Here is a 203,783-nt window from a genome sequence, read left to right as displayed (position 1 = left end):
CAGCAAGAGAGTGTGGAATAACAACAAGCTGTACACTCACACCAAAATGCAAGTCTACAGAGCCTGCATCCTCAGCACCCTCCTTTATGGCAGCGAGACTTGGACGCTGTATGCCCACCAGGAAAAGAGCCTGAACGTCTTCCATTTGTGCTGCCTCAGGCGCATCCTTGGAATATCATGGAAGGACAGAGTGACCAACACTGCCATCCTCGAGCAGGCTGGAATCCCAACCATGCACACCCTGCTCAGGCAGCGTCGACTCCGCTGGCTTGGCCACGTCCACAGGATGAATGACGGAAAGATTCCAAAAGACATCCTGTATGGTGAGCTAGCCTCTGGCAAAAGACCTCCCGGACGCCCCCATTTGCGCTACAAAGGTGTCTGCAAGAGAGACCTCAGAGAGGCAGACATCAAGCTGGACAACTGGGAAGAACTAGCAGACGACCGCAGCATATGGAGGCAGGGGTTACACAAGGGCCTTCAGAAGGGCGAGTTGAAGATCAGACAGCTAGCAGAGGAGAAGCGAGCGCACAGAAAGCACAATAAGGACCTGCCAGACACCCAGCACATCTGCAAGAGATGCAGCAAGGACTGTCACTCTCGTGTGGGTCTTCATAGTCACAATAGATGCTGTAAATGAAGTCCTCAATTGAAACTTTAAAGGGAGTGATCCATAGTCTATACAGACTGAAGGATGCCTACTAAACTATTTTGCTAGTCTCTAAAGTGCTACTTGACTGCTTTTTTGTTTTGATAGTGTATAGACTAGCACGGCTTCCTCTCTGTTACTAAGTACAAATAGTTTTTCTTGGCCCCTTGCAGGTGCCTGGTGCAGCCCCCACTGGCCAGCTGCCTGAGCCCCGTGCCAGCCACCAGAGCTGACCATGACAGCCACCTACCAGCCTGAGACCTGTGCTGCCAGAGCCGCCTGCCCAAGCCCCCCACCATCAGGGACAGCCACCCATCCTCCTGCCAGTCACGCGCCGGCTGCCTAAGCCCCACGCTGCTGGGACCAGCTGCCCACCCACCAACCCCCTGCCCCAGCTTCAGGCCAGCTGCCCGAGCTGCCCACCCTATCCAACACTGCCAGAGCCAGCCACCCACCTGCCATCTCGAGAGGCCCAAGCCCCATGCTGCTGGGGCCAGCCACCTGAGCACCACATTGCTGGAGCCAGCCACCTGCCTGCCAGCCCAACCTGCCCAAGCCGGGCACTGCTAGGGCCAGCTGCCCACCCGCCAGCCTGAGCCTCCCGAGCCCCACGCTGCCAGGGCCAGCCACCTGAGTCCCATGCTGCCAGGGCCAGCTGCCAGCCCAAGCCACCTGAACCCTGCAATGCTGGGCCCAGCTGCCCAAACACTGCGATTCCCACAAGCCAGCTGGCTGCCTGAGCCCCACAAGCCCTGTGAGCCACCTGCCCAAGCCTCTCCCATCCCACAAAGCAAGGCACCACCATGCCCCAGCTCTTACCCTGTGCCCATCCCCCTCAACTGAGACAGGCAATCCTAGCCTCCCATCTAATCCCCCCTCTTCTCCCACCCTCAACCCACACTCACACATCTTTGCAGGAGGCAGCTAATTCCATGTGGATCTTTGCTGACTGTCTGCTTTTTAGAGCAGCTGTGCCAGGTCACCCACATAAAATGGCAGGGGCTGAGAGTTGGAAACAAAGGCTGGATCTTTCTTCAGTGGGGGGAATGTTGCGGGGGGTGGGGCTGAGTCACTTTACACCATCCCTGGAATTTCTTCACACGCCCCAGTTTGGGAAACCATGTGCTAGACAGGAATTCCCCTTTCCACCCTTGCTTGGAATTGTAGACTTCCCTCGAGCTGCCCTGTTGACATGGAGCTCACCCTGGGGCCCAGAGGAAGAGGTTTCTCAGCTCCACTGCAAAACTCAGGAATTTTTATTGGTATCTAAATGTTTCCACAGATTTTATAGAAAGCTCCAATTTTAACTCTTTTTTTATGCCTGTCTATGAATTCAGTGGGAGTTGGAACCCTGCACCTCTGTCAAATGAAGCATCAGTTCATTTTCCTATTACAGCCTGGCCTCTGTCTCTCCATATGTCCTCTTTTTCATTGCTGAATCTTCTGGTCATGGTCACTTCGGAAAGCAGAACGTTGGACCAGAATTTGACCCGTGCTGGGGATATCTGGATTTGGGGTTATCTTGGGCCCATTTCAGATGACAATAAAACAGTAGTGGGTACAACTGTTGCTTTTTATTTTAAAACAAACAAAAAAGCAGCAGAAATGTGGCACTTAAAGACTAACAAAAATGATTTATTCAGTGATGAGCTTTTGTGGGACAGACCCACTTCATCAGATTAATCTCCTTTGCAATACAGACCCTGTGCAGCTGTTTTGTTTTGTTCGAGTACAGACTAACACAGCTACCTTTCTGTTACTATTCTTGATTTTTATGTCAGGTTTCCACCATATTGCAATAAATAGAGGAGTTGTGTTTGCTTATTTTTCTGTGACTCAGTTTCTCTCTCCCCCCCAAAATTCCATACCATCGCCGTCCCACATTAGCTTGTCAGACCTTAGCTTGTCAAAACAAACACAAAACAACTGTAACCCCAGAGGCACTGAGACCACTAGTGAGGGAGACTGAAGCCTCTGCTCTATGGCTAGCTTTTAGCTCAGGGCCACAGGCTCCTGCCCTCCTGCTGACGTCCTGGGTCCATTGACCTTACACCAGGAAGAGGGAAAGGGCTGATAAAATAAACCACAAGTTACCCACAGGCTGACTTTAAAAAGAAATATTGGGCACAATGAAAGGACTAGCAAGGCAAGTCTAAAAGCAAAGGAGGTGCAAGAAGCGGTAAGGCTGGCAATTATAATAATCCTAGAGACAAAGGGAAGGGAGTAGGACAATTACTGTGCTGCCCCATGCCTGCTTCCTCTGCTTGGACCTGATGTTGCTATCAGATCTGTCCATGAGCAGAAAACAAAGTCTTCCTGGACTTCAGGATCCCCATGGCAGGATCAGGGCCTAGTGCTTCATCTAGTTAGGCTGTAAACCTGAGACACTTTTGACTCTACTACTACTACTAATACTAATGTACTGACACCACCACTATTGATAACCCAACATGGGCCCCAATCCTGCAAGATAACTGGTGCATTTAGACCCTTATGCAGCTTAGGGGTACACCTGTGTAGATCAGAGCCCTGGTCTAGAATATTAAGGCCCAGTGCTGCTCTTACTGAATAGAAAGTATTCAAAATTGGGGCCTTAGTTTTGCTAGGCTGCCAAACATGTAAAAATAAAGAGGGCTGCTTGTCTTTCTCAGGCACACTCCCCTGTGCAAATAAATCCCATAATCTTTCAAGGTGAAGTACTCTCCTTTTGCCCTCCCTTTAAGGCTGTCTGCCAGCTGTACTTGCTGTGTAAGTGGAACAGGGATTGGAAGTCAAGTCATGGCAAATACTCAGCAGATCTCTCCTTTTTTCTTGCTCCACCACCCTGAGCTGGCTTTGTACATGGGAGTCTCCTTCCAAGCAGCAACATCAGTTAACAAGACTAGCACAGAGATGTCAGGAGGGACAAATACACCTGAAAACCCTCCAGATGGGGAGGAGCTGCTTTCTCTGAACATGGGTCGTGTGGTAAGGAAGGCGTGCACTCTGGAGCTCTCTAGCACGGAAGCTAATTTATTGCTTCGCTTCAGGGAAGTGACACTAGCAGTGGGGACGTGTCCTGAGAGTGCTTGAGAGGACTCAAGAGAGCAAACACAGCACCATTTCATGGGGGAAAAGTTTGCCAAGAGTCACCATGTATTGCTCAGCGAAGGAGAGGAGAATGAAATGGTAAGTCTCTGTATTTTCTCTGATCTCTCACTCACAGCCTGAAACAATAGTCTTACTGTTGTGGTGGTGGGTTTTTTTTGTTTTTTTTTTTGAGGCCAGGGAGAACAGGATAGATTTTTGTTGCCGCAAGATTCTACAGCCTGTAGTTTAGCTTTCAGTAACAAACAACCCCTGCCATGAAAATGTGCAGCCTGTCAAGGGATTCATTGATATTTAAACAAATGGGAATACAATTATGTTGAATTAGTTTTAAACAGTTGGCAGCTGAAGGATGCCTGCACAGCCCTCAGAGGTTTGATTTCGGCTCAGCTATGCATACCCAACCCTAGCCTTTGCAGAACCAACACAGGTCAAAATAGTGCCGCAATGTGGACTCCCACACAGGTTGTTAATCGTAATAATTCCCCCGGACCCCAGCAGGCTTGTTTTCGAAAACTGAGGCATACAGCAGCTTAATAAAATATTACAAAATAATTCCCACTTTGTTACGTAAGTACAAGTGAGAATTTAAGATACTTTGCATGACCAGTGGAGGCACTTGTAGAGCCACTCTGCACAGGACCCAATGGCTAAAAATTAGATTTTTAACCAAAGAAATGATCTTTTGTTCTCTCTCTGTCTCTCTCTCACACATACACACACAGATTTTTTTTCAAAAAATACCTTGGCGCCCTCACCAGATAAAACTCAACAGATAAAGCATCCACATAGCTGTGTTGCTGTTATTTCAATCTTCCCTTTCTATGTCAGGTTTGCAAGCTTCCATTGTCAAATTTTGTCCTGTTTAGGCCCAGATCTTTCAATGAATCCATCCCTTTTGAGGACTGAAGCTGTGACGGGTTTGATGAAGAGATACCCTGAAATTGTCATTGTCACTTGATGTGATGAAATATCACTGAGCCTGCCCACCTGCCCTGTGAGATGCCCCACCATGCTGTCCTGCTAAGTCAGAGCCTCCAGGCTCCTCCAGCGATGGCACAGAGCTGGGAGGTCACAGCCCACAGCCGAGCAACACAGATGCTGAGATCACATCAGCTCTGGGAAGGCTCGGTCACAGGGACTTGGCACAGCACCCAGATGCGCAACCCCAGATAAATCTGTCTTACTCTGTTTACAGTTTGCACAGAGTAAGCTCATAAAAAGTTCACCCCCTTTATCAGTCAAAGAGAGATTCACAGCTATTGTCCACTCCCCTCCCTCCCCCCCCCCCCCCCCCCCCCCCCCCCCGCCACCTACCAGGAGGTAACAATTAGTTACACTGGGTTCATTAATATTAATAAACAAAAGTGAGTTTACTAAGTATAAAACATGGGATTTAAGTGATTGCAAACAACAGCTATCTGTGAATACAATGGCAACCCCAGCCACTGGGACATTGCAAGCTGGCAACCCAGACTATGGACTGCCACACCTCTCTGGAGGAAGTCAAGCAGCATTTTTCCAGTCTGGGAACAAGAAACTGGGCGTGAGACATCGGAATTAGGTATTGGTGGTTAGAGGAGTCAGAGGGCCGAGAGTCTGACAGGGCAGGGTAGGTCAACTGAGTCAGAGAAGATTGGGCTCACAGGGTTAACTAGAAGACACTCTGCTGTTTGGCAATGCTGGCTGAGCATCACTACAGGTACTGATGTAAGTTCACTGCACCCTAAAAGCCTGTCTAAAAAACCACAGAGCATTTACACGCCATGCACGAGAAGTCAAGCAAAGAGGGCATTTCCCTTGAAATAACTCCAGCTCTGGAAGGACTTGCATTGACACCCCCCAATCCCCATACCCAGGTTGGAAATGAATGCGTGTGAACAAATCACAGCTATGATTAGCTCCTTTGCAATGTGGTGGCTGTGATCTGTGGCCATAAATGAGAATGCTCCACTTCCGATACCGTGGCTGTGTGAATCTGATTTTCCAACATTATTTATTTCAATCTTGGGATATCAAAAAAATTGACAAAACCTGAAGTGTGGACACAGCCCAAGATTGTCCCAGTGTCTTCTGGGGGTCTCTCGGTGGGACTCAGAGTAGGAATGCAGAAGGTCCCAGAGTGCCAGTCTAAGCAGGCTTTGGAGCTACGTGGCTGCTCTGGAGGAAGGGTAAGACCCGTAGGGGATCTGGCACACAGAAAACTGTTCTAAATCTGGGCCCATAGCACTAATCTTGTGGATCAGTGACAAACATTCTAATTTTTTTAACATTAATTTGAACCTTCCCCTAAGGCAAATTATTCACAGGTAATTTTTGACTCTTTGGTAAAGACCATATCAACCATATCACTTGATGTAATAACTTTCTTATTGAATAGTAACAGAGAGGTAGCCGTGTTAGTCTGTACTCCAACAAAACAAAGCAGCAGAAATGCAGCATTTTAAAGACTAACAAAGTGATTTATTTGGTGATGAGCTTTTGTGGGACAGACCCACTTCTTCAGATCAACTCCATTTCCAATACAGACTGATATGTATAAGTACAGAGGACCAAAGAAAAAAAATTGCAATAAAAACTGACAAATCAAATAGGATAGAAGAAAGGGGGTGGGAGGGTGTTAATTGTCCTGTCTGAGATAATTATGAGCATCAAAGGAAGGGAAGCAGTCCTTGGAATGCATGAGGTAGTTGATGTCTCTGTTCATACCACGTGTTAATGTGTCAAATTTGAATATGTACTCTAACTCACAACTCTCTCGCTCTAATCTGTTTTTAAATTCTCTGTGTTCCAGGACACAAATTCTCATGTCTTTAACAAAATGGCCCACTCCATTGATGTGTTCACTGACCAGCTTATGTGTATGGAATTTCTTGATGTCTGCTGTGTGTCCATTTGTTCTTTGGCAAAGGTTTTGCCCAGTCTGTCCAATGTGCATAGTGTCAGGGCATTGTTGGCACATAATAGCATATATAGTGTTGCTGGAAGTGCACAAGAATGTGCCTTTGATGTAGAAACTAAAGTGGTTAGGTCCAGTGATGGTATCCCCAGAATAAATATATGGACAAAGTTGGCAGCAGGGTTTGCTGCAAGGAAAAGTTCCAGGATTCGTATTACTGTGGTGTAGCCTGTGATTACTGGTGAGAATCTTTCCCAGGTCAGGAGGTTTTCTATAGGAAGGGACAGGCCTGTCACCTAGAACCTTCCTTATTTGGCTTTCAGGGCATCAGACAGGTGCCCCATCTCTTTTCACAATGATAGTGGTGGTGAAAGAGCCTTTACAGAACAGAATTTTCTCGGTAGAGGGCTGGAGAGTGGATTAGGGAAGGGGATGGTTTGTTTTAAGGATTGTCCCCACCCCTCCCCCCCCAAAAAAAGGCTGATTTAAGGTGGTTTTATTAGATAGCTCAGAACTTTGCTGGGGGCAGGGGGAGGAAACGAAAAAGAAAGCTGTATGCTCCTTTTGCATCCCTCTTACTTCCAGTCTTGTTATGGATTCATTCAGCTCCTGGCATAATTTAGGGCAGACAGATTATAAAGAGCTTCCTAGATCCATCACATCAGCCTGGGACTGACAGACAACAAATCCACTATTTCTACTTCTACCCTTCCAAGTCCCCTAGCATACATACATCTAAGATTACTCGAAGACCTTACTCCATGCAGCTTAACAAAGAAAAGGGTAAGTGGTGACCTGGAAAAGAGGTGATTTGGTCACTTTCTACAAGTAACTATGCAGAACAAATAAGAACAAATATTTACTCAGGAGCTTTCCCATCTAGCAGAGAAGGGTATAACACGAGGCTGAATGCCCAGAGGCTGAAGCTAGACAAATGCAGACAGGAAATGATGTGTAAGATTTTAACAGGGAGGCTCACCGACTATAGAACAATTCACCATGTTGCAGATTCTCACTAGCCCCCACCTTCAAAAGGGGTATGCTAATGAGCCACTTCGGCAGGTGCTAATGAGACTCCGTGAATATGCAGCGCCTCTTTAGCATAATGGCTGCCGTGCTGCACGTGTAGACAGGGGCCTCTCAAAAGGACCCTGGACTTCGAAAGCCCCTTCTTCCCAAAAGCAAATGGGCTTTGAAAGTCCAGAGGTCCTTCCGAAAGGCCCTGTCTACACAAGCAGCGTGCCTGTCGCAAGCAGTACTTTCCAGACACTCACGGGCGCCATTATGCTAAAGAGGCACTGCATATTCATGGCAGTCCCTTGTTAGCATCTGCCAAAGTGGCTCATAAGCAAACCCCTTTTGACAGGTGGGGGGTAGTGTAGCCATGGCCTTGGAGCTCTTTGAAGGGGTCAACAAGCATGTGGACTAGGGGATCCAGTAGCATAGTGTACATATATTTCCAGGAAGCCTTTGACAAGATTCTCACCAAAGGCTCTTATGTAAATTAAGGTGTCATGGGATAAGAAAAGACAGGAAACAGAGGGTAGGAATAAGTGGTAAATTTTCAGAATGGAGAGGGGTAACTAGTGGTGTTCCCTATGGGACGGTCCTAGGACCAATCCTATTCAACTTATTCATAAATGATCTGGGCAAAGGGGAAAACTGTGAGGTGGCAAAGTCTGCAGATGCTACTAAACTGCTCAGGATAGTTAAGACCAAAGCAGGCTGTGAAGAGCTTCAAAAGGATCTAACAAAACTGAGTGATGGGGCAACAAAATGGCAAATGAAATTTAATGTGGATAAGTGTAAAGTAATGCACATTGGAAAAAATAACCCCAAATATACATCCAATATGATGGGGGCTAATTTAGCTACCACTTGTCAGGAAAGAGATCTGGGGGTTATCGTGGATAGTTCTCTGAAGACATCCACGCAGTGCGCAGCGGCAGCCAGAAAAGCAAACAGGATGTTAGGAATCATTAAAAAGCATGAAGAGGAAGGCAGAGAACATCTTGTTGCCCTTATATAAAACCATGGTGGGCCCCACAGCTTGAATGCTGCCTACAGAGGTGGCCACCTCATCTCACAAAAAGATACAGTCATTAGAATAGGTTCAGAAAAGGGCAACTAAAATGATTAAGGGTTTGGAATGGGTCCCATATGAAGAGAGATTAAAGAGACCAGTAGGACTTTTCAGCTTAGAAAAGAGGAGACTAAGGGGGCGGGGTAAAATAGAGGTATATGAAATTATGAGCGATGTGGAGAAAGTGAACAAGTAAAAATTATTTGTTTGTTCCCATAATATCAGAACTAGAGGACACCAAAAGAAATTAATGGGCAGCAGGTTTAAAACAAATAAAAGGAAATTCTTCTTCACACAGCGCACAGTCAACTCGTGAAACTCCTCGCCAGAGGAGGCTGTGAAGGCCAGGACTAGAACAGGCTTTTAAAAAGAGCTAGATAAATTCATTTCTGTGCTTTGGTTTGTTGGAGTACAGACTAACACGGGTACCTCTCTGTTACTATTCATGGAGGTTAGGTCCATCAATGGCTATTAGCCAGGATGGGTAAGGAATGGTGTCCCTAGCCTCTGCTCATCAGAAGCTGGAGATGGATGGCACTCCCTCTGGGGCAGGCATCGGCCACTGTCAGCAGACAGGACACTGGACTAGATGGACCTTTGGTCTGTCCCAGTATGGCTGTTCTAATGTTCCATATCTGTCCCTGTAGCTTTTTATGCTTTGACATAGAAATATCTGATTTCTAACAGAAGATGGCCATTGAAAGGCTCAATCCTGTTTCCACTGGAGCAGTTGCTCAACCTATGAGTCGGGACCCAAACATGGGTCGCGATTACATTTCAAAAGGGTCCCTGGCTAGGCTGGGCAGCTCCACAGAGGGCTATTAAGAAGCCATTCACACTCCTGAAGTGGTTCTCAATTTCTTAATCAGATTAACAGCCATCAGGCAAAACAAAGCAGGAGAAATGTAGCACTTAAAAGACTAACAAAATGATTTATTCAGTGATGAGCTTTCGTGGGACAGACCCACTTCATCAGGCAGTTAAACCAATCGATTACATTGAGAACGGTTTCATCTGTAGGGCAGAGAACTGCATACCTGAGGAGCAGGGCCCACCTCAGATATGGTGGGGGCCTGAGCCTGAGGTTAGGACGGAGAGAGGGCAGAGCTGATCAGCTCCCTGGCTTCCAGCCTCTGCAGTAGATGGGGTCCCTGCAAACCTCAGCAGGGTTCCTGCAGCTGGTACTGCCAGCCAAGGCTCTGTGCCCCAGATGGCTTCTGGCTGTGGGGGTCCCTGTGCCTCCCCAAGTTCCCTCCAGCCTGTGAGTCCCCTGAATGAGACACCATGAGCCCCCTTCAGCCCGAGTGACTCCTAGCCCCTGAATGTAACTCCCCTCACCCCCTCCAGCTCCTGCATGTGACCCTCCTAACCCCCTCTAGCCTCTGAATGAGACACCAGGAGCCCCCTTCTGCCCGAGTGACTCCAATCCCTTGAATGTAACTCCTCTAGACCCCTCCAGCTCCTGTGTATGACCCTCCTAGCCCCCTGCAGAGCTGAGTGACTCCTAGCCCCCAAGTGAGACTCCCTAAGCCCCTGATTGTGGGGTTTAAGCCGGGGGGGCAGTTTGGGAATGAGTGTCTTTCCACCACCACCACCCTGACTACCTGTAGTAACTGTAGTGTTATTTTATTAATATATTTCCCCTTTTCTATGGAATTACCACTGCAAATATAGAAACACGAGGGGGCACAATTTTATATTCTTGCCTCAGGCACAAAATTAGCTAGTCACAGCTCTGCTCTTCCCCTCCCCCCACCCTGGGTTTTTGAATTGCCAGAATGGGACCCTGTCCGGAAAAGGTTGGGAACCGCAGCACTGGAGTGACTGGGAGTTTTAGGGGGAATCGTAGCCTTAGGGCTGGATGTCATCAAGTCCAGCCCACTGCCCAAAGCTGGAGCTGACTGCCTTTCGTGGGAAGTGCTGCAGTCTCTATTGAAGGAGTTTGTCCGCTGTTAGCATATGGAGTCCCCTAACATGTGCCTTTGAGGCCTTCAGCTGGTCTTTCAAGTCTAATCCTATTACCTGTTGTTATAGCAACAAACAGCACTTTTAAACTGTTGCTCACCAGCTACCTTCCTGCTGTCTGAGCAGAAAATAATTCGTGCTGGGAGTGACAGGACGGCAGTACTCAGCTCCTCAGTTTGCTAAGGCCAGTGCCTGCTGGGAAGAGAAGGATGATGCTAGCCATTTGCATTTACAGGTGACTTGGAAATACAAAAGTTTCTTCTAGTCATAAATGACCGTAGTTTAGGCCACACTCCTGTAAGTAATCCTTGGGAGGCAGGAGTGCTGATGGTAAATAATTAGCAGCAAATTCCTTCCCTTTACTGTGTTTGTGTCATATTTGGGAATGGGGTTGGATTTCACTCCAGCCCATCTCAAACTTTCTTTCCCCCCACCCCACAAAAAACAAAACAAAACAAAAAAAAGACAATTGTCACCATCTTTGCTACCAGGTAAAATACTATCAAACAAGGTGGTTTCCCTTTCCCACACCCACCTTTTAGAAACTCTCTCTGGCTAAGGGGAAAGGGAACAATGGTAATGAAATGTCAATATTTACATTTCAGATGCCTTCATTGTTTTTCCTTCTTTTCTGTACCTTTAATAAAAGTAATGGCATTTGCTATGATGCCAGGCTGGTTGAGGTTTTTCCCAGACCAAACACAGAACCTTACTGAAAACTATCTAAAGTTGGACTCTGAAATGGTTATGTTGTCTCCTTGATTCTTTGGGTCCACATACTCCATGTGGATTAATAGAACAGGCTTTAGATCTGGTTTACAATCCAGGTTCTGTTATGTTTGTACCCACATGGTCACATAACAAGTTTTGACAATTCCATTAGAATCTCAGGAGGATGTTAAAACAACAGCTACAGAAGTCAGACATTTTAAAATCGGCATATCCCCATAACTTCCATCCAAAAGTTCAAAGAACCAAGCAACAAGCTCTCTGGAACATGAATGCTGCTTTTCAGTCACAGAACTTACAAGAGACTGGCAGAAAGCTGATGTTTTACAGGTGTTTTTTTAATGGTAAACAGGATGATTTAAGGAATTATTGGCCTGTCAGTTTGACATCAACCCCTGGCCAAGGTAATGGAGCAGCTGTTATGAGACTCTGTTAATAAAAGAATTAAAAGCAGGTCATGTCCAGCACAGATTTATAGACAATAGAACTTATCAAACCACCAGTCTCTTTTTTTGTGGAGAGTAAAATTTTTGGCTGGTGCTGTTGTGCTTCCTGGTGCAGGAGCTGATCACACCACTGCCAAGCGCAGCCTCCTGACACCACAACTCCACACCTGGTGACCAGCCCCAGGCTACTGCACCCAAGTTTAAGAGGGGCTGGGCATGGCCCCTCTGTTTGCAACCACAGGCCCACCTGCTACACTGCACTCCGGTGCGAGTCGCTTGTGTGGAACAGCCAGAACCAGCCCTCCTCAGCACAAGGCTACTGCCTACCCTTATAGTCTTCTCCAGCCTTTCCCTTGGTGGGTTGGTTTGCCTGGCAGCATCTCATCAGCCTCTCTCTGCAATCTCTACCTGCCCTGCCCTACCCTCCCGGTTGCAGCCCTTTTATCCTCTTAAGATAGCCCCTGGGGCTGCCAATCAGCCCTGGCTGAGCAGGCAGGCAGCTGCTATGTTAACCCTTCGGCTCTGAACCAGCATGGGGTATAAAGAGCCCATGACAACCACTTACAGGAGCAGTACACAATCCTGGGAAGCAGGGACGCTGAAAACAACTGGGGGATGTTGCACTAATCAGGGTCTTACCCACAAAAGCTCATTACCTAAGAAATAAAGTTGTTAGGCTTTAAGGTGCTACAGGACTGCCTACTGTGTGCCACTGCAGCCAAAACAACTAATGAAGCCCCAGGATACATAAACGGGTTGGGTGGGTAGGAGGAAAGTGGTTATTTTACCTCTATATTTGGCACTAGTAGACTGCTCTGCAATCCTGTGTCCAGTTTTGGTGCCCACAATTCAAGGAAGACATTGATAATAGAAAGTGCCATGAGCATGATCAGAGGATCAAACCCCATGTCTGACAGTGCTAACTAGAGCCCGGCATGGATGCAGAATTCGTTCCCGCGTCCATAGCCACAGAAATGAACTGCAGCTAGCTGGATAGGAAGTGGACCTGCAGAGCTGCAGGGCTCTAGCCATTGGCTCAAAGAGCTCAATCTGCTCAGTTTAACAAAGAGGAGGTGAAGGGAAGTGGTTTTCCATCCATGGGCAGAATGCGTTTTGTCTGTGCACCAAGGCATGTGCAGACGTGCACCAGCAATAGAAGCGCATGTTCCCGGCTGTGGGCGCTCTGCTGAACAGTTGGGTGACACCTGAATTTCTCCTGGGTGGCTGCCCAAGTGCTCAGTTTACAGGGAAGGCCGCTCTGGCAGCACCTGCAGGAGGACCAAAGATTTAACTCTGGGGTCTTCAGTCTGGCAGAAGGAGGTTTACTACCATCCATCAAACTAGACAAATTCAGCCTGGAAATAATGGGTCAGTTTTTAACAGTGAGACCACTAAATAATAACGCACTGAGGGGCACTGAGGGTGGACTCTCCATCACTGACAATTTTTAAATCCAGATGGGTGTGTTGCTAGAACATCTGCTCTAGGGATTGGTTTGAGGAGGTTCAGCACCAGGCAGCAGGTCAGACCAGACGATCACAATGGTTCCTGCTGCTCTTGAATTCCGTGAATCTGAGTTTCAGACAATCTAGAACCGTTGCAATAAGGCGACAAAGACAGCTACCACCATGGGGCAGGTCAGCCATCCACACCCCTCACTCACCCTTCTCGGTGGGCAGGCTCTGGGACGACCTGCACAGGCAGAGTAGTCCCATCCCTAGGATGGTTCGGGGCACCCGCCCCAGGCCCTGCACTTTGGGGGGCTCTGTTGTGGCCATCTCAACCTATGGTGGGCCCCATGCTATTTCCTGAGGAGCTTTGTGGAAGGCAGCAGCTGGGGTCCTCCCTGACTTACCACAGCGATGGGAGCCAGAGCAGCCAGCAGCCCGTTCCACTCCACTCTGTTACCCTCTCCCAGTCCTCTGTGCTGCCCTGTGGCAGCAGCAAGCAGAGCCCCGGCCCCCGTGCTCCGACACGCCAGTTCCTGCCACTGCCGTGAAGTGGAGTGCAGCAGCCTGGGAGAGGGTGGTGGGGCGGGGCGGGGCGGAGCAGAGTGGAGTGGAGCCGGCTGCTAGGTCACTCTGGTCCCCTGCCCTGCGACAGCTGTAAGAATCACTGCCGAAACTAACTCGGCCAGGCCCAATGCTGGTGCTCCTCTCCACCAGGTGAAAAGGCACCGGCAGGACAGTCAATCTTACAGCAGCTTGCGGACATCCCACAAACATCCAGATGTGTCATAGGGATAATGATGGTTATCCATGTTTGCAAAGTGCTGGAAGATTTATGGTGTCATGGACATTGTTTGTGGGCAGGTGCCTGGGACAACTGCGGCCTGAAAGTGTGCCCTAGACTCAGGTGCGGCCAGATCCTGCTACCGGAGGCGTAGCCGTGTCATGGCATTTGAGAGAGTGGCTTCCTGAGCAGAGGAGCTGCAGCCTTTGCCCCAGCCTCCTGGTTCTCGGGCTACCTGTCCTCTGCTGCCCATCCCTTTAGGCCAAGTCTGATGGGGTGTCTACTTTACAGAGCAGTCCCAAAGCGACAGTGCCACAGGATGCATCCCAAATGGAAACAGGTGTCCCAGACCCCATCACACTGGGTGGAGTGACCTGTGCTGGCTTCCCGTGTGTTACTCTTTTAGGCAACATGTGTGGAGTGCCTCAGACGATTTGTCACAGGAGCTCAAACCAGGCAGAACTGCTGGGGCATCTTCCCTTTCTTTCCATAGTTCTTTTGATCATAGACCTCCTGGCTGCTCACGTGGATGTACAGAGCTGACTCAGGTGCTGGGAACATGCATGTGGCATCAGACTCATGATTTCCCAGCCCAGGATTTAAACCCGGTGTTTCCTGGAAAGGATCATTCCAGTTTTTCCATGTTCAGACAGTAACTGGGAGAGGCTGGAAGGGAGGCCCAGTTAGCGATTCTGTCCTCAGGCGTTTGCATCTCCCTGGGAATTCTTCTGGGAGCTTGACAAAATGAAAAATGTCGGGGAGGTGCTGTGAGGAGGGGTGCTTGGGGCAGCCTCAGTGGAAGTGCCAAGGTCAGGGCAGGTTGCAAACAGGGAGAGCAGATACTCCCAGCATCGCCAACAGCTGCTGTGGGCCGTGGGGCAAGTGGGAGGGGATCCCAGCACCACACCCCAGAAGGGGCGGGGTGATGGGTGGCTGGCCTTCAGTACCACCCCTCTCCCTGCCCCTACTCCCTCAGCCATGCAAAGCCTGAGTAGTGCTGCCGGGGCATTCAAGGGGGCCCAGAGCTGTAGCCAAGGCTGTTGCCAAAATAGCAGCAGCTGGAGCTCCAGGCCCTTTTGAGAAGCTGGGCCTGGGCATCTGCCCCCCTCACCTCCCTTCACCCCACCCCAGCAGGCCTGGCTTTTCCCAGGACTGGTTGGAAATCCTGAAGTTAATTTTCCCAACCAGTCACAACCTGGGCTTCTGATCCTCTGCTCTGGTTATCCAGAGGCAAAGAAGAAATCCCTCAGCTCCCTTTATTGCATTCCTGTTCTCTGGCTCCCCATCAGCACTGAGGTCCACCGCAGCGACTCTGCTCCCATGTACCAAATGTGCTTTTGACCACCAGGAGCCAATCACGTTACTGGGTCTCCGTAAGATTTGGATCTTCCCCAAAATGCCATGCCGCCAGCCAACCCTTTCCTGCCCAGAATTAACGGGTTATTAAAAGGAAAAAGGGAGCTTGGTCAGATAGTCATGTCCAAATAGCTTCAAAGTCCATGAGGTTCCTAGCAGTACTGGGGAGTTTGCTGGCGAGCAAGTCCCTCTGGAACACACCCATTGCTCGTCTGGGTCGCTCGGTCCTTTGTTGGGAGTGCCGCTTGTAGAAAGGTTACTCCGGAGGTGGGAAGCAGGAGTGTGGAGGGCGCAGCTGCCTTTCCTACGAGGTGTTGAGTACAAGAGTCAGGGGAAGGAAATGCCTTCCCAAACTGCCAGCCCAGCCCTGCCCACTCTCCGCCCCTCACCCTGCCTCTCCAGAGCATCTCCCGCAGTCTCCCAGGCCTGCCTGGCCTTCAGCCCCACCAAGACTGGGGCGGTGCTGCCAGCTCTCTCAGGGCAGGAGATACGGGGGCCAGGTGCCACCCACATCCAGAACCAGGGGCTGCACACCACCTGCCACTGACCTCATGCTGATGCTGGGGCTGGGGAAGGCTGGGGCCCCTTGCCACCCACCCTTCCACTTCCCCAGGGGAAGGCTGGGGCCATGTCTATTGGGCGGGGGTGGCTTGCCCTATAGTGGGGGGGGGGAACTTGACTCCCATGGGGTCCTGGGCAGCAGGAGAGGGGACTTGGGTGGCAGGGGCAGCTGGGGACATGCTTCTCCCAGCCCTAGGTTCACCCATTCTCCATGCTCTTACATTCCTTTTGTCCTGTATCTTCTACTTCGTTTATCCCAAACACAAGCTGCTCAGCACATGGCCTTGGAAACTTCAGAGCTCTGTCCAGAAGCATGTCCCTGCATTCCTGCTGAGTCATTAGGTGTATTCCCTTCCTTCTCTCAATGGGCTGATTGAATAGCTGATGGGCCAGCAAGCTGGCTAGGCAGTGTGTTACCAAACGGCTGGTGGGCATCACCCAGAGGCACAGCACAAGTTTGTAAGACAGACAGATCCAGAACCCAGAATACAAAAGGGGACAATAAAAATGATGAAAGCTTTCAAAAACATGACCTGTGAGAGAAGATTAAAAGAAGTGTGTTTGTTTAGTTTGGAAAAGAGAAGACAGAGGAAACATGATCACTGAATCAATTGAAGCAAGGGAGGTTTAGGTTGGACATTAGGAAAAATTTCCGAACTGTCAGGGTGGTTAAACACTGGAATACGTTGCCCAGGGTTGTGTAGAATCTCCATCCTTGGAGATGTTTAAGAGCAGGTTAGAAAAACATCTGTCAGGGATGATCTAGATTGGGGTGAGCAACCTCTTCGGCTGTGGCCACACTAGCCCCTCCTTTCAGAGGGGCTGTGGTAATGTGGCACTTCAGAATATGCTAAAGAGGTACTTCATGAATATGCAGAACCACATTAGCATAATGACAGCCACGCATGCGGCAAAACTCCTGGTTTCAAAACGCATGCCGCATGTGTAGTCAGGGGCCTTTCGAAACGACCCCCCTGATTTCAAAAGTCCCTTCTTCCCAAAACCAAATGGGAAGAAGGGGCTTTCAAAATCTGGGGGCCATTTTGAAAGGCCTCCGGTTACACGGGTGATGTGTGTTTTGAAACTGGCAGTTTTGAAGCGTCTGTGGCTGCCATTATGCTAATGTGGTGCTGCATATTCATGACAGTGCCTCATTACCAGAGCCCCTCTGAAGGGAGGGGCTCGTGTGGCCACACTCTTTATGTTGGATCCTGCTTTTCATCTCTGCAGTTAGCAGGGACCTGCCAACCTGTCGAATGTAATCCAGAATGTGATGGAAATTTCAGGTGTGTTCATAGGGAAAAACCCTTTTGGCACGCGTAAGTAAGTAAGTAGAAGTCTGTAGAATGTAAAAACTTCATTAATCAGCATGTAAACGTGAAGCCACAGACATAAAAATGGTAACTTGTTTCCACGTTATTAATGAGACGGATGAACCTGAGACCCAGCAGCCCCGTATGCTGTGTCCCCTTATGACATTTCATGCTCCCTCAAGGGGGTGTGCCCCCACTTTGTTCACCCTGATCTAGATGGTGCCTGGCCCTGCCGTGAGGGCAGGGGACTGGACTTGATGACCTCCCTCCTGGCAACCAGATTACTGTGCCCCCTTGGAAGTTCAGGGCTTGTCTAGACATGGCTGGTGAGTTTCAGTGGCTGGGAGTTTTCAGCCCCCGGGGCAGTCACAGAGTTCTGGAGGAGGGGATCATGTGCTCTCAACGTGTCTTTAAATCAATGCTCCTTCTTATTACGTCTCTTTCCCTTTGCTCAACAGGAGCTATCTGGCTACAAAACACAGGGCTGCCGGAGAGCCATGTGCATTGCTGGGTACATCTTGTCCTGTGGGGCTCTCTGGCTTGTCTTTTACTGGAAACCAGAGTGGGATGTGTGGGCAAACTGCATCCCCTGCAGCTTGGAAGAAGCAGATGTCATGCTCCTTAGAACCACAGTAGGTGCCCACTTTCCTTTGTAAATCATTTGTTGGTGTAATCCACACGCCTGTGTGTGGTTCACTGTCCCATGCAGTGGTACTGGGATCACTTCACAGAGAAAGAATAAGAGTCTGCTACAGTCTACTGAGAGCCTGTGGGCCTTTAGCTCAAGCTATAGAAGCACCTGGACTGAGGTCCTAGGTTCAAGTTTGCCTGTGGGCAGCTGTATTATTTGGTCCCTTCTAGCATCAGAATTCTGATTAGCACATAACAAACCAGCGGTCATGTAGCACTTTGAAAGACTAACAAAATAATGTATTAGGTGATGAGCTTTCCTGGGACAGACCCACTTCTTCAGATCTGGAAATATGGGAAGTGGAGGGAATCCTTGTAACCTGGCTCTCTCATGCTGCTGAGTCTTAGTAAATAACAACAATGCACTCTTGGCCACTTTCATCCGCAGGACCCCACAGTACTAGGGGACCCACCCTTGGTCTATCCCATGCCACAGAACCATGCTCCAGAATTGAAGCTGTCTTTTAACTGAGTCTTCCCTTTTGGTGGTGTCCAGAATGTCTACGCCTCACCACTTCAGCTTCAGTGCAGGTCTGCCCTGACCCTTGCCCACTGATGGCGTTGGGGTGGCATTGGCGCTCCTCTGGTTTTCTCTGATCTCCAGAGAGCTGAGCTGACAGAACTGGAGACTGAAACCCTCTGGCTACCCACAGCACAGGTGCAGCTGTAGCTCCAGATTGTTGCCTGCCAATGTGCCTCAACTCTAACACAAAGGGCTTGTCTCTAGGGGTTGAAAGAAAGCTTAGGCTCCATGTCTAGTCACCCCTTGCTCCCTCTGCTGAGATGGCCACCCAGAGGTTTTATTAGTGCGGATTCTCACCCCCTGGGAAATGCCCTGACCCCACTACCCCCAACTTTGGGTCACCTGTGCTAACCCATAGCCAATGCAAAACAACCCCAAGCGCCTCTCAGAATTAAAAATGCGACTGAATAGTCTTCTGAGGGTTGAAAACTCGGATTTACTCCAACCTGTGGTCCATGCGGCCATGTGATGTGTGACTGGCCACTTGCTGATGTAACCACTTGATTTGCCATGTAGCCATGGTGTTTATACCCGTGGAGGCGTACAGGAAAGCACCACAAGGGCAAGCAGTTGCATTTACACGTTTGAAAATCCGGGGGTCTGTTTATTGACTGACTCTCCAGCTAACACACTTTGCTCCTGAAAAGCACCTGAAACTGTTCTAATCAAAATAGCATTGTAGGTCTAATCTTGCCTTTCAACCCTCAGCTCAGCTTGCGTTTGTAATTACCTGTTCTTGTGTGTCATTTTAAACCGATTGGCCATGCCAAGCACTTTCCAAATAAATGAGATTCTAAACGAGTATTTATGTAATTAAACCAGGATTGCACAATAACAAACATTCTTGTTACCAGGGCCTCCACCAAGCAGGCTTTGGGAAGCAGAGAATGCAAAGCTCCTTCCTGGGTTTTTTGCATCAAAATAGCAATTTGTATTTTAGCGTTTATCTGATTATGTTACTGTCATTAGCTGGGAAGGGAGATTTTTCTTCTTCAGCTGATCAAATCAGCATTCAGAACTTATCATTAACTTCCCCATGACAGGTTCACAGCTCATTCTCATAGAGGCTGGTTAGCTGACACATCAGCTATTAAAGTCAGGCCTGAGTCCTTCTCATATTTTCAGTCTCCTATCTCAAATGGAAGGCCAGCTACTTAGCTTCATCAAAAGAGATGAAAAGGGCCATCACCTTTCTCCTCCATTTTGTTGCTTTTTGTTTTTTTTCTAATTTGAATGAAATAAAACCCGTATTCTATCAGCATTGTTGATGTGGTTTGGCATCTTCACTGTCGCAGGGAGGACACATTTCTATGCAAATAACACAATTTGTATTCATGCATTATTTGAATCTCTGAGTTATTCATACTGTGTAATGCTGCATATGCTTTGGACCTTGGTATTTGCTCACCTTCCATGACTTTAGATTCCTAATATTTGCTAGATCATTTATTATCTCTGTTTGGTGGTTGCTGGAGGATGTCCTGGTTACTCACAGGGGTGAGCCTCAGGCTTCTCCAGTCTAGGATTCCTTGAGCTGGAAGAGCACAGGTACTATGGTGTGACTCTGGTTTCTAGTGGATGTTCCCTGGGAATGGCCAGTACATCTGTGGTGGTGAAAGATCACAATGGCATTATCCACCAACTCTGAAATGCCAGTAAAATATGAACATCACAAAATGTTCTGCTCCCTAAACTCAAACGCTCAAGGACACCTGTGGAAAAACAAAATGCAAGTCCTGCTCAGGCTAAAACCCCCTGTAATCTTTGTTCTTGTTAATAGAGCCTTAGACAATTAAAAGTGAAATCCCACTTGTCACACTGATTGTTTGATTTCTGGGCCAGACTATCACTGAAGGCAACTGAGTGCTGTGCGTTTAAACCAGCCGAGGAACAGGCCCATTGCTGTTCCCAGCCTTATCCGTCTCTGAGGGACTGAAATAAACCTGGTTTCTGGTCCTTGCCGACAGGCAGGAGTTCTTTCTCTGAATTCATGGTGGTGCCTGGCATCTGTTTCTCTAGGATGAATTTCAGATTTATTCCCAGAAGAAGGTGACGTGGCTCTCTGTGTCTGCATTGCACAAGTGTAGACCAGATTATTCAATCGCTGCTGATGAAAACTCCCTCATAAACAAAGCCATCCTGAAACCAGAGTTAAAAGTGAGTGATCTTAAAACACGGAGCATGACTGTGCTTGTGGAGACTTGGGTGTGGGTCACCTGCTCAGCTGTGCCCTAGCATCCTTTGCACTAAGCAGAGACTGCTGTGGGGACAGGCTAAATAAATATGGAGCTGTATGCGGGCTTGGGGGAGGAGGCAGGGGACAGGTTAAAGCTTGTTTGTGAGATGTGCCTAAATTTATCATGGGATTAAGAAACCTGCAGCTACATGCATGGTCAGCAGGTAGAGCTAGTCCATTAGTCTTCCCTGGGGAAAGACCTGCCAGCTAGTCCTAGCTCCCCCTAGGGAGGAGAAGGAGGGCTCTGGATCAGGATTCCAGGGCAGAAGGGGAAGAAATGGGGTGCAGGACCCGCCAAGGTGCTGTAGGCACTCCAGAAGTGGAAACCAGCCCTGGCACAGGAATTAACAGGCTGGTTCAGGGGATGCTCTGGGTTTCAGTGGAGAAACTAGCTGGCTGGTATTTTGCCTTTAGCTGCACCAAATTGCATTTGACAACCATTATTCTAAGGTAGGGTCCTGTGACCCCAGCTGCCGGGCTATGATCTGATCCATTCCTCGGCAAACAACATGGTCCAAACATAGTTTGGAGAGCCAAGCCAGGGCTGTGGACATGGTAGGTGAGCAACTGATTTGAGGAGCTCTCAAAACCCTGTAGACAGGCACCATTAGCTCCATTTTACAGACAGGGCAAGTACTACATGGAGAGAATAAATGACATACCCTAAGTCACACAGTAAATCAGTGTAATCTCTGACTAGAATTTCAGCTGTCTTGAGGTGTATCTACAGTACACAGCTTTTAGCGACAAGGCTGTGTTGACACAGCCCCATTGCTACAAGTAAATGCATGTGAATGCTGTAGGTTGGCACTTGCACCCACAAAATACTTCCACCCCCAGTTAGCAGGTTTTCCAATGTCGGCAGCAGAGTGCTACTGCTGACAAAGCAGCATTCACATGTGCACTTGCCATGGCAAAGCCTTGTTATTCATTGTGGAGAAGCACCTGTGAGCAAAAGTTTTGTCAACGAACTGTAAGTGTGGACACAACTTGGTTGCTAGACTTTTGCCATAGCCACAGGGCTGCAAACCCGCGCGGGTGTTACATGCGTCTTCAATAACCATCTGCCCAGCTTGTTAGGATGCATTTTGATTTCTCCAATAAGATTTTTAGCAGAAACTACTAATACAGCTTTAAACCCTTAACTGAGCCTGAACAAAGCTTTCTAACACCTGGGAGTATATAGACATCCCTATGTGAATAAATGTAAGGCCAGTTACTTCAATCCACAGGCACAGTGTGAAAACAGAGAGTTCTTCATAGCATTCTTCAGGGGATGGCATTAATCACATATTAAACCTGCCATAGCCCTGAAATAACAGAGCCTTTGAGCAAAACTTTCCTATCAGGCAAAACACTGAAGTAGATGTAAGCCGGTTTTCAAAGCAGCCAAAATCAAATAATAAAACCCTCGAATCCCAGGTCACAGGTCCCTTCTTAAAAGCTAGTCTAAAATCCCCTGCTCTTCTAAACCATCAGAAAGTCACAGGATGTCCTGCAAAGAGTTGAGTCCTCTCCTCTCCCATCCAAGTGCACCACATCTCCTGGGACCAGGCCCTGAGGGGGAAAATTAGAGAACACATGAGCAGAACTTCCCCTCCCCACTTTTCACTAACGCCCACGGCCGTAAGTGAGACACGGTACTCTATGGCAAGCCAGTTCAAAGACTGGGGCATAGACTTGATGTTCCTGGGACTGGGGAGACAGCACGATGCATTTGGTGCCAGCTGGCGTTTCCGGAGGGCTGATGGCTCCGTAGATTGTCAGTGGGTGTATTCAGCCAAAGGAGACTGCCCCACGATGCCCACCTCTCCAGGTGCTTTCCTGACCCACCAGTCTAATGGGCCTGACCTGGGTTCAGTCCCGCTTAGCATCCCAGTATGTCTAGAACCCTGGGTAGCACAGAACCTGGTTTTCTGCCAGATCTTGTAAATTCTGCTGCTGTCCTTTGGCTTTCCAGGTGCGATGCCTCCAAGTGCAGAAAACCCGGTACATTTGGAACAATTCTGAAAAACAGTTCCAGCGAGCTGGGTGAGTGAAGCTGCTGGTGCAAATGTTCTCTCAGGGAGTCGAGCAGTTTTTGGGGTGAGATCATCAGGAAAATGTCTCCTCCCTCTTCTAGGACCCTAGAGGACAGTCACACTTGTTCAGACATACACACCAAATTTGGTTCCGGTTTGACACAGGAAGAACAGGATATCAGGTAATGCCACCACAGGTTGGAGTAGTTAGTAGTTAGTAGGGTTAAGTAGCTTTTTAGGACCAGGTGCTTGCTGTTAACTTCTTCTATGAACACTGGTCCTTAAAGGGGCAATTGTTTGAAAGTGGCTGGTCATTGGCACCGTGCAATTGTGTTTACACTGCTACTGGTGAGTATAATTTTGCTTGTAGTATTGTGCACACAAATGTAAGTGCATGCAGGGCTGTACATGAAAACAATTTTATATGAAAAAGCACACACAAGCCGTGTCTACACGTGCACGCTACTTCGAAGTAGCGGCACTAATTTCGAAATAGCGCCCGTCATGGCTACACGCGTCGGGCGCTATTTCGAAGTTAACTTCGACGTTAGGCGGCGAGACGTCGAAGTCGCTATCCTCATCAGGAGATGGGGATAGCGCCCTACTTCGATGTTCAACGTCGAAGTAGGGACCATGTAGTCATTGCGCGTCCCGCAACTTCGAAATAGTGGGGTCCGCCATGGCGGCCATCAGCTGAGGGGTTGAGAGATGCTCTCTCTCCAGCCCCTGCGGGGCTCTATGGTCACCGTGGGCAGCAGCCCTTAGCCCAGGGCTTCTGGCTGCTGCTGCGACAGCTGGGGATCCATGCTGCATGCACAGGGTCTGCAACCAGTTGTCGGCTCTGTGTATCTTGTGTTGTTTAGTGCAACTGTGTCTGGGAGGGGCCCTTTAAGGGAGCGGCTTGCTGTTGAGTCTGCCCTGTGACCCTGTCCGCAGCTGTGCCTGGCACCTTTATTTCGATGTGTGCTACTTTGGCGTGTAGACGTTCCCTCGCAGCGCCTATTTCGATGTGGTGCTGCGCAACGTCGATGTTGAACATCGACGTTGCCAGCCCTGGAGGACGTGTAGACGTTACTCATCGAAATAGATGTTGCTACATCGAAATAAGCTATTTTGATGTAGGCTTCACGTGTAGACGTAGCCACAGACAACCACAGGTGGGCTCAGTTCCCAGCGGTAGCCTGTGAAAATGTGTTTCTGACTGTTCTGTCGCTGTTACATGTGTCCATTCAGAAGGTAACTTTCAGGTATAGTTAAAAACAAAAAGCCTTTCAGTTGGAATCACTTTTGACAAATAGCAAACTAAGAACAAAAATGAAGTCTGCATAAAGCAGCACCAGCTAGCTTCCAGTGGAGCCCCCTCAGCAGTGCTCAGTGTGAAAGTTGTTGGAAATTAATGAGTTCTAACTCTTCAATTAATTCCTGTCAATGAATGCATTTCTGGAAAAGGGTGTCTTGACCCTGACTGGAGCCTTTAGGTGTTTCTACAGTACAAAGGCAAAATAAATAAATAAAGTTTGGCTTTCATTTGTTTGTATACTGCAAATAATCTGACTCCTAAATGGCATTCACACTTAGCCTGACATTCAGAGTGCTCTAAATTATATGCCGAGATCGGTATGCAGTGTTGTTACAGCTGTGTCAGGCCCAGCATATTACAGAAATAGCCTGCGGGAGGTAACAGCTTTTATTGGAGCAGTTTCTTTTGTTGAGAGAAACCTCATCCACCTAGTGGCTGCAGTACAGCAAGATCAGTATTTAAAACATTTAGTGTTAGGTGTGGAGGTTTTTTGTGGGTATGGAAGTTTTTGTGTTTCTGTCTCACTGCTGAAAAGCACATGCGGTTTCTTCAGCTGGGTGTGCACTCACAGTTCTGTGTACACCAGAGTGCATGGACAGTTCTGATATCCTGGCTCTGTGCTTCTGTCCGCATCAGACCTGATGCCGCTGTGCAGCTAGCATATGGAAAACATCACGTCATATCTCTGTCTCCTTTGAGCCCAGGGCTTTGCAGCCTTGTGCGCTTGTGCTTTCAAACCGGACGAGTACAAATGAACTCCTGGTGGAGTTGGGAGCTGGAGCTGCTTGGTTGCATGGTCAGGGTGCACAGTTAAATGAGAGAGAGAGAGAGAGAGAGAGAGAGAGAGATTTTTCTTCTAATAGTGCCACATCCTTCCCCACACAGGAGGCTGATTTGTGGGCCAAACACCATTGATGTTCAGGTGGTTCCTATTTGGAAGCTACTCCTCAAAGAGGTAAACGGCATTTCCGTTATTTTGGGGCTATGTGAACATCAAATGCAGAGGTGTAGCACAGGGTTAATATAATATGTGGATCTCCTTCCCACACCTCCTCCACCAAGCACACGCCCTCCTCCAACCTTCAACTGAAAACCACGCCCCTTCCTCTCTCTGAAGGCTTTTGTTACCTGGGACAGTAATTCCAGCAGTGCCAGCAGGTGAGGCTGGTTCCTCCCTCCAGCACAACGTGGTCTGTGTCATGCCACCCTCGTCCCACAACCCAAACCCACTCTTCATTTCTCTCAGAGAAACGGGCCTGCGATGAGACCTTTGTAGCTAAACTTCTGTGCCCCCGACTGAGTGCTTGGCTCCAGCGCTCCAGCTGTGACCCAACCAAAGACGACCGGCCCAAGCTGTGGAGTTTGGAGCCAGTGCTATCAAAGTTAGCCCTGGGGACAGTGGGAGGGAAATCCAAGCCCTAGAGCCAGTCTCTAACTGGGCTGAGCTGGCTGAATACCTCTGAGCAGCAGAAACATGGCTCTCTAAGCCCCTTGCTACTGCTCTGTCTCCACAGGTGGTAAACCCATTTTACGTCTTCCAGCTCTTCAGCGTGTGCCTGTGGTTTGCTGAAGATTATAAGGAGTATGCCATTGCTATCATAATCATGTCCCTGCTTTCGATGGCCTTGACCGTGTACGACCTGAGAAGGGTGAGGCGCCCGGCCTTGCAGAGAAGGGACAGGATTACAGCGGCTGCCAGACAGCTCAGAGGGCTTGGCAGGTTACGCACAGCCTGGTGCAGAATACGCAGCCACTCCTTCCCTGGGGAGGCAGCCAGCATTGTTACGGCTTTGGTCACTGTTCAGTAACAAAACTTGCCAGGGTCATGTCCCTGGTGATTGAAAGCTGCTAGCGCCACAGCCCTGAGAGTCAATAAAGAATGAGGCCCATACCCGGGAGCTTACTGAGCACATCTGCAATGCAGGTGTCTGCACCTACCCCAGCCAAGGCCCTGGACATGCAGCAGGCTCATTGCAAAACCTGGAAGAGGTTCTCTGGGCGGGGATCTTCAGCTGTTCCCAAACCCGACTCAGGGATTGGACTCTGCAGGAAGAAGGTGCAGTAGGGAGAAGAAGTTTCCTTTCTGTGAGGTACAATAAGTCACTGGCACCTGACGTTGATTTTCCTCTTGCTCAATTGAGTACTGTAGTAAAGTAGAAGTGAATTCTCCTCCTCCCCTGTGGCTGAGGAGTGGATGAATTCCTCAGGCATCAAGATAAGGATAGAGATAATGTGACAGGTAGACATTACCAAGGGGCTTCAGATTCCTTTAATCTGGGAAGCGTCAGGCTCTGTGCTCTCTGACGTGAGCAAAGCAGCCCAAGGAAAGGCTGGAGAATATAAGGCATTTCCAGGCTGAAGTGAGATCCCCAGCAAGGCTGTCTCTCAGGGAGCTGCCTATGGATATAAGTAGGCTAGGCTGGTTAAGGCTTCTTTGGAGATCCCATAACATTTCAGTATCAAGGAACAATCAATTAATACCCCTGGCAAGACTAATCATTGCTCTGTCACAATCTACCCTCATCCTCCCTTCTGCGTCCCAGCGTGCACTTTGTTACACCATTTTTACACCTTGTCTGAAATGAGATGTTCCTATGTGCACATTGCAGACTCTAAGCTCCTATACAGTGGAACCCCTGCTCACACAGGCCACCCTGACAGGCAGGACAAACAACCAGTGACGCTAGGAGTTACTTACTGAATGAGCTCTTGCCTTTCTTTGTTTGGCTGCTAACACCGATCGCTGTGTTGTGTCTCCCTCAACCTCCTTGGATTTGCAGCAATCTATGAAACTGCACAGTCTGGTGGAGTCTCATCAGAGTGTTCGGGTCACTGTGTACAGGCAAGGGGAAGGTGCGTCTCATTATGGTTTTCTCTTTTGTTTTATTTTCCATTCTGATCATGCCTGTCAGCGTGGAGAGTAAGTAGAACCACAGCTGATCTCTGAATATCCCTGCTGGGACAGTTTCCCTTTTACTCTCATGCCAGTGGACTGGCTCACACTGCTAAGAACTATGAAGCAAGTTCTCATGCATTAATCTCATATGCTCAGTACCATTCACGTGGCTGAAATGGCTGCGCCTTGCCCTGGTAGAACTAATCCACTGCACTGCAGAGGTGATTTGTTTTTGCCAGAGCTACTGTGGTACCTGTCTCCTTCGGTACCTGTCTCTTTCATCACCTGTCTGATCTCAGCAGCTGAACAGTCCCATTGGCAGCCTGGGCTCCAGAGAGCAGCAAGAACCAGGCTCTTGCTAGGAAGATTGGATTCTGATTGCCACATGGCAGTGTTTGGGGCCAAAGTTCTTGTTTCGACCCACCGAGGAGAAAAGTCTCAGATCTAAATTTTCCCCAGATGCGGGAGGGTTTGGCTGCAGGTCCTAGCTCAGCCCCGTTGGTGACAGACCTGGAGATTTAATGGAATAATTAGGCATATGGAATGGTGAACTGTTTGCTGGGATGTTTGTGAATTTGATAGTTTAGGCCAGGGGCTCTCAACCCTTTTTAAATCACATTCCCGCTTAGTTTTTTTTAAATGGCAAAACCCCCTTATGTTAGTGAGAAGAATATTCATCCTGCTTTACGAAAGCCCCTCCTACAGGTTCACATCTCCTGGGAGGTCCAAAAATGAATTCTCATCAGTGAACAGTGCTGCCACCTTGCATGCCAGTTACAATGCGCTCGCTCAGGGCTTGCCTATACTTACCTGAGGATCGATTTAGCAGGTCTAGCAGGTCTAGTGACGATGCATTAAACTGACTGCTGATTGTGCTCCCATCAACACCGGTACCCCACGGGTCACAAGGAGTAAGGGAAGTTGATGGGGGAGTTTATCCCATTGACCTCCCACTGCAGGGTCACCACAGAAATTTGGCTTAAGGTACGTTGACTTAAGTCGACTTTCTTCCTCAGTGTAGTCCTGGCCTTGTGCGTCTACACTTGCACTTGATGAACAAAACTTTTGTCATTAACCCCCTCACCTCCAGGAACAGCAATGTTTTGCCATGGCAAGTGAAAGTGTGAACACTGCTTTGTTGGCAGGGGAGCTCTGCAGTCAACAAAGCAAAATGCCCTCTTTCGGGATGGAAGAATTTTGTCAACAAAAGTGCCGACAAGCAGTGTTCACACAAGTTGACTTTTAGCAACAGGGCTAGAAGCTGCACAGTGCAGACATACCCTCAGATTTAGTCCAGCTTGTCATGTTCCCCCCGTGCCCAACAGAAAGCGTGATGCACCCCATACCGCAGCTGAGAACCTCAGGTTTGAATTAACTGAGTCTGTCCTGAAGAACAAGCAGGAGAGCAGAGAACAGCTCCAGATAAGCCACTTCTCCACAGACATCTGAGGTTGTCAAGAGATGATGCCAGGACAGGAACAGCCTGAAGCGCACATGGCTGGGTTCAACAGGCACCCTCCCAAGACAGGAAGCATTTGTCTGAGGCAGCCAGACTGGGGCACTGGTACCCACTGGGTGTCTGAAGAGACGAGGCCTGCCCTGCTTGCCACGGGCATGGTAAATCTTAGGCAGGACAGACATTCATGGACCCTGTTGAAACAAAATAGTATATAGACTAGCACGGCTTCCTCTCTGTTACTATGGACCCTGTTGGTTACCTTACAGCTACTTTTCTCTAAATGCTTTGTTGCACCCACAACGTGTTGGTTTCAGCAGCCTGGCCGCTCTGTACCACTGTGCACACGTTCCCAAAGGGAAGAAGCACAGGGGACAAGCTCAGGCAGAACTGGGGGATGAGCACAACCACAACACAAGGCGGGGAGAACATTGGAATGCCACCCTGGGCTGGGTAAAACCTCGAGGCCGAACACCTGAGAGGTGCACTCAGAGAGACCAGGAAGGGACTCAGAGGCACAATGATGACAAAAGATGAAAAACACAAGGAGAAATTGGCCTGCTGGGGGGCGGGTCTTACCATTGCTTTCTGCTCATGCAAGACATCAGCACTAAGGGGTTGCCTCCCCCATTGTCTGCAGGTTTCCAAGAGCTAGACTCATGCCATCTCGTGCCAGGAGACATGCTGGCCTTAACTGGGGGCAAAGTCCTTATGCCATGTGATGCCATCTTGATCAGTGGCAGGTGCATCGTCAATGAAGGCCTGCTGACAGGTATGGGTCATGAGTTGCCCGTCTTAAGGTAACCAACATCCCAAAGCTCTGGCTTCAAATTGGTTGCATAAGACACACTTTACTGGAGATAGCAAGTCTTTAAAGAGAAACCGTCAGGGCACAATGTTGTGCATCATGGTGATGGTTCAGAAGATAAGCCACAGGACAGGGCAAGGAACTCACAGGTCTGACCTAATGCTGGGGAAACAGCTGGAGCTGCCTGACTCCCGCACAGACTGAGCCTGCTGCCTTTCCACTGAAACACTAGGTCAGGCTCAGATGCCAAGCAGTGGGTGTGTTTGGCAGCCCAAATGTGTTCTGCTTACGCGTAGCTCAAACAGGCACGTGGCTGACAGCTGCCCCTTCGGAGCTGAGCATCTACACACACCCTACTTCGAAGTTCAGCTTTAAAGTAGGGCATTACTCCGTTCCCAGGAATGGAGAAAGGACTTCACAGTTGGGCTCCTTTGAAGTTAACTTCAAAGTAAGGGAAAATGTGTGTCGATTCTCTGCTGGCTACTTCAAAGTAGTGCCGAACTTTGAAATTAATTCTTAGTGTAGACACACCCAAAATGTTTACATGGCCCCAGAGAATAGCTCGGTGATCTGTCTGTCAGGCGAGGAACAGCCAGGCTTCTGGGAGCCAGCCACAGGATGCTGGCTGGTATGATCAACTCAGCTCTTCATTTATGGTGAACAGGAACTAAACCTAGTTCTGAAACCCTGACTCACCTGAGGAGCATCATTGACCTAAGTGAGCAAGGAAACATCAGGTCTTGGATTTCTCAGGGTGAGTCAGGATTCAGGCACTGTCCCACTGCCCAAGCAAGGACTAGTCACATACAGAATCAGGACCTTTGTTCACTTCCCTGGGCAGCCTCATGCCCACCTGAGAGCAACACATCAATGCAGGCACAGGTGTGGCAGTGGTCAGGGCACTTGTAAGGGACTTGGGAGCAGATGTGACTTGGGGCAGCACTTGGGAGGAGCACCACCCCCAGGACCCCAGCCAAAATTTTAATTACTAAATGGGGTGTCCCCATGTGCCCCTCCCCACCTCCCTGCACTCCCTCTCCTACATGCATCAGTAGCTACTGCTTGGGAGAGCTGGGTTCCCTTCCCTGCTGTGCCATGGACTCACTTCTGTGGCCTTGGGCAAGTCACCTGGTCTCACTGTGCCACCGTGCCCATGCGGACAAGGCGCTAAGAGCCCCGCCCTGTCGCACAGCGTACAAGAGGACGAACACATTGAAGACTGTGAGATGCGCAGACATGGGTGATGAAGATCAGAGACAATCAGAATTTTCCAAACTTGTTTGTCCACCACTTGAGTTACCTGTTGCTTACCAGAGCACACACTGTGAGTGCTCGCTTTGCACACACCAAAGGGAGGCAGATGGATCTCAGAGCACACTGCAGTTTCCCTAATGCAGTTCCTTCCCTTTAGGAGAAAGCGTTCCAGTAACAAAGACCTACTTGCCGCAGGCCAATGACTCCCAGCCCTGGAGAACATACTGTGGTGAGGATTACAAACAGCATGTCCTTTTCTGCGGGACAGAGATCATCCAGACCAAGGCAGATGGTGCTGGGCCAGTGCAAGCTGTGGTGCTGAGGACAGGTCAGCCAACTCACTTTTTGTGGAGCTTTTCTCTAATGCAATAGCTGGGCCAGGCTAAGGCCAGGCCAAGGGAGCTCAGCAGCAAGGCTCGGAGCTTAGCTCACCTCGCCAAGCTCAGGCTGTGAGGCTACCATGAAGCGTGTGGATGTCGGTGCTCAGGCTGGAGCCTGGGCTCTGACATCCAGCGAGGCAGGTAGGTCTCAGCTCACAAACTCCAGCCCGTGGCATAACAGCTACATCAGACGTAACCAACTTTTTATGTTGGGCCCCAATTTTTGTCCCCACAGTTAGCAGGGTCCTTCCGCATAACCTGTGTAATGTAATCCCAACTGATGGAAATTTCAGTTGTGTTCCTTTGAAAAACCAAACCCTTTCAGCACAGGTAAGAAATAAGTCTGTGGAATGGAAATGCATTGTGAATCTGCCTGTAAATGTGAACACACACATTTAAAACAAAAAGCGGTCAAGTAGCACTTTAAAGACTAGCAAAATAGTTTATTAGAGCCGTGTCTACACATGCACGCTACTTCGAAGTAGCGGCACTAACTTCGAAATAGCGCCCGTCATGGCTACACGTGTTGGGCGCTCTTTCGATGTTAACATCAACGTTAGGCGGCGAGACGTCGAAGCCGCTAACCCCATGAGGGGATGGGAATAGCGCCCTACTTCGAAGTTGAACGTCGAAGTAGGGCACGTGTAGACGATCCGCGTCCCGCAACATCGAAATAGTGGGGTCCGCCAGGGTGGCCATTGACCCTTTGTCTAAGGGAGTTAGAAGTCTATATGCAATCATGTGCCAACAATGCCCAGATGCTTTGTATATTGGACAGACTTCTAACTCCCTTAGACAAAGCGTCAATGGGCACAAAACAGACATCAAAACACTCCAGATCCACAAACCAGTTAGTCAACATTTTAATGGAATGGGGCATTCTGTCATTGACCTCAAGGTATGTGTGTTACTGAAGAGAAATTATCGCTCCGTTTTGGAAAGAGAAACATCTGAACTGGCTTTTATATTCAAATTCGGCACATTAACACATGGTTTAAATCATGATGGGAACTTTCTGAGTCACTATAGGGGCTCATCTGCATACTTGGCTCAATCTAATTCTTGACCTTCCCCCCACCCCTCCACTCTCTGATTTGCTCACCTTGATTATCTTTTTCTGATTTGTCCTCCTTGCTTACTGTTTTTGGTTCTCTGTGCCTTAAATATTGAGTCTGTTCTGGTCTGGCTATGGTCTGAAGAAGTGGGTCTGTCCCACGAAAGCTCACCTAATAAACTATTTTGCTAGTCTTTAAAGTGCTACTTGACTGCTTTTTGTTTTGATAGTGTATAGACTAGCACGGCTTCCTCTTTGTTACTATTCAACATTTAAAACAGTCACAGATTTCAACATATTGAATGAGACGGATGAGCCTGAGACCCCGCAGCTGATCATGCTGTGTCCACTTATGAAATTTCATGCTCCCTGGAGGGGACCCAAACCCCCCACTTGATGCACCCTGATCTACATGGCTGTTGTTAGGAGTGAGGTCTGCAAGCCCAGGCCCGCAGGCCAGGGTAGCTGTGCCCTAGGCTTGCACCAAACTGCTACTTCCTGCTTGTATTGCTTGGCAAAACCCTCACTAAAAAAGCCCTTTCAGCATCCTACAGTATTGGCCTAAATCCTACAGCTCCCAGACGTCAGGCTCTGTGGGACCGTTACTGCAGTCACACAGTCCTAAATGCTAGAACATGGTGCCCAGCTCCTCTGCTCCTCTCCAGGACCTGGCTGGCTGAGAGTCAGGCAGCCTGCTGGTCTGACGGCAGCTTTGCTCCAGCGTCCCTGGCTCCAGCAAAACAGGCTTAATTGGAGGGGGCATTTCGCAAGGGGGTTCCAACTCAGGATATTGTTCCTCAGCCTAGTCCAGCCCAGGCTGGCTGAGCACAGCACCCTGGAAGCCTGTGGGGCACCCTTGTTCTGAGCCCGTGGGTGGGTGAAGCTGGCTGAGTGAGGATGGCTATCACATCACTGGCAATTTATTTTGAGCAGCAGAGCATTCTCTTGGGTGCAGCATCACATTGCAGAGGTGGGTCCACATGTTTGCACAAGCACTGAGCTTTTCCAATGACTGTGTATCTGCCAGGCTGCAAGAGTTGGCCTGGCACACAGAGTCTGAGTTCAGCACAAAGGAGACTGACCAGAATATAAAAGAAAAAATGCAGGCTGCTAAGCCATGGCTTCCCTGGCAGAGGTAGGCAAGAGATTGCACAGTTCTGACCCTGCCATAGCCTTCAGTGAACTGGGTGCAAATTGCACAATTCACAAACAGCTGGGAGATTCAAACCAGTCTCACAATGCTCTTAATCGCCTCTCTCCTGTGAAACCAGCACTGAAATCCAGCACCTGCCACAGGAGCTGCGTCTACACGTGCATGCTACTTCGAAGTAGCGGCAGTAACTTCGAAATAGCGCCCGTCACGTCTACACGTGTTGGGCGCTATTTCGAAGTTGAAATCGACGTTAGGCGGCGAGACGTCGAAGTCGCTAACCCCATGAGGGGATGGGAATAGCGCCCTACTTCGACGTTCAACATCGAAGTAGGGACGTGTAGACGATCCGCGTCCCGCAACATCGAAATAGCGGGGTCCTCCATGGCGGCCATCAGCTGGGGGGTTGAGAGATACTCTCTCTCCAGCCCTTGCGGGGCTCTGTGGTCACCGTGGACAGCAGCCCTTAGCCCAGGGCTTCTGGCTGCTGCTGCTGCAGCTGGGGGTCCGTGCTGCATATACAGGGTCTGCAACTAGTTGTTGGCTCTGTGTATCTTGCACTGTTTAATGAAAGTGTGTCTGGGAGGGGCCCTTTAAGGGAGCGACTTGCTGTTGAGTCCGCCCCGTGACCCTGTCTGCAGCTGTGCCTGGCATCCCTATTTCGATGTGTGCTACTTTGGCGTGTAGACGTTCCCTCGCTGCGCCTATTTCGATGTTGGGCTGAGCAACGTCGAAGTTGAACATCGACGTTGCCAGCCCTGGAGGACGTGTAGACGTTATTCATCGAAATAGCCTATTTCGATGTCGCAACATCGAAATAAGCTATTTCGAAGTTGGGTGCACGTGTAGACGTAGCCAGGGAGTCCTTTAGCTCAAGCAATCACTTTGAAGGATCCCCAAGGTTCAGAGCACAAAATTACCTGAGCTTTATTTGAAAGCAACTTGCCAAGAAATAAACTTTTCTTGATCACTGGGTGCCCAGTCACAGTTACTTAACTTTGTGTTTAGTCCTGCTGAAGTTACCTTCAGGCCTCCTCAGAGGAGTAAATATGACACACAGTAATGAGTGCTTGCAGGGTCATACATGCTGATGGTTGCTTAAGAAAAATATCACCATCTCTGGAAAGAATACTTCCATATAGCAGCTTTTATGGGTTATAGTGTGAGATCTGGGTCTCTTATTTTAAGTTACAGTAGCTGTGAATCTTTTCATTCCACCATTTTTCTTAGTGAACTTTCAGAACTACTTTCGCTATTTTCTGATGTCTACGTTTGGTTTGCCCCTCCAGGTTTCAACACAGCCAAAGGGGGCCTGGTGAGGTGCATTCTCTACCCTAAGCCCATAAATTTCAAGCTGCACAGAGACACCTTACGGTTTCTGATGTGCCTTGTCGTGCTTGCAGTCACGGGAATGATCTACGCCGTGTGTATGTTTGCATTAAACGGGGTGAGTGGAGGAAGTCACCACAACAACATTCATCCAAAAGGCACAAACATGGCGGGTGTCTTCGGATTTTGTTGTCCTTACGAAACTTGGTCTTGTTCATGCTACGTTTGCACTAAAATGTGAGATCGGTTTAAAATGGCAGCACTTTTACAGAAACAAACGCGCGCAAAGCAGCGTTTCACATTTTCACACCAAGGTACCAACCCCCACCACACATGTTTTAAATGAACATTTCCTCTGAGGTCTCCCCAGTGTGTCTTTCAGCTTGCTCTTTGAGATCCAGATCTCTTTCTAGCTTGTCTCGCAGAGCACTGATCACCCTGCCAATGCTTACATGTTCAATGAAAACTAGCCATGCTGTTTCATGAATGCAACAGGGCTGAGCAGGGAAGCAGATCATGTGAAATGCAGAACACATTGCAAATGATTTCATGGGTACTTGTTGCACCATGAGCTTTTCTCATCTTTGTGTTTGCAAAAATTCACAAACAGGCCACAGGGGTGGGTGACACAGAACAGGACCAGACTGGAAAAGGAAGCTTTCTGAAAGCTGTTGGGATCTGTATCAGATTTTGAGAAGCCAATGTAAAGACAAAATCCTGGAAGGAAAAAAACCCCAAAAAACTCAAAAATCTTTCTTCTACAGTTTGTTCCAGAGGGGAAAATGTGTCCCACAGTCAATTTTCAAATGTTTGGTTCTGCAAATCAATTTATCTCAAGCTGCTTTGCAGGAAAGTCTGTTTCAAATGCAACCCAGCCCTGCTCTGCAACCTGTCCTTCTATACTGAACTTTCTCACTTGGGTTACATAAATACGAGGTCAGAAAGTCAAAGCTGGAGCGCCCTGGGAAGCCCTAAGTCAGACTTTTTTGAAATTCAATCCTGTGAGATGCTAAATGGATCAGCTCCCTTGAGTGCTGAGATATCAACAAAATAGACACCTCAGAAGTACAGGTGAACTTCTCTAGTTTGACTCCCTTGGGACCTGACTGGTGCCAAACCATGGAATTTGCTGGACCGCAGGAGGTCAGTATTGTCGAGCACATCACCAACACTTCCACTGCTTACTGGGCTCTTAGAAGACATTTGGGGGCAAATTACAGCTAAATAACAGCACAGAACACTGAGATCCAGGACTGGTGGCTGGAGACAAACTTTTTGTGACTGTGGGAAACTGGGCCACTGCCATGATAAGCGGTCATTCGGCTAACTGAAATCATGCCGGATTATGCATGTTGCTGGACCAGAGAGTACCAGGGTAGAGAGGTTCAGCTTGTACCTGTGCAAATAGAAGAGTCTGGGGAGATTTGTGCACCCTGAGGTCTGATGTAAGAACAATGGGAGCACATGCTGGACACTTGCAAACTTCAGCTATTGCACATTCTAATAGACTGAGCTAGGCACTCCTGAATGCCCGTTTTGCAGGGTCTTGCTCTGTGATCTTAGGAGAGTCATTGAGACCCCTGCTTTTAAGAGTAGCTTTATTTTCAGTGCCCCACTTCAGTAGACCCCTTTGGGCATTGTATTCAGAGGTGCTGAGCATCTGTGAACCCAGCTGAAACACTCACACCATAGGTGTTTCCCATTGTCCCTCCTAAATTGAGGGGTCCCAGTGAGAGGCCACTTTGTAAGCGTGACAGCAGTCTGCATCGCCTGTCCCAGCACACATGAGTGGCTTGCACTCTCTAATGTGATCAGCACAGTTGCCAGTGGGCCTGGTGCTCACCCTAGCAAGTGGGATGGGGGCAGTGCAGCCACTCTGGAGGAGCTGAGCACTGATTCCTGAGCTGGGCGCTGGCTCCTGTCAGCAGCAACCTGACATGCTGCTGCTTTCTCCTTCATGGCTCCCAGTGGAGCCCAGCAGCTCACCGAGATCTGCTTTATATCTGCAGATAGCCACGCAGGATGCTATAAGACAGACACATGAGAGTGGGAAAAGATAGGAAAGATTAAGGGGATGGGAGCAGTTTCTGTATGAGGAGAGAAACTGGGACTGTCCTGCTCAGAAAAAGGACGAGTATGGGATGATATGACAAGGTCTATGAGAAAATCGTGACTGGCGTGGAGAAAGTGAATAAGGAAGTAGTGTTACTTACTCCTTCCCATAACACAAGAACCAGGGACCTGCCCCCCAATGAAATTAACAGGCAGCAGGTTTAAAACAAACCCAAGCACTGCTCAGCCATCCTGTGGAGCTTTTTGCCAGGGGATACTATGAAGGGCAAAAGTATAGCAGGGTTCAAAAAAGAATCAGATAAGTTCATGGAGGACTGGTCCATCAATAGCACTTAGGCAAGATGATCAGCGTCCCTAACCCTCCAGCTGCCAGAAGCTGGAACCTGACAGCAGGGGACAGATCACTCAGAACTGCAGTTCTGTTTGTTCCCTCTGGGGCATGTGACATTAGCAGAGGGGATCCTGGGCTAGCTGGACTTTGGTCTGACCCAATGTGGCCACTCGTATCAATTGGAGAGTCAGGCTCAGTTTAACTCATCTTTAGAACAATACATAAAACCCAGGACCTACGTGCCTAGGACCATGAGAGAGGCCATAGCAATGTCTGCAGTAATGGTGGCTGTTGCCCTAGTACCCTGGCCTTCTGGTGAGCGCCTTCTGCCTGCCAGGGTCACCTAGTAGCTAGACAGGGCAAACGACAGGGCGTGCCGTGAAATGGTGATTTAAAGAGGTTCCTTGAACCGCCCATCCTGGTGCTGTTCTGTCCAATGGCTTTGTCCTGTGCTGTGTTACAGCGGACTGAGGTCTAGAATGCACCAGCCTGTCATGGCTGCAGGGTGCCAGAAACGTGGCTCAGGACTGGCATAGCAAAGGCGCATCCCAGTGAGACTCTGTTTCTGTGTCTGTGCTTTCCTGGCTGGGCCAGCAGGAGTCGAGGTGCAGCATGTCAGCACCTACATCCGTGCTGTACCTTTGCACAGCCAGCTCCCACCAGGATCACCTTCACAACAGGCAGATTTTGCTGCCAACAGTCTGGTGCAAGTTGTCCACTCAGGATCTCAGGTCAAGTATTTTCCACTTCCTGCCCTCTGAATTGCTTTGCAGTTTTTCTGGGATCTTTTAAACAGCTACCATGTTCCGCCCCAGAAGTGGCTGCATTTCAGCAACAGAGAAATGCTTTTTGCACAAGTGTCAAGCTTTTGGGCACAACACAAGTATTAATCACTTGCTGATGAAATCTCAGCCCTGTGTCCCTCCACAACACAAGCTGCGACCAGCTGCTAACTGCTTTTGTTTTGTCAGGAAGAAGCAGGCGAAGTGGTGAAAAAGGCACTGGACGTCATCACTATTGCAGTCCCCCCAGCTCTCCCCGCTGCACTGACGACGGGGATCATCTACACGCAAGGGAGGCTGAAGAAAAAGGGCATCTTCTGCCTCAGTCCCCAGAGGATCAATGTGTGTGGCCAGCTGAACCTCATCTGTTTTGACAAAGTGAGTGTGAGGCACTTGTTAGGTTTTTCTGCTGACAGCCGAGTTCTGCTGCCAGCACTTGGAGTCAGACCAGAGGATGATGTGAGGACGCAGAAAAAAGGAGGAGAAATTGTTGCCCCTGTGACCGACAGCCAGGGGGAGAAATTTCCCATTTCACCTCTCCACACTCCCCGCCCCACCATTAGCTGTTTCAAATAAGATTCTGTTTATCTAGAGATGGGGACACCTGCCAGGGACAGACTCAAACCGGGGTGGGGGGTGCGGGGGAATTGGACTGCTACAGTTACTGCCAGAGCACCCTCCCCCACAGGCCAACCAGAGCTAAATCAGAAACAGCCGAGGCTTGAAGTTGTACCTGACATTTCAATGCAGTCATCCAGTGCGTGGCCTCACTGGCAACAATTGATGGCTATGAGGAAGCAACAATTCGTTATCACTGACTCAGTTCCTGGAAGTTCCACCAGGAGCCTCTCAGTCACTGGAGCCACAACCAAAAGCCCACACTCCCGAGAGACGCAGCTAAGCTCACAGTGCAGACAGTGCTAGGGTGGCAGAAGAATTTTTGCATCAGCCTATCTACTACCTCTCAGAGAGGTGGGTTACTGCAGGGAGGGATCCTATCTTGTACTGCACTTTCTTTGGACGAGTGTTTTGTATGTACATGTGGCAGGACAGCAAACCCAGACAGTACAGCGCCCCGGGCATTATAATGCAGTATTCCTGGTGCAGTGCAAGGTGTGTCTTTCTAAAGGCAGGCTGAGTCTGTCTATCGCTGACCTAGAGGCTGGTCAGACACCCCAGAAGTGCACCGCCTCCCCGGGACGCTGATTGTCTACTGGTGTGAGGTTGGTCCATGATGCAGCTGAAGCCCATGACGCTCCATGGGTCAGAGTACTCTTCAAACTCTCTGGCTGTGTCTGCACTGCAAAGGTGTGTGTTGCAGCATCGGCACACACACCGGCCCTAGATTCAGGCTAAAAATAGCTGTGATGGTGCAGGTGCGGGGCTGCACAAGTCTGCCTGGAGACCCTTGGTACATCCGCCCATGGCACCCCCATGCTGAGGGCCAGGTTCTGAGGCCTTTGGTGCTATTTTAAGCTGTGCTAGCTGGCTGAAAGCCAAGCCAGCAAGGCAATGCTTACCCATCCTGCAAAGCAGCGCCACTCAACTGCAGAGTAGAGATACCCTTAGTGCAAGACATCACATCCAGGCACTATAATGACAATTAGCATTACAGTCATTTAGACATGTACATGGCATGGCACAGAACTGGAGACTGACCTACACTCTTACCCCTGTGTAGCCCATAATAACACCAGCCGTCCCAGTGACAGAGCGCCACTGGCCACACACAGGTGTGTTAACACCACATGCTGCATCAAGGGCCGTTACACCTCCCTGTGGAACAGCCGGCTGTGGGCCAGAGCCCCCATTGCTCAGAACTGGTCTGGCATTTCCTGCACTCCTCCCATGCACTGAACCAGAGCCTGGTTTCACTCTTCTTAGCACTTGTGTGTCTTTGCAAAGTGAAGTGAACTCAACTGTCTGTTTTAACCTAGACTGGCACCTTAACAGAAGATGGGCTGGACCTGTGGGGGGTGATCACCGCTGAAGGAAACAGGTAATGGCCTTGGACAGTAGACGGAGCTGCCTTTTGTTGTGCTGTGCCTGGATGCGTTCTCAGTAGCTCTCGTTTAGTTCACAGCACCAGGGGGTTGCTAATGGGGTGGAAAAACAGCCTGGATTCAGCCAGGTGACGTGCTACTTTCAGTGGCTCTTCAGTGGCCTTGTGAAAAGCATTGGTGTCCTCATACAGTTCCTGCTCAATCGGGGTCGCTGTCACAGGATGCCATCAGAGCTCTGCTGACAGCCCCAGCAGGCTGTACCAGCCTTCGCACACCCAGCCTCATGGCTGAGGCGTACTGGCAAGGCAGAATAGAGCAGTCTGTCTGCGTCTGTCGAGTGGATACATAGAGGATGCCAGTTCTAGTGCCATCCATTGAGCAAATTGCCATCTCTGGAGCCAATTTCATTACAAACTAAATGTTTTTTATTTGAGACACAATAAATGAAGGCAGGCGCTGAACCAGCAGCCAGGTCTGATTTGCTGTGATGCTGGAATCCACTGGGACAGCCCTGCCCCTATGACTTGCCCAGAAGAGCGAGTGAAGGGATAGCGCATGCAATCCGACCAGCGCCACCCAGAGCAGAATTCACGTGGCTTGCTGGCAGACTAGGGGCTCCATTTGCCCTGGGTTTGAGGGATGGTTTTGTTGGTTTCAGGATTAGAGGAGCTGCAGCTGAGCCATGTAACACAGCTACTTTTACACTTTCTTATAAACCAGCTTCCAGGAAGTTCACAGCTTCACCTCTGGTCACAGCCTGCCCTGGGGACCAGTGTGCGGTGCCATGGTGAGCTGTCACTCACTCATTGTTCTGGATGGGAAGATACAGGGAGACCCACTGGACCTGAAAATGTTTGAGGCAACCAAATGGGTAAAGCTCTGTTTTATTGTTACTCTCAGGTTGGGGAAACTCTTGGTACTGGCACACAGTGGGGCCTGTTCCCCACTCACGGAGGCAGGGAACCTGCTCCCAAACAGAAACCAAAGGGAAGGGTCCTACCCTGCCTGAGAGTGGCACTGTGGGACCTGTGGAACTCCTCGCCAGAGGAGACTGTGGGGGCTGGGACTATAACAGAATTTAAGAAAGAGCTAGATAAATTCGTGGAGGTTAGGGCCATAAAAGGCTATTAGCCAGGGGTAGGAATGGTGTCGCTGGCCTCTGGTTGTCAGAGGCTTGAGATGGATGGCAGGAGACAAATCACTTGATCATTGTCTTCGGTCCACCGCCTCTGGGGCACCTGGCACTGTCCACTGTTGGCAAACAGGTTACTGGGCTGGACGGACCTTTGGTCTGACCCAGTATGGCCATTCTTATGTTCTTATGAGTGCACACTGGCAAGGAAAGGTCCTGCCAGGAGGGCAGGAGCATCTCTCCCGGAGAAGAGTCCAGAATTCTCACCACTCCATCAGCTGCTTCTTTCTCTGCTTGCTGTTGTGCTGATTGCTTGGTGATGGGTTTGGGAGCCCCACCTCCACCCCCCATCATTGTTCACTAGGCTGGCTGCATGCTTACAATACAGGCCAATGTAACTTAGGCAGGGGTGTGAAAAATCCAGCTTCTGCCTGCTGTGGCTCCCCTTGCCAATCTCTCCATGCAGCCACAGCAGGGACAACAGGCGAATGCTTTTGGCACACGAGCTCCCATTGCTCAGGGAGAGGGTGTTCCTGCTGCAGAGGTTCTGGGCTGGTGCAGCCACAACTCGGCATTATGCCAGTATAGCTAAGATCCCATAGCTATACCCCAGTAGCCCCTGTAACAGAGACATGGCCCGAATCCATTCATGTCTGGGTCCAAATTCCTGCAATCCTGACCGTAAAAACTGGGGACTGGGCATAGATCCCTAGCTGGGATAGGCACAGCTCAGCTGTCCCAGAGATCCCCAGGTGGCTGTGAAACCCCAGTGATTTCAGTGCTTAGCTTATACTGTAGCTTAACAGGAGGGGTGTTATGCAATAACACAACCTCTTTTTGTCTGTATGCAGATGTACCCTGTGGGGGAGGGATAGTTCAGCGGGTAGAACACCGGCCTTATAAACTGAGCAGAGTACTTAGTCCTTGAGGGGGCCATTTAGGGATCGGGGCAAATACATTAAAAATAGATAGATCTGTCAGGCGTGGTGATACGTCCTGCTACCAGTGCAGGGGCTGAACTGGATGACTTCTGAAGGTCCGTTCCAGCTCTATGAGCTAAGTATATATATCTCCAGTACTGCAAACCAAAAGGTGATGCTCCTGGAACTCTGCAAGTCAGAGCAAGATAGAACCATTTCAGTCACTTAATTAACTTCATTTCAGCCACTTAATTTAACTGTTCCCCCTCATCAGTCAGTAATGCACAGAGCCCTGCACGGATACAAAACCTGTATCTGCATCTGCATTTGTATCTGCAATCGTGAGCCGTGGATACACACGTTGACACCCCTGGATGTGGCTACCCGCAGAGGTGCAGGGCTCTGAGAATGAAAGCAGCACTACCGACTCGCGTTTCATTTCTGAGACGCCTTGCAGCAGTGGCTTGCTGGTTTAGAGCATTCATGGAAGAGACGAGAAACTTGAATCTTGGAGGCATTAAACGTGGGCGTTCCCAGAGACCCTTTCCCATAAGTCAAAAGCAATGGGATCGTCAAAGAAATCCAGGACCACTGATGGGAGGACGAAGGGGGCAGTTGCTCTGGGATCCAGTGATTTGAGAGGGCTCAGGGCTCTGGGCTGCCATCAGCCAGGGCTCCAGGCCCTTTGAACTGCTGCAGGTGTCCAGTGCAGTGCAGTCTGGGTGGTGCCGAGGGCTGAGTGAGGGAGGCAAGGCGTGGTCCAAATGGGACGGAGAGCCTGCTGTTGTAGCCATGCCCCCTTTCACTTGAGACTCCACCCCTTTGGGGGAGGGGGGGTGGAGCCGAGCCCCCCATTGCCCAGGGCCCAGCAAAGCCGGAGGGCTGCCATGGTGAAATTAAAGGCAACATTCTGAAACTGCATTTTCACACAGCCTGTAATCAACCCATGGAGTTCGCTGCTGCACGACTTCACTGACATCACGACGTGGCAGGATTCCTGGACGGGATTAGAGAGTTCTGTGCACAAAGAACATGTGAACATGAAATCGTAGAGTTCACAATTCTAAGGACTGGTAGGAGGGAAAACAGCAAAACAGAGATGATGGATTTCAGGAAGGCAAATTTTGGTAAACTCCTAGAGCTGGTAGGTAAGATCCCATGGGAGGAAAAACTGAGGGGAAAAACAACTGAGGAGAGTTGGCAGTTTTTCAAAGAGACATTATTAAGGGCCCAAAAACAAGCTATTCCCCTATGTAGGAAAGATAGTAAATATGGGCAAAGACCGCCTTGGCTTAACAAGGAGATCCTGCATGATCTCAAACTAAAAAAGGAATCCTATAAAAAATGGAAACTAGGACAAATTACAAAGAATGAACATAGGCAAATAACACAGGAATGCAGGAGCAAAATTAGAAAGGCTAAGGCACAAAATGAGCTCCAACTAGCTACAGGCATAAAGGGTAACAAGAAGGCCTTTTACAAATATATTAGAAACAAGAGGAAGACCAAGGACAGGGTAGGGCCATTGCTCAGTGAGGAGGGAGAAACAGTAACGGGGAACTTGGAAATGGCAGAAATGCTTAATGACTTCTTTGTTTCGGTCTTCACAGAGAAGTCTGAAGGAATGCCTGACCTAGTGAATGCTGGTGGAAAAGGGGTAGAGTTAGTTTTTTAAATAAAAAAAGAACAAGTTAAAAACCATTTGGAAAAATTAGATGTCTGCAAGTCACCAGGGCCTGATGAAATGCATCCTAGAATCCTCAAGGAGCTGATAGAAGAGGTAGCTGAGCCGTTAGCTCTCATTTTTGGAAAGTCATGGGAGACAGGAGAGATTCCAGAAGACTGGAAGAGGGCAAATATAGTGCCCATCTACAAAAAGGGGAATGAGAACAACCCAGGAAATTACAGGCCAGTCAGCTTAACTTCTGTGCCAGGAAAGGTAATGGAGCAGGTAGTTAAGGAAGTCATCTGCAAGCACTTGGAAGGTAGTGAAGTGATAGGGAACAGCCAGCATGGTTTTGTAAAAAACAAATCATGTCAAACCAACCTGACAGCTTTTTTTGACACGATAATGAGACTCGTAGATAAGGGAGAAGCAGTGGATGTGGTATACCTAGACTTTAGTAAAGCATTTGATATGGTCTTGCGTAATATTCTTATTGACAAACTAGGCAAGTCCAACTTAAATGGGGCTGCAATAAGGTGGGTGCATAACTGGCTGGCTAATCGTACCCAGAGAGTAGTTGTTAACGGTGCTCAATCCTGCTGGAAAAGCATAACAAGTGGGGTTCCGCAGGGGTCTGTTTTGGAACCAGTTCTGTTCAATATCTTCATTAATGATTTGGATATTGGCATAGAAAGTACGCTTATTAAGTTTGCAGATGATACCAAGCTGGGAGGGGTTGCAACTACATTGGAGGATAGGGTCATAATTCAGAATGATCTAGATAAATTGGAGAAATGGTCTGAAGTAAGCAGGATGAAGTTTAATAAAGATAAATGTAAGGTGCTGCACTTAGGAAGGAATAATCTGTTTCACGCATACAAAATGGGAAAAGACTGTCTAGGAAGGAGTACAGCAGAAAGGGATCTAGGGGTTCTAGTAGATCACAAGTTAAATATGAGTCAACAGCGTGATGCTGTTGCAAAAAAAGCAAACATGGTTCTGGGATGCATTAGCAGGTGTGTTGTGAACAAGACACGAAAAATCATTCTTCCGCTCTACTCTGCGCTGGTTAGGCCTCAGCTGGAATATTGTGTCCAGTTCTGGGCACCCCAATTCAAGAAAGATGTAGAGAAATTAGAGAAGGTCCAGAGAAGAGCAACTAGAATGATAAAAGGTCTGGAGAACATGACTTATGAAGAAAGGCTGAAAGAATTGGGCTTGTTTAGCTTGGAAAAGAGAAAATTGAGGGGGGACATGATAGCGGTTTTCAGATATCTTAAAGGGTGTCATAAGGAGGAGGGAGAAAACTTGTTCTTCTTGGCCTCTGAGGAGAGAACAAGAGGCAATGGACTTAAGCTGCAGCAAGGGAAGTTTAGGTTGGACATTAGGAAAAAGTTCCTAACTGTCAGGGTGGTCAAGTACTGGAATAAGTTGCCAAGGGAGGTTGTGGAATCTCCCTTGCTGGAGATATTTAAGAACAGATTAGATAGATGTCTATCAGGGATGATGTAGATAGTGGTCGGTCCTGCCGTCGGGGCAGGGGACTGGACTCGATGGCCTCTCGAGGCCCTTTCTGGTCCCAGTGTTATGATTCTATGATTCTATGTGCCCATAGAAAGCGGGAAAGAAATGATTTTATGGCTAAAAGGGATTTAAACTTTCACATTTCAGAGCCCAGATCAGTCACTAATGGTGGGAAATAGGAAGAAAACTTCCCCTAACACAAGTGATTAGTGCTTCCTGGTCTGGCTCCCTACACCTGCTCCTAGAGCAGCTGGTCGTGGTAGCTGTCAGGGGCGGGATTCTGACCCGCTATGTTACTGCTCTGATTCTGTACAGCAATTGCTGTGCACCTCCTGGTTAGCCTACCCTGGAATTTTACATGTGGCTTACTTGGCCCACCAGCTAATGGATGGGCACATGGCCTCCCTACCCATGCTGCTGCCCGGCCCCCAGCCTGCAGCCCCACGCACTCCACGTCCCCTTCCCATCCCAAGTTACAGGACTGCAGATTCAGACCTTGCACTGCGCTGACACTCCCTGGTGCATTCAGCTGCAATTCCTGGCTCTGGTCCTGCCCCCTCCCCTCCCAGCTCAGGCTAGTCGGGGCACTTGAGCCCAGGGGGTCCTTGACCCTTTGTTCTCCTCTCCCACCAGTCGCCAGATGGGGTATATTTAACTTGCATTTAGTAGCTGCTTGCAGTGACTGCAGCTCTAGAGTTCGGCAACAGTGCTTGAACCAACTGGCAGATGAAATACAATGTGGATGAATGCAAAGAAGTGGGCTCCAGAAAATATAATCCCAGCTTTACATGCAAAACAATGGGGTTGAAATTCGTTGTTACCACTCAAGAGAGACCTTGGTGACACTGTGGATAGTTCTCTGCAAACATCCACTCAATTTGCTGCAGCAGCAGTCAAAAAAGCAGCCAGAAGGTTAGGAACTATTAGGAAGGGGATAGAGAAGAAGAGAGAAAGTGCCGTAATGTCACTCTCCAAGTCCATGAGATGCCCACACCTGGAACACTGTGTGCAGTTCTGGTCATCCCATCTCAGAAAAGATGCATTACAGTTGGAAAAGGCACAGGGAAGTGGAATGAGGATGTTTAAGGGCATGGAACAGCTTCCATATGAGCAGAGATGAAAAAGGCTAGGAGTGTTCATCTTAGAAAAGAGACAGCTGTGGGGGCGAGGCATATGGTAGAGGGATCTGAAATCATAGCCAGTGTGGAGACAGGAAATGGAAGTGTTATTTACTCCTTGTAACACAGGAATCAGGCGTCAGCCAAGGAGATTAGTAGGCAGCAAATTTAAAACAAACAGAACAAAGTGCTTCCTCATACAACGCACGGTCAGCTTGTGGAACTCCTTGCCAGAGGATATTGTGATGGCTGAGACTACCAGAGGGTTCAAAAAAGAACTAGCTAAATTCACAGAGGACAGGTGCAGCAATGGCTATTGGCCAGGATGGTCGAGACTGGTGTCCCCAGCCTCTCTTTGTTGCGACTGGGAATGGGGGACATCGGAGAGATCACTTGATGATTCCCTGTTCTGTTCATTCCCTCTGAGGCACCTAACACTAGCCACTGTTGGAAGACAAGAGACAGGCCTAGATGGACCTTTGGGCTGACCCACTGTGGCTGTTCTTCTCCTTTTATTTTATGGGTTGTGTGCTCCTTAAAGGGCAGCTTCAACTAAGACGAAACACAATGCACCCAACAGAACAGAACAGAACCTGACCTGTAAGCAGTTATCTCTGCCCTGGTACACAGCATAGGAATGGGGTCCTGTATGGCAAATGGAGCAGGGTCCCAGGAGCTGTGACTGCTGGGTTCTGTTCCCAGTTCTATCGTTAATTCTTGCGCGACCTTGGGCAACTTACCGTGTGCCTCAGTTTGTCCAGCTGCAGACTGCATATAATGACAACCCAAAGAAATCTAACCAAAGAATAGTGACAGAGGTAGCTGTGTAAGTCTGTAGTCTATCAAAACAATCAAGGAGTCACGTAGCACTTTGAAGACTAACGAAATGGTTTATTTGGTGATGAGCTTTCGTGGGACAGACCCACTTCTGAAGACTCCTTTTTTGTGCTAACCAAAGAATGTTAATGTTACCCTTCCCCCCTGCTCCCATCTGCCACTGCTTCCTCCCCAGTCTAGCTATGGCCCCAGTCTCTCGCCACCCTCAGGTTCCTGCAAGACATGCTCCTGATTCCTCTCCCGCTCCAGTTCCTCACCCCTCTGCACTCAGAGCGAGGCAGCTTACTCCTCCTCTTTGCTGGCCTAGCACCAGCTGGAGGGAGCATAGAGAGCAAGCACACACAATCTCCTTGTTCTCTTGGTTCCGGTGCCTGGAGCCACGGTGGCCCAGAGCAGCCACTGCAAGGGAAGTCCAGCTCAGCCCCCGCAGCCTCCGGATGGAGCGTGCTCAGCCATTCTCTGGCGATGGCACAGACACTCTCCAGGAGATGAGAGGGGCTGCAAGATGTTCAAGGTGGGTGGACTCTTTGGAGAATTTAGCAGCCACTCAAACACATCTCTAGGGAGCCTGTGCAAACTGCAGCTTTCTGAAGCCTTAAAACTTGACCAGGTTTTCCTGAGAGCAGCACCAAGGGCTCCCCTGACCTCTGGGCTCCCCCACTCTCCTGACAATTGTCGAGTCCCTGCTCCAAGGCATAGGGGCTCTAGTTCTGCTAAAAAACCGACAAGTAATTTGTTAACATGAGCAATCAGCTGAATCCCATCAAACCCCAGCCTGGGGCAGACCTGTGGCGGGGCAGCGGGCAGGGAGCGTTCCAATCCAATGGTTAAGGTTTGGCGCAAACTGGATGGCAGCCATTTGTCCTGAGAGACAGTAAAGTGAGCACTGACCTTGCTCAGTTGCTGTGCCTCCTGCTGCAGTGTGGCCAGTGGCCAAAAGTCCCACTCTTGAGCAGCTGACCCATACCACACATAGCACAGGAGAAGGGCGTAGGACCAGGGAACGAAACCGGCACCCGTCTAGCACTTTCCTTTCCACTCTCTGGGCTGTCTTCTCTCTCCACTACCCCTCTGGAAGCAGGGTCGGTGAATGGGAACTGCCAGGCTCCATACCCCGCATCTCTGTCTACCTTAGTTCAGATTACATACTACAATGGTACGTAATGCAAAAAAATGGGCTCCAGAAAATATAATCCCAGCTTTACATGCAAAACAACAGGCTCAAAATTAGCTGTTACCACTCAAGAGAGACCTTAGTGACACTGTGGTTGTGAGGGTTAATTGAGTTTTCTGGAACAGACTCTGAAAGTATTGGATGAAACCTGCCACATAAGGGCAAAGATTTATCAGTTCTCTCCCCACTTCTGTTCATACTGTGTCACAGAAAGGGTTTGTTCCTTGTTCTCTGGCTATGAGTAAATGATCTGTGTGTATCAGCCAGGCTGGGTGTGTTGTGAACTTGATTGTTAATTCACCATTGACCATCACTAAGAACAGACTGTGAAACTTGTCCTAAAGCCTCTGACAGAAAAGCTCCTCTTCCCCTTTAAATAACAGGAGATCGACGATTCCAGTGGCGGGCATGTTAAGAATGGCAAATTCACACACGCTGTTGTTATTAAACCAGGCCCCAAAGCCAGCAACGTAAGTGTCTATCACGTACACAATTCTATAATTAAGTTAATTTAGAGGCAACAAGAATTAGCTGCTCTGTTATACAGTCCTCAGTCACCCCATCCCGTAACAGCCTTCAGTCTCTCGGCGTGTCTCAGGTCGACGACAAAGAGAATTCATGCTAATCAATAGGAACAAGGCACGCTGTGAATTCAGCACTTGCTGGAGTGGGCACTGCTGGCAAAGCAGGGCCTTGAGCAAGGAAGAGTTATCCCAGCAGCTTTGCCAGCTCTGTCGCTCACTGCACCACTGAGCAAAGACTGTCACCGAGCCTGGGGAGTGGGCTTGGGGGTAACGTACCGCTGGGGCTGGGCAGAAAGGCAGTTCCTAGGTTTCTCTAGGGCCAGAGTGTGCCTGGGCTTTAGGCAGGAGCACTGAGAACGAAGAGCCCCCGGGGCTGGGGGAGACTCTTCCCCTACTTGTATGGCCTGTGGAAAGGTCATTCAGAGCTGAGGTCCCTGTGCTTCGGGGAATGCAGAGGCTGCCATCTCCCCACTCCATTGTGGGTGTTTGATACCCCAAAGGGGCAGGACTAAGGAGCCCCCTTGGCCCATGCACCACTATCACAGAGCTGGGCTGGGAAAATGCATTACAGGCAAATGTCCCATAACTGCATCAGTCTCCACTCTCAGCCTGGTTTGAAAATAATCCATCGCTTTCCTAAGGGCCGGGGTTTGGCAGCCTTCCCCTCTGGGACATGATGGCTTTGCTAGGGGCTGCTTACCAGGGGGACAGGGGCTCCAGACCAGCCTGTTAGCTCTGCTATATGTTAATTCATACGTGGCTGTAACACAGATCCTGCTACTTGTGTGTTCAGTGAAGCATTAAAACAGGAGCTCAGCATCCAGGAAGGTTTTCCTGAAACTCAGCGTACAGGTTCCTGCTTCAATTTCAACCCAATGCTCCTGGCCCCTCACCTTCCCTCACTGAATCACTCCCCTCTGCTCTCTGGAGTTAGCGCCCCTCCAACCAAGAAAAGGACAGATTTTATTCCATGGACGGTCAGGCCTGGCCATGGCTAGAGATGGGACAGTGGCCGGACAGGCCCAGGGCTCCGAGGTGATCCTGAGTGCTCTCTCTCTGCCGGTGTGGTTGGCTGGTTGGCGCTCACATGCACAGGGCCTAACTCATCGCCACAGGTGAGGTCAGGTAGGAATTTTCCCCCAGGCCAGAGTGGCAGTGACCTTGGGGTCCTTCTCCTTCCTCTGCAGCATGTGGGTGTGGATCCCTTGCCAGATTACATGGGCGTTTCTCATGTTGTCTTTTCCCTGCCGTGGCAGTGGCTGGGGCCCTGGTGAACCCCAGTCCCTCCTGTTCGCTGCCTGTGGCAAGTGACAGCCCAGTCTCCTGTGGGCTGTGGTACTAATTCTGGCTGTTGAGTTTAGCTAGCTGGCACAGGGGTGTGCTGGTGACCTGGGATACACGGCCTGTCAGGTCCTTCTGGCCTTAAATTCTGACTCTAACCAGAGATTGCACTGAAGCCCTGAAGTCATAGTCTGTGTTCGCACTGGTCTGAGTGCCAGCACCTTGCGATGGCCCAGCACACAGCACAAAGCCCTTCAGCCTGCGGCTGTGGCCTTGTGTAGCACGTAGGGCCTGTGCTTCTCTCCTAGGTCCCAGTGGAAGGAATTGCCATCTTACGCCAGTTTCCGTTCTCCTCAGCCCTGCAGAGAATGTCCATCATAGCTCAGGAAATCGGAGGGGACCAGCAGGTCTTCATGAAGGGAGCACCAGAGATGGTAGGCAAGTTTTGTAGGCCAGAAACTGGTAAGTAACATCCATATCAGTGCTCAAATGTGTGTGCAATGCAGCTTTTAAACCATACAGAGTCCGCACTGTGACAGGAGAGCTCCCAGCTTGCCAGATGCGTGGTCCCAGACTCACAGGAGCTAGAGCCTTGCCCTCACCCAACAGAGACTCACTCGGGCAGGTCTGAGTGGGTCTCATCTGGCCCTTTGCAGCCAAAGGATGCCATTAGGAGACAAGCAGACAGTGCAGCCTGGGGGGCATCCTCCCAAACGGGCCTTTAGCAGACAACCCTCTCAATTTTGTGGCCTACAGTAGCTAAGCGGTAGAACTGTGCGTGCTTTGCTCTTGGCTAAAGTTACCAAGATTGCTCACAGGACAAGCTAAGGGTTACAGCTGGGGACTAGAAGACAAGACTCCTGGGTTCCAATCCAGCCACAGCCACTTGCTCGCCATGTGTCCTTAGTCAAGTTTATAGTGTTCCAGAGCCTTGTTTACCCATCTGTAAAATGGCTAAAATAACACAGCTACCTCGCAAGGCATCAGGAGGATTTCTGAATGTTGACAAAATAATTTGATAGTTTGGCTGGAGAATGATAGAAAAGGGCAGTTTTGTTACTGGTACAGTGCTAAGATGGGGGCATCTGGCTTGTCATGAATTACCTGGTGTCTCAGGAATTGGGCAGCAGTGTGGGGGTGCCCCCCCAACTCCCAGTCCTCTCTTGTGTTTACAGGCACCACCCCCCCCCCAGTTCCAGAGCACGTCAGCTCCCAAAGGCAGCAGATTAGCCTTGACAGTACCTTGTTCTTGTCATGTTTCAGGGCACTTGTGCTCGGCTTTCCTTCATGGTTCCTGCTCCACAGCTCCTACCCCTCTTGGGTGGAGACCTGCATCTCTCTCCCTCCTGACCAGGATATGACCAGCAGCACAGTTTTCTGCCTTCCTTGCAAAGATTGCCTGGCTGCCTAACCAGCTCTGCTTGCTTTCAGCTCAGAGACGGGTCACAGAGGGACTGGGACAGCCATACACTCCCACACTGCTGTTTTGAAGCAAACCAGTTTGTGCTCTTAAGGAAAAACACACCACAGAGAAAACACATTACAAACAGCGAGAGCAGCAGCACGTGTTAATACGGTTTCCCAGCATCACCCTGCTCAGTGCTTGCTTGTGATTAAAATGTCTGCGCTTTGCCTCAGAACAAGTGCTTGTCTTACCAGGCTGCAGCAAACCCGTCCTCGCCATGGCCCAGGGCTCCTGCCACTTTGCTGAGTCAGGAACGAGGCCCTGAGTCAGCCCACAGCCCCAGCTTTTATCCAAAGTCTTTTTTTGTTGATTACCAGAGCACCCACTCGGAACTAGATGCTGCGCCTGCCCCGGGGTGGCTTCCCTGGCTCAGAGAGGACATCTCTTAACACCATCTCCCAACTAGAGCAGGAACCTGCTGGGACATCAGGCTCATGACAGAGGGGCTGAGCTTCGTTCCATGTGCTGTGTTCTGGATACAGCCAGGCTCTCACTGTTCTTTCATCCGCAGTGCCGCCCAGCTTTGCCAGTGAGCTCCAGCTCTACGCAGCGCGGGGCTTCCGGGTCATCGGACTGGCCTACAAAATTCTGCAGGCTGGGAGGCAGGCAGCTGGCTTAACTAGGTAGAAACAGCCAAGCTGCCCCCGACTTCCCGCATTCGGTAGCAGTCCAACAGTGCCTGAGGGCCATTGGTGCACATGCTATTCTGCAGCACATGGCTGCCAGGGTGATGGGCACCAGGCACTGAGCGCTTGGGTTAAGAGCATCTCCAAAACAATGCCCTACGCATCTTCCCATCTCCTCGCCACGCGTGCACCTACCTGCCTGTGTGTTCCAGGGACGGGTCCCGCTGCTGTGGGTGACAACTAGCTACAGGAGCCGTTCTTCCCCCGGCAATCACGGGAGAGCCCCTCTGTCCCCTTTGGGAGGCTGGAGGGGGATGAGGTGGTGGGAAGCACTTTGGAGGACTGTCCACACTCATGTGACCTTGCCTGCATCCTCAGGGCAAAGTGCCCTGGCTCCAGCCCAAGCTAACACACAGCTCAGGCCCACAGCCAGATGCACAAGGCCAAAGTGCAATACGTACATGCTTCAGGCTTGTGTGTGTGGAGGGGGTGGCTTGTGCAATACCGCTCATAGGAACCCACAGGCTAAAACTACAGTGCAGACGTACCACAATGCAGCCTGAGCTGAGAGAAAGAGCAGGCAAGGAGAGTGCTCAGGAGGCAGGTCACAGAGAGGCTCAATTCAAAACTAGGCTGGGCTCTGTCTAGGGACTCCGGAAACGTTTCTGCTGGTGCTGACAGGACTTTACCTGAGCTCTCCAGGGTGCTGCCCAGACCTCCAGGTGTGCCGTGCTTTGCCCTGCCGCTACTGCTGTGGCCAATGCTGCTAGTGTTACAGGTGACACTGGCTACTGCTGGCAGCAGTTCTGAAGTGGTGGGTCAAGCTGCAAGGCCGAGTCTGCTTTCAAAATACTGCCGGTGCCATCTAGTGTCACTGAAGTGCAAAAAGGTTCCAGGTGCAGGGAACTTTGCTGCTACAGAGGCCAGGCCTGTAATACGGGAGAAAGTCAACCTAAGGCCAGGTCTACACAAAAAGGGGAGGGTGAATTAAGATACATGACTCCAGCTACATTAGTGATGTAGATGGAGTCAACATGCCTTAGTGCAAGTTTCTGCGCCGTCTCCATGGTGGGAGGTCAACAGAAGCAAACCCTCCCATTAACTTCTCTTACCCCTCATGAGGAGAAGTACCAGTGCTGATGTGGGAGCCCCCTGAGCTCAATTTAGCATGTCCCTTCCAGGCATGATAAATCAAATTCTGGAAGATCGACTGTGACAAGGGCAACCTTCCCCGTAGTGAAGACATGCCCTTAGATGTGCAACTCCAGCTGTGAGAATGGTATAGCTGGAATTGATCTAACTTAGGTTGAATTTCTGTGGCGTCCCCACTGCAGGAGGTTAGTGGGAGAAACTCTCTAGCTGACTCCCCTTACTTCTTGCAACCTAGTGGAGTAGTGGGGTTGACGGGGTGGCATCAGCAGTCAATTTAGCATGTCCTCACAAGACCCATGCAATCAAACCCAGGGTGATGGATCTCTGGAGCGTCAATCTCTGTCTGACTGAAGACAAGCTCTTACAGACATACTTCAGGAGGGGGTCAGAAGGGCTAATTAGTTAATTAAAAAATCTATTTGGAGGCAAAATAGACATTCACCCAGCATCCTCCCTAACAGGATGATTCAGCATCAAAATAGGCCTCAAATTCCAGGAAAATTAACAAGAGATATCTCTTCTGCATCCTCAGGGAGGAGGTGGAGTCTGACCTGACCTTCCTGGGCCTTCTGATCCTGGAGAATCGGCTCAAGGCCGAGACCAAGGCTGTGCTGGAAGAGCTCAGGGCTGCCCGGATCAGGAGCGTCATGGTAACAGGTATCTCCCGTGGGGTTTCCTTTAGGGGCTTGCTTGGCCCCTGATGGTGAGTAGAAGAAATAGTGCTTTCAGTCAGTTGTGCCCCAGGAAGCAGCTGTATCACAGTTGCGGCTCCTGCCAGAAGCAGGTGCAAGTCTCTGGAAATTATTTCAGTCCCTCCAAGCCCTTGAACTCCTAGTACAGCCCTGCCTACCTCCTCCGTCAGCCCCTTTCTCCCCCAGGCCAGCCACTGGTCTGGCTTACCCTCAGAATCTCTTTCCCTGCCCCTGCTGTCCTCCCTGGCTCCATGTAGTGTGCCAGTGACTTTGTCCCACTCCCCTGAGATCCCCTTGCCCTGCAATGAATGGGGGAGAGTGGGGTGCTGTGGGGGGACAGCCAGAACAGGACTGGGCGAGCTCTCTCATTGTACAGTTACATTGCTCTTGCCTTCTAGGTTTTTGTCCCTGTCAGTTACCCAGCCTCCCCCAGGGCCACGCCAGGACAATCGAGGCCTTTTCCCTCACTGTTACAGCAGCAACTCAACCGTTCATTCCTGTTTTATCCTTTTACCTTCCACCCGGCTGAAGTGAAACAAATGTCCCCTTCTGACAGGCCGTCCATTAGCACTTCCTCAGCTGGAGGCAATCCAGACCGAAGGAAATATTAATTCAAGGCCTGAGCTGGAGAAATTCTCCACACCCGAAATGACTGTGGACCATGTCTCTGTGCTGTTAAGTAGCTGCCATTGTCCACCCAGAAGTGGCTGCATTTCACCAGGTGGTGAACTGAACTCTGTGTATCAAAAGGACTGTAGAGCTCCATGGTACCATTAGGATGATAGCTATGCAGTGGTGTTATAAAAACACATAGATGAAAGCACTGAACATAAGAACAGCCACACTGGGTTAGATCAAAGGTCTGTTCAGCCCAGTATCCTGGCTGCTGACAGTGGCCAGTGCCAGGTGCCCCAGAGGGAGTGAACAGAACAGACAGTGACCCCCTCCTGTTGCCCATTTGCAGCTTCTGGCAAGCAGAGGCTAGGGACACCATCCCTGCACGTGCTGGCTCATAGCCATTGACAGATCGAACCTCCATGGATGTATCTAGCTCTTTTTTGAAACATGTTACAGTCGTGATCTTCACAACCCCCTCTGGCCAGCAGTGCCACAAATTGACTGTGGGTTGTGTGAAGAAGTATGTCCTTTTGCTTGTTTTTAACCCTCCCCCCACCTATTAATTTCATTTGGTGACCTCTAGTTCTTGTGTTAGGGGAAGGAGTGAATAACTCTTTATTCACTTTCTCCACACCAGTCATGATTTGACAGCCCTCTCTCATATCTCCCCTCCCCCTCAATCAGCTCTTTTCCAAGCTGAATTCTCTCTGTTTCCCAGAGTTGTGTGACCGCATGAAAGTCAGGGAAAGGGTTATATTTCTTTCAGTCTCAAGGTTTAAAATCTCATGAGGCAAGGTTGCATGCAGCATCCCTTCTCCCCACCCGTTTTCTTCTAGGTGACAATCTTCAGACCGCAGTAACTGTTGCCAAAAATGCTGGCATGATTTCTCCAACCAGTCAAGTGATTCTTGTGGAAGCTAATGAACAATCAGGTTCCTCTGCAGCATCCATCAGCTGGAAGCTAACTGAAGACAGCAAACCACGTGGCTATGGAAACCTGGTGAGTGCTAAGTGAGCAGGTTTCATGGGATGGGAGACTTAACTGACCACTGGCAGGGAGCAGCTGGTGTAACTCACTGGGGTTACTCTGGAATCTCTGACATCAGAGACTGTCTGTCACCCCCATCAGTTCCGCAGAACGTGCTGTGTTAGGAGGGTTTAAAAGTGGTGGCTAGATTGCTCAACTCTTCTCTCACTGCATTGCCATTTTAATGCCCTGGGATGGGACTCTCTTAACTCTGGCTTTGCAAACTCTTCTAGGCTAGCGTTGAGACTGGCGTGCCGGAGCCATATTAAGCTTTGTCTCAGTCCCACAATAACCCCTTGTGACAGCTGAAACCTGTTTCAAGATTGTTTCTTCTTGTGGCGTGTTGTGTGGTGCAGCTGGGCCTTAGACTGTGAGTCAGCCCTGCAGGGAGCAGCCCTGCCCTGGCTGGCAGAAATGGAAGAGGGGTGAGAAAAGAGGAAAATCCCGGAATGTGCAAGTAAACATCGATTAACTCGTTTTTAAAAAATGACACTACTGTGCAACGTGAGGCTATTTGGGGTAAGAAAGCACCTACATCACACCACCAGCCGGGGCCTGCAACTATGTCTTTCCCCTGCCCAAGGCTGCTATTGCAACGAGTCACTGATGATGGGAGCTGCAGGTCCCCCTTAGCAGGAGCCAGGTGGCTACTGGGGAGAGATGGGGGGAGATGACTACCGGTGCCCTGAAAGAGGGACTCACTTTCATGTAATCCAGTTTCAGCAGCTCCAACAACATCCTCGGTCCCTCACCGGGTGTTATTAATTCTCTCGTTTGCTACCAGAGATGTGGCCTGAGAAAAGGTAGTTTCTAGCTATGTTACTTATCTGGCCTTCATTCCCACAGCATTCAAGCACCTCCCCATCTCTTGAGGGGTTATCCTCCCACCACCCCAGTGAGGTAGGCACCGTTGTCCCCCCATTGTACAGATGGGGAACTGAGAGGCTAATTCACTTGCCTACGGTTGCTCAGGAGCAGGGCTCTGAATCAAGGTCTACATCACAGTCTAGCATTCCAAGCACTGGACACCCTTTCTGTCTACACAATAGGACACCATATTGGAGTGCCTCTGGGTAATCTCTGATGTCCATGGTATGGAGCTAACTCTGGCCTGATTTACAGGAGACTTACATTCCCACTGGGGAAAGACTGAGACCGAGAGGCGGACACAGCGATTACCATTTTACAATGAGTGGACAGTCTTACCAGGTCATTACCCAGCATTTCAGCTCTTTACTTCCAAGGGTAAGTTGAGGACTATCTCAGCGGTGTCCCTGCTCCAAATAAATATGGGTGAGATCATTAGGAGAGGGGCTCCAGGCCTGTTTGGCCACAACACTCTAGTTAAGTCAAAGCATCGCTTATTTAGGATGAAACCAGCGGCTCAAATGCCCTGCTAGTCCTGTGTTCCCTGATCAGATTTTTACGCCGTATTAGCCGAAGAAGAGTGTAGGTGCCTTCATTGCCCATTGCTCTTTCAGGCCCTGCAGAAATCCCATGTGAAAGGGGTTTCAGGAGTTAGGCAGCTCCCTATTTGCACGTTCACTCATCACTGTTGGATTTCTTAACCCGATGAAGTTGCAAAATCTCACAGTGAAGAATTTTCTGCCATGTTCTCCTTTCAGCTCCTGCTCCATGGGACAGTTTTTGCCAGAATGTCTCCAGCTCAGAAATCGAGTCTGGTGGAGGAGTTTCAGAAGCTGGAGTGAGTTCTTTAGGAACGTCCCAGGATGACGAGTGCTGGATTCAGTCACAGGCTGGAGGGGAGTCCCATAAAAAGCAGCTCCTGTCCGGCAGCTTGGAAACAGAACTGGGACCTGTTTGCCTAGGGAGGGCAGGGGGAGGAGGAGGCAACAGAGTTGCCAAGCCCCTGGGCAAGGCTGGGAGGCCCGACTCTGTAGGGCAGGGCTGGGACTAGCCTGCCCCAGGCAGCCCTCAGTGCCACCCAGACTGTGCCCCCAGCACCTCCTGGAGTTCATCACCCAGGGCTCTGCAGTGATCTAAAGGGCCCAGAGCTCCAGCAGCCACTGTTGCTGCTGTAGCCATAACAGCTGAGTGCCCCAGGCCCTTTTCAGTCATTAGGCCATGGGGCAAATGCCCTCTGTGCCCCTCCCCCATCAGCAGGCGTGGGCAGGGGAATCCTAAATCTGAGTCGCCTACAGAAATGGAGCTTGGCAAATATTTCTCCTAAGCCTGTTACAGACAAGCCACTGTGGGGGCCTGTGACAGCCAGACAGTCCAAGCTAGCAGGCAGCCAGTCGTAATACACCTGTCACTCAGGCTTTCCTGCAGTCTCACCAGCCTCCGGCTGCACTGGCTGGGAGAAGAGGAGCTTGTCTCTGTGGAAGATGTAGGAGATCTCCCAGTGTGGCAGCTCTGCTGACACTGGTGGCATTGTGGAGAACACATGGCCCAGGCAGCGAGGCTCAGTCCGCAGCAGCGTGGAGGGACTGGGAGAATCTCAGCAAGTCTTTGGGAGAGGGGCCTAAGGAGAGACCAGCTCAGGAGTACACACAGCCCTGAGTTCTGGACGTGCTGTGTTCCAGCGAGCCAGCCGGCCAGCTGGGACTTGACTGATACAAAGAATGGCTTGCCCTGCTGCAGGCCCTGTCAGCAGCCCAGTCCTGCGAGGGCAGGTCCAGGCTAGGGCCTGCATTAGAGGTGATGTGGCCTGAGGCCAGTTGAGGCCCTGTCACTGGGTGGCCGTCCGTGGCATGCTGTAGGCGCAGATCAGCATGAGGGTCGAGGCGCAGCACAGGGTTAGCCCAGGGAGGCTGCCACGGTGGGATGAGGGGCAGTTAATTAGGAGGAAGGTGTCCAGAGTGGGAGAGGGGTGCCAGGACAGGACCTACGCAGGCTACCAGGAGTGAGCAGCAGGCTGGGTTTGCAGCAGCAAGCCAGGACTCCGCCTCCGTGCTCAGGCAGCTCCCTGGTGTTACGCTGTGTGCCTGGGCCAGTCGGGGAATGCTGTCAGGTGGTGGGGTAGACTCGGCAGCCCAAGCGAAGCCTCCAGACCTGCACCCCAGGCCTGCAAATCGCTGTCGTCCTCTCCATCTAAAGCATCCGAGAGTTGGCAGAGTAACCTGCCGCTGGACCCAGGGCTCCCCTCGCGCGGTGCTGACGTGCTGTTTGGGTTGCTTTGCAGGTACTTCGTGGGCATGTGTGGAGATGGAGCCAATGACTGTGGGGTGAGTGGAAGCCCAGTTGAAACAGCGTCTGGGAATTATCCCAGATTTAGTAAATCTGGATAGGCAAGTTTGCCCCAAAGCAGCTGCATCAAGGAAGGGCGTCTTAAACCACAACCCTGCAGCAAGCTGTACCCCGGGACCAGAGCCATGCAAGGGCAGAGTTCCTTGCATAATTACAGCTTTCAGGACTGATCCATCTCCACTAAATCTGCTGGAAAGACTCCCATGGCCATCAGCAGAGGAGCAGTTTTTAAGTGGTTGAGCACAGAAGGTTGGGGGTGGGGAGAACTGTCCTATGGGGGCAGATCAGTCTTTTTAATACCCCTGTAGAGGCACAGTGCAAAGGAGGCAGTGGTTTGCTGTAGGTGGGTGACAAGCAGCGCCTGCATTCTGCCTGACTTTTCCGTGCACCCATTCATACAGAGCCCTGTGCCAGTCAGGCCAGCTGCTCCCAAGAGCAATTTACCTGTCAGCGGAGGGTGGCAGGGATCACACTGTCCCATTGCCCTGGGGTCAGCCAGGGGAGGCAGCTGGCAGGTACAGCTGAGGCGCTATCGGGGACTCAGAAGAGCCAGTAGAGCATCTCCCAGAGGGACTGTCCAGGCCCCATCGCAAGCCCCCTGGGCACTTGTGGAGTGGTGCCAGCTGGCTCCTGATGCATGTGTGGAGTCCACTGATTCCTAGGCTGGCTGGCCAGGCAGTGTGTAGTGCTGGCAGGTGGGTACTGACCAGGGCTGTGCATTTCAGGCATTGAAAATGGCCCATGCTGGGATATCGCTCTCAGACCAGGAGGCATCAGTGGCTTCGCCGTTCACATCCCGAACCCCCACCATAGAGTGTGTGCCTGAGCTGATCAGGTGAGCCCAGACCCCGCACACTGCTCCAGCAGGGAAGCGGGCTCCTGTCCCACCTAGAGCTGGACTTGCCCATCACAGCAGGACATACCTGTGGCTCTGGATGTGCTTTGCCCTGATCCAGTCTAAAAGCACAGCTTCCAAGGCAAGCGACCAGTCAGTTCCTCACAGCTGCGGCAGGGAGGCCCTGCCACAGCTGTGGAGTGTGTGGCTGGGAATGGTCGCAGTGTCGGGGAGACAGGAAGAAGCAGCAGTAGCTATGGAACAAGATGTGTCTGTTGTGCTAAATCTGGGCCCTGTTCTAGCATCCTCCATCCCAGGGCCCTGCAAACAATACCATGTGGATAGCAAAGCTCTTACTGAACCCCTGCAGTGTCCCACGAGCTGGGAAGTAACATTCTGCCCATTTTACTGATGGGCAAACCAGGCTATTGATGTTCTGGGCTGTTGAAGCAAAAGACAGCAGACTGGGTCCTAAATTACTTGCCAAAAGCCATGAATGTCATGTGACAATGGTCAAGAATCACAGAACAAGTCACTTTCTTCCCACACTGAACAAGGGTCTTTCTCAGAATGAGGGAGAGGGTAACACTTCTCTCTCTCTCCTTCTTTCTCCTCTGGTTTGTTACAGAGCTTCTGCCTAGAGCTTTTCCTAACAACTCGCCTACCACAACTTAAAGAGACCTGACTTGTATCTTCGCAACACAGGCAGCCAGTAGCAAAGCTGGGAGGAGAACCCAAGAGTCCTCCCTGCTAACATACTGCTCTAACCAATAGACTTAGAATCATAGAATCTGACAGCTGGAAGAGACCTCAGGTGGTCGTTGAGTTCAGCCCCTGGCCCAAAGCAGGACCAACCCCAACTAAGTCATCCCAGCCAGGGCTTTGTCAAGCCAGGACTTAAAAACCTCTGGACTTGCTGCCTCCCCGAACTCTGCTCTGAAAGCAAGTCCGCCTATTTCGAATCAAGTTATTCTGCTTGCACTGCTGGGGTTCCTTGTAGACAGGCTGGGAACCAGATTTCCCCGAGCTGAGACAGCTGTGTTCTGCCCTTGGCTGGAAGGCTGGGGAACAGTGCCCCTGTATATTGCTCCATGCTGAGATGTCTAGCAGCCTGCAGGGCGCTCTGCATGCTCAATGCACTTCACAAGCATTGGCTAGCCAGGATCCCGGCGAATGGGCAGGAGTGAGTCAGGGCTTAGCAGGGTCAGCTCCTGTGGCGGTATTCTAGTAGGGAGATTCTTTCCCACAAAAGTCGGTCTCAGTGTGAAGCCTGGTGATAATTCTTCAGGGATCCGACATCCCATAACTCGCACACCACTTCTCAGCCAGACTGCCCAAGGCCAGGGGACCATGCCCCCCGCTGCTCTCTGACCATTCTCTTTTCCCTGCCCAGGCAAGGTCGTGCTGCTCTTGTCACCTCGTTCTGCATGTTTAAGTACATGGCACTGTACAGCATCATCCAGTACCTTGGCGTTCTCCTGCTTTACTCGGTATGACTCTGGGACCAGGGGCTTGTCAGCCGCGGCTCTGTAGCCAGGGAGGAGGGTCTGAGGGCCACGGCACAGCCAGGAGAGCTTGCTTCTTCTCCAGCTGAGCCTCAGACTCCCTGTGTGACCAAGAGCAAGGTGCTGGCCTGTTCTGTGCCCCAGTCTGCAGAATGGAGCAACTTTGGCCATTGACTTCAGGGGAGAAGGGGGTGGCCCATGCAGGGCCAGACAAATGCCCACACAAGACATGCTGCAACATGCTAGCTCAGGCAAACGGAGGGGCTGGAACTGGGGGCGTGGGGGTGGGGCTGCACCCCTCCTCCTCGGTTTGAAGGGATTTCCATTAGACACAGGATTTCCAGTTTGGTTCAGCAGTTCTCGGCACCCCCCTTATAAAATTGTGTCCAGCACCCTTGCAGGGAAAGTCATGTGCAGAAGCCAGGCCACTGATAGAGGAGGGCAAAGGGGGCAGCTGCCCTGTACCCTGGTGTATCAAAAGGGCCCAGACCTCCTGGCTGCTGCTATGGTGGTAGCAGTCACAGGCAGCATCCTGCACCCCTCAGACCTCTGCTGGAGCCCTGCCTGGGGCACTCCAGGCAGCACTCAGTGCTGGGAGTGGGGAGGAGAGGGCATGCCATGGTCTGGGTGGTGCTGAGGGCTGGTTTTTCTGACCCCGGCCCTTCTGCCTGAGGCCCAACTCCTTCCAGGGGTGCAGAGCAGCCCCATCCCCCACCAGGCCCACTGGTCCCACGCGGTTGTTGACCCCACTGGCACCAATGAGGGAGGCTGAGAACTTGCTTGCTGAGGGGCCTGCGGGAAAGGAGAGAGGCTTTTAGCAGCTGAGCACAGGGCACATAGGCTAAAAATGCCCAAGTGCCATGAATTGCCTTTGGATGGAGGGTTCCTCATTAGTGAGGAGGGGACTGTGTTCAAGGTCATTAGGCAGCATGACATAACGGCTACGTCTACACGTGCATGCTACATCGAAATAGCTTATTTCGATGTAGCGACATCGATGAATAACGTCTACACGTCCTCCAGGGCTGGCAACGTCGACGTTCAACATCGACGTTGGGCAGCACCACATCGAAATAGGCGCTGCGAGGGAACGTCTACACGCCAAAGTAGCACACATCGAAATAAAGGTGCCAGGAACAGCTCCAGACAGGGTCACAGGGCAGACTCAACAGCAAACTGCTCCCTTAAAGGGCCCCTCCCAGACACAGTTGCACTAAACAACACAAGATCCACAGAGCCAAAAACTGGTTGCAGACCCTGTGCCTGCAGCATGGATTCCCAGCTGCCGCAGCAGCAGCCAGAAGCCCTGGGCTAAGGGCTGCTGAACACGGTGACCACAGAGCCCCACAGGGGCTGGAGAGAGAGCGTCTCTCAACCCCTCAGCTGATGGCCGCCATGGCGGACCCCGCTATTTTGATGTTGCGGGACGCGGATCGTCTACACGTGCCCTACTTCGACGTTCAACTTTGAAGTAGGGCGCTATTCCCATCTCCTCATGGGGTTAGCGACTTCAACGTCTCGCCGCCTAACATCGATTTCAACTTCGAAATAGCGCCCAACACATGTAGCCATGATGGGTGCTATTTCGAAGTTAGTGCCGCTACTTTGAAGTAGCGTGCATGTGTAGACGCGGCCAATGTGTCACAGCAGACTGCTTTCTTCGCCTTTTTGAATGAGTTGGAAGGCGCGTTAGCTTGCTCGGTGGCCATACACAAACAGATTGTATGAGCACAAGCTCTGCCTCAGTGCCTCGATGGGAGGACTGTGATTCATGTGGCACACAGCCCAGCCTTTCAAACTTGACGGCAGAGCACGCGCCCCCTGGAAAGACTGTGGGTGTGTGAAGATGAACCAGCCAGCAGTAAACACCTGATTTGTGTTTTCTTTTTGGTTCTCCTTTCAGCAACTCAACTCCTTTGGGAACTACCAGTTTTTATTCCAGGATCTGGCTATTACCACTCTAATTGGTGTAACAAGTAAGCACCGTAGTCATCTCTTGTGCAGGTGGTGGCAGAGAGCTGAGCTAATTCCCACCTCCCTGGAAGTACACATTGAAAAAGCAAAAGAAAGATGCCCTGCAGTGAGTGCAGGCTGTTGCAGTCAGCAGAGTGCGCTTACCGAGCAATGAGAGAAAAGGGCTGGAGAGGGGAGAGGGAGCCTGGTGCCGGAACTGCTGGACAGCCAGAACTGGAGCGACTTTCTGTAACTGGAGAATTTCTTATGTGAGGGAGGCCACAGCAGCTTGTGCAAGCTAACTTGCAGGAAAGAAGCTCACGTCCGTCGCACTGATGAGGCAAGGCTGGCCGGTCCCAGAATGAGTGTAGGGGCACACAGGGGAGAGTCCTGTAGTCACTTACAGCCAGTGGGATAATATTGAGAGTCCCCAGTCCTCAGTTCAATGGCAATCAGAGACGGGTGTTTGCTCCTCAATACAGTTTAAAACTAGTGAGCCCAAAGAGTGAATCTTGGTGCAGGTAGCCAGTGTGCCCCCATGTCACACCCAGGGTGGGCTGGCCCTACCGATTTGGTTAGAACTCCTTTGGGGATTCTCAGCTTGTTCTGAGATCTGCCTCTTGTCCCAGTTGTTCCAGCAAGGCCGGCAACAGCTGGAACCCACCAGCACCGTAGGAAAGCCTGGGTGGGTGACAGGGGTCAGCAGTCAATGGCCACTCAGAATAATGCAGCACATCATAACCTGGCCATCTGCACAGCACACTGAAGTTGTGCATTGAGGAGGTGAATGTAATGGCATAAGGGAAAGTGAAGAAGGAACAGCTTCACGGGTGCACTGCCCTCCACTCTGTCTTACTGCTGTACCCCAACAGGGCAGTTTTACTGGGCATTTACTCCTCCGCACTCTCCCCATTGAAGACCAAGACTCAAAGTTACCCCATAACATCTAGCAGTCTGGGTGCAGCTCTGGAAAGGAGGCCAAGCAGCAAAGAGGTTTTCTTCTGACCTTGGCAATGCTTTGGAGAGCAAAGGAAGAGATGTGCAATAAGGCTGTGTCAGGTGTCACAAGCAGCTGAGGAGAAAGTGGGGCACTGCTGGTGGAAAGCGGGGCTGGATAGCAGGGAAGGGGGCCAGGAAAGACCAGAGGAAATCCCAAGGGAGATCAAAGAGCAGGAGAGTAAGGCTGCACCTGCAGCTCTTTCTATGTGCATGGAGGCAGACAGCAGTGCCCGGCCCATGGTAGGATCGGTGAGCTGGGGAAAGCCTTTGGTTATGTCTGAAAGGCGAGCTCTCGCTTGGTCTGACCCCCTGCATGCCAGCACTGCCTCAGCCCATTCCAAGAGCTTTTCCTCTCCTCAGGGCTCGTGTAAATCTGGAGCAACCCTATTGAAGCCAAGCGAGTCCCTGGCATGTAGATGGGGGAAGAGCAGGGCCTCAGTGTTCCCCAAAGAGCTTTGCCAATGTCACACGCTGTTAGCTAACACTAACTAGCCAATAACATAGTGTCTAGCTGCGGACATCGTGGGTGTGCTAGTAGAGAAATCCCACCCTTTCTTTCTCAGTGAGTTTGAACGGTGCCTGCCCAAAGCTGGTCCCATACAGGCCACTGGGTCAGCTGATCTCCCCTCCACTGCTGCTGTCCATGGTCCTGAACATCCTCTTCAGTCTGTGCATGCAGGTCTTTGGCTTCCTGACTGTCCAGAGGCAGCCCTGGTATGCACCACACAACATCTATAGGTAAGCCTCCCGCTTGGGACTCCAGACCTGTTGGGACCAGCCTATAGGTGGTGATGGAGAAGCTAGGAGTGGGGCTAGGCCCAGAGGCACGATTACATGTCATATAGCTTCAGCTGAACTTGGGGGTGGAGGGCCATCTACCTGCACTGATGGAAGGGGAAGCCAAAAAAGTTTGCATGAAGTTTAGCAAACCCAAGAGATAGGGACTCCTGTGGGGGGTGATATTTCCTTCCCAACTCCCCAGGAGTCCCACCCCTGCAGGCTGGCTGAGTGGGAGAGGATAAAGAATGTGCTTCCAGAGCACGGAGGCCAAGTGGGGGTCGGGGAGGGCGAGCCCCAGTGATGAGCATCCCTGTGCTCACACTCAGTCTGCGTGGGTATGCTGGGGCAGCCACAGTGCAGAGGCTGGACAGACAGATGGGAGTTTGTCTCGATCCTGTCATTGGCCCAAGTACATTACACCCAGTCCAGGGTCTTCAGTCCCCCAGGTCCATATTCTAGTAGCAAAAGGGAGAGGTCCTGGGGGAGTAGCTCCTTGCTATGAGGGTTCCTATTGGTACCATCACAGCTTGTGTCAAAGGTCTGGGAAGGGGCAATGTGCTCTGGTGGGCAGTTCTCCACCTATTTTACCATTGTGGGACACAGCCAGTGTCACCTGTGTGGCCCTGAGGGTATCACATGGGCTGCATGTTGCATGCTGACTGGCCCATGGTGTGCAGGTTGAGACCCACTGTTCTAGTGGCTAGTGCACAGGAGGGCCTAGCACAACCTCTGCCACTGCTTCCAGTCAGTTCCCCTCTCTGCACCTCAGTTTACCTGTCTGTACAGTGGGGATAACAAAACATACCTCCCTCAGAGTGCCGCTGGAGGGTGAATTGGTTAGTGCTGGAGAGCAGCCAGGGAGTCCCATCTGGAGGCTGTCGTTACTGACCACAGGGCCTCCTCTTTCTCAGTGCCTGCCCCCCTGGGAATAAAAGCCAGGGGGAGAATTCTTCCTTTGCTGCCACCTTTGGCTCCAATGGGACGGACACAGCAGCTGCTAGGGAGAGGGTGGACAATGGCTACAAGAGCTATGAAAACACCACTGTGTGGCTCCTCAGCACCATCAACTGCCTCCTGGTAGCCCTGGTGTTCTCCAAGGGGAAGCCTTTCCGGCAGCCCATGTACACTAACTGTGAGTACAGCGCAAGGGGGCCGGGGACTGGCAGAGCACGGCTGGGCTCAGCTCCCCAGAAAGCCAGCTCTCTGGAAATCACCAGGGCCAATACTTTCCTGGCCAACATCTTCTAAAACAGGAGACAATGCGTTTCCAAAAGCATCTTTGAGATGTGCAGCTCCCGTAGTTCCCGGAGCTGAGCGCCTCTCTGAATTTGGTGCATGCTCTGTGGATCTGTGGTGCTGAGGGACTGAGCTGGAGACTGGGGCACATTGCCATACAAGGGGACTCTAGCAAATGACAGCTTGTTTATCAGCTCCCCTGACCTGCTCTCAACCAAACTCTGAACACCTGGTGCTCAGTGGCCATCACCTGGCAGGGAGGGTGGCTCTCCAAGGCTACCATGTATCAGACACATGTCGCAAAGAGAAGCCCCCTAATTATGCCCACCAGCCTGCCTTGGGTTTCACTACACAGGCCTGTGCCCCCGCAACATGCCAGCATCTGAGAGGATTAGGGGTCAGGGCTTTTTTGTGAACCCCACTCAAAGGAAAGCTAAACTGAAACCAGAATGTTTTCCAAGGCCCTGTCACCAGACTTGGGCCAGAGGAGCAATGAGAATCCAGAGCTGACTGCCTAGTAACTTGGTGCCACACCCCAAAACACACCCTGCAAAGACAAACCAAAAAGGAGAGGGTCTGGCTCTGTCTGGCAGTGTGTGCCCTCCGAGTGAGAACACCCCCCAGCCCAGGTGAACAAAAGCTACGATGCCATCTAGTCCTCTGCCTTGCAGTGCAGGTCTTACTTCCTCTGGCTCAGCGGCCTGGCAGGAACAACCCCGACACCTGCGATGGGGGGCGTTTGATGGGCTGACAGCCAGTTCTGAGGGACAAATCCTAACTCTCCCCATCAGGCAAAACTCCCTGGGGATTAACCCAGACTGAGGACATCCCCGTACAGCCCTGCGTCAGGGACACTGGTGGGGAAGGCGTGAGCATGGCATTTCTCCAGGAGGTTATTAATGGCTCAGTACACACATGGAGAGATTGGCGGGGGGCTTCTCAGTCCAGCGTACAAAGGCAGAACGAGAGCCGGTGGCTGAAAGCTGAAGCTAGACCTGTTCAGACTGGAAATAAGGGGCAGTTTTATCAGGGAGGGTAATGAAGCCCAGGAGTACTGTACCTGGGGAGGTGATAGATCTTCTGCCAATTGCGGTCTTTAACTGAGAATAGAAGTGACATCCTCAGACGTGACTGGCAGTGCTCCCACAGCCTTCAGCAGGGCGGGATTGCACCCTTGATCTCTTTCAGAAGTACGGGATCGCACGTTATCGGTGGCAGCGGGCTCTGTGAGGGAGGAGGTCTGATCAGATCACCGTGGGCCCTCCTGGCCTATGAAAGTACCGCGTGTCCCAGCCTCACATATGCCTGTGACTGACCAGCTCTGGGATTTAGAATTGGGTTTATTTTCCTTCTGCTCCAAACCCTTCGCCGCAGCGTGGCAGCTTTGTGCAGTGCAGCATGGGAGGTGGGGGGGAGACACTCAGGACGTGCGAGTTGCTGAGGACACTCAGAACCACTCTGACTGCTCTTGTCCCTTAGATATATTTGTACTTGTGCTAGCGGTGCAGCTGGGCGCCTGCCTCTTCCTGGTGTTTGCCGACATTGAGGGGCTCTACTCGAGGATGGATGTAAGTGCTGGGCTCTAACCCTGTTCCAAGCAAGGGAGAGGGAGGGCGAGGTAACACCTTTTACTGGACCAGCCTCCTGGGGAGAGAGAGGCACTCGGTCCCAAGTCTGCCAGGGCACAGCCCCCAGGGCACTAATGTAGCAGCTGCACCCACCTAATAGTGTCAGGTCTGCCGTACCCAGATCAGTAAATAGGAACGTGCAGGGCCATCCTGCCCAGTGCTGAGCCCTGCACAGCCCAGCACAGGCACCTGTCCTGGGGGGCGGCGACGACAGCTTCGCCCCAGGGGACGGGGAGCTGCGGGGGCAGAAGCTGTTTGGGACAGGCTGTCACCAACTCCCCCGACCGGACGGACCGGACACCATTTGGTGCGGTGGCAGCTGGTTTGTCCAGGCTGGGGGAGTTAGTGACTGGGAGCAGAGCATGGAGGAGGCTCACCTGCAGCCTCAGGGGAGGAGGTGGGAGGCCGGGGTGGTGGTGAGCAGGAGGAGCAGGGGGCGGCTGCGCTGCCAGCTGGAGAGAAGCAGTAACTGCTGTTTTCCTGGCCGCCCGCTGGCTGTGCGGCAGCCCCTGCCCCACCCGAGTCCTCCAGCCCAAGCTTGCACCGCACGCTGCTGCCTGTGTGGGAGCTCAGCGCAGCCCACCTGGCCTGGAGGGTGGGGCTGGGGCTGCTGGAGCTGGTGCTGAGCCCATGGGGGGGGGGCAGCAGACAGGGGCTGGGGCTGCTGGAGATGGCACCGCCTGTGGCTCCTTAACATCCCATCCCTAGGCACGCGCAGCATAGGGGAGCACCGTCATCTAGGGTGCCCTGCGCAGCTGTGAGCACAGCACCTGGCTAAGGCCGGCCCTGGGTACATGCAGGAAACAGACCTGAGACTTCACTGCTCCTTCCCAACCAGCCACGCTGCAAACACCTCTCCTGCCAGAGCAAAGCCGGCAAGCCGAGCAAGTGGTACCCGGACAGCTGCAGCTAACAGCACCAGGTGGCACTTCCCTGGCAGCACAGTCCCTGGAGCTCCATGCCCATAGCAGTACGTTCTCAGGAAGGCTCGTAGAACAGACTAAGCCCGGCTGTGGGAGGAACACGCCTGGCAATGTCCCATGCAACTGCTGGGCAGAGAGGGCCCCAATTCAGCTTACCTCATAGATAAAGCTGCACTCCGTGGGGCAGAAAACTAGAAAAAGGGGGAGCCAAACTCTGTCCCTGAACACGCCCCAGTCCCTGCTCACTTGCCGGAACTAGCAGTGAATGCTGTCACAACAGCTGAGAGGAAGGGCTCAGCTGCACAGTGGAGCTGGAGGTCTGAATGTCCCTGAGCCTGGTGAAAGCCACAAGCCATACTTTGGATCTGGGCTCCAGCCCTTCAGTGAGTTGAACCGAACCAGAGATTCCAAGAGGCCCAACCTTTGGGAAGCTTGGACGTGGATTTAGAGTTGAAATGATCTGTGTGTGTCTGTCTGTGTCTGTCCGTCTGTCCCTCCTGCTAAAAGAGAAAGAGAGAGATGAGATTGCCTGTTCCCAAGCTGCAGCTCTGTTTTCTCTGCAGCGCGGAGCCAGGAGATGAAAGGCTCTCTAGGTGTTTATCAGGATTTCATGGTGATCGATAGCAAGCTCTCCCCAGTCAGCTCCATAGGTCATGGTGAATGCCCCGATCCACGGAGGATGCTGTGCTCGGGCGAGGGCAGCTCGCACGAGTGCTCACAGGTGCGTGCACACGAGTGAGTGTCTTCCCTCTCCCTTTCTCACAGCTGGTGTGCACCCCCACCGAGTGGAGAATATCCATGGTGATAATGCTGCTGGTCACACTCGCTGTGTCCTTCGTTGCAGAGGTGAGAGCGTGTTTCCTTTGACCTTTACAATTGTCCAAAGAGCGGAATGGCTCCGGCAGCTGAGTGCTGAGCACGGGGGGCGGCTGCCCAGGAGAGATTCAGGTACCGTCCAGCTGGTCAGCAGAGCGCCCGCAGCCACCCCCAGCCGGCAGCAGGTGCTTGGTGCACATCTGCGCATGCCTCAGTGCATGTAAGAGGCTGTATTCTGCCCAAGGATATGCCCCTGGTCTGGACACACCCCACTCCCTGCTCACGCACCAGAATGAAGGGTGAGCACTGCTGCCGCAGCAGAAAGGACAGGCTCAGGTGCATGATGGAGCTGGAGGTGGCATTCACTGCTGTACGGGCATGTAGAGCCAAACGCTGTGTCTGCAGCTGGGCCCATTCATAAGCAGGTCTCGCTCAGGTCGGGCTCTTGAGAAAAGCCTACCTTTGGGGTTCTCTTCGCCACACCAGGGGTCAAGCAGCTCTGTGCACAGCTTCCACCTTGCCTGCCACCCTGACCTATAGCTGGCAGCCGGCACTGGACACGTCAGGCAGCAGACTGGGGCTAAGGTCCGAGCTGGTGGGGAATGACTGTGCTATGAGTTTCATTCTTCCCCTCCCTGCAGTAGGTTGCGTGCAGGGCTCTTTCTGCAGGGGAAGCCTGGCCGGCTCCCAAAACTTCACAGTGCATGTGGAGGGAGGTGGCTCTCCCAGGCCTCTGGCTCTACATATTAACCCCCTTTGGGTTAGGTGTCCTCTCGGCCCTGGGCTTGCCCAAGCGTGGGAACCCCTAGAAAAGCAGCGCTCCCTGGATCTAAAAGTCGAGACCTGCCCGTGGGCTGCTGTGTCCCTCCCTGAGCTCCTCTCCTCCCGCAGTGCACTGTGGGCACAGGGACCACTGCCCCTGCTGGCGGGCTGGCCTGTCTCTCAGGCCAGAGAAGGGCTTGGATTTTCTTCCCTGTCTTTGGAGTTTTCCACTCAAATGCTGCAGATTAGCAGAAGGAAGGAGGCAGCTGTTACACAAGTTCTCCCTGAGGAGTCAAACCAGAACAGTCAGGTCTCAGACCCAGAGGCTGTTTGCTCCAGAAGGCAGCTTCTGCCTGGAGGTAGGCGTGGGGCAATGCACTTACACAACTACTGTACAAGTTACGGGAGAGTAACTTCCACTCACCCACCGCGGGTGCAACCAGCAGCAGTTGCATGGGCTGCAGCGAAGTAGCACAACAGTGTAGGGCAGGAGGCAAAGGGCACCATGTCCTGCTGAACATGCAAGGCCACCTAGGTGGGGCCGAATGTGGTCAGCCAGAGTGAGCTTTGACCAGTAGCCCCTAAACTACTGAGTGATGTTCCAGGCAGCTGTTCCTGTGAATGATTTGCAGGCTGGGCATCTCTTCTGGCTTACAGCAGCAGACCTTAGTGATGTGTGTGCAGAAAGCAGGAGGTTCCTCCTCAGTAGAGACCATTTGGCTCTGGCTTACTTCCATGCTGGACCATTTTCCCTCCGCTCCCCCACACTGGCAGCACAGCGGTGAAGCTGGAGGAGAAAGGAGGCGAGTTGCTGCTTGAATTTAGATGACCAGCTTGGCAGTGGAGTGTTCCCATCTCCCTGGAGCCACACAGGTTGCTAAATGACAAGGCCCTGCCTGCAGGCAGAGGGGATGGGTCAGGGGCTCGGTCGCTGGCACCTTTACAGCTTAGGGCCCTGCTCCAGTTCCATCCAGTGGTGGTCCCTCCAGACCCTAGAGGACGGAGGGCCCCGCTCAGCATCCAGTGCTGGCAGCTGCTCCAAGGGACCAGGACTGAAAGAAGGTGGAGAGTTGATCTCCTCTCTCCGTCTCTCTGCTCCTCTGCCAGACACCCTCCACCCCTTGGGCTGATGGTCAGAGCCACTCAGGCCCCATTGCTTGACGTGGGGTTGTCCTGGTGTAACAAGGGGCAGGTGTGTCAGTGCCAATGGGTCCCACTGGGCAGCCCAGGGTGCGGGAGCTGAGCTGTATCAGCCAGACAGGGCAGGAGAGCTGTACTGAGCCTGTCGAGTAGATGACGGGGGAAAGCTGGGCTCACAGCTTGTAATCAGCTCACGCAGGGCCCTTACTTCCACAGGAGGCTGTCATTGAAAACAGAGCCCTCTGGCTGCTGCTGAAAAAGTCCTGCCGGTACCAGTCCAAGAGCCTACACAAGAGGCTGAAAAGAGCAGTGGAGCAGGACGCAGCCTGGCCACCTCTGAACGAAAGCATCTTCTCAGAGTCCTGGGGGATACCGGTGGAGGCCTCCAAGGCAGCTTACCAGAATCCGGTCTTTGAGAGCAATGAGGATGTGCTCGGAAGGCAGTAGCAGGCAAACGGCCAGGGCCTGGCTGCAGTTGGCCACGACAGGATGAGGTGTGGAAGTCATATGCCCTGGATCCCACCCTGGCTGGCCTTCTGAGCCCACATCCCCCCGGCCAGGGCCGCCTTGTGACACACCAGGAGCATAACATGGACACAAACCCAGCTCTGGTGGCACAGAGCCAGCACGACGGTTTCCCTGCAGGCAGCCCAGGCCGTGCAGCTCTAGCAGGAGTCTGGTCTAGCTTGGGAGGGGGCAGCAAAGGCTGAAGGACATCACCTCCACAGCCCTCAGCCGAGCTGCACCACCTGCTCCTCAGGTACAGCCCAGGCCAGGGCCTTCCCTTGGCAAGAAGCAGAGCCAGTGCCCCTGCCTGCAGGGCCCCTCGGCAGGTAGCACGCAGAACTCAGCTCCGGATACTCGCAGTCCCTCTGGCTCCCAGACTCTGATGCCTCATGACACCCCACTCCCCAAGTCCTGGCTTGGCCTGAGCTGAGGGGTGGGGAATCTGGACCCCACCGTGAGCATGTCCATCATTCAGGGCATTTGGATTCAGCCTATCACCATGATAGGCAGGGTGGAGACCTCAGATCCCAAACCAGCACCTCGATGCCCCACCTGTGGGCAGGAACAGACTCGGAGAGACCCAGGCAGTTCCTCTGGGCCTGGCTCACTCCTGCAGCAGGTTAGAGCAGTCTCACAGCTGCTCCGATTTTTGCTTGAGCTCTACATGGCCCAATAGGGGGCTGGACAGCCAACAGAGCCCGAACCCCCTCTCAGAACTCCCTAGGCAGGGCTGCAGCAGAGAGGGCAGAGCCCAGCGGGGCTGGAATAATTGTTATAGTGAGGGTGCTGGGAGCCACTGAACCAAATTAAATTTCGTATGCATCCCTTCAAGTCAGGAGGTGGGGAACCACCCCCCCGCCATCCCCCAAAGTTCCAGCACCAGCTCTCTGCTGCCAGGGAGCCCACGAATGCAGAGAATCTCTCATGTCTTTAAATTAAGATTTGAGGCTTTCAGCAACACAGCCAGGCTTTATGGGCCTGCTACAGGAATGGGTCTGAGGTTCTGTGGCCTGCAGTGTGCAGGACAGCACCCGAAATAACCTCGTGGGCTGGATGGCTATGGACCCAGCTGCACTACAGTTAGAGACCCAGGTGGCACAGAAGGTTGGGGGGCAGGGGGCATTCCCCCGCAACAGAGGTGTGAAGGAGGGGCGTCACATGGGGGTCAAGTGTAACTTTCCCCGCTTTCTACAGCAAACTCTTTCCAAACTGGCAGCTCCAGGACTGGGGGTTGCCGGATATTCAGATATTCTGGATGATAGAGAGGTTTACCCAGCAATGCACAACAATGCCACAGCAAAACAAGATACAAGATTAGGTATGAAGAAACAAACAAAACTGTATGCAGAGTCCTTTGTTCACCAGCCCTGGTGGTATTGCACACGGGAAGCTTATGCTTCATTTGATGCATCGATTTCTATTGAAATTCACTGTACTGTACTTATGGAAAAAGTAACTACAACTTACACATGGTTAAAGTGCAGGTTATGGGAGAGATCCGGGTGCTAGAATGCCGGATAGGAGAGAGTTTACTGGATAAGCGCCAGGCTGCCCGGCAGGGCCTGTCCTGCTCAGCCTGCCTGGGGTGAGGGGGTGGGGGAAAGAGGTGGGCTCTGTCTTTCCCATGCTGTGTGTCCCCCCCCCACAATTCAGCTTGTGGGGAGCAGAGGGGAAGGACAATTGCTGCCCCATGTTTCCTGTGCAGTGGTGAGTTCTCACAGGCAGGGACAGGCACAGGACAAGGAGTGGGGCGAGGGGAGTAGGATGGGGGAGGGTGCAGGGGAAGTGGGAGAGAAGGGAACGCGGGACCAGGTATGGGTGAGAAGCAAGAGCCTGGCATGCGGCATCCCCTTGGCGGCAGCAGCAGCCCCAGCAGGGAGGCAGCCACGGCAGCAGCGGCAGTCCAGGGGCTCTCCCATTAAGCTACCCGTCTCCCCCATCACTCCTGACGGCCCTGGTACTGCTCCATGAAGGGGAGAGAAGCAATGAGCCAAGGGCACTGGCCTCAGCGTGCACACGTGAGTGTGCAGGCACATGCGCGTGCTTTGTCCCACCAGGAGTCACACTCCACCTGGGAAGACCTTCAGCAGCAGGCCAGACCCCTTGGGCTCAGGGGCCTGAGCTAAAGGGCTGGGTTACTGTGGTGCAGATTTTCTTGCTGAGCCTGGAGCCAGGCACTAGGACCTGGCGAGGCAGGAGAGTCCCAGAACCCCACACCCCAGCCTCTACCCTGCAATTAAATTGCCTCTTAGTGTGAGTCAGCCACAACCGCGGGGGCTGCGTGCGGGGCAGAGAGGCCCTGCGAGCCATCAGAATGTGCAAGAGGAGACGTGAGGCCTTCGGCACCTCTTTACTTCCCCAGAGTAGCGGAAAGGGGCCCTGGGGCTACCCAGCGGCAGGCCCCATCTCCATGGCTGGGGGATGGCTCCAGGCCCGGCCTGTCCCTTCTGACCCTCGCAAAGGGATTCTCACTCTTGCTGGTATTCTACACGACGGAGCTGGAAAACGAGCGCACACTTTATCCCCAATAAAATCTCTTTTCCTGGCATAAATGCCTCGGCTCTCGGTAGTCCCTCCTGGCTGAGCGAGTGTTTGGAGGTGGCTGTTTGCTAAGAAGCCACTAACATTGCTGAGCTTTGCACATTAAGTGCCCTGTTCTCTGGGCAAGCGCAGGCTCCCCACAACCCGGCGTGGGTCTGCCTGGCTCGCCTTGGCCAGCGCTCCCAAGATGGGCGCAGCTGTAGCTGGAGCAGGTTTGTCTGGCTGGTTTTGTTGAGGTTACGCCCTGCCCAGGGTCATTCTCTGTGAGGCGTCATGCGCCTGGGAATTATTCATGCTGATGGGTGAGCCACCCTGAAAAGCCACCTTCACAAAAAGAGCCCCTTGAGCACGTGCATATGTGTGTGTGCATGCATGTGCATGTGTGTGTGCGTGAGTGTGTTTGCATGAATGTGCGTGTGTGCATGGGCATAAGTGTGTGTACGAGTGGGCATGAGTGTGTGTGTGTGTGTGTGCGTGCACGCTTCAGCCGAGCCTTCTTTGGTTGGCCTTCTCCCTGCCCCAGCACACCCTGAAAGCCCTCTCACCAGAGCCTGTCGGGAGAAGTCTTTCTCACCTGCCGTCGGGACCGGTGCGCTGCCCTCCTCCACCTCGGCACATGAGCGCACTTGGACTTGGGCACTGCTGCTGATGCTCTTCTCGAGACGTCGTCCTGCTGGGAGTTCCAGGACCCTGACCCGTGTTCTCACCGCTGGCACAGTCTGCCTCCTCCAGTGGGACTCCCCTGCAGACATCCCTCTGCCCGCCCTCCTGACTGCTGTATAATCACAGCCGCGCACAGCTTTGACTGCCTCGGTGCACAGCGCTTCCCCTCTACTCCACAGCTGCCTCCCAGCCACACTAGGATCTCAGCTTCCCTCCAGCACCTCCTCACCTATGTCTGAGCTCCAGCTCGGCAGGGTCAATCTGCCCCTCCCTGCTGCCTCCTTTCTCCACCATGGTGGACACAACCACCTCCTGCCCATCCCTCAGGCCCAGCATCTGCTCTTTGACTCAGCCCTCTTGCTGGCTCCTCGCATCCTGCCTATAGCCACCATGAGACGATACTCGGGGCAGGGTCCCCCTAACCCTTTCCATCCGTGGGCAGAACACATTTCGTTCTGTGCACTGGGGCCGGAGTGGAAGTACCCCGCCTGTGCACACACCTGCAGCTGACAGCGGGCATTCTGCTAACCAGCTGGGAGGCATTTGAATCTCTCCTGGGTGTCTGCCCAAGCACTCGGCTTACAGGGAACACTGCTCCGGGGTGTGGAAAAACAGCCCAGTTGGCACAGTTCTGTTGTCCACCCGCTCGGTGTAGATGCTCTAGCTCCCTTCCAGCAGCTGGGCTTCTTCCACTGATGGAAAAACCCTTCCTGGCAGCAGCTGCACCAGGGTTGTGCCAGCAGAGCTGTGCTGGTTCCGTCTGCCTTGCATAGACACAGCCAAAGGCTCCCTTAGTCTTTCTGCCTCAGATTGCTAGGAGACAGCCTTGCCTATCTGCTCACACAGCCACGGACGTGAAATGCTCCAGCAGCATTGCTGGAGACGCAGATGCAGACTCGTTAATCCACAGAGGCAGTAGCTGGATTGACCGAAGAATATTTCCACTGCTCTCGTGCTGCCTGCTCCAGGGTTAGTTCCGCTTAGCTCTATCAGTCAACGTGGGTGTGAGCGGCGGGGGGGGGTTTCCACACCCCAAGTGACATATCTAGGTTGATTTAACTTTGGACTGCAGCCCTGACCTCTGACTCTCCTCAGCTCACATCTTAGTGGCTACAGCACCCTACTCTGCGGCCTCAGCAAATGCAGCCTGGCCCTGCTAGATCCTTTCAGAATTCTGCTATGAAGGCCATTTTCCTAGTCAGCCACTTACCCCACGTCACCCTCTGTGCATCCCTCCACTGGCTCCCCATTCTCTGTTCTATCAAACACCAGTGACGGATCTGTATTTCCCAGGCCCTGCGGCCTTCTCTCAGGCACACCCCAGCACTTCCTTCCCTGGCTGAAACCTTGCACGCCTATTAGCAATAATAATGGCGGATTTTTGCAGACAACACCGGGGTAGCTGGTATGCAAGATCTCCAGTACCTCACAATCCTCCTGAGGCTTAATCGTGTTTGAAAGGCCAGTCCGGGCAGAAAGGGGAATAGCTCTCCTCTACGGTGCCCCCAGCGCCAAGCCCTGCGCTCACTACACTGTGCTGCCTCTGGTGCACACGCCTGTATGGGTGTGAATGCCTCCCCTCGGTTCCCATCCAGGGGCTTTGCCAACCCTGAATGCTGCAGCCCCAAACAGAGCGAAATTCGTTCAGAGCCACTCAGCTTCACTGGGGTTTGACACAAACCCAACTTGTTCATGAATCTGCCCACAAAGCTGGGGTGAGCTTCTAGTCAGTGACAAGCCCGACACTAGCTGAGGGGCGCGCCGTTTCAGATTTTGCTGTGAGCGTTCCCTGCAGTTCTGGGTTTCACGAGGGTGGCCTCCTAGTGTAGCTTTTCCCTCCATCTGGTTCCCAGAAACCAGGGGATAATGTCACTGGAGGCCAGATCCACTGCATGATCTGAGAATACCTAAGCAGAAACATACCCCCCTTGAAGTGAGCAGGCAGTTGCAGGAGTGCTACAGGCCAGACAACACTCCCTGGATCCAGGTCACAACTGGCATTCAAATGGCAACCGTCAGTCCGAAGAAACTGAAGGGGTTCTCCAGCTCAGGCAGCTGAAGGAAGAGGTCCCTTTGCCTGTGTCCAGCATCATCAGTGATCTGCAACCCATCCCGGACATGATCCGTCACTTTCACAGACCTTGGGAGGCAGGCATGTCCTCGCCTACAGACAGCCTGCCAACCTTAAACAAATCCTCACCAGCAACTAGATAACAACACAGGAACTCTAAACCTGGAACCAATCCCTGCAACAAATCGCGCTGCCAACACTGCTCACATATCTACACAGTGATATCATCACAGGACCTAACATCAACCACACCATCAGGGGCTCCTTTACCTGCACATCTACTAATAAAATATATGCCATCACATGCCAGCAATGCCCCACAACAATTTACATTGTCCAAACTGGACAGTCTCTATGTAAAAGAATGGGCATAAATCAGACATCAGGAACAGTAATGTACAGAAACCTGTGGGAGAGAACTTCAATCTCCCTATAACAGCAACGACGGGTCCTGTGGCACCTTATAGACTAACAGAAAAGTTTTGAGCATGAGCTTTCGTGAGCACAGACTCACTTCATCAGATGCTGGTCTTGGAAATCTGCAGGGCCAGGTAAAATTTCCAAGACCAGCATCTGATGAAGTGAGTCTGTGCTCACGAAAGCCCATGCTCAAAACTTTTCTGTTAGTCTATAAGGTGCCACAGGACCCTTCGTTGCTGTTACAGATCCAGACTAACACGGCTACCCCTCCGATACTCAATCTCCCTTGACACTCAGTAGCAGATTTAAAAGTAGCAGTCCTAAAACAAAGAAATTTCAAAAATCAAATGGAGAGAGAAATCTCTGAACTGCAATTTATTTGCAAATTTGACTCCATCAACCAAGGATTAAACAGACTGGGAGTGGCTCACCCCTTACAAAAGCAGCTTCTCAGCCCTGGGTGTTAATATCTCCCCACTACACTCTGACAATGGGTCTATCTGATCTGACTTGTTTTTAACTCTTTTGATAAATACTACTGATAAAGGGCCATTTCCACCTTGCTGAATAGACCTTGTCAGCTCTGGCCCTCCCTTTTACTGGGACCCCACTCCTTAAACACCCCTCTGGAACCCTCCCCCCACTCATGCATCTGATGAAGCGGGTCTTTGCCCACGAAACCTTATGCTCCAAAATATCTGTTAGTCTATAAGGTGCCACAGGACTTCTTGTTGTTGTTCTCAAAGACACAGACTAACCCAGCTATCTCTCTGATACTAGTGAGCATGTGGCAGCAGCATATGCTGCCAGTCCACGTCAGTGGTCACAAGGCGGACCTGGGTAGTGAGCACTGACCCCAACTGGCTCTCACCCAGTAACGTCAATGGGAAAGGGAGTTTCCCATTGCTTCTTTGTTTTTGTGCAATCACCTGCAGGCTTTGTTGGTTTTGGTCTGCAAGGCACACAAGTGTGGAAAAGCAGGAAGAAGGATTCTGACAACAATGCCTGGGCACCGCCACCGATGGCAAATCTTACTTGTACAGAGCAGAGACAGAGACTTCACTCACCCTAGTATGAGGTCTCAGTGCCTCTGGGTACTACACTTGCAAAGCGCTGGGAATGATATTGGCCACCTGTGACTCTTCTGAGGCCAAATCACTGAGCTTTGTACCCACATAACACCTTCCATCCAGGGATCTTGCAGGATGGAAATCTCTGAGTCAGGCTGTGGTATTCTGCCAAAGACCCCCTATTCCAATCCTATAGTCTGGTATAGGCCTGTACTCCTATGGTTCAGAAAGGCAGTTAGTATGAGCAGACGGTTACTCCCACTTGGCCCTTCCAACTCACTTACACAACCCAGAGAAGGTCGTCCCAACTCAGACAGGGCCTTGGAGTTGGAGGGAGGGATAGTTGCCCCAGCAACCACATTCCGAGAAGAGGCCTTGTACATGAGAATAGAGATATGTCATTCTCTCATCCGCCACCCCAGGCTGGTACTCAAAAGAAATGCGTCATTGCTCTGTGCTGTTACTGTCTTTTGCTTTAGTCTTCTAGGTGACGCAGCCCTAGATATGCCCATGTGAAGGAGCCATCATTACTCTTGTAGATGCACCGTCCAGCCAATAGACATATAGATGTTATTGCATGTCTGCTTTGTTTGAGTAACTAGTTAAGGAAAGCCACTTCTACTAGAGATAAGGTGTTCTGTAAGCTCTGGGCAGGGACACTATGAAACCTTTTTAGATTGTTGGCTTATTGAGCTCATTGCATGTTGCTGCTAGAACCTATCCAGGCTTGGATAACACCCATGCCGTAGTTCCCCCACCCCTCACCCTGTCCATCAGCAACCTATATGATCAGTTGTAACCTACTGTCTGGCAGTGCTCCACTGAGTCCTGATGGGCCAAGGGACACTCCACCAGCACCGTGTGTAATAAAGCCTCCTGCTTGCTTCATGCACGGTGACCAGCCTTTGCTCCAAGAGATCTCCACCATTTCACAACCCTGCCTGGACAGCTGGGCTGGGAAGGGAGGATTATTTGCCCTGTATTTAGCAGGTGGTCCACAGAGAGCACAGCCCTTATCCAAGGTCAGCCAGGAAGGCAGTATGGTAGAGAGGGAATTAGACCCTGGATCCCTGGACTCAGGAGAGGAAACAAGGAGCCCTGCTCACACACAGGGGCTTTGAAATGCTGTCTGATGTCTGGCTGCTGTGCTTGAGCACCATTGAAGTTCCTCATCTATTGCAATATGTTACTGATCTACAGTAACAAGACAAGGAGCAATGGGCTTAAACTGCAGCAAGGGAGGTGTAGATTGGACATTAGGAAAATGTCTGGGTGGTTAAACACTGAAATAAATTGCCTGGGGAGGTGGTGGGATAGCCATTGCTGGAGATATTTAAGAGCAGGTTACATAGATGTCTATCAGGGATGCTCTAGATGGTGCTTGGTCCTCATGCAAGTGCAGGAGACTGGAGTTGATGACCTCTCCAGGCCCCTTCCCATTCTATTGTTCTATAATACAGAGCTCTGACATCTTATTTACGTTCTCGCACTGGAGAACAGGGCTAACATCACAGACAAGCAGCTGGTGCCACCGGGCCAGGCAATTTCAAAGAAAGCTTTATGTTCTCCTCCAAAGTCATGCCTTCCGCTCCTCCCTTGGGCCAAAGAAAACAAAAGCCAGCTTTGTCCTCCCCACCCGACACCACCCCACCCATTATCCCTGCAAGGTCTACCTGCACCATGCTCTGCACGCTCCCAGCCCCAAGGCAAGCACATGTCCCTGACCCCCTGTCCCGCAGAACAGCCAGAGCTCTCCCAGTGCTGCTATTCCATGCACACCCCAGTGCGAGTGTCCTAGCCCACTGGCAGTCGCTGTGCTGAGCCAAAGTCTCTCCTGGTGCAAAGTAGAAATTCGCCATTGATGTCAACAGAGCTGCACCAACACACAGCAGCAGCAGCAGCTGCAGCAGCAGAGAATTTGGTCTTGCTCTCTCTCAGCCTAACATCCAGCCCTGTGCTCTTGCTTCCTTGCTGCATTGCCTATGGAGGACACCTTTCCCCCAGGCTGGTTTGGGTGGGAGCCTTGGAGCTCTCTTACAGAGTATCCTAATGCTTTGCTCCATGGCGTAGCTCGACCCAGGCCGTGCTCTAGAACACACGTCACAGTGGGAGAGCGTGTCCTCGCTCTAGGTGGGGAAATCATCTGATTAAGAACATTCAGCTAGTTAAATCTAGGCAGGGCCTGGGGCTTCTCTCCCTGACACCAGGTTTGCACAGGCACGATTCCCCTGGCCCTTTCCAGCCCCATGGGTCTCATGGACACCCAGGTGTTCAAAGTGGGTGCAAAGTTCTGGTAAGTCAGAAATCTGCATGCCCCGGGGGCAGCCATGCTGCCCACCCACTTCAGCTCAGAGTGAGGGCCCAGGCCTGCAAGGCCCTGAGTGCGCTCAGCTTCCACTGACTCCAGCAGCTATGGCAGACACAACCCTGACTGACTACCCAAGGGGAAGGCTGAGGAGAACCAGGCCCATGGAACTGCACGGTCAGAATCAGGGCTGGCTCACTCTACTTTTCCCTACCCCTGAGCAGATGACTTCTCTTGTGGGCGCTAGCTGGAGATGGTGTGTGACACAGAGGCTGCGTCTACACGTGCACGCTACTTCGAAGTAGCGGCAGTAACTTCGAAATAGCGCCCGTCACGTCTACACGTGTTGGGCGCTATTTCGAAGTTGAAATCGACGTTAGGCGGCGAGACGTTGAAGTCGCTAACCCCATGAGCGGATGGGAATAGCGCCCTACTTCGACGTTCAACATCGAAGTAGGGACGTGTAGACGATCCGCGTCCCGCAACATCGAAATAGCGGGGTCCTCCATGGCGGCCATCAGCTGGGGGGTTGAGAGATACTCTCTCTCCAGCCCTTGCGGGGCTCTGTGGTCACCGTGGGCAGCAGCCCTTAGCCCAGGGCTTCTGGCTGCTGCTGCTGCAGCTGGGGGTCCGTGCTGCATATACAGGGTCTGCAACTAGTTGTTGGCTCTGTGTATCTTGCACTGTTTAATGAAAGTGTGTCTGGGAGGGGCCCTTTAAGGGAGCGACTTGCTGTCGAGTCCGCCCCGTGACCCTGTCTGCAGCTGTGCCTGGATCCCTTATTTCGATGTGTGCTACTTTGGCGTGTAGACGTTCCCTCGCTGTGCCTATTTCGATGTTGGGCTGAGCAACGTCGAAGTTGAACATCGACGTTGCCAGCCCTGGAGGACGTGTAGACGTTATTCATCGAAATAGCCTATTTCGATGTCGCAACATCGAAATAAGCTATTTCGAAGTTGGGTGCACGTGTAGACGTAGCCAGAGATGGCATGTGACATGGAGGGGATGTGCAACACTGAGGGGGTGGGTGACAAAGAGGTGATGGGTGACTCATCACATTCCCATTAACACACATAATACGAGTCATGTGGAGGGGTGGGGCCGAGGGGGTCTGAGTGTGGGAGGGAGCACAGGGCAGGGCCAGAGGGTTGGGGTGCTGGAGTGTGAGGGCTCTAGAGAAGGGCAGAGATTGAGAGGCTTAGGGCTGGGCTAGAGGGTTGGGGTTCAAGGCTCTGGCAGTGGGTGCAGGCTCTGGGGGCAGATAAGGGGTTGGGGGTGCAGAAAAGGATACAGGCCCTGGGCTGGGCGTGGATGTGCAGAAGGGGATGAAGGCTTGGGGGAGGGAAGTGCAGGAGGGGGCACAGGCTCTGGGCTGGGAATGTGGCCTTTGGGGTGTGTAGTAAGTACAGGCCCAGTATGAGGCCTTAGGCCTGAACCAAAGTAATGGTCAAGGCTTTGCTAACAGAAAGCAAAGTGCAGCTGTGAGCTAAAGGAATGCATTGCTCACAGAAGTTGGCAAGAAGAGGGTTGATGGTGCATAAACATATATACCTACCATATTGAAATAGGTACATGGTACCAGAACACCCTACCCTGGAACATTCTACAGATAAGAAAGAATAGGCCAACCCATCCCAATGACAGGGGCAAAAGGGTAATATGATGGATAGAGTTGTTTTGTTCGAACCAACATGTACAAGGTGAGAGGCGGCACCTGACTACGTAGAAGGGTTGTACCTCAATACGTCAGGAGTGATGTGTAAATTGTTTGTATTTGTGTATAAGAATGTACTTCTGGGATGTGGTCTGGGTCTGGCCGAGGGGGCAGTGGAAAGTCCTGCCACGACTGAGCCGAGTCCATTGACCATGGGTGCATATTTGTAGTATGCCCTGACTTAGACTGAGAAGTCTACAGGGAGCTACTATTGTATCCAATACGGCAATAAACCTGGCCGACGTGTCTTCGCACCTTACTAGGCTCTGTGGTCATTGGGGGTTCTCTTCGAGGCTGCTGTGTCAGCTATCTGCAGAGCTGGGGCAGCACACAGAGGGAACACACGCACGCAGCCGAGTGATACCAGCATTGGAGAGAGCAGAGCACCACGCTGGTGGTATCTGACAACAGGGTGCAGCGAAGGAGGGTGCTCAGGGCTGGGGAGGCTCAAGATGTGTAGAGGGTGGGGGCTTCAGCATACCTGGGTAGCTCCCTGATGTGGCTGGTGGAAATGGGCTCCCTTCCACTGGCCCTGGCATCTTCAGGGTTTGGGAAGCACTCTCTCCTTGCTGCAGCCCTGAGGTCTAGCACAGGGCTTAATGAGAAGCCGTACGGCCACGCAGCCTAGGGGGAGCTTGGGTCAGAAACCCCATTGTGTCCACCTACTTCAGATGCACAGCTCTGAGTGGGAAGTCTCCGCCCATGGAGAACCATCAACTGTTTGGGTCCAAACCTCTTGGGAGAGGACTGGCCTGGTGGCCACAGACTCTGCGTGTACACAGAGCACAGGGACAGTTTATCTGCGTAACTGAGCGTGGCTGGAACCTCGATAGGCTGCAGGGGAGTCCTTCTTCCTTCCTCTCAAAGAGGCTGCCAAAGATTTTCTTGCCATTTCAGAGTGCCAAGCAACAAAGAGCCTGATGAAAAGGTTGGGGACTGGTGGGGGGCAGATCTCTGCCCACAAGCCCTTGCCAGTATAAATGACACATACACAGCTCTGTTAAAGGAGCATTATTTTGCAAAGTCAAACAGGTGCATTTAGGGAAATGCCAGACTAGAGACATCATCAGCTCCGCCTCACCCCCATACGCATGCAAAACAGTGCAGTTTCCCTGCATGTTCATGGCTGTTTTTCCCACAGGACAGCATTCGCTTAACGAGCAGCTCTTCAGTCTTTGCTTTGCCCTCATTGATCATTGTGACAGGCTTCAAGGAGAGACATGTTAGTCTGCTTCAGCAGACAGGAGGAGTCTGGTGGCAGTTTAAAGACTTGCAAATGTATTAGGGTACCAGCTTTCATGAGGTACACTCCAACCTCCCTGGACACCCAGTTCCTGACTTGCAAGTTGCCATTCTTAGGCAAAAAACGAAAACAAAAAACCTTCAAAACCAGACTGCATTGTGAAACTGCTGAGCTGCAATTCATATGCAAATTTGACTCCATCAGCATAGGTCTGACTAGAGGCATGGAATGGCTCTCTCATTACAATAGGTAATTTCCCCATTAGGTACACTCACCTTCTCAACACTGTTGGAGGTAAGCCATATTCACCCTCATTAATTAGCACTGATACTACACTCCTCCAGCTCCCTCTCTGAAATGCCCATCTTGCTACCCTCTCTTTCTTTCACTTTAAGCATCTCAGGAAGTGTGTTGTAGCTCACAAAAGGGGGGAAGCAAACTTTGTACATCAGGACATAATTTTCATCCCTGCAGTGAGCAGCCTCCCTGCCCCAATCTAACGCACCCCCAACTGATGGAAAGTTCACATGAAAGGACAAAACAAAAAACAAAACAAAACCCCTTTTGGCACCCGTAAGAAAACAAGGATGTAGAAGGTAACATTTTATTAACCAGTCTATAAATGTGAATACAGACATAAACACAGTAACAGATTTCAACATTTTTAATGGTATGGATGAGCCTGAGACCCAGCAACCGATCATGCTTAGCCCCCCTTACAAAATTTCACGGGGGGCTCACCCCCTACTTTGTGAACTCCTGACCTAACACATTTGTTAGTCTTTAAGGCACCTCCAGACTCCTTGCTTTATTGGTCATTGTGTGGCTCTAGACCTGATTCACTGCACGCCATTCACTCCCTGCTCTGAAGACAGAAAGGTTGATTTCCTCCTGGTATAGTGATTGAGAGCTGCACCCACATTTATCTACTTCTTTTCCTACACACCTGTGTGAGGTAAGATCTCTCTGTGTCAGTTCTCCCCCTGTAAAATGGGGAAAATAGCAACAACCTTACTGCCCAGGGGTACTGAGAGGAGAAATACATTAAAGAACATGAGACCCATTATACAGCATGTTACTTGTTAAAACCCTGGCTCCACTGATTTCAGTTGCAGCAGCTGTGGCTCAAACTACAGCAACCCATTGCAGGCCCTACAAAAGCACAGCCACAGTCAGAACTGCCTGGCAAAAGTATGAGTTAATGGACTTGCCCAGCATCACAAAGGAAGTCTATGGCAGAGACAGAGGTGGAATCCATTTCCCCTGCATGGTATTCAACTGACTTAACTATGAGACCATCCCTTCTCCGTCTGCAGCCCCCCCACCCCATTCACTATGCACCTTCCACCTGCTGCAGCAAGTGTTGCTGGGTTCTACAGAAGAGCTGCATCCTTCACTACCCAGCCCTGAGCACATCCATCTTGGTCATCAGTAACAAGAAATGTGGCCCACTAGTGCCTTTCTGCATCAGAAGGAAAACATAGGGCAGCAATTGGTGGAAAACTCAGATGAAATGTTAATACACAGAGCTTGTTTTGCTCATGACACTCCTGTTAATGCACAGGGACAAGGGCCCCTCTTTCCCTCACCAGTCTTTGGGGCTAATAGCCTCTCCCTTCATCAGGGGGTTAGCTGAGTAGCTATTTTCTAGAGCAGAGCCCTCCCCAACTGCTAGCGCTGATCTCTTTGGTCAGTCTGTCTCTTGCTGACTGGGGCAGCTTTTAAAAGGTATCCCACAGGCCTTCAACAAGCCTCTGAGTGGCACCAGCTGGACCTCATCTGCCTCTTCCCTGCTAGCTGCTCCTGATTGCCCCGCAGCAATCCACCTCCCCTTCGAAAGGGAGTTGGCCCTTCTCCTGCAACAGTGTCACACCATTGACTCGTATTTAACTTGTGGTCTGCTGTGAACCCCCTAGAGCCCTTTCTCCAGTCTCCTCTGGAAACAGGTGTGTAATGTTCAGCAAAGGAGCAGAATAACTTGTGCACCTCAGGCAGCCTAAGGTCTCACGGGAACTGCACATGTAATTCCCATAGGTGGGACTGAATATGGAACCTCTGGAGCTCAGTACATGAGCTGAATGCCGGCAGGCTGGCAGCTAAAGGCTGTCCAGTGGACCAGGGACTCTCTCTGTAGGAGGCCTCCATGCCACTAGCTGGTACAGTACAGCACACCCAGAAGGTGTGTAGGTTACACACACAGGCAAGCAAGGAGCAGTCAGTCAAAGCAGAAATTGCTGGTGACGCCTACCAGTGAATATGTGGAACTGAACATGATTACGTTGGAATGATCCACCCACACCTGCCTGTGATCACAGAGAAAGCTGAGGTGCTAGCTACGGTACAAAGGAGCCAATCCAGACAGGAGCCAGGAAAGGTCCTAGGCAGAGGCAACTATTGCCTTCCACAGAGCCCACACTGCCTGGAGAAGTGGGGGAGAGCAGCCAGAGGAAACCCCCTTTGTTAGAGCAGGTCATAATTTTTAGCTGAAAAATTTTCCCACAAAAATGGAGTTTTAATTAATTTTTTCCTGGGAAGTTTCACAAAAAACAAAATCATCTGTTCACTGCTGCACTGAGTTCTGGGTTCATGTCCCTCTGCAGCCCTCAAAACACTTTTGGTTTTGATTCTTAGATGCTTAGAGAGGATGCGGGGGGAAGTGCTCTCTTTCCTTATCAGCAGATGGGAAATTCCTCCTCCCCCCACTCACCTCTAAATATGTACAGCCCACCTGTTCTGGTGGCAAGGTGGGGGAAAGTAGAACATGAGAGAAAAGGGGGCACCCCACATGAGAAATTCACTTCAACAGCAACACTTTCACTTACTTTGAAATTTCCCATTGAAAATGATCCTGGGGAAATGTGTCAGTGCTTTTTAAACCAGAAATCAGTCTGTTTGTCAAGCAGCCCTAGTGCTCAGCCTGGGGTGCTACGGCACAGCACTCCAGCAGATACTGCTCCCTGGCACAGCCTCCTGGGCGGACAGTAGCTGGAGCCCACAGAACCTGCATGGGGGTGACTCTTCCAGAACTCTGGTGCAGAGAGATTCGGCTGTGACCTCTGGGCCTGCTGGAGCTAATCTGGCCCCACGGTGGTGAGTTATAAAATGAAGAAAGACGCAGCTGGCTGTGTGTTTGACATCTGTAATAGGTCAGTCACTGACATTGCATCCAGAGCCAAAGCATCATTTTTTCAGGCCCAGTGTAAACTTGTGGTAGGGCCCCTCACACACACGCCACAACTTGCAGCCTGGGCCATGCCCTGGTAAGGTGTACTGTTCTGCCCTCCCATGCTGGGGTGCAGATTGCATCTACCTTGTGACAGAGTTTATTCTGGGACAGGATTATCAATCAAAAGAGTAAGAAAAGCCATTTTTTCCTATTCATTAAAAAAACTCAATGCAAGTGAATATGAGATGATCCTTATGAAATAACAGCAAACCAAACTTTTTGTAACCACCTATTGGAGAACAGTGCATGCACAATGATTTGTAATGTGATGCATATTTCCTGTTGGATATTCACAAACTTGTTATGTATTCTATCTTCTCACACTTTATCTGTGTGTTTGTACCACTGACTTCCTGACTCCTGAAACTTCTCTCTGTCTGGAGGACAATGTTAGGGGAAGTTACACAATGTTTTGAGATCACATACCCTTTGCTAGTTATATATAAGTTGTTCATTCTGGGGCTTTTAGACATTCCCTGTTTATCAAAAATAATCAGGAGATTGATTGATTGATTTTACTTTGCAGTTATAGCATTGAGAGCCACAAAGAAGTCCTTAAAGAGCTGCAGGTTGCAGACCCCTGCTCTCGGATGAATCCCCAGGGAAGCACAGAGGCTTCTGAATGTGAACCATGACAGCGTCCAAGCCCGGTTCTCCCTGGCCTGGTACCTTGTGTTGTCATGGACACCTATGGACATCTCCAGCAGGTCAGAACTCTCTGCTTCCCTCTGCGGCAACAAATGACGCTCAGCTGGCATAAGTATGCAGGCTTTCCCAGAATGCCACTCAAGGAGGGATTGGGCCCCCCATTCCCATATCTGCAAAGCTGCACTTTGTAGCAATGAAACAAGACAAAGGCTGGCACATTTTTAAACCCTGAGCACTCCAATTCCTGGCATGATAACAGAACATTTTTAACTGTGTGACAGGCCTTGTGCCAGAAAGAAAGTAGGCAGTGAACACAAAGTGATGTATTTGTATTCTTGCCTCAAGCTAATACCTAATAACCAGTTCTACAAAACCTGGAGCTGGCATATAGGACAGGACTAGTCGGACCTGACTCCAGAGTCGTTTTGCTGTCCCTCTCTTGCCAGCAGACCTTATGGAGAGTAACCCCCCCCCCCCCGATCCCTGCTTCACACTTCCCACCCTTTGCCGCTTGCCGGTTAGAGGGGAGCCAGCTTGTTGTCTGCATGTAACACATCCAGCTGCCTCAGTTCTGCAGTGCCCTGAACTGTGGGAAAGCTTGGACCAGACCTACATCACAGATGCCTTGCCTGGCCACACCAAATCCGGATTCAAACCTCGGGGAAGTCTTCCTTTGATCATAAAGGAGCACGTCCTGCCAGTAAACTGAGCCCAACACCAGTATCCCAATACCAACTGACTTAGATATCCCAATCTTGGCATCCATCTGGAATCTAGTCCCCTCCAGCCTTTCTTCAATGCTGATGTGGTCTGATTCCCCTCTCCCTTATCACTTCTGTTTGGCCCTGAGGTGCTCACAACCGTATGCAGACCTGGCAGGAGGTATGTCTCCTTCCTGCCTTCTCCATTTTGCCTTTGGTGGTGTCTCTTTAAATAGTAACTTTCTTCTGAGTCAACAAAATCATACTGGGTGGGAGAGGCGTGCAGGAGTTGCATAAGTAAATTCCTGAGAACTTTTCCAGGCGAGAAGATTTTCTTTCCCTGTGTCACCAGTCTAACAAGGAAGGTGCACACTCCAGGAATTTACAGGCAGTGGATAGGACCATGGTGAGAGCTGAGGGCCAGAGTACAAGTCAGTAGCAGCTGCTGGGAGCTCTCTTCTCCGACAAGCGATAACACCCAGGAGCAAAACTGACTCAGACTGATGGAAGAGAAGTCCTGGAAAGATCACCATGTGTTGCTCAACCCCAAAGAGGAAAATGAGCTGGTAAAGGAAAGGGGTGGGCGTGTGGGTGGGGGTGGGTGACTTGTGGTTGTCTTTCCCATGTTGTTGGGCTCTCTCTGCAGGTCTCATTCCAAGGGATTTTACAGCTAAATTCAGCATTCAAAGAGGGTTTGGTGCTGTCAGCACAGGTTCTGACAGATGGCCAACTCTGAGGGCCAGACCCCCAGGTCATTTATTCACTGACCTGAGCTCGGGTATCGCCTGAGTAAGGACATCACGATTCAGCCCATAGAAATTAGAAAGGAAAAAAAACTTACCACCCCTGCCAGTACTTTTTCTCAAGCTTTCCCAGTCTAATTAGCTCATCCCTAGCAGAGGGACTTCCACCTTCGGGGGGGACCCACCTCGCAAGAGAGCAGCTCACAGGAAAGATGCTGATAAATCAGCCGCCTTTTTCTTTTTGCTTGCTCAAAGGACTCCCTGAATAACTCTCCTACGTTTCGAGTGGGTCACAGCCTTCTGCAACCACACATTAGGGTTTTGGGGTCCCGCTGTCCATGCCGTAGTCAGGGGGTGACTGAGCTTTGCTGTTGTAGCCCTCAGGGCGGAAGCCCATTGGTGCTTGCCAATCTAGCCCCTGTCTCCAGGGTGCTTTGATTACTGTTTATGGAGTCAGTGCTCTCTCTTTGCAGTGGCCAGCGCTCTTGTGTGGCTAGGCAGCACCCCAGGGGGGTGGGAAAGGGAGAGCTGTGGGAGATCTTGGGAAGCACAGCTAGTTCTTCATTTTGGCTCCTTGTGCAGTGCGTGCAGAGGAGTGGTGTGGGAAGAGCCAGAGAAAGGGGCTTTCTCCTCTCCGAGGGGCAGCTGGAATCTGGGGTCTGGTGCTCTCTGTGAGTGGGGGAGGAGTGCTGTATGCAGGAGCAACACCAGGGGCTCTGGAGGGGCCAGAAAGGAGCATCACCATGAGCCTGCCCTTCTGCACCCACCGCGCGCAGGGGCTTAGGGGGCAAGTCCTGCAGCCATTGATGACAGACCTGCTTTTACTTCCTCCCACAAGGGGCTTTAAGTGTCTGTCCTCTGCAGGCAGAGCACCTCAGGAGCTGCCCTGCCAGTTTTCTCCCGATGCCCTGAAGCTTTTTAACCACCCCCGGCTTCCTTGGAAATGTGAATCTGATAATGGAGCTTTGCAAGCTACAGTATGTCAGCAGCTCTGGCAGCACGAGGCAGCATCGCTAAAGAGAGCAGAGGCTCTTGGTTTAGTCCCTGGCACTGGCAGGGGCTCCTATGTCACACCCAAGGCACGGTGGCAGCGGGGACGATCTTTTAATGTTTTGGGGCACATCGTCCAGCGGTACTGGAGGCTGGTTCTTGGCGAGATCAAGGCTGGGTGCAGACGTTGCTAGCAACACATGCCGCAGCTGAAGAGCATCTGCTCCCCAGCTAACAAAAGGCCGCTCTCAAAGTTTGAATCCCGGTCCATTCAGAAAACCAGAAATGCTGGGACCACCTGCAACAGCGCCCACTGGAGAGCCCCAGGGATGTTACAATGCTACAGCTGCTTCCTGGGCCGGTCCACAGACAAAAGGGCTCCCGGCACCTTTCCCCTCTCTTGTACAGGGGGCAGCTGGAGGGCTCACACCTGCCAGAGGCAGCAGAAGGAATCAGCTTGTTCATTATCCACTTGGGGGGTTGTCATCAAAAATCCTTCCCAGCCATGCTGTGTGTGTGTGCGCGTGCCCGTGTGTGTGTGAGTGTGAGTTAAAGGAGATCTTTCTCCCTCTCACACGCACACACCCTCCACCTGGCAAAATGCCTCCCTTTGTTTGCATTCATCTGTGGGAGGCTAAGGGTACATGCTCAGGGCTGCAGCCTCTGGCTCAGCACAGGCTGGGTCAGTTGCTCAGGCTAGGGAGAAAGCAGTGGGGCTGAGTCGCCATGGGGATGTGTCACACAGCTCCCTTTGTTACAGCCATGGCAGCCTGATTCCCAGTGTTAGCGTGTCTTTGTGTGGTGCCACCCTGCGACATATTTACTGCCGTAGACAGATCCCTTGGCTCAGCAGAAATACTCACCAATGCTCTGTCTTTCTCCCTTGCTCTTCTCTTCTCTGCCTTTTGTGGCACACCATGAAGTACTCAGCCTCCAGGGCGCATAAGCACAGTCCCCTGGCTCCTTTGTGCCAATCGGCTTTGGACCAGCCTGTCAATGGGACTCAGGAATAGGGCCAATAATGCCGGGTAGAGCCAGACTGGGCTCAGTCTATTGAGCAAGTGATTACCTGCTATGGCAACAGTGAGTCAGGAGACTCTGGAGCTGCTCTATCTTATCCGGCTCAGCAGGCTGTAACAATTCCCGGGCAGCAGGAAGAACTGCCCAGTTTTCTTCAGGTATCAAGTTCATGCTGTCTTTCAAAGCCTGCGCTCAGGGCTCAAGTTACTGAGAGCTCAGCAGCTTCGTTCCTCATGCCCCGGGGACTCATGAGCACTTAACTCAGCACATAGAGAGAGATTCGCCAGTGGGGTATCTTGTGGTGCACTTTCCCCACTGTGTGTGCAGCACAGGGCCACACACCCTCACTCTCCTGCTCAGTTCAGATGTGAAACCTGGGACTGGAGCTCTTCAGCTCTGCCGGAAGTCCTGGTTGGGAGGCTGGTGGGGATAACCCCGGAAGTGACATCAGCTAGTCCACAATAAAGGGGTCAGCAGCATGGGTGAGCTCTAGCTTCTCATCTGCTTCCAGGGGTGTGGAATTTATTCCTCCCTTCGGAGTGCCCACCTCTTTATGCACCATCATATGGTCAGCTGAGGCCCTGGCGTTGTTCACAGTCCAGTTGGTCTGAAAAGTGCATTTTAAGCAGAGGAGGCGGGCAGATCTTGCTCCGACAGCCTGCCAGCCTCGTTCAGAGGAGGCTTGGTCCACAGCTTCTCTTCCGACCTACACAAGGGAGTGGCATTCGTCCGGCAGGGTGGGGCTTCCACAGGGAAATGGCTGCTTCTGCTGACTGACTGCCGTGGGCTGTCCTGTGTGGGGTTCAGCCTTTGGTGGGGGTAGGGACTATGCAAGGCGTGGGGCAGAGATGGACCCAGCAGATGCGGGGCTGGAGGGATGTTGTGTGGGGGATGGAACAGCCAAACCTTGGTATGGGCAGGGTGTGAGGAAGGGGAGGGAGGGTTGGACAGTGGGCATATGCACAGGCCCTGGGCCTGGGGAGAGAAGTGTGTTTGGGGTGCAGAGGCAGAGCTGGTCTGCCAGGGGAGGAGGGAGACAGGACGTGCAGGTGCAAGCCAGGAATGATGGGTGGATTGGGTGGGAAACCAGGCCCTATGCTAGCAGGAGTAGGGAGACCAGAATCTGGGGGAACTGTGAGGCCCTGGTCCTTGTGGAAGTGTGTGGAAGACGGATGTAGCAGACAGACCTGGGCCATTGGGAGGAAGCGAACATGGGATGGTGAGAGCAGAGATGGATGCAGGATGGGGAGTGATCTGCGGGGTGGGGCAGTGAACTAACATCCTTTGTGCTTTGTGGGGTAGGGAAGAGGCCAATGAGGGTGAGAGAATCAGGAGGTGGGAAAAGAACCAAGGACAGGTACAAGAGAGTGCGGAGGACTATTAGGAGAGTGAAGGGGCAGAAGCAGAGAGGACAGCGAAGGTGAAGCTAGATGAGGCGGGCAGCTTGCTCATGCGAGGGGAAAATGGCAGCCAAGGAGTGATGAAGATTGAGGATGCTGTGGATGCCCTCACTGGGCTGCTTTGCCTGCTGTACAGAGCTCTGCCAAGGACAGCCACACTGAACTCTTCGTGCTGAGCAGACACAACTGGCTGTCCAGAGCCGGGAACTGGGAAGTGCTGGCAGTGGGAGTGGAAGTGGGTGCTTTGTGGGCCAGCAGATCTGCCTGGAAGTGCTGCTGGAATGGTGTAATTGTGGGGGCGTTGGGAGGGAGGAGCAGACTCAGGGGTGGACATCCTGGCCCCAGTAAAGTCAGCAGCGGAACCAGGTGGACTTCAGTGCGGCCAGGATTTTACTCCAGGCTTGTTCCCATTAGACAGAATTGTAGGTGTTGAGTGGTGAAGGCATTACACAGACACCTATCCAGGTCCTGAGTGCAGGGAAGGAAGATCATCAAAGCACTGCTGGTTACAGCACAGATAATAGGTTGCTATCAGCAGTGCGGACCAAACATAAAGCAGGCTGATCTACGTGAGAATTCAAGAGGCAATCGGAAGAGAAATGTGTGGATTAGTGAATGCGGTCTCTGTTGAATGACTTTTTTAACAATAGAATGCCACTGGGATGACAACAGCATACTGGTTATCAAGGCAGAAGGACAAGCAGGGAAGGATCTCAGAAAGATGCTCAGGGATGATTTGGAGCTGCTTTATGGGACATCAGGCAGGATAAAGATTGCTTCCATATTTATGTATCTGGTGCCCAGACATTACACTGATGGCCCACTATAAATGCATAGATACATTGCTGGGAGCATGAAAAGTCTTCCTACCTTCAAGTCTTCCTACCTCCAAGGTTTCCTGTGCTGCAGGGTGAATTCCCATGAACAGCACTGAGTTTCTGTAGAAATATACTCCATTGCTGCAGGACGGGGCAGGGAGTTAAGGCTCTGGGACAGTAGATAAATTAGCTCAGTAGAAGTGTTACTGTGGCACACCAGTTGGATTGAGGCAGTGAAAACTATCGGCTCAAGCTAATTCTTCAAGGGTACCGGTAGGAAGGGTTGAGAACGGGTACCAGGACGGCCTTTCCTTCCATACTAAGTGTGTGATACTGCCTTGCGTTGATAGTTTCGGTGTATGTTTTGCCTTAATTGGCATGATATGTCTGGCTGATATAGCTTTATGTCCCAGCCTGAAGAGAGGATTGCTTAGAAGGGGTGGATGAGCTGGAGATTCTCCTCAGTGAATATTGGTAGCTCTGCTCATTAAAACAAGTCTCAAGGTCAAACCGTTTCAAAATGCTGTCTTGTCCTTGTCCCTCAGGAGATATTCGGCTACAAAACCCAAGGCTGCCGAAGAGCCATGTGCATTGCAGGATGTATCTTCTCCTGTGGGGCTCTTCTTCTGCTGTTCTACTGGAAGCCGGCATGGCGTGTGTGGGCAAACTGCACCCCATGTAACTTGCAAGATGCAGATGTCATATTGCTTAGAACGACAGTAGGTGCACACTGTTGCCTGTAATTCCCCATCCCCCACCTCCACCCCAACCAGCTTGTCCGATTCTTTCAATGTGAGCCAGCAATTTCCTGCTATTTCCCAGTGAGGATACTCAAGCTCAGATGTGGGCTGACAGGGACAAGTCAGGCATTTGAGAAGCCCCATTATATGTCTCATGTACACTGCACGGTCCCATGGATTAGCCACCAGTGTTAGAGCAGGTCTCATTCCAGCAGGATTGCTGCATAACACAGCAGAGTGCAGACTTCTACATGTGCTTATGCTCTGGCACACAGGGTACAGGAGATAGGACACAACAGAGGGATCAAACCTAACAAGTATGATTGAGCCCATTTTGTGTGTAATGCATGCAGCTAATATCATGAGAGAAGCCCTGTGGGACTGAATTTTACAGAGCTCCATTGCAAACCTTAGCTACGTGGGACTTCCACTAGCGTAACTAACATAGATTTGATTATACAGTGCAAACCCCTAATATGCATTTGATCCAATACATGCACTGTATGCCTAATACAGATGCACTTAAAACAATTAGTAATTTACTAATCTTTTTAATAGTGATTAATATGTTGAATAAAACACAATTTAAACTGGTTTAAGTGCACCTTATTAGGCATTGCATTGATGTAATTAGATCAAATTTAGTTACACTCGTTCTCATTTCCTACTGTCATGAAGCTTTAGCAATACTGCAGCCCTCATTCTGGGAAACGGATGTGCTCCAAGGTCGGGAGGCGTGATTAGAATGTGCAATGTTTTGGACCTAGACTGTGGTCATTAGGTGAGGCTCTCTGTTCTTTTCTCCTAAGCAAGATTTCTATAATTATGCACTGCCAGTGCAGAGGCCATCTGATCTAGAAGCCATGTCTTGTTTCTTATTTCTGAACATACACAAGAGCTTGAATTTTTCCTCGCCTATTTGGGAGTGGCAGGGAGGATGAGCTAAGTGGAATGTGTTATGAACAGTTTGGATTTGGGGCTCTTATTCCTTAGTACCTGTTCCTCCTTGCTGATAACAGTTTTCTCTCTGAAAATGATTGATGTTTCTCTAACTAACTGCTTCTGCTCTGGACTTGTTTGTGGAAGGGCATAAAATACTAGAGTTAGCTGCATCAAGTAGCCTTGCTGGACCTGGTTTTACTGGTGTCCAGTTCGGCACATCTGTTGCCTTATTGAATTCAATAAAGCTGAATGTTAGCTGCCTAACCACAGAGAAGTCTTTTGCTTCAACACCAGTCTCTACCATGATTTTCCACAGAGACCTACACTAAGAACCATTCCTTCCAAACGCCCTGCTCTTTGCTTTCTTTGTTCAGGGTGAATTTCGAAAATACACCAGAAAGAAGGTGACCTGGATTGACTTGTCCACATTGAATCTATTGGTCAGAGATACATCAGATAATCTCTTCATTGCTGACAAAGACTCTGTCATAAACAGAGCCATAATGAAGCCAGAATTGAAAGTAAGTCACGGGTGGATGGATGGATGCAGTACATTGTGTTGGATGAATGGTATAGCGGGGGTGGCTGGGAGCTCTGATCTCAATGTCTGCCTGCAGTTCCCATTAACTTTGACTGAAATTAAACCCATACATCAAGGAAAAGAATGGGCCCTGTAGTAGTGTGAATCTGGGTGCTTTAAAAGGTATTTGTGCTGTTTGGATTCACAGGTCAGAAGCATCCAGGTGCAGAAAATCCGGTATGTTTGGAATCTCTCTATGAAGCAGTTCCAGAAAGTCGGGTGAGTGTAATCACAGGTTACAAAGCTCTTTGCAGAACAAAAGCCCCTTTCTGAACATCATGACCTGACCCCTCTCTCTATTCTCTCAGATCACTAGATGACAGTAACTCCTGTTATGACATACATCACAAGTTTGGAGGTGGTCTGACGAGTGAAGAACAGACTATCAGGTACAATCCACGGCATCTCCAGTTTATTCAGTATTACAGGTTTAAATATATATATGGCCCAGTTCTTTTCTTCCTTGCTCACCTTGCAGTTTATTGCCATTTACTTCTGCAGTAATGTAACATAAAGTGCACAACAGTGATGTCATTGAGCGGGTGGAGAAAAGGAGCGTAACTTGCACTCTGAGGAGATCAGTTGGGAACATCACTCAGTTACAGTGGTGTAAATCTGGAGTGGCACCATTGACTGAACAAGGTTAGAGTTGGCCCTGTGGATGGGAGATGAAGGAAGGGAAGTGCTTCCATGTTTCACCAGTCTGCCAGGCCAGGCTCACAGCAAGAGTCAGATTGTAGAATCCTCTTGGCCTTTTGCAAAACTTGCACGAATGCAACAATTGAACATTGATCCCAGTATAATTCCCCCCGCCCACTCTCCCCAGATTTAATCACTTTTTGGTAGATTTGTGTCTCAGTCAATCACCTGTGACACTAACAAGTCTTAGAGAGGAAATCATGTTAGTTTGTATTTGCATAAACAAGGACCTTAAAGACTAACAAATGTATTTTGGCACAATCTTTAGCGGGTAAAAAAACCACTTCTTCAGATGCGTCTGACAGGTCTCCTGCTCCATCAATGATGATAACCATTCAGCTGTATTTTTGCCCCCCCTGTGTTATCTTGCTGGTTTCCACAAGTAGCTAACACAGCAGATTCCAAGAGAACTCCCCCTGCAAAGACCAGAAAATCTGATAAGGATTGAAGGCACCAGTCCAGGTTATTGTAAACAAAGCACAGTAAAAGCTTCCCTGGATTAGATGTGTACAGGTAAGTTACGAATGTGTGCCCATGACAATGGACTCAACTCAGTCAGTGACACGGGATCCATCACTGCTCCCTAGGCTGGACAAACACAACTTCCTTGGGGTACACTTTTATACATAGGTACGAACAAGTTGCACATAACACCTGACGTATCAGGTTGCCTCCCTCTAATGTTACCTAGACAACATCCGTTATCTTGAACATGGGGATTCAATCACTATTCATCATACTGTGAGTTTAGACCCTGTAGGGTGCGAGAAGACATTGTAATGGTCGAGAGTGCAGTCCGACCCCTCTGTGAATCCTCAGGAGAATCTAAACAGACCAGTCTGTGCAAGGTGAAAAGCTGCAAAATAACTAACCCTGCCATGGGAACTACTGCAGAACAAGGTGCGCTTGCCAAGACTTCAAGGCTACACTGCCAGTAGGCCACAAGAGATAGTGATAGGAATGCATAGGCAATTTTAGGCAATCTTATGTTAATGAGTTGAGCTTTATCAGCTAGTGTTAGGAGGCCTGTTAGAGAGCATCTCCCCGAGCGAAGCTCCGACGTGTCGGGTTTTCCCCCACTGGTGACTGCAGCGTCTCCGGGGCTCCCGTCGCAGGTGTCACGCGCTTTCAATAAACCAAATATAGCACTCGTCTTCTGGGTGCAGCCTCGTCTCTGGGGAACCCGAGCCTGGTTGGTTACAGATCCTTTCCTGAACTTGGGTCTGTATGTCTGTTATTTGTGGGGAGTGTGTTGGTACCAAGCTGTTTCTTCGTGAGGAGTTCTGTTATGACCCCTCTGGAATGTACATCCAGCCTGTGTCTAGTACCAGTTAGGTGTAAGTGTTTCTGTAATATCAGCCCTGTTTGTGCCAAGTGCTCTGAGAACGGCCTACCTCTTGGTCACAACTTCATTGTTGTCTAGACCTCAGCCTCGCACCAGGCCTGTGATATATGGGCCCTCGTTGCACTACCGGTCATTGCCCACAAAAACTTACGTCCCAATAACTCTGTTAATCTTTAAGGTTCCATAGGACATCTTGATGTTTATTCAACCATCTGTGTTCTTGATATTACTTTTAAGATATGGTTTTTGCCATTTTTCTGTAATGACATGTTTTGTGTATACAAATTCTTAACTATGTTAGAGATCTGGATGGAAAGAGCGAGGGACCTTCTGTAAGGGTGTAAGCCAGAGAACTTTGTTTCTCTGATATTAACCAATTCATGTTCTCCTACAGAAGACTAGTGTGTGGGCCCAATGCCATTGAAATTGAAATTCGTCCTCTTTGGAAGTTGCTTTTAAAAGAGGTAAGCTCCATCTCTATTTTTAAGTCTTGCCATTTGAAAAGAGAACTCAGAAATGATATGAGAGTAAAATTTCTTTTTTCTACCCAAGAATTCAGCAATAGAAGGCCTATATCCTTGCAAAAACATCATAGTGTAGAAAAAACTCAATGATGCATGGTATAATCTTCCCCTCAGATATGCCAATTCCATTCCCTTAACTACAGTGGAATTTTACTGGTACAAGAGAGAAGAAAAAATGACCCTTTATGTAGTCGCTGGCTTGATGGTCGGGCCCAACCGGTAGTGGTCAATGGCTCAATATCTGGATGGCGGTCTGTTTCAAACAGAGTGCCGCAAGGCTCAGTTCTGGGGCTGGTGTTATTCAACATCTTTATTAATGACCTGGATGAGAGACTGGATTGCACCCTCACCAAGTTTGTGGGTGACACAAAACTAGGGGGAGAGAGAGATTCGTTGGAGGGTAGAGAGAGAATCCAGAGGGACTTGGATAAATTGGAGGATTGGGCCAAAAGAAATCTGATGCGGTTCAATAAGGAGAAGTGTAGAGTCCTGCACCTGGGGCAGAAGAATCCCAAGCATTGTTACAGGCTGCGGACCGACTGGCTCAGCAGCAGTAAGATGGAAAGGGACCTAGAGGTTATGGTGGATGAAAGGCTGGATATGAGTAAACAGTACGCCCTTGTAGCCAAGAAAGCTAACGGCATACTAGGGTGCATTAGGAGGAGCATTTTGAGCAGATCTAGAGAAGCAGTTATTCTTCTTTATTTGGCACTGGTGAGGTCACATCTGGAATATTGTGTCCAGTTTGGGTCCCCCCAGTATAAAAAGGATTTGGATTTGCTGGAGCAGGTTCAGTGAAGGGCAACAAAAATGATTAAGGGTCTGGAGCACAAGACCTATGAGGATAGGCTGAGGGATTTGGGTTTGTTTAGTTTACAGAAGAGAAGACTTAGAGGTGATTTAATAGCAGCCTTCAACTTCCTGAAGGGGAGCTCTAAAAAGGAGGGTGAGAAACTGTTCTCAGTGGTGTCAGATGGCAGAACAAAGAGTAATGGTCTGAAGCTGAAGAGGGAGAGGTGTAGGTTAGATATTAGGAAAAACTGCTTCACCAGGCGGGTGGTGAAGCATTGGAATGTGTTGCCTAGAGAGGTGGTGGATTCTCCATCCCTTGATGTTTTTAAGTCCTGGCTGGACAAGGTCCTGGCTGGGATGACTTAGTGGGGGTTGATCTTGCTTGAAGCAGGGGGCTGGACTGGATGACCTCCTGAGGTCCTTTCCAGCCCTGTGATTCTGTAGTTTTTTACAGCAGTCAGATATGATATGGCGCGTTAAAAATGCAATTGCTGGGTCTTGTTCTGATCTCGTTGGCACTGAGGTATAACGCAGTACTGAGTTATATTGGAATAAAGCTTCTGTAAGAAATATTAGGATGATCCTTCATATAAGTACCTCCATACGAGGTATAGTGACACCACTTCATGTTATGAACTCATTCTGTCTCATAGGAATAATGAGCCAGATGTGAGCCATACCTTAGGAAGACACCAACCACCCATAAAAACAGGTCTCACAGAAAGTGCTATTGGTGGCTGAATACTTCTCACTGTTCCCTGGGGGTCAGTGCTAGATTGATTCCCATCACAGTGTAAGGAGTCACCATCTTTTAGATGAAATGTACAATTTCAGGTTTGATTATTAATAATCCAGTGGCACTTTTTGCAGGGAGAGAGGTTAGCCTAGTGCCCCAGGCAGTTACATTCTGTCTCTTTAAACTCCCCTTGTCAGTTGAAATACATAAAATACTTTTCAGTTTCTATGTCACACTGTTCTCTCTTCCTGCTGTGCCCTGCTAAGCAGTTGTGGTTTCTCTGTAGAGATGAGCATGCTCAGTACTGAGCACCAGGATTGTAGTGCTCAAGAGGACTCCAGAGCAATGCTTCACAACGGGCCATTTAATCTGAACTTGGTGCTTCCATCCAAGTGGGCAGCCTCATGTGTGATTTTGTAGCGTTGTGCTTCTAGGCAGGGCTCTGAAAACTGGGACTTTGCTTTAAATGCATCGGGTGCTTGATGACACTGTTGTATTGATGGAGCACACATATTCATTTTGTTCCTGTTCAGTCAGTCCTTAGATCTGACTGAATATCTCCAAAACATGTTGCCATCATTTTCATTCTCCTGACTGTGATATATTTGTGTTTGCAGATTTTAAATCCCTTTTATGTGTTCCAAGCCTTTACTCTGACATTGTGGTTGACCCAAGGTTACATCGAGTATTCTGTGGCTATCATAATCTTGTCAGTCATTTCTATTGGCTTAACCATGTATGACCTCAGACAGGTAAGACTGCTGTTCGTGTCCTCAGTTCCCAATTCAGCCCACAGTAACAATCTCATTTGTCACAGACACCCAGAATAAGAAGCAATTTTTTTGCACTCAGTCCATTTGGTTAGCTAGTATTCTTGAAGAAGCCACAAATTTACTGAAGTTTAGAGTTGGGCCACCCATAAATTTTGGATCCAGCTTGGAATTTCCCCAAGGTACTTGGAGTTTCAGAGCCAGCTCTGTTTCTAAGAGCCATAAAATAACATGCCTTAACGGTGCAAAATGAGTCCAAGATCTCTTTCCTGAGTGATAACTGCTGCTTGAAACCCCATCACTTTTGTATGTGTAGCTGGGATTCTGGTTTGCCGTGTGTATTACTTTGCATTCATCATCACTGAGTTCCATCTCCCCCTGTGGTCACCCAGTCATCCAGTTTTGTGAGATCCGTCTGTAACTCTCTGCAGGAGGCTTTGGACTTAACTATTGAGTAATTTTCTATCATCTGTAAATTTTGCCACCTTGCTGTTTACCTCTTTTCGTCTGATCATTTATTACTCACTTGAACTGCACTGGTCCCAGTACGGACCCCTGGTGCACCCCACTGTTTAATCTCTCTCTGTTCTCACCATTGAGTCTTATCTTTTGTTTCCTATAAATTAAGTGCAATACCTGGCAATAATTTCATGATCATCTAACAATCCTTTAATTAATTTAAAGACAAGCCTTTTGTTATCTTAATCACCCTGCCTCCATTTATAAACCAACTTCCTGCCCCAAAGGCAAAGGTGGGAGCAGCACAAGCTCTGTTGCCGTTAATGGCTGCAGCTCGGACAAGGGCATGTGCTTTAAGCAGACCTCTAGTAAGAAAGTCGGGGGTTGGAACCTCAGGGGGGCTGCAGCTGCCAGCCCCTAGCTAAATGGCTTACCTGGACAGTGGGCCCGTACAGCTCGCCTCCTGTCTTGGGGACGTAAGCAGTGGCTGAAGTTGCAGGAAGGATGTATGGGGGTTGGCTAAAGGGCATAAATGATGAACTAATTTAATTGTCACCATTTTGGCCTTCCATGCTTTACAAACTGACTAGCATAAATGCACCACTGAGGTGGCAGTGGAAGTAGGAGGTAGCAGGAAGATATAGTATGACTTCCCACTTACTGCTATCTTGGGGCAAGGGACACAGCTTTATCTCTTAAACATGGTCTATGCTATAGGTTAAGCCACCAAAGAAAATGGCCTTAAGTCTTTTACATCCAACTACTATTGAATTATTAATTAATTAATGTACTCACAAGAACTGGAATATGATCTTAAGAGCAGGTGGTAAGGGGCATTGCCCTGTGAGCCCCCAGGAGACTGGTAGTATATTGTCCTGGCTGGAGTAGATTATGTCACTGAGCTACTTCTGTTTTGTTACTGTAATTCAGATGCACAGAAAAAACCTTACACAGGCCTAAGCATTTCAATTGGTGTGCACATCCAGAACCCACAAACAAACAATGGGATAGGCAGTGTTCTTGAGCAAAGGCAAAGTCCAAGCATTAGCATGGTGAGTGGCAGTATTTTGAGCCACAAAGTCCTCTTCCAAATGATCAGACCTCTTCCTAGGAAGAACACCGATTCAGAAACCCTATGACTAGAGCTTAAATGAAGGTGACATATCCCTGCTACTATACTGTATGCAGCCCAAACCAGTGATATTTTACCTCTCAACTCCAGATATGCAAATTCCTAAATTGTACTACAACCAGGCCGCCATCTGCCATGTAGAGACATCCAGCTAAAATGACCAAAATGGTAGATTCGGTTTGTTTTCAAGAGTAAGCTCTATAATAACTGGATATTTGCACTCCATTGTTCCGTTAGGCTCCTGTCTTTCAGGGAAAAATTGGAACCATTGTGTGGAAACTCACTACCTAGGGATAGGAAATGTTATTGACAAGTGAGCCTGAACCATTTCTTAGTGTTGCAAAGCAGGTGTCAGTACTGACGTGAAATTGGCGTGAGTGGAAAAGCAGGTCATATTACAGTTTTTTCTGCTGCCTGGCTTGGGGAAAACACTCCCAACACATTTCCTGATTGGTAAGCAAATCTTAGGGAGCCTGAATCTCACCACAGTTTCGCTGTTACAAAACTTACACCAATCATGGAAGTATTGTATAATGTATTGCTTGGCACAAGTACTGGTATTATGAAACTTAATTTGCTGCCTAATCAACAGCAATCTATCAAGCTGTATGAGCTTGTTGAAGAACACAACAAAGTCCAGGTTACAGCCTACACAAAGGACAGAGGTGAGTGATATGCAGTTGGCCTTCTTGGCCCCACCCCTTCTAAGACAACAGGGGGTCAAACTCTGCATTGGGTAGCACACAGACATACTCACACTGTTAGGCTTGTCTGCTTGTAGATGTATTTCAGTACCAAGAACAAACTGGGAAAAGTAATTCCATAACACAGAGACTACCATGCAGGTCATATACATGGAAGACCAGGGCTCATTTCCCTGCTCTACTACATGCTTCCTCACATCAGTTTGTTTCTTTGCACCTTGGTTCTCTATCTGTGTGATAGGTTTAGGAACTGCCTCCCAGAGATGCTGAGAGGCTGAGTCCATCAGTGATTGTGAGATGCTCGGATACCATAGGACAGTATTTCCCAATTTTATTTGGCCACAGACCCTTTTAAACTTGAAAGAAATTTGTGGAGCCCCACTCCCAGGGTCTAACTCCTTTGGCCCCCAACCCCCCCCCCCCACCTCCAGGCTTTACCTGCCTCAGCCCTCAGACCCAAATTTGCTCCAGCAGAAGGAGAGCTGGAGTGGAGGTGTTCTGCTGGTCGGGGTGATCCGACCCATGTCCACTGCAGGGTTGTGGCTGCATGGGTAGTGGGGTGAGTGAGAGGCTGTCTGTGGCCCCTGCCCTGATGCTGCTGAAATAATGGAACTCAGTTCAGTTGGTGTAACAGCTGGATCCCTCCCACTGCCCTGCTGGCCATTAATCCCATTACATTTAGTTCTACAGTTTCAGTGGCAGCAGGGGAGAGAGTCACAATGAAGTCAGCTCTTGTAATAGAATTTTTTTCCCTGAACCCTTATTTTCACTTTGCAGAACCCTGGGGTTCCATGGAATGCCATTTGGGAAAGAGTGCCATACTAACTGGGGCCATGGGCCCCTTAGATAGGTTCTCCTAGCCAACGCAATTTACAGGCATTAACTGATTAGCCCTTAGAACATCACTTTGACATAGGCAGGTCGATACTGTTCCACTGTAGAGCCACAAGTTGAGTTCCTCCAAAAATAACAGTGTAAGAAAGCAGTTTAATTATATAGTACAAGCCTTACACTGTTCCTGTGGCTCACAAACCAGGTCTTAAGTGAACACTCACTTCCTATTGTATTTTATGATAGGATGCCAAAAGTTGGAGTCCCGTTATTTGGTCCCAGGAGACATCCTTGTTTTAGAAGGAAAGAAGCATTCTTTGCCATGTGATGCTATCCTGATTGACGGAAGCTGTGTTGTAGATGAAGGCATGCTCACAGGTACACACCCGGATTTTGATTTGTCTTTTAGTTCTTTGCTTGCTCTCTCTTGGAATACATTTTTATCAGTTCTGACTACAAATTATTTGTCATAGAGCAGAATGAATTGATGCAAAGTAATGAAAGAATGCACGTTGAATAATCTGCAGTCTCTTTGGGAAGGGTTTCGTGTCAATTCTAAACTGCTCAGCATAACTCCATTTCTTATGGAAAATGGAGTCAGATCTACTTGGTGTACTGTCAGGAACAGAAAAAGCAACAGACATAGAAACACAAATGCTTTGATGTTGTAATGATCTCTGCATGGTCATACATTATTACACTCATTTCAGGAGCAGAACACAGTGTTACACATGTACACTTAGACATGGTTTTATAGTTGCTACCCGAGGTTAAAGTCTGGCTCAAGTCTTTAGATCGAAAACTACCAGGGACTTGACTAAAGTGCCCTGAATTAAAAATCACAGCCATCAGTCTGTCTGTCTATTTATTTATTTATTACATAGTCTTGATAGGAGATGTGATATACAGTAGTGGTGTCAGCCCGGGGTACCTGTATCCCTCGGGGTACTCAGAGGTCTTCCATGGGGTACATCAACTAATCTAGCTATTTGCCTAGTTTTACAACAAGCTACATCAAAAGCATTATCAAAGTCATTACAAACAAATTTTAGACAATGGCTTATTTATACAAACCTAATTCATTTATTTTATCACATTCTGGTAAGCATTTGACGGTAAGCAATTTGTCAGTAAGTGTGTTGTAACACTTTTATACGTTAAGGTCTGATTTTCTAGTAATTTTTAAAAGTGAGGTGAAACTTTGGTGTTGCATGCTCCCATCAGACTCCTGAAAGGCTCCACGTACCTGGAAAGGTTGAAAACCACTTTTCTGTAATATTCAGGCAATTATTGAGAAAATGCTTTCAGATGTTCTGGAACACTAATCATACTAGTAACACTACACTGCAGTACAACTTGCTCTGATAACAATAGAACAAATGTGTTGCAATGGTAGAAAAAAATTGTGTCTGAAAATTGGAGGTATGGAGGTTTTTATAATTATTTTTTTTGAAAAAGGGGTTACTTTATTAAAAAAAAGGTTGAGAAACACAGATATAGATCTATAGTGTTTTGGGGGGGTTTTGTTTGTTTTGTTTGTTTGTTTTTTTAAATAAAAGGTGCTGGTACCCAGCTAGCTTTCTGCCCACTCACCCCAGCCAATCCCACGACTTGGGCTGCCAAGGTGCCAGTACTCAGTACTGGCGAGTTCCAGCACAAAAAAAGATATATATATAAAATACTCCAGAGACTGATGGAATTTAAATACACCCTAATTGGAATTATGCAACATGATCTTTAGGTGAAAGTATTCCAGTAACTAAAACCCCTTTGCCCCATATGGAGAACACCAAGCCCTGGAAAACACACAGTGCAGAGGACTACCGAAGACACATCCTCTTCTGTGGAACAGAGGTCATCCAGACGAAGCCCACAGGCAAAGGGCCAGTGAGAGCTGTTGTGCTGCAAACAGGTATTTATTTTTGCTTTTACTTGTAAGGGTGGAGGGGACTAGATGACCCAGAGGACATATGGTAAAGCTGTTCTCTCCACGTCCCTGTTTCAAAGTCTTCCCATGTGCGTTTGGGGCAGGAGTGTGCGTGTGTCTCAGTCCATTTCCCAGTGGACAGGGCTCACATTCCAAACCACGAGTGTTACTGGGCTCTCTTGATGCCAGTCTCTGTTGATAGTCCTGGCTTTGTCTACCTCACAAATCACCTGTGCATGGGGGGTGGCGGGGGAGGAAGCCTTGTCTACACCCAACAGCTTTAACCAGAGCAGTACAACCCTGAGTTATCACAGTACAAAGTTGCTTTATAGCAATTCAGCCATAGGAAAGGAAATGTAAATGAGAGGGGTTTGCCTTTTACCGGCGTCATGGCATTCACACTAGGGGTAACTATAGGATTAAACCACAATAGTTAAAGCAGCATAATAACTGTGTAGACCAGGCCCATGTGCCCTGCCAGGACAGCACAGGAAGCATGAACTGCCACTGCTTGTTGCTGGATCTGCTCTCCTCTCACTGACCAGAGGACTTACGTGTCCCTGGCTGCCAACCCAGCACCTTCTACCCACACTAGAAAGAATTCTCGCTCCTCCTATTTAACATGCATGGGCTGATCAGTTTTGGTAATAACAACATCCAGTGCAACCACAGTGCTTTATTAATCACTGATCCCATTCACTGCCTGCCCCCAACTGCACTCACAAAGGCTAAGCAAACAGCCTCACTGCACAGCTCTCAGGGTGTGCACCTGCTGCAGCTGGCAGACAGCTTCCCACCCTGTGCCGGCAGGCCTGTATGAGCAGGACCCACACTAGTACACTGAGCCCAGCCGGGCAGACGGTGATTTATTTTGCACCTGAGGCGGGAGCTTACACTTTCAGCCCTGCTCCATGCCTCTAGGCTTAGGGCCCAGGCTCCGGCCTGAGCCATAATGTGAAAGCTATGTCTGCACAGCAGGCGTTAGCATGCATGGTGCCAGCACAAGTCAGTGAGCCCAGTATGGGAGCTGGCTTCCAGATGCGATGTGGACAAACCCAATGGGCTTCAGCTCAAATCCACAAGCAAGATCCCGTGTGGGTGTCATTTCAGCCCTGCATCAGAATAGTGCTTCTTGCTGACCCCCATGTTGCCAGCAGAGGGGTTCCTACAAGTGGAGACACAGTGAGCCTTCTCCACCCCTCTCCCATCCATGCCAATACATTCAAAGCAGAGGTGGAACCTGCCTCCTGGGCCGCAGAATGCACTGAGGGATCTTCTGCCACCAGACAAGTGAAGGTTTAAAACTGGGGTTTGTTACATGGAGGGTCTTTGCCTGTTGGTGAGTTTTACCATACAAGAGATGGCCCAATATTGGTGTACAGGTTGAACTTCTCTCGTCTGGCACCCTTGGGACCTGACTGGTGCCGTATGAGAGAATTTCTTGGACCACAGGAGATCAGTATTGTCTAGCAGCGTTACCAAGCCTTCCACTGCTTACTGGGCTCTTTGAAGACATTTAGGGATAAATTACAGCTAAATAACAGCGCAGAACACTGAGAGTCAGGACTGGTGACTGGAAACAAACTTTATGGGACCGTGGGAAACTTGGCCACACCCATGTAAGTGGCCATCCAACTACCTAAAATCACGCTGGATTACAGATGTAGCCAGATGAAAAAGCTCCAGATTAGAGAGGCTCAACCTGTACTGCTTTCAGGAAGGCTTTACAACACCAGCAGTCTCCTAATCCAATTGTGTTCAACCTACCACACCATTATATCACACATACAATTAGCTGTGATTTGTTTTAATATAGGGTTCAGTACAGCCAAAGGTGATCTGGTGAGGTCTATCCTGTACCCCAAACCTGTGAATTTCAGACTCTACAGGGATGCCTTCAGATTCATCATAGCCCTTACATTAATTGGTATGCTTGGACTGATCTATGCAGTGTGTGTGTACGTACAGCACAAGGTAAGTATTAGCAGTGTTGTAACAGAATTCCTTCCTGCTGAGTCCTGAGTCAATCAGGTGTTTGGAACATCACACAGGTCATGCAGCTTCTGCTCAGTCCAAGCTTTCTTACCTTCCGAGTGTAAGAGAGGGTAGAAGATCATCACCAGTGTAGACTGTGATTTTCTTATACCCATGTTTCTATACCCTTTTCCGTGCTCCTGACTCCCCCTGGACTTAAAATCTCTCCCACCTTCAACTAAGACTTGAACAAAATTGCAACCCTCCTATTTTAAATATCGCTAGATAAGCGATGAACAGCTCTCAAGGCTGCCACTATGGGCTGGTGAGCCTGATCCCTGCTGTCCATGGCTGACGCATGTAATTCAGCTTTGCTGGACTCTCTCTGGGGGGCCCCTTGGCAGTTGGCCCTGCTCGCTACCCCTAGTGATGCACTTGCAACCCTACTAACCTTGTTGCACCCCACCCAAGATGCAAAACACTGCTCTAGAGGAAGACAATAGTGCAGCATATGCTAGCGACTTCACAGCTCGGTAGGATGGGTGCATGTGACATCCTGGGTTTGTGCTGTGATAACATCTTTCTCAGCAGAGGCTGACTCCAGTGACTGCTTACCTGCTACTTAATGAGCAGCTAGAATTGCTTCTTTACAGTAACTCACATGGTAAGGGCTGATGATGTTGATGCTGAAGGGCCTGGGTTCTGTACCTACTGACTGTGGTGGTGTCCTTATGTAATCACTTCTGGTTAGCTATAGTTGGCCATTTCCTTAAAAGGTTGGCACCACTGTACTTCTGTGGACACATCTATGGCAGTGACCCTAGGTAGGGACAGGAGTTTTTACTGCCATGCTGTATAACCCACAAATTAAAAATACCTGTGCCTCCCGTCAAGGAGCACTCTGACCGTTGCTACTGCTGGTGGGGCAGCACCAGAAGTTACAAAGAAGTCCAGAAGTGTAGACTAAAAATCATGAACTCTTCCAGGCAGTAGTCCCAGTGATTGTCACACAGCTGAACGGCACAAACAGTCACTCTCAGTCCTAATTGCCAGCTGTGTCTATTTCGATGGCTCAGATGTGATAGCGATTGAGACTAAGTACCTAGACGGCTTCTCCTCCTTTCAGAAGCAGCAGACGGTGCAATGTCTTCAGCCAGCTATAGATACAGCCATTCCACGGCACCGTTTGTTGCGTTCATTTCTTTTCCAGAAATCGGTCACTGAAACCGTGGTGATGGCGCTTCTCCTCTTCAGTGGTTCGGTCCCGCCTGCTATACCAGCTGCTTTGACAACAGGCATCGTCTATGCCCAGAAGAGACTGAAAAATAAGAGAATTTTCTGCATCAGCCCACAGAGGATAAACATATGTGGGCAAATAAACCTGGTTTGCTTTGACAAAGTAAGAAACTCACTGTGGCCACTGTGGCTTTTAAAGCAAGGTTAAAACCTATGGCAGCAGTTCTGTTTGTGGGGTTGATATTCTTTTCCTATCAATGCCATAAATGTGTTGGGCACTTCTGTTCTTGCTCATTCACAGCCAAGAAGTCAAATTCAGGCTGCTTCCCAGGTATCTTGGACCAGGACCCATACAAAGCCTTCCAGGCAGAAAGCCACTTCTTCAGGGAGCTGAAGGCATAGGGGTAGTAGCCGCGCAGGCAGGAACATGTCCCCACACAGTCTGCTTGCCAGCAAGGTGTGCTCTGAGGCAGCTTTGTGGCATTCTGCCAGGGGAGGCTGGGATCTGGGCTTTCCTGGGAATCACCACATACAAAAAAGGCCCTGGAGTGACTGCTGCTCCATGCTCATCCCCAGCCCCCATACAGATTAGCTACAAAAGCCCCCTTTCTTAAGTCACCTGTGGCCTTTGAGAGTCCCTCCCTGTGCCAGTTCACAGGAAGAGGCTGGGTTCAAGGGCTGTGACCTCCTCTGGAGTCCTCCCACTTCACAGGGTTCACACACTCCACCTGAGGCCGGCACAGCAAAAGCCGGGGCTCTGTGTAGGGCTGGAATGGATAAAAGTGGGGTCTCTTACCCCTGTACACTGCCTGTAGACAGGAGCCCAACCCTGGTTCCCCCCCGAACACTGCCTCCAGGCTTCTCTCTGGTCTTTCCATGGGTTTCACATTCATTCTACTGCATTTCAGCATGTGGTGAATAATCAGTGCTTTTTTCATGCCGGTACTTGCTGGAACTGAGTACCAGCACCTCGGCAGCCCCAGTCATGGGGGAGCGAGCGGGAACTGGCTGATCACCTGCTCCTCCTTGTCTTCCAAAAAAGCATGTGAACAATATACTTCAGGCACTGAAACTCTCCGGAAAGCATTGGGCCAGATTTACAGCAAGTACCACTGCAAGCCCCTGCACTGGGAGCAATCACGCCAGCTTCGGCAAGCTGGGAATTTGGTCCATCATTTCCTTTGGTCCCTAACGCTCATGCTCAAACACCCTGTTTCTAAATGTCTGGTTCTTTCTCTGTCAGGAACATAACATTTAATATTCATGCTACCAGCTGTCCAGGGTCACCTCCTTGGCTGGGACAGATTGATTCAGCTCCAGTCATTTCAGTAGAGCTGGAATGATTTTCACAACTGTGTACAGGGCCTGCTATTGTTTGTTGTCAATGTATTGTCTGTATTCCTGGTGTGACTGACCTCAGTGCAGTTTGATGTGCACTAGCCTTCGAGAATCAAGGCTTGAACCACTGATAATATAATCAGATGTGTGTTTGAACCTAGACCGGCACCCTAACAGAAGACGGCCTGGACCTCTGGAGCCTGATCCCTTCAGAAGAAAGCTGGTAAGGATCTTTGTGGTTTTGTATTTTGGGATTGTGTTTAGTGCTGAACGGATCTCAGATGTATTGTCCAAACAGCCAAGAGTTCATCTGAACCTTACCCTTCAGCAAGCTTCTTCATATAGAATCATACAATCATAGGACTAGAAGGGACCTTGAGAGGCCATCGAGTCCAGCCCCCTGCCCTCATGGCAGGACCAAATACCATCCAGACCATCCCTGATAGACATTTATCTAACCTGTTCTTAAATATCTCCAGAGATGGAGATTCCACAACCTCCCTTGGCAACTTATTCCAGTGCTTGACGACCCTGTCAGTTAGGAACTTTTTCCTAGTGTCCAACTTAAACCTCCCTTGCTTCAGGTTAAGCCTGTTGCTTTTTGTTCTATCGTCAGAGGACAAGAAGCACAAGTTTTCTCCCTCCTCCTTATGACTCCCTTTTAGATATCTGAAAACCGCTATCATGTCCCCCCGTCAATCTTCTTTTTTTTACAAACTAAACAAGCCCAGTTCTTCAATTCTTTCTTCATAGGTCATGTTCTCTAGACCTTTGATCATTCTTGTTGCTCTTTTCTGGACCCTTTCCAATTTCTCCACACCTTTCTTGAAATGCGGCACCCAGAACTGGACAAAATACTCCAATTGAGGCCTAACCAGTGCACAGCAGAGTGGAAGAATGACTTCTCGTGTCTTGCTCACAACACACCTGTTAATGCATCCCAGAATCATGTTTGGTTTTTTTGCAACAGCATCACACTGTTGACTCCTATTTAACATGCACAGCTATAGCAAAGCAAGGGGCCGTGTGGCTGAGTGGCTAGGACATTAATGTGGGATCTGAAGGAACTGAGTCAGTCACTGACCTGACGGCAAGTTGCTTTGCTGCTTTCACTTCCCTTCTTGTTCTGTCTCGTCCAGACCCCCAACAGGAAGGCAAAGATTCAAAGGGCCCTCAGGCTCCCAGCTACTGCTGCTGCTACTGGCCAGTGGTGACAGCTGGAGCTCTGGGCTCTTTAAATCACAGCTAGAGCCCCAAACTGCCAGAGCTGGGGGACTGGCATGGCACACTTCATATGGCGCAAAGGACTGACTGACCCCACCCTCCTTCTTCTGCCCAAGGCCCCTCCCTTGCCAGGAGTGTGGAGCTGCTTCCCGCTGCATGTGGTCCAGGAGCCCGCAGAGGCTGTCGGCGCCCCAGTCTTGTCTAGCCAGCTCTCCACCCTCCCAAAAGCTCTAAAAATAAACAAACGCGCTGCTGAGGCCTCTGTAACCACCCAGCCCACCCTCAGCTGATGCACCTACCCAGCCAGGCTCACTGGAGTTAATTGTTCAGACCCCCTCCCCCTGTAACGCACGACTTGGCATTTCCCATTCCAAAAAGCTCTGAGAGCCTGAGCTAGCAAGTGGTGTGTAAGTGCAAAACTCGTGGATTGTAGCAAAAAAATCCCCAGCAGTTATATTACTCGTGCTGAGGGGGCTGTGTGGGAGTGGGCGGGCTGGGCTGCTATCCCCGCTGCCCCCGGACCGTTTGCAGCTTGGCTTGTGTTGCTCGTGCTCACACAGACTGTGCATGCTCAAAACAAAAAGCAGTCAAGTAGCACTTAAAAGACTAGCAAAATCATTTATTAGGTGAGCTTTCATGGGACAGACCCACTTCTTCAGACCACAGCCAGACCAGAACAGACTCAATATTTAAGACACAGAGAACCAAAACCAGTAAGCAAGGAGGACAAATCTGGTCTGAAGAAGTGGGTCTGTCCCACGAAAGCTCACTTAATAAACTATTTTGCTAGTCTTTAAAGTGCTACTTGACTGCTTTTTGTTTTGATAGTGTGTAGACGAGCACGGCTTCCTCTCTGCTACTGTGCATGCTCAGTAATACCGCTGAAGCCGGCTGCCCTCACTCTCCCCGCCACCCCCATATTGGCAGGCCTGAGCCGCCGCAGGCCGTGTAGTTTCCATTTAGCTCAAGCGCATTGGTGGGGGGGTGAGTTGCCCATTAGCTTTGGCACTGGGCCAACACATGCATTATAGCAACATCCCAGTGGTTGCCAAGGTACCGGGAACTTCTGCACAGATGAGATGGTTGTGTCATGGTGAGTGACAGAGTGACTTCATGGTGGGAGAGGAAGAATGACATTCCTAATAGCCACCCACAGTACAGAGAGGCAAGTACTACCTGAGGCACATGAGGCAAGATTGATTAACGAGTTCCGCCCACTAAAGGATTATTTGGTAAGGCCAAATACAGGATGTAACAGAGGAAGTAGTAATACAGTCGCTACCTGACTCTTGTGCATTAACCAATAGAGGTTGCACGTACAATTCTTACCAGACAGACTAGTAAAATAGCCCTGAATAATGCCATGGTTATTTCACTGCAGTTAACTGTGCACTTCACTGCCTGTTTAGGTGACTATGGGAACAAAATTAGCTACATGTGAAAATAAATTTGTATTCAGTGTAGCTATAGCTGAGTTGGTCCCAGGATATTTGTGAGATAAGAAGGGACAGGTAATGTCTTTCTAGGACCAGCCTCTGTTGGCGAGAGAGACTAGTTTTCAAGCTTACACAGCGTTCTTCAATTCCTGGTCACCAGCTGTGTCTTTCACTACATGAGACCGATCCAGTAAATGCTATTGCCTGCAAATAAAAATTGGCATTATGTATAAGGAAACCTATAAGGTGCAATGGTGGGCAACTTTCAGTGGACACCCAGGGGCAGAAGCCCTATATGTGTGGGTCTGGCACCTGAAAACCCCAGGTAGGCCTGGCATGAGAGGGGGCAGCCAGGCCATTCAAATGGCATGGCAACAATCCTATGCTACAGGTTACAATGACATGTATTTTGAGGGCAGCTAGGCCTGGGTCCCTCCTTAGCAAAATTCTGGTTTCACCTTGACTCAGATATTGGTGAGGCTGGGCCTGGGCCTCTCAGACCTGCAGAACCAGCAGCTGCGTGCATAGGAAATTGTGCGACGTCCCCACGCTGCCCTGCCTAAGCAGCACGCCTCGTGCCAAATTGCAAAGATGTCTACTCCAGGCACGTTCAGACTTCGCTCAGCAAGAAATCATGCTATTGGATTGCCAACATAACAGGGTGGGCTCCTGCCATCTGCAATGATCTCACTGGTAAATTTGTATCATTACAACACTCTTCCTTCAACAACCTGCTCTGAGGAGACTTGCTGAGTGCTCATCTCTGTCTTACTTAGCAGTTTCAATAAGGAAAGTCACTCAGCGCATGCAGTGTCTTTTTTACTTTTTATAGAATCCCAGGGCTGGAAGGGACCTCAGGAGAACATCACATCCAGCCCCCTGCCCAAAGCAGGGCCAATCCCAACTAAATCATCCCAGCCAGGGCTTTGTCAAGCCAGGACTTAAAACCCACTTAGGAGAATCCAGCACCTAGAGCTTCACCACTCAAGTGAAATAGTTTTTCCTAATATCCAACCTAGATCTCCCTCCATTGCAATTTCAGACCATTGTTCCTCAGTCTGTCATCTGTCACCCTCAAGAACAGCCTCTCTCCATCCTTTTTGGAAACCACCTTTGGGGACTTGAAGGCTGCTATCAAATCTGCCTTCAGTCTTCTCTTCTGTAAACTAAATAACCCAAATCCCTCTGCTTCTCCTCATAAACCATGTGCTCCAGCCCTTCCCACCGGCTTTGCTGGAGTGTCTCTGGTACTTTCACATATTTTCTGTAATGTGAGGTCCAGAACTGGACACGGTATTCCACATGCAGCCTCACCAGTCCTAAATAAATGGGAATGATCACTTCCTTAGCTCTGCCAGCAGTACTAATGCACCCCAGTATGCCGTTAACCTTTTTGGCTACAAGGACACACTCTTGTCTTATATCCAGCCTCTCATCCACTGTAATCCCCAGGTCCTTTTCTGCAGAACTGCTGCTTAGTCAGTCGGTTCCCAGCCTGTAACAATGCTTGGGATTCTCCCAGCCTAAGTGCAGTACTCTGCCCTTGTCTTTGTTGAAACTCATCAGGTTTCATTTGACACAATCCTCCAATTTGTCTAGGTCTCCCTGGACCCTATATCTGATTTCCAGCATTTCAACCTCTCCCCCAATTTAGCATCATCTACAAAGTTGCTGATTGCTACCCATTAGGCCTGACCATCTAGCCAGCTTTCTGTCCACCTTACAGTCCATTTATCCAATCCACACTTCTTTAACTTGCTGGCAAGAATACTGTGGGAAACCATATCAAAGGCTTTGCTAAAGTCCAGGTATATCATGTGCACCACCTTTCCCATGTCCACAGAGCCTCCTCATAGAAGGCAATCAGGTTGGCGAGGCATGACTTGTCGTTGGTGAATCCATGTTGACTATTCCTGATCACATTCCTCTTTCCAAGTGCTTCAGAATGGATTCCTTAAGGATCCCCTCTATGATTTTACCAGGGATTGAGGTGAAGCTTACTGGTTTGTAGTTCTCCAGATTCTCCTTCTTCCCTTTCTTAAAGCTGGGCACTAAATTTGCCATTTTCCAATCGTCCAGGACCTCCCCCAGTCACCAGGAATTTTCAAAGATAATGACCAATGGCTCTGCAATCACATCAGCCAACTGCCTTAGTACCCTCAGATGCATTTGATCCAGCCCCATGGATTTGCGTATGTCCAGCTTTTCTAAATAGTCCTTAACCTGTTCTTTCCCCACTGAGGGCTGCTCAGCTCCTCCCCATACTGTGCTGCCCAGTCTTAACTGAGCTAAAACAACAAGAATGCTTATACAGCAATTCACAGCTTTTAAATGTTTCATAAGCATTAGCTAATTAATTAGCCAAATTACAAAACAGGCTCCAGGAGCTAGAGCTAAGTTGCCTGAAACAGAACAGATTTTAGTGCCCTGAGACTACAGGCTCCACAATGCAGTGCTACTCTTTGATCTAATATTGCCATAGACTTCGTTGTTGAATTCCATCCAGGTTGCATTTCATCATTTCTGATTTGGCAGTAAAAGACAATAAGTAATTTTTTAGCTTAATAACAATTAATGGCTATGTCTACACTAGTGAGCTTTTTAGAAAAAGCCAGGAACCTTTCGATAAATCCCGCAAGCATCTCCACACAAAATGTATTCTTTCACTATTAAATTGAAAAGAACACAGCACTTTTTCGGGTAACTCTCTTCCTCTCCCAGATGAGAAAGTGCCTTTTTCTGAAAGATTCTTTTGTTTAAAAAAAAAAATGTGTGTAGATGCCCCAGGGGCCCTTTTCCCAAAACAGCAGTCCTCATGATGCTGGAGATTTCAGTCCCTGGCCCCTTCTTTCAAAATAGTGGGGGGCTGTGTGGATGTTCTCTATTGAAAGAGTGGATCAATTTTTTTGATCCACTCTTTTGTGTGGGGACGCGCCCCTTCAAAGGGAATTTTTTCAGAAGAGATCTTCTGGAAGAACTTCTTTAGAAGGATCGCTGTAGTGTAGATATAGCCAGTGGGTCTTCTGTGAGTTCAATATGTATGTAGCAGACACATTGTAAGAAACTAGCCAATGGTAGGCTGTGTGTAGGTGTGTCCCCTACCATCATACGAAATAATCCAAAGACTTCACTCAGCTCAGACTAGTTTATGTTCTATTTCTGCATCATGCAGGAGAAAGCATAGTCAGGGACTGTTGCATTACATGGCAACGTTCAGGGCCTCAGTCTCTTCTGACTTACTCCAGTGTAAATCAGTGGAGTAACATGGTTTAAAACAGGTGTAAGGGGGAGATGAATCAGGAGCACACATGTTGAAGCTACTAGTTAAATGAAGGGGTTGGACATAAATCTCTGCCCTGCACCCTGTGGTGTCCTCTTTAACACTTGTGCAAAGTGCCAAGTGTTCACAGTGAGAGTTCTCCACTTTTACCAGCTGTGGCATTTCAGTGCTGTTAGCACATGGGTAAATAATAATTCATCGTGCAAGGCAGTGGGAAGTCAAGCACAGCAAAGGCAAAAGTGTCACTTTGACACTTCCGCAAAACTTGGTTGGGTGGGTTGTTTTGCAGGATTGTAGCTGTGTCTGTCCCAGGATTGGAGCGTGACAAGGTATGGGAGGTACTATCTATTTTTCATGGGTCCAGTAAACAAGAGAACCTCACATAGCTTGTCCCGCTCAGTGAGAGGAGCAGACTCCAGGAAGTATCGTCACTCTTGGCTGTATGTGTCTTCAGTTTCCAAGCTCTCTCTTTTAATAATCAAAATTCAGAGTTGTCCAATGAGGCTTCACAGCTCCTGTGGTAACAGTAGCATTCGTACGACATTCCCTCTGAGATTAGCGCTCCAGGAAAAACACAATCTGACGTCAAAATGTAACACTCCACGGTAATTGTGGTTAAGACACCTTTGGCCCATTGAACAGATTAGACCTGTATAGCAGGCAGACTGGGCCTTGGACCCTCAGCTGCTGTAAGTGGACATTGTTCCACTGCAATCTGCTGAGAGGAGCCTGCTTAGAGCAGCTGAGGGTCTGTTCCCCCATTTGTGAACATTTCTCTTTGCAACGAAATTGGACAGTAACCCTCCATTTTATGTCAGTTTTCAGAATGTCCACAACTTTGCCTCTGGTGCTCCTCTGCCTTGGGGACTGCTGTGTGGAGCCATGGCGAGCTGCCACTCACTCCTCATTCTGGACGAGACAACACAGGGAGACCCGCTGGACAGAAAAATGTTTGAGGGCACTTGCTGGGTAAAGTGACTATGATTCCAACTGCATATCCCTTGGAGGCATTCATTCCCCTACACATCCAACCAGCAACTGCTTAGCCTGGTGGCAACAATAGGTAGTGAAATTTGAGTGCTTGGAACACTAAGTTAGCCACTGGTACTGGCTAGTTTAGTTCCGCCAACTGTTCTGCCAGGGACTAGTGACAGATACTATATTCCGTGATTTGCCCACAGAGAAGAGGTGTTCACAGCCCGAGATGCTGAAAAAGTTTACATGATCATAAACCCCACAGATTATGGTTGCCAGGCTGTGCCCAGTATGTCAAGCAGAAAGGGTCCAGTATTACTTAACCTGCTTTAAACAAGGGATTATTCCATAACCAGCTGGTCATCAGCTAAATGAGACCAGCTTTAACATCCACAAGTTTGACATTTCATGGAAGTTACTCATATTCTCTCAGCCTTTGTCTTTACACTGGTGAGAGATGTACAAAACCATGGATGCTGTGTGTGTGAGCACACATGGGATCAGCTCAGGGGAGCTGAGATAGCTAGCTGCCACTGGAAGGTTTGTGAGAATTCTGTGTGACAGGTATGTTTTCTGGTTGGTTTTGTTTTGTTTTTTATGCATTTCCTTAGGGAAAAAAATCTGAATAAAACTCAGTTGTGAAAGTTACAAAGCCAAACTTCTAAAGTGCAAAGAAACAAATGAAGTGGTGACAATTTGAGCACCAAGTTTAATCACCCCAAAGACTGGAACTTTTGCACATCTCTAAGTATATCTGGGGTCACAAGTATAAGGTTGTATAATTAAAAAATTCCTGGTTAATACCCTAATTTTTTAATTGATGTATTCCTTCCCACAGGTAATGGAAGATTCCAGTACAGCTCCTAGTAAGAGTGGAGTACCCAGCACAAGTGTAATCGTTAAACCAGGACCGAATGCAAGCAATGTGAGTTCTGCATCTTTACTGGAAAGAATATGGTGCGTGTGTAACTCCTAGCCCAAGTAGCATTCATTTACAGTGCCAGTGTTGAGAATTTCTGGCAGCTGTACGTTTCCTCACGTCTGCTTTAGTGCTATTTTTGTATCCTACGAAACGTGTCCCTATCAAAGCTTGTCCCAGGAAAAGTGAGCACCTTGCATCAAACTGGGGGGATGGTCAGTCAAGCTCCCTAAACTGGGTGTATGGGGGTGTAAAAGAAGGGGACCACAGCTTTTAACCAGTTCCTATGACTGATCAGCCACGGTGCATTTTGTAACAGGAAGCAGTGGAGGCAGAAACTCCCATCTTCAGAGGCATTTAAAATCTCACCTAGACTAAGCGCTGAAGAATGTGTTATTGGGAACTACCCTGAATTTTCTAGGGGAAAGCGTATGGAAATAGATGATCCAGTTGTGCAGTTTCTCTCTGGTTCCTGTGAGCCCATGGGCAAAAGGGAGCAAATGAAATGCCCTCATAAACTAATTAACTCACCTCCAGGGACAACTCATGACAGCGAACAAGTCCCAAGCTTGACCAAGCATAGATTTTCTGTGTGCAAAGTGACCTGAGTGCCTAATTAACATACTTCCTTCCTGTCCTTTCCTCAGGCTCCAGTGGCTGGGATAGCAATCCTACATCAATTCCCATTTTCCTCTGGGCTGCAGAGAATGTCCGTCATTACACAGCAGATTGGGAAGAACCAGTATGATCTTTATATGAAGGGAGCACCAGAAATGGTGTCCAGCTTTTGCAGACCAGAAACTGGTATGGAAATGTGTACCTGTGGCCCAAAAAGGTGTGGAAGGATTAGGGAAATTTGTTTTTGTGCAGTCTAAAAGGGAATTTCCCTTAAGAGTTTCTGTGCACCTATAAAGCTCTTTGATACCATTACCATGGCTGAGCTTGCTGGGTCTAATAGCTGATATGATACACAGTCAGACACACAGCCGGTGAAAATCACTGTAGCTTTATGAATTAAATCGTGGAGTATCTGGCCCATAACTAGCTGGTAGCATGACCAAGGTCTGGTTTAAATATGCAGTCATGGTAACTGTACATGCAGTCACATGCATATCTTTCATTAACCAAAGATGTAAGAATAGTAACAGAGAGGTGGCCGTGTTAGTCTGTACTCCAACAAAACAAAGCCGAAGAAATACAGCACTTCAAAGACTAACAAAATGATTTATTTGGTGATGGTTTGTCCCACAAAAACTCATCACCGAATAAATCATTTTGTTAGTCTTTAAAGTGCTACGTTTCTGCTGCTTTGCTTCCAAGAATTAAGAGTATGAGTAGTTTTCAGATACGTAAATGTACTGTTGTAATATTGACCTGTCTCACAGAACTTTAAGAAGTCAGTGCTGAGAGAAGAGCTACGGAAGTATGCATATTGTTAGCAATAGCTGCTGTTGAAAACTCTCCCATTTCTCTTCGTTGTTTTTGAAATTTGAACCAGGGTTTTTAGTCGCAGTCTGCTAGCAAACAGAGGCTCTTTTTTATTGTAAAAAGACCACAAACTGGTCTGGTCTCAGGCTTGAAATTCAGATCGGATTCACTGAAATGTTTTCCAGTTACATTGCATTTAAGTGGCAGAACAAAGACCCAAAACGGTCAGAGCAAGGTTAAGGCTGAGGTTAAGAGTAGAGGAGCAGTTCATAGTCAAGTTCCTTGCCAGGGTTGATACCAAGGGTCAGAGTCCAAGTCAGGTTTCAGGATCTGTGCCAGGAGTGAGGTTCAAATCAAGCTGAGGTTGAAGCCATGCATTCAAGACAAGAAATGGCTACAGAATCCCTAGACCCTTGCCTGGAGTGTCCTGGAATGCCTTTTGGGTTTATATAGAGCAGGGAACCAGTCAGGAACCATGAGGCTGCTGCCTTTCAAACCCCTTGAGGTGGGACTTTCTGTGGTCTGTGTCCACAGTGGGTCATGACTACTGGAGCAAAAACCAACTACAGGTATTGCTGGGTGACACACCAGTGTAGTGTTTAGTGTTTAGCTGATCTATAGGCCTTATTTAAGGTGTAAGGAAGTCCTGTGGGTAGAAGAGGGATTACTCTAATCACAAGACCTCCTTGTACTTTAAATACTTTTTAAAAGTACAGAATGAACTTGTAGCCCAACTATTTGAAATACTGAGATCTAGTTGTCAACTCCAGGGCCTTTGCATTGAAAACAGCTGATCATTTCAGAGAAAGCGCACAATTTTGGTAAATGGGGAGCCCGTAATATGCAGAGGCTAAGCCATAAGAGAAAAGCACAAAAGAGTGCATATTTTTAAGTGACTTTAAGACTTGCCAATATGTTCTTTTCTCCTCTAAATAGTCCCAAGTGACTTCACAAAGGTGCTTAAGACTTACACGACCCAAGGTTTCAGAGTGATTGCACTGGCACATAAAGCCCTACCCACGGTAAAGGATGTGGAAATGGACAGCTTAGAGAGGTAAGCTTTGCTAATGGCCTGTTACGGCTGCTGGATGCCTCACCGTGTCAACTCCGCCTGACTTGCCAGAGGAGAGGCCCCAGGAATGGCTACGCCACTGAGCGTGATCCTTCTGAGAGAACCAGTTACACTGTAGTGCCAAGAATGTTAATGCTCTTGTGAAACTCAGCCCCATTACCTGTATCTGCACCTTAGTTCTGTGTCAGTGTGCTGCCAGGAGGAGCAAAGTGCAGGTATGCCACCCTCCCAGATACACTGGGTATGTACAGTAGGTTTCTGTTCCGAATTTATCTGGCCTCTGTGTGTGTGTGTGTGTAGGTGTGTCCTGGCTTTGCTTCCTGCTCAGTCCACACCATGGTGTTGTGGAGGCTTGGCAGCTTGTCCAAAACCGTAGAGATGTAAAACTACACCAGCTTTGCTTCAAATTCATTATCTGTTACCTTTCAGTGGACAAAAAATGCATTTCCATCCCAGTGTGGATTCTGTATAAAACAGATGCTGCCCTGAAGGTCTCCTCCTGCCCCCAAACACTATCAAAACAATCTCTGCATTTTTTCCCACCTCCTCAGGGAGGAGGTAGAGTCTGACCTGACCTTCCTGGGCCTTCTGATCATGGAGAATCGGCTGAAGCCTGAGACCAAGGCTGTGCTGGAAGAACTCAGCGCTGCCCGGATCAGGAGCGTTATGATCACAGGTATCGCCATTGGGCCTGATTCTGTAGCTTTCCAGCTACAGAACTCCCATACTGGACAAAAAGAGTTCCATGAACAGCTGCCTTGGAACATGCTGGCGCTGCCCAAGAGCCTCAGTGGAGAATCAGCCCTCTGACCTGCAGAAAACACTGCGGAGAGAGAATTGTGGGGTGGTCACAGTGATAACCACAAATCTACTGCAGACTGAAGAGCATGTTTGCTGCCACATTTTGCCTCCCTTGTTCATTTTCCAGGTGACAACCTTCAGACAGCTGTTACTGTGGCCAAAAACGCTGAAATGATTGCCAAGACCAGCAAAGTGATTCTCATTGAAGCATGTGAACCAGAAGGACCCACTCCAGCATCCATTACCTGGCAACTAATGGAAGAGAGCACACAAAATACCCCTGGGATTAGTGTAAGCACAGCTTGGGGAGAGATGGCCACTCTACAAATGCTGGTGGGATGAATGAAGCATGGAGGCATTTAATATATGGAAAGTGGTTTTCTTACTACTTTGCCCAATAGACTTGAGGCTGCAGTGACAAGAAGGGAAAAACGTAGGATATTTTTTATCTTCCACAAATATTTTCCTTTTGATCTTCCATCAGCTGGGTGAGATATATTTGAAAAAAAAAAATCTGCTCAGCAAAACTCATAAAACGTAATCAAAGACTCATAAAATTGGAAGAAACCTCTGGTAGTCATCAAGCCTAGTCCCTGGAACTTGCGACAGAATTAAGCACCATCTAGATCATCCCTGACAGGTGTCTGTCTAACCTGCTTTTAAAAATCTCCAACGGTGGAGACTCTACAACCTCTCTAAGAAATTTATTCCCATGCAAAAACACACTGACTAGTTAGCAAGATTTTCCTGATGTCCAGCCTAAACCTCCCTTGTTACAATTTAAGCCCATTGCTCTTTGCCCTGTCATCAGGAGTTAAGGAGAATATTTTTTCCTCCTTCCTTGTAACAACTTTTTAGTTATTTCAGAGGTGTTATCATGTCCCATTTTAGCCTCCTCTTTTCCAGATTAAACAAACTCAATTCTCTCAATTTTCCCTCACAGGTCATATTTTCTAGACCCTTCATCATTTTTGTTGCTCTTCTCTGGACTTTCTCCACTTTGTCCACATCCTTCAGGAAATGTAGCACCCAGAACCGGACCCAATACTCCAGTTGCTGCATAATTAGCACAGATTAGAGCAGAAGAATTACTGTTTGTGTCTTGTGCACAAGACTCCTGTTAATACATCCCAGAATGATCCTTGCTTTTTTTGCGTCACACTCTTTAACTCACATTTAGCTTGTGATCCATTATGACCCTCGATCCCTTTCCACAGTACTCCTTCCTAGGAGTTTCCCATTATTTATGTGTGAAACTGATATAGTCATTCCTAACTGGAGTACTTTGCATTTGTTACTGTATTTCATCCTCTTTACCACAGACCATTTCTCAGTTTGTCCAGATAATTTTGAATGATTATCCCATTCCCCAAAGCCCTCACAACCGCTCCCATCCGGGTATCATCTGCAGACTTTAAGTGTACTCTGTGGCTACAGCTACACAAGAAGCATCCATTGACAGAAATGACTGTTGGAAGGGATTTCCCAGCAAAACTTCTATTGACAGATTGCGTCTGCACATAAAAGCAGATCAAAAGAGAAAGCCACTCTGTTGATAGAGAGCAGCCCGACTGCCTGGCCCTTTCTCGACAGAGTAGCTGGCCAGAAGCTCTGCCCAATGAACCGGAAGCCCTGTCTGTCAACAAAAGGGCCCCCAGGGGGTCTACACAGCTGTTTTCTCAGCATAACACTACAGAGAGAGGCATTACCTCAATGGGGAAAGGTATAATACTTGTGGCTGATGTGCCAGGTTTTGCCAACAGTGTCGACAAAGTACATATTGTGTGTAGATGCTCTGCAGGTTTTTCCGACAAAAGCCTGGTTTTGATGGAAAAACCTTCTCGTGTACTCTCTGTACCATTATCTAAATCATTGATAAAGATATTGAAAAGAACCAGCCTCAGAGCTGATCCCTGTGGAACCCCACTTGTTATGCCCTCCCAGCATGAGTATGAACCATTGGTAACAATTCTCCGGAAACAGTTCTCCGACCAGTTTTGCACTCACCTTATGGTAGTTCCATCTAGATTGTGTTTCCATAGCTTATTAATGAGAGTCAATGCTTTTCTATAGTCTAGATACACCACATCTATTGCTTTCCCCTTATTCACAGGCTTGTGATCTATCAAAGAAAGACAGTGGGTTCATTTAACATTTGTTCTTGACAAATCCATGCTGTTACCTATCACCTTCTTACCTTCTAGATATTTGCAGGTGAATTCCTTAATTATTTCATTCATTATCTTTCCTGGCACAGAAGTTACACTCACTGGCTTGTAATTCCCTGAGTTGTCCTTATTTCTCTTTTTATAGATAGGCACTTTTCAGGCCTTTTGGACTCTCTCCCAGAGTCTACAGCTTTTGAAATAAATGGGTAATGGCTCAGACACCTCCTCACTCAGCTCCTTGACTACTCTAGGGTGCATTTCATCAGGCCTTGGTGATTTGAAGACATCTAACTTTTCTAAGTAATTTTAACTTGCTCTTTCTCTGTTTCAGCCTCTGAACCATTTTCACTGACATTCACCATGTTAGGTGTCCAGTTACCACCAAGCTTCTTGGTAAAAACCAAAAGAAAGAAGTCATTAAGCACCTTTGCCATTTCTATATTTTCTGTAGCTGTTTTTCCCTCTTCAGTGAGTAATGGGCCTACCCCATCCTTGGTCTTCCTCTTCCTTCTACTGTATTTGTAGAATGTTTTCTTGTTACATTTTATGTCATTATCTAGTTTGAGCATATTTTGTGCCTTGGCCTTTCTAATTTTGTCCCTACACAATTGTGTTTAGGGCAACAAAAATGAATAAGGGTCTGGAGCACAAGACCTATGAGGATAGGCTGAGGGATTTGGGCTTGTTTAGTTTACAGAAGAGAAGACTTAGAGGTGATTTAATAGCAGCCTTCAACTTCCTGAAGGGGAGCTCTAAAAAGGAGGGTGAGAAACTGTTCTCATTGGTGTCAGATGGCAGAACAAGGAGTAATGATCTGAAGTTGAAGAGGGAGAGTTGTAGGTTAGTTATTAGGAAAAACTACTTCACCAGGCGGGTGGTGAAGCACTGGAATGCGTTGCCTAGAGAGGTGGTGGATTTTCCATCCTTTGAGGTTTTTAAGTCCCGGCTGGACAAGTCCTGGCTGGGATGACTTAGGGGGCGGGATTGATCCTGCTTGACGCAGGGAGCTGGACTAGATGACCTCCTGAGGTCCTTTCCAGCCCTGTGATTCTCTTATTTGTTTGTATTCATCCTTTGCAATTTGACCTAGTTTCCACTTATTGCATGACACCTTTTTAATGTTTAGGTCATTTGGGATCTCCTGGTTAGGTCAGAATGGTCTCTTGCCATAATTCCTATCTTTCCTTTGCAGTGGAACAGTTGCTCTTGTGCCCTTCATGATGTCTCTCTGAAAAACTGCCAACTGTCTTCACTTTTTTTCCCTCTTAGTTTTGCTTACCGTGGGCCCTGACCTACCAGTTCCCTGAGTTGGCTGAAGTCTGCCTTCTTCAACTCCATTGTCTTTATTTTGCTATTCTCCCTTTGGCCTTTCTTTAGAAGCAAGAACTCTGTAATTTCATGATCACTTTCATTCAAGCTGCCTTCCACTTCCCCATTCTCAACTGGTTCCTCCCTATTTGTCAAAATCAAATCTAGAACAGCCTCCCCCGAGGAGCTTTCTCCACCTTCTGAGATAAAAATGGTCTCCAATGAATTCCTTTAACATGTTGGATAAGCTGTGCCCTGCTGAGTTATTTTCCCAGAAGATGTCTGGATAGTTGAAGTCCCCCCACACCTGCTTGCCTCATCTGCTTTTTCTTCCTACTTAAGTAGCCTGTAGCAGACCCCTACGGTGACATCAACCTTGTTTTTTCAACCCCTTTAACCTTACCCAGAGAGTCTCAACAAGTCTGTGTCCTATTTCCATCTCAATAAAAACAAATAATAATGGCACCTTGCAGATACAGAGCATGTCTCATTTGCACAGTAGGCCCCTATGATTAAATACAACTAGAAACATACACTGTGTCTGGAAACAAACTTCAGAGTAATTTCTATAGCGTAATTTAAAAACATGTTTGACATATCCTAATTAACAAGTGTTAGAACGCCACTAAGCGGCCGCTTGGGAGCAAACCCACAAAGCTTTACAAAGGGATGGTGAGCAAGGTAAATATAACCCTCATTTTATTGATGAAAAACTGAGGCATGGGACGGTTAAATGACTTTTCCCACATTTGTAACAAGGTGGACAATGTTGCTTAGGCCTCTAGATTCCAATTCTCTAGCAATTAAGACCACAATAGAGCAATTACGTTTGTTCCCTTCATTAATCACATGTAAAATGGGATGACCCCCAGTCTAAGAATAACCCTTGTCTAATTTCTAGGACACCTGTGTTAATATTGAACAAAGTACCACACCTGAAAGCAAAAGCAACAATTACCATTTTGCCTTGAATGGAAACTCCTACCAGGTTATAGTGAAGCATTTCAAGAGTTTGCTGCCAAAAGTAAGTGTGTGAGAAAACAAATTGCTACCTCCTCCCCCCCATTTTCCATGGAAGATTTGAACTTCTGACAAACAGGGATGAGGTTAACTCGGCTCCTTGTCAACAGACTGAGTGTACAATGGCCTCAGAGCCCCCGGGGCCCCCCAGCTCTAACCTGGGTGCTGCTCCTTAGGCTGGGCATGTGCTCATTCTGCTGAGGTGTCAAACAAGAGGGGCAGCTGTGGGGTGAGCTCCTGCATGGAATTCCCACTTTCCTTCAGAAGTTAATTATGAACATCAGCTAATCTCTTGGTTGCTACCTACACAGCCATTGACTTATGGACACTATCAACAGGGGCTGCATTTAAACTGTGAACATTTGAACTTAAATGCAAAAATCTTCCCCTCCTACTGGCAACTCCATGCTACATGCAGCGACCACAGTGATGTTCTTTTAAACAGATTCCCAGCGCCACTGACTGGCCCTTTAAATAGAGCTGAACTTTAGGGTAGCCGGTGCAATTCATTATAGGACCATTGACTAATATAGCCACACCAAGTTACATCAGCTGAGGATTGGCCACTGTGTTTCACATGAACAGTGCAGAAAACAGTTTGAGGGGTAACCATGTCAAGCTGTAGCTTCACAAATAACAAGCAGTCCTGTGGCACCTTAGAGACTAACACATTTATTGGGTCATGAATTTAGCGGGTAAGTCCCACTTCTGCCAATGAAAGAGGGAAGGGGGCTTTACTCAGGGAAGCTCAGAACCTAAGAAGTGTCCATAGGGCTGCTTGTCCTCACGTATAAAACAGACCATCCGGGGTATTTTGAATATTCCTCTTGGTCACAAGGAGACAAGCAGCAGCGTGGAATTCACTTCACTTTAGGGGTCGCATTAGGGACACAGGGATGAACCAGCTGTGCTACAACTAATCAACTTGGTCCCTGGTGTTACGGGTGAATGGTGAAATGAGGGTCACATCCAGCAGAGATGGTGCCTGAGCCTAACAAGCTGAGCTACCAGTAAAGGTTGTGCCAAGGGCCCATCTTACCCAGGCCCCTGCTTGGGTCAGCCCCTGTCCCCAGGGCTGGGGCTTGCAACGGGTCTCTGTGGTAGGGAGCCCATCCACTCCCCCTAGAACTCCCTCCCCTGCTGTTCCTGTGCTGCACCTGGTCTGACTCGCTCTCAGGCTTCTACTTGCTTGCTCTGTCTCTCCCCCTACCCTCTCCCCCACCTGCCAAAAGTGGAACATTTTAAAGGCCTCCATCAAGCCAGAAGTGGAGTCAGCTGGCCCCAGTTTGCCTGAGCCAGCTCCCTCCCAGCTGCTTCTAACTGCCCTGCTGCCCTTTGCTTCTGTTCAGCAGGTCTTTCCCCCTTTTGGCACTGCCTTTCTCCCACTCAGAAGGTGCCCTCTGGCCTGGCCCTGCCACAAGGGACCATCAGTGATGCTGGGGCATTTCCAGTAGTTTAACAGTGGGGGTGCTGAAAGCCAGTCCCCTAACCCCTGCCCATCCCCGCAGTTGGAGCCTGGGAGGAAGCTCTGTCTCTGGGCTGGGGGGACACAGACATGGGTAAGGGGACTGAAACTGGAGCCACAGCTGGGCGGGTAGAAGGCCCAGAGCAGAGCCCTGGTGTCAGAGATGACAGCCAGGATCCATCTGGGACCTATTTAAAATGGGTGTGGGGGGGACGGGGATGCTACAGCACCCTGATTTCCTGCACCTATGGGGATAATGCATCTGACAAAGTGGGTCTTCGCCCACGAAAGCTTATGCTCCAAAAAATCTGTAAGGTGCCACAGGACTGCTTGTTGTTTTCACGGATACAGACTAACGCGGCCACCTCTCTGATACTATGGGGATAATGTTCATGGAGTGGGAAAATGATCATGAAAGATGGGATCACATTGCAAACGCCTACAGTCTGATCCAAAGTCTATTAAAGTCACTGGAAAGACTCCCATTGACTTCAGTGGACTTGGTGTCAGGCCCTTATTTTGGAAACAGGTTGTAAACACTGTGTAGTTCAGAGGTCTTGTGACTCTGGGCTTTGCTACAGCTCTTATGAGAAGGATCAGGTTCAGTTTGCAAAAGCTCTCACGTGGGGAGGAGGTTCAGAGCTGGGGATTTGGTCCCAAGTCAGCTATAGATCAAAGAGGAAAAGTTAATAATCTTCTAAAACACAATAAACTGCAATTGTGCTGATTCAATAATGAAACATGCTGACCTTCCCCTAATGCTACTAAATATCATACAAGGGACATTGGTTTCCTAACCAGAATAAAAATATTCAGGTTTGTTTTTTCAGTCTAGTACCTCAATGTTCTTCTTCCTACAGATACTTGTAAATGCGACTGTTTTTGCTCGAATGTCTCCTGGGCAGAAATCCAGCCTTGTTGAAGAATTTCAAAAACTGAAGTAGGTTCAGTAGAAAGTCTTCTAGCCATAATTACACCACCTAGTGCAGCCCAGAGGAGTAAAGCACCGTGTCTCTTTTCTTCTGATCACAGCTTTCTCACTCTCCCTTTGTGCAGGCTTGAAACCTCTGCATACCCTCTAAGCTCTGCATTGGAAACACTCTGTGAAATGCAGAGACAAGAGCAATCATGTTTGTAGGGTTCTGTCACTTTTGAAAAGTAAAATCACTGCTTATGATGCAGTGACTGCTCTGGAGATGGAGAACTTGGATTAGACACTGCTGTTAGTTACATCTTCACATAACTCCTGAACCAGGCACCACCCAATGAAATTAATAGGCAGTAGGTTTAAAACAAAGGGATATACTGCTTCACATGACACACTCAACCCGAGGAAGTCATTGCCAGGGATGTCACGAAGGTCAAAATGAAAGCTGGGTTCAAAAAAGAGCTAGGTACGTTCCTAGGGGCTACGTCCATCATCAGCTATTTGAAAAGCCAGTCAGGGACGCACGCCATGCTCCAGGTGTCCTGAAACCTCTGACTGCCTAAAGCCATGAGAGGACAGCAGGGGATGGATCAATCAGTGAGCACCCTGTTCTGCACCCTCCTGCTGATGCACCTGGCCCTTGCCAGTCAGAGACAGGGGACTGAGCTGGATGGACCATGAGACTGACCCTGGATAGCCATTCTTACGTTCGCTGTGGCCTAGTAAAAGCCTAACAATATTTTACCCCCACCAATTCCTTTCCCACGGGTGCATTCCTTTAAAAAGTAGGCACTTGGAAAACGAAACACAAGACTGAGGTAAGCACCATGTACAAACAGCCACCTTTCATGCACGCCTCCCTGCCAACACTGTCCTACGCTGAGGCAGGAAGTGAAGTGTGATCACTCCCCTCTTTGTTTTGAGGTGACAGATCTGAAGCTCCTAAGTGAGCGTGCAAGAGAGCATGTTAAACAATGGAGTACAAAGTTCACTGATCCATTTTTTCTTTGTACCTCTCAGTTACTATGTGGGCATGTGCGGAGATGGAGCCAATGACTGTGGGGTAGGTAGAAACAATCCCTCAGCCTCCCAGAACAGTGGCTTTCCTTTTGTCATTCTGCCAAGTGCCATGAAAAGAGGTGCTCAATCTACTGCCACAGACCAGACTAACAGCACTGGCCAAATTGGGTTGTCAGTCCATTCAATGCACAGAGCCTTCAGCATGTCCGTGTCAGACACGGTCTGGAATGGGATTTTCATGTGACAGAAGTAGCTCTCTGGTTGTTGCAGTAGTGGCTTCACAGCTGCAGCTGTCAGCTTAGCGCCCTATGTGCAGACAAGCTCTATGAGGGGAGGTAGCAGCTTATAGCTTTTGGAAGGCTGTGAAGGGAGTGGAAGAGAAATGAGGATTCAAGAGGATACAAACAGCAGTCATGGGATGAAAAGCAGGAAGGGAAGGAAAGAGATTACACTCGCTGGATTTTGGAATAGAGGCAGGTCAGTTGGTCAGGACACTCGAAACAGGACTGGACAAAATAGCAGAAAATATACAGGCCACACCATGAGGAGCAAGTTCACATGGGCAGGATGATAGACTCTGTATCCACAGTAATGTCTTGTCGTGTTCACACACTGGTGTATTTCAGGCTCTGAAAGCGGCACATGCAGGGATCTCACTGTCAGAGCAGGAGGCGTCGGTGGCTTCACCCTTCACATCCCAAACTCCCAACATAGAGTGTGTGCCCCAACTAATCAGGTAAAGCAACCTGGCCAGGGGTTTGCTGCTTGAGTGCACTATTTATACACCCCTTCATTTTCAAAGCGCTGTGCACAGGATTAGTGTTCCCTATGCAACTTTGGTTCCCAGGAATCGCGCAACAGTCACCACTTATCCCAAACCCTCGAGTGCAAAATACGGAGCATGCTCACAGCCCGGTATCCAAAAAGGGCCTGAAAACCAAAGTGAATTTCCTCATGACCCAGTGAGCTACAATTCCAACAAACTGAGCTATTTCTCTTGGGCAGCGTCTGTGTCCTGCTAAACTGTTCTACAACCACCACTGCTTCATTTTGTTTTTTTTCTCCAAACAGGGAAGGTCGTGCCGCTTTGGTCGCGTCTTTTGCTGTGTTTAAATACCTGACCCTGTACGGCCTCACTCAGTTCATCGGCACTGCTCTGCTCTACTGGGTGTGTGTCTAACATCCATCTCTCCTCAACGAGCCGCATCCTTCTCCAGGTTTTAACCCTTGCTAACATTCCACAGCTAGCAACACACGTTCTGCGTTTCTCCCAAGTATTGTCCAGGTGCCACCATCTGGGTAACAAATAGCAGAAATCAGCCACAGTTACCGTTGGTGGGGCAACAGGCTGAGTCCTGGGAACATGGGCCAGTTCCCCCAGAAGGCAGGGAAAACACAGGAGGAGTGAATATAGAGCCATCCTCAGGATTTTTGGTTCCCTATGCAGCCTGAGCTCTTGCTCCCTCACTCCCTGGCGGGGGAGTGTGCTCAGGGCTGTGGGAGCAGGAGCCGTGAGGGGACAGGAGACTAGGGAGCCTCGTGAGCAGCATGCAGACGGAGTGGCACAGCTGGCTGGGGAGGGGTGGAGGACTGGGGCGGGGAACGGAGATGGGGTCTGATGGAGCTGGGGGCGGGGCAGGAGACTGGGTCAGAAGGAAGAGTAGGGGCTGGGAGATTGGGGCTGCTGAAGCCAGAGCTGGCCATGGCTGGTGACTGCCAGAGGCACACTAGCGGTGCCCTATGCAGCTGGGTATGCTGCGCACGCCTAAGGACGCCCCGAGCGAAGAGCACTCACCGGCTGGAAGAGACGGAGATGCGGCCAGCCGGACTGGTTACAAAACGGCTCCTTTAGGGGTACAGCTGCCTCACTCCTCCAGATTTAAAGGGCCAGTCCCCACAGTGGAATACTAGGAGAAAGCTCTTACGTGAGCGAAGGTAGGCTGGGAAGGGTTAGCGGTAAGGAAGCTGCTGTCGGAGGACGAGGTTCTTCTGTATTATACTCTTATTCTGGTGCAGGAGAAATACTGAAATCCTTGTGCACCTTCTGCCCAGGCAAAATCCCTGCTGAGTTGTGCACGTGCTCCTCTCGCCCAAGCGTGTAGTGCTACAGAGCTGGGTGGGATGCCCCACGTATGTACAGGGGGTGTTTGCAGAGTCGGTGCTCTAGCAAACACAGTAACATCAGGTGCTGGTAATGACAGAGCGCAGACAGGCACAGCAGGCAAGATCGTTCATGTACAAACTCCAGAAAATGGCTGGTGCGGTAATTGACACTGCCTAGCCTGTGTCTGCAGGATAACACAATCAGCTGTGCAGCACTTCTTACAGCTGCATTAAAACAAATCTGGTTTCATATCGGAATAGCTGAAACCAGCTACTCAGTCTGACCCCTGTAAGCACAGCCACCAACTTTGGTTTAACACTGTCATCTGTGCTCCCATCATGCTGGACAGTAGCAGGCACGGCTGCTTCCACTGAACAGCCAGCCAATTGTCTGTGGCCCTGGCAGGGCAGGTACTGGCCCCTGGCAGCTACCAGACACCTGTGCAGGCAGCTACCACAGTCACAGGGGCAGCTCCAGAGCGGCACACATCGGCCCTGTCCTCCGTCGTGCAGAAAGCCTGCTGGACTGTGCCTGGCAACGTGCGCGCGCTGCGCGTGGCATTGTGTGGCGCTACAGTCCCACGAAGTGTTATGATCTCACAGTCACAGTGCAGAGACCAGTGGTGCGGGCTGGTACTCAGCCAAGGGGAGCCGCAGACATGTACAACAATGAAATCGCCTAAGAGCCCTGCCAGGACGGGAACCTTAGACGGGCTTTTTTTTTCTTTCAGCAACTACAGATCTTTGGGAACTACCAGTACCTCATACAAGATGTCGTCATCACCCTGCTGGTTTGCTTGACAAGTGAGCCGCTCGGCACAGGGCGTGCTTAGGGCTGCATGTGTACACAACTGATGTTGCTTCCTTTTAGCAGTCTAAACAGCGAGCCAGATTCCGCTGCATTTACACCCTAACCATTGAGTGCAGTGGGGCTGCAAGGCGGGGGGGAGCAGGGTGTGTGCCTTTGCAAGTACGGCCACACTTCGGCTGTCCAGGGTATGCTGCCGTGGGGTGCCCTGTGGTGGCTGGGAGAGGAAGGGTGGGCGGATGATTAAGATGCTAAGCTGGACCTCTGAAGAGCTGGGGTCAGCCCCCGTGTGAGCTTGAGGACCCCCTTGGTGCCTCAGTTCCCCCTCTGTAAATGGAGGCAATAATGCACCATTTTTCCCACTGGTTGCGTAGCTTCTCCATTAGCCCGTGAGCTCTTTGTGCAGGGACGGGCTCTTGGCGAGTGTCCGCTCATGGCCTAGCACTGCAGGGCCCGAGCATGGCGGAGGCCACTGGGCGCTATGGGAAAACAAGTTGGTCATGGCAATACAGGCTGAGGCTGCCCAACCAGGCGCATGGAAACGCAGTCAGGCCTCTGAGTTGGCAACACCCCCCGGCACTGATGCATGGCATTGGCCGTGGCTTTGTGCAAGATGCAGACTCCCATGGTGATTTTGAATGACGATGTGCCAAGGGCCAATAGGACTCGACCCCTGGCTCCCCGCAGGTAGCTAAGCAGCGCAGGAGGGCCAGGACATGGCCATGGGCAGGAGGCAGTGGAATGACGTGCATAGCTTTGCTGTCCAGCAAGGTGCAGTTCCCCTGTGGAGGGGCTGCAGGGCAGCGTCTACCCACAGACACATTCCCGGGCAGAGGAGAGAATCTGGCCATAGTTTTCACCTTGGTACTGAGCGAACCTTCTCATGAGGGCGTCTGTGATCTGGGCGTGCAGCTGGGCTTCAGTGTCAGGCTGGGGCTAGTCACACGTCCGGCCGTGCAGCAGAGCAGTCAGGGCTGCATTGTTGCTGAGCAGCGGCATGTGTTCTCCTTTGCAGTGAGCCTGACCCAGGCCTACCCAAAGCTGGCACCTTACCGACCTCCTGGGCAACTCCTCTCTCCTCCTTTGCTGCTCTCAGTCATTCTCCATGTGGGCATCACGGCAGTCATGCTGGTCTGTGGCTTCCTTCTTGTGAAGCAGCAGCCTTGGTACTTGGAGACAGCCAACCACAGGTAACACCGCTGTGTCCCGTGTCCAATCCCTGCCTTGCAGAGTCACGCTGCCAGCCAGGACAACACGCAGAAATACAAGCCAGTGCTGCAGTGTTCGGGGGCAGCAGGCTCTTGCAAGGACTCCTTCACTCCACTGTTAGTCACACTCCGCATCCCATGAGCTGATGGGAATAAGGGGACTTCGCAGTAGGCGGGGTCCTTTCGAAAAGGAGCCCCGTGGGGACGAGCCGCACGGCCGCGAGCCGCATCAATTTCGAAGCGCCACTGCCGCCCGCATGCTAATGAAGCGCTGAATATGCATTTCAGCGCTTCATTAGTAAACTTCGAAATGGCCATTTGCATGGCCACTTCGAAGTTTGGGGCTCGTGTAGACACGGCCCTAGTGTCTATGAATGTGCTTCTTTCTGCATCATACAGCAGAGAGGTGCATGCAGCCCAAAGCAGCCCAAAGCCCATTGCTTTTAGCCTTGTGCAGGTAGTCGGCAGTGAATAGCCTGACAGTGACACAAACTGGCGCTAATGCAAGGAAAAAGGATTATGGGCCCCAAACCTCAGTTTCATGTTGTCAACAAACCAGTCCACTTATTTGTCTCTGCTTCTCCTGGGAGCGTCAGACCAGCATGGGTTAGAGTCTCCCTTCTCTTACGTCGGCGTAACTCAATTACTTTTGGGGAAAAATTGTTGTAAGTGAGCGGGGAATTGGACTCCTGCATATGTCAAATTTAGTGTAAAGTCTCTCTCCAGAACCAGGAGCCCTTTACATCCTGCCATCGTAGTGAAAAGCACACTCAGGACAGAAAATATGGAAGGGTTTGCAGCGGGAACGTTCCCTGTTTAACAGGGTCACGACTGGACCCCTTACTGCAGAGGTTCTGTACTTGAATGTTTGCACACTTGCTAATGAAGGTGGAGGCTGCTGTGGGAGAGGTACCCCTTTGGAAGGGTGTGTCCTTTGCCCACAGCTACCATCCCTGCCCGGAAAGCAGAGGGGTTAACAAGGTGCAGCTGGGATTAAGCAGAGCTTTTATTTTGGTGTGTGACAACCAGTGATGGATGCTGTTGGAAGGCAAGTTGGATAAGAGACGCAGTAGAGAGCTGCTTTATTCTGGCCAGTCGCAGCACAGTGAGCACCTGGAAAATCCGGGTGGTTCTTTTGCAGAGAGTGCCCTCCAGCAAACGGCTCCCTGTCTCCTGCCAGTCCTGTTCTAAGCCGGAATGGAACTGCCAATGCCACACATGTTGCCAGCACAGTTCTAAGCTACGAAGACACCACTCTATGGCCACTAGCTACAATCAGCTGCATAATCCTAGCCTTTGTCTTTTCCAAGGGAAAGCCATTCAGGAAACCCGTCTACACTAACTGTAAGTCCACCTGCATTAACGTGTCCTTTCCAGATATTTATGCTTAAAATAACATGGACGGAGAGGTTGCAAAGAACAATGCTCTGATTAACCTCATCCTTTTGTGCTTTACCTGGACCTGAACCCAAAGTGCCATTGCCGGGAGACAGCTCCCACTTCACCAGCTGGAGGCCAGGCTCAGCAAAAGCCCACGTGTAGGCTTTTTCTCAGGTTAATTTTGCTATCAGCATGACCAAAGAAAGGTGAACCCGGCCGTGCCTGGGAAGTGCGCGCTAAGCGTAACACGGCAATTACTGCCAGACCTGTTTGTTCCAACGTGAAGAGCGATAACAAAAAAAAAAAGGTGGGGGGGGAGGGTGTATTTGCTGCAATTCCACACAGGAAGATGATCTCCTTGGGACCTCTGAAGTACCTGCCTCTGCCTCATGCATGCGCTCTGAGGTGGGAGCAGGAAAAGCTGTGACAAAGGCACACAATTCTATTGCTTTCATCTGGGTTTTGCAGAGGGTTTGACTGACCCCGCTGGCTCCTGAGTGACAGCTAGCGCCCGCCTGCCTGCCTGCCTGCACCCTCGTGCACAGAGCAGCGTGAGGAAAGCTTTGCTCAGCACAGGAGGGTTAATGCCAGCACATAGTTTAGCACCAAGTAGGCCCCCAGGTGTTCCCTAGAGCAGCAGTTGGGTGGCAGCTGCTAGATTTCCCAAGCAGAGTCTGGTGAAGAGTCGTCCTGTGCTGACAAACGTCACAGTGCTCCTGCAAGGTGCTGGCCTGACACCCTGACCCGGTGCTCCCTCTCCCCTCCTACGTGCTTCGCCCTGCTCTGGTGGATTGCCCCGTGCTGTCACTGAGCACTTTGCTCACCATGGCCCAATTGTCCATGGCTCCTTCCCGAGGCAGTGGCCAAGGCGGCCGCTGGGGGCCAGGTGTGTCAGCGTGTTTGGCAGCGTGAGTGCCTGGCCACTCAGAACTGCTCTGCAACCAGAAGCTCTGTGCACCGGAGTGGCCCAGATGGCAACAGCGTTCATTCATGTAGGGCCTGGGCAAGATAGGTATCAGCAACCTGACCACAGGGGTGCTGTGTCTGATTCCAGAGCCCCTGAGCCAGCCAGCCCTTCCTTCAGGGAACCCTTTCACTCGGGTAGCGTGACACCACTGAGGTTCAGAGGCTCTCAGAGCTCACATGGGCCATTCACACTCTCCTCACCCGGTGTGGGTAGGCCCAGGGCACACCCCAGGAGCAAGACAGCCTGTCATCTGCCACCATGTTACCCTGGTGAGAAGCTTGAGTCTCCACAGGGTGGCGGTTAGTAACTTGTCAAAGCCTGGGCAAATTGCCCATGCTGCACACCCACGGCTGCAGTTTGTGACAAAACGGGGTGGAGTCTCTCATTGTTTCCGTTCCGCTGCTCCCCATCTTTGTTGGCAGAATTAGGAGGTTTTGCTAAGCAATGAGATGCGCTGCCCAGCAAGCACATTACAGGAGCTGCCAGCCCTTTGTAAATCATAAGCCAGTCCAATTGCAGGACCTGCTCTGGTTACCAAAACACTCCACAAGGACACGGCGCTCTTCTTCCCCCAGATATATTTTCTGTCCTGCTGCTCATCCAGCTTGGGATTTGCATCTTCCTCCTCTTTGCCGACCTCCGAGCTGTATACGAGGGAATGCAGGTAAGTGGAACAGAAGTTGCATGTTCTTTTCACCTGGCTCTGCTCTCCGAGCAACCACAGAAATGTGGGGCTGGAAGGGACCCCTGCTCTGAGGCAGGACCAAGTAAATCTAGTCGCCCTGACAGGCGTTTGCCCAACCTCCCGTTCCACCCCTCAGGGACAGGGATTTCACAGCCTCCCCAGGAAGCCAAGTCCAGCATTGACCTGCCCTTAGAGACCTTTCCCTGATACTGAGCTTCAGTCTCCTCTGCGGCAGATCAAGCCCTTTGCTTCCTCTTCTCCCTTCAGTGGGCAGGGAGAACAAGCGAGCATCGTCCTTGCAAACAGCCCTTCAGATAGCTGGCACCTCGGCAGGTCCCCCTCCCAGTCTCCTTTTCTCAAGCCTTCCCAGGCCATTTTTAACCTGTCCTCCTTGGTACTTTGTTCTTGGCCTTATTGGCTTTCGTCTGCTTCAGCTCAGACCAGTTCTCCACCTGGGGAAGGTCATCTTGAGTTCTACTCCTGTCCTGCGCGTTGCAACCCCTCCGCCTCCTGCAAATTGTGTCAGCTTGTGCTCCGCTCCTCTCTCCATCTCCTAGTGAAAATACTGGGTAGCTCCGCACCTCGTCGTGACCTTGCAGGACCTCCCTAGATACACCTCCCGGCGAGACAGAGAGAGAGTGATGAGTGCCCTCCGGGTAGCTGTGCACCAGCCGTGCAGAGCACGACCCATTAACACGGTGGCGTGCCAAGGAGGGACTGATCTGGCCACCAGAGCTGCTCTGTGTTACATGGGCTGAGCGGTGTGAGGCTGCCATGGGCTCGCTCCCCTCTGTGATTGCTGATCGCTGCTCTCTGGCCAGTCCCTGAACACGGGCGGGCTGAACTTGGGGCAGGAACCTCCCCTGGGGAAGGCAGGCCGGGGCCAGGGCCACGGTGGCAGGGAGTACCGGCTGCTCCCGACAGCACCTTTCCAAGCACAGAGCAGGAGGAGATGAAGCCCCCTCACCCGCTTAGTGTGCACATCACCCCCCTCGGCCCAGCCCGTCGCAAGGTTAAATGGGTTTCACTCGTGTTAAATGCTGAAACAAGAGCGGCTGCAGGTGCCACTGAACTCTGTACCTCGGAAAGCCGAAGACCAGGGCCCATGTCCTGACCAGCCCTTCAGGGATGGCTGAGTGGACTGGATGGTCCTGAGGTCTCTCTAACTGGAGCACGGCTCCGGGGAAGAAAGCCCCTTGTTGGGCTTACAGATGGTTAGGAACCCAGGAGCCCCTTCAAACCACACGCGAGACTCAAGCGCCCCCATTCCTCCTCCCACAGCTCCTCTGCACACCAGTCACCTGGAGGGTTTACATCCTGGTCATGCTGGGGGTCATGTTCTGCGTCTCGTTCTTTGTGGAGGTGAGTGCCTGTATTCACCCTTTTCCCCTCAGCTGGTGGGGAAGCGCTGAGTCCCTCCTGCTCAAACGCCACCGGGGACTGGCTGGCTGGGGGCAGTGCGGCTGCCGAGGAGCAGGGGTGGGGAGCGGAAGGCAGCAGGGACACAAGCCAGCTGTGCAGCGCACCTGCGAAAAAGGGGGTGAGGCAGAGTGAGGGCAGAGCGGGGGGTGGGGCACCCACCAGGAAGGAGAAAGGCAGCCCCATGACCAGGGCTGCGGTATGCATGGGGCAGACGGCGCCTGTCCTGCTCTGCCCAGCTGAGACCTGCGTGCAGTTCTAGGCGCCACGTTAGCAAAGGTGTGGGCAATCTGGGGCAAGTCCAGGGAAGGGCGAGAGTCAGGCTCCAGGGATGCTTTGTACGTCCCATGTAACAGGTGAGTGAGGGCCTGACCCTGCCTATTGCTGAGCCTGGAGGCGTTCAGGGTGCACACGAAGGCAGGACCACAGCCTGGCCAGGCAACATTTGTGTGTGTGTCTGTGAGGGCAGAATTGTAGCCGTGCTGCTTGGCAGCGGGGGGAGCAGCAGGTGTGTGCCTCTGCCACTGCCGTCCCACGTTACCCGTTCTATTCGCTTGGCAGGACATCATCCTGCAAAACAGACGCCTCTGGCTGCTGATTAAGAAATGCTTTCGGTTCCGGTCTCCCAGCCAGTATCGGAAGTGGCAGCGCAAACTGGAGAAGGATCCAACCTGGCCTCCTGTGAACAGAAAAGACTTTGCAGAAACCTGCCAGCCGGCAATCTACATCAACCCCAGCTATGAACACAACGAAGAGAACTAGAAGCCGAAGAGAAGGAGTCTTCCTAAGTTGTACTGAGCCTGGAATACTCGCGCTGTTTCATAGGTCAGAGATTTTTACGTGAACACGACCACCCAGAGAGATGCAGGCCGTGTCTCTTGCAGCTGCACCGAGGACAGGCATGATCTTAAGGAGAACGATCATCCTCTGTAACCATATGAGCACTTTTTCTGTCCAATTACAAACATGCATTTGAAATCCAAGTGCGCTTAAGAAGACAGGGAAACACTAGACAAGTGTGTCCTGCAACAACCCCCCCGGCCATGTCAGGCTCAAACACACACAGCTGACCAGGCGAACCTCCAGTGCAAGCATGGCTGCGTTCAGCAGCAGCCGTGACGATGCAGTAACCGCCCAGAGCCCGACTGCGCTGGCCTGTGCGCCATGGCAGTCAGAGGAGCGGCCCAGCCTCAGAGCCAGCACAGGAGTCAGGAGCTTGTTTTAGGGTTCAAGTAACAGTGCCAGGCCAGAGGCCAGTTCCAGCAGCTGCTAGGCAGTGAGAACCCTTCCAAAGCACTCGACCACTGTGGTGTCCACTGGTTCTGAAGTGAACTACCTACACTCTTCTGAAAACATATTTACTGTTAAGCCAATTGGCCACACTCAACCGGCCAAAGAGCCACAGGTGGCCAGGGCTATTAGCACATGTTGGAAGCTCCATGTCCAGCCAAACTCCAGGATTGTTACAAAGACCCACGTGTCCCCCGCCTGGGACCGGCAGCTGAACTGACACTAGCAGAACCGCAATATATGCGCCTTGCTTGCTTCCCCCCTCCCCGCACTCCTCCAGGCATGCTGGTCCCCCTCCAGCCAGCAGGGAAACAACCAAGACGTTTCTGGCCAATTTATGCTCCAATTTATTATAACGTATTTAAAATCCAAATGAGTGTGAGATGGGAAACTAGACAAGTGTGTCCTACACCACATCCCCAAAGGCCAGACTCAGCACCACACACACCCCCACCGCTGGGGGATGGACGGCACCAGACCAAGGCATGGCTCTGCAGGATTTAGAGGGGTTTGCTTCACTGCTCCCCCAGGTTGGCTTGTTGAGGTCCGATCCCTAAGAAGTCAGGAGAAGCAGGGTTCAGGGCCTGCATCTCCCTGCTGCAGCCATCTGTCTGAGCAGGGGCAGTCCAGCAACAAGGCGGGTGCTGGGCAGGAGCCCTGAGCAGCCAGAAAGAGCTGTGCTTGCATTCATGGGTCTGCCTCCTCTTGGCAGCCTGAGCGAGTGAACCAGACCGGTCCAGAGGGATGGCCTGCAGGAGTCATCTCTCCGGTGGGAGAAAGGCTGTTGTAAAGCAACAGAGCATCACATCCATGACAAAACCCCCGGGTAAAGCTAAAGGGAGACTTTTCTCTCCCTTGCCAGGGGACAGACCTGCTCTTGTGTCCCATCTCCCGTGCCCTGGAGGGCGGTCACAGGTTCAGGTACCACAGGCATGCCCTGCACACTCCCTTGTGCCCTGCATACTACAGAGCTCCACAGCGGGGTGGTTCCACTTGTCTACCCCAGTGGTCGTGGAACAGGGAAAAGGCCCCTCCGAGTAGTTCAGTTTCATTCACGCTCTTTAAAAAACACATCAAAACATTTCTCCAAATGCACACAAATATAAATTAGTCGCTGGAAGAGCCCGGCCAGCAGAGTCTAGAAAAACAGTCAGCAGCAGGTGTGTGTAAAACTCGTCTGCCGGCTCACGGCCCCGTGGCCAGCAACACAGTACCAGTGAGGAGGAAGAAGCTGATGGGGAGTTCTCTGAGGGTAGCAGGGAAATCATTGTCTGCAACGGGCTACAAGTTGCTATGACAAAAACTCCAGCCCGTGACCTAGGTAACAGCGATGCACCTAGCAACTAGCGTCTGGTGTAGCTTTGTCCATACCCTGAGCTGGTGCCATGCCAATCTGGGATCCAGCCATACATGCCGTCTGCTCCTGCTGGTAGCTGGCTAATAATGCCGGTCCCTGGCCCGGTTCTGGAAAAAGCCCAGCAATGAGACGGCGCCAGCAGCCGCGGTTACAATGCCAATGGCACCGATGGCTCGGCTGGCCTGCAAGGGAAAACCAAAACAGCCTGACGACCTTGCACTTGCACAGGCACTCGTGATAAGCACGGTGAGTATGACAGACGTGTGCCTGACAGAACTGAGCCGGCCGAATGCCCACCTGGCAGGACGCAGGCTTCACGCCTGGGGAGTTCTGGGGTAGCTACTCCCGACTGAGCTGGGTGTGAGATCAGGCCTGGCTTTACACCCTGCAGGGCACAACCTTGGAGCAGAGCAACGTCCACTCTGCACACCCACCGCACCCACCCTGGGACCACACGGCTCTCAGCTCTGCCACACTGTGTCTGGGGTGAATCCCTCTGACCACCTGGTTATCAGAACCTGGGCCATAGCTCCCAGTCCTGGGCCTACTGCCTAGTGCGCTGAAGTCGGGGGCGCCACGCTAGGGCAGTGCGTTGCTCGTGCTTGTGAGCAGGGACAGAGTGGGTTTCAGAGGCACAATTTCAGCGGGGTGCACAGGCCCTTGTGTGCCCCACTCGATACCAGCATCCGTGTACCACAGCCAGCAGAGAGGCCCCGTGGTTTCAACTCCCCCCCCACACAGCCCCCAGCAGTCACCCCTGCGGGTTTATGTTGCTGGCACTCCCCTTTCCCAGGCTGGTACTCAACAAAACCCGTCTCCCAAGGCCCTGCAGGTCCGTCTGTGCCAGGGAGCAAGGGCCAGACTCTGCCCCAGCTCCCACCGAGCAAAGCTCCCTGCAGCACCTCCAGTCCCTCCCTGGAGCAGAGCATGCTGGGATTGCGGTGTGGGCAGCTGCTCCCCCGGGGCGAATGCAGCTGTGAGCAGACCCTCCCTTGCTGTGGCTTCCCCGCCAGTGAAAGGGGCAACCTGCGAACATGGGGTTCAGCCAGAGGACGTGGGGCTCCTTCGCAAGCTGGGGCCCCCCTGCAATCAAGGCAGCACTGCAGGCCAGTGCCAGGCCAGCATGAGACCCTGCACTGGTGCTTTGCTGTCCCCAGGGAGCTTGCAGCATATACTGCATCCCGCCCAACCTGCCCTTCCCCTGGGAGGGAGAACCCTGGGAAACTCTGGGTGAGAAACTGCCAAGTCTGTGACTCTGCACAGAGCTTGCGGCAGGGCTGGCCCAGCTGGGGCACGAGACGCAGCGCAGACCCGGCAGGTACCTGGGAGGAGAGTGGCACTGCACCCCACGCATGCAGACCGCCCGCGGCTCACAAGCAGCGCCCCACCTGCTCGGAGACGCCCTCCCCATACCGCAGCAGCGTTACGAAGTGCTCGCAGTTGCTGCCAAGGAGATCATAGGACACCTCCTGGCCGATGAGGAACTCCGAGTGCCGGATGATCTGCTCCACAGGCAGCGGTGCGTAGGCCCCGTCATACTTGTTGTTGATTCTGTGTGTGTCGCTTCCCACCACGTCCTTCAGCAGCTGCATCCTCACCAGGGCCTTGCGGCTGAACACCGACTTGGCGCTCGCCAGCAACGCTGCGGCGCCTTCTTCTGGGACAGGCGAAGACAGGGCTGAGCCAGCCTGAGCACCGCTGGCCACGCTTGGCTCACAGCACCATGGCCTAAGCCGGGGCAGTTCCCTGGTGCCAAGGAAGGGAACCCAGGGCCTGCCCCCAGGACAGCTACGCTGAGGGGGATACACGGAGGGGGCCCATTCTGGGAGGGGGATCCTGGGTCACAGCTGCTCTTTCCCATTCCCCTAACTGCCAGGGGGCAAGGGGAAAGTGCACGGCTGGCCAGGGGAGGGGCAGAGGAGCCGTTTGCAAGGAAAGGGCAGGGGAGCCAGAGGTGCCTGCGGACGCACAGCTGCCACCCTCCAGAAGGGCGTCCTGGGACACAGGAGACCAGCAGCTGGCCCCGCACATCCCGCTGGTACGCACGCCTGCCGGGGGTGGAATGAGAGCGACAGAGGGGGCTGCCCCTCGGGGGAAGGAGCGGCCCCCCTCAGCCCAGGTCTCCCCTCATCCGAGCACAAGGACTGCACGTGCCTTCCCCAGGCGCAGGACACAGGCAGGGCAAACGGGCCAGGGCTCGGCAGGGCGCGGCAGCCCTGAGTCTGCTGCATTAGTGGTGGATGAAAAGAACTGCTGGAGCCCCGGCACCTCACTCATTAGGAATCAGCACTGGACACGCGGTTCCTTGGCCCTGGCCAGTGACGCAGGGGAGACCTTCTCACATGCCTGGGCTCCCTGAGACCCCTCAGGTACAGCACCTCCTGCAGGCCACCCTGCTCCACTGCTACCAGGGGACAGCGCCTGGAGGGCAGAGTCAGGGGATAGCTGCTCCCACCTCCCAGACCTCACTGGCCCAGGTGACCTCAGCAGCCACAGCTGGGTCGCTGCTCAGCGCAGCCAGTCACCCAGGGAGCTCAAGGCCACGTTGCAAAAGTCACCAGACGCCTCATGCCCAGGAAGTGGCACAGTTTTAAAGAGGTGAAGTTAAGAGACATGCCTGAGGCCACCCAGGGGTCAGTAGCAGAGCCAGACACATCTGCTGGGTCCCACTTCGCCTCATCTCTAGCACTGTCTTGCACAAGCTGCCCAAAGCCACCCACCAGTCCCAACTCCCAGCCCTCGGGAGGGATAGAGGAGCCCAGGACTGCCGGAGCTCGCGCCCGTTCATCTGAATGCCACCTTCCCCGACCCCCGACGAAGCAGCTGGGTGCAGCTCTTACCGACAGGCGCCACATTTATGACGTACCCATCCCCCAGATACAGAGCCCAGTGCTGATAGGCCGGCCGGAAAATCTCTATCAGGTCCCCGGGCTGGGGGTTGTCGGGATGCCCCACCCCGAAGCTGTCATGAGCAGTCATCTGCAATGGGACACAGGAGAGGCCACGTCGCAGTGTGTCCCTCCCCACTCTGCTCACACACAGGGTGCAGGAGGGTCTGGAGCACGGAGCAGGGCCCACGCAGGGAGGAACCAGGGAAGCCCGAGAGCTGCGGAGGGGCAGAACACAGACTGAGAGTTAGGGTAAATTCCTGGCAAGGCCTGTTTTGTGCCCATTAACTCTTTGTCTAAGAGAGTTGGAAGTCTGTCCAATATACAGAGCACCTGGGCATTATTACACCATTGCGTAATGCCAATAACACCAGTGGGAGCTCCGCGTGCCTCCAAGGGCGACGTCAGTCTGACCCACTTTGCTCACTGCAGCACAGAGCAACACTCCAGGCTCAGCTTTGCAGACAGCTCTGGAAAACCATCGTTCAAGCCCCTTTTGCGGGGACTTGCCTTCTACTTACGGCGTTTCAGAACCCCCGCACCTCCAGCTGCATGGGAACGCGCATCTCACCTCTTTATCCCTCCTGGCCGCCCTTTGCTCTCCTTGCCAGTACCCCCACCTGCTGTGCTCCCACTCCACACAGACCAGGCGGATGCGTGTCTGTGCTCTACAGTGGGAAGGTTTCATGCACACCACACTGCACTCCACTGGGATTTCTTGCTCTTGGCTAGCTCACTGCCCTCCCGCATGGCTAGCTCGCTTGGTCCCCGTCCCCGCCCCCGCATTAGGCGCACAAGGGTTACGATGGGCTCACCATGCTACATCTCCCGAAGCATGAGCCACATTTTTCCACGCAGATGCTCAGTCTGTTAGCTCCTGCCCAGCCTTGAGGGCTCGCTGGGCCCTGCTCTGTTCTCAGAGCTTTGCACAGCAATGCTGGAACCAACATGCAGCAGCCACTCAGGAGGGATACGCAGGGATGTGGCAGCAGCAAGGGCCAGGGGCCAGAGAGACAAAACGGCCTCTTTAGGGCACAGCTGGGTGCCTCTCCCTCATGTAAAAGGCCAGCTACCACGAGAGCTGCTGGCCAAGACCGCCACAGAACGGCCGACACTAACTCAGTGCTGGGCGAACTTGGAAGCTGGGAGAAATGAAGGCTGGCGCTGAGACACACAGGGCCCCAGATCTCTCCTGCATGTCTCAGCAACCTCCCCTCCATGCCCCACAGCTCACTGTCAGCACGTGCTCAGTGTCCTGGTGCAATGAGGACTGCAGAGCTCTCCCTTTGGCACAGAGCTGCTCCTTGGATGCCCTTACGGCAGTGCAGAGCAGGGGTGCAGCTGCCAGGCAGACCTGGCCTTAGACAGGGATGGATGGCTGCCAACTGCAGGAGTGCCTGTCCCTGTAGGAGGATGAATTAACAGGTCCCCCAGGTTTCAAGTGAAGGTTTGAAAACAAGAGGTGCAAACTGCAGGGTGCCAGGGGAGGCCTGAACTGTAACTGAGGGATACATCAGATACCTGCCACCTCCATGACAGCGCTTGGCAGATGAAACCCAGAAGCCGTGCCCCCATGGCCAGCTGCTTTCCCCTCCAGAGAGCTACCCTCCCCAGCAGACCACCGGTTGGGTGCCACAAGGTCCCTGGCGCCGCATTTTTCAGGGTGTCAGGAACCGGCTGCTTCCTGCTCTGAAGGGCACAATGCACACAGGGCACTCAGGACCCATGCTCGGCACTTGTGCCATGCAGAACCCACAGCACTCAGCACCATGCCACACAGCATCCCCAGAACTCAGCACCCCCTCCGTGCAGCTCCCTTAATGCTCAACTCCTGCTCCACCCAGCACCTGCATCACACGAACTCGTGCCGCCCACCGCCCACAAAGCTCCGCGCCAAGAACATCCTGCCCGCCCACAGCTCCTGTCTGCCCTGGCCTGGGGACAGCCGGAAAGTCACAGCAGCAGCAGGACACCAGCTGCCATTGCAACATCGGCCTCTCCTCCCTTGGGCGGAACACGGCCCTGGCACAACTACTCTGGACATGAGTGAGCAGAGCTCAGCCTTCCCGGTGCTCCGGGCGCACGAGGGGCACCTCACCTCGGCGACCGCGTGGCTGGAGGGAGCCAGCAGCAGCTAGTGAAGCAGAGTGGAGCTGCTCCCTTTGCTGCTGGCTCCAGCCTGAGTCCTGCTCACATGTGGGACTCCCAAGAGCAGCTCTGGCAGCCGCGCACACAGTTCTCACTGGGTCAGTGGGCACACACGGGGGGGGGCACCCACACATAAATCACACCCACCCACCTCACAGCCCACTCTGAATCACACCCACACTCAGGGCCTGGCAGGACACACACCCTGCGCAGCAGCCACCACAGTGGGACTTCACACACACACACGCAAAGCCCTGTTAGGGCTGTGAGCTAATACACCCCTTAGTCTCTAATGTGCCACAGGACACCTCCTTGGTTTTACAGCCAGGACAGCTCACGCCGGCAGCGCTCACACCCGGCAATCAGAGACACACACAGAGCCTCACACCTGCACAGCAAGCCAGTGCACAAACTGCCCCCCCACACACGCAGTACACACACACACCGAGATCACTCTCACACACATACACACACGCACATTGAGATCATGCCCCCACACACGCACACAAGCTGTGAGCACGCGCGCGCGCACAAGCTGTGAGCACACGCACGCACGCACATAAGCTGTGAGCACACGCACGCACACGACACTGCAACACAACCTGGTTGTTGTCGGCAGCAGCCGCCACGTGGTCGCGGTCCCAGCAGCCCGGGGTGGGGGGAGCGGAGCGGGCCGGGCCGGGCCGGACTCGTACCGCGCCGGGAGCTGCTCGCGGCCGGGCTGGGCCGGGCCCTGCACCGGGGCGTTCGCAGCACTCACCGCAGGGAGCCGGCCCGGCCTGCGGGCCCCACGCAGCAGCCGACCCCTGTCCCGCGCCGTGGCCCGGGGCTGCAGCCTGGCTCCGCGCGGCGGCCCGAGCGACCCAGGGGAGGAGCCGCGGGGCGGACCCGGACCAGGACCCGGGCCCGCAGCAGCGGCCCCTGCAGCGCTTCCCTGGCCGGCTGGCACTGGGAGCCCTGTGCCGCCCGCTCCGGGCCCGGGGCAGCCGCGCCGCAGCCGGTCAGCCCCCGGGCGGGCGGGGAGCCGGGCTGAGCCCCCGGCTCTCTGGTGTCTCCGCTCTCACAGGCGCCAGGCGGCGCCGCGGGACCAACCCGGTCTGGCTCCCATCCCCCGGCCCGGGGACCCCCGGCGCCCACCGCCGGCGTCTGCCCGGTGCCCTGTGCCGGGAGTGGCCGCCGCCGCCCTGCGGCCCCCCAAGCGCTTTGCGGCGCCCGGGTCTGCCCCGAGAGAAGGGCCAAGAGATCCCCAGCTGGGCCCCTGACCGCCAATGGGAACCTGAAGGAGCGAGTCCTCCCTCGGGGCGGCGGCGCCCTGGGGCCGCAGGCGCAGACCGCTAACGCGGGACTCAGCGGCTGCTCTGGTCTCCAGCGTCCCCACGTGCCCGCCCGCTTGTGTCCCGCGTCAGCTCCCAGCACTGCCCGGGAGGGGCGTGGGCAAGGGGCGCTCCGTCGGGGGAGGGGGGTAAAAAGTAGCACCAGCCCCGAGCAAGCCGCGTGTCCCGCACGGACGGGCTGCACCCTACCACCAGGAGCTGCACTGCGCCGGGGAGCAGAGACCAACCCCTCTAGCCCAGAGCTTAGCGATACTGGAGCCATGAAGGGTCAGGCGGGGTGGACGGGCGCGGGGTGTGGGCAGGCGGGGTGGATGGGTGCTCTGTGGGCAGGCGGGGTGGACGGGCGCGGGATGTGGGCAGGCGGGGTGGATGGGTGCTCTGTGGGCAGGCGGGGTGGACGGGCGCGGGGTGTGGGCAGGCGGGGTGGACGGCCGTGGGATGTGGGCAGGCGGGGTGGACGGCCGTGGGATGTGGGCAGGCGGGGTGGATGGGTGCTCTGTGGGCAGGCGGGGTGGACGGCCGTGGGATGTGGGCAGGCGGGGTGGATGGGTGCTCTGTGGGCAGGCGGGGTGGACGGCCGTGGGATGTGGGCAGGCGGGGTGGATGGGTGCTCTGTGGGCAGGCGGGGTGGACGGGCGCGGGATGTGGGCAGGCGGGGTGGATGGGTGCTCTGTGGGCAGGCGGGGTGGACGGGCGCGGGATGTGGGCAGGCGGGGTGGGCAGGCACGGTGTGTGCGCAGTTGGGTTGGACCGTTGCAGGGTGTGGGCAGTCGGGTTGGACTGTTGCAGGGTGTGGGCAGGCGGGGTGGACGGGCGAAGGGTGTGTGGAGGCGGGGTGGATGGGTGCGGGGCGCTGGTAGTGCAGAGGGGATGAGCTGCTTTGTGCTGTACCTGCTGGCATTTCCTGCCTGGCAAAGGTTTATCTGTACATTCCACCATGGTTATTTAGCAAGGTTTTGTCTGTGCATACCACACTGTTACATGCAAAACAAAAAGCAGTCAAGTAGCACTTTAAAGACTAGCAAAATAGTTTGTTAGGTGAGCTTTTGTGGGACAGACCCACTTCTTCAGACCTTGCAGTGTTACATGCAGTGTCACAGCCCAGGTCCCAATGACTCCCCTAGGAAGAATTCCCACATGGTAGGGCACCAGTGGTTATTATCTGAGCTAATCTGTCTATGTGCCCCCGGGCTAGTGTTGAGTGCCTCCCTGGGAATAAGAGGAGACATAATAATAAGTGGGGAGTCAAGACAGCCAAGCTGAGCCATCTGGTGGAAAGCAAAGAGGTGGTACTGGTTTAGTGCTTTCCATTTCTTCCACAGGGAGATAAAGGGTGTGGGGGAGGTTCTCCAGGAATCTGTGGTTTGTGGGTGCCACCCTTCCCCCCACAATAGAACAATGTGGGGGAAATTGAGGAAGGGGAACCCCACAGACTGTCTTCCCTTGCATTGGTGCGATTTGGAGTCTGGGTTTTTGAATGTCAGTTAAAGTCCAGTTATTGAAAATGGGTCAGAGGCTCTCACTGCTTGTGCCCAGCAGGTGTCTGTGGCCTGGGACAGCAGCATGCAGACAGGTTCACTGAGGACACAGAAGGAAGCTGCATGGGGGAAATCGGCCTTGCACCTACATCTGGTTCACTCTGGTGTGAGCAGAGAGTAAAAGAAACAAGCTCTGAGTGAGATGAACACAAAGCCTGTGGCAGCTCGTGCCAGAGGGATCATGGAACCCATGGGAGAGCGAGAACCATACTCACCCTGCTGACGTGAGGTACTTCATGCAGTGGAGCAGAGCTCTGTGCCACTTCCTTTGACCTCAGCTCAGGGTGTAACTCGACAAGGCTTTCAGTGGGAAAATGTGTGAATCCATGGAAACCCAGGAGGCCATTCTAAATGTGCAAACACAGGCCTGATAGCGCATGAGTACTTGCGGCTGGATCCTGGGTTCCCTCAGTTCCCACTGGCGGGGTCCAGTGACTCCTCCCACTTGGCTGGGGGAGGGGCATTTAAAAGTGGCCAGCTCTCATCCACCTACCTCCCAGCATGTCAATAAGACTGCAGTGGACACTGGACATGGAAATTCACAGAACTATGCATGGTTTTTAGCATGCATGAGGAAGAGTCTGTGCATTGTCAACAGGCAGCTATTGCGGATGAGTAAAACGTGCTTTTATAATTGCTGTGGAATTCTGATGGCAACAACTCACGTTTGCCAGAGAAGGTCCTTAACCTTAACCCTTTTTTATTTTTCCCCACTCCCCTCCAGACAAGTAGCAGCATATGCCAAACACTGGGACGATGGACATGTTCTTGAATATACTGGCAAAACAATGCATTTCTCATCCTCCCAGCTGTTCATGTAGCTTCCAAATGCTCGCCTGGCTGATGGGATGCAAATGAATTAACTCATGGAGGCAGGGGGTTGTGCATGCACATGCATGGGAAGGGGTGGGACAATGGGTTTCAGAGTAGTAGTAAGTAATGGTACAGCAGGAACAGAGGAAATACTTAAATATTGCTCCACTCCTATATAATCAACCACAAAACGAATGATCAAGGAAAGAATTGAAATAGATCCACATCAGAAACTCTTGGCGTAGTCAGGAAAACCCTAGATTTCAGTGGACGTGTGCAGAGCCAGTACTAAGTTCTCTGGGCTGAAGTGGAGTTTTACGGGTGCCCAGGCTGCGTGTGAAGCAATTGTTGCTAGGCCTTGTGCAAGGTAAATTCCATCCAGTCCTGACCCACAGGAGCAGTGCCAAATCCAATGTGATCTCTAGGGGGAGTCAAGGCGCTAGGTGGTGTCAAGGAGCGTTTGCAGGAGATATTTAGGAAGAAAAGAACTTGGAGGAAAGGCTTTATTTCTTAGAAATTATTATTGCATAGGAAAAGGGCTAGAAACATTTAGTAGAATACAACAGCAAAAAAATCAGAGGGAATTAAAAATGCCATTAATGAGAACGTGATTGAATTTCATCTGGATCAAAGGCAGCATTGATGATGTATCTGTGGTCTGGATGGTGAGTGTTCTGGTCAAGCGAATCCCTGGAGTGGTTTAAAGGTGAGTTCCTCGTGGGGAATTCGTGGAAACGTTCGTTTTTCTTACTGTAAAGAAAATTCAATGAGAACTAAAAAGCTGAACCCCTGTTCTCCCCTGCCCAGATCAGACATTGCTTAAAATGGTGCTGTGACTGGCTGGCCCGCTCCTGGCTTGGCTGGATGTGAGGCATGTAAGGAGTGTGAATGCTCTGAGAGCAACCCACCCAGCAATGGGGAAGGCACAGCTGGAAATCCCCTACCTTGACTTGGCTAGCCACACAGCCAGGGAGACGACCACTGCAAGGATGATGACTCCTGCTAAGACTCCCACAATGATGTAGATCGGGTTGTAGTTCGGTTCTTCAGGATCAATGACTGAGTGAGAGATGAGCCCAGTTTAGTACGCCGTAGGTGAGTACAGCCTGCCAAGCTGCACTATATCGGCAGGTATCTGCAGCTGCGGGTTATTTTGGCAGATGTGGCTGCAGATGCAAATGCTGCCTCTGTGCAGGGCTCTGCAGGTAAGCTACCAGCACGATCAGGTGCTCCTTGGTGGGAGTTCTCCCCCTCCCCTCTCGACAGACCACCCACATTTGCAATGCAGTAATGTGGTGCACCCTCCTTCTGCCGCCCCAAGGGCCAGGCACTGCAAGAGGCTGTGCTACGGCATAGCCCAAGGCTGCAGCACAGGTGCTGGGGCATGGCATAAACTGTTCCCCCCCAGAGGGAGAGTCAGAGGCACATGAATGATGCCATCCAGAAGCAGGTGTGCCACAGCCTCTCCTGAGCCTGCAGGGTGTGGAGCTGCGAGCCCAGCTCCTGATGACAAGTTGCTCTACTAAGTAGCTGTTCATTATGTTCAATATGCCATTCAGATGGAATGCCTTCCATGCCAATGCTGCAGTGTGAGTCCTGCACTGCCCAGTGGCAACCCTCTCATCAACCTCCAGGGGACCATGACTCTAGGCCTGATCCTGCAGGTCCTTATGCTCAGGGCGTCAGTGGGACTCCTCACGGGCGGAAGGATTTGCAGGATTGGGCCCTCAGGGCAGCATAGTTAAATCTAGTGTTCTAAAACATGTGGCACGGGCCAGATTCTGCTCTTTCACTGACCTTGTCACTCCACTGACTTCAGCAGAGCAACTCCTGATTTACACTGGTGTAACCAAGAGCAGAATCTGGTTCTGCATGGCCTGGTCACCTTTGAGTGGCCCTTTCTGTACTCTGTGCACATGGCTTTGGCTGCTGCAACACTTAACTTTCCCAGTGACATTCAGAAAAACTTTTCACCTGATATCACTTGATCCTCACAGCGAAGCCCCTGGTACTCCTCAGGACACAAGCACGTGAAGTTGGAAGAGCTGTTGCTGTCCTCCATACACGTCCCACCATTATCACAAGGGTCCTGCAAGCATGGGCCAGCTAGAGAAACAAGAGAGAAATACATCAGTATCTCATAATTGCCTGTGCCCAGGACACTGTCCGCTGTGGGTTCCAGTAACTGGCCATACTGCGCTAGTCCTGTATGTTTGGGCACTTTGCTTATATGATGCCTGCGGCTTGTAGCTGCTCAGTTCTGGGTGCTCATTGTGGGTGCCAGTCACAGGTTTTTCTGTACAAGGCCTGGTGCTACTGCCCCCCAAGGGTGTGACAAGGTGTGGGAGGGGATAACTTGTATTGGCTCAACAGCCATTGGTGAGAGAGAGGCAAGGTTTTGGGCCACATGGAGCTCTTACTTGGGTCGCTTTCCCATTTATGGGCTCACCCATCTTGTCTCTCTCAAATCCTGGGACCAAAGTGGTGACAAAAGCCCTTGGCAGCGATGCATTTCACTGGAAGACAAACAGCCAGCAAAGACTTCATAGCCCCAAAGACTAAGGGACATAATTAGTAATTGGCTCACGTGGGTAGCAGCCGCGAGTGAAGTTCGCAATGGCACAGATATCACTATGTGTACACGCAGCTCTGGAACAGGCAATGCTGGAGCTGTTAGTGCACACACAATTCTGAGAGCAGTCTTCTGTCATGAACGTTTCTCCAGGCTGGAAGAGAGCAGGTCAGGATTAAAGGCCTGCCATAGAACAAGAGGCTGTGCTGCATTCTCACGGTCTGGTCCTATTTACAGAGATCTTTGTGCAGGGTCTAGTTCTTCAAGATTTTGAGTATGTTTCATGTCCGCAGCACCTCTCAGGACTGGGCCCACGGTGTGGGTACTAATAGGTTTTGTAACATCTTCAGAACCTCTTGTGTAATTATTCAAAACAAGAATGGGACAAAATGAACACAGACTTCAAAATGCAAGCACGTGGGATCCCCAGGGGTGTGCTTTTCTGGCACTGCACTGCTGTGCATGCTTCCCCCATGCTATCTGACAGTGCTTGTGACTCCCTTCCAGAACAGGCTGCTAACTCAAAGCCACATACTGACAAGAGCAGGAAGGTGTGGCAAAGAATCAACCAGAAGGGAAAGCAGTGCTTTACATCAGGTGCTGCTCACCCATAAAGTGAGGCACTTCCTATTGTACCTGATAATATGTGCTGAGAAAGGTGCAGCCGCACTCCTTGTAGGGCACGCAGTCATAGCCACTGAGAATGTATCCCGGCAGGCATTCGCAGCCTTCAACACAGGGCAACTCGCACTCGGAGGAGGCCGCCAGGTTGCTGCAGGAATCTGGGCATGCAGTCATGCAGCTGCTGTACTTGCTGTTTGGGGGGCACTGCATCTCTGCAATAAAAATCAGGAGAGCCAAATTATATCAGTATGCTGTTGCTGCATGGGCACATGTACTGAGTCTTCTGAAAATCTCTCTGTGCTTTCAGCTGGGGAAGGCATTCTTCCTCCTCAAGCCTGACCCTCTGTTCTGTGTTACTGATGTATTGCATGTCCTACCCTGGAGGTGGCTGCATTTCAGTGATAGGTGAAATTGTCCATGTAGGTGTTAGGAGGGTATCAAGGTTACAGGTCACGCACTCAGAAGTTCGGAAATGAGGGACTTAATCTTTCACATGCTTCCTGCTCACAGGTCTGCTGATTAGCAATCTCAGTGGGACTATTCACATGGATGAAGTCAGTGTGGGCTTAACATCTAGAGCAGGTTGGGAATTTTTGGTGATTTTTTTTCCCCAAAAATATGAAACCTGCCTGCTTGCAAAGCCCTGGCAGCTCTCATCTTCTGACTCAGTGAGTTGAGGGGAAAGTTTCCAAATTGTTAAAATGTCCCTTTTTGACATTTTTAAAATAGAAAGTTTTTCCTTTTCAATCAAAATGATTTTCTGTTCCAAAATGGTAATAAATGTAGACTAAAAAGGTCAAAACAGAAGCAACACATTTCAAAATCGTTAAACAAGCTATTCAATTGCCCCAAACATATTTTAGATTTTCGGTTTGTGAAATTTTTCAAGATTTGGCTTTTCACCCTTATTCGGGAACAGAAATTTATACAGTCTCTTAAGAATATTCATGGGACAGAAAAAACATTTCTCTCCCAGCTTGGTTAAGTGATGTGTTAAACCAGGGCCTAGGGGAGAAAAAACAGCATCAGACTGACTAACCTGGTTCAGAAGAGGGAGGCCAGGGAGGGCAGCTGGTTGACCAACTCTCTAGCTGGCCTGTGTCACTGGAGCTAGGAAGAGGCACCTCCAGTGCTAGAGGAGGTTATTTTTATAGCCCAGGAAAGTGCTGACTCGCGGCAGTTTTGGATAAAGAATCAAACCTCAGATCCAGGGGTTTCTCCTATGGGCAAACTCACATTTCGGAGTCCTGATCATTGTTGTAAGGGCTCTTATTGTTCTCACCACAAGGCGTTTGCTGTCTCCAGTTTTCCAAGGTGATCCCCTGCTCCTGACAGGCCAGCACGTACTGCTCCAGGTGCCGACAAAGCACAGAATTGTTCTCAGCTTCCACGCACATGTCAAAGACACAGCCCCTGGGTGCAACACGGGAAAGCATTCATGCCAAATACAACAGTTATGGTCCTGTCTGCTGCTTTCCCCAGACTGCATTGGTGCCCTTGCAAACAGTGCCCTGTGCATTGCTGAGGGGGTAATGCAGGAGGGGAAAAATCGGGGATCGTTAGGAAGACGAGGCATTTATTCTTCAGCTGCTACAAACATGCTGCATATGCATGGACCCACCCCCCACCTGTGTAAGAGCCAGCAGCAGGAGACTGTTTCAGAGCAGGGGCATTCCGTTTGCCTCTGTTCCTGTTTGGTGACAGCTATTTCTGCTGGTTAATGAGCAGCAGTTAGCTAGGAGGTGAATAATTTCCTTGTCCAGCTGGGTTTGTAGGTATACGGCCACACATGCTCAGGACAGGTCTAAACGCCACGCTGGCACTCTGTAGTGCTGCAGGGAAGCTGCTGCTATGCCAACAGCAGAGCTTTCCCTGTCGGCATATTTAATTCACCTCCGTGAGAGGCAGCAGCTGTATTGACTGAAGCAGCTGCTGACACAGTGCTGTCCGAAATGGAGGGTGGGAGGGGTAGGGTGGTGTAACTGTGTCACTCAGGAATATGAAAACTCCCCCCTCCTGCTTCAGTGCAGTTATACCAATCTATGTGTATTGGATAGACCTGGCCTTAGACAACTCCTCTGCTAGGCACTCCCCATTAACATCCAGCCACAGGGCTAATTTACTGATCACCTGCTAGGGGCACTTGTGACCCTGGCCACTGTCCTCATAATCCCGAACATTAGTGGCTTGATTTTCAGAGGGGTCAAATGCCCGTCATGCGGGGGCAGGTGCTCAGCACCTCTGAAATTGGGCCCTTCCAGAGAAATCAGAAGGGATCCTCCTGGGAAATGCTGATGTGCCAGGTGAGGAGTTTGGTTATTCATTCACAAATGGATGGGGTGCAGGGGCAGACTCCTTCACATCAAGGTTCCTTCAGACCTCTCTGGCAGCAACAGAGGCCCAAAGGGTGTTACTTGCAGTTACGCTTCCCATGTGTGCAGCACAGAGGGAGGTGTGGGGGCTATGACATTTACACTTTGGCTACATTAGCACTTTTATCTCCCCGCAACTGATGTGGACAGTGCAGTGTGGGTGGGAGGTGCTCTGTTGCTGACACAGTTCTGCCCCTGTTGCGGATGGTGTAATGAGGCCTGCGGTGCTCTTTCTTTGGCACAGAGCTGCTCCTTGGATGCCCTTACAGCAGTGCAGAGCAGGGGTGCAGCTACCAGGCAGACCTGGCCTTAAACACGGATGGATGGCTGCCAACTGCAGGCGTCTTAGCAGGCCAGTGCCTGTCCCTGTAGGAGGATGAATTAACAGGTTCCCAGGTGTTTCAAGTGAAGGTTTGAAAACTAGAGCTGCAAACTGCAGGGTGCCAGGGGAGGCCTGAACCGTAACCGAGGGAGTTCTCCCTGCAGCCAACAGGGAAAATGGCTGGGGTGCTTTGGGAGATGCCTGCATGGTGCACTCGAGAAGTGGCACTGACCATTTCAGCCTTTTTGGCTGGAGCACAAAGGCTGCTTTTTGCAGGTCACCAACCATTGCCACTCAGCATTGCAAAGACATTAGGCTCCTGATTCTCAGATTTTTGATGGGAGTTGGGTTTCTAAAGTCCATAGGCTTCTTTGAAAAATCCACCCTGTGTGCCAGGTAGCTGTAGACATGTTGCCCCCAGGGTACGAGGGAGACAAGGAGGGTGAGGTAAGATCTGTTACTGGGCCAATGTCAGTGAGCCAGGGAGACAAGCTTTGAGCCACACACAGGGGAAGAAGTGTGTAGCTCAGAAGCTGGTCTCTCACCCACACACAGTGTTTGTCCAATAAAAGAGATTCCCATCCCACCCCCACCTCGTCTCTCCGAAATCCAGCAGGCAAGTGTAAGGGTTCCCACTGCAGCCATATCTGGGTAGTGAAAGAGGCAAGCTCCCAGAGCAAGGTACATTGCAGATTCATCGTCAGAGAGAAACACATCTTTGGATATGCTCAGGTGGGATCTCGTGTCTTGCTAATGCAGATCTCGGGCCTGATCCTCCTAGCTACTGGACCCACCTCAATTTCCAAGGAATACACTGGCTTCATTTCACAGGATCAGGCCCTGAATGATTATTGATGCTCTCTGAAAACGTATGATGACAATCACCAGAGGATGGCGTGTGTGTCTCTAAGATACTCACATCTGGAAGAAGTCAGCGGAGACATTGGGGTGGCACTTTCCAAAGGGACCCTGTGGATCGGTAAGAAGCCCACATTTTGCAGTGGAGTTCACAAGGCTGAGCTGAGTGGGAGTACAACCTCTGGCAAGCCCTGTGTTTAACTCGACATTGTCAAGGTCCTCATCTGGAGTGATATCTCGCCTGCAACGAGTAAAAGATTGGCTGGCTATCAGTGTTTCTTAGTATGCCCAGTTTCCCCAAGGTGCTCTCTAGGTAGGACGCCAACTAGTGCAGTGCCCTGGGCAGGTGTAAGGTTAAGCAGTAGACCTGGGATCCTGACACAGATCAAAGGAGACAGATGAACACAACATCAGTGGCGTTTTAGAGTGCTGCCTCTGGATCACAGAGATTCATGGGTTTAAAGTCAGAAGGGGCTGTTATGATTATCCACTTAGATGTCCTGCGGAGAACAGGTGAGAGCTTTCACTCAGCAATTCCCTCCACCAGCCCAGCAGGTGCCTCTTGAGGGGGGGCCACAATGACACAGCTGAATTAGGACAACTGTATCTCAAAGATATGATCACTTGTGAGTGCCAAGGTCACTAATGGACCATTGCCAGGTGCTCGAAGGTCAATCTGATTATGAAATCTGGTGGCTATGTATCTGACTACTGGATACACCTGGGTCACCCTTGGCCTACCATTCTCAAGTGTTCTCCTGGATAGAGAGCTGCTGCCAGCGATATCCTAACAATTTCCATCTGTCACTTGTGTATCAAGAAAAGTTCTCTGGGTCAGGGACTTAACAGTGGGCGAGCATGGCCCATGGGGCTGGGAAGGGAGCTAGCAAAGAAAGAGAGGAGGTTGCAGTGAAGCACCCACCTTTGTCAAGAGCACGGCATCCCTGGCAGAAGCCCAGAGTGAGTGCAAATGCTGGCAACAGCTGGATCCTCCCACACAGCAGGCAGGGAGGTGTAATTGACACCTTCCCATGGAGTCCAGCTGGGCACAGGTCTGAGTCACCTCTCCATCCCTCTAGATTTAAGTGGTTAACACCTTGCACATCAATAGCATGAAACTGGAGCAGTGCAGTGATACCTCAGGCCCCTACTCTCCACACCGGAGGGCACTGTCACTTCCTCACCTTAGAAGTGAGTGGGACAAATAGTTAAGTGGACCCAGAGAGGGAGAAGCAAGATCAGAAATGCATGTGGCAAGGCATTAGCTCCTGGAACTTTCAAGGGCCATGTTTGGTCTGTATTGGTGTAGGGCCAGTACCTGCGCCTGGAGACTGTTCTTGTGACGGGGACTTTCCAGCTCTCCCCAAACACGTCCACGTCCTTCACTCGAGTGCCGTCTGGCTTGGTAAAGTCGTTTTTATACTTCCCATCAAAGTTGCCGCACAGGCCTTCAACTTTGTTCTTGTAGGTGTTGGCCAGGGTTATATCTAATCGGGCCAGAGGGAAAAGCCGACAGAAGGAAAATTGCAGCCACCAGTGCATAGGGGATGTGGACTATCAGGCAGCCCTGCATCATGAGCCATACCTGTAGGCTGAGCATGTGGCCAGTGGCCGGTGCCCTGTGTCTGGGAGACAGACCAGCATTCACAGCTCCTGCAGAGCTGGGCCTACCCATATGAGCTACAAAAATGCCTCCTTCCCAGGACAAGGGCTTGTTGAAAATTATTACATTATTTATGTGGCGGCTCTTCCCCCCAGCTCCAGTGCAGCTCACATACTTGTGTGCACATCTCTTTTTCTCACACACACAATCTGCCGATCAACATAGACCTGCAACTTACATACCCACACAATCCACCTGCTCTGGAATGGTACAGCTACTCTGCAATAGGCAGCCTGCAGTATGGGTGCAGCTTGCCTGGATCACCAGACTCAGGTTTGTGGGGCTTGAGTTGCCAGGCTAAAAATAGCAGAGCAGTTGTCTGGGCTCAGACTAGAGCCTTGGATCTGAGGCCCTGGTGGGAAGTGAGTCTCAGAGCCAGGGCTTTAGCCTGAGTCCAAATCTCTATGCTGCCATTTTTAGTCCCAGGAGCCCAAGTCAGCTGACTCAGGCTCTGAGGCTTGGTGCTGTGAGTCTTTTATTGCAGTGCAGGTGTAACTGAAGGGATGTCCCACGCTGTAGGGAGAATTCTATTGAATACCACAGAATCCCTGGAATGTAGCCCTCCCCTTCCTGCAGGACAACTGGGGTTTTAAGGCTCTGTGACTATGTACCTAAAAGCCCACTCCAGACACCCACGCCCCGAACACCTCTAAAATAATATGGCATGATTCTTCTGCCCATCAGGAATAAAGACCTTCAAGTCAATGGTTTCAGTGTTGCTTAAATAAAGGAATGCGCAGTCTGGATCCAGGTCCCACTCTGCCCAAGGCAGTGCTGGTCTGAGACAGCCAGACAGACGTTGCCAGTTTTGCTGGCTCTCAAATTCCTGGAAAATAACCTGCCCCTGGTTACCAAGGAGTTCACATGACAAAGAAGAATCATGCAGTTAGATAATGCAAGTTCATGGGTTCCCTTGGGACTGAAGTCTCCTGCAGGATGTGGCATCAATACATTTTGTAGTCGGTCCTCTTGCTTGCTCTTACCTAAGTTTTCAGCACCATCGTAGCTGATTGATAAGCCAAAATCTGTCTCCAGGTAAATTCTTGTTGGTCTCTGGTATATGCGAAGACCATCATGGGGCTGTGCAGGGGGGTTGATTTTCACTCCATCCAGCTAACAGGGAGATAATTATTTATAACTCAGTGCACAGACCAAATTCAAACCTGCTCTCAGCTGAGGCATGTAACACCCAGTGAAGCTTTCCTGTTTTCAGGTTTAGTAATAACGTTTTCAGACAGCAATAACCATGAACAACTGATATTTGTCTCCTGACTTTAACTGACTCTTGTAGGGAAAGAAGTTGGATTGATCTGAATTTCAGTATTTTCACACCACTTTGGAAAACTTCTGGGTTTTTTTGGGCTAGAACGGAAGTTGCCACGTTTACATGATGGTGATGGGCAGAAGGCAGTATAATTAATTACAGTAGCATTTATGGTCTTTCTCTGCCATACTAGTGAAGCCTGATTTCCTGGGGTTATTGTAAATCACATAGTATTTTATGGTGTTCTCACAGTCCCAACATCAGGAGCAGGGAAGCACTCAGGAACCTCGGCTTTCAGTACCGATAAAGAAGTGAATATGCATCCCTTGGAGAAAAGCTGGAAAATGTGACCCTTAACTGTTACAAACCAGCAGGCACAACAAAACAATCCAGTTGTATTACTTGTTCAACCCACCTTGTTTTTTAAGCCACTCTTGTGATGCCTGGGGCCTGAACATTTATTTCTACTCACTCCAAAGTAACCATCCTGCTACTGGTCTCCTCTCTCCCTTCTGGTCCCCTCCCCCTGCTCCAGCACATTTCATCCCTTCACTGCAGTGGAGTTAATGTCATTGGACAGCTCCCCCTCATGCCCATGGCAGGCAGTGCTCCTAGCTTCTACTGCCAGATGCATTTGCTGGAGGAACTGCCTGCACTGGGAGTGCCTCCCAAGGCCAACACAAGTGGCACCATTAGCAATCCCATGCTGGGAAAGCCCATCGTGGCTTGCCAGGCAGACACACAGAGTGCTGTTGGGAAGAGCTGACCTGTGGGATTCCGAGAGCAGTGTTGTTCACTGATCTGAATGAGACTGGGAGCCAGGAACTGAGAGATCTTAAAGCCAGCACTGACACTGACATCGTCAGCAAGTCCTTTGACTGCCCAGTGCCTCAGTTTCTCCATCTACACACTGGGGACCATTACCCTATTCACCCACTTCACACGGCAGCTGTGAGGAACACTGGCTTCATGTGTGCAAGGCATAAGGAGATGCTGAGCAGCGTTGTGCGCAGTTAGCTTGCAGGAGGGGCTCAGATGCAGAGGTGGGTGTTCTGTGCAAAATTTCTTCACATAGAGCCCAGCCTCTGCGCTCACTGGCCAGCCCTGTGGCCAATGTGCAATTTTGCTCTGAGAAGCTGCGAGACAGAGTCAAAGTCCCTTTTGGACCCAGGCAGTGGCATTTTTCTTCTTCTGAGGCCTGTTCAGAGACGACAAGAGATTCTGCTGTCGTCTAGACACCCTGGACTACCGCCCACCTTTCGAACTGCCAGGAATCCCTACTGGCCACTCAGCAGTCTTTAACGGTACAGGAAAAACAAATGAGCACTAGGCGTGCCCAGCTCCAGGCACTTCTTACCACAAGCCGCTTCCTCTGTCCGATCCAGATGGAGTGATTGTAAACACTGATGTGTATCTCCTGGAGAAAAGAAATGTCTGCCCTTCGAGGGATTAACTTGTTCTTCCCTTCGATGCTGAAGGATGGCAGGCGGTCGGGGATGTCCAGGATGGTCTGAGACAACACATACGTATTTTTGCCTTGGAAGTGATGTGACAGGCCATCGAACGTCAGGTAGTGTGGGTCTCCAAGGACGAGGCATTTCCCAAAACCTGCCAGACAACAGTCGCCTTAGCCTCCAGCGTGAAGGCAGAGGACAGTCGAACAGGGCAGAGGCAGTGCTGGGGCTCAGTTTGATAAAGGGCGGGTGGGTCAAAAGTGCCAGTCAGTCACTGCCCAAGAGTGGCATTTCCCTAAATCGCAACACAGAGCTGGGGCCTGTATAGCTTGTGTTTGAAATGACACTGACCGGCCTCACACCCACCTCTCAGGCTGTTGTATTCACTCCAACGTTTGTGAGACTTTGGAACCCACCACTTCAAGCACTGGACAAAAGCAATAAAGGGGCAGGCCACTGCTGACCCCATGCAAGTGCACAAAGGGGAAGGTCAGGGGTGCACAGGGCCTTCTCTCTTTGATCCTCCCACGTACAGACCAGCCAAATCCAAATCCCTGCCTCTTCTAAGCACAGCCTCTGCTCCAGTTTGGTGCCACTGGCATGCTAAGACAGCTGGGAGGAGGCTGGAGTTTTATCATCCCCCTGTTGTGGCCAGTTATGTAACAAAAAAAAAAATGATCTCCTGCTCTGGAAATCACAGCAAGAGAATAGTTTGCTTGGCCACGAAGCACAAGAGCATTGTTACAGGCCAAGGACTAATTGGCTAAGCAGCAGTGCAGCAGAAAAAGACCTAGGGATTACAGTGGATGAGAGGCTGGATATGAGTCAACAGTGTGCCCTTGTAGCCAAGAAGGCTAATGGCATATTGGGGTGCATTAGGAGGAGCGTTTCCAGCAAATCTAGAGAAGTTGTTATTCCCCTTTACGTGGCACTGGTGAGGTCACACCTGGAATATTGTGTCCAGTTCTTGCACCCCCCCCACTATGGAAAGGATGTGGATGAATTGAAGAGGGTCCAGTGGAGGGCAACGAAAATGATTAAGGGGCTGGAGCGCATGGCCTAAGAGGAGACGCTGAGAGATTGGGCTTATTTAGTTTGCAGAAGAGAAGAGTGGGGGTGATTTGATAGCAGCCTTCAACTTCCTGCAGGGGGGGTTCTAAAGAGGATGGAGAAAGTCTGTTTTCGGTAGTGATGGATAACAGAATGAGGAACAATGGTGTTAAGTTACAGAGTCGGAGGTGTAGGTTGGATAGTAGGAAAAACTCCTTCATGAGGAGGGTGGTGAAGCACTGGAATGCTTTACGTAGGGGGACGGTGGAATCTCTATCCCCAGAGGTTTTTAAGTCCCAGCTTGACAAAGCCCTGGCTGGGATGATTTAGTTGGGGTTGGTCCTGCTTTGGGCAGGGGGCTGGACTCGCTGACCTCCTGAGGTCTCTTCCAGCCTTGGATTCTATGATTCTATTGTCCTATGATCTCTGGCAGAGCTGTCTGACACCTGAAAAGCCAGTTCATCAAATCAGTTATCTGATGAGAAACAGTACATCTCTGGACATCCACATTGAACAGGTAACATATGTCCAGCTCTCATCCCTAGTGGCAGGTTTTTTCTCCTTCACTGTTCTCAGGCTAGCCATGCAAGGGAAGACACTGGCTACTTGCTAGTGGCATCAAAGGCACTTGTCTTTCCTTCTTCTAAACTTCATTCTCTGCTGTACTCCGAATTTTATGCATGGCAGAGGTAACGTAGGAACTCTTGACCTTTTGCAGCTTTGCTCCCAACCAAATATCAGGTTCATTTCTATTTACAGATAAATCTCAATCAGCTTGTCCATTTCTCTAACAGATTTGCTGTGTGTCAGGGGAGCACACCCTGCAGCGTGCTGTGACCTGGCCATATTCTCCTATCGGTACTGTGCTCTCACTCAGGACTGAACTGGCACTGCAAAGACAAATATGGGCCTGATTCTCTACTGTTTTATGCCTCGAAATTGGGCTGGGTAAAGTCAGTGGACCTCCCTACCATGCTCAAGTGTGGGCATTTGACGCCCAATTTGCCCTGCCTCTCTGCAGGTGAAAACAATGACTCGGAGAGCCAGGCCATGGAGAATCTGGGCTCTCAGGTTTGCAAAATGACAAGCAAACGTTCTGTTATAAAAAGCGCTGAGGGCAGATTCTTGTTTATGTTAGGATCCCTTTGCCCTGCAGTGGCACTGTAGGAAGACCTTATAGTGGACATATGTTACTTGTCCCCCTCCTTCAGAAGCTCCTTAGCACGGCTAAATGGCTCTCCCTTGTGAAAGAAATTATGATTGCTTCTTGCTGAGGTGTGCTGGAGAATGGAATGGACTGTTGGCACCCACCCCCTCCCCCACACCTGTCAGCCCCGCGAGGCACATACCGGTGGGTTTACACTGGTAATTCCCCTTGTTGTTGAGGATACAGATCTCCCAGTCATTGCAGTTGTAGGGCTGGCATTTGATGAGGTTGTTGTTCTGACACTTGCATTTGTAGGTACAGTGAGGTGTTACCCAGTTCGCCCCAGCCTGTGGGAATGAGGCTAGGTTAACAACACATTACATTGCTCTCAAATACAGCAGCAAAGCAGCATCTACTATTCATGTCATCCCTTGGCTACCTAATCGAGGTCAAGTCTCACGGTGAGCCCATGTGGGAGTACTAGACTTGCTGGCTGCACTAGGGCCACAAGGAAATCCTGAGAGCTTAGCTTGTGCCTGATAAATAAACACGTTACATCTGGGTTTACTGCAACAGACTTGTGTCTTTTCTCCAGAATGCTACTGTGACAACAAAGCTGAAGACCCACCCAGTGGTCTTACTGCCTTTTGTGTGCTCGTTTAGACACAGAACAGGACAGGGCCAACATCTAGTGTGAGCTTTGGCAAATCACCAGCAGCCTCATCTTCAAAAGGGGTCACTGATTCTGGGCCCCATTTAAGCTACTGTGTCAGTGTGGGGGGATAGATGAGAGGAACTCTTGGGGTCCCACCCAGCCCCACACTGAGCTATTTCTGTGAATCCTCAGGCCTGATTTGCCAAAGCACTGAACATCTGCAGCTTCCACTGGCTTCTCCTAGAGTTACAGCTGCACAGAAGCTCTGCAAATCCACCCCAAGGTGCTTGAGGTTAGTCACTGCAGATGTATTTCTACTGGACCCACCAGGGCAGCAAGCATTAGCTCCCAGAGCTGTTTACAGCTGTTACAGCTGAGTATCTCATAATACAAACACTACTTACGCTTATCAGAGACAGGGAGCCGTGTTAGTCTGTAGCTTCGAGAACAACAAGAAGTCTTGTGGCACCTTATAGACTAACAGATACTACTTACACTGTAGTAGTTATCGTCCTTGTCCCTGCACCCGCACTGGCTGAGTGGCACACACTTTTCATCACTTAGCACATAGCCCTCATTGCACACACAACCTTCTGTGCACCCTGCTGGCTTTTCGCAGAGGGAGGAGGCATAAATGTCATTGCACGTTGCTGGGCAGGGAGATGCACAGTCAGTGTAGTAACTGTTAGATGGACATGGCAGTGCTGGGGAGATAATAAAAGCAGCATGATTAGGGAGTGCAAGAGACCCGTCTGATGTTCCAAAGCAGACATGCCTGATGGTGGCTGGAAATCAGGACTTGGATGGCAACAGGGCAGCAAGGAATACTTGACTTTCTGGTGATGGCCTAGTTATGGACTGCATACTCTTACAGAAGCCAGCCTATCTGAAGCAGTCAGTTCACTTCTAGCATCAGAAAGTCTGAGTTTGTGGGCTTTGGCTGAGATGCGCGAGTTCAGCATCACATGCAGTCTTGGTCATTGTTCAAAAACCAAACGTACAGGAAGAATGTGAGGACCAGACCCAGCCATGTGTCACAGTGGCTTTGCATTACATTGTGACCCAAAACAGCCAAAATCCTGGTTTAACTGACTGGCTGTTTTGTCTCTTGCAGTGCTGGCATGGCATGAGTGAGCCAGAGGGTGTCAGCCAAGCTGGCACTAAGTATACACCAGGCCATGAATAGGCCTTCCTCCTGCAACACCCCGGTCTTCACTGTAGCCTCATCACAGAGTCTAACATTGTCCTCTGGGCTGCTCAAGCCAACCCCCTTCAAAGCTGCATTTCATAAGTGGGCCAAGGTGTGGATGGGGCTGATCACTTTTCACTCACGTTGACTTCAGAGGGAGATGGAAATATTCCAGATTTGTGCTGATGATGAACACAGCTCAGTTTGTAACAGTGGCCGAATGCAGCTAATGACATTGTATCTTCCTGGCATCTTTGAACCAGTTTGTTAATTTTCTGACCCCAGTAACCCCGCTAGTTAATTCTCACATCTGGATGACTATGGGGAGTGCACTTACGGCAGAACGTGCTGCTCCTCCATTTAATGATGACTCCTTGCTGCTTGCAGGTGTCTGCATAGGCCTGAGCGATGGCACAGAGAGTAGAGAGCATGCCATCGTATTTACACATGTCATAGATGCAGGTCTGGATGAAGAGGTCAGGCTGGACCAGATGGTGGCATGGTTTGAAGGTGTCCGACTTTAAAACATTGCACTGTGTCTCAATGACTGGTTTATCCTCTGCAGTGCAAGGTGGGCTCAGATCCTCCCGTGTGTCTGGCAAGCAGCTGCAAGGAGGCAAAGGCATGGGGTATTTCAGTTTGGAGAGGAATCTGTAGGCTGACACCCAGGCGAGGACGGTGACTGCTGGTGAGAGGAGCCAAATGAACAGTCCAGGGGGCTGCAGGCAACCTCTAATCACCATCTGCCAGCAGCACTGTCATCTTTCACTCCCACCCCTCCAATCAGCATCTCTCAGTCTGACACAGAAGGAGAACCTCCCTGGTTCCTTCAGGGGGCATGCTGTGCTCATGCAGCCCTTGGCGTTTCTGCTGAGACTGCCAGTGCGTGCTCTCTGGGACACCTGTTAGGGAATGCACCAATATCTCTGATTCTCTTCACTTAGCTATTAGCCACATATGACTGATGTTGGATTGTTATGGAATGGGACTGGATGTGACCTGACAAACAGCTGGTGGGTGGGTTTGTAGCTCATTGGTAAACCTCCGAGCCGCCTCTACACACATAATGTTACTCAGTCTCGTGATCGACAGCAGAAAAACTTTCACTTCCCACCTCTGTGACCTTCCAGACTTAAGAGCCTTTTCCCTTCTGGGGTGATGGCCTTTCCTGGAGCCCTGTAGACTCCCTGCTTCTCAGAAAAGGTGCCCCAGGTACACAAGGCAGCATGGCCAGTGTACTTGTTTGTACTTGACAGGTTTGAGAGCAGGGCTGTGTTTAACATGTTCAGAAGGGAGAATGGGATTTGAACGAGCACCAGTGGGAGGGAGGGAGAAGAGCCATGTTTACCTTGCATCGCTGTCGGCTTGCACTTTCCAGCTATTTCCAAACTGTGTGACATTGTTAGCCTGCAAGCCACTGGGCATGAGCAGTTCATCCTCACGCCGGCCATTGTAGTTCCCACACAAGCCACACACCTACAGTAGAAAGGAAAACATCAGAACAATGTGGGTCTCATCCCAACCCCACTGCAGAGCAAGGGAAGATATGCACAAAGACGGAAAGAAATTGGTTAGTGACTTGCACAGTGCTTCCCAGTTCAAGCCATCATTGTGACCTCTCAGTGCACAAATGGGGAGATGAAATGATACTGCAACACTTTCGTGGCTCTCTAAGACTTCCTGGCATTTACCTCGTGAGGGGCCATGCACTCCTAGCAGAGAGGAGGGTAACAAGCTTTTCTGGGCTGAGCCAGAGCTAACCAGTCACACCTGGAAGGCTTGTACATCCTGGAGGGAGACATGTTGAAGAGGGAAATGCTGCCACAGACAGAGACAGTGACCAGAGACTTCTGTCTACAGCGTGGATCAGCAAAGAGGATGACGCTCTCAGACCTTGCTGCCTGTGAGATTCCATGGACCGGGTATGAGGCAGGGGTGACCTGAAAGGAGGAGATGCAGCCAAACCCTAACCCTGAATCAAGACACTGAACCTGCAGAGAAGCCAGACCCCAGTGGAGTGCCTCAGGGACTGAGACTGTTCACTCTCATTTTCCCACAGTCGGGGAAGGAGAGGGAAAAGAGCCTGTTGTTTCTTTGTTTGTTTGGAGAGTCCCTTGTGTGCCACAGACAGGAAGGACTCTGAATGGTTCAGATCATGGGAGGCAGCCCACCACAGAACTGTATAAGCAAAGGGCTAGTCTCTGAAACCATCTGCTGGCTGCGTACCCTATGCTGTCATTTCCTGCAGCTATCTGTTCGAAACACTCAAATGGTTGGAAAAAGAAAAAGAGAAGAAAACAACTTGTGTGTTTGCAGGCAGCATTGCTGCAAGCAGTAATCATAACCTAAGAGATGGAAATAAATTCCAAACTGGAAAGCAGAAGAGGAAAATCCATGTTTTTAAGTGATGTCTTGTTTTCTTAACATAGTGAAACTCACCTTGGAGAAGTAAGATTCTGGGAGGCTGATTTCCAAGTGCTGATTTCCATCATATCTCACTATCAGTCCAAAGTCAGTTTCCACCACCATGTAAATACCCACATTTCCTATGGACACTCCTCGTAATCGGTTCTTTACTGGAGGATGGACTCTCTCCTTATTGACCTGGTAACAGCAGACCATTTGACAGCATAGAACAGAATCTCCTAGACAAGTTTTTCCTGCTTGAAGTTTATTTTCTCCAGGGCATATGGAGGATTCTTCAAGAAAACTTCAGTCCCTTTACATTCCGTCCTCTGAGGTTGCATAGGTTGCAGTGCCCACATACCTTGCCAAGGTTTGAGCAGAATTCCTGTGCCATGTGTAGCCAGACAGTTGGAAGGGTCACTGCTGGGCCACGAGTCCCACCCCAACTGCTCGTGTGAGGGTCCATCTCCCATCCCTGATTAGCCAATCCAGAATAAGGTAACCCAGTCCCACTTGGAGCAGCTCTCTGTGACCCCAGCTATTTTAGCTAGAGAGAGATGTTTGATTGTGAGACCTGATTCTTTACCTTGCACAGGCAGTGAAAATGTATTATATTCAATCCAGGGATTCTAAACTCAAGTCCTGCAGACAACGACTCTTGCAAGGACATTGATACCACAGCATACTTAAAATAGGTGCCTCTTACAGCTGGTGCTGTGAGAAATTACTTCACATCTCAATGTCACCATACTGGGACACGTGAGCTGTGTCTACACGTGCATGCTACTTCGAAGTAGCGGCACTAACTTCGAAATAGCACCCGTCGTGGCTACACGCGTCGGGCGCTATTTCGAAGTTAACTTCGACGTTAGGCGGCGAGACGTTGAAGTCGCTAACCTCATGAGGGGATCGGAATAGCGCCCTACTTCGACGTTCAACGTCGAAGTAGGGACCGTGTAGACGATCCGCGTCCCGCAACTTCGAAATTGTGGGGTCCTCCATGGCAGCCATCAGCTGGGGGGTTGAGAGACGCTGTCTCTCCAGCCCGTGCGGGGCTCTATGGTCACCGTGTGCAGCAGCCCTTAGCCCAGGGCTTCTGGCTGCTGCTGCTGCAGCGGGGGATTCATGCTGCATGCACAGGGTCTGCAACTCGTTGTCGGCTCTGTGGATCTTGTGCTGTTTAGTGCAAGTGTGTCTGGGAGGGGCCCTTTAAGGGAGCAGCTGGCTGTTGAGTCCGCCGTGTGACCCTGTCTGCAGCTGTGCCTGGCACCCTTATTTCGATGTGTGCTACTGTGGCGTGTAGACGTTCCCTTGCTGCACCTATTTCGATGTGGTGCTGGATGTTGCCAGCCCTGGAGGACGTGTAGACGTTATTCATCGAAATAGCCTATTTCGATGTCGCCACATCGAAATAGGCTACTTCGATGTAGGCTTCACGTGTAGACGTAGCCGTGGTGGGTTAGGCAATATCTTTTATTGGAGCAACTTGGGGACAACTGCTCTGAACAGACCGGGTTACACATGGCTATCAACAAAAGGCGTGCCTGTTCCTAAGTCAAACGTGAACAACCCTTCCCAGATGCCATATTTATGTGTGGCTTTTCAGGTATATGTTCTCAAAACACAGCAATCCCACTACATACCAGGAGCGCCCTGTTCTTCTGAAGGGTGATTCGGTTGCCGTACACGTCAATGTAGACCTCCTTGAGGTATGTGGCCCCTCTCAGTCCCCGTTCTTCGTTTTTGCCACTGATGGTGACAGGAATGACGCTGCTGCTGTTGCAGACTTGGAGAAGTGTGTAGGTGCAGGTGCCCAAGAAAGTGTGCAGCACTCTGTCAAAGGTGAAGTAGTGCGGGTCTCCGACCACCTGACAGGATGCTGTCCCTGGAGGTTCAAAAAATTCCCCATGAGTTTGGAGGACTTTCTCATGATCTCAGCTGGCTAATACTTCCTGTGTTACTGTTAGGCATTATGGCCATGAAAGGGCCTGAAGTGGGCTCCAACTACTACATATCAGGGGTGTACAACACACCATATGGGTATTTACAAGTCTGACCTTGCCCATCCTTACCAAGGCAAACTCCCAGGGAAGATATTCCAACATTAATTCCAATCACATTCAGGAGCAAAGGTTTTGAATGAGATCCCTCAACTGGTCTGCACAAAAATGTACCAACTGGCAGCTCTGCAGCCAGAAGGAGAAAATCTCACTGCAGCTGCAAGCTCTCAGCATGGTGCATATTTATTGCCAGTGTGCAGCCCGAGTGCAGGTACCCTACAAGAACAATTCAGACTCTAGCTGGCCTTCATTACTAGTATTTCTGTCAGTCAACCCCTTTGAAGTCAATGTTTTCATGTGTTTCAATGTTTGCATTCCCCATTCAGGTCAAGCACCAGTGATACCACCCCAACTTCATTCCCACTACAGGGATTGCAAGATAGGGGATTAGTCTTTGAATATCTCTTTATTCTGGAGAAACTCAGCAGTCAGCTCCTTCTTGTGCCATCACATAGGGGTCAGGAATGCAGAAAAAGCTCTTCTGGACCAGGAAGGTCCAATGACTGAGCTCACACTGGGAAGCTATTTCAGGGACAACTCACCAGTGAAGTAACAACCCAGCACCCCATCCTGAACACTGCAAGTCTCCAGCTGTCCGCACGCCCAGGCTGTGCAGATGATGCTGTTATTGCTGTTACAGGTGCAGCGTTCTGTGCAGGTGTCATGTGTGAACCAGGTTTCACCCAGCTGTCAGAGAAAGGCGAGGCACGTGAATGTATAACAGTATAACATCTGTCAAGCACTATCACCCTAGTGGACAATCAAAAGCATGCAAAACAGATAAATGCCTATGATACTCTCCATGCCACCAGCAGCCTTCTGTGTGGCCCAAAAGATGGTGTCTAGTCTAGGGTGGAAAAACCTGGCTTTTTGTCTTGGCTGTTCTGCAGCCTCATTTGAAACAAATCACATGACCGATGTGTACCTCAGTTTCCCCATCTGTAAAATGAATATGGCCTGATCTGTAAAGTGCTTTGTGACTTGATCTTGAACAATAATACAGAAAAGCTAGGCATGTCCATTTACACCCACAACCCACTGACCTGAGCACAGATGCAGGGAGTCTCTGTTCATCACTTAGTCTCAGTTACAATCACACAGAAAGGACCTGGGGATTGTGGGATTGAGGGAACTTGCCTGGTGATAGTGGTCATTTCCATCCACACAGCCACAGTTGCTCTGCGGCACACAGGTGTCTCCGCTCAGGACATAGCCATCCTCACAGAAGCAGCCTTCCACGGGCAAGGAGCTGCAAGGGCTAAATAGAGTGGGCCTCACGCAGCTGGAAGGACACCTGCTCCCACAACTTTTGTATTGGCTGCCTCCGGGACAGGAGATTGCTGCAAGGGAAGAGAGAAACCCAGATCACTGAAAGGAAAAGATCCCAAATCAGTGCTATTGGAACATCCCCTTTTCTTCCAAAGTGTGGTGAGAAAGCTCTGCACAGATGCTTCAGTGCAGGGTCTATCCACTGCTGGTTGTACAGTACCCAGTGCAATGGATATAAATCTGAGCTAGCATCCACAGGTCATATATTATAACATATTATAGATACAGAACATATTACTTGAACAAATTATCGCTAAGGAAGAAGCTTTAGTGGGGGGCAGAATGACCCAACTCTTCCTACTGCAGAGTTTCTTGCACATTCTGCTGAAGCAGTTGCTAATGGGTGCTGTCAGAGACAGGATTCTGAGTTGGCTGGTGCATGTTTGTGTTGTAGTGAGGCCCTGATATTGGGAACCACTCATTGCCTTGATACTCTCTCTCCAAAACAGAGCTGACGGACATGGTGCAAAAACGATGGGGGAAGGTTGCCCAGCTGCTTTCTGCGAAACACCTGCCCTATAGGCTAATGGAGCTATCCTAGGTTTGATTATTCTCTGTCTTACTCCAGTTTTACACCTGAGAACTTCCAGTGACTTCAAAGACGAGAGCTGAGTCACACGCATCACAAGTGAGGAGAGACATAGATCATCTTACTCTACCCTGCCAAGCAAGGACCTTACACGAGGATTACATTCATTCTTAACAGTTACAACAGAATGGGAGTGGTGTAAGATTCAGATATTATGAGTGTAGATCAGAGTCATGCTGCACATTGTACCAAACCTGGAAGGATCCAGCATACAACTGGACCAGACTTGGGACAAGAAAAAGGAGAGAGCACCCTCATAGCGTAACAGCACATGAAAGTCCATGCCAACGGATGATAGAGGAAGCTCTGTTTTGTCGAGACTCTCTTGCATTCAAAGCAGTTGGCCATAGCACTCACGGCACAAAGTGCTGTTTCTCCATTCTCTGCAGATCCCGGCATTTGTGCAGGACTCAGCATAAGACTGCAGCCCATTACAAAAGGACACCATCAGCTCGTCACTATGGCACACATCGTAAACACAGTTTTCCAAGAATCGCTCTGGAGCGACTTGGGCATGACAGTCCTTGAAGATACCTACGAAAGTCAAGACAGATACAGAGTCAAAGACAGACGAGATGAAAGAAGCTGAGCGGCACCACTACCCGTCCCCTGTCCTGGCAAGGAGTCTGTGACGAGTCAGAGCAAACCCTGGAGCTGAATACACCCAAACACCGATGAGACGTGGCCCTGCCTGGCTTCGACCTTCATCTTCCATTGATCGGGCGAGTACAATGAAGCTCAAAGCAGACACACTGGTTCTTGGGGTACAGGTAGCTGGGCTCGGGTAGCTAGCACACTCTGGTAGGTATCTGAGGCATCCCGCTCTTTCCCTGTCTTTGGAGTAGGAAATGTCTAAGTGGGACTCAGTTAATCTGATGTTAAGTTGAATGTTTGTACTGTACCGTTCTGATGGAGTGCCACTGAACTCACTTGACTATGACTGATTTTACAGCATGTCCCATAGTCTGCACAGGCAAATATGGTCTCACTCGTGGGAGGTTGGCGGGGGCGGGCAAGTACACACGTTAGAATGGGGACTCAGAGCACCAGGCTCCAGGGAACACAACGCAGGTGCAGCAAGCGCATGCTGCAACTGGGAGCGATTTCAACCAGTAGGCCCAGGACTCAGCCAATGCCACACTACCGTTGGGGTCGGTGATCATGCCGCAGGCCGTCTTCTTCCTCGCTTCACTCTCCACCTGGGGGTCACAGACCCGGACTTGATCAGGAGAGCATCTGGCAAAGGAAAGAAACTCTTTGGACGTCTGTTCTTTTACCTCTGGGGACGGTTGGGCAAAGGACGTTGTCATCTCTGCACTGCAGGCCCTTCTTCTTCACAGCCACAGAGCAGAGGCCAGACTCAGTGAAGTGATTGCCTCAGCCCCCCACCCCTACCAGCTCCTAACACAGCACGGGGCTTCCTTTCCTGCACTGGCCACTCTGGGTGCTCCATCACTCAGGAGTTGAACGGAGAGAGGAGCAACCCTCCTTTGCAGAAACCAGCGGCTCTGTCTGGTTCCTGAACGGGACTTATGGGATCTCCCGCCCTGGCAGCTGGTGTTCCTGCACTGGGAGAGAGCCAACCGCAGAAGTCAGGTGGAAGATTTAACAAACACTCTCTCCCTGCCTGTGGTCAGCTGGAAAGGGGATTCCTGGGTGCACTGGAGAGGATCAGAGATGTTCTCAGCCCTTGCAGGTCACCATGTGGGGAGTCATGGGTCGGTGGCCAGGCTCTGGCAGCCCGTGCAGCATGCATTTCGAGAGATTCCTCCTTACACTCCCCCCCGTGCTTCCTTCTCTACCTACATGGTGTTATTCTCTGCCACTAGCCAGCTCTCCCCAAGCTCTGTGGAGTCTCCGGCAATGCTGCCATTCGGCTTTCTGTTGTCGTCCTTTGGATCCCCATTGTAATTACCTACAAAAAGAGAAAACTCGTAGAATATGTGCAGGGCAGTATCACAATGTAATTGCTAAGCAGGCCTGTTCTTGGAGGACCTAGTTTGGAGTACCGATGGTGTCCCATCACACAGACACTCAGGTAAATGGGTTACAAGAGAAGAGGAACAAAGCCTCCCCATTGCACTCAGGCCTTCTTATCTCTGAGGCTTAAAAGCCAAGTGGGGAAGAGATTGGAAATAGGAAAAGCACCAAAGGAAAGGTCATCCTGCTGGGAATTATTAATCTCTCCGCCTCCTCGGAGAACCAGAAATCTCACAACACAGTGTACTCCTGCAATTTAATTTCAGAGGTTGGGTACAAGCAAAGGATGCCAAATAACTGTGGAGACTGAGCCTGTGCTCATTTATCGAGTCCATTCCCTGCACTGCTTTAGGCCTGTTCCCTGGGGGATGTTTTTAACGCTTTGTCTAGCAGCGGACACACCTTCTTCTGCAGGTGGACAACAAAGAGCAGCTCTAAACAGAAGGCCCGGCGATGAGAGGTGCCAAGCCTGTGCTCAGACAGTAATTACCACAGTGCTCGCTCAGGAGGCACGTCCCAGTCCAAGGAACAACGCAGCAGAACAGAAAAGCCGAGAGCAGGTGGGGACCAGCCCCTGGGAAAACTGTCCACACCCGCAAGAAGGGCTTGGCAGTTTTACTATCCTTTTCAAGTTTCAAGAAATGAAAAGCACAGGTCGGGCTGGACAGTCCCATTCAAAAAGAGAAGGCACACACAGAAAACACAAGGGAGGGACCTTGGACAGAGCACCTGGGGTAGGCAGGAGGAAAATAATTCGGCTGATGTTCTGACTTTGAGAGTCCCTTTCTGTTAAGAGCGAAATCTGCAGTTGTCAGTTTTGACCTTTGAGTTAACTCCTGAACAACGGGCTTCTTTTAAATTATGATCACTGTGTATGTGAATAAAATTAGTTCATTTTCCCCAGGCCCCTCATTTCCTGTCCAAGCAGGATGGACTACTTCACGCTTGCGTAATGGCGTGGAAACCATCCAACCAATCGCTGTGCTTCCCGAGTCCTTACAAGGCTCCTGATCCCAGGATGTGAAAGTTCTCAAGAGCAGGGATACTCACCACAGAGGCCACAGAGCTGGCCCTCGTAGTCACAGGGCACAGACACCTCCGCATAGTGATTGCCGTCAAATCTGACCCACAGTCCAAAGTCGGTTGTCAAAAGCACATAGCCACCACTGATCTGCACCAGGATCTTGTTTTCAATCACCACAGGAAGGTTCCTTCTGGTGCCGTTCACCTGCACATCGGGTGGGGGAAATCTGGTCACCAAAAGGTACCCCCTCAATTCCCAGGGCCTACTCTGCAAACAGGCTGTTGAATGGCATCACCGGCAGAAAGGTTCTCCTTCACACTAATACGGCAGTTGGGTCACACAAAGCTAATTTCAACTGCCAGACGCAAGTCTATTTAGTGGAATGTTAATTCCAAGACGCCCATGCAACCAATGAGAAAACGACTATTGGGTGACCTCTGTGTCCAATCAAACATCTTGGTTTTTAATGATCTCAGATCGGAATGTCAGGGGACTAGGCTACTGCTTTCACATCCCCTTTCACTTACATTCACTTTCCTGTTCTTCAGCAAGGAAATCTGATTTCCATAGACATCCACGTGCACTGACTTGACGTAGGAAACTTTGGTGTTGGAGCCCCTGTGCTCATTGGTAGTGGAGACGTGAAAAGGTGGAAGTCCCATTGAGTCGTTGCAGACTTTGGAGAGGGTGTATGTGCAGTTTCCCATGAAGTGGTGAACTGTGCCGTCAAACGTGTTATAATGCGGGTCCCCTGAGGCACTGCAGGTGCCACGGCCTTAACAGGAAGAAATGTGGATTAATCTCATGCTAATAGTCACTGCTTTACTGCCATGCTGTCACTTGCGCTCCACTGAGCAAACCATGCTGTCGTCCCCTTCCTGCTCATGCCTTTTGAGAACTCCTCAGAACAGAGTGGGAGGAGCCAGGAAGGCTGCCACATCCCTGTGTGCCATTCTGCAGTAACTGGGAGTCACTTTGAGGCTCCCTGGCAACTCTGGAAACTCCTCCTCTCTGATTTGGGTCATGATCCAGACACGTGAAAATTAGGCTGAGACCCACTAAACTCATTTGTCCCTCTCTCATGGGATTAAAGATCTGAGCCCTGCATTGACAGGGGTAGCAGGCCATGGGACAAAGCGGGGAGTGACTAGTCACAGGCACGTCATGTTCATTTCTGCCAACACAGATCTGCAGAGAGGAGACTTCCATGAATATCAACATAATTGAAGACTTGAACTCCTTGGTGACTAGCACAAGGCTCCAGTCTTAGGCAGTGGTGGCCCAAGATATTGTAACAAGGTGACTTGACTGCCTGTATCCTGCTCTCGCCAGAAGAGACCACTTTTATGACTGCTCCAGGCCTGATACTAATCCTCAAATGGTTCATGTTGCTCTGCTGCACTTAGTTGTGTTATCTATCAAACTGAAAGCGTGTAGCAGGATCTCCTGTGGAAATACGTCATGGGTTTTTTAAGCTGTCCTTAAGTGCTCAGCTAACCGAAGCCAGTAACATGGGGTTAAATGGTTCCGAGAAAGGCACATGCTGTCCAGTCCGATCCCTAACAGTCCTCTAGCCCCAAGCTGTCCCCTCTGCAGGATTCAGAAGCGCAAAGAAACCAGCACTCGTTGCACACCTGGTGAGATTACCAGTCAATATTTAATCTGCAAGGCCAAAGGCATTCGGTTGTAGCAACAGAGAACACGACCTGCGGGATTGGTCTGCGGTGAAGCTAATGTTCGGGTTTCGAGTCTCCAGTCTAAACCTAATCTGCATTCAGGCACCAACTTCTCATCCCCATTAACAAAGGCAAGGACATTGTTCCAATCACGAGGAACCCAAGTTACCTGTCTGACAGGGTCCCTCAGTAGCTGGACTTCTTGTGGTTGAGGCTTTTTCTGCCAAAATATACAAAGGAGTTACCATTAAGGGATTGGTCATTCTCTTCTGTGAAGAGTGGAACAGGACCAAATTTTGCACTACATTGCAAATGATCCTGTGTGAGAACGTTGAAGTGTGAAACACAGAGTGTTTGGCCTGTATCCAAACCACAATAGCTCTGCTGTCTCCTGACAACACACAGCCTGAATGGCCTTCTCCCCACACAACAATCTTGTGTCAGCCAGCACAGGGATATATTCTCAACACCTCTCTGCACAGATTTACCTGTGGTACTTCCTTCTGTTGTGGTGCTTATTGTGTAGGGCGGAGTGGTGTCTGAAGGAGGGCTTGTTCCTGGTACTGTTGTGGAACCTAACAAGAGATGATCTCAGCGTCGGTTAGCGAGAAGGAGGAACCCTGCGTTAGCTTCAGTAACGTACACGGGGAAGAGGGGTAGGTGGCCAAGGGGGACCATTCTTCCAAGTGACTCCTTCCCCTGCCTCCCAGCTGCCAAATTCTGTGAAAAACCCTGTGTGAAACCAGCCTCCAGTTTCACAGCCCGTCATGAACTCTGAAGGGGAGAAGAAAAGACTTTGTGGGAACAACGTTTCTTACCTGGTGGAGTGGTGCCTGTGGTAGCTGGGCTTGAAGTAGTTGTCGCTTTTGAAAAAAGACAGAAGGAAACCAAGATGGAGCTAGAGGTTAGTGAGTTTCTTGTATGACATGTGCCATAGCAGAATTCTCAAACGGCCTTTTCTTAGGCCGGAAATTCTTCTGTGCAAGAATTCTGATTCTCGAAACACAGCGTGACCAGGGTCCATGGACAGGTCATCTTCAGAGACCCCTGGTTTTTATAATATCTGCAAACTGGTAGCTCTGTCAGCAAAGCGAGGAAATGTTACTGCTGTTGTTGGCTCCGTGCATTGCGCTTATTACCAGTGGGCAGCCCTGAGTGCCTCTGTAACCCACACACCTGGTGGGGGCGGTTCACCGTCCCATGCAGTCGCACCTAGACTACTCACAAAGAGAAGGAACCAGTGTCCTCTACAGACCTGAGGCGACAGCTCAAACTGGAGAGGCTCATGCACTAAGCTGCACAGTTTCCAGTCTGCCAGTGGGGGGGGGCTGCACCACTTTAGACTCCTGCCATTTTAAAATGTGTCTTTGCCTACCCATATTTTCCTCAATCGACCCCTTGGAGGTCGTTGTTTTCATTTGTGGCAGTGGACAATGCAGGGTGTGATTTGCGTCTCCCACTCAAGAGAAACCACAGTGATCCTATGCCAGCTCCATTCCCACTGCAGCTGGGGGAGCTCCGGGGTTGACAGATAAGGAATCACATTTTGAATGTCTCTGACTCTGGCAAGACTCGGGAGTCAGCTCCTTCCTGTGGGATCACACAGGGGTCAGGAATGCGGAGAGAGCCCTTGCGGACCTGGAGGGTCTAACGGCTCAGCTCAGAGTTGGAAGCTATTTTAGGGAAAACTCACCCAGCAAGTGACAGCCCAGCACCCCATCTTGCACACTGCAAGTCTCCAGCTGTGTGCACGCCCAGGATATGCAGGTGATGTTGTTAGTGCTGTTACAGGTGCAGCGCTCCGTGCAGGTGTCGTGCGTGAACCAGCTTTCACCCAGCTGTTAGAGAAAGGAGAGGCACGTGAAAGATTAAGAGCATAACGTCACTGAAGCAGTGTCGCCTGTGGCAGAGCCAGGGCAGCTGGCTACAACAGTTGGGTGGAGGACAGACATACCGGCAGCTGGGATAAACTGCCAGAGAGGGCTGCCACATAATCAAGGCAGGCCCTTGAGGCTACGTAAGAGCTATCCAGAAGCAGCAGGCTAATCAGGTACCTGCAAACACTTAAGGCCTGCTGGGCTCTTTTCAAAGGTTTCCCTTCAGGTAAGTGGGGGAAAGGAGTTGAGTGAAGGAGCAAGAGGAGGAAGTGCCTTGCTGCGGAGCCAAGGAAGAAGAGGTGGTGCTGAAGGAGATTTGATGATGTGGCAGGGGGGAAGATACCAGGGGAGAATTTGGTCAAGAGGCTCAGGAAAAAGGCTGCTGTAGTGGGACTAGGGGAAATAGCCCATCCGTTCCCATTATATGGGGCCCCTGGGCCAGAAACCTCGAGTGTTGTGTGGCCCTGGGGTTCCTCCCAACTTTCCCCACATATCAGAACGTCTGCTCCTGGAAATTGGGGGCAGGATTAGGGAAGGTTTTCACCCCAATGCTTTGACGGTGCCAGTGATGAGGGTGGCTCAGTAAGCTGTGAGCCTGGCCTGCAGAAAAAGGCAAGAGGCAGTGTGGATTGTCACAGTCTCCGAGGCATTCAGGAACTGTCTAGCTGAGTAGGAACCCCGTGGCGTGTCCTGAGCTTTGCCACACACCCGAGTGGATAATCAAAAGAGTATGGAACAGTTACATGTCTTTCATAATCGCCATGCCACGAACGGCCTACGCGGTGGGAGAATGTGGCCCGGGGACGGTGTCAGGGTCTGGGACTCAGGAGTCCTGCTTTCAGGTCTTAGCACTGGCCTGGAGGTGAGCCTACGCAAATCCCGTAACTGCATAATGCCTCAGATTAACCCTCTGTACAATGGGGGTTATGTGACTGATCTTCTTTGCCGAGCACTCTGAGATCTCCTTTTGAGAAGAGCTCGGCCTCCTCGCCATCGACACGAACGGTGACATCCACGCAACCCACTGACTTGAGCACAGATGCAGGGACTCTCTGTTCATCACTTACTCTCGGTCACAATCACACAGAAAGGACCTGGGGACTGCTGCATCGAAGGAACTCGCCTGGTGATAGTGGTCGTTTCCATCCACACAGCCGCAGCTGCTCTGCGGCACACAGGTGTCTCCGCTCAGGACATAGCCATCCTCACAGAAGCAGCCTTCCACGGGCAAGGAGCTGCAAGGGCTAAATAGAGAGGGCCTCATGCAGCTGGAAGGACACCTGCTCCCACAGCTTTTGTACCGGCTTCCAGCGGGACAGGAGATTGCTGCAAGGGAAGAGAGAAACCCACATCACTGAAAGGAAAAGATCCCAAATCAGTGCTTTTGGAACTTCCCCTCTTTGTCCCAGACCAGCAGAGTGCCGTCAGAAAGCTCTGCACATGGGGGTAGGTTTCACGCGAGTTGGTCGTGGCTAAAGTAGCTAGCAGGCCAGGTCCCCAGACTGAAGTTGCCCCATGGAAAAAGGGACAATTCCAGGCTGTGAGGTGCTCTTCTATCACAGCAATAAAGACAGACTTAGTGAGACTCAGGTGCTGTGAGTCAGAGTCATTCTGAACATTGTACAAAACTTGGCAGGTCTAATGTAGAACTGGAGCAGACTCGGGGCAAGAAAAAAGAGAGAGCACCCTCAAAGCATTACAGCGTGGGAAAGTCCTTGCCAGAGGATGATACAGGAAGCTCTGGTTTGTCTAGACTTTCCTGCATTCAAAGCAGTTGGCTTGCAGAAATGAAGAGATGTCAGTCAGAGCACTCACGGCACAAAGTGCTGTTTCTCCATTCTCTGCAGATCCCGGCATTTGTGCAGGACTCAGCATAAGCCTGCAGCCCACCGCACAAGGACACCGTCGGCTCGTCAGTGTGGCACATGTCATAAACACAGTTTTCCAAGAATCGCTCTGGAACGACTTGGGCATGACAGTCCTTGAAGATACCTACGAAAGTCAAGACAGATACAGAGTCAAAGACAGACGAGATGAAAGAAGCTGAGCGGCACCACTACCCGTCCCCTGTCCTGGCAAGGAGTCTGTGACGAGTCAGAGCAAACCCTGGAGCTGAATACACCCAAACACCGATGAGACGTGGCCCTGCCTGGCTTCGACCTTCATCTTCCATTGATCGGGCGAGTACAATGAAGCTCAAAGCAGACACACTGGTTCTTGGGGTACAGGTAGCTGGGCTCGGGTAGCTAGCACACTCTGGTAGGTATCTGAGGCATCCCGCTCTTTCCCTGTCTTTGGAGTAGGAAATGTCTAAGTGGGACTCAGTTAATCTGATGTTAAGTTGAATGTTTGTACTGTACCGTTCTGATGGAGTGCCACTGAACTCACTTGACTATGACTGATTTTACAGCATGTCCCATAGTCTGCACAGGCAAATATGGTCTCACTCGTGGGAGGTTGGCGGGGGCGGGCAAGTACACACGTTAGAATGGGGACTCAGAGCACCAGGCTCCAGGGAACACGACGCAGGTGCAGCAAGCGCATGCTGCAACTGGGAGCGATTTCAACCAGTAGGCCCAGGACTCAGCCAATGCCACACTACCGTTGGGGTCGGTGATCATGCCGCAGGCCGTCTTCTTCCTCGCTTCACTCTCCACCTGGGGGTCACAGACCCGGACTTGATCAGGAGAGCATCTGGCAAAGGAAAGAAACTCTTTGGACGTCTGTTCTTTTACCTCTGGGGACGGTTGGGCAAAGGACGTTGTCATCTCTGCACTGCAGGCCCTTCTTCTTCACAGCCACAGAGCAGAGGCCAGACTCAGTGAAGTGATTGCCTCAGCCCCCCACCCCTACCAGCTCCTAACACAGCACGGGGCTTCCTTTCCTGCACTGGCCACTCTGGGTGCTCCATCACTCAGGAGTTGAACGGAGAGAGGAGCAACCCTCCTTTGCAGAAACCAGCGGCTCTGTCTGGTTCCTGAACGGGACTTATGGGATCTCCCGCCCTGGCAGCTGGTGTTCCTGCACTGGGAGAGAGCCAACCGCAGAAGTCAGGTGGAAGATTTAACAAACACTCTCTCCCTGCCTGTGGTCAGCTGGAAAGGGGATTCCTGGGTGCACTGGAGAGGATCAGAGATGTTCTCAGCCCTTGCAGGTCACCATGTGGGGAGTCATGGGTCGGTGGCCAGGCTCTGGCAGCCCGTGCAGCATGCATTTCGAGAGATTCCTGCTTACACTCCCCCCCGTGCTTCCTTCTCTACCTACATGGTGTTATTCTCTGCCACTAGCCAGCTCTCCCCAAGCTCTGTGGAGTCTCCGGCAATGCTGCCATTCGGCTTTCTGTTGTCGTCCTTTGGATCCCCATTGTAATTACCTACAAAAAGAGAAAACTCGTAGAATATGTGCAGGGCAGTATCACAATGTAATTGCTAAGCAGGCCTGTTCTTGGAGGACCTAGTTTGGAGTACCGATGGTGTCCCATCACACAGACACTCAGGTAAATGGGTTACAAGAGAAGAGGAACAAAGCCTCCCCATTGCACTCAGGCCTTCTTATCTCTGAGGCTTAAAAGCCAAGTGGGGAAGAGATTGGAAATAGGAAAAGCACCAAAGGAAAGGTCATCCTGCTGGGAATTATTAATCTCTCCGCCTCCTCGGAGAACCAGAAATCTCACAACACAGTGTACTCCTGCAATTTAATTTCAGAGGTTGGGTACAAGCAAAGGATGCCAAATAACTGTGGAGACTGAGCCTGTGCTCATTTATCGAGTCCATTCCCTGCACTGCTTTAGGCCTGTTCCCTGGGGGATGTTTTTAACGCTTTGTCTAGCAGCGGACACACCTTCTTCTGCAGGTGGACAACAAAGAGCAGCTCTAAACAGAAGGCCCGGCGATGAGAGGTGCCAAGCCTGTGCTCAGACAGTAATTACCACAGTGCTCGCTCAGGAGGCACGTCCCAGTCCAAGGAACAACGCAGCAGAACAGAAAAGCCGAGAGCAGGTGGGGACCAGCCCCTGGGAAAACTGTCCACACCCGCAAGAAGGGCTTGGCAGTTTTACTATCCTTTTCAAGTTTCAAGAAATGAAAAGCACAGGTCGGGCTGGACAGTCCCATTCAAAAAGAGAAGGCACACACAGAAAACACAAGGGAGGGACCTTGGACAGAGCACCTGGGGTAGGCAGGAGGAAAATAATTCGGCTGATGTTCTGACTTTGAGAGTCCCTTTCTGTTAAGAGCGAAATCTGCAGTTGTCAGTTTTGACCTTTGAGTTAACTCCTGAACAACGGGCTTCTTTTAAATTATGATCACTGTGTATGTGAATAAAATTAGTTCATTTTCCCCAGGCCCCTCATTTCCTGTCCAAGCAGGATGGACTACTTCACGCTTGCGTAATGGCGTGGAAACCATCCAACCAATCGCTGTGCTTCCCGAGTCCTTACAAGGCTCCTGATCCCAGGATGTGAAAGTTCTCAAGAGCAGGGATACTCACCACAGAGGCCACAGAGCTGGCCCTCGTAGTCACAGGGCACAGACACCTCCGCATAGTGATTGCCGTCAAATCTGACCCACAGTCCAAAGTCGGTTGTCAAAAGCACATAGCCACCGCTGATCTGCACCAGGATCTTGTTTTCAATCACCACAGGAAGGTTCCTTCTGGTGCCGTTCACCTGCACATCGGGTGGGGGAAATCTGGTCACCAAAAGGTACCCCCTCAATTCCCAGGGCCTACTCTGCAAACAGGCTGTTGAATGGCATCACCGGCAGAAAGGTTCTCCTTCACACTAATACGGCAGTTGGGTCACACAAAGCTAATTTCAACTGCCAGACGCAAGTCTATTTAGTGGAATGTTAATTCCAAGACGCCCATGCAACCAATGAGAAAACGACTATTGGGTGACCTCTGTGTCCAATCAAACATCTTGGTTTTTAATGATCTCAGATCGGAATGTCAGGGGACTAGGCTACTGCTTTCACATCCCCTTTCACTTACATTCACTTTCCTGTTCTTCAGCAAGGAAATCTGATTTCCATAGACATCCACGTGCACTGACTTGACGTAGGAAACTTTGGTGTTGGAGCCCCTGTGTTCATTGGTAGTGGAGACGTGAAAAGGTGGAAGTCCCATTGAGTCGTTGCAGACTTTGGAGAGGGTGTATGTGCAGTTTCCCATGAAGTGGTGAACTGTGCCGTCAAACGTGTTATAATGCGGGTCCCCTGAGGCACTGCAGGTGCCACGGCCTTAACAGGAAGAAATGTGGATTAATCTCATGCTAATAGTCACTGCTTTACTGCCATGCTGTCACTTGCGCTCCACTGAGCAAACCATGCTGTCGTCCCCTTCCTGCTCATGCCTTTTGAGAACTCCTCAGAACAGAGTGGGAGGAGCCAGGAAGGCTGCCACATCCCTGTGTGCCATTCTGCAGTAACTGGGAGTCACTTTGAGGCTCCCTGGCAACTCTGGAAACTCCTCCTCTCTGATTTGGGTCATGATCCAGACACGTGAAAATTAGGCTGAGACCCACTAAACTCATTTGTCCCTCTCTCATGGGATTAAAGATCTGAGCCCTGCATTGACAGGGGTAGCAGGCCATGGGACAAAGCGGGGAGTGACTAGTCACAGGCACGTCATGTTCATTTCTGCCAACACAGATCTGCAGAGAGGAGACTTCCATGAATATCAACATAATTGAAGACTTGAACTCCTTGGTGACTAGCACAAGGCTCCAGTCTTAGGCAGGGGTGGCCCAAGATATTGTAACAAGGTGACTTGACTGCCTGTATCCTGCTCTCGCCAGAAGAGACCACTTTTATGACTGCTCCAGGCCTGATACTAATCCTCAAATGGTTCATGTTGCTCTGCTGCACTTAGTTGTGTTATCTATCAAACTGAAAGCGTGTAGCAGGATCTCCTGTGGAAATACGTCATGGGTTTTTTAAGCTGTCCTTAAGTGCTCAGCTAACCGAAGCCAGTAACATGGGGTTAAATGGTTCCGAGAAAGGCACATGCTGTCCAGTCCGATCCCTAACAGTCCTCTAGCCCCAAGCTGTCCCCTCTGCAGGATTCAGAAGCGCAAAGAAACCAGCACTCGTTGCACACCTGGTGAGATTACCAGTCAATATTTAATCTGCAAGGCCAAAGGCATTCGGTTGTAGCAACAGAGAACACGACCTGCAGGATTGGTCTGCGGTGAAGCTAATGTTCGGGTTTCGAGTCTCCAGTCTAAACCTAATCTGCATTCAGGCACCAACTTCTCATCCCCATTAACAAAGGCAAGGACATTGTTCCAATCACGAGGAACCCAAGTTACCTGTCTGACAGGGTCCCTCAGTAGCTGGACTTCTTGTGGTTGAGGCTTTTTCTGCCAAAATATACAAAGGAGTTACCATTAAGGGATTGGTCATTCTCTTCTGTGAAGAGTGGAACAGGACCAAATTTTGCACTACATTGCAAATGATCCTGTGTGAGAACGTTGAAGTGTGAAACACAGAGTGTTTGGCCTGTATCCAAACCACAATAGCTCTGCTGTCTCCTGACAACACACAGCCTGAATGGCCTTCTCCCCACACAACAATCTTGTGTCAGCCAGCACAGGGATATATTCTCAACACCTCTCTGCACAGATTTACCTGTGGTACTTCCTTCTGTTGTGGTGCTTATTGTGTAGGGCGGAGTGGTGTCTGAAGGAGGGCTTGTTCCTGGTACTGTTGTGGAACCTAACAAGAGATGATCTCAGCGTCGGTTAGCGAGAAGGAGGAACCCTGCGTTAGCTTCAGTAACGTACACGGGGAAGAGGGGTAGGTGGCCAAGGGGGACCATTCTTCCAAGTGACTCCTTCCCCTGCCTCCCAGCTGCCAAATTCTGTGAAAAACCCTGTGTGAAACCAGCCTCCAGTTTCACAGCCCGTCATGAACTCTGAAGGGGAGAAGAAAAGACTTTGTGGGAACAACGTTTCTTACCTGGTGGAGTGGTGCCTGTGGTAGCTGGGCTTGAAGTAGTTGTCGCTTTTGAAAAAAGACAGAAGGAAACCAAGATGGAGCTAGAGGTTAGTGAGTTTCTTGTATGACATGTGCCATAGCAGAATTCTCAAACGGCCTTTTCTTAGGCCGGAAATTCTTTTGTGCAAGAATTCTGATTCTCGAAACACAGCGTGACCAGGGTCCATGGACAGGTCATCTTCAGAGACCCCTGGTTTTTATAATATCTGCAAACTGGTAGCTCTGTCAGCAAAGCGAGGAAATGTTACTGCTGTTGTTGGCTCCGTGCATTGCGCTTATTACCAGTGGGCAGCCCTGAGTGCCTCTGTAACCCACACACCTGGTGGGGGCGGTTCACCGTCCCATGCAGTCGCACCTAGACTACTCACAAAGAGAAGGAACCAGTGTCCTCTACAGACCTGAGGCGACAGCTCAAACTGGAGAGGCTCATGCACGAAGCTGCACAGTTTCCAGTCTGCCAGTGCGGGGGGGCTGCACCACTTTAGACTCCTGCCATTTTAAAATGTGTCTTTGCCTACCCATATTTTCCTCAATCGACCCCTTGGAGGTCGTTGTTTTCATTTGTGGCAGTGGACAATGCAGGGCGTGATTTGCGTCTCCCACTCAAGAGAAACCACAGTGATCCTATGCCAGCTCCATTCCCACTGCAGCTGGGGGAGCTCCGGGGTTGACAGATAAGGAATCACATTTTGAATGTCTCTGACTCTGGCAAGACTCGGGAGTCAGCTCCTTCCTGTGGGATCACACAGGGGTCAGGAATGCGGAGAGAGCCCTTGCGGACCTGGAGGGTCTAACGGCTCAGCTCAGAGTTGGAAGCTATTTTAGGGAAAACTCACCCAGCAAGTGACAGCCCAGCACCCCATCTTGCACACTGCAAGTCTCCAGCTGTGTGCACGCCCAGGATATGCAGGTGATGTTGTTAGTGCTGTTACAGGTGCAGCGCTCCGTGCAGGTGTCGTGCGTGAACCAGCTTTCACCCAGCTGTTAGAGAAAGGAGAGGCACGTGAAAGATTAAGAGCATAACGTCACTGAAGCAGTGTCGCCTGTGGCAGAGCCAGGGCAGCTGGCTACAACAGTTGGGTGGAGGACAGACATACCGGCAGCTGGGATAAACTGCCAGAGAGGGCTGCCACATAATCAAGGCAGGCCCTTGAGGCTACGTAAGAGCTATCCAGAAGCAGCAGGCTAATCAGGTGCCTGCAAACACTTAAGGCCTGCTGGGCTCTTTTCAAAGGTTTCCCTTCAGGTAAGGAGGGGAAAGGAGTTGAGTGAAGGAGCAAGAGGAGGAAGTGCCTTGCTGCGAGGCCAAGGAAGAAGAGGTGGTGCTGAAGGAGATTTGATGATGTGGCAGGGGGGAAGATACCAGGGGAGAATTTGCTCAAGAGGCTCAGGAAAAAAGGCTGCTGTAGTGGGACCAGGGGAAATAGCCCATCCGTTCCCATTATATGGGGCCCCTGGGCCAGAAACCTCGAGTGTTTGTGGCCCTGGGGTTCCTCCCAACTTTCCCCACATATCAGAACGTCTGCTCCTGGAAATTGGGGGCAGGATTAGGGAAGGTTTTCACCCCAGTGCTTTGACGGTGCCAGTGATGAGGGTGGCTCAGTAAGCTGTGAGCCTGGCCTGCAGAAAAAGGCAAGAGGCAGTGTGGATTGTCACAGTCTCCGAGGCATTCAGGAACTGTCTAGCTGAGTAGGACCCCCGTGGCGTGTCCTGAGCTTTGCCACACACCCGAGTGGATAATCAAAAGAGTATGGAACAGTTACGTGTCTTTCATAATCGCCATGCCACGAACGGCCTACGCAGTGGGAGAATGTGGCCCGGGGACGGTGTCAGGGTTTGGGACTCAGGAGTCCTGCTTTCAGGTCTTAGCACTGGCCTGGAGGTGAGCCTACGCAAATCCCGTAACTGCATAATGCCTCAGATTAACCCTCTGTACATTGGGGATGATGTGACTGATCTTCTTTGCCGAGCACTCTGAGATCTCCTTTTGAGAAGAGCTCGGCCTCCTCGCCATCGACACGAACGGTGACATCCACGCAACCCACTGACTTGAGCACAGATGCAGGGACTCTCTGTTCATCACTTACTCTCGGTCACAATCACACAGAAAGGACCTGGGGATTGCTGCATCGAAGGAACTCGCCTGGTGATAGTGGTCGTTTCCATCCACACAGCCGCAGCTGCTCTGCGGCACACAGGTGTCTCCGCTCAGGACATAGCCATCCTCACAGAAGCAGCCTTCCACGGGCAAGGAGCTGCAAGGGCTAAATAGAGAGGGCCTCATGCAGCTGGAAGGACACCTGCTCCCACAGCTTTTGTACCGGCTTCCAGCGGGACAGGAGATTGCTGCAAGGGAAGAGAGAAACCCACATCACTGAAAGGAAAAGATCCCAAATCAGTGCTATTGGAACTTCCCCTCTTTGTCCCAGACCAGCAGAGGGCCGTCAGAAAGCTCTGCACATGGGGGTAGGTTTCACGCGAGTTGGTCGTGGCTAAAGTAGCTAGCAGGCCAGGTCCCCAGACTGAAGTTGCCCCGTGGAAAAAGGGACAATTCCAGCCTCTGAGGTGCTCTTCCATCACAGCAATAAAGACAGACTTAGTGAGACTCAGGTGCTGTGAGTCAGAGTCATTCTGAACATTGTACAAAACTTTGCAGGTCTAATGTAGAACTGGAGCAGACTTGGGGCAAGAAAAAAGAGAGAGCATCCTCAAAGCATTACAGTGTGGGAAAGTCCTTGCCAGAGGGTGATACAGGAAGCTCTGGTTTGTCTAGACTTTCCTGCATTCAAAGCAGGTGGCTTGCAGAAATGAAGAGATGTCAGTCAGAGCACTCACGGCACAAAGTGCTGTTTCTCCATTCTCTGCAGATCCCGGCATTTGTGCAGGACTCAGCATAAGCCTGCAGCCCACCGCACAAGGACACCGTCGGCTCGTCAGTGTGGCACATGTCATAAACACAGTTTTCCAAGAATCGCTCTGGAGCGACTTGGGCATGACAGTCCTTGAAGATACCTACGAAAGTCAAGACAGATACAGAGTCACAGACAGACGAGATGAAAGAAGCTGAGCGGCACCACTACCCGTCCCCTGTCCTGGCAAGGAGTCTGTGACGAGTCAGAGCAAACCCTGGAGCTGAATACACCCAAACACCGATGAGACGTGGCTCTGCCTGGCTTCGACCTTCATCTTCCATTGATCGGACACGTACAATGAAGCTCAAAGCAGACACACTGGTTCTTGGGGTACAGGTAGCTGGGCTCGGGTAGCTAGCACACTCTGGTAGGTATCTGAGGCATCCCGCTCTTTCCCTGTCTTTGGAGTAGGAAATGTCTAAGTGGGACTCAGTTAATCTGATGTTAAGTTGAATGTTTGTACTGTACCGTTCTGATGGAGTGCCACTGAACTCACTTGACTATGACTGATTTTACAGCATGTCCCATAGTCTGCACAGGCAAATATGGTCTCACTCGCGGGAGGTTGGCGGGGGTGGGGAAGTACACACGTTAGAATGGGGACTCAGAGCACCAGGCTCCAGGGAACACGACGCAGGTGCAGCAAGCGCATGCTGCAACTGGGAGCGATTTCAACCAGTTGGCCCAGGACTCAGCCAATGCCACACTACCGTTGGGGTCGGTGATCATGCCGCAGGCCGTCTCCTTCCTCGCTTCACTCTCCACCTGGGGGTCACAGACCCGGACTTGATCAGGAGAGCATCTGGCAAAGGAAAGAAACTCTTTGGACGTCTGTTCTTTTACCTCTGGGGACGGTTGGGCAAAGGACGTTGTCATCTCTGCACTGCAGGCCCTTCTTCTTCACAGCCACAGAGCGGAGGCCAGACTCAGTGAAGTGATTGCCTCAGCCCCCCCACCCCTACCAGCTCCTAACACAGCACGGGGCTTCCTTTCCTGCGCTGGCCACTCTGGGTGCTCCATCACTCAGGAGTTGAACGGAGACAGGAGCAACCCTCCTTTGCAGGAACCAGCGGCTCTGTCTGGTTCCTGAACGGGACTTATGGGATCTCCCGCCCTGGCAGCTGGTGTTCCTGCACTGGGAGAGAGCCAACCGCAGAAGTCAGGTGGCAGATTTAACAAACACTCTCTCCCTGCCTGTGGTCAGCTGGAAAGGGGATTCCGGGGTGCACTGGAGAGGATCAGAGATGTTCTCAGCCCTTGCAGGTCACCATGTGGGGAGTCATGGGTCGGTGGCCAGGCTCTGGCAGCCCGTGCAGCATGCATTTCGAGAGATTCCTCCTTACACTCCCCCCCGTGCTTCCTTCTCTACCTACATGGTGTTATTCTCTGCCACTAGCCAGCTCTCCCCAAGCTCTGTGGAGTCTCCGGCAATGCTGCCATTCGGCTTTCTGTTGTCGTCCTTTGGATCCCCATTGTAATTACCTACAAAAAGAGAAAACTCGTAGAATATGTGCAGGGCAGTATCACAATGTAATTGCTAAGCAGGCCTGTTCTTGGAGGACCTAGTTTGGAGTACCGATGGTGTCCCATCACACAGACACTCAGGTAAATGGGTTACAAGAGAAGAGGAACGAAGCCTCCCCATTGCACTCAGGCCTTCTTATCTCTGAGGCTTAAAAGCCAAGTGGGGAAGAGATTGGAAATAGGAAAAGCACCAAAGGAAAGGTCATCCTGCTGGGAATTATTAATCTCTCCGCCTCCTCGGAGAACCAGAAATCTCACAACACAGTGTACTCCTGCAATTTAATTTCAGAGGTTGGGTACAAGCAAAGGATGCCAAATAACTGTGGAGACTGAGCCTGTGCTCATTTATCGAGTCCATTCCCTGCACTGCTTTAGGCCTGTTCCCTGGGGGATGTTTTTAACGCTTTGTCTAGCAGCGGACACACCTTCTTCTGCAGGTGGACAACAAAGAGCAGCTCTAAACAGAAGGCCCGGCGATGAGAGGTGCCAAGCCTGTGCTCAGACAGTAATTACCACAGTGCTCGCTCAGGAGGCACGTCCCAGTCCAAGGAACAACGCAGCAGAACAGAAAAGCCGAGAGCAGGTGGGGACCAGCCCCTGGGAAAACTGTCCACACCCGCAAGAAGGGCTTGGCAGTTTTACTATCCTTTTCAAGTTTCAAGAAATGAAAAGCACAGGTCGGGCTGGACAGCCCCATTCAAAAAGGGAAGGCACACACAGAAAACACAAGGGAGGGACCTTGGACAGAGCACCTGCGGTAGGCAGGAGGAAAATAATTCGGCTGATGTTCTGAACTTGAGAGTCCCTTTCTCTTAAGAGCGAAATCTGCAGTTGTCAGTTTTGACCTTTGAGTTAACTCCTGAACAACGGGCTTCTTTTAAATTACGATCACTGTGTATGTGAATAAAATTAGTTCATTTTCCCCAGGCCTCTCATTTCCTGTCCCAGCAAGATGGACTCGTTCACGCTTGCGTAATAGGGTGGAAACCATCCAACCAATCGCTGTGCTTCCCGAGTCCTTACAAGGCTCCTGATCCCAGGATATGAAAGTTCTCAAGAGCAGGGATACTCACCACAGAGGCCACAGAGCTGGCCCTCGTAGTCACAGGGCACAGACACCTCCGCATAGTGATTGCCGTCAAATCTGACCCACAGTCCGAAGTCGGTTGTCAAAAGCACATAGCCACCGCTGATCTGCACCAGGATCTTGTTTTCAATCACCACAGGAAGGTTCCTTCTGGTGCCGTTCACCTGCACATCAGGTGGGGGAAATCTGGTCACCAACAGGTACCCCCTCCATTCCCAGGGCCTACTCTGCAAACAGGCTGTTGAATGGCATCACCGGCAGAAAGGTTCTCCTTCACACTAATATGGCAGTTGGGTCACACAAAGCTAATTTCAACTGCCAGGCGCAAGTCTATTTAGTGGACTGTTAATTCCAAGACGCCCATGCAACCAATGAGAAAACGACTATTGGGTGACCTCTGTGTCCAATCAAACGTCTTGGTTTTTAATGATCTCAGATCGGAATGTCAGGGGACTAGGCTACTGCTTTCACATCCCCTTTCACTTACATTCACTTCCCTGTTCTTCAGCAAGGAAATCTGATTTCCATAGACGTCCACGTGCACTGACTTGACGTAGGAAACTTTGGTGTTGGAGCCCCTGTGCTCGTTGGTGGTGGAGACGTGAAAAGGTGGAAGTCCCGTCGAGTCGTTGCAGACTTTGGAGAGGGTGTATGTGCAGTTTCCCATGAAGTGGTGAACTGCGCCGTCAAACGTGTTATAATGCGGGTCCCCTGAGGCACTGCAGGTGCCACGGCCTTAAAACGAAGAAATGTGGGTTAGTCTCATGCTAATAATCACTGCTTTACTGCCATGCTGTCACTTGCGCTCCACTGAGCAAACCATGCTGTCGTCCCCTTCCTGCTCATGCCTTTTGAGAACTCCTCAGAACAGAGTGGGAGGAGCCAGGAAGGCTGCCACATCCCTGTGTGCCATTCTGCAGTAACTGGAAGTCACTGTGAGGCTCCCTGGCAACTCTGGAAACTCATCCTCCTCTCTGATTTGGGTCATGATCCAGACATGTGAAAATCAGGCTGAGACCCACTAAACTCATTTGTCCCTCTCTGATGGGAGAAAAGATCTGAGCCCTGCATTGACAGGGGTAGCAGGCCATGGGACAAAGCGGGGAGTGACTGGTCACAGGCACGTCATGTTCATTTCTGCCAACACAGATCTGCAGAGAGGAGACTTCCATGAATATCAACATAATTGAAGACTTGAACTCCTTGGTGACTAGCACAAGGCTCCAGTCTTAGGCAGTGGTGGCCCAAGATATTGTAACAAGATGCCTTGACTGCCTGTATCCTGCTCTCGCCAGAAGAGACCACTTTTATGACCGCTCCAGGCCTGATACTAATCCTCAAATGGTTCATGTTGCTCTGCTGCACTTAGTTGTGTTATCTATCAAACTGAAAGCGTGTAGCAGGATCTCCTGTGGAAATACGTCATGGGTTTTTTAAGCTGTCCTTAAGTGCTCAGCTAACCGAAGCCAGTAACATGGGGTTAAATGGTTCCGAGAAAGGCACATGCCGTCCAGTCCGATCCCTAACAGTCCTCTAGCCCCAAGCTGTCCCCTCTGCAGGATTCAGAAGCGCAAAGAAACCAGCACTCGTTGCACACCTGGTGAGATTACCAGTCAATATTTAATCTGCAAGGCCAAAGGCATTCGGTTGTAGCAACAGAGAGCACGACCTGCGGGATTGGTCTGCGGTGAAGCTAATGTTCGGGTTTCGAGTCTCCAGTCTAAACCTAATCTGCATTCAGGCACCAACTTCTCATCCCCATTAACAAAGGCAAGGACATTGTTCCAATCACGAGGAACCCAAGTTACCTGTCTGACAGGGTCCCTCAGTAGCTGGACTTCTTGTGGTTGAGGCTTTTTCTGCCAAAATATACAAAGGAGTTACCATTAAGGGATTGGTCATTCTCTTCTGTGAAGAGTGGAACAGGACCAAATTTTGCACTACATTGCAAATGATCCTGTGTGAGAACGTTGAAGTGTGAAACACAGAGTGTTTGGCCTGTATCCAAACCACAATAGCTCTGCTGTCTCCTGACAACACACAGCCTGAATGGCCTTCTCCCCACACAACAATCTTGTGTCAGCCAGCACAGGGATATATTCTCAACACCTCTCTGCACAGATTTACCTGTGGTACTTCCTTCTGTTGTGGTGCTTATTGTGTAGGGCGGAGTGGTGTCTGAAGGAGGGCTTGTTCCTGGTACTGTTGTGGACCCTAACAAGAGATGATCTCAGCGTCGGTTAGCGAGAAGGAGGAACCCTGCGTTAGCTTCAGTAACATACACGGGGAAGAGGGGTAGGTGGCCAAGGGGGACCATTCTTCCAAGTGACTCCTTCCCCTGCCTCCCAGCTGCCAAATTCTGTGAAAAACCCTGTGTGAAACCAGCCTCCAGTTTCACAGCCCGTCATGAACTCTGAAGGGGAGAAGAAAAGACTTTGTGGGAACAACGTTTCTTACCTGGTGGAGTGGTGCCTGTGGTAGCTGGGCTTGAAGTAGTTGTCGCTTTTGAAAAAAGACAGAAGGAAACCAAGATGGAGCTAGAGGTTAGTGAGTTTCTTGTATGACATGTGCCATAGCAGAATTCTCAAACGGCCTTTTCTTAGGCCGGAAATTCTTCTGTGCAAGAATTCTGATTCTCGAAACACAGAGTGACCAGGGTCCATGGACAGGTCATCTTCAGAGACCCCTGGTTTTTATAATATCTGCAAACTGGTAGCTCTGTCAGCAAAGCGAGGAAATGTTACTGCTGGTGTTGGCTCCGTGCATTGCGCTTATTACCAGAGGGCAGCCCTGAGTGCCTCTGTAACCCACACACCTGGTGGGGGCGGTTCACCGTCCCATGCAGTCGCACCTAGACTACTCACAAAGAGAAGGAACCAGTGTCCTCTACAGACCTGAGGCGACAGCTCAAACTAGAGAGGCTCATGCACGAAGCTGCACAGTTTCCAGTCTGCCAGTGCGGGGGGGCTGCACCACTTTAGACTCCTGCCATTTTAAAATGTGTCTTTGCCTACCCATATTTTCCTCAATCGACCCCTTGGAGGTCGTTGTTTTCATTTGTGGCAGTGGACAATGCAGGGCGTGATTTGCGTCTCCCACTCAAGAGAAACCACAGTGATCCTATGCCAGCTCCATTCCCACTGCAGCTGGGGGAGCTCCGGGGTTGACAGATAAGGAATCACATTTTGAATGTCTCTGACTCTGGCAAGACTCGGGAGTCAGCTCCTTCCTGTGGGATCACACAGGGGTCAGGAATGCGGAGAGAGCCCTTGCGGACCTGGAGGGTCTAACGGCTCAGCTCAGAGTTGGAAGCTATTTTAGGGAAAACTCACCCAGCAAGTGACAGCCCAGCACCCCATCTTGCACACTGCAAGTCTCCAGCTGTGTGCACGCCCAGGATATGCAGGTGATGTTGTTAGTGCTGTTACAGGTGCAGCGCTCCGTGCAGGTGTCGTGCGTGAACCAGCTTTCACCCAGCTGTTAGAGAAAGGAGAGGCACGTGAAAGATTAAGAGCATAACGTCACTGAAGCAGTGTCGCCTGTGGCAGAGCCAGGGCAGCTGGCTACAACAGTTGGGTGGAGGACAGACATACCGGCAGCTGGGATAAACTGCCAGAGAGGGCTGCCACATAATCAAGGCAGGCCCTTGAGGCTACGTAAGAGCTATCCAGAAGCAGCAGGCTAATCAGGTACCTGCAAACACTTAAGGCCTGCTGGGCTCTTTTCAAAGGTTTCCCTTCAGGTAAGGAGGGGAAAGGAGTTGAGTGAAGGAGCAAGAGGAGGAAGTGCCTTGCTGCGGAGCCAAGGAAGAAGAGGTGGTGCTGAAGGAGATTTGATGACGTGGCAGGGGGGAAGATACCAGGGGAGAATTTGCTCAAGAGGCTCAGGAAAAAAGGCTGCTGTAGTGGGACCAGGGGAAATAGCCCATCCGTTCCCATTATATGGGGCCCCTGGGCCAGAAACCTCGAGTGTTGTGTGGCCCTGGGGTTCCTCCCAACTTTCCCCACATATCAGAACATCTGCTCCTGGAAATTGGGGGCAGGATTAGGGAAGGTTTTCACCCCAGTGCTTTGACGGTGCCAGTGATGAGGGTGGCTCAGTAAGCTGTGAGCCTGGCCTGCAGAAAAAGGCAAGAGGCAGTGTGGATTGTCACAGTCTCCGAGGCATTCAGGAACTGTCTAGCTGAGTAGGACCCCCGTGGCGTGTCCTGAGCTTTGCCACACACCCGAGTGGATAATCAAAAGAGTATGGAACAGTTACGTGTCTTTCATAATCGCCATGCCACGAACGGCCTACGCAGTGGGAGAATGTGGCCCGGGGACGGTGTCAGGGTTTGGGACTCAGGAGTCCTGCTTTCAGGTCTTAGCACTGGCCTGGAGGTGAGCCTACGCAAATCCCGTAACTGCATAATGCCTCAGATTAACCCTCTGTACATTGGGGATGATGTGACTGATCTTCTTTGCCGAGCACTCTGAGATCTCCTTTTGAGAAGAGCTCGGCCTCCTCGCCATCGACACGAACGGTGACATCCACGCAACCCACTGACTTGAGCACAGATGCAGGGACTCTCTGTTCATCACTTACTCTCGGTCACAATCACACAGAAAGGACCTGGGGATTGCTGCATCGAAGGAACTCGCCTGGTGATAGTGGTCGTTTCCATCCACACAGCCGCAGCTGCTCTGCGGCACACAGGTGTCTCCGCTCAGGACATAGCCATCCTCACAGAAGCAGCCTTCCACGGGCAAGGAGCTGCAAGGGCTAAATAGAGAGGGCCTCATGCAGCTGGAAGGACACCTGCTCCCACAGCTTTTGTACCGGCTTCCAGCGGGACAGGAGATTGCTGCAAGGGAAGAGAGAAACCCACATCACTGAAAGGAAAAGATCCCAAATCAGTGCTATTGGAACTTCCCCTCTTTGTCCCAGACCAGCAGAGGGCCGTCAGAAAGCTCTGCACATGGGGGTAGGTTTCACGCGAGTTGGTCGTGGCTAAAGTAGCTAGCAGGCCAGGTCCCCAGACTGAAGTTGCCCCGTGGAAAAAGGGACAATTCCAGCCTCTGAGGTGCTCTTCCATCACAGCAATAAAGACAGACTTAGTGAGACTCAGGTGCTGTGAGTCAGAGTCATTCTGAACATTGTACAAAACTTTGCAGGTCTAATGTAGAACTGGAGCAGACTTGGGGCAAGAAAAAAGAGAGAGCATCCTCAAAGCATTACAGTGTGGGAAAGTCCTTGCCAGAGGATGATACAGGAAGCTCTGGTTTGTCTAGACTTTCCTGCATTCAAAGCAGGTGGCTTGCAGAAATGAAGAGATGTCAGTCAGAGCACTCACGGCACAAAGTGTTGTTTCTCCATTCTCTGCAGATCCCGGCATTTGTGCAGGACTCAGCATAAGCCTGCAGCCCACCGCACAAGGACACCGTCGGCTCGTCAGTGTGGCACATGTCATAAACACAGTTTTCCAAGAATCGCTCTGGAGCGACTTGGGCATGACAGTCCTTGAAGATACCTACGAAAGTCAAGACAGATACAGAGTCACAGACAGACGAGATGAAAGAAGCTGAGCGGCACCACTACCCGTCCCCTGTCCTGGCAAGGAGTCTGTGAAGAGTCAGAGCAAACCCTGGAGCTGAATACACCCAAACACCGATGAGACGTGGCCCTGCCTGGCTTCGACCTTCATCTTCCATTGATCGGGCGAGTACAATGAAGCTCAAAGCAGACACACTGGTTCTTGGGGTACAGGTAGCTGGGCTCGGGTAGCTAGCACACTCTGGTAGGTATCTGAGGCATCCCGCTCTTTCCCTGTCTTTGGAGTAGGAAATGTCTAAGTGGGACTCAGTTAATCTGATGTTAAGTTGAATGTTTGTACTGTACCGTTCTGATGGAGTGCCACTGAACTCACTTGACTATGACTGATTTTACAGCATGTCCCATAGTCTGCACAGGCAAATATGGTCTCACTCGCGGGAGGTTGGCGGGGGTGGGGAAGTACACACGTTAGAATGGGGACTCAGAGCACCAGGCTCCAGGGAACACGACGCAGGTGCAGCAAGCGCATGCTGCAACTGGGAGCGATTTCAACCAGTTGGCCCAGGACTCAGCCAATGCCACACTACCGTTGGGGTCGGTGATCATGCCGCAGGCCGTGTTCTTCCTCGCTTCACTCTCCACCTGGGGGTCACAGACCCGGACTTGATCAGGAGAGCATCTGGCAAAGGAAAGAAACTCTTTGGACGTCTGTTCTTTTACCTCTGGGGACGGTTGGGCAAAGGACGTTGTCATCTCTGCACTGCAGGCCCTTCTTCTTCACAGCCACAGAGCGGAGGCCAGACTCAGTGAAGTGATTGCCTCAGCCCCCCCACCCCTACCAGCTCCTAACACAGCACGGGGCTTCCTTTCCTGCGCTGGCCACTCTGGGTGCTCCATCACTCAGGAGTTGAACGGAGACAGGAGCAACCCTCCTTTGCAGGAACCAGCGGCTCTGTCTGGTTCCTGAACGGGACTTATGGGATCTCCCGCCCTGGCAGCTGGTGTTCCTGCACTGGGAGAGAGCCAACCGCAGAAGTCAGGTGGCAGATTTAACAAACACTCTCTCCCTGCCTGTGGTCAGCTGGAAAGGGGATTCCTGGGTGCACTGGAGAGGATCAGAGATGTTCTCAGCCCTTGCAGGTCACCATGTGGGGAGTCATGGGTCGGTGGCCAGGCTCTGGCAGCCCGTGCAGCATGCATTTCGAGAGATTCCTCCTTACACTCCCCCCCGTGCTTCCTTCTCTACCTACATGGTGTTATTCTCTGCCACTAGCCAGCTCTCCCCAAGCTCTGTGGAGTCTCCGGCAATGCTGCCATTCGGCTTTCTGTTGTCGTCCTTTGGATCCCCATTGTAATTACCTACAAAAAGAGAAAACTCGTAGAATATGTGCAGGGCAGTATCACAATGTAATTGCTAAGCAGGCCTGTTCTTGGAGGACCTAGTTTGGAGTACCGATGGTGTCCCATCACACAGACACTCAGGTAAATGGGTTACAAGAGAAGAGGAACGAAGCCTCCCCATTGCACTCAGGCCTTCTTATCTCTGAGGCTTAAAAGCCAAGTGGGGAAGAGATTGGAAATAGGAAAAGCACCAAAGGAAAGGTCATCCTGCTGGGAATTATTAATCTCTCCGCCTCCTCGGAGAACCAGAAATCTCACAACACAGTGTACCCCTGCAATTTAATTTCAGAGGTTGGGTACAAGCAAAGGATGCCAAATAACTGTGGAGACTGAGCCTGTGCTCATTTATCGAGTCCATTCCCTGCACTGCTTTAGGCCTGTTCCCTGGGGGATGTTTTTAACGCTTTGTCTAGCAGCGGACACACCTTCTTCTGCAGGTGGACAACAAAGAGCAGCTCTAAACAGAAGGCCCGGCGATGAGAGGTGCCAAGCCTGTGCTCAGACAGTAATTACCACAGTGCTCGCTCAGGAGGCACGTCCCAGTCCAAGGAACAACGCAGCAGAACAGAAAAGCCGAGAGCAGGTGGGGACCAGCCCCTGGGAAAACTGTCCACACCCGCAAGAAGGGCTTGGCAGTTTTACTATCCTTTTCAAGTTTCAAGAAATGAAAAGCACAGGTCGGGCTGGACAGCCCCATTCAAAAAGGGAAGGCACACACAGAAAACACAAGGGAGGGACCTTGGACAGAGCACCTGCGGTAGGCAGGAGGAAAATAATTCGGCTGATGTTCTGAACTTGAGAGTCCCTTTCTCTTAAGAGCGAAATCTGCAGTTGTCAGTTTTGACCTTTCAGTTAACTCCTGAACAACGGGCTTCTTTTAAATTACGATCACTGTGTATGTGAATAAAATTAGTTCATTTTCCCCAGGCCTCTCATTTCCTGTCCCAGCAAGATGGACTCGTTCACGCTTGCGTAATAGGGTGGAAACCATCCAACCAATCGCTGTGCTTCCCGAGTCCTTACAAGGCTCCTGATCCCAGGATATGAAAGTTCTCAAGAGCAGGGATACTCACCACAGAGGCCACAGAGCTGGCCCTCGTAGTCACAGGGCACAGACACCTCCGCATAGTGATTGCCGTCAAATCTGACCCACAGTCCGAAGTCGGTTGTCAAAAGCACATAGCCACCGCTGATCTGCACCAGGATCTTGTTTTCAATCACCACAGGAAGGTTCCTTCTGGTGCCGTTCACCTGCACATCAGGTGGGGGAAATCTGGTCACCAACAGGTACCCCCTCCATTCCCAGGGCCTACTCTGCAAACAGGCTGTTGAATGGCATCACCGGCAGAAAGGTTCTCCTTCACACTAATATGGCAGTTGGGTCACACAAAGCTAATTTCAACTGCCAGGCGCAAGTCTATTTAGTGGACTGTTAATTCCAAGACGCCCATGCAACCAATGAGAAAACGACTATTGGGTGACCTCTGTGTCCAATCAAACGTCTTGGTTTTTAATGATCTCAGATCGGAATGTCAGGGGACTAGGCTACTGCTTTCACATCCCCTTTCACTTACATTCACTTCCCTGTTCTTCAGCAAGGAAATCTGATTTCCATAGACGTCCACGTGCACTGACTTGACGTAGGAAACTTTGGTGTTGGAGCCCCTGTGCTCGTTGGTGGTGGAGACGTGAAAAGGTGGAAGTCCCGTCGAGTCGTTGCAGACTTTGGAGAGGGTGTATGTGCAGTTTCCCATGAAGTGGTGAACTGCGCCGTCAAACGTGTTATAATGCGGGTCCCCTGAGGCACTGCAGGTGCCACGGCCTTAAAACGAAGAAATGTGGGTTAGTCTCATGCTAATAATCACTGCTTTACTGCCATGCTGTCACTTGCGCTCCACTGAGCAAACCATGCTGTCGTCCCCTTCCTGCTCATGCCTTTTGAGAACTCCTCAGAACAGAGTGGGAGGAGCCAGGAAGGCTGCCACATCCCTGTGTGCCATTCTGCAGTAACTGGAAGTCACTGTGAGGCTCCCTGGCAACTCTGGAAACTCATCCTCCTCTCTGATTTGGGTCATGATCCAGACATGTGAAAATCAGGCTGAGACCCACTAAACTCATTTGTCCCTCTCTGATGGGAGAAAAGATCTGAGCCCTGCATTGACAGGGGTAGCAGGCCATGGGACAAAGCGGGGAGTGACTGGTCACAGGCACGTCATGTTCATTTCTGCCAACACAGATCTGCAGAGAGGAGACTTCCATGAATATCAACATAATTGAAGACTTGAACTCCTTGGTGACTAGCACAAGGCTCCAGTCTTAGGCAGTGGTGGCCCAAGATATTGTAACAAGATGCCTTGACTGCCTGTATCCTGCTCTCGCCAGAAGAGACCACTTTTATGACCGCTCCAGGCCTGATACTAATCCTCAAATGGTTCATGTTGCTCTGCTGCACTTAGTTGTGTTATCTATCAAACTGAAAGCGTGTAGCAGGATCTCCTGTGGAAATACGTCATGGGTTTTTTAAGCTGTCCTTAAGTGCTCAGCTAACCGAAGCCAGTAACATGGGGTTAAATGGTTCCGAGAAAGGCACATGCCGTCCAGTCCGATCCCTAACAGTCCTCTAGCCCCAAGCTGTCCCCTCTGCAGGATTCAGAAGCGCAAAGAAACCAGCACTCGTTGCACACCTGGTGAGATTACCAGTCAATATTTAATCTGCAAGGCCAAAGGCATTCGGTTGTAGCAACAGAGAGCACGACCTGCGGGATTGGTCTGCGGTGAAGCTAATGTTCGGGTTTCGAGTCTCCAGTCTAAACCTAATCTGCATTCAGGCACCAACTTCTCATCCCCATTAACAAAGGCAAGGACATTGTTCCAATCACGAGGAACCCAAGTTACCTGTCTGACAGGGTCCCTCAGTAGCTGGACTTCTTGTGGTTGAGGCTTTTTCTGCCAAAATATACAAAGGAGTTACCATTAAGGGATTGGTCATTCTCTTCTGTGAAGAGTGGAACAGGACCAAATTTTGCACTACATTGCAAATGATCCTGTGTGAGAACGTTGAAGTGTGAAACACAGAGTGTTTGGCCTGTATCCAAACCACAATAGCTCTGCTGTCTCCTGACAACACACAGCCTGAATGGCCTTCTCCCCACACAACAATCTTGTGTCAGCCAGCACAGGGATATATTCTCAACACCTCTCTGCACAGATTTACCTGTGGTACTTCCTTCTGTTGTGGTGCTTATTGTGTAGGGCGGAGTGGTGTCTGAAGGAGGGCTTGTTCCTGGTACTGTTGTGGACCCTAACAAGAGATGATCTCAGCGTCGGTTAGCGAGAAGGAGGAACCCTGCGTTAGCTTCAGTAACATACACGGGGAAGAGGGGTAGGTGGCCAAGGGGGACCATTCTTCCAAGTGACTCCTTCCCCTGCCTCCCAGCTGCCAAATTCTGTGAAAAACCCTGTGTGAAACCAGCCTCCAGTTTCACAGCCCGTCATGAACTCTGAAGGGGAGAAGAAAAGACTTTGTGGGAACAACGTTTCTTACCTGGTGGAGTGGTGCCTGTGGTAGCTGGGCTTGAAGTAGTTGTCGCTTTTGAAAAAAGACAGAAGGAAACCAAGATGGAGCTAGAGGTTAGTGAGTTTCTTGTATGACATGTGCCATAGCAGAATTCTCAAACGGCCTTTTCTTAGGCCGGAAATTCTTCTGTGCAAGAATTCTGATTCTCGAAACACAGAGTGACCAGGGTCCATGGACAGGTCATCTTCAGAGACCCCTGGTTTTTATAATATCTGCAAACTGGTAGCTCTGTCAGCAAAGCGAGGAAATGTTACTGCTGGTGTTGGCTCCGTGCATTGCGCTTATTACCAGAGGGCAGCCCTGAGTGCCTCTGTAACCCACACACCTGGTGGGGGCGGTTCACCGTCCCATGCAGTCGCACCTAGACTACTCACAAAGAGAAGGAACCAGTGTCCTCTACAGACCTGAGGCGACAGCTCAAACTAGAGAGGCTCATGCACGAAGCTGCACAGTTTCCAGTCTGCCAGTGCGGGGGGGCTGCACCACTTTAGACTCCTGCCATTTTAAAATGTGTCTTTGCCTACCCATATTTTCCTCAATCGACCCCTTGGAGGTCGTTGTTTTCATTTGTGGCAGTGGACAATGCAGGGCGTGATTTGCGTCTCCCACTCAAGAGAAACCACAGTGATCCTATGCCAGCTCCATTCCCACTGCAGCTGGGGGAGCTCCGGGGTTGACAGATAAGGAATCACATTTTGAATGTCTCTGACTCTGGCAAGACTCGGGAGTCAGCTCCTTCCTGTGGGATCACACAGGGGTCAGGAATGCGGAGAGAGCCCTTGCGGACCTGGAGGGTCTAACGGCTCAGCTCAGAGTTGGAAGCTATTTTAGGGAAAACTCACCCAGCAAGTGACAGCCCAGCACCCCATCTTGCACACTGCAAGTCTCCAGCTGTGTGCACGCCCAGGATATGCAGGTGATGTTGTTAGTGCTGTTACAGGTGCAGCGCTCCGTGCAGGTGTCGTGCGTGAACCAGCTTTCACCCAGCTGTTAGAGAAAGGAGAGGCACGTGAAAGATTAAGAGCATAACGTCACTGAAGCAGTGTCGCCTGTGGCAGAGCCAGGGCAGCTGGCTACAACAGTTGGGTGGAGGACAGACATACCGGCAGCTGGGATAAACTGCCAGAGAGGGCTGCCACATAATCAAGGCAGGCCCTTGAGGCTACGTAAGAGCTATCCAGAAGCAGCAGGCTAATCAGGTACCTGCAAACACTTAAGGCCTGCTGGGCTCTTTTCAAAGGTTTCCCTTCAGGTAAGGAGGGGAAAGGAGTTGAGTGAAGGAGCAAGAGGAGGAAGTGCCTTGCTGCGGAGCCAAGGAAGAAGAGGTGGTGCTGAAGGAGATTTGATGACGTGGCAGGGGGGAAGATACCAGGGGAGAATTTGCTCAAGAGGCTCAGGAAAAAAGGCTGCTGTAGTGGGACCAGGGGAAATAGCCCATCCGTTCCCATTATATGGGGCCCCTGGGCCAGAAACCTCGAGTGTTGTGTGGCCCTGGGGTTCCTCCCAACTTTCCCCACATATCAGAACATCTGCTCCTGGAAATTGGGGGCAGGATTAGGGAAGGTTTTCACCCCAGTGCTTTGACGGTGCCAGTGATGAGGGTGGCTCAGTAAGCTGTGAGCCTGGCCTGCAGAAAAAGGCAAGAGGCAGTGTGGATTGTCACAGTCTCCGAGGCATTCAGGAACTGTCTAGCTGAGTAGGACCCCCGTGGCGTGTCCTGAGCTTTGCCACACACCCGAGTGGATAATCAAAAGAGTATGGAACAGTTACGTGTCTTTCATAATCGCCATGCCACGAACGGCCTACGCAGTGGGAGAATGTGGCCCGGGGACGGTGTCAGGGTTTGGGACTCAGGAGTCCTGCTTTCAGGTCTTAGCACTGGCCTGGAGGTGAGCCTACGCAAATCCCGTAACTGCATAATGCCTCAGATTAACCCTCTGTACATTGGGGATGATGTGACTGATCTTCTTTGCCGAGCACTCTGAGATCTCCTTTTGAGAAGAGCTCGGCCTCCTCGCCATCGACACGAACGGTGACATCCACGCAACCCACTGACTTGAGCACAGATGCAGGGACTCTCTGTTCATCACTTACTCTCGGTCACAATCACACAGAAAGGACCTGGGGATTGCTGCATCGAAGGAACTCGCCTGGTGATAGTGGTCGTTTCCATCCACACAGCCGCAGCTGCTCTGCGGCACACAGGTGTCTCCGCTCAGGACATAGCCATCCTCACAGAAGCAGCCTTCCACGGGCAAGGAGCTGCAAGGGCTAAATAGAGAGGGCCTCATGCAGCTGGAAGGACACCTGCTCCCACAGCTTTTGTACCGGCTTCCAGCGGGACAGGAGATTGCTGCAAGGGAAGAGAGAAACCCACATCACTGAAAGGAAAAGATCCCAAATCAGTGCTATTGGAACTTCCCCTCTTTGTCCCAGACCAGCAGAGGGCCGTCAGAAAGCTCTGCACATGGGGGTAGGTTTCACGCGAGTTGGTCGTGGCTAAAGTAGCTAGCAGGCCAGGTCCCCAGACTGAAGTTGCCCCGTGGAAAAAGGGACAATTCCAGCCTCTGAGGTGCTCTTCCATCACAGCAATAAAGACAGACTTAGTGAGACTCAGGTGCTGTGAGTCAGAGTCATTCTGAACATTGTACAAAACTTTGCAGGTCTAATGTAGAACTGGAGCAGACTTGGGGCAAGAAAAAAGAGAGAGCATCCTCAAAGCATTACAGTGTGGGAAAGTCCTTGCCAGAGGATGATACAGGAAGCTCTGGTTTGTCTAGACTTTCCTGCATTCAAAGCAGGTGGCTTGCAGAAATGAAGAGATGTCAGTCAGAGCACTCACGGCACAAAGTGCTGTTTCTCCATTCTCTGCAGATCCCGGCATTTGTGCAGGACTCAGCATAAGCCTGCAGCCCACCGCACAAGGACACCGTCGGCTCGTCAGTGTGGCACATGTCATAAACACAGTTTTCCAAGAATCGCTCTGGAGCGACTTGGGCATGACAGTCCTTGAAGATACCTACGAAAGTCAAGACAGATACAGAGTCACAGACAGACGAGATGAAAGAAGCTGAGCGGCACCACTACCCGTCCCCTGTCCTGGCAAGGAGTCTGTGAAGAGTCAGAGCAAACCCTGGAGCTGAATACACCCAAACACCGATGAGACGTGGCCCTGCCTGGCTTCGACCTTCATCTTCCATTGATCGGGCGAGTACAATGAAGCTCAAAGCAGACACACTGGTTCTTGGGGTACAGGTAGCTGGGCTCGGGTAGCTAGCACACTCTGGTAGGTATCTGAGGCATCCCGCTCTTTCCCTGTCTTTGGAGTAGGAAATGTCTAAGTGGGACTCAGTTAATCTGATGTTAAGTTGAATGTTTGTACTGTACCGTTCTGATGGAGTGCCACTGAACTCACTTGACTATGACTGATTTTACAGCATGTCCCATAGTCTGCACAGGCAAATATGGTCTCACTCGCGGGAGGTTGGCGGGGGTGGGGAAGTACACACGTTAGAATGGGGACTCAGAGCACCAGGCTCCAGGGAACACGACGCAGGTGCAGCAAGCGCATGCTGCAACTGGGAGCGATTTCAACCAGTTGGCCCAGGACTCAGCCAATGCCACACTACCGTTGGGGTCGGTGATCATGCCGCAGGCCGTGTTCTTCCTCGCTTCACTCTCCACCTGGGGGTCACAGACCCGGA

The 203,783-nt window shown here is 50.8% G+C and overlaps 3 protein-coding genes across 12 annotated transcripts; 2 read left to right on the top strand and 1 right to left on the bottom strand.

The window, feature by feature from the left end:
• The first annotated feature begins 3,754 nt into the window (after positions 1 to 3,754).
• LOC142018201 (putative cation-transporting ATPase 13A4) lies at positions 3,755 to 73,382 on the top strand. Its single transcript, XM_075003760.1, has 30 exons — positions 3,755 to 3,817; positions 17,779 to 17,952; positions 20,553 to 20,690; positions 22,730 to 22,800; positions 22,892 to 22,972; positions 24,976 to 25,045; positions 25,605 to 25,739; positions 26,871 to 26,943; positions 29,083 to 29,214; positions 30,662 to 30,832; positions 34,378 to 34,535; positions 37,793 to 37,981; positions 39,541 to 39,602; positions 40,327 to 40,477; positions 48,361 to 48,447; positions 50,091 to 50,244; positions 51,759 to 51,870; positions 53,558 to 53,682; positions 55,172 to 55,335; positions 56,485 to 56,607; positions 56,988 to 57,067; positions 58,508 to 58,550; positions 59,298 to 59,407; positions 60,801 to 60,897; positions 62,816 to 62,888; positions 64,428 to 64,602; positions 65,556 to 65,776; positions 67,360 to 67,448; positions 69,197 to 69,277; positions 71,366 to 73,382. Exons 1-30 carry the CDS (start codon positions 3,755 to 3,757, stop codon positions 71,594 to 71,596), a joined length of 3,633 nt encoding a protein of 1,210 aa, XP_074859861.1. The 3' UTR covers positions 71,597 to 73,382.
• A 15,379-nt stretch (positions 73,383 to 88,761) lies between these two features.
• ATP13A5 (ATPase 13A5) lies at positions 88,762 to 139,163 on the top strand. Its single transcript, XM_075004536.1, has 30 exons — positions 88,762 to 88,824; positions 93,775 to 93,948; positions 95,286 to 95,432; positions 95,640 to 95,710; positions 95,800 to 95,880; positions 97,930 to 97,999; positions 100,205 to 100,339; positions 102,541 to 102,613; positions 103,730 to 103,861; positions 105,225 to 105,395; positions 107,227 to 107,384; positions 108,595 to 108,783; positions 110,120 to 110,181; positions 116,717 to 116,867; positions 117,712 to 117,798; positions 118,440 to 118,596; positions 120,157 to 120,274; positions 120,844 to 120,968; positions 121,221 to 121,384; positions 125,471 to 125,593; positions 127,915 to 127,994; positions 129,003 to 129,045; positions 129,629 to 129,738; positions 130,074 to 130,170; positions 131,837 to 131,909; positions 132,929 to 133,103; positions 134,263 to 134,465; positions 136,044 to 136,132; positions 137,435 to 137,515; positions 138,134 to 139,163. Exons 1-30 carry the CDS (start codon positions 88,762 to 88,764, stop codon positions 138,332 to 138,334), a joined length of 3,603 nt encoding a protein of 1,200 aa, XP_074860637.1. The 3' UTR covers positions 138,335 to 139,163.
• Positions 108,587 to 146,595, bottom strand: PLAAT1 (phospholipase A and acyltransferase 1). Of its 10 annotated transcripts, none has more exons than XR_012646862.1 (5): positions 146,016 to 146,595; positions 143,060 to 143,325; positions 141,608 to 141,876; positions 140,234 to 140,401; positions 108,587 to 108,702 (listed from the first exon to the last, which is right to left on the bottom strand). XR_012646862.1 is itself a non-coding variant. In XM_075004537.1 (4 exons), the coding sequence occupies exons 2-4, from the start codon at positions 143,196 to 143,198 to the stop codon at positions 140,300 to 140,302; spliced, it is 510 nt and encodes a 169-aa protein (XP_074860638.1). In that variant the 5' UTR covers positions 143,199 to 143,325; positions 146,016 to 146,595; the 3' UTR covers positions 139,225 to 140,299. The 10 variants fall into 10 exon arrangements, 3 of the variants coding, with proteins under 3 accessions (XP_074860638.1, XP_074860641.1, XP_074860640.1); XR_012646861.1 differs by lacking the exon at positions 108,587 to 108,702 and adding an exon at positions 138,115 to 138,251; XR_012646864.1 differs by lacking the exon at positions 108,587 to 108,702 and adding an exon at positions 138,115 to 138,251 and having other exon boundaries at positions 141,686 to 141,876.
• Positions 146,596 to 203,783: the final 57,188 nt, after the last annotated feature.

Source organism: Carettochelys insculpta, chromosome 10, assembly GCF_033958435.1.
Source record: "Carettochelys insculpta isolate YL-2023 chromosome 10, ASM3395843v1, whole genome shotgun sequence".
NCBI classification, from domain to species: Eukaryota; Metazoa; Chordata; order Testudines; family Carettochelyidae; genus Carettochelys; species Carettochelys insculpta.
This window is presented reverse-complemented; position numbering and strand designations above follow the sequence as displayed.

Bases quoted from the DNA above. Each gene is read 5' to 3' on its own strand.
- LOC142018201 (XM_075003760.1), top strand. From the start codon at position 3,755: ATGGGGGAAAAGTTTGCCAAGAGTCACCATGTATTGCTCAGCGAAGGA. The intron at 29,215-30,661 runs GTATGGGTCATG...CCTTCCCTTTAG, and splicing joins CAATGAAGGCCTGCTGACAG to GAGAAAGCGTTCCAGTAACA. The intron at 65,777-67,359 runs GTGAGTACAGCG...CTTGTCCCTTAG, and splicing joins GCAGCCCATGTACACTAACT to ATATATTTGTACTTGTGCTA.
- ATP13A5 (XM_075004536.1), top strand. From the start codon at position 88,762: ATGGAAGAGAAGTCCTGGAAAGATCACCATGTGTTGCTCAACCCCAAA. The intron at 95,433-95,639 runs GTAAGTCACGGG...TTGGATTCACAG, and splicing joins TAATGAAGCCAGAATTGAAA to GTCAGAAGCATCCAGGTGCA. The intron at 137,516-138,133 runs GTGAGTGCCTGT...TTCGCTTGGCAG, and splicing joins GCGTCTCGTTCTTTGTGGAG to GACATCATCCTGCAAAACAG.
- PLAAT1 (XM_075004537.1), bottom strand. From the start codon at position 143,198: ATGACTGCTCATGACAGCTTCGGGGTGGGGCATCCCGACAACCCCCAG. The intron at 141,877-143,059 runs GTAAGAGCTGCA...CGCCTGTCCCAG, and splicing joins CATAAATGTGGCGCCTGTCG to AAGAAGGCGCCGCAGCGTTG. The intron at 140,402-141,607 runs GTGGGGCGCTGC...TTTCCCTTGCAG, and splicing joins GGGAGGGCGTCTCCGAGCAG to GCCAGCCGAGCCATCGGTGC.